At 36.5% G+C, this 245,671-nt stretch overlaps 3 protein-coding genes and 1 long non-coding RNA gene across 7 annotated transcripts; 2 read left to right on the top strand and 2 right to left on the bottom strand.

Moving 5' to 3' along the window:
• Positions 1–30,369: 30,369 nt before the first annotated feature.
• On the bottom strand, positions 30,370–197,718 carry LOC133533560 (potassium voltage-gated channel subfamily H member 8-like). 3 transcript variants are annotated; one of them, XM_061872558.1, is made up of 18 exons: positions 196,818–197,718; positions 195,145–195,325; positions 95,021–95,133; positions 49,384–49,493; positions 47,288–47,408; positions 44,418–44,555; positions 42,484–42,731; positions 42,139–42,373; positions 41,899–42,062; positions 41,491–41,707; positions 38,265–38,444; positions 37,498–37,697; positions 36,982–37,231; positions 36,789–36,904; positions 36,419–36,708; positions 35,518–35,716; positions 34,658–34,813; positions 30,370–32,124 (listed from the first exon to the last, which is right to left on the bottom strand). In XM_061872558.1, exons 3-18 carry the CDS (start codon positions 95,094–95,096, stop codon positions 31,651–31,653), a joined length of 3,174 nt encoding a protein of 1,057 aa, XP_061728542.1. In that variant the 5' UTR covers positions 95,097–95,133; positions 195,145–195,325; positions 196,818–197,718; the 3' UTR covers positions 30,370–31,650. The 3 variants fall into 3 exon arrangements, with proteins under 3 accessions (XP_061728542.1, XP_061728543.1, XP_061728541.1); XM_061872559.1 differs by lacking the exon at positions 196,818–197,718 and having other exon boundaries at positions 42,484–42,668; positions 195,145–195,885; XM_061872557.1 differs by lacking the exon at positions 196,818–197,718 and having other exon boundaries at positions 195,145–195,885.
• An 18,803-nt stretch (positions 197,719–216,521) lies between these two features.
• LOC133533535 (uncharacterized) lies at positions 216,522–217,233 on the top strand. Its single transcript, XR_009801895.1, has 3 exons — positions 216,522–216,776; positions 216,889–217,021; positions 217,118–217,233. It is a non-coding gene; the product is annotated as an uncharacterized LOC133533535 (long non-coding RNA).
• An 8,968-nt stretch (positions 217,234–226,201) lies between these two features.
• Positions 226,202–238,017, top strand: LOC133533567 (O-acyltransferase like protein-like). 2 transcript variants are annotated; one of them, XM_061872570.1, is made up of 10 exons: positions 226,202–226,326; positions 226,404–226,585; positions 229,228–229,391; positions 231,228–231,396; positions 233,980–234,173; positions 235,052–235,199; positions 235,515–235,698; positions 236,296–236,435; positions 236,655–236,764; positions 237,570–238,017. In XM_061872570.1, the coding sequence occupies exons 3-10, from the start codon at positions 229,228–229,230 to the stop codon at positions 237,646–237,648; spliced, it is 1,188 nt and encodes a 395-aa protein (XP_061728554.1). In that variant the 5' UTR covers positions 226,202–226,326; positions 226,404–226,585; the 3' UTR covers positions 237,649–238,017. The 2 variants fall into 2 exon arrangements, with proteins under 2 accessions (XP_061728554.1, XP_061728553.1); XM_061872569.1 differs by lacking the exon at positions 226,404–226,585 and having other exon boundaries at positions 226,270–226,326.
• A 3,530-nt stretch (positions 238,018–241,547) lies between these two features.
• On the bottom strand, positions 241,548–242,421 carry LOC133533568 (MAGE-like protein 2; the record flags this gene model as incomplete). The annotated part of the gene is made up of 1 exon (XM_061872571.1): positions 241,548–242,421. A coding segment is annotated over one exon (537 nt), but the record flags the coding sequence as incomplete, so codon positions are not given.
• Positions 242,422–245,671: the final 3,250 nt, after the last annotated feature.

Raw genomic sequence — 245,671 nt, forward strand, 5'->3', positions numbered from 1 at the left:
GTTATATTACTGTTTTACTGTAAGCACTATTATCTTGCTTTTGGCACTCATACTATTTTAATAATTTATCTAATAGTGTATTCTGTATTATTATTCGCTTTTGTGATTAAGTTTCATTCCATCAATAATTGTAAGTAAAATCATAATACCTATTTCATTACGTATATAAACAGCTTCTTGTTAGATTAGTCGACGACGCCTGACGCTTATAATTATAATTTTCTAAAAAACAGCTTAATAGGTTTTAGTTATATTTTCAACAGGCGGTCATGATTATGTATACAAAACATGGTATTTAATATCCAAGTGTTCATGTATAAAAGTGTTCATGTGTTTTTTAACTAGATGGCAGTACTTAGCCGTGAGGTCCAATAGCACCGAAAAGTTCTAATAGCGAATTTACAACAACTCTAAATAGTTATTGCATTAAACGAGCGATTGGCTCGGATTAAGTCTATAAAATCTGCAAGTTCTTGAAATAAGGATTTACTTACCGCTTGTATCATTTCTCGTCGCTATCTTGGCGAGCGTCACATACTCTTATATATTTTATACAAATAATGTATTATTATATATGTTATAACTTTATCGGAACTCTAAAGAGTAAGGGTTACAATTTCTGTCTACATAATAGAATTAGGCCACACACTGCAAGTATTATTTATACATTATAATTTCATAGAAGTTTAACGTTTAAAATAACACTTGCACAGTCTGGGCTATCAAAATCGTTGCAGACTTATTTTGGTCTAACTCTAGTACACTTTCAACCGTTCCCTTGCTCATCTAATATGTACGCTGAAAACACTATGCAAACACGAAGTCAATAAGACCACTAATGGTTTGTGAACAAGCACCAACACAACGAAGGACATCTAATGTACGAGTTGGCCCTGTTATTGTTTTACAAATACCGACCTTGCTTTGCATGAAACAAGGTTAATTTTACTTGAGACAATATTTTTATTAAGAATCTTTAAAAAAACATTAATTTTTAATCAATATTTCTTGTTGTGCGACCTTTGTCTAAATGTCTTGAAGTCAAAAGCAATCGCATTATTAGCAATAATAAGTTACAATAATTATATTTCAGTATATTTGCTAACATCACGAGACCCGACAACGATATATATTGTAGGCGTAATGTCGACTTAATAATTAACCTATAGAATAGGTAGATACATTTAAAGATTGAATATTTTTTATCTTGGAAATAGTTATAGTAGACTATTTTGGCTCTACTTTGTTATCGTATGTTGTTAAAATTGCATGTTGTAGGTGGTTTCAGTGTAAATAGGTACAATTATAATATACAGAAATAAACAGAGGTACCTATTTTAAAATTCTATACATATACTGTATTATATGCATACAGATTAGATGCAATGCAATAATCACATTATTTTCGCTATATGTATGGTAATAGATCTGTATTCAGATATGTACAAATATAATAAACGAGAATTACCACGATGTTGCATTTTATATTTTACACACCTATATCAAAGACGATTAAGTAATAAAAACTGATAAATAGTGAAATAGTGTCGGTTAAGACTCGAAGTCCTTTGAGTCCTCTGCTTTGAGACTCGACTCAGTTTTTCAGACTCTAGTCATTAAGTCGAAACTGAGTCCTTATCGAGACCCCTTTAAGAGTACCTTTTGTAAAGATTTGATCCCTTTAAAGCGAACTCTGAAATGATGTATAACAGTTTTCTTAAAATCATTGTCGTAATAAATTCATGAGTTATGCAGAAATAACATTTTTGCCAAGGTTTTTATTGGAAGACTCGAGTCGTTCTAAGTTGCACTTAAAAAACTCAATAAAGATCTATCAACTCGAGACTTCAAACTTAAAAGACTCGGAAGTTTTAAAATCGCAAAGTCGCTAAAAAACCACTGGAGTTCACCAAATTTAGACTTAAAAGACTCGAGTTCTTGTTCTTACCAACTCTAAAATGAAAAATCGACCCCATATATACGAGTAGGATCACTGGTGTATCCATTGACATATATCTAAGGACGGGCCCTACAGGCAATAAGAATGGGGCCATTACAGCGGTGTCACGCACACGAATTCGAGCCAAGTACAACGCCACAACGCGATTGGTTGATGAGTTCGCATCACGCGTGTGATTTGTCGCAACTAGTTGACGACACGATTGGCTCGAATTCGTGAGTGACACCACTGAACTAGCACCATTCTTAGTGCCCATGAGGCCGGTCCTTAGATATAAGTATGTCAATGGGTGTCTATCTGGATGTCCGTCCATCTGTCACAATTTGAAATTATTGGACCGATTGAGTTGAAATTTGATACAAATATGTAAGGCTATGACCCAAACACGTATTATCTGCTATTATAATTCAATTAAACTTGACATGCAACATTCTATCGTTTATATTTTGTACTTGTATACAATAACAACGCTGCAATTTCCGGCCCGGAAATTATTAAAGAAATGCGCCGACTTACACGATCCAGTTACGAGGCTTTATTCCCGGATTCGGTGAGTCGGCAGAAACAATTGGCTGAATTCGTTTTTATTTTACCCGGGCAATTGTTCCCGGTTTCATTTAACTTTGACAATAAAACAATACACTGGAATAGCTATCCTTCCCTTCATGATGTTGGCTTGTGAAGTGCTTCATTCAACCTGAAAACAATCATAGGAGGTGTATTCAGATACGCGAATTGTGATCACATTTTGAAGCCAAAACAGAGAGCGTAACGTATTTAAAATTAAAGTTTCCAGCGTCTAAATTAGACCAGCGGTTGAACAAAAATGGGTTTCGATAATATTAAAGTTTTTTCTTTTTTGATATGTCATTGGGAGTATGTTAAATAATACTTTGGGAAAAAGTTAGAAATTTTAAGGTTGAGCTTTCGGTTATATTTATATATTTTAATTTTTGCTAATAACTAAGTAAATATAGAATTAAAGTTACAGAAAACTTTAGCATATCGAATAACACTTCAATTTATGTACAATTTTCAGTTTTTAGAAATCTGGAACAGCTGCTTTCTGGTAAACGTAAAAACACGAGTTATTTTGTAAATATAGAATTAGAGTTGCTGATATTGCAAAATTACGATATTATCGATCAACTTAGTATTCTAGTAAAAAGTTAGACATGTAGACAATGTGCTTGTCTAGATATTAAGCAGTATAGCTAATATTGAATTAAAGTTTGTAGAGTTAATAATAATCGATCATCAACAATGATCTCAGTTACTAAACAAAAATTTAGAAATATAAAATCACGGCGACACTCATTACTGATATGTATGCATTCCTTGCTTATATAAATACGTTACGTTTCAAACGCGCGGCAAGTTTGCGCGCGCCGCGCGCTGTGGCAGGAGGCAGCGAACAACGGTAGTGGGGAGCGGGGTGCCCTTGACTGCGTCTACGGTCCATCAAAAAAAATCCTAAAGCGTGTTTTAAATTAATAGCAATAGAAAATTGTTATTTTGTTGTTACTATAATAGGTATTGCCCGCGGTTTCGTTCACGTAGAATTCGTTATCGCGTTACATGAATATTATTTATTTATTTAAACTTTATTGCACAAACAAAAAAAAACACAAATGGCGGACTTAATGCCAAAAGGCATTCTCTACCAGTCAACCATTGGGTCAAATAGAGACAAAAAAAACACATTCTCATACAGATGACCACCCTTCCTTGTACCATTTTAAAAGCCAGTTGCAGCTTTTCTTTCCCGATTTTTTTCAGATGTTTGGACTTGGTATTTTCCTCGCGATAGTTATTTGTTTTAAGGGGAATGTTGTTGTTAACCGCTAATGCTAATATTGATAACCGATAGTTATATAGAGATACGTTATAAGGTATGTGCACCCTCATGTTATTTATTTCTGATAAGAAATAAATGTAAGACAAAATTCACAGTGATACATTTCAAGTAGGTTGCCTTGTAAGATTGCGTACGGATAGTTTTTTTTGTTTGTTATTTCATCGTATGATATATCAAATGAAAGCTTATTTGAAAGTTGCCGTATTAAAAAAGTTGGTCCAGTTAATGGTCGCCTAGATTAACCGATTTTTATATAAAATGTAGGCAACCATCGACTGGACCAACTTGTTAAAAAGGCAACCTAGTACAGTTAGTAATATAGTACCTGGGCGACCGAGCTTTGCTCGGTTATAACTATTTATTGTAATATGGTGGTGATAATGTACATAAACTTAAAAAGTAAAATGTGAACTGACAATTATTATTATTTACAATCGATTTTAACCTTACAGCACTTGTCACAGAGTAACGCCATCTATTGTCGATTTCTCTTATTACATAGGTCTTTTTTTTTACTAAATTAAACTTGTGTAAAACAATAAAAATTAAAAAATTATATATAAACTTGAACATATAAAAAAAACAAAAGTTAGTCACCGGGCGAGAATCGAACCCGTAACACTCGTTTAGCAGTCCGCGTCTTAACCCGCTGGACCAGACGGACAGTGGCCGGCAACACGAAATTAGTGACCATATTCTGCGTCGAAAGAAAAACGCATGAAAACTCGAAAACACGCGTTTTCCCAAACATAAGACTAATCTAGATAGATTGTATACCCCCCAAAACCCCTATATACCAAATTTCAGCGAAATCGTTAGAGCCGTTTCCGAGATCACAGAAATATAATTATATATATATATATACAAGAATTGCTCGTTTAAAGGTATAAGATAAAATAACTTTTCTTTTGATATATCATGTGACGTTTTCGTTTACACACTAAAAGCACAGTGTAAAAAGTAACAGTGGGCCGACGCCTTTGATGTTTGCGTAAATGCCGATACCGCTCAAGGTCTCCGTACCTACCTAGGGTTATCACAGACTTACACAACTGCCCAAAAGAGGATGGAAATGTTTTTAGTTTTCATGTTGTATGATGTATGTGTACTAATTTTACAAATGACGTCCATTTTGGAAATAAAGATGGCGGACGTCACTTTTTTGAAAAAGTCGTCATGGGTGTTGTTTTCTGGGTTTTTAGGGGTGTGGATTTCAAAAATGGCATCTATTTTGAAAATAAATATGGCGGACGCTACTTTTTGAAATGGGTGTCGATGTGTGTAGCCGTGATATCAACCACCTTTAATTCTAAAATGGTCTCTATTTTTGAAATCTGCACCAACAAGAACCGCCAAAAGTGACGTCATTTTTGTAATTGGAACCCCGAGGAACCTCGGAGATGACACCCATATCGATTTTTAAGAAAAATTAATGTCCGCCATCTTGGATTTCAAAATAGACGTCATTTTCGTAATCGGAATCCTGAGGAACCTCGGATATGACACCCATATCGACTTTTAAGAAAAAATAATTTCCGCCATCTTGGATTTCAAAATGAACGTCATTTTCGTAATCGGATCCCCGAGGAACCTCGGAGATGACACCCATATCAATTTTTAAGAAAAATTAATGTCCGCCATCTTGGATTTCAAAATGAACGTCATTTTCGTAATCGGAACCCCGAGGAACCTCGGAGATGACACCCATATCGATTTTTAAGAAAAATTAATGTCCGCCATCTTGGATTTCAAAATAGACGTCATTTTCGTAATCGGAATCCCGAGGAACCTCGGATATGACACCCATATCGACTTAAGAAAAAATAATTTCCGCCATCTAGGATTTCAAAATGAACGTCATTTTCGTAATCGGATCCCCGAGGAACCTCGGAGATGACACCCATATCGATTTTTAAGAAAAAATAATGTTCGCCATCTTGGATTGCAAAATGGACGTCATTTTCGTAATCGGAACCTCGAAGAACCTCGGAGATGACACCCATACCGATTTTTAAGAAAAATGAATGTCCGCCATCTTGGGTTCCATAATGGATGTCATTTTCGTAATCGGCACCCTGAGGACTTTCAAAAATAATGAAAACATCAAATACTACATGATACATATACAAACAGAAGCAAGAAACAATTTCTTGCTTTTTAAAGTCTTAAACTACTCATAATTTCTTAAAATAAGTTATAAAACATGTCCGCCAAGTTGAATTTGAAAATTGATATCATAATTATGATATATTTTTGTTTACACTGAGACAAATAATTAGCACATGTCGTATGAAATATTTTAATTGTGTGTTTTTTTTTAATTTTTTTTATACTACGTCGGTGGCAAACAAGCATACGGCCTGCCTGATGGTAAGCAGTATCCGTAGCCTATGTACGCCTGCAACTCCAGAGGAGTTACATGCGCGTTGCCGACCCTAACACCCTCCCACCCCTCGTTGAGCTCTGGCAACCTTACTCACCGGCAGGAACACAACACTATGAGTAGGGTCTAGTGTTATTTGGCTGCGATTTTCTGTAAGGTGGAGGTACTTCCCCAGTTGGGTTCTGCTCTAGATCTGGAATGACATCCGCTGTGCTGTGCCCTACCACACAGAGCCAGATGACATTTGCAATGCCCATACCTCTCTTATAATGCCTGTGCTAAAAATGTGATTGCGAACTACCTGCAATAACTATACAGTACCTGGGCGACCGAGCTTTGCTCGGTTATAACTAACTATTTATTGTAATATGGTGGTGTATAGGTGATAATCTTAACTACATTCTTTTACTAAATTAAACTTGTCTAAAACAATAAAAATTAAATATAAAATTGAACATATAAAAAAAAAACAAAAGTTAGTCACCAGGCGAGATTCGAACCCGTAACACTCGTTTAGCAGTCCGCGTCTTAACCCGCTGGACCAGACGGACAGTGGCCGGCAACACGAAATTAGCGACCATATTCTGCGTCGAAAGAAAAACGCATGAAAACTAGAAAACACGCGTTTTCCCAAACATAAGACTAATCTAGATCGATTGTTTACCCCCAAAAACCCCCATATACCAAATTTCAGCAAAATCGTTAGAGCCGTTTCCGAGATCCCGGAAATATATATATATATACAAGAATTGCTCGTTTAAAGGTATAAGATAATTAGGCATTAAAACACTCGTGTGATCTTTTTAAGAAACTCACTTCGTTCGTTTCCTAAGCCCACACTCGTGTATTTTAATGCATTTTATTATGTAGCAGTAACATAAACTACTAATATATGTTGAAAGTAAGTACAGGCGGCTAACACAATGGTAACAAAAGACAAAAGTTTTGAAAATGTAATTTTCATCATCGTCACTTGGCTGTACATTTGAGGGCCTATCGCGAACCACGTTCGACGTGTTACCTCTCTGTCGCACTTGTAAATTCGTACGTAAGTATGACAGGGAGGCAACACGTCGAACGTGGTTCGCGGTAAGCCCTCTGATGCCACCTCCATTAGTCTTTTGTACGCCGGTATAGCCTTCGACTCAATGTATAATCTACACTTTTTATGGAAAAGGAGGAACTACCTCCTTCCCGTAGAAATATTTAACTTTCCCATCACCAAGAAAGATTATTTGCTCGCAGTTATTAACTGCTCAATTCCTCGTTTTTTCTCTGTTACTAAGTCAGTACAGTACAGTACACATATCAAACATTTTTCACTCATTTTGAAGTCATAATAACTTTTATTCTATAATTAAATTCATGTAATGTCCGCATCTAAGTTATGTGCACGATAAACAAACAAATGAATGATTTGAAAGAAAAGACAAACAGCGCTTGCGAAGCTGAGCGGGGAGCGCGGGCGGGGCGAGGTATCTATCGCTCACTAGGTCGGCTACGATAGGCTCCCGCGCGCCGAGCCGACATGTTGACGGACCAGCGCGGCGTGGTTATGAATTTCGCGCCTTTTTAAGTTGATTTTACTATTACAATGCAAGCTACACACAGATATTTCTACCTTTCCATAAAATGGCTGCATATATTATTTTATAGTAATAGACTTATCTCTACGGACTTTAATTCAATATTAGATCTTACAGGACAAAAAACGCATATTCATTGTAAAGCACATATCCTATTCTTCTAATTTTTTGCCTTGCCTATTAACTTAAGAATTTAGATATGATATTGTGGATTTTTCAAACTTTAATTCAATATTGACAAAATAATAAGCTAATTTGAGTTTGACAAAGTAGCACGTTGAATTTTTTTCTAAAAATTTGATAGCATAAAGCCTCATACATATTATAAAAGACGATGCTTAAATTTTGTACTTTAATTCAATATTCAAAATTCATCAATAAAAATACATAAATACCTTATTTATATCTAACGCTCGTTCTAAATTTTCTTCATATATTACAAATATGCTTAAAAATATGTCCCATACCAGATAAACATCACTTTTCACTCTTTAGAATTATCGAAACTTATAGGGCAAAAATCCGGTCCCACTATTGGTCTAAATGCTCACCAAGGAAGTATTTATAAACCTTACCTATATATATATATATTTTTTATATAAATAAATATTGGACATTTTTACACGAATTGACTGAGCCCCACAGTAAGCTCAAGAAGGCTTGTGTTGCGGGTACTCAGACAACGATAAATATAATATTATAAAATATAGAAAACACCCATGACTCAGGAACAAGTATCCGTGCTCATCACACGAATAAATGCCCTTACCGGGATTCGAACCCAGGACCATCGGCTTCACAGGCAGGGTCACCCACTAGGCTAGACCGGTCGTCAATATGACACGAATTTCATTTCTAGATCATATTAGTTTCATATTGTGCATAAGCCTTTTTCGAGTGCGTGCGTAAATGCGAGAGAACTTATTGCCGCTCCTAAACGAAGTCGTACTTTTGCTTTTATTGTGAGTTTATACGACTACTCACGATTATGTCCGAATCCGAAATAAACCATACAACATAATACTAGGGTAAGTACCTACGTGCGAGAGACGAATTCGGTCATAAATGTGATCATGCTGGTCACGCTATTGACAATTTAGATGACGAAGAAAATTACAGATACCAGAATATCGAGGGTTGCCTGGTGAAACCCAATAAGTATGTGAAACCTAGTTTCGAGAAAAACGTTGTTAAAGGTTTATGGTCATCAAACACTAATTTTGGTCAATAAATTCGTAGTTTTGTAAGTTCTTCGTATAAGGAAATTTTATCCACTTTAAGTTAATTAATGTTTTAGTTATGTAACTAATTTAGTTTTCCTGTAAGAAAATGTCTTTTACCGAGGGGTCTCGACTTATTGGGTTTACGCAAAAATAAAAAAGCCGTTCATGTTTCTAAGAGGTTTTATAAGTTTAATAAAAACTAAAAAATAGAAGTTAATCACCAAGTGAGAACATTATTCTTCATCAGAATCATTTGGTGCTTTGCCGGCAAATGTTTTTAGGCTTCTTATTCAGATGGCTTAGCTTGCTTTGCTTACGTCGCTTCAGTGGTTTGACACGACTCCAAACTCTGTCTAAAATTAAGTAAAGTGTCTTCCACTTGTGAACACCCAAACTTTCTGGGATCATACTGTTATTGCAGCAGTCAGTTGGTTTTAATACTTTTAATGTATCGTCCTCTGAATCTGGAACATAAGAAGGAGCTCTTTCTATACATTCACCTTCTCCAGAAATACGAACGTTGTTAAGTATCGGCAAGAAACGTTCCTGCTGTTTGCATGGGCTGGGAGTTTCAGGAATCATAATATAATGGCCGGAATCATTTTCCTGAAGTGTATCTTTCTCTGAATCTGAATCTAGAACATAAGCTCCTGCCGAATGGTCACCTTCTATTGAAATCCAAACTCGATCTAAAACTTAATCAATCAGCACCATAAAAAAGTTTTCCTGTCACTGTCTTAACTGTAGCCCGCTTGAGGGAGTCAAGATTTGTGTGGGGTTTAGCACAGGTTTTCTCCTCAATAACCTGCCATAAGGCATAATCCAGGGGGTTAAGGTCCGGGCTGGAGGACGGCCAGTCTTCGTGGGCAATAAAGTCAATTTTGTTCCTTCGAAACCAGGCTTGAGTTGTTTTTGCCTTATGTGCAGGAGCTGAGTCCTGTTGAAAGACCCATGGCTGGTTTTAAAATAGGGTGTGGCTTAAGGGCTTCACTATTGGTTCAAGAACGGTTTCCTGGTAAACTTTGGCCCCAGTTTTCACACCTTTTTCACAGAAATGAACCTGTGTTAGCCCTGAGTATGACACACCCAGCCAATACATCACATAAGAGGGATGATGGCCTCGTTACACTCTCGGAGCAGCCGCAATCGCCTCTTGACTGTTTTTTTTTATACACTCTGTCATTCTAGCGGTTACAACATTCTTCAATGGTAAATTTTTTTTCATCTGTAAATAGTATTTTTCGGTTGCAATTTTGTGCGTACCGCTTCAATAGCACGCGACTTCTCCCTAGCCTCATAGTCTTTAATTGTCCATTAAGCAAATGACCTTTTTGTCTGCGGTAAGCGTGTAGTCCAAAGTCTTCATTGATAACTTTTTTTAGGGAGCTTCTCTTCACAGACATCTGTATTGCCAACAACTTTTGCTTCCGGACGGGGTTTCTTGCAATTCTCGCCTTCACTGCCTTTATTAGAGCTGGGGTCCGAACGGTGCGTGATCTTCCAGACCTCTTGCGTTCATCGAAGCTCTGAGTACTGTATTTATTAATTGTGCCATAAACAAATTGTTTGTTGATTTTTAGGTTTTCCAGCAACTTCAAGTTAATGCACAATATACTATTACGGATCTTCAAACCATGGAAACTTACCATCTTTATTGTTTTGCAGATAACAGCTTGTTTTTATTTGCCGTTGAAATACTAATAGGTCCAGTCATAGAAAATCTGTTATTAGAAGCACTTGTTCCCACTGGAACGCAAAAAAACAATATTATTTAATAATTTAACCATACAATTTAAACTACATTTTTATTATTTTGTACCGTAAGCATCACTCAAAGTCGCGTAGTTTGATTAATAGTTAGTGCTAAAACCCGACAAGTTCGCTCCAAACGAAACAACGACAATGTTTTTCATACTAACGGTTACAATAGCTTAGATTTATTGTTATTTAAACACAGTACTATAAAAAATATGTAGTTATATCGTTCAGGCGTAATCGCCTGAACAATATAACTACATCGTGACCTAATTAATGGTCATAACCATAACATGATTTGTACGACAATTCTAAAATTATTTCTAGGTTAGAAAATTAGATGTTACCTGTTTCTAGCATGTTACTGCAGGCTAGTTACACTAATTTTCTGCCTCGGTCACCCATCACACAACTTTTAACATATATACAACCTTCATTAATACAATATACAACTTTTTAAAACATATTTTCAATTAAATATGCAACGACGCAGCGGAGCGCTTGCGATGGTGTCACTACCTATCGAGGCGGCGCATGACCTTGCGGTCGTTAAACATACGTATTGGATTCTTCCCCGAACAACTTCTTAAAAGAAATTTGTTAAAGGCCCGTGCGAGAATCCGATAACTAGACTTAACATAATATTTCATAAAGATTTGTTTCAGATAAGTACTATAAGTTTGTTTATTGGGTTTTTCTTGTAAGTAGTTTGTACGTTTAATAAATAATATCGTAAAAGTAGAATCCGACAATTGCTTTTACCGTATTCTAAGTCTTACTAAAATCCTTTTAAGGTTCGAATCGTAATGAGCTAACACCGGGTAAGTAATATTAACTGATTCTACGTTTTGTGTTTAGTTTAATTTAGTGTAAATATCTCTGTACTAAATACCTATAAATGTGTATTATGTGGTTCTTCCACTAATTATTACTAAAAACTGAAGCCTTAAATGTACTTGTAGTTTTTAGTTCTAAATTAAAACTTCAAATCAAGTACTTATTGGATTATCAACTCGGCATATTTCCGTGATACATGTCAAATCCGCTTATCCGATATTACTATTAGATTAAGCGATACCGAATCAGTCTAAGACTGTTTTTACTTTAAAATTTCACTTTTCGTCACTTATTGGGTTTCACCAGGCAACCCTCGATATATACCTTCCCGAATAGTAAAGACTGTTAGGCTCCACACAAAATTCTGTTTTTGACGTTATGGTAGATCGTGTCATCATACCTATTCAAAATTCATCGAAAGCTGCATTGATCTACGTTTATAAACACACTAATTTTGACTTTGGCCCAGAAAAACCTCATGCTGCCCAGGTAGCTTATTTTAAGAGGCGGCTAACTTATGTGTGTGCTAGTCCTTCAGGGCTCCACTCACCTTACATCTAATCGCATGTTTTCGATACATTGAGGCATTTAATCGATCAAATGAATTTGTTACATTGCACCTACTTAGTTGGCTACGTGTCGTATCGGAAATGGCATGCGATTTATAGCTAGCTATGTGCAATGGTGCTCTTAAACCTTCGCTAAGTGAATTCAGCTACAACAAACATCATCAAGAGAAAGATGATTTGCAGAGCTTCATATACATCTCTATACTTACACTCACAATGTTAATTACCTATTATAAAACATTACAATCCACATTATACCGCTTGTTTACACAATGTTATACCGTATTTGTAGGCTTCTTCCTGCTAATTGGAATTCTGTGTCTCTCATCTCGATATCACTTTACATATCCTCTGTCAGAGACAAGTAAATAAAAAGACTTTCAACACACACAAGCATTGGATTTGTAGATGGCGCCGCTTAGCGCGGCGGTAGCGGTTACCTATACACCCACAGCCACAATAAACATAGTAGGTACTTGCTCACGATGCTGCTTTCACGATTCTGACTATCCTGATGTACAATCTGTATCAAAACAAGATCAAATTGTTAAATCGGATCGAATTTTGATTATTTTATGAACCAGTAGATAATCTTCTTTATACATAGAGAGAGATTGGTAGGTAATACCTATGTAAATTATTTTTTCACCACACCAGCTGGTGGTCTCTTGATTGTTCAAAAACTGATGAGAAAGTTGTAGGTACTTTATCCACACGTGGGGAAAAGTAATGCAAATTTTGAGTTGTTGTATGTTAGCTGACAGAATTGACTCTTAAATGATGATTTTGAATGATAAATATTTAATGTTACAGTTAGTATTTTCTTCGGGTTAGTGTGGTGAAAAATTTTGAGTTTCTCTCGGGGACAAAATTTGTTTAACCCGTGCCTTGAATCCCTCGCCACGCTCAAGATTCCACTTTTCGAACCGCTCACTACGCTCTTGGTTCAATTTTGGGATCTTTACTCGGGTATCAATATTAGCACGAGCGGTTAAACAACAACTCATCCCCTTAGTAAAACAAATAATTATTACATGTATTTTAGTTGGCCTCCGGCTCTTGCAGAAGTGCAAGTAGCACCATGACAATCTGGTGCGTGGGGTCTAGGGTGTGGTGGTGGTAGGTACAAGATTTAACACCGTAGCTCTCCGAGATAGTTATAATTATAATAGACTGTTTTACTAGCTTTAGCCTCTTGATAGTTAGGTCAAAGCTACCTATACCATAAATTTTAGGCTAAAAACGGAAGCCTCAGAATTCAATTTGAAGTAGATAAAGGATTTGGGACTTTAACCAACAATACCCAAAGTTGTAAACCCCCTTACTCCGTATGAAGGAGATAAGAGGTTAGCGACCTGTGGCGACAGATATTTTAATTGTTAATGTATTAATAAATAATATTAATGTTATTATATTTAAACGCCATTACGGTTCCGCGCGACGCGAGCGCGGTGAACAAGAACTTGCCTTATCGCTCGGTTCGCTTCGCCGTAGATCGGCGACCCGAGCGTGCATTCGTGCGCGCTCGGAAATCCTAGTTAGTCGGCAGATATCCACTCTCGAGGCTGGACGCATGCGCTCGCGCCGCCCGAGTAACGGTTAATGCTTACGCACCGACTCGCTTACATTTTGGATTAAATTCGGTTTGCGCTGCGCGCCGAATAGCGCTTATAGTTTTAGTTCCTTTTTATGTACGCTATCCTTATGCGCTTTTTCTATCTCCTGTGCTTACTTTAAGTTTCTCTTCAACTATACTGTGCTGTGCTTGTACTCTTATTTCTTTTCTTTGTGCTTGTGACTCTTGTGTGCCGTTATTGACAATATATATATTTAGTGTGGAAACTAGCTGGTTTTACTTCTCTCATTAGGCTAGTTCACCACATAAATTGGTGACCCCGACGTGATTACGGACAGTTGTGTAACGGACATTTTTAAATATTACCGTGTAACCGGTGTAACGGCCATTTTTGAATTTTAATTTATAACAAACGTTTGTATTTTAAACTTTTACATACTTTATTGAGTTTTATATTTAAACAAGCATTACGCTCTCAAGATTTTGAGTACAGTTTCAAGTTTAAAATAGACCTTTTGAATTTTAAGTTCAAAATGCCTAATGGTAATCAGGGCGCACCTGAGGTGACTGTGCAGGTCCCTGGACCGGGGGCCAGTTCGAGTGAGTCATCCGTTAGCCACATAAGTGTTAAGCCACCGCCCTTTTATCCGGATAAGCCGACTATGTGGTTCGCTCAGCTAGATGGCCAGTTTACGTTGACAAAGATTACGAGTGACACTACGAAGTTTTATCATGCCATATCCGTTTTGGAGTATAAATACGCGGTTGAAGTTGAGGATATTATAACCAACCCGCCGGCGAGTGATAAATATGGCACCCTCAAGAGGGAACTCATAGCTCGTTTGTCAAGTTCTAAGCAGGAGCGTTTAAAGCAGTTGATGTCGAAAGAGGAGCTCGGTGACAGGAAGCCGAGCCAGTTTTTGCGGCATATTCGGAGTTTAGCGGGTGCAGATTATCCGGATGATTTTATTCGCCATTTGTGGATGAGTCGATTACCTACAGTGTTGCAAAGCATAATCGCTTACCAGGATAATTTGCCATTGGACACCGTGGCACAGATGGCGGACAAGGTGCATGAAGTTACACCGCCCGGACCTGGTTATCAGGTGGCTGCGGCGTCGTCATCAAGCGTTCCTGGTTCCATGATAGACCAGTTGCACCAGAAAATTGACGCATTAGCGTCAAGGCTTGACGCGATGTCCACCTCCCCGGGCCGTCAGGGTCAGCCCCGGTCGAGGTCCCGCGGCAAGCCACGTAATCGTTCCAGGAGCCGGCCGCGAGCTGGCAAGCCCAGCAGCGACGGCCAGCGCCTGTGCTGGTACCACTACAAGTATGCGGAAAAGGCAGATAAGTGCATTCCCCCTTGTGCGTATTCAAAAAACTAGTAGATCGGTCGCTCGTAGCGGCCAGTGAAAGTGTTCCAGTGTCAAAGCGTTTATTTGTTACTGACGCTAAAACAAAAATTCAGTTTTTGGTGGACACCGGGTCCGATCTATGTGTTTATCCGGTTAGCTTTTTGCGTGCGCAACGACGTCATATTAAGACTGATTATGAACTTTACGCCGCAAATAATACTACCATTAGTACTTATGGCTGGCTTACCTTGTCACTTGATTTTAATTTACGCCGTATGTTTTGTTGGCGCTTTGTAATCGCTGATGTGAGCAAACCTATTATCGGAGTGGATTTTCTCTCATTTTATCATTTACTTGTCGATGTTCGTTATGCTCGTTTAGTCGATGGAATAACTTTGCTCTCATCAGCCGCTGTAGATGCTTCAGCTTGTCCTTACCCCAAAATTAAAGTAATTTCTGGTAATATGCCGTTTCACACCTTACTTGAGGAATACCCGGACATTATTAAGCCTGCCGGTAATCCTCAGGAGCGGAAGTGTAAACACCAGACGCAGCACTTTATTAAGACTACGCCAGGTGCGCCTGTATTTTCAAGGCCACGGCGTTTAGCACCGGATCGCCTCAAAATTGCGAAGCGGGAATTTGAGGATATGGTGCGCTCGGGGATTGCGCGACGATCGGAGAGTCCTTGGTCGTCTCCGCTGCACTTAGTACCTAAAAAGGACAATGGCTGGCGTCCTTGTGGCGATTATCGCGCTCTTAACGCACGGACTGTCCCTGATAGGTACCCAGTGCGGCACATCGCTGATTTCTCGCATAACCTTTTTAAATGCAAGGTATTTAGCAAGTTGGATTTAGTGCGCGCGTATAATCAAATTCCCGTCGCGCCCGAGGACGTTCCGAAAACGGCAATCACGACACCTTTTGGACTTTTCGAATTCCCATTTATGAGTTTTGGTTTGCGCAATGCGGCGCAAACATTCCAACGGTTTATGGACGAAGTCCTTAGGGGTCTTGATTTCTGTTTTCCGTTTATCGATGACGTTTTAGTAGCCTCTGCCAATGACTCAGAACATGAAGCCCATTTACGAGCGGTTTTTGAGCGTTTCAATGACCATGGTATATTGCTTAATGCTAATAAATGTGTATTTGCGGTACCGGAAGTAGAGTTTTTAGGTTACTTGGTCTCGTCGGAGGGTACTAAGCCTATTGGAGCTAGGGTGAAGGCTATTCAAGATTTTCCTAAGCCTAAGATGATTAAGGACCTGAGGCGTTTCCTAGGGGCACTAAATTTTTACAGGCGGTTTATTACTGGTGCTGCTAAATTACAAGCTCCTCTCCATGCACTACTAAGTGGTCCAGGGGTGAAGAGCAACAGCCCGGTTGTCTGGACTCCAGAGTCAGAGGAGGCTTTTAATGTTTGCAAGTCAAGTATTGCAAATGCCGCTCTGCTGGCGCATCCAGACCCTTCCGCTCCCCTAGCGGTGGTTACAGATGCTTCAGATTTCGCCATTGGTTCTCATCCAACAACAGGTCGAGGGACATTGGCAACCATTGGGATTTTTCTCTCGCAAGTTGACACCCGCTCAGACGAGGTATAGCACCTACGATCGCGAACTTTTAGCCATTTATGAGTCAGTGAAGTACTTTAGATACATGATCGAGTTGAAACCGTTTTTTATACTCACTGACCATAAACCTATAGTCTCCGCTCTTAAAAAATCCCTCGATTCGTGTTCTCCGCGGCAATTCCGGTATTTAGATTTTATTTCTCAGTTTACGTCGGATATCCGGTATATATCAGGTGAAGAGAATGTCGTCGCGGACTCGCTATCGAGGATTGAGGCCATCACAGATGGACTTGACTTACAGATTTTAGCTTTGTCACAGGCTACGGATACAGAACTTCGGGATTTAATCAATGGCGGTTCATCTCTGAATTTAGAAAAAAAATCATTTGGATCGGTCAAGTTATTTTGTGATGTATCCCGGCCAGCCCCGCGGCCCTTCATTACATCAGAGTTCCGGAAGCAAGTTTTTGATTCCCTCCATGGACTCAGTCACCCTAGCGCTAGAAACACTATCAGGTTGGTGACTGGGCGTTACGTGTGGCCAGGGATCAAGAAGGATTGTAGGATATGGGCGCGAGCGTGTATCCCGTGCCAGCGCTCTAAAGTATCACGCCACGTGCATGCCCCGGTTCATGATTTCAAGCCACCTACTGGTAGGTTCTCACATGTTCACGTCGATCTAATTGGCCCTATGCCTGTGTCGAACGGTTTTAAATATTGTCTCACGGCTGTAGATAGGTTTACGCGTTGGCCTGAGGCAGTACCGTTGTACGATATCACGGCGGAAAGTGTTGCCAAAGCTTTCATTTCGACGTGGGTGGCACGTTTTGGCTGTCCTCAGAATGTTACTACTGACCGAGGCAGGCAATTCGACTCCAATTTATTCCGGCAGATAGCAACAATGACTGGGTCTCGTCACTTGCAAACTACTGCGTATCACCCGGCTGCGAATGGAATCGTGGAGAGGTTCCATCGCCAGCTCAAGGCTGCCATTATGTGCCACGCAGATGAATGTTGGACTGAAACCCTTCCACTAGTACTTTTAGGTATACGTAGTGCATGGAAGGAAGATCTGTCTGCTTCGACCGCCGAGTTAGTTTACGGCGAGCCGTTAAGACTTCCCAGCGACTTATTGCAACCGACACCTGACCAACTGACGGACTATACCGATTTCTTGTCACGTTTGCGTCAGCATATGAAAAAGTTGCAACCGACAACGGTTACACGTCATGGCTCTGCCAAAATTTTTATTTATAAGGACTTGGCAACTGCAACTCACGTTTTTGTGAGACAAGATTTTGTTCGTAGGTCGCTACAGCCACCGTATGCTGGCCCCTACAGAGTAATCGATAGGTCGGATAAGTATTATAGGGTTGACATCGCCGGTAATGAGGTTTCTATTTCTATTGATAGGTTAAAACCTGCCTACGTTTTGACCGAAACGTCTGGCCCTACCAAAACGTCATCGACCGTCTTGCCTAGCTCAGTTGCCATTCCTTCTGAACCTAAAGTGTCTCGTTCTGGTCGCCATATACGTTTCCCCGATTATTATCGACCGTAAAGGTCTCGGGGGGGCTGATGTGGCGACAGATATTTTAATTGTTAATGTATTAATAAATAATATTAATGTTATTATATTTAAACGCCATTACGGTTCCGCGCGACGCGAGCGCGGTGAACAAGAACTTGCCTTATCGCTCGGTTCGCTTCGCCGTAGATCGGCGACCCGAGCGTGCATTCGTGCGCGCTCGGAAATCCTAGTTAGTCGGCAGATATCCACTCTCGAGGCTGGACGCATGCGCTCGCGCCGCCCGAGTAACGGTTAATGCTTACGCACCGACTCGCTTACATTTTGGATTAAATTCGGTTTGCGCTGCGCGCCGAATAGCGCTTATAGTTTTAGTTCCTTTTTATGTACGCTATCCTTATGCGCTTTTTCTATCTCCTGTGCTTACTTTAAGTTTCTCTTCAACTATACTGTGCTGTGCTTGTACTCTTATTTCTTTTCTTTGTGCTTGTGACTCTTGTGTGCCGTTATTGACAATATATATATTTAGTGTGGAAACTAGCTGGTTTTACTTCTCTCATTAGGCTAGTTCACCACAGACCTTAGCCGACGAAATATGGGTTTGAGACATCATCGCCAAGGGGCCCGTGGTGGCTCCATATAAAATGAAGAGACATGGCAACAAAATATACCTCCCTGTCCCTCTCAGCATACAATGTCCTGTAAAAGAATGGATGTAATAACCCCTATATTCTGTGTTATTTACTTGTCTGCGCAACTGTATTTATAACGCGATACCTGCTGTAGACTTCCCACTTGGGTCGTTATGGGGAGGGATCCCAATCGCAATATACATAATTTTAAATGCGAGAGCAATTAAGCACAACAAGTATCTTTACTTTTAAATTAAGTATTTACATATTTTGACTTTTGAAAGAAAAATATTGTCCAGCTTTTGTCAATTTATATTCGTGTCTTAGTATTTCTATAAAAGCGTGGAGTATAATATACTTCGTGTAGTTTGTCCGTATGCCTTCTAACCAGTTAGAATTATGCAGATTGTTTATTTAGTCACCTCCAATAATTTACGGGGTGCCACTTTTACTAAGGGACCAACCCCGAAATCTCGAGAAAAAATTGGCTGTTTCGTAAATTATTGCAGGGGAGTAAATAAACACCCTGCATGTTGGCAGGCTGGACATGTCTGCCGCATGCATCCTGAACGGTGGGCCAAAATGATTACCGAGTGCAGGCAGTGCAGGCAGACCGAAAAGGAGATGGCGGGACGACTTGGACGCATTTTGTGCAATGTACAAATGACAGACTTGGGGGGGGAGGCCTATGCCCAGCAGTGGGACACTAAATTAGGGTAATGAAATGAATAAAAAAAACGCCATCGAAGAGTTAGCCGAACGCCGACGGTACCTGGATTAGACAGAGAATTAAGAAATTTAATCTACTTCTTTACTTTTTTGTTGATTTTATGATTAGTACCTGGGCGACCGAGCTTTGCTCGGTTATAACTATTTATTGTAATATGGTGGTGTATAGGTGATAATCTTAACTACAGTTTTTACTAAATTAAACTTGTCTAAAACAATAAAAATTAAAAAAAAATATATATAAACTTGAACATATAAAAAAAAAAACAAAAGTTAGTCATCGGGCGAGATTCGAACCCGTAACACTCGTTTAGCAGTCCGCGTCTTAACCCGCTGGACCAGACGGACAGTGGCCGGCAACACGAAATTAGCGACCATATTCTGCGTCGTTAGAAAAACGCATGAAAACTCGAAAACACGCGTTTTCCCAAACATAAGACTAATCTAGATAGATTGTATACCCCCAAAAACCCCCATATACCAAATTTCAGCGAAATCGTTAGAGCCGTTTCCGAGATCACAGAAATATATATACATATATATATATATATACAAGAATTGCTCGTTTAAAGGTATAAGATAAATGTGCTTGATGTTTTTTTTGTAGGTCTAAATGGCCTTATTGATATTATTACCATAATCGTAAACAGTACCTTTATGTTTCGACTTCGTCCGTCCGTCTGTCTGTCATATCACTTGCAATATTTTTTGATTCAATTATATACGCGTAATTCATTGTTATATAATACAATGTACCTACTTAATTCAATTATCAATTAAACTACAAAAGTGGGGGGTGTGTCGCTGTTGGTACTGCCTAATACCTATGTTTCACTCTAAAAATCCATTTTGTTTTCCTGCGTTGACTACATTTGTATTATGTAATCTCTTCCTCGTGCTATACCTATGTTAAAAGTCCGCATATTACTGTAATCCTTTTCACCATAAATCGCCCGAGTGAAGTGACCCCCATTCCGCTCGATCTACTTATCACTCCCGGGCGAAGGTCCCGCGAAAAGTTCTGACCAGCGATAAGGAAAGCTGGAAAAAATCTATCTCTGTGTGTCACGTGAAACTTTAGTGATGTGACTATTAGTGAGTTACCTGTTTCCCTTTCGAGCTTTCCTGAGAAAAGATCAGCCACAATATTTCCGGGAAAGCTTATGATTCTATGCTTACACGGCTGACAGTTAGAAAAAAAAAGATTACTGTGACTCAAAGTAAAAAAAAAAAACCTTTTCAATTGTCATGGTCGTAAAATTGACATTTGAGTCGCATGTAAGCGGCTAACAATGCCGCAACGCAGGCTTCGTCAGGTGAACACAAAATTATAATCAGCTACAGGCGTCGTCACAATACAATACAATGGTAAAATCTACAACAGACTTCGTCAACTTACTCTAAAAGTATTCATTTAAAAAAACCTACAAATAAAAGCACCCTTTAACTCGCCGCCAGCAGGCAGTGTGCCCAGCAGGCTGGCCGCATTTCCCCGACACTTATTACATATATAGAAACTGCCAGCCCTGCCGACGCGCCTCCGATTGGTCCGCCCAAGTACGATTTTCTTTAGTCTTGATAAAATACGGTAAAATAACCTAAAATGTAATATCAATATATTTAATTTAATTTAATATATTGATTGGTTATTCTTGGACATTTTACTCCCAATTGAAGTGAACAGTAGAGTATACAACTCGGGCATACGGGCCTCTCGACCTATATCGGTCCGAGCGTAAGCGAGTAAAGCCTCGGTTAACATGGTTCGGTATATGCCCTTGTTGTATAATCTACCATTTTATTTTCTTAAAAGACTTAACTTTTCTTCCTAGACTAAACAAGAAATAACTTTTCCATTTTCTTAAAAGTGCCTACTTACTAGAGTCGAGTCAAGCTTCCTAGAGTCGGGCCTAGAGATGGGTAGGGGTGAATTATACAAAGCGCCTAATAAATAACTTTATACCCACCAATTCGGGTACAAACGAGTAAATACTGCTAAATTGAGTATTTACTCGTGAGCACAGATATCCTCGTGAGTAATTGCTCACTACCCATCTCTGGTCGGGCCACGTTGAGTTTTCAAGGTAAGTACTTCAAACTTACGATGTGGCCGATGGTTAAAAATATCATATCTCTGTAGCCCAAGAAAATAAAAAAGGTTTAAATTTTTCACAAAATATTTCAAGCCTCCTTGACATTCGATAAAATGGGTACTATATATATCCGGACACGTCTACACTGAGACAGACATAAATAGTTACATAATCAGCACTAATACTAACAATAACGAATATTTAAGGATTTTTTTCAAAATTAAATATCTCCACATCACTACGCTACTGCACATCACTACGTCAAACTCCAGTGACGTGGCAAAAACCAAGAATTTGTTCTACCTTTTTCTAAATTTGTTCTTTGCCAAAACATCGATTAGAGGATGTGTGGTTCAGCTAGAGTGTTTTATAATTGCAAAACGTGCGTTTTATGTATAGAAACCGGACTAATCCCAATAAGGCCTAGGTTTACCCTCTGCGTTGGAAGGTCAGATGGCAGTCGCTTTCATAAAAACTAGTGCCTGTGCCAATTTTGGGGATTAGTTGTCCAGCTGGCCCTAGGCTCCCATGAGCCGTTGCAAAAATGCCGGAACAAACGCTCGCGTCGCATCCTCGGAATAAGAGGTAATTTTAACTTGTCTTCTGTACAATAAAGTTTTTACAATACCTGTCTTCCTCAGTTGAACACAGAAATCTCCTGCAAAGTACTAGACAACCGGTGTTAGTGACCCAGCCTACGAAGCTGATGGTCCCGGGTTCAAATCCTGGTAAGGGCATTTATTCGTGTGATGAGCATGGATATTTGTTCCTGAGTCATGGGTGTTTTCTATGTATTTAAGTATTTATATATTATATATATCGTTGTCTAAGTACCCTCAACACAAGCCTTATTGAGCTTACTGTGGGACTTAGTCAATTTGTGTAATAATGTCCTATAATATTTATTTATTTTTTACTGTCGTAGATTACAGGTGTTCAAACACATTAGCCGGCCGCTCGTCAGAATATGTAATTCTCCATTGTGTTATTTGTGCTGGAAACGCGTGCATTATTAATGTTAGTAATTTTACGTCAGCTACGTCTTACGTTCAGTTACATATTACCTAGTTCATCTGAATCCCTTTGAAGCTCTGAAATGCTGATTGTGTCTTTATCAAAAGTCAAATATAAGTTGTATATCCTCATGCCGCGATATAACGATAGGTATTGGTAAACTACGTCTTCAAAGTGTTTGAATGTGGGAGGAATCTAACTGCTTATTATTCACACATAAGGGGGCACCCATAAATGGCCTGAGGGGTTTTTGACCTAAATAACCAAAAAAATATTAAACTGAAAGAGATGATTTTTTTTAAAAATGATATAGGAGGCAGACGAATCACCTGATGGCAACGTAGTGATTATATGCTCTTTGGATGGCAACACCAGAGAGGTTGTAAGTGCTTTGCTGGCCTGTAAGATGGGAGTAGGTAAATTCTTTTCTTGAAGGTTTGAATAGATTATTCTTAAAGAAAAAGTGACCAAGTGGCCAGTGGCGGAGGCCGGATTTTTCTTTAGTGTATCTATTCTACACATCTATTGTTCTTGTCTATATGACATCTATTGCATCTTTAAACTTATACTTGTATTTATTGACGTGAACGAGACGCACGGGCGAATGATAACGTTGGAATGGAATGCAATGTAAGTTAGAATTGGCCTCCAGAGTCATGCTATATACGCATCAGGCATAATATAATGTTGGTCTTTATTACGGATACGGGCTCCGCTATACCATAGAGAAATAAGTAAGCATAGAGTGCTCACTCTATATATCAGTTTTCTTACCAAAAGGCTTATTATTTTCTTAGTCGACTTAGTGTCAAATAGCGGATTTATCAGTACTGCTACTTCACAATAGATGTCGCCACGAACGAAAAGTTTAATGCTCAACAATGGCTCAGAAATTTTCAGCTAATATTATAACTGGATTAACCGGAACTTCATTCTCAACTCCTTCTGCTTATAATATTAGTTGTAAATTGTTGACTAATACACTTTTCGTCAGTCGCGACTCTTTGGAAATCTAGTGCCAAGTAGCGGTACTGACGCTAGATATCGACTACGTAAATAATAAGCGTTTAGGACTTTTGGTAATAAAACTGCTGTATCGAGTGAGCACTCTATTATTACGTCTTTCTATATGGCTATACCTACATACTCACTAAAAATATTACCAGCACATTAATTCTCCCAAGTTTTAGTTAGCCATACATATAATATTTACTTAACGGTATTTCTGCGGGTTTGTAGCGCGATAATATAATTTATCTTCACACAAGTTTAGTCCGACTTTCATCCCTTATCTAAAATAGATCAGCTCTCATGTTACAAAGTTTTTTTATACACACTTCTACAAAGCCAAACTTCAGCGTAATAAATTCTAAAAGCACTCTGAAGACGAGGAAAATACTTAGATTTTACGTAAATAGAAATTTCATTTTTGAACACGAAACTTTTATTTAATATATTTACATACCTACAAAAGTGCCTATTTTATTTACAAGGTACCCACATTAAGGTTACCTAAAAAGTAAACACTTCTTAAACAATTTAATTAAGATTTACATCATGAATAAATCCAGGATTGAACATTATAAAATAATTAATAAACATAAACAAACTCTTAGTCGAATGCAAAGTTCTTAAACTAAAGCAAAAAGTGACTAGTTTAGTGCCCCAGTTTCAAACTGAAGGTAATAAGAAACGTCGTAATTTTCTTGGCTTGGTAAGAAACGTGAAGTCGCGTTTTCAACCAGACTCCCTAGTAATTTTCCACGATTTATTCTTGCGACTGCAAACCATTATTATTAACGTCTTTTAGAACAGACATGATAAACGTTTGCTATCGCAATTCTGGATAATGAGGGAACATATAAAACTTTGGGTAGATTCCGAGTTAGGTTATAAAAACCAGGTTATACCGGGTGGGCCTCGAACTGGCCAACATTTGTTCGAACGTTGTTTTTTTAAATGTAGCTGCATTTAAAACAACGTTCGTTTTGATTTTTAGTTTACTTTAAAGTTAGACTTTTTGCTAAGACGCAATGTATTGCGAAATTTGTTATGTAAAGCGTGACTAGTAATGTCAATTACAAAGATTAGAAGTACAATGAATACAATATTTATTCTGTATGAAAAATAGAAAGTCAAAAGGATTCATCATTTTAAAAAGTTGTTTAACAAAAGTTTTATTATTTGAGGGGTACAATATATGTTTTAATTATTTGCTGCTCTTATAGGCCACACCCAGTAGTTTGGCCCAGGAATGTCTTATCTCATTTCAAACATATACAGAGAGGATCATACCGTCTTTATCTTACGCTCGTATTAGCACCCAAAAGAAAGGGATGAGTATAACTTTCCTGGTTTTTACTGACTGACAAGTTGTGTTTGCCAGACTATATTTACCTACCTTTTGTCGTTTTCGCGTGAAAGCGTAAATAATCTTTATTCACTCAAACTTTATTTATATTAGTAGAACTAAGAAGGTAACAAGTACATACTAAGTAGGTAGGTAAGTAAGGTAAACGAAGTCTACCTACAGAGAAAATGGAATTCTACGTTACATTTTTTCGTGTAAAATAAAATCTTAATGTTAGCAACACCTTGTCCGGGCGTGTGCACCGTTTGTGAAGCGTGAAGTGCAATTTTACTGCTTACCGGGTATGTACAACATGTAAACTTCAAATCAAATACATCTAAAATGAATCATGTTTCGTAGGAAATAAATTTCATTTTGGAAACTATTGCTGAAGGGAGATAGTAAGTGTTTAGTGAATTTCCCGCATTGCAACGAGAGTCTGCTATTGTTTCAGCCAACCCAGAAGGTCACCGTCATCCACTTTGCCAGGCTTAAGTCATCCACTGGAACGAGGTCTCCTCCAAGGATCTTTACATCGACCGGCCATCATACAACTGCGATCTTAAGATCATCGGTCCACTTTATTGGGGGGCCTTCTGCTGAGTTAGGTACTCGGTTAGAAGTCGCCACTCAAGAATCTTTGTATCTCAGCGGCCATCGGTTCCACATATAATTTTACATCCACTGTCACTTAACTGGGAATTCAAAATTTTCTAAACCTTTTTAAGGGTCCATAGTCAACTAGGAAGCTTTAAGGCCGGCAGAGAGACAATTAAACCGATATGGTGAAACTAGGGCCACTTGAACGATCTCACTAACCCGGGGTCAACCGGTTAAACCATTAACCCGGTGTTAAATTGTGCTGGTAACTCCAGGTTTTCCATTTTTCAATTCCATTCATATTATGTCCATTCATTGCATGCATGCATGCATTTTTTTTTACACAATAACATGACTATAAAGGAATCTCGAAATTTGAAGGTTAGTCACTTTCCAATTACATACAACCGAAAAATGACTAATTATCAAATTGTACCATTTGTTAACGGCACCAATCATGGAACATTTAAGAGAGAATTTGGAGTATTTTTGATATTTCACCGACGCCTGTAAAATTTCTACCGCTTTACGCTTTAAAATTTGAATGTCCAATTCGTCCTTTATATTTTCTATGTATTTAATGAAAGCTACTGCAATTGGTTTCAATATTATTAACCAATTGAAACTGTGGTTTTTTGGTTTTGTTTTGGTTTGGTTTTCATGGAATGTATGGCGCCATTCATTTTCAAAATAACAAATATCAAATAAACATTAAACTTAAGCAGCTCTTTGGCTTTTGTTTATGTAAAATGTTGTCAGCGTTTAAAAACTGATGGTAAATACTTGTTTTACAGGATTTGTCTATACCATCCCATCACTGGTGCCTGTTCCATTATAGGGGTGTTTACTATATTAATAAACGCAGTCGATAGAATTCAATCTAATAGGTACCATAACGATAGTTTTACATATGCAACGCTCATCCTAAAGCTAGTGTGTATGTTCGCCTTTAGTCCTGAAAACAGCTGAAATGGAAAACAGGTTAGCAGAGAAATTTACACGCCGTTGCGTTTCAATAACAGTCTGAACTTTCGAATACATACTTACTTTGTAACCCTTGTCATAGAATAAAGTGTTAGTATATTATGTGTATTGTTGTGTTGTTAGTATTTCAGATATAACGATGGTTTGACTCCTATATTTAGTTGTTGAATACGAATAGTTGCATTGCAGGCAGCTAGGTAGGTCACACGCTTGGTTGCGATTTTGGTAGAATAAAAGAAGACAAGTTAACATCAATTCGTCTTTATTAAACTTTCAATAACTAATACTTTGTACTACAAGATATAGATTCATCGTAACATTAGCTATGTACAAAATGTTTACGCGCGTAGTTCATATGCATAGTAAAATATTATTCAAGGTCTTATTAAAAAAATAATAGTAACAAGTAAGTACACACATAAATGAAATTTAGGCACTGCACTTGTTTCCTCTTCATATCACATTCACAGGCTCTATACAACGAACTCTCGATTATTACTCAATTATTCTAGTAAGCGTTTCCTTTCTTATAACAATAATTAGGTATTAAAGATATATTTGGGTCGGTAAGAGCTCAATCACGTATGAGAATACCCATCTGTGTTCATTTTCGTTAAATTATGTAACTAATTGTAATGTATAAAATTTAATGAATTTTTGAAAACAGACGTTACTCGGTCAAAGTAATTTTCGTTGTTTTGTTTCTGACCACTCTGTCACCCTTTTATTTTGTCTTTTATTAAATAAATAAAAAAGTTGAGTGCTATTGCATGTCTTTCTAGCTTTATATTATAATTCTCTTGAAAAAAATTAAAAACAAAATTTCGTCTAATACAAAATGCTCCACTACGTCACACTTTTTGGGCACAAAAAACAAGACAAAGAAAATAATTTTGACCCTACTAATCCTATTTAACTGCGGCAATATTAATGTGTTTTTTTTGAGAAAATATTTTTTTAAAGTTTTGGGAAATGCTAGTCAGTTTATCCCATATACTGAAGTGGCGTAAAAAAAAACTAAGGCAGCAGTCCTAACCTCGACGACAAGAAAGCGAATAGCGTTGAGCAAGTGTTTTCTTTGCTTTTCACCTCGGGGTCGGACAGCTGCACAACATCACGACGGGTCGACGTGGAGGTCTGACAAGAGCTAATGCCTCCTCTACACGATGGCCCAGCGTAGGCCAGTCCAAGGGACACATTTATGCGTTAGAGGGAGCAAGTGATATTGCTATCTCATTCCACCGCATAGTAAGTAAGTAAATATTCTTTATTGTGCACCATACAGTTAAAAATAGACAGGAAATGAAAAAAACACTTAAAAGTTAGGTAACAACAGGCAGTCTTATCGTTTAGAAGCGATCTCTTCCAGACAACCTTTGGGTAGCGGGAAACTATGAACTTACAACATTGAACGGGTACTGCCGATATACATATAATTCAACAAAATGAAGACGCAAACAATATAATACATACTTACATACTAATAAAATAAATACATATATACATACATACATTATATATTATACAATCATAAATAAAGGCAAGTTAAGGCAGCGAAAGGTAAATGAGTCTTCAAAAGATTTTTGAAAACGGGAAGGGATTTAGCACGTCTAAAGTCTAATGGCAAAGCATTCCACAACCGAACAGCACGAAAAGTAAAAGAGTTGCCATAAAATTTTGATGATGAAGGTGGTGGAGCAAGGAGATGCTTCTCCGTACAGCGGACTGAGGAAAGATAGTTGAAACGCTTTTTAAGATATAGAGGGGTAGAGGGGGGTTGAAAAGAATGTTATAAAGAAGTACAAAAATATGAGAGTTACGGCGATAACGAATAGGGAGCCACTTGAGCTGGGTACGAAATTCAGAGACGTCCCTTAGACTGGCCTACGCTGGGCCATCGTGTAGAGGAACCATAAGACACATCTAAATAATTTGATACAAATAACTTCTCGCAAATCTTGTTATAAAACAAAATGAGTATACCTTTGGATTTTCTCCAATTATAGTGCAAAGCCGTATGTAAATGTAAAATAGTAGTAAGTATGTTGGATTATGTTATTGTAGAATTTTTTTTCATACTTATAATTTACAGAAAAAATAATATGAATACATGGGGTTGTACAATAAACAATTACAACTTATTGCAGGTCCAATATTAGTACGAAGGCATTACCTAGGCTATGATTTAATAGTACCCATGCTTTTATGTCAATGGAGAAAAATATTTATTTTTGCCAAGCGAAAATATACACGGGATACGTAAAAACAGATAGGTACGATGAATCGTTAATGGACACAGTTTAAAAGGGCGAATAATTACATGGAACGATTGGAATTTATTGTAAAGTATACAAGCACTCTAGCGGATTGCTACATATTCAAATCAAATCGGCAAATGCCCGAGGCGGGCGAACAGATAGGTTAATTTTATTACGTTGCACGTGTCCAGGTGCATTAATTTTCGATTCGCGTGTGATTTATTCGGTACGATGTTTTTTTAGCCTTTCAGTTCGGACAGCTCATACTAGCAAATTAAGTTTTATAGGTCATGTAGGCATCACATACTGTTTTATTATAGCGTAGGTATGTATTAAAGGAAAAATAAACTATTTTGAGTTGTACAGAAAACCGTGCGTAAATGTTATGTTACAGCTACCTGGGACGTGGGCGTCAACCCACCTTATATCCTTTGATCTTAAATACAGCAATTTGCATGTTTATAGGTAATTCACATGAGGCAACAGGGCCGAGCACTTAAAAGTTACCGTATAAGTGCTTGCTTAGAAACTAGAATTTTGTCATGGCAATATTTTGCCTGTACAAAGGCTACGTGAACCGTTTTTCAGGGGACGTAAGACATGAGACGTAAAACGCGTAAAACCACAGACTCGAAGTCCACATAACTTCATAACTGGTCTAAAGTTTTAATTAAATACCCTGTGGGCAACGACACGTTTATTGATTTTTAATTTTAACAACCAATTTTGTTACTCCATTGTCCTTTTATTGACCTTAATATTCTATAACTTTGACCCCAATCGCATTAGGTACTATTGAAACAATCAGTGCCGACGCAGACTAAAGACCATTGTCCTCAAAATTTGGTGAATTAATCTGTCCTTTAAAATTTTGAAGTAACTCCTAGAATGATTTTGCGTGAAATTGAACACTTGATATGAAATTTGAAAACATGATTAACTATGCTGAGTTGATATTATACAGTGTCTCTTCTGTTAAGTTTAATACTATTAAGTGCTCGTGGAGGAAAGTGACAATTTAATTGGTCTTTTCGAATGGACTAACTGTACCTACAACTAACAACGTTTTTTGATGAAAAAGTTTGTACCCATAATAGAATTTGTTTTATTCATAAACACACAAACAGTAATAGACAGACATAAAAGAGAACATAGTGAATAGTAAAGTGTCACGATAATGAGTTTTTGTTGCAAAAAACTGTATGTCGAAATGTTCCCAGGACTAATAATTAAGAGGCAACAGGAGTGGTAATTTCTGCATAAAAAACGTACTCGACTGTTTTATCCGTCAATGATCTTTGAACACAGACTTTTATTATTAATATCTCTGTTGGACTGTTTTGCTTTTTTTGATATATTTGTTTCTTAAGGCGTTAGTGCATTTGAAATATTCGTGAAAATGGCCTAATTTACTAGGCCGCAAAAAGAGAAGCATGGTATTCAAAACTGGCATCAATTAGCCTAAAAAGCAAAACCATTCATTACCATTTAAATCTCAAAATTTCGTTACATTTGGTTAAGTTTTGGAGGAGAAAATTTTTCACCTAACCTGGCGTTGTCCTTATCGCACTAGTTTTAGGAGCCGCTTCCGTTAGCGAGACGGATATATTCATCTACAATATTTAAATTTCAGCTCCTGGTATCCTCTTTACAAATGTCGATTGTTAAATTGATAAAGCAAACTTTTGAATCAAATCCACGGGCTCATCTCGTTAGTAGACGGAGGTTTTTATTAGCTTACTACTGTTTACGAAACGTTTTTTGTAATACTTCACTTTTTCATTCAATGATTATAATACCTATAAATGATTCAGTTTTCCTTTAACATTGGCACGTTGTTTAATTGCATATTTTCCTTATTTGGCAAATCTCACATAAATACACTTTAGAAAGTTAAATTTTGACTTTTTCACAAAAATACCAATTTATATATTTACAGGAAGACCACATAGAAATTACTATTTACCTATAGACGTCCAGTTATTGAAATAGTAGTGTTGAAATATAGAGATCAAATTTAAAAACGTGTAATTAAGTTTATAATCTACCTAAAAGTATTTAAAGTCGTACACCTAAATACCTCGACGCGAAGACAGTTGTGGTAATAGGTACGTATCTACAGATTATGTATTGTCTAGATAATATTAAAGGTACACGCGCGAAGCGGTACGGGCTCATACGACTATGTATGTATACAACAATTTAGCTATAGATATGCTTTTTCTTGCTTTGATCAAAAGACATTTCAGTAATACAGGGTCCCTAGTTATAAGATGTATATTTAACTTTAAAATAATTGATTTCATTATAACTTAAAACTAAATAGTAGGGACTCTTAAAATACGAGTAGGCAATGCTGTCATAAACTCAACATACCTCTCTCGTAATCTCTTAAATCTAATAAGTACAAGTGACTAGAGATTTTCCAAATAGAGCTCCGATTCTGTTAATTATAGTAAGTTAAACAATCATGATAATGATATGTACAAAATCGTATTGTAAACATGCACGAGGTTCTAAGTATTTAGACTTTGTTGAACAAAGACATCATTGGGCTTAAAACTAAACTGATATAAGTAAGTAATGTAGTTATCTTCTACATCTAATAGAGTCTCTTCGAGGCCTAGCTACATTAATTGTAAGTATCGAAACATCATCACATTGACCCAAGGTTGATTTAATCGCGACTGATTAAATCTATTTGGTAAATAATTTACATCAAAGTTCTAAAGACTAATGAGCACAATATTAAACACGACATCGCGGAAATGGAATTGTCTTCAGTTAACTTAACTGTTAATATTAAACTTAAGGCTGCGAGTGCTGGGCAGCGAGGACGCGGCCGAGAGCAGCCGCTCCGTCTCGTCACTCAGATCACTGGCAGAATACCTATTCCTTTTCATATTAGTTATTTTTGCGTCTTGCCGTTCCAGTTTTTTCACTTCAGGCTGTATATCAATGTCTTTGACGCTTTCGCTGAGGCTTCTGTTGAGTTCGAACTTTTCGCTTGCTGTACTTGAGGGGGTTTGGCTGCCGTTCTCTGATTCTACGATTTGTTCCAGCGTGCTGGGTCTGCGACTCCGAGGGTCATAGTAGTCGACCGCGGAAGGTGCCGGTGCTAGTGTCGTCACCGGTTCGAGGCCAAGCAAGAGCATCACTGTGGCAGGGTGCTCAAGAATGTATTGTGTAATGGAATGAAGGAAGGGTTCCGTCTGCGTGTGTCGATGTACTTTCAGACGGTCAGGTGTGATCGGCCGTTCTTGCTGTGGAAAGGAAATGTATTATGACTGGTGGTGCTTTATTTTATGCATGGTGTGATTTTTTTTAATACAGCATCCCTATTAGCATATTCCGTGAAACTAGCCAACTTTGCCCGCATTTTTTCGAAAAAAACACGAATTATTAAAAAAAGTCATGTTATGATTTTTTTTTGTTCAGCACATCCACTGTGATCAAACGCATTTTAAAAACCCCTTTTTTAGATTTTCGTAAATAACTCGTAAACGGTGGCTTATAGTAAAAAAAATGTTTTACATAAATATTAAAATAAAATTTTCTAGGTTCTGTACATTTTTTCGCACCGATCAATATTTAATGAGATATTAACCCTTTTCGCCAAATATTAACGCCAATAGAATTTCAACTTTAGTATTCCGATTTAAAGTTCAAATTAGATTGCACTTTCGGAAAATGAGAGTTGCCTTCAAATGAATCATCAAAGCTGGATTAATTAAAATATTTTTTTTTTGGGAAATCCTTGTAGATTAGTGCGGCCTGGAAAAGGCTTAAAGGCGGAATGTTAATTATAATCAATTTCCAGGTCCTTTTTTTAGTTTTTCGTAAATAACTCGTAAACGGTGACCCAAATCAAAAAATGTTTAGAAACATAAATAATCTATATAACATTTTCTACAAAAAAACATTCAAAGCAGTTTTCTCTGTAATCAATATTTAAAAGATATTATAGCGGGAAAGTTAATTACAATGAATTCTCAGGTCCCTTTTTCTATAGAAAATAATAAATAAATAAATAAATATTATAGGACATTATTACAGAAAATACATGCCGAATCTAAGTTTAAAGCTCATACACTTCCAGGAGACATTCTCTTAATAGGAAACTCGGAGGAATATGAATTCCACTTTTAACTATACATTTATACGTGATCTACCCCAATATTAACATTTTATTCGACTGCGAGTTAACCAGAAAGTAGGGTTATGGGTTTAAGTACTGAAGATTCAGTACACCCTGTAACTTAGGATACTGGATCGATTTTTTAAAATGACGTATCGGTAGATTCCTCTTGCTCTTCGCAACCTGTTTACGCTTGTTTTATTACAGAAAAATCAATAAAGCCGCCTTGAGAGGACTCTGAATATTAAAACATTTTTTTTTGTAGCGCCTCAACTTTTAAGCGGATTTTAATAAAATAGACATCAGTAGATCCATAATTGATGGTACACGAGTGCTATATAATACAAAGTTACTAAAATTAACGGAGGAAAACTTTTTAGGGCTATATAATGTGATTGCAAAAACAGATTTTAGATCTTAAATGGGGTTCAAACAATAGTAACCGTAATCAAATTTGACATCTACAATTTCTGAGATCCCTGTTTGCGTGTCTTAAAATTTGAGCTTCGGGGACCACGAGGATCAGACGGCACAGAAAAAAAGTATGCGACTTTTTTGTATTTTCTTTTATCTCTATAGCTATGGATTTATTATGAATATTGTGTAAGGCGAAGTGAAATCTTATTAAAGTCACAATTTTTTTTTTATACCACTATGTCCATAAAACGAAGCTATCTCATAGGAATATGGCTCAGAAGTCAAAAAGTTGTACTACCTACTGACGTTTTATTCAAATAAAATTCGGAATAAATAAATATTTGTACTTTTTAGGGTTCCGTAGCCAAATGGCAAAAAACGGAACCCTTATAGATTCGTCATGTCCGTCTGTCTGTTCGATTATTATTAACTTGTTACTAGACATATGAATGTTAGCAAATTAGAATATTTTCGAATTTAAGGATTCTTCTCTCTATATACGTTAATGCTAGGGTACATATTATTTTTTTCGATATAAATCGTGTTCAAATGTATAGTTAAAAGTGGAATGACGTTTTGTTCATATTCTTCCAAGTTTCATATTAAGAGAATATCCCCTGAAAGGGTCTAAGCGCTAAATCTGGGTTCAGCAAGCATTTTTTATGGCAAGATGTATTTTTCTCGCAAAGATGTCTAGGACTTACACGATAAATAAAATAAAAATAAATAAATATTATAGGACATTATTACACAAATTGACTAAGTCCCACAGTAAGCTCAATAAGGCTTGTGTTGAGGGTACTTAGACAACGATATATATAATGTATAAATATTTATAAATACTTAAATACATAGAAAACACCAATGACTCAGGAACAAATATCCATGTTCATCACACGAATAAATGCCCTTACCAGGATTTGAACCCGGGACCATCGGCTTCATAGGCAGGGTCACAAGTCAAAACAACAAGTCTAATAATAATAATAATAATACACGTTAGCTGAGGTCAAGGTAAATTATCTAAAAGTATTTTTTTTAATTTGTTCTTTACTTCCATTATGCTATATTTCTTTTCCTCTCTTAACCATTCTATATCATTATATATTTTTGGGACCAAAAATGTATCTGTTCTTCTACCATAATAGTTTATGGGCAAAGATAACCTTGGAGGCAAAGTTGGCTTGTTCCACGGGTCCTTAATTTGTTTTGGTTTTGCATAAATTATGAGCTATATTTACTTGATCCCAGCAGAAGACGTCAGGAGGATGGCTACAGCTGCGCGCGAGTTGATTGGGAGGAGTGCTCCACTGAAGGTTGGGATTAGAATGCGCAGAGTGCCAGCCGGCCGGCGGTGCTGCCGTCATCTCCTGCAATGCTTGTATTGCATTCCGTACCTGTTTCATATTACAAGTTAAAATGGGAAATGAGTTGAATAAAACGAAAGTGACTTTGACGGCCACTAATAAATAATATACTAATATATTATTTATTAGTGGCCGTCAAAGTTCACTACCCAAGTTCATAAATACACATGGTTATTTACAAACTTTCATGAAAATGAAGAAAAACCTAAACCTAGTTGGATTTGTTAGTGTTCATGCAATCTGTTTTGTGACATACTATGTATGAATCTGATACTTAGTGTGAAGAGCTACCTAACTATAATCGTTTCAAACCGAAAAGTTGAAATATACAGTCAATAATATAAGATGAAAACGTATAAAATACTTGTACATATTTATTACCTTGACTGTATACCTGCAATAATATGTTGCACAACGAAGCGCGAAAAAATATTTGACACAATGATATTTGTAACGCCATAATAGCGTATCTTGTAATTTTGTGAGCTTCGTTGTAGATTAGAGGATATATGACACTATTGCAGGAAACTGTGCTTATTGAAAGTAATGATAGATTTAAGCCATGGTCCAGTGAACAAACCATTTACATTCACTGATAAAATATGACAAAAATAAAGCGATTTGCTTATGTTATCAAATGATACCCTTATCTAATACCGATTCCTTGTCTCGTCGTTTATGATAAAACGGGTCAACATAAAGTTAATGGCGTGTGACATCATTGTTTGACTTGCCTCCATGCTGAGCGCGGCGACGTCGTGATGCAAGCTCGATACCTGCGTATCAAGTCTATCTACAGAAGACCGCGTGTTGTACACTTCTAAATTTAATCCCTCCAATGAGTCGGCTTTCGTAATTTTAGGCGTCGCAACGGAACGCTGTCTTTCTATTCTCTCACGTAATTCCCTGTGCGTTAATCGTTGTCCGTCTGGTCTGGAATATGTAAAAATAATTAATGCGAAAACGGTCTAAACAAAACACTTATAACGACCAGGTGTTCTAATTAGGGCAAGTATCCTTGCTCCACTGAATGCCTTAGAGACAAGTTAGGGGTAATTAAAACTATGTTTAAGTATGTTATTTTACTTATTTACCTGCAATTGAAATACACTAGGTACAGCACATTATTCCAAAATCGGTGATTACTAATTACTGTTATTTAAGAAGTTAGGGAACATCTTCTAAGATAGCTGTCTTCACCGACTCATTTAAAAATCCATCCTGTGTATATACTGTGGTAATCATGTTCTAATACAATGTACGATAATCGGTTATAATGTTTGGCATGTATCTATCTACTCATACCTTTGTCTGGATTAAGTAAACCAGGGGCACATTAATTAACTAGATTTAACGGTTTGCACAGCTTTGATCATTTTAGATAACGGTTACATTACGATTTCATGCAAAGCTTGTTAGTTGCCTGTCGATAACAAATAATGGGATAGTGAGTTTAATAGAACTTGCATGTACAAAATTACTCTGTGTTAGGTTTACAACTATTTCATTGGGAGTCGCTGAAGCAACACAGTGAGTTTCTCGGGAGTTACTTAGTAAGTAGTTTGATGAAATGAACATCTGAAAATATTGAAGTTCTTCGAGTTTTTAGATGATTTTATTAGTTTCAATGATTACCTGAATTTAAGATGGCGAGGACTATTATTGATGCTAGGAGGCGGTGGTTTGATTTTAGGGGAAAGACCTTCCTCTGCTATATTTTCATCATCTTCTGATATGGAAGGTAGGGTAAGGGAGGGGTGGCCATTTCCGTCTGACTCTTGTTCAGCTTCATAGCCTTCTCGAAGGTTATAAGTGAGATCGTGCTGGATATCCTGAATAAACTCTTGCTGGTATTCCGGATAGAGTCGAAGGACTTCTGCTAACCCATTCATAGCTATACACTTTAAATCACAATATGTGAGAGCCTGAAATAAGACATAGTCCACGTAAGATAATGCTAGAAACCTACATCTAAGATCATAATTGTGAAAGTAAATATTTATACCTTTACGTCGCTGCTCGATTTCACGATGACTGAGTCTTGATTGTTGTTTTGTGACTGTCCCATATTGTATGCATGCAAATGAGCATTCATATCACAGCCCACCAAGTCTCCTTTACCTGTTCAGCAAATAAATAAACGCGTGGAAATTCGGACACAATAAACGAGCAGAGCTGTTCAGTTCATTGATACTTACCTAGAATAGCGACGACCATATCGTTTTGCATTACTTCCATTGAACCGTTGCAAATGTAATAAATGTATGTGAGCGCATCGCCTTTATGGACGAGGTATTCGCCAGGAGCGCAAAAGTTGTTACGAATGTGCAACGATAGTAGCTTTAAGCATCCTTGGGACGCCGACTCGAAAATTGGAAGCGATAGGATTTCTCGGTGCAAATGTAATGAAACATCGCCTCTCAGCTCTTCGGGGAATTCCTTTAGAGTCTGAAAAATAAAATAAATACTATAACGAGCTTTATGCGAATTTTATTCACTTCGTTTACGACTTCAAAGGGACTGGACAGTGGCATTAAATTTACATCCATCTCTCAAACATGCTTAAGATTTACGAGGAAAAAAGAAAATTATGGTGTAGAGAAAAATCTTGTAATCCTTTTAGAAGACGTCTGAGATCCATTTAAAAACATTAAAGTTCGTCCTTTGAGAGAATTACGGTAGATTAAACTGGTTGCTGTGTTGCGTTGACTTACCTCGTGAATATCAATCCCGTGGTTGAGCGACCACATGGTTTGGAAGTAGTCTTGCATGCGTTGCTTGAGTTCCTTGGGGACTTGATTGATGGTGAGGAAATCCTTCAAATCGCGCCACTTGCTCTGATACATGGACCGGCGCGAGTACATTCTTTGAATAATGGCGGTTACGTTACCGAACACAACAGCGTGCATGAGTGCTACAGGGAGGAGAAATAGTAGACTGTACAATGAGAGCATAAAATAATCCACGAGGCAATGTGTCGGTTCGTTAATGGATTAATATTTTCAGTTTGTATTGTAATTAGGTAATTGAATTGTATTATGTATATATGTAAAACAAGCATTCAAATCACGGCTATATTTTATTGTTAAAAGCTTTGCATTACATTTTATCCTTTAAACGTTTGTGACAGAACTAATGGCCTGACTAAGTAATGACTTTAGTGTACTTTAATGAATTTGACCAATCATGTTTCGATGCGGTCAAGATGATAAAACTAAACGATGGAACAAAAGATGTCAACGAGCCTCTTTTTCAGTAGATAATTTTGTTTCATTATTTAGGTTGTATATTAGATAAATTATTGTTTCAGTTGACTCATAGAATCAATCAAGTTTTTCAATATCGTACCTTACTTAGGCCGAAGCACGGTACTCGACTGAAAAGCTCTCTAATATATCAAGATCGTATAAAATACCACAGAAAAAAGTATAATATGGATTGACTTATTAATCTTATTATAGTATTCATAAGTTAAACTTACCTCCAATGAGCATAGTAAGTATGCTAAATACTTTCTCTGGTAAAGTGTTAGCGGAGACGTTTCCAAAGCCAACGCTGGTGAGAGAAGAGCAAGTGAAGTACAGTGCGGTGACGTAGCTCTCACTGTGTGATATCTCAGGCACCGGAACTTTGAGCCGCTCTGCCAAATTGTTTATCCATCCTGTATACGTACCGAGAAATCGATTACACGCATTAAAAATAACCTCCACGTACATTCACGCTTTGGGTTAATCGAAAATTAACCTGTTTAAAATCAACAAGAGTATTTATGGGTTTCGTATTATACTGTTTGGAAAGGAAGAGGAAACATGCACTTAAATAATGTGATGTCTGAGTATCTTTATATTAAGCTGTTTGTTCCATTTCACTCGGAAAAAAGATAAAACAATACCTAAAATACGGAGCATTTGATTTTACTTTAGACACAAAATACCTTATACTTAATACCTTAGTTTTTGACTGTTTTGAAGTGTCCTAAACTGTAAAGCGGGCCTACTGCTGCATATCAACCAACCATAAATAACCTATCTTGGTCTTAACATTAGGTTTATTTGTCTACCTATCTACATAATTTGCAGATTTTTTCCATCACCACAAACAGTCAAAGTTTGTATAATATAAAAATAAACACACACACACACACACACAAAAATGTACCAAAAAAAGGCCAAAAAGGCATAAAAAAATATACAAGCATTATATTCATACGTTTGACCGGCCAAATTCAGTAATCGTTAACCTTGGCCATAGTTCCCTTTGTATGAGAATTACCACCTCCGTGCGCTAAAAATTTTTTTTTTTCAAAGAAAGAATATGAACCCTTTACCCTCTGGGTTGGAAGGTCAGATGGCAGTCGCTTTCGTAAAAACTAGTGCCTACGCCAAATCTTGGGATTAGTTGTCAAGCGGACCCCAGGCTCCTATGAGCCGCGGCAAAATGCCGGGACAACGCGAGGAAGAAGAAGAAAGAAAGAATATGAACGCTTAGTTTCAAGTGATACTTTTCAGAATAAAAATAAAATTTGTAAAAATGTTTATACAGGATGTTTATTTAGTGACCTGCAATGATTTATAAATGCGGGGTAAATATATAGGTCACACTGAGCAACTTTTACTATGGGACCAACCCCGAAATGTGCTAATCGCCACATGTGATTGTAAAGGGCAAAATATTGAAAAGAAAATATATATTTCATATTTTTGTGCACGAATCCATTTTTTTGTATGAAAGTGTACTACTAATGTTGGATAAATGAATTTCGTCCCTGATTTATATGAAAATGATACCAAACTTGACATGACAGCTTCAGGTAGGTAGAAACAAGCCAAAAGTTAATCTTGTGGTTGGGGCATTAGATCAACTAAATACGATATAAGGGACAATCGTGCCAAGTGTTACACAAATTATGTATAGATAGAATCCCTTTTCCCTTCTTATATATTTTTAAATATTGATCCTAGCAAAAAACTGAGTACAATGTTTTTTGTAGAAAATTTAATTAGATTACTTATGAAAAGAATATTTTATGCTGTTGAGCACCTTTTACGAGTTGTTTACGAATAACTATTAAAAGGGACCTTTGAACTCCCTCCTACCCGTTAGCTTCACCCCCACCCATCAGTAGTTTTAGTATGTTCTTTAATACACCATTCCCTACAACTATGCCAAAATTCGCTTATACGCTGGTCAGCGGCGGCTGGCGATTAAAAATTATATTAAAGAAAAACTAAAACTACAAAAACTATTAATCATCGCAAAATACCTATATGTATAGATATCGGTTTTCGTCCACCCGCTCATTGAACTCTCTTATAGATTTTGGGTAAGTACCTATGTGCAATGGAATATAGGTAATGCTTTACAAATATCTTGAATGAATATATGAATGTTTTTTATTTTATGGAAATAAGTGCTAAATTGTTAACACACCAGTTTAGGTCCAAACATTTTCACGAAAGTTGAAGGTCGTCCTTTTGTATCTAACTCGAGTCAATTTTGCAAAGTTTTTTCATATTCTTATATGAATGTCACGTTATATTAAACAATTTATCACAAACAAATTATGTGCACTCACTTTCTGAATTTTTCTCTAATTATTTAGAATGAAACAGTCAAAATTGCATTCCCGCGCGGTCGCTGGTCGTTTGTCGGGAGAGTGAGCCAATCGGCGAACAGCATTGTTAAAGTAGTGTATGCAACCTGCTACTTACTGTATGAGCAAGCTCTGCTGTACAGTCAGCGTCAAATACTTCGTAGCAGTCAAAGTGGCCAAATAGTTCGGTACACCATAGGTACTAAATATATGGTGTACCGAACTATTTGGCTACTTTGGTTGCTACAAAGTATTTGACGCTGACTGTACTATTTACCTAATTAGCTTTAATTTTAGTCTTAGTTTAATTGTATATTTGCGTTGTGTATATATTTGCGTTGTAATTATTATTGTAATGTAATGGGTTGACACCTGAATAAATTTATTTTTTATTTTTATTTATTTATTTATTATTTCTCCTATTTGGTAATTTTGGTCTTCGTTTGGTGCTCGTTATTCACAATTTATTTTAGAATTAAAATTTATCATTTAATTTGGTTCTAAGGATAGGCTAAAATTTACAATTTACCGTTTAATAAACCCACATCATTAAGTAATAAAATCTAATCAAAGTCAAAAGTGTCAAGGGAAAGTAAGTAAATTGATTTACGCGGGTATTTACTAAGGCGTAATTAAACGATATTTGTTACTTAAAAGCGAGGTAATGAAATGATGCTGGAATCGCGCAAGTTCACGCTACATTACACGAAGTTAATTAAGAGTTATGGCTTTAGCATTAAGCACAAATTTCAGAGTCAACTTCTTGTATGCTTGCCCCTATTCATTGGAAATCCAACATATTTTATGTATTAATAATGTGTGGCATGGAAACAACTTTATTTTATATTTGATTTAATATACTCGTTTTGATCAAGATATGTGATATACCAGCTTTGATTGAACATCGACTAACCATCGTTATATTTATTTACAGTAGGTGTGAAACGCTTAGCAAGCGATAAGTTCTCATGATTACAAACATTCTATTCCCTTTCAAAATTATTACCTAATCAGTCCCTGGCAATACCGACCCCGATCACAAATATTTCTATTTAGATTCGCATGTGCCAAGCGCAAACGTATACCTACTGGGGCACGTATTTACATTACATACCTAGATCCCAGCTCTCGTTTCTGTGATTTTCAATTTCCTTTTCGGCGATAATGAACCAGATACAAGCGAGCCAGTGCGCGACGAGCGAGAATGACAACATCAAAAGCGTTAAAATGAGGGCCGAGTACTGCGAGTATCGGTCCATCTTCTGCAGCAGCCTCGCCAAGCGCAACAACCTCGTGAGCTTCACTAAATGCACGTTCCCGTGAGTAGATTCCTGCAACACAGTTAACTTCAGTGTTTGCCCTACTTACACTTACAAACGTTTTAAATCAAGTTAAATTGTCATTCGCAAACGTGACCGACTCGACAAGGCGAGAAACGACCCGGTGGTGTTCTTAGTTTAAGCGATAATTAATTTAAATAACAACGCTTAAATTAATTAGTCGGCTGGGCGACTCAGCTTACCGCGCCGCTGTACACGTCAGATGCGTAAAGTAGGTCAAAGGGAAGCGCGGCCAGCAGATCCACCACGAACCACGACCTTAAATAATTAAAAGCTATTGCCTTAGAATCCGACACCACTTCTCCTTTCTTGCTCACAAAAGTTGTTCGGAAGTTAAGTAGTATATCTGAAATGTGAATAAATCATTTTAAAGGGCTTGTAAAAGTTTTAAGGAAGATTTGGTTGCAAAGAAATTCTCATACCGACAATAAATAAAGCTTCAACCACAACGTCAGATGTGACGCTGATCCTGGGATGACCTTCATCAACGAAGCTGGCGTTGTACGGCACCACGACCGCAACATAGAACGTGGCTATAAGTATCAGCCAGTCCCAAAATGTTTTGAATACTCCATAATGTGATATTATAAATTTTGATTTTTTGATAGCTGACGTTTTGTATTCAGGCAGCGGTGGATCAGATGAGTGAAGCAGGTTCTGAAAGAATAAGTAGACTACCATTGTGTGCTTATGATACAAACCGGAGTACGGTAGTGTAATGTAATAGGTATGTAAGTAGGTAGGTACTTCAAAGTTACCTTACTAACATTGTTAAGTTTAATTTTGCTCTTCGTTTTTTCCGGTTTATAATGTCCTGAAAGCTGATAAAGTACCGCTCTAGATCGCCGTCTGCCCATGTTGGCGGGCGACGGCGCTTCAGGGTCCAAATTGCCATTCGGGTCTGGAAGTAGGCAACTAGATTCAGCGCGGAACCGGGCGCCCAAGAGTGCCGCTGCGGGTACAAATGGGGATAACGCTAGAGTGACCACGCCAGCCGAAGGCCGCACCGCGGCTCCTGTACGCATAAACCACCCTGTTACCATCTTGATATCACTCGAGGACCACAAACGAAATATTTTGACTATTTGACTATTTCTCTTTTTACATTTTACGCTATCCAGGGTTTTCTTTAAATCTACTTCAGTTAAATCCTAGAAAGAGAATTCGCAAAGACTCACTGGCTTACAAGATAATAATATTTTTTTTTGATATTGATACCAGAGTAGTCCCCTGAAGATAAATCAAATGTTTAGCTCGGGCAATAAATAAGATATTGTATCATGCGGTTCTATTGAGTGGAATTTTCTTTCTAGATATTTAATGCAAAAACCCTGTAATGCGAAATGTCGCCAGCGAAGCTGATGAAGGCGATAATTAGAAATAATTCACAAACAATATTAACGCATATGAAACTGACATTGTGAATAACTACTTGCTACAAATATTAAATGATTTGTGTTGTCATAAAATTAGCTCAATAATGTGTGTGTAAATGTGTACGCAACTAGCTAACATGTGATCATGCCGAAAGATTAGATAGTGCCCACGAATTGTCATGCGAAGTTACTACTTATTATAACTACAAGTAGGTACATTATTGCAATTTGCAAAAGACATACTTAGATGTGTCACATGCACTGAGTTCATAAATGATATCATTTTTATTAAGTTACACGTGTGCGATTAACTATATAAAAACGATCATCAATTCAGTTATTTTTACAAAAAAAAATCCTTGGTATATAATGGTTATATGTAGGTATAATCGGCTACAAATTTTGAGTTTTTCAATGTTAAAAAATAATGTCTGTAAAGTTAAGTTGCAACTGTAAACACTCGAATGGGCCGACATTATACTTTAACAAAGGTAGTAGATATTAATAAACGACATAATTTAGTATTAGAGAATAATAAAAACGCTGAACAAAAAGTTAATGAAGCTATTAAAATGTAATTAAAACTGCAAAACATTGAACGCTCTTTTTGCATACTGGCGACATATGTTTGAAGAAGATTATAAAGTAGGTACGTCATAAAATAGAAAGACAGGGTGGTTTTAAACAAAGCACGAAACAACTTACTTATACAATATCTATGTGTAAAGTGTGTCTATACAATCAAAAATTCACTGAGCCAGACCTACTTAGAAGTTATCAGAAAAAGATTTTAAAGTGGACATTAACTTAAATAACCTACGTGGATACTATACATTTACGAATAGATAAACAAGACATTTATTTCAACTTGAGATTGAATTAGTATACTTTTTGTTTATTTCATTTCATATTAAAAGTAGATATGAACTTTAAGATATCAGATATAAGTGAGTTTTATTAAAAAGGCTAGTGTTGTGTCGACGTGTGCTTCACTACTCTATCTACAATACAAACTAGTTCTAGGACTACCAACACTCCAAATCGAACTTTACCGTGCGGTGATGCTCAACTCGCTACGGCCAACAGGAGTCTATGGGGGACCTCAAGCTAACGCTATTAACCGCATTATAACACGTGCCCAGCAGAGGTTATCATCGCAAATGCACAAACGTCATTGTCAAACATTTTACTCAGCAATATATATGATATTCACAAAAACGCCTTACAACAAGGCGACGAGAACAAAAAAAATGGTTTCACTCGTAAATCTTTGTAGCTTGCAGTTTCTTTAAAATGATCTCAAGTAAAATGTCGAGAGTACTTACCGCTGTCGAAGTCCTCATTAGTGGTCATGGCGGCCATCTTGGTGTTAGTGATGTCCTTAAATGAGGCGAGGAATAAAACCACTTCTCGTTTTTCATTCTTAATTGGAACAATGTCGAGCAAACACCAAAAGGGAGAACCTGTGGATATAAATAAATGTTCATTTCGGTACGACTTAATTGAAATGCAAAAGCTAAAAGGCGTGCCTTTGCATTAACTATGCATGCGGGTATCTGACGTAGGTCGCAGTTAGACTTAATAATAGTATAGAGCTAGCTCAATATTTAATATATTGCGGATTGTCAATTATCTATAGTTAGATAGCTACGTAATAACTATGCGAGCTTTCCTATAGTCATTAAAAGTAGCGATGGCAAACAGTTTCCAGTTGTACGCAGCATCGAAGCACCGGCTTGTAAAATTTAATTTTGTCGAATGGAATCGTAAACCCCTTATTGGTTTTTGTTTACGATTGTGGCGTGGACGAAGCTTTGCATAGCTATTACTGCAAGAATCCAGTCTGGTTTAGTTTTTCACAAGCCTGAATTTATTTCTGACACTCATTAAGGGATTTTTTATCGCCCTCGTTAAAAACGTAATCAAACTGACGACGTCAAAGAGAAAGGTTCGTAATTTTATAAATTGCTTTCCCCATTCGAACCCCGATCAAACATCCAGTGCCTTTTGAAGTGGAAATCAAAAGTAGCCCTGACTCGTGATATGTGCGTTTTTAATTGATATCAATCAATATTACGTGGTCTTCGAGCTCGTATATTTATGAGGAATTTTATGTTCAGAATATAAACAAGCAACGGCGAAAGCTGAGATTGAGTGAGCATTACGCGAACATGGCGCGTAGGCAATAAGTGAAGGAGTGTTGAATGAATTCGTGAATATGGAAATTCCTGAAACACGGGCATAAAAAATCTCTTTCATAGCGACACGGAGCACACTTTCCGCGGAGCGAAAACTGTAGAACCAAATTAGTTTTTGCTTTTTCATAAAGCTGAATATTACTAGACTATTGAAATTGCTGGCAAATCGAAGTCTATCGGATAAAAAGATCCATTTTACTTTGATATCGATACCTATAAGCATTTAAAATATATTTATAAAAACTGTATTCTTACGTTGTTAAGTGACCAAAGTCCACCGTTGCCCGTGGCCGGAATCGAACCACCTAGCCTCCAAAGTTAGCGTATACTAGAGAATTTGGGAAGGGTACTGCCGAGGTCGGGTGGTCTAAACGTTAGCCGCGTAAGCTGAAGACGCCTGTTCGATTCTGGCCTCGGGCACCGATGGACTTTGGTCACTTTTTCTTTATTTATATACAGGATGATTCAGTAGACGTGAGCAGGATAAAGCCTGCGTATTCAGTAAGTTATAAGCAACTGTTTCGTACCAGTATTTGTGAGATTAACGTTAATTTAATTTTTACTGTTTAAAAAAAATATATTTTACAGTACATATGGGGCTTTATAGCACTAGTGCGAGAAGTAGCATATTACGTTACTGTGTCGAACATTTAAAGGGCCATATGTACTGTAAAACGTTGTACGATACATGTGCGAATAGGTAATTCGCAACTCGTGTCGATTTAAAACACTCCCTTCGGTCGTGTTTTAATTTATCGCCACTCGTTTCGAATTTCCTATTTTTCGCACTTGTATCGTAATGTACTATTAAGTACGACATTTATGGTCACCCTCTTTGTTTCATCGTATTTTTGAAAAATCGTATCTCACTCAATTGTGACATTTTATTTTTTTCATAATCTAACTGCTGTCATAACGGTTAAAGAGGGTTTATCTTTGTTAATTAAATGTTGTAGGGTGTCCATGATTGTAAATAATCAAATTTGTCCATAAGTTAGATAACCGAAAAAAGCGTGATTGATTTACTTAAATATGACGGTGAACGATTCATTAACATTTAGTAATTGTGTAGGCTTGGTCCTGCTCACGTCTCATGAATCACCCTGTATAGTAGTGTGACTAGTTAAAAACACAAATCAAAAAGTATTTAATAAAATATTTTGATTGGTTCCCCAGTCATTAGATAGATATTGCCTGAATACCTGATACTATAGATACTCGTAGACGACACATATATGTAAAGAAAGGAAGTACAGTCAGCAAATAAAAGTGAGTATCAAATAAAAACAGTAATTTGTTCATGCCTCTTTACGATACTAAGTATATAATAAGTATCGTATATTGTTCTAATATATACATAAAAAACAATTAAAACGAGTACATTTTGTATTAAAAAATCAGTAGAATGTATGCTAATTGTTATTGCTCTTGACGCTTGAAAATGGGGGCTTGGGTTCGAGGTTAGAAGTGTTTCTTTTTAAGAGGTTTCTATACGTCGGCGTCGGAGGAAATCCTGATGCATAGTTTAATTAAATGACATCTACATACACACTACAACATAAATTACAATTGTATTATGAATATAAAAATAAGACTACATTAAAATATAACTTAAACAAAACTACATAAAACTAAAAATATATATTCCTAAAATGAAGGGATAAATAAGTTCGCTTTTGTACTCATTGTGTTTATTTCTTGTTTTTTTGGTTATTTCTCGTACAATAAAGGGTTTTACTACTACTACTACTAAAATGTGGGGAATAAGTAGGTACCTTGAAGTGAAAAGAGAGACGGGGTAATATCACCCCTTTGTCATACTTTCCCACAGAAAACCGCCTAATCGGTTGGTCTGTGTACTTTTCCCGAAGTTTTATTTTTAATAGCCTAAATTTGAAACCAATATCATGGCGTCACGCTAAAAAATGTGCGCACAGATTCAAATGTATGATCATCAATGTCGGGTTTATTGTTTATTGTTACAATATGGGACTGACCATTTTTCTTATAAAAAATAAGTTCGAGTTTGAGTTCATGTTTGGAGTCCAGGGCCGCATCGATCTCCTGCCGATGTTCGTCCCGGGTGTCCGCGCCGTGGAGAAACTTGCAAGCGCAGCCCTTAAAATGCAAATAACATTATCATATAAACCATATCAGATATTTTATGGAAATTAGTTGCATGACAATAATAAGCTTAGCCGTCCATTGAGATATGAAAAATACGTAGACATTAAGGATGACTCACGTTAGACCGCAACGCAACTCATGCTAGTAGGTCAGAAAAGGTACTGGTTTGTTTAGATTTCGCAATTGATATGACGCCCATACGGTATTATTTACATACGTTACTTATGAGAAAGATATAGCTTATATCTTATTTCTAAAGACGTAAACAAAGCGGAACCTACAGTTTCATCAAAAAAATTGTGGCCGATTTCAGCTACATGCTATGGCCAGTTACTTGTAACTTGTAAGTTTTAGCATAGCTTTTAATTTGATTATGTTTATGTAGCCCCATGTGCAGAGCATGGAAGAAGAGGAAACTAGACTGCAAACAGGTAGAAGTATACAGGAGCATATACCTAGGGACTCCGTGCACACTATAATAAAGGAGGCAGTTAGCAATCTAAAAACTTTGCTAGGCTTCGTGGAGGAGCTGCGGCTGTAGCACGGTCGCATTTTTATCTCTTGCCGTTTTATACTATGCCTGTCATTTTCGCACTTTCATACTTGTTAGAACGTGACAGGCATAATGATAAGTGATAAAAATACGATCGTGCTTCATCTGCTGTCTACAACATTGTGTACTACTTGTACAGTCAGCATTCAATAGTGCGTTACGATATATTTGGCCACATTGACACTAACAATCTTTTACAGGCAACTTGATTAACCGGGCAGTCAGTATAAATAATGACCGATGATTACGAATAATGCCTTAGAACGTTGGACAAAGTCCGAAATTTATTACTTTAGCCGGTCCATATTAATAATGCCCAACGATATGTGGTCCATTTAATAAATCAAGGTTTTCTTGAATTTATCACTTGGACGGGGCAGTATGAATACTACCCTACTTCTAGCCGGGCAATGTGATAAAAACCTTTTTTTGTTATTTTTAGGAGGAGAATAATGCAATATACGCAGGTACCACTCGGGTGCGGGGATGAATCCGAGTGGTTATGTGGGACTCCTTGTTATAGGGATTGTTATGGGACCCCAAGTCTACCCACTACACAATCCCCCAGCACCAGTCCGTGTTTGCAGAGCACCGCCTCCGGGTTATATTTACTGTGTCAAGTACGGTCGCCCTCTCTGGGACCACATGTGTGATGAATGGCAGGCGTCCCCGTGCTGTCATTCTGAGGTCAACCTACGTAGGCAGACGGCGGTCGTGTATGACCCGTCTGCGCCAAGCACGCTTGTGGCGTCGTTGGTCAGCCATTGGGTCGATCTCCCTGGCACGTTCCTCCATTTCCTACTGTTGTTGTACGTCTTCACAAAAGGTCTTCATAGCTTGCCATGATCTTTCGCTGTCTACCATGGAATCTGATAAATTCCTGACCATAATAAACTTTGAACTGCAGTTCTAAATATTGTTTCATTACATTGTCCAAGGTAGGTTGGTAATCATTCACACTGATCGGTCAAAGTGATTAATAATGCAGTTGATGTGGGCATTATTCACAGTGACCGGACTTATCAAGCAAAGTGTTACTTGCTTGGATTATATAATTAAAATTGTAACAACTTATCGTAAAAATGTATATCTAAAGGCATCCTGGGGCATGGTGCCAAAGATACTGGCAGCATTTCCTCGCTGAATATTTAGTTTTTAATAAGTTTAAGCTTGTATTCTATTGTACCTATATTTACATTTTAATCTAATAATTTGTTAATCGAAAACGTAATAAAAAGAAATAATACTTATTGTAATCTATATTCCGCAAATAAACAACCCTTCAGTCATTCATTCATCATTCGTTCATTTATTTATTCATTCATATTCATATATTTATTCCATCACTCATGCATATGATAGCCGGAGAACGTTATACATATATTCTAACAAAATTCAAAACGATGACTCCACCTTCTGCATGATGTGTGCCCGCGCCCACCCCGTCAGTTCACAGAATCCGTCCGAGCAGTACACGATCGGGTATGACGGCACCTGCGCGTTGCCCAGCACGAAGTTGCTATCTGTCGACAAACGATTACTTTCATTAATTTAATAACACTAGAGCCTTTACAATGGAGCTAATAATTGTTAACAGAGTTCAAAAGTGGAAGGAAGTGTCAAAAACAGCAAGCTAGCAGTGCTCACTTTGTGGAAAAACGGTTCGAGTTTTTTGGCTCTCCACCACCAATCCATTAGGAGTTATAAAAAGTTAAAGCGACTTCTCTAATTTAGCTTTTGCAGTGTCAATGAAAATTATATTTATATTAGAAAATCCGTCCGTTCTTGCAAACAGAGCCAATTGTACAGTTGGCTCATGAAATAAGTAAATATTAAAAGTGGGAGGTTAATGTACATAGGTTAATGGGCATACCCATATCGTTCGAATAATTAAGATCAGAGCTACATAATCAGGTATGTCAGTGAAGAAAAAAATATTTTGTTTGAATAAATGATTACATTTGTTCAAACAAAATATGAAACGACGTACAAAATATATAGAGATTAGATTAAATAGAAAAAAATATTTCCCCATAAAGCTTTAACGGTTGTAAATACAATTACTAAAGGAGACATTACAGAAATTGCGTCAGAATCAGGTGCACAAGAATAACTCGTTCTTATCAGTTTTTTCCATTTCAATAAGAATTTAATTAATTTTCTTCACGGTGGGGGAGGATTTGCGTTCCTAATAATAATGATCTAGATTTTTCCATTCAAGGGTGAAAAGATGCGAAATTTTCACGCCAAGGTAAATCTGAAATTTTCTTCAGTAGGTAAGTGTCGGATTTCGGTATCGTAATTGACATTTGTTGAAAAGTTGTTAGCTCCTTATAAACTGTAACTTTATAATTTTATTTCGAGTTTGCTTACATATCATTGTTGAAACAAAATTTGATGAAAGCCTTTGAAGAAAGTACACAAAACGAGATTGATTTCGGTCGAGCCTTGGGAAATTGAAGCGCTCTTTTGATTTAAATTACATCGTCCTTTTAGTGCTATTGCTGATATTAAAATCACTTAGACGATTGCAGTGCCTGTAGGCAACATAGATAGGTCGATATTTAAACAGGATGGACATTTGAAAGATTTTCCATTCTTCACGATTTTTTTCTATGTTATTGACACAATGAAAAACTAGGTTTATAGGTTTTCCTTTTTTTCAAAATTTGCAATACACTTTTTTTTTAAAGCGAGACCTATAAACCTAGGATATATTATGCTGAAGTGATCGACATCAAACTGCAGTTAAAGTGATTTATTAAGATTTAGTTAGTGGAAAATGTTTTCTTCCATAATGGAATTTCATAGAACAAGTATCGTTTTTTCGCTAGGATTGCAAAGCTATTCTTCCCTCTTATACATAGAAAACACGCATGACTCAGGAACAAATATCCGTGCCCATCACACAAATAAATGGCCTTGCCGGGATTTGAACCCGGGACCATCGACTTCATAGGCGGGGTCACTACCCACTAGGCCAGACAGGTCGTCGCAGGTATAGAAAACCATATACTTAATTTGTTTTTAAGTTCCGTAAGTATACGAATATACGAAACCTCTGCGTACATTTTGGCCAACGTCGTTGTTATCTATATAGCAGTTAGAACGTGTCGTGACAAACGCAAACATACCTATCTCTCGAATAAAGCAAGGGGCACAAGCACGGCACAAGTATTAAAAGTGGAAGCCGAAGTTTTGATTGCCCTCGGTTGGCTCAGACGCACAACCAATGATCATGTCGCATTCAGTATTAAAAAGGAACTTAGTACAATCGGCGCTTATGTTGTGGATTGTTGTTTTAGCTTTGAAGCATCGTTTATAATGGTATAAGCGCCAACCGCGCTTAAGTCCTTTTTACACGGTACGACACAATGTATACCCACATACACGAGATACGAGTACCTATTCTGCGAAAGCTCGTATGATGTTGAGAGTTGAAGCAGCTTTCCCATCCCGACTGATGTTTAATATGATGATAAAATGAAGATTGTTTATGTTAGAGAAACCAATATTTTATCAAGGCCACAATCACACAAAAGAAAGTTTCAAATATTAAATAATCACTAACAGTGAAAATGAGAGAAATTAGGCATTCAAAGTACCTATTCAGCTCTCGAAAAACCCTTGAGGTGAAAGATGATGGATTCATAAAATGGCAAAAACAATGTAAATCTCAAAAAAGGTAGTAAAACAATAATTTATATCTCGAAAAGAGTAACTAACTTACAGGTACCTACATATTAACATTGACTTATTACTTCGCGACACCGCTGTGCTCGAATCCGAGCCAAGCGTGCAGTCCAACGCAACTAGTTGCGACTTGCGACCAATCGCGCGCGTGATGCGAACTCATCAACCAATCGCGGTGTAGCATTCCAGCGAGGTACACACCAAACGAGAATATTCGGTCGGAATTATATCTTTACTTTTGAAATTTTGGGTATTACCATTTACCAAGCTTACAATTTTATGATATTTTTAATTTCACCGTGCTTATGTTTCAGTGTGCGAGAATATGATAATCGAATTATTTATATGTAATTTTTAAACTTAAAACATAGAATTGAGATCCACATAGCGCAAAACTGTTTAAAAACACATCTATTAAAGGCTTCAGTCAGTTCAGTCAAGACATAAATATAAGTAGTAAGTAATGGTATACGTAGGTACAAAGATGTCATCGACAGCACGGATCAACTAACATTTCGAAAAAATATTTTTGCATTGAAATAGGTATTAGAGTTCCCCGTAGCTTTGACTTTAAGCTATAACTAGTATCTACCTAATAATGAAAGTAAAGCAGGCTCCTATGTAATACGATTACTTAATGAGTAAGCATTATTTTTATTGTAGAGTTTGATATTTTTACCGCCATACACCAAAATCTTTTGCCCGAATGACATTCACGATATCACTTTATTGTCCGTCCGTCGATTTATAACGGCTATTAACGAACGTAAGTCATCATTCCAAAGTTATCGTATTTCTTGTCTCAACATAATGAAAAAGATGATAAATTATGACGTCAAACCCCCTTAAATATGATGTGACGCAGTTTATCGGAACCGCGTAAAAAATAAGTACCTTAACGTATGAGTCTGAATCAGTTTCATGCGGCCGCAAATTTGATAGCGTTAGCAAAAACCCCGAGATTGATGAAGGAACGGTGCGCAGGTTACATACTAGGGTGTCCCTTATTTTACGATTTCAGAAATTAATAACGCAAACCCCCTTAAATCGGTTTCTTTTATCCCGAAACACTAAAAATAAATTTTAGGTCATTCCTGTAACTGTAACCCGTGGCGACTTTCATGCGATTCTCCCATACAAAGTATGAAAATAATCAATTTTTTTTTTTCGTATTAACCATGGATAATTAATATTATTATTATTAATATTATAGGACATTATTACACAAATTGACTAAGTCCCACAGTAAGCTCAATAAGGCTTGTGTTGAGGGTACTTAGACAACGATATATATAATATATAAATATTTATAAATACTTAAATACATAGAAAACACCCATGACTCAGGAACAAATATCCATGCTCATCACACGAATAAATGCCCTTACCAGGATTTGAACCCGGGACCATCGGCTTCATAGGCAGGGTCACTACCCACTAGGCCAGACCGGTCGTCATAATAATGGCATACATTATTTAACAAAAAAAATGTCGATGCGAACACAAAAATAATTGAAAATTATTAAATTACTGTCTGACCAAATTTAAATTTAAGTCTAGTGACCAAATGTACCTATCCATAATAGTAATTTGTATGTGAATTTCATACACAAGTCGACACGGGTTCTTGTCCTACAGAAATGTCCTGATTTTTTTCAGGGCTTCTTGGGGTAGCATAATTATATTTAGGGGGTATGCGTTCTTAATTTTAAAAATCGCAAAAAAGGGACACCCTAATACATACCCACTACCCTCGTGTAGCGCAGATATGGCACTCTCAGTCAGAATTAATAAGTTATTTGGCATTGGTTAGCATTTCCCCCAGAAATATGCACTAACTTTACGTACGTTACACTAGTGTACATTTACGGCTTTAAGGTTGTTTGTTATTCGAGGAAAGGGAAAAAGTTGTGGTTGTGTAAGGGAAAGTGCCTTCTTGTTTGAGCCTTTTTATCTTGCTAGGAACAGTGTGATAAGGGAAAAGTGTGGACTGAACGAAGATGTGGTGACAAAAATTGAGAAAGGTATGTTGAGATGGTTTGGACACGTGGAAAGAATGAGTGAAAGAAGGTTAACAAAGAGAGTGTATAAGGGAGAAGTAGAAGAGGGAGCTGGAATGGGTAGACCTTGGCGGACTTTCTCTGATCAAATCGGGGAAATCCTGAAGAAAGGCCAGGTCAAGAGCACCCTAAACCGACGAGCGTGTATGAGGAAAATCATGAAAGTGAAGGAAGTGAAAGAGGTATGTCAGGATCGTAGCAAGTGGAAATCCGTGGTCTCTGCCTACCCCTTCGGGAAATAGGCGTGATTATTATGTATGTATATATATGTATGTAGGAAAAATGTACGTATTCGATAACATATTTCTAGATTGTCATATATGTGATAGTCACATTTAAATTCAAACCGCGGAAAAGCTAAAAAACAACGATTAACTATATTTATCGCTGTGGAAAGGCGAATAGCGGGCTAGTTCGAGTTTTAGTTCACTTCACTTCACTCTTTTTAGGGTTCCGTAGCCAAATAGCATAAAACGGAACCCTTATAGTTTCGCTATGTCCGTCTGTCTGTCTGTCTGTCTGTCTGTCTGTCTGTCCGAGGCTTTGCTCCGTGGTCGTTAGTGCTATAAAGCTGAAACTTAGCATGGATATATAAATCAATAAACCCGACAAAGTCGTACAATAAAATCTAAAAATTTAATTCTTTTTAGGGTACCTCCCCTACACGTAAAGTGGGGGTGAAATTTTTTTTTCGCTTCAACCCTAGAGTGTGGGGTATCGTTGGAAGGGTCTTTCAAAACTAATAGGGGTTTTCAAGAAACATTTTTTGATAAAGTGAATATAATCGGAGATAATCGCTCCGAAAGAAAAAAAAAATGTGTCCCCCCCCCTCTAACTTTTGAACCATAGGTCCAAAAAATATGAAAAAAATTGTGGAAGTAGAGCTTAAGAAAGACATTAAATGAAAACTATAGCGGACATGATCAGTTTAGCTGTTTTTGAGTTATCGCAAAAAGTTTTCCCTTCATAGTAAAAAGACTTACTTTAATTAGGTACTGATTATGCAAATTTGCCTATTTGTTTGACTCGGGTGAAAGTTACCGTTTCATCCCTTGGTAAACAATTTACTATACTTTAAGCTCCAGTTTAGCTTATTGTGACGGAAGAGTAACTACGGAACCCTACACTGAGCGTGGCCCGACATGCCCTTGGCCGGTTATTTCATGCTTAATTTGTCCTTATACTATTTGCGTCCGACGACTAGTGGGGTAAGTAAGTTGAGTGAGTATACTATACCTACACTTTTGTCTAAGGCGATACCGTTTGGCACGATTATTATATGTAATAAGATTATATAACGGTACTGTATTAAGTCATATTTTTATCGACATTGACTTATAGTACGATTGACTTGTTCTCGAACTTTTTAAACGTAAAACCAAATTGTCCCTGTCAAACCGAGGTATGATCATAAAAATTTATCGTCATCTTTTCATAATTAAAAACTTTGCTTGTGCGGCGAATAACCGGTAATTCTGCGGATTGTATAATCTGTGCCGAGGGTGGCGCCCCCGATCTTTCCATCTCATCTCGCCGCTTTCAGCACATACGGCTACCCCGTGCCGCGCCACCGAGTGAAAGCAAACAGAAACAAAGGTTGCCATAGTGTTACGGAAAAAAGTCTTTTTTAATAAGCTCCACAGAGTGTATAAAAGCGTAAGGCGTTAAATGTAACTACTTTTACAGTACATATGGCGCTACTTTACCACACTAGTGCGAAAATTATAGCATATTACGTTACTATGTCGAACATTTAAAGGGCCATATGTACTGTAAAACGTTGTACGATACATGTGCGAATAGATAATTCGCAACTCGTGTCGATTTAAAACACTCCCTTAGGTCGTGTTTTAATTTATCGCCACTCGCTTCGAATTTCCTATTTTTTGCACTTGTATCGTAATGTACTATTTTAATACAATTGCTCAAAAAGTGCTACTTTACGTAGCTGTTTAGCGTGCGGAAAGTTCGATTTCGCGAACTAGTGCTTTTTACTTTTCCACTTGTTCCAATTCATGACTACTTATTGATGAGTGTTAATGTTAGTTTCCTTTAAAAGTCGTTATCAACTTAAAAACTTACTGTTAATGTAAGAATAATAAATATAAGCATATTTCATATTTTATTACTTACCTCTTCATCATTATAACACGTTTATTTTTAGTATTGAAATTTGAAAAACCTTTCTTAATAAGTTATCTGAGTGGAACGGAATAGCTGCCGAAACGCCTGTCAAAGCAAAGGCGTTTTTTCTTACTGCAAGAATGTTTTAAGTTTCCAAAGGCAACATTCGATATTGTTTTCATACAAATTAAATATACGATACACAGATAATCGTAAATAACGATACTTAGGTTATAATATAATAATATTTTATATTTACAATTGTTTCTGTCTTATAGAACATGCATAAACAAGTACTTGTTGTTTTTCTTATTTTTTCGCAACTGTATTAAAAACGTCGTTCGATACACGTGCGGAAATGTCATTCTTTATTTCATGTACTCGTGAAGTAATGACATAAGTAGGTACTTTAGCATGGAAATGTACTATTACTTCATAAACATAAACATAAACGAAAACCTTTTTTTTTGAGCGGTAGGTAAAAGCGCCGGCAGAATTGTGCTTGACTAATATGTTGATTTAACGATGTAAATCTGTGTTAACCATGATTCTAGCAAATAAATAAATACAAATACAAAAGGGCAAAACTAGCAATAGTGGTCAAAATATTGCTAATTTTGTGCTATCGTCAATATTGTATAACCACTCAGAGGTTCTTAAAAAGAGAAATGGGATAAGTTTATTAAATGTTTGTGACCGCGCTTTTGTATATATTATACTGATAACACAACTTAACTCATTGCAATTTAAATACAGAGGTGCTTCAATATTAAAGCGTGCCGGGCTTGTAGGCACTTATTCGCCAGTTAATTGAAGTGAGCTACCAATACGTTTTCCAAGAAAGATTGGGCATTTTTGCTGATTTTCCATTGAATAAAAGTTTCATATGCCGCCAATTATTTTTCATAAAAGCCTAAAAGGCTATCGTTCTCGGCTCTTGCCTCTATTAGTATTAGGTACTGGCAGCGTCAATTTTATGTGTTCTACATTTTCAATGCTTGAAAATGACATTTTCGTCAATATATAAACTAAAACATGCTAAACTATTCCAATTTTCTGACAAATACGGAAAATGTCTGGCGCGTTATTTTTTTTACGCACGATTCTAATGCGCGCGCAAGGCAAAGGTGTGAACGAAATCGACAAACAGCCAATTTAAACAGAATAAAAAAGCTAATATTTTCGTATGTCTATTCGACGGATGGAGATCATATCGATAAAATGTTATGTTTATTCATTTTCATCACACTTTCTCGAAAAAGATTTTATTTAATGCAAGTGTACTGAAGGACAAAGGCCTATATTGTTCCCGCGGGAGTTATGGATTGTGAAAAAAAAGCTAAAACTCCCTAGGGAGTTTAATTCTGTCACTAATTCATACGAACCATGTGTAGCCGTTTAAAATATTGTTACATAATTTCCAATCGTGGCTGAATGGCGAATAGGTCTGTGTCTTCGATACCTAACCTGACAAGAAAATACAAAATGGCGGAGGAATGTTTGATATGTCACCGTATTTAAGAATTATTTCGCTTAAAATTTAGTTTTTTCTTGACAAGTGTGATGAAAAACATTGTGTGTAACTCCGGGGGTAAGAATATTGCAAACTTGGGTCTTTAATTCCCGACAGCTGCAGGCTCTAGACCACCCTCGTATCCAAAATTCCACTTACCCCCCTCGTTGCACAATGTACTATAATGTATATTACAAGATAATTTAATCTATAAATTATGTTTGGTGTGATAAAACCTCTTTGATGTAACATTTGAAACCTAATAGTCAAAAAAATGTATTACCCGACCAAACTAAGAAGGCTCCATTTCCATGCATATTATTTCTTAACTCAGTCTGATAATATAATGAAAAAGCACGCGTGTTTAATATCTAGGATTATGAGCCTAAAATCGGTGCAATAAAAACGTCGTTTTGAGCAAGTGTGTTGAAAAATAACGTTATACTACTCTGGCAAACCCGCCGTGTCGATGTCGTGCCGAAATAAAAATTAGGCGCGAATACAAACTGAATTCCGCGCTTTTTTTTACTACGTAAGCTGGCTTGAAAGGGTATAAAGTAAATTGATTTCCTTTTTATTAACCATTTGTTTAATGGTTATTAACTATTTTATGTTACTAGTAGTTTTTTGGAATCCAAGCACGAAAAATTCCCAATGCCCCAAATAAATACATATACTTTTCTTTCACATTGCACGTAAATAGTAATAACTCGTGAGTAGGTATCCTAATTTGGACCAAAAGTGGCACTGTGGCACTCAAAAGTAAATAAATTGGAAAAATAAATTTAACGTCTCTATTAAAAGCTATGAAACTTGTAAGGGTCATTAACATACACACGCAGAAAAAAAATTCTTTCATTTCCGAAAATCAAGGACAATGGAGCCGAATTTCTGAGATTGACTTGTATCGCTTAAATCCGGAGCCGATGTGAATTTCGGCTATGCCAAATGTAGAAAAATACAAATTGATTTAGATTAAGCTTTTCTTGTAGGAGTTTTGGCTTTTCTGTTGCAAAAGGACTGCTGTTGTTTAGTTTAGACATCTATTAAGACAATACAAGAGCCAATCAAGTCTATTTTTAGATACAAGGGACAAGTATACACTAAATACAAGTTCCAAGCGAGTTAAATGGCTTTTAATACGTAGCTTTCCCCATTCTCAAATACTATTTTTACCGCTTGAAAAGCACACGGGAGTCATACACTCCTCAACACCAGTATAAGTTGGCATTTCTGTTAAGAATACTTACTATGGATTTTAAGCGTATAGTTTCACTGGTTAATCCAAGTATTTGACTCGGGAAATGAAGATAATACGTTGCCTCGTCTCAACTGGTCGTCAAGTACCTAGTGTTTTCGTTCCTTCGGGCACTTTGAGAGGTTGGAGCGCAGTCTTCAACACGCGATTCTTTTCATTTCATGCAGACTTCTAAAAATAGAACCTTTTACATCATTTCAATAGCATTATAGTTAGGAACTTTAATTTAAAGCTATAAAGGGAATCATATGTTTTACACATTCCTCTTATATAAGGATGACGAGTAATTCATAGGTACGAGTATGGAAGTTATTGTACGTAAGATTAAAATACTCGTAGTGTTTGTACCCACAGGTTTGGTATTTCTTACGTTTTCCTGACAATTTAAATTTTTGAAGGGATGTAATCCCCACAGCCTTTCCTGTCCATCTTTCTAACCATGTATTTATCCTTCAGTCAGAGGACCCAAAAACAAAACAAGATAAATAAACAGAGATAAAAATTGAAATAAAAGCAATATGAGCCAAATATTATTTTTATTTGATGTACTTCTACCTATATTACTAATAACTAGAGAAAATAAACTTGGTGTGTATATAAATAAATAAAAATATGTAGATATGTCAGCGGCAGATCGTAAAATTCCTAGGCAAATCTTGAAACTCTGTTTCGTTCCCTGAGTTCTTCTATTTCTGGACACTTTACCCTTCGAGCATCTGAAGCAACATAACGAATCTATCCTACCTATCTATTGGTTTAACTTGTCTACTGCTTGAACTTATGATCGGCCGCCGACATGTATAAGTTATACATGTCGGCGGCCGATCGTATAACAGTATACAGTATAACATAAAATCTAATAACAAATATTAGAAACTGGAAAAATTTGATTATTTGGAATGACGGCCGAATTATTGACATAATATTTCGCTAAATCTTTCAACGACATTGAAATATTACAATGCCTAAGGAGGTATTTTTAAATGGTTCGATCAAAATCGTTCTCATTACAAGCTTTTATTTACTTTCACCTGACCGTTGTCTGTTTGTAATCAAATCTTGCAAGTTAAATTTGATCCACTTCCCGGTTTCCGATTGAGCTGAAAATTTGCATACATACGTAAGTCGGGTGACAATGCAATATTATGGTACCATCGAGCTGATCTGATGATGGAGACAAGAGGTGGACATAGGAACTCTGTGATAAAACAACGCAACCTAATTGTGTTTGGGGTTTTTAGAATTGGGTCGATGAGTATTAGTTGCCTGTGGAAAGAAAAGTACAGTCAGCGATAAAAGCTTGAACCAAAACATGATTTCTTTTTCCAAAAACTTTTTTTTATATGAGTAGTAGCTCTGCGGCATAACATATTTTATATAATTTGTATAGACGCCAATTGGACCGCAAAATATAATACGGAAGTCTTAATGAATTTTCCAGGAACTCAAATTCTATATTTAGTTACAACCCGAAACAAAAACGAATTTTCCATATTGGTATGTATGCTTATGTTTAATAATATGAACAGCCTTTTTCGCCCGCATGTCATTTTATCGTTCGCGATTCGTTCAAATCCGACTTATCCCTGCTAAGGACCGATTTGTAAGCTAAAAGAAACACTGATGGTTGTTTACAAATAGGGACGAGTTAGAAAAATTGCAATTTTTCAAAAGAGGACGACGTGACGGAAGCGAAAAAATAATAATCGCGACGTAGTTCAGTATGACAAACTGTGTTTATCGTATATATAATCATAACATATGTGTAAAAAAAATGGCTGAGAAAAAACTGTCGTCATTCAAACTAATTTATAACTAACTATTTTGATGTTCATATTCACATTAATTTATGCATACAATTATATAAAAAATATGTCAAGAAGATAATAGTATAGATAGAGATATTTCAGACATTGTCTAACACAAATATAATACATCAATTTCCAAATCTAAGTCAACATTTAGAGCAGAGGGGTTTTTATCCGGGTACCTAAAGGAGAAACGTTACGTAAATCGAAATAAGGGCTCGAAACTGTTATAGGCGTTATAGGTTTTCTCGGCTCTTTCTTCGAACTTAGCCATATGTGTAGGTCGTGTGATATTAACCATTCCAAAACAGCACACTTCCGAAAGTTTGCTTCGTGTCGTCGTTATATTTCACAAGCCACCGTATGGCCGGGAGATTATTAAACCGAGTAAAATTTTCCTCGTCATAAGCTCGTGTTGAAATGAATCGAAGTTAATTTCGGTGAACATTATGTGCCATAAAATTTCGGCTACCGATTGAACATAAAGCCGAACGGAAGAGGAATTTAATAACGATATAAATATCGACAACGTCGCGGGCACACGCTAGTTCGAAATAACTTTAGTGCGGGCATGACTGCAACACACACACATAATACCTCTGCGTAGATCAATCAAACGCAACAAAATAGGTATACTTACAGAAGATATTTTATCTAAAGGTGATGTTCGGATGGCAACAGCATTACCGTCAATATCGTTGATAAAATTAGTGCCTTTTGCAGCCGCATTAGGTACTACCGCGATAAGAACGTTCATTCCCAGACATATATCTAAGGACGGGTCTTACGGGCAATAAGAATGGAGCCAGCACAGTGGTGTCACGCACACGAATTCGAACCAATGCAATCGTGCAGTTTAACGAGATTGGTTGATGAGTTCGCATCACGCGCGCGATTGGTCGCAACTAGCTGGTTATATTGGCAGTGACAGAGGAAGGCCCCTTCATCGAGGCCGCAGCAGTACTGCCGCAACAGTAATGTAGCTGCAGTTGCCATCCGAATGTCACCTTCAAAGTTGAAGCAAATTACATCTGGTAAAAGGTAGGTAGGTACGAGTATAATACGTATTCAGTCGGTGTGGAATTCGGTATTTCTCGGGTTTTATCGGAAATGAAAATAATAGAATCGTTATTTGTTTTACAAGGGGGAACGTAGTTGTTTAATCCCTCGTGCGAGGGAAATAATCCAAAACTGAATCACGAGCGTAGTGAGTAGCGAGTGGTTCTAAAAGTGGAATCATGAGCATCACGAGGGTTTCAAAGACGAGGTTAAGAACTTTGCTACCGAGTAAACACAAACATTTTCACAACATCAAAGCGACAACATTCCAAATAAACGCAATTAAATATTTATAATACATATAAAAGTCATCTCTTAAAAGTGAATTCCACCAGCTACATATATGAACAACTCAAAATTGGCATTAAATGACCAATGATGATTAAGTTAATCGATGTTATTATATTGTTGTTTATTATTTTGTCATGATTAAGTTCACCTACTACTATTACTACTACTTTTGCGTACTAATGATGAGTGTTTTTAGGGTTCCGTAGCCAAATGGCAAAAAACGGAACCCTTATAACACCGGAACAGAACGGAAACGCCTTATGCTCGTCGCTTCCCTCAATTCCTCCACCCATATGTGTACAATCACATAGCTAAACTATTCAACGTGCAAAACATGACACTCAAGGAATTTCAAATTGTTGTCCGAAGGTGGTTAGCCTCTCTCTCTTACAGGGAAACTGAAGAGGTATTGAAACCTTTGCAGTAAAATACACTCAGGCACACACACACACACACACACACACACACGCACACGCACAAACAGTAGTATTACTCATCATTATTAATATTAAGTAATGTTCTGCATCCACTCATTCTCCTTTTTATAGTCTTTATCTGCATGTAACTTATTTTAATTATTTTAGTTGATCATAGTTTGTAATCTTTTAATTTCTCATGTATTATATAGCACCAACTAGTTGTTAATTCGTTTTGCTGTTACTGTCTCACCAAAGTCCTCACGACACAGGCTTGACCAAGTGTGAGGGCTACTGTTAATCTAACCGCAATGTATATAAAAATTATAATTACCTACTTTTGTCAACCCTACCTCTAATCAACTCTACCTTGTTAATAAAGAAATTTTGTATTTTGTATTTGTATTATAGATTCGTCATGTCCGTCTGTCTGTCCGATTATGTCACCGCCACTTTTTTCCGAAACTATAAGAGCTATACTGTTCAAACTTGGTAAGTAGATGTATTCTATGAACCGCATTAGGATGTTTACACAAAAATAGAAAAAAAAAACAATAAATTTTGGGGGTTCCCCATACTTAGAACTGAAACTCAAAAAATCTTTTTTCATCAAACCCATACGTGTGGGGTATCTATGGATAGGTCTTTAAAAATGATATTGAGGTATCTAATATCATTTTTTTCTAAGATGAATAGTTTGCGCGAGAGACACTTCCAAAGTGGTAAAATGTGTGTCCCCCCCCCCCCGTAACTTCTTAAATAACAGAATGAAAAATCTAAAAAAAATATATGATATACATTGCCATGCAAACTTCCACCGAAAATTGGTTTGAACGAGATCTAGTAAGTAGTTTTTTTTAATACGTCATAAATGGTACGGAACCCTTCATGGGCGAGTCCGACTCGCACTTGGCCGCTTTTTTTTCTTGTTTTATTTTCATTTTTGTACAATAACAAGTGTTTTACTACTACTAAATGACTTTGTCACTCTTCTGGATAAAATGTATATTATTTTATAATTTAGGGAGCTCTTGCGGATAGGTTGGTACACTTCGACGACCTATAGGGATCTTTTGTGCAATTACCCCCTTAAGAATAATCCATCAACTACTCAAGAGTTTTTACGAGTATGACCATCTGTATGTTCCGGATGATGGAGCTCATAGGTTGCGTATTGAATTCCTTTGCTTCTAGGCAGCCTGCTCCAAAGTCCTTCACTCTTTGTCTGACGAGGGTGTGATATTCACACATTAGGTGTCTTAAAGTAAGGGCCAAGACTTCTTTGACCTCTTAATGGCCAGTAAGCATCCATATAATAATTTGGAGTTGTCTTTTGCTAAGTTTCCATAGGTTTTTGCTACAACCGGAGTCTACTACTCGTATTTGCATAAAGCGCTTGAGTACTTTAGACCCGTCAGACTATCCTATTCTCTTTGATTTTGGATAAAATGTAACTTTCTCATCAGTTTTTGATGAATAAAGAGTAGGTACCTTTACGAGCTGGTGGAAAATATTTTTTTCGTTAGGCCGAACTCGATAATCCTATTTTTGTGTTTATGTACATACTAGTAGGATATGATAAATATTGTAATAGTTTAGTATTAATATAAGTAAGGATGTCTGTTTTAAGTACCGATTACAACGCTGTCGTAAAATTATTGTCGGAACTCCTAGTGGGAATTGTGTTAGGATGTAGGCTAAATTTATTATTTTAGAATCTTATCCGTATATATTACTGGCCTGTATCTGTTTTTTCCCCAATAAAGAAAATAAAATAAAACACTTGCTAAAGAATGGATTTATGTGATGTCTATGACAGATAATCTAAAGTACTTTTTCTATGTCTATTCATGTATTTCCCTCGTACCGAATTTTAATTGATATCTAAGTAATAGTTAATACCATTACATGTTTTTTTTCACCACCGAATCGCTTAGGTAGACACGTTCGGTGTTCATACAAATTCTGTTGTCTGTCTGTTTAGATATATGTCCGTGCTGCAATATTGTGCACATTGGCGAATCTGTGGCTAATTTTGCTGACGTAATCGGTCATTGCGCCGACCGACCCTGGCACAGTGGCATTCCAATTGCCAACCCAACTCGATAGCTCAAACGCACCCTTATATGTGAGCCCCATGAGTATCTATAGTTTTCACAGGTTTCAAGGTCACTTTACACTGGTTTTACCTAAATCTGATCTTGTATGCGCTCGCGCAAGCAATGAGAAAACGCGGCCAGAAATAACGAGCGAGTTAATGACGCCGGCGCCAATTCGCTGAATATAATGTGCAATCAAACTTCAATAAGATCATGCGCGTCATTAGAACCTTATCTCAATGATGCAAGATATAAAGTTTAATTAAGAAGAATAAATTCATCTCAGACATTGCAAGCTTTCAACAAATCTCGGTGGCAATTTAGTGTGAAGCAAAATACAATGAAAAACTAGGTTTATACTTACCGTATTCCATTTTTTTGCAATTTGCTATAAAAATAAAATTTTTTTTGGACGGAACTTATAAACCTAGAATATACTATGCAGTAAGTGATCGACATCAAAATCAAAGTGACGTTTTAAGATTTAGTTAGTGGAAAACGTTTTCTCACGAAATGGAATTTCATAGAAAAAGTACCGTTATTTCGTTAGGATCGCAAAGCTATTCTTCCCTCTTAAGTCCGATATGAGATTGTACTCGTAACAACAACATTCAAATAAAGTTTGTACTAACAAGAAACTGTTTAATTATGTATTCGAGTACTTGAAATTAACTTTCAGACTAGGTTGTCTAAAGAAACAAAATAAACCTGAATAACAATATAAACTTTTAGTGTTTGTATTTCACATACCGATGTGTTATGTAAACTACCTATTATGTCTATAAAACACATAAGGAGAGGTCTACCATATCCGACCGGCGCATAATTCTCGATAGATATATATAGTTAACTTGTTTGAATAGATAGGATAGGGGCAGTGTGTGGGAATTGTGGGATCTACGTGCATATTGAAACTATACAAATATATTATTATAACCACACATTTGAAATTTAGATGAATTGTAAATTTTATTGTCTAAGAGCAAGGTTCAAAATTGAGTAAGTTATTTCAATTGTAGGTATGCTGCGTTATGCATAGGTACCTATTACTTTCAATATTCGATATACTCGTAGTTATTACGAAAATCGCTGCAGTAAGTAATAATAAAAATAAATTTAAATAAATAAATGTTATAGGGACATTCTTACACGAATTGACTAAGCAAATAAATACATATTATATAGGACATTCTTACACAGATTGACTAAGTCCCACCTTAAGCTTAAGAAAGCTTGTGTTGTGGGTACTCAGACAACGATATATATAATATACAAATACTTAAATACATAGAAAACACCTATGACTCAGCAACAAATATCTGTGCTCATCAAACAAATATATGCCCTTACCGGGATTCGAACCCAGGACGCCCGGCATCATAGCGGGTCACCACCCACTAGGCTAGACCGGTCGTCAAACCACTTGTATTTTCCTTAATTATTATGATTCAGTCAAATAAAGTGTATGACTACATACCTAAGTGATTTGTATTAAAAGTAGACGAATGAAAATGGATGTTATAAGTTATAACTTTTGTGACGTCTCACAAAATTGGGAAATTTAGCTACAGAACCCCTAGTGTAAATTGATTCGATAGCGTGACGTGACGCGTTTGCGTGAAGTCTCATTTTATATGGGATTTAAAAACAACGCGTCAAGCGGGACGTTTTGGAAACTCAAAATCCCATACAAAATGAGACTTAACGCAAACGCGTACGTCACGTTTCGCTACAGATTAAATTTACACTAGGGGTACAGATGAATGTTTAAATTTGTATAGTAGACTGAGGTGATTCACCCTGTGATTCGATTCTAGATCCGATTCCGATGTAGGTACTACAGAAAAACCAAGAGAATAATACTTAACACAGCCCATTGTCATATGTGACAATGCCAATTTATGAAAAATCCGTAGGGAACGTGCAACAACGGAGCTAATTTAGCCGTGGAGTTATCTGAAATTGCGGGATGACTACTCTTCTTTATTAAAAGTTGTATTCAAAAGCACTAGTTCTATAGTAACTGCGTTTTTGTTCACTAACGAGCCACGTATTCCACGTAACAGCTAGTTAATTTTCAGTAAAGCGACCATACATTCATATAAGTACATGGACCTACAAATTTGTATGGACTCATCAGTATTCTGTAATTTATTGGCATTGCCTTCATAGGTACATAATAAGGTGATACACAAGAATTCTGATCAGCTATGAACCCTGTAAGGGTACTGCAACTTAAACACACAATGATACATTCACAAAGTAGCCATGCAACATGGCATAATAATTAAATCAATTTGGCCAGATTTTCGTGCTTGAACTCTACATCGTTCATAAGAATTAATATAGAAAGCGGAACTATTTAGGTAAGTATGGTATTTTTTATTATTAGTCTAATGGCGCATATTTTATTTGCTGTACCTGCCTAATACCTATGCATTTGATCAAATATTTTGTATTACGTGTTTCTGATTCGAACTTTAAGATACGTCAAACATTTGCTAAAGATACGATATAGATTAGATATCAAAAGTGACGTTTCTTCAAACAAAAACGTCACTTTTGACACTGACATATCCAATCGGTAATCCGTATCTTTATTGACCGGATATCCGGAAATTATTGACGTATCTTAATTTACCGTATTTAAGAATTATTTCGCTTAAAATTTAGTTTTCTCCTCACAAGTGTGATGAAATATATTGCATGTGCCACGGGCGGTACAAGAATTACGAAATGGTGTTAAGACGAAAATGGAGGCGCAAAATCGCCTTTTTACACAAACGTAGTCCTCATTTTCCTCTCTGGATATTAACATTATTGAAAATATTATGACACAATTTGTTCTATATCAACCACACCTATGCCCCTACGTTTGATTTTTTGGAATTTTTAATTATTATAAGAGTTAAGAGCAATTAAAATTTGTATGAAATATGTTTTACCTCCTAATTTTTACAATAATCAAAAAATCTAACAAAGTCAAACGCTAGCGGTTATAGCTATGGTTAATAAACATCAAATTATGTAAAAATGTTTTGCATAATATCAATATCCAGGGAGGAAAATGGAGACAACGTTTGTATGGAGAATCGGCTGTCCTCTTTTCTCTTAATTAAAATTAACACTTGTTCGTAAATTCTTGATACCCGCCCTTAATACACAATGTACTATAGTTGCTAAAGTTCGCTTGATATAAAAAGAATGGAAATGATCTTACATTTATATTCTGTCTTGTTAAATTTGCTTGCAATTTGAATGCTTGCACAGATTTTCAGAGTATTAATGGACATCAACTCCGCGCGCTTCAGCTATGGACGCTTGCATCCATTTATCAAAGTCACCTACTGTTATCCGATAACTGAAGTTACGGCAGAAAGCAAACGTTAGAATCGACATTTGCCAAATATGTAGGTAACTATGTTACGTACGTTTATGCACGTACCTACACGGCAACACGGCATATTCGCTCTAAAACATAAAAAGTGTAAGTCACGTACGTATGTATGTATGTGTTACTGTAAAAGCCCGAAGTACGGTAAAACCTAGGATATACCGGTAAGACCTAGGTTTTACCGATGCCGATCGGTAAAAGCCCGAAATGTGAGATAATTATTGTTCACTTCGGGCTTTTACCGACATGGATTTGGTAAATCCTAGGTCTTACCACGGCGACCGGTAAAGGTTGAATCATGCACTGGTTCTTGACATTATTAGATGAAAATCTTGTATCAGTGTAAGGGGCGTTACATGTAGTGCCATTTAGAGTGATGCTTCGTATTGTTTCGGCTATTTTACTAGTCATATAGATCTAGGTCTTTCGGTTTTGCTGAAGGTGAGAGTGAACTCTACTCACTGCAAATTCGAACGCCGTGAGCAGGTATGTAGAAGTCCTGAGAGCAGAGTAATGTACAGTGTGTCACATACCCTCTGTAAGCAATATGCCCAGTTGGTGGGAATTTTCGGGCTGTAGCTAGCCGCTGTAATGGGTAACAGAAACACGTTCCGTATGTGCTTCGCTTTCCAGATGACTAGGGTGCTTTGCATAATGCAGAGATTATCGTATCGCGAAATGAGAAATTTGCTCTATTAAGTTTAAAATATTGTTTCGAGACCAGGTTGCTTTACTAATATCAATAAAACACACATACGGATTTAATTTGAGCAAAAAAAGGAACATTATTAAACATACTTATTTATTAGGATAAATAAGTATGTTTCCTTCAATAAACGGACAAAGAAAATGCCGAGAAAGTGCTCGAGAATGTTCTCGCGAGAACATTCCCAAGAATATGCTCGGAAATTACCCAAGAGTGAAGAGAAAGTTGCCTTTAGAGTAATTTGTTGCTTTCCAAATTGTTTTAAACATGTATAGTTTATAATATTAGAGTAGTCAGAAGCTCGTAGCGCAACGACGACGGGTCGTACGCCTAAGCGAGTGCGTCGCAAAAAGCAAAGGCGAGGGACCGCGCTGGAGCTCAGGCAGTACTGAGCGAGGCCATCGCCTCTTGGAACTCCAGCACGAGTAATAATTAATGCCCTTTGCATTTTGCTGGATTTTTCGGGGGTCGGTGTGGGTGGTGCAACACCTCCTGACCAGATGGACGCATGATTCTACGGGGCATACTTGGATCGCCATTTAGAGGCGACGGGGTCACGTGAGGGTCACGCGGGGTAGTTATTCTGGAAAGCAACAGCATTAATGATAAGCGTGTTCTCCCTGTCCTCTTTTTTTTGACGCAGGGGTAAATGCATTTACGCATCTCACCCCGGGCTGGGGAAGCCCATTGGGGGGTGGTATGTGGGACTCACTCCTCCCGTTACGCCCTCTGTAAGCCAGAGGAAGGGGAGGGGAATACCCACTAACATCCCCTGCGGTTTCATCCTCTTTGCCGTTAGGGGAGCGTCATGGGATCGCTTGCGGCATTCTATCTGCGACGCCCCTCGGCAGCCCGACCGACTTGTGTTGGACACCCGCGCCAATGAGGAAGAGTACCAGGACGCTTGGCTCTCCTCCCACACGTGCAGAGCCGTTCCGTGTGGGCCCCCAATCCACTGGCTTTACGAGGGGGAGGAACTAGCTGTTGGCTAGGGCATATTGCCTACCTAGGGAGGAGACCCTCCCTCTTCGCCTACGCCGGAGCGGTAGCGCATCTGCACGATCTTCGCGCAACCGCTCCGCTGCTTCCTTTTGGGAAATCACAGATTCGCAAAAGGCCTCAACTTCCTTCCATGCCCTCTTGCTGCGCAACATGGCTGACACGACGTCGTGCAGCGAGAGGTCCCCACTCGTAATTTCCCCTGCCACCACCATGTTTTGGCGTACCACAACCCATCGCCTGCACGATTCAAGTGTGTGCTGGGCCGTGTCATGGCAGATTGTCGTTGGTTCTCTCTTAATTTCATGCAGGTAATGACCGAAGCAACCGTATCCGGTTGTTACCTGCGTCAATCTGTAGCTGGGCACCCGTGTTCTCTATCGAGCCACTGGTTGAATGACGGGAGGAGAGCCCCTATACTGCGGACTTCATAGAAGTAATCCTCCAGGTCACTCTTCCAGCGGTCCCTCAGTCTCTTGACAGCCTGTCGTTGCTCTCTCTTCGCCTCCTCTGGGTCGAGGCGTTCTCCACGCGCTCTGGGCTCTGCTCTCATACGGTAATTTCCAGCTATCATTTTAGCTTCCAGCTCCCGGGGTGGAGTGCCTGTCAGGGCTCACGCCACCGCGAAATACACCGTATGGTATGCCTTTATTATGCGCAAGGCCACCACCCTCAGCGGACTCCTTAGGAAAGGCTTGGCTTTAGCCAAGAGCCTGTCTGCACAAAATTCTTGCCCCGTACAAGGCCATGCTCCGAACAACACCCACGTACAGGCGCCGACAAGGGGTTTTCGGCCCACCCACGTTTGGTAATAGCCGGCTAAGGGCTGAGGCAGCACCCACGATTCGGGGCGCTAACCTGTTCTAAATTCCACCTCCGGTCAAGAACAAGACCCAGGTACTTCATGTGTGAGTTGACCGGAACCCTCTCACCTGCAACAGCTATATTTAAGTCCTCAGGTAGCGCCCTTCCAGGTCCCCCGAAGACAATTGCTTCAGTCTTCGGGAGGGGCACATTCAATCCTAGGCGTTCGATGCGACCCACTGACATCTCTGTCGCTTTAGAGTCCGGTCCTGTGCGGTCGCGTTCATGAGTTTCGCGCCGTGACATCACACGCGACGCGTCGGACAGGTCAAGTGTCTCCTTTTCTTACAGAATAAAATGTTAGGTATAAAAGTAAATAGTTTAGCACAACCTATGTAATATGTAGAAAAGGACGTATTTAAGTTTCGTCTCGTCCCCTGGGTATGAATAATTAAAAAAAAAAAAATCGTTTATTTCAGATCACTGATCTATAACGATTATTAGTATAAACTTAAAACTATGCTAATTAGGTACTAAGAGTAAAATAAAAAAAAGAACTTATAACTAAACACTAAGATGTGTGGAGAGTAGGGGCGCAGGTTACCATACTCTATTTCGCTCTCCCAATTGCCACCTCCACCCAAAACTTTATAACATGGCAGTCGAGGTGCTCGGCCAACACCTTGAGTAGACTGTTGCTGCTGCCGCGCACCCGTGTCAGCATGGAGGCGATTATTTTCCGCCTGATGGCAAAAAAGTCATCTACTCGCACCTCAGCGAACATGCCGGACGCGCTGCAGTGCTTCGGCAGCCGCAACAGCATCCTCAAGATGTTATTATATTGAACGCGCAATGCGTTATAGGCTCGTTGTGTAAACTTCACCCACAGGCTGCACATGTGAAAAGTCTGACAGTAAGCTCTAAAGAGCGTCAATTTAACTGATGTATTACACCGTGCGAACCTGGGGGCAAGCATATTGCCTCTCACTGCCGTTGCTCTTTTCTCCCTTTCCAGATCCAGATCGTCATTCAATTCAGTTGTAAGCATATGCCCCAGATACTTAAAGCGATCTACAACTTTTAGGGGTACGCCACACAACATGATCCTCGGCTCCGTAGACGGGTTATACTTACGAGCTTTGAATATAACAAGCTGACTTTGGGCCGTGTTTTATTTTAGATCATCCTACCGCGTCAGCCGAAGGCCCCAGCAACGCCATGTCGTCAGCGTAACTTATATTGTTAAAACACACATCACATGTATGGCAACCGACATGTGCCCTGCCGAGTGCCTCGATCAACTCGTTTACGTAAACGTTGAAAAGGAGAAGGGATGTTAGCCCTCCCTGTCTCGCTCCACATTGTAGTTTGTACTCGTCAGACTCCTCTCCCGCCCATCTCACTCGGTTGACCTGGCTGTTGTACCAATGTTTAAGCAACGCGACATATTCAATGGAATCTCCCGTTTTTATAAGCTTCTACACAACCAGGTCAAACGCCTTTGACAAGTCCAAAAAGCAGGCATAGATCGGCGTGTTCCTGTCCTTGTAGTACCTGACAGCTTGCTTAAGACACAAAATCGCACTTTCGGTCGACAGCAGAGTCTTACATAATAGAGCTGTAAGATTCCGGTTCAAATAACCTTTTAGCGGCGCGGTTCCTTTGTTCCGACCGGCCGTACCAATAGTTCCTAGGAACGCAGAGGCCTCCATTCGCATCCACATCAGCTATCCACGGCGCTTAAAGACGTTCCTGGCTAACCAACGGCCCTCGGTACGACCAACTAGCATGACAGGGCCAACATACCACGGAACCAGACAGGCTTATTTCTCTCCCTTACGAACCACTACCATGACCCACGCTTCGCAAAAGGTTTTTTAATTAAAATAAAATGATTTAATTGAAAGCATCTGGGTGTCATTTGATCACCCAGCCATAGTCGCTTCAACAGGCGAGAACTATTCATAGATACCTAATTTGTTTTTACTGTAAACTATACCTAAACCTTGGTACCTAGTCAAGATGCCAACCGTTCGCGATATGATAATCTCTGCATTATGCAGTGCACCCTAGTCATCTGGAAAACAAAGCACATACGGAACGCGTTTCTGTTACCCATTACAGCGGCTAGCTACAGCCCGAAAATTCCCACCAACTGGGCATATTGCTTACAAAGGGTATGTGACACACATTACTCTGCTCTCAGGACTTCTACATCCCTACTCACGGTTCTCGAATTTGCAGTGAGTAGAGTTCACTCTCACCTTCAGCAAAACCGAAAGACCTAGATCTATATGACTAGTAAAATAGCCGAAACCATACGAAGCATCACTCTAAATGGCGCTACATGTAACGCCCCTTACACTGATACAAGATTTTCATGTAATAATGTCAAGAACCAGTGGATGATTCAACCTTTACCGGTCGACGTGGTAAGACCTAGGATTTACCAAATTCATGTCGGTAAAAGCCCGAAGTGAACAATAATTATCTCACATTTCGGGCTTTTACCGATCGGCATCGGTAAAACCTAGGTCTTACCGGTATATCCTAGGTTTTACCGTACTTCGGGCTTTTACAGTAACATATGTACAAAATATATCGTCGACTGTAAGTTCAATTAAGATAAGCGACAAAATGGCTAAAAGGAGTTGAGTACTTATACAGTTTTGTTCAGAATTTGCTGCTCTTACGAATGGATAACCGAAAAATCCTTAAAAAACGCTTCATTTTCACTCCGGCCCCAATGCCAAGTGAGTTTGGCAACAAGTTGCTAAAAAGTATAGAATAATCTCGTTACGTATTCTCGTTCTCTAAGGGGAGAGTCCATTCTTGTTATACAACTATTATCCTTTCAGTATATTCCTTTTTTAAATTAACCTGTGCTGTTTCGCAACTAGTTGCCGAAGGACAAAGTTACTGGTTACTAAACCAAAATCGCTAAAGGAATAAAACGTATTTTAAATGTTTGTTATTTTTCTGATGTATGAGTTGATATGTATCAATTTATTTGTCCTTTTGCTGGCGGTGATCGATTAATTGAAATTAATAATTAACTTGTTCTAGAAAATCACTTGGTGGTCACTTTGGTGGGCCTACAATGAACCTTTCTACAGTCGAAGTTGATAGCGCGACTGGTATCCGAACAGAATATATGGCCAAAGGGAAGTATGAATGGCACATAATAATATAGGTACTTAGTTTCTAGTATAAATAGAGTTTTTAGTTAGTTTAGATTACTAATGTAAGCATGTAGGCATGAATTGTTGTAACAGTATGGTTTTACATGTTACAATTTATGATTCAATAAATACCGGATGCTAGAAACCGTTCCAGATGCGCGATCATATTTTTTGTAAAAGTTTGTCTAAATATTAGTCATTTTTATTATTGTAGTAGATACATTACTTTAACGTGCACCTTTGTAGTTTTATTGTAAAATCCTAATATTCGAAATTTCCTTACATTACTTTTATTTCATAGCCAATTGCTGTTTAGTATATTAAACTGAACTAAATTCTTCAAGAGATAGAAAACATTCCACTAACAAGCTACCTTGTACAAATAACTCCAAATTGATGTCCAATACTGTAACGAAATCGACATAAGTAGTCTTCCACTAGTAGGAGTAGTAGGTAAGTAGGTAGGTATATCGATTGTACTTATTTGAGTAAGCTATTTTTTGCTCCCTAATGAACGTGGCAGTTAATGCTGGATTTATTTGAGTTTCAGAGGCGCAGATTGCGTAGAAGATTTCAAAAAAGTTCGAAAAGTTCTTGACATTTTTATGGAAATGTTTACAAGAAATAAGGAAATAAAATAAGAGAATTTGCCGATATTCTTCATAGTTGAAAAGAATTTGCAATAGTTGTATGGGTATTACCATACCAATTGTATATATGTTTTGGTCATAAATTCTAACTGACTAGGTACATATTTCATCAATCCAATCGCAATACAAAGTTTGAAAGTGTTATCATATCAAGCACCATTGTTGCATAGACACCATTATGATTGATTTCACTCAAAAAGTGGCTTATTTTCGGCTAGGTGTAACTAAATGCTTAAGAGGAAAGAGGACAATCGATTCGCCATACAAACGTAGTCCTCATTTTCCTCCCTGGATATTGACATTATGGAAAATATTTTTACAGAATTTTATGTATTTTAGTCATAGCTATGCCCGGCCGTTTGATTTTTAAAATTTATTATAAAAGTTAGGAGCGAAAAACAGGTTTCATACAATAAAAATTTGCTCCTAACTCTAATAATATTGAAAAGATCGGAAAAAAACAAACGGTTGGGCATAGCTATGATTAAAACACATCAAATTGTGTAAAAATATTTTCAATAATGTTAATATCCAGAGAGGAAAATGGGGACTACGTTTGTATGGAAAGGCGGTTTCGCGGCGGTCGTCCTCTTTCGTCTTAACAGTAACTCTACTAACTCTAGGTATCAAAAGTTGAATATTGACAATTCAGTTAGAGGTACCACATAACATACTAGATTCTCATTTTTATTGCTTTATTTACACCTCCTCTACAATCAAAATCGTTTAGTATAAGTAAATGAAAAAATATAATGACATTGTCTTTAAGCACTCCAAATTGAATTAAATAAAACAAGATTAAGGTGCCTTATTATACTAATTAGCGACATTAAAATGATCTCGGTTGTATTTTTGTCAGCGTCACAATTGGTTTAAGTTTCCTTTGTCCCTGTCAACGGCAAATAAACCCCGTCGTCTTGGGTACGAGCAAAGATAATAAATATATAACTCCGTATAAGATAAATAAAGGCTATGAAAAAATCAAGAAAAAAGTATGCTCGAAATGCTCGAATAGATGGCGATATAGCTCCGGCCTATACTTGAGTAGATGGCGACTCCGTTTGATATTTAACACGTATGAAAATCCAAATGTGACCGAACATGGGTCAAATAGTCATAGGTCATTCTGAGAGTTTTAGCCCTGTGTCGAAAGATGGCAGTAAATTTAGATGACTTCAAAATTTACTTTGAAAATATACCTCTAAACTCAATTCTCTCTGGTAAGAGTAAGCAGAAAAACAAACGAATCGACGTGACGTGATAAAAAAATAATTAAAGCAGCAGTAGGTCACAACCGCGTTGACTTGCGGAGCCACGAACTCGAGTGAACTTTATTGCGAGCGAAACCCAACATTATTAAAATTACAATTTATGAAATAAGGCGTTTTATTCGATAACAATGCGTACGTTGAATGCTTTGCCACTTGTCGTTAGTTGAAGAATTTATCTACAGATTTTTGCAAAAGCAAATACAAAAGTATTTATAGCAAGCAAATACAATATTTAAATGGAAGTTTTCTGATAAAATATACATTGCAAATAGGTTAAGGGAAGTAAATTATGACTTATGATTAATAACCTGCACTAGACATATTGAGAATAATACTGTATATATTTTACATAAATGCAATTGCATTAGCTTATTTTTACGGAGCGATTTAGTAAAAAAACTTACATTTTATTTAAAGCAATTAAACAAATAACAAAACAAAACAAAAAACAAAAAACAAATAAACTTGAGAGAAATGTAGCACATTTGTTTGAATGCGTAGCATCGCATTACCTATTATCACCTTCCGGTTGCTTTTAACCGTTTTAACTATGTAAAGGTTCCATTCGGATCATTCAGGGGGCGATAGTATATATATTCATATAATCTTTAAAATATAAGATTAGTTCTAAGTTAGCTAAATATGTACTTAACTAGCTGTTGCCCGCGACTTCGTACGCGTGGATTTTTATGTTGGTGGTTATATACTAGAGCATAGAACATTATGCAGCAAAAGGTAGCAGTAGGGAAGGTTAATTACTTGTTAATAATTATACAACGCATGAGATTTGTCTGGCACAACCTTAAAAATGAAAAAATTGTCCTCGATATAATCCCTTAAGAAGATTTTCAAGTCCACTATTCCAATCTAATGCAAACTTTAACTTTTTTCACCAATTTGGGGGATTAATACTTTCAATGAACGCCATTTCAAAAGCCTAGCTTAAAAGAAAACCCGTACCACATATAAACTTCTATCCTCTTTTTAACCCCCTTAGGGGTTGAATTTCCAAGAACGTAAAAATAACATTTTTAAATCTTACATTATGTTTTTCTATGAAGTTTTTAAGCATTTATAATAGATTCAAACTTTCAACCCCTATTTAACAATTTTAGGAGAAGAATATTTAAAAACGCTGAAATCATTTTTATTTTATTCTAATAATATGCCCATATACAAAGTTTAAAGTCCCGCACTCAAAAAAATGTTTGACCTCAATATAAACATTCAACCCCTTTTTCACTACCTTGGGGAATAATTTTTTAAAAACGCTTAAAATTGTTTTCTTCTCTTTCAATGAAGTACCAGTTTACGCAGTTTCAAGTTCCTAGCTTAAGTTAAATTTTAAATCCCTTACAAATCATTCAACCCCTGTTTAACCCATTTCGGGGATGCATTTTTAAAGACACTGAAACAACTTTTCTTGTATTCTAAAAATATGCCGTGATACAATGATTCAAGTCCCGCACAAAAATGTTTGATCTCCATACAAACTTTCGACCCCTTTTTCACCATCTTGAAAAAAGAATTTGCAAAAACGCTGAAATTAGTTTTCTTATTTTTTAATCAAATATCTGTTAACGAAGTTTCAAGTTCCTAGGTTAAACAAAATTTTTAACCCCACACAAACTGTCAACATCTATTTAACCCTTTTAGGGGATGAATTTTTAAAAACTTTGAAATAACTTCTCTTGAATTATAACAATATGCCTTTATATAAAGTTTCAAGTTCCGCAAGCAAAATTTTTTTTTATCTCCATACACTAACTTAACTTTCAAACCCTTTTTCACCACCTTGAGGGATGAGCTTTCAAAAACGCTGAAATTAGTTTTCTTCTATTTTAATGAAATATCTTTTACAAAGTTTCAAGTTCCGAGCTCAAAATAAAACTTGAACCCCATACAAAATTATTCCCCTTTTTAACCCCCCTTAGGGGTTGAATTTTTAAAAAACGTTGAAATAACTTTTACTTGCAATCGGCTATTATGCCTTTATAAGTTTCAAAGCATTGGTAATGGATTCAAACGTTCAACCCCTTTTTAACCCCTTTAGGGAATGAATTTTTAAAAACGCTGAAATCAATTTTCTTGTATTTTAATAATATGCCTACGTACAAACTTTCAAATCCCGGACTCAAAAAAATATTTGATCTCCATACAATCTTTCAACCCCTTTTCACCAGCTTAAAGAATGAAATTTCAAAAACGCTGAAATCAGTTTTCTTATTTTTAAATAAAATACCTTTTTACAAAGTATCAAGTTTTTAGCTTAAAATAAAACCTGAACCCCATACAAACTTTCATCCCCTTTTTAACCCCCTTAGGGGTCGAATTTGTCAAAATCGCTTCTTAACTCTTATACACTTTATAAATGCAACCTAGTGTGTAAATTTCAACTTTATAGCGTTTGTAGTTTCGGCTTTTGAATTAGCCTTATAATATTATTAGAAGATATTGGTAATCTTATAATCTATTCATACATTTTTAATTTTGTAGCCCAAAAATAATAATTTAAGGGATTGCATTCTCAAAAGTCTGGATCACGTGTGGCTGTAAATCAGCGTGTATGTTACAACCGTTCAATTTCGAAATCTATGCTATCTTCGTAATTAGAATAGAATAGAAATAGAAATCTTTATTGCGATTGATATTAGCATTCCCCACCAAGGGCCATGGTTCACGTCGGCTACGTTACATTTTAATTTTGATCCCATTTTTATAATTAGCGTCCCCAAAACCATGGAAACGATACCCATATTGATATTTTGAGATTTCAACCCCATTGCACTCCCACTAGGGGGATGATTGTTCACTTCGGCTACGTTATATTTTAATTTTGATTCCATTTTTGTAATTAGCGTCTCAAAAAACCATGAAAACAATAACCATATTGATATTTCGAGATATCAACCTTATTGGGGACTTTTCCCCCTCTTAGAGGTTGAATTTTCAAAAAACCTGAAACACGTCTTTACTCATTTATGGAATAAAATAGTCGAACTAATCTTGTTTCCCCATACAAACTTTGGACCCCCATTTCACCTCTTTAGGGGATGAATTTTAAAAATCCTTTCTTAGTGGACGCCTAAACCTTATAAGGAACCTACTTGCCAAATTTGGACTTTCTAGTCCCAGCGGTTTGGGCTGTGCGTTGATTTAAGGATGACTCACGCTACACAGTGCCAGGGCCGGGCCGGGGCGGACCGGAGCGAGCCGTCACACGGACTTTCAGGAGCGCCACCGTCGCCGGACCGTTCCGGGGCCGGGGCGACCGGGCCATCATCTCTATATTATAGTATCTCTATGCGTTGACACTATCGTTGAGTCTCCGAGCGCGAGACAGGCCGGGCCGGGCTGTCCGAGCTCACCGAGCCGTCCAAGCAACGGACTGTTCATGACAAATGTCACAAATGTCAATCATATTGAAAAAATTTGTTCGATGGGAAGCAAGTCGATATAGAAATAAATAATAAAATCAAAATATTGGCCCTGGCTGCCATAATAGCTGATGAAGAGAATACTGCATACTCTGGGCAATTGTGCATTTGGACATTTCGCGGACACTTTCGGAAAAAGGAGAATTACACAACATTATGTAAAGAGCTTTATTTCCACATGACCCGAGACTCTTTCGAAGCCACCGTGTTCTCTGCTTAAGGTAATGGAAATACAATGCGTGTATTATATTGTCTCAAATAATCATGTGCCGAAGCATATTAAACTATTAAAAGGAAAAGGGATGACCGGTTCTCCATACAAACATAGTCCCCATTTTCCTCTCTGGATATTGATATTCCCTTCGTTCTACATCCAATTTTGTAATAGTACATTACGATACAAGTGCGAAAAATAGGAAATTCGAAACAAGTGGCGATAAATTAAAACACGACCGAAGGGAGTGTTTTAAATCGACACGAGTTGCGAATTACTTATTCGCACATGTATCGTACAACGTTTTACAGTACATGGCTCTTTAAATGTTCGACACAGTAACGTAATATGCTAATTTTCGCACTAGTGCGGTAAAGTAGCAACATATGTACTGTAAAAATATTATCCGTAATGGGGACTACGTTTGTATGGAAAAGCGGTCTCGTTTTGAGGTAGGTAACTAGGCAGATTACTTAGAGATTGACTCATCACAAGCTGCCCTAAGTGCTTCTTAGCGAGTAGACAGGCCTATTGTTTTTCAGTATTATTTTCTTCTATTGAGGAGTGCATTTGTGTTGTATTGCAAAAATATATCCGTTGGGGTTCAGTGATACCCGATAGATATTAACCCTGAATCACAAATGATCATTTTGCTTAATGCCGCGTTTTTGCATTATTTTCTCCCATCAATCCTATCATAGACTTGTTCCGTTTCAGGAATGCATGAAAAACTTAAGTTTAAAAGAAAAGATATTTAAAATGGCTGTAGGAATACCACAACATTTTAAAGTATCGATATAAGATAATCATCTACAAACATTCAGCTACAGAGAAATACGCGTACACCACTAAGAATGTCGGTGGTGCGCTCTCAAAGTAAAAAAAAATAACTGTTGAGTTCGGTACACTAAGATAGAATTGTCTAACAAGTACAAAAAATAAACTACTTACTGGCTTACTTACTTCTTGCGAAAAAGGAATTTTTGATCTATAATACGAGTGGGTTAGGTAGTTGAAATTTACAGTGTGCATTTTATGGTTCCGTAGCCAAAATGGCAAAAACCCTTACAGTTTCGCCATGTCCATCTGTCTGTCTATCTGTCTGTCCGTATGTCATAGCTATTTTACTCAAAAACTATAAGATAACCAAAAGAGAAAAGTGGAAAGTAGGTATTTTTTATACTACGTTGGTGGCCCGCCTGATGGTAAGCTACTACTTAGTTTAGAAGATCAAATGTATAAAAATATAATTTTTAGGCACGCCATACATGTAACTAAAAGTGAAAAGGTTATTCAAGTAAAAGAGTATTAAATTTAAGATTTTTTTTTAAGTAAGTGAGATGGCAAAGGAGTCTTGCGTAGCCCGTCATGCTAGCCCGAAATGATATGAACGCTCTGACGTCGGGCTACAGCGGCGGCCTCATATTGAGAAAGTCGGGCGTAGCCCTTGTGCTATGCTTGCTCTAAGGCCGAGGGTCCCCTCATAACAAATGAATCGGGGGTAGCCTTACGTACCTAAGTAGCTTCCTCATACTAAAAAGTCGTGCAGAAGAAGATAACAATATAATTTTTTCAATATGTCTATTCCAGATTTCCTGTTTCTTAAATGTATAGTAACATGGCAGCAGTTTTCATCTTTAGGGTTCCGTACCCAAACGGGACCCTATTACTAAGACTCCGCTGTCCGTCCGTCCGTCCGTCCGTCCGTCCGTCCGTCTGTCACCAGGCTGTATCTCATGAACCGTGATAGACAGTTGAAAATTTCAAAGATGACGTATTTCTGTTGTCACTATAACAACATAGTATTGTGTTCCTGCCGGTGCGTAAGGTTGCCAGAGCTCAACGAGGGGAAGGAGGGTTGTTAGGCTCGGCAACGCGCATATAATTCCTCTGGAGTTGCAGGCGTACATAGGCTATGGAGACTGCTTACCATCAGGTGGGCCGTATGCTTGTTTGCCACCAATGTAGTATATAAAAAAACAAATACTAAAAAGTACGGAATCACGTTGGGCGAGTCCGACTCGCCCTTGTCCGGTTTTTGTATTTATTTGTAAGCTTGCATTAATTGCTATGGCACTTTAGGCTTAGCTTGTAAGTATAGTCGAGGAAATTGATTCTTTAGCAGTTAACGTGTCACGTTACAATGGACAGCTCTTACCATAAGTATGTACAGCCAAATTTACTTGAACCGCAAGTTGCTAAAGAATCAATTTCCGCGACCGTACTAATAGGATATTCTTTTCTAATAGGTCTAATAAATAATATGTTGCGGACTCTTTTCTTAAACCTTTTTACTTGTATACTTTTTACGACATTTGACGCTGTCATGTTATTCAAATAGTAAAATAAATCTGACAAGAGAGAAAATAGTGATCTTATTTACAGAAAGATACTTAATGTATGAAAAAATAAGCAACAATAAGAATGAATGTTTTGTGAGTGTGAAACAATTTTATTTTCTTTGACAAATAGAGCACTGCATTGCATTAACGATTATTATTATTTTAATTTGTATGTCTTTCCCATCACGGAACAATGGTATTCCGGACCTTTGAGAAGCGTGCGCCGAGCCCTAACCTAAGGTAGAGGCCCTTTTGACACGTTCATGAAATGTAAGATGTACACCGAGCTGATGCTGCCCTTGCCCATGTCATAGGACGCACGCAGAGGCAGGCCCGACAGGGTGTAAGGACTATTGAGAGTTGTTGGAATCTAAAATAAACTAGGTTATTGTGTGAAAGCGATGGGCTACATACTGAGCTATGGGATAAAAAACCAGACGCCTGCCTAATAAAACGGTACACAATTTTATTTCCGGCAGACGACACAAAAAGCGACATCTGGGATGGCTCAAGAGTAACACTGGTGTGAGCGGCTCAGGGGTATCGAGAGGCGTGCACCGCTTTCAACTCAGTGGCTGTAACAGCCACTGTGCCAACTCGCGTCTTGCACTTCCACCCTTGGAACTTATAGCTCTAACGACTCCACTCTGGCCGGCCGGCTAAGGCAACCCAGAAGCAGATAATCCTGTCCCACCCACCCTCCTTCGAATGACAGAACTCCCTAGGAACACTCGGGTACGTGAGATCGTTACTCCACAACTGCATGCCACAAGCTGCCCGAAGTTGACTGATTGCACTGGTAAAATCAGCGGGCCATAGATTATTAGTTTGCAGTTCCTAAAAGCCATTGCTGAAAGGATGTGTAGCTGTCATATACAAAAACAATGGGTAGACAGTCTCAAAGGGTATGTCTTATTATAAATAGTTTCATGCCGCAGTAAAATTATGTGATTTGTAGTATTTAGTTTTAAAATATATTATTATAATATGTATGCTAATCTTAAGGTATTTATCTATGGGCCGCTAGTTGCCTGAAATAAATTATGATAGATAGACGGATAGATGGGGTGTTCTAAGAGAAAGTCGCTTTGAAAATGCTTTTGTCTTGTATGGCAGCTTCCTCAATCAACTGCGTAAAGCTCGAGAAAATACTGCCAAAAGGCTAGGTTAGATAATAAGTTTTTATAAAAGAAACATGTCTTTATGGGACCCATAACATTGAAGCAATACAAAAGTTAGAAATGAGAGTCAAATCTGACAATCGTTATCTACGCACGAAACGCCCCTTATTAAATGATACTTGATCGTGACGTCATGATTAAGTTTAATGCGTTTTGTTTGCATTGCATTTAAAAAAAGAGGAGCTTTCGAGTTTCGAGGATTATGTTTTTAAAATACGTGTATATTACGTAGGTTTGTTTGTATTGATTTTTTGATTCTAGAAATAATAGTTGTATAACCTTAATATGTATGAAGGTAAGTACTAAGTACATAAAAGCTACCGAAATAGGTCAGAAGAGCAGTCAATTCAATATTACTATACAGTATATCCAAAAAGAGCGCTATGATAAGTAAAAGTTCCTTTTTAGGGTTCAGTACCCAAAGGGTAAAACGGGAGCCTATTACTAAGACTCCGCTGTCAGTACGTCTATCCGTCTGTCACCAGGCTGTATCTCGTAAACCGTGATAGTTAGTTGATATTTTCACAGATGATGTATTACTGTTGCCGCAATAACAACAAATACTAAAAACTACGGTACCCTAGATGGGCGAGTCCGGCTCGCATTTGTCCGGTATTATTTAAATATAGGAGGCAAATGAGGAAAGCCCATGAACAGAGGTCGTACCTATCATAGGATAAGTAGATATATATGTACAAAGAAACAGCGGTATGTTAAGTAGATTTTTTTTATATAGTAGGCAAACGAGCAGAGCCCATGAACAGAGGTCATATTCTTATCATAGAATTGGTAGATATGTACAAAGAAACAGCGCTATGTTAAGTAGAATCGATTTTTTTTTAAGTAGGAGCTAAACGAGCAGAACTCATGAACAGAGTTCGTATCATAAGATTTGTAGATATGTACATAGAAATGGCGCTATGTTAAGTAGAAGTATTTTTTTTAATATAGGAGGCAAATGAGCAGAGCCCATGAACAGATGTTGTATCATAGGATAAGTAGATATGTACAAAGAAATGGCACTATGTTAAGTAGATTTTTTTTTTAATATATGAGGCAAACGAGCAGTGCCCACGAACAGAGGTCGTATCATAAGATTTGTAGATATGTACATAGAAATGGCGCTATGTTAAGTAGAAGTATTTTTTTAAATACAGGAGGCAAACGAGCAGAGCCCATGAACAGAGGTCGTATCATAAGATTTGTAGATATGTACATAGAAATGGCGCTATGTTAAGTAGAAGTATTTCTTTAAATATAGGAGGCAAATGAGCAGAGCCCATGAACAGAGGTTGTATCATAGGATAAGTAGATATGTACAAAGAAATGGCACTATGTTAAGTAGAATTTTTTTTTAATATAGGAGGAAAACGAGCAGAGCCCACGAACGGAGCTCGTATCAGAAGATTTATAGAGATGTACAAAGGAATGGCGTTATGTTAAGTAGAAGTATTTTTTTTAATATAGGAGGCAAACGAGCAGAACCCATGAACAGAGCTCATATTATAAGATTTGTAGAGATGTACAAAGGAATGGCGTTATGTTAAGTAGAAGTATTTTTTTAAATACAGGAGGCAAACGAGCAGAGCCCATGAACAGAGGTCGTATCATAAGATTTGTAGATATGTACATAGAAATGGCGCTATGTTAAGTAGAAGTATTTTTTTAAATATAGGAGGCAAATGAGCAGAGCCCATGAACAGAGGTTGTATCATAAGATTTGTAGATATGTACATAGAAATGGCGCTATGTTAAGTAGAAGTATTTTTTTAAATACAGGAGGCAAACGAGCAGAGCCCATGAACAGAGGTCGTATCATAAGATTTGTAGATATGTACATAGAAATGGCGCTATGTTAAGTAGAAGTATTTTTTTAAATATAGGAGGCAAATGAGCAGAGCCCATGAACAGAGGTTGTATCATAGGATAAGTAGATATGTACAAAGAAATGGCACTATGTTAAGTAGAATTTTTTTTTTAATATAGGAGGCAAACGAGCAGAGCCCACGAACAGAGCTCGTATCAGAAGATTTATAGAGATGTACAAAGGAATGGCGTTATGTTAAGTAGAAGTATTTTTTTTAATATAGGAGGTAAACGAGCAGAACCCATGAACAGAGCTCATATCATAAGATTTGTAGAGATGTACAAAGGAATGGCGTTATGTTAAGTAGAAGTATTTTTTTAAATACAGGAGGCAAACGAGCAGAGCCCATGAACAGAGGTCGTATCTTAAGATTTGTAGATATGTACATAGAAATGGCGCTATGTTAAGTAGAAGTATTTTTTAAAATATAGGAGGCATAAGATCAGAGCCCATGAACAGAGCTCGTATCAGAAGATTTATAGAGATGTACAAAGGAATGGCGTTATGTTAAGTAGAAGTATTTTTTTTAAATATAGGAGGCAAACGAGCAGAACCCATGAACAGAGCTCATATCATAAGATTTGTAGAGATGTACAAAGGAATGTATGACCTATTATTCACCTCGTAAATTATTTGCAGATGACTAAATAAACACCCTGTATATATTTGTTGTTGTATCAACAAATCAAGCATTTACATTAAAAAAGTGAGTGACATTTAATTAAGTGGAACTGCTGATGAAGACCAGACGGAACACCTCAACTACGCGTATTTCACGTTTGGCGATATCTTCTTCGTTACGATTGTTCTGCAAGTTATTTTTTAAGCTTCATTTTAGTCAAGATCTATTTCTGATAATGGATCCCAGGAATAATGGATGAAACTCTTCAAATATTTTACATATAGTAGCTTTTTATATTTGCATTTAAACAGTGCTATTTGGTGAAACGTGTTCATGAAGATTAGAATATAACTTCTCCTTGACAAGTATTTTACGAGTTAGGGCTTAGGTATATTATATGGGCTTACCTATGGGCTATTTTGTTTCATTCAATAGTTTACATATGTGTAAGAGAAAGTATAACAATATGCTTGTTAGACTAAAATAGCTTTAGTTTTGTTAATTTCAAAAACTTAGTAGGTGATAATTATAACATAGGTATAGAATCTTCAAAAATAAAACAGTAGATACAAAGCAGGTGTTATTGGCCCGTCTTTATATATAGAAAATCGATGGCATGATTCCTAGGAACAGATCTTCGTATGTGTTATAGTTTCAAACTTTTCCATACTGAACGATCTAAATAGGCCACCATGTATACCCTACGGAACATTTTATTTCGTTGGATGAATTTAGGGTGTAGGGTAATGGGAGGCATGTTTGAACTTACCAATGAATGTACCCAAATATCTCCAAAACGTATCGAACGAATTAGTTGCAGTTTTCAATAGTGTAAAATAATTGGTGTATTTATCGTAGCTCCTGTTATAAATGTTTTAATTTTTTTAAAGGTTCAAGCTATAGGTATATACCCTAACAGTAAGCTACACAGATAACTGACCAGGAGGGCCTGCAAACAAGTTTCTTTGCAGGGGGATACAAGTGGAGAAACTACCCAATTATGAGCTACTTACTGAAAACTATAATTAATAGACAATTGTAAGGATATTTAACATTGCCAAAATAAGGTTAAAGGTGCCCTAGTAGTACTTAGTCGATATTGTGATACAATGAATGGTATTATAAACATTTTTCTTTTTTCATATACTATGGACATTCCTCGATGGCACCAAGCTGCAACTGGAAAGCGATGATCACACGGCAAATAAAATCGTGAAGACTGTAGCAGCCACGTCTAAGGAGGATGAATGTATCCACATTCAATATTTTTTATTTATTTTTTGTTTGATATGTAAAAATGCACGTCAATAAGGTGGCAAACTATTATTAACAGAGACCGGAATTATTGTGGCATTCTTGAACTGTCATAGAGAGTTCTCATTTATCGACTTCGGGTACACATATATCGATACAACGTAGAACACAAAATATTTAAAAGTTATAAAGTTAATGGATATTTGACTGTAAAAGAAGTAACTGCTTTTTAGGGTTCCGTAGCCAAATGGCATAAAACGGAACCCTTATAGTTTCGCCATGTCCGTCTGTCTGTCTGTCTGTCTGTCTGTCTGTCCGAGGCTTTGCTCCGTGGTCGTTAGTGCTAGAAAGCTGAAATTTGGCATGGATATATAAATCAATAAAGCCGACAAAGTCGTACAATAAAATCTAAAAATTTAATTTTTTTTAGGGTACCTCCCCTACACGTAAAGTGGGGGTGAATTTTTTTTCGCTTCAACCCTACAGTGTGGGGTATCGTTGGAAAGGTCTTTCAAAACTAATAGGGGTTTTCAAGAAACATTTTTTGATAAAGTGAATATATTCGGAGATAATCGCTCCGAAAGAAAAAAAAATGTGTCCCCCCCCCTCTAACTTTTGAACCATAGGTCCAAAAAATATGAAAAAAATCGTGGAAGTAGAGCTTAAGAAAGACATTGAATGAAAACTACTTATAGCGGACATGATCAGTTTAGCTGTTTTTGAGTTATCGCAAAAAGTTTTCCCTTCATAGTAAAAAGACTTACTTTAATTAGGTACTGATTATGCAAATTTGGCTATTTGTTTAACTCGGGTGAAAGGTACCGTTTCATCCCTTGGTTAACAATTTACTATACTTTAAGCTCCAGTTTAGCTTATTGTGACGGAAGAGTAACTACGGAACCCTACACTGAGCGTGGCCCGACATGCTCTTGGCCGGTTATATTTGCATTTCTTTTTACTTATTAAAAAATAGCTCTATAGTTAGGGAGTACAAGTCCAGTAAGGGTTGCTAGATAGCATCTCTCCAGCAACTCTTACTGAGTTTCAACATAATTACTTATATTTTCAAGAAATGAGAGGTAAAAAATTATAACTAACCATATTATTCTCAAAATGTTGGATTGTTTTAAGCATGACATCAGTGGAATACATTTTGAGCGCTGGGATTCGGTGGTTAACAGTCATAGTCGGTCTTTCGCATGTATTGCCGTTATTCTTTAAAAACGGATGGGAAAGTTACTTACATTTTATTCACAAGAAATGCAAAGTAATTTAATCATTCAAATTTTGAAATATTTTATCACCTAGGAATGTAAAATTAACGACGACGACGACTTGTGATGATTTTGAAGTTTAAATATTTTTTGGCGTTGGTGTGGTAATTATACATTAATTCATAACGAGTTCAATTATTCACAACCAGTGTCAGTAAATTAAAACACGATCGAAAGGAGTGTTTTAAATCGAAACGAGTTGCCAATTATCTATTCGCACATATACAACGTTTTACAGTACATATGGCACTTTAAATTTTCGACATAGGCGCGTAAAGTGCTAATTAACGCCCTAGTGCGGTAAAGTAGTACCATATGTACTATAAAAATGTTGTGTTTCAGTCGTTAGAAAATATTGTTTAACCCTCGTGTCTTCAAATCCCCGAAACGCTCAAGATTTCCACTTCTCTAAAATACATAACTGTTTTAGCCAAAAATATTAACTGTTGAACTATATTGAAGGTCCGGTTCACATTGAGTGGCTGCACCACTGTGCACATACAAAGTTTATTCTAACTGAAACTTTTTTGACCACATTATTTTCAATATTTCTCGATTTTTAGCGAGGTAAAATTTTTTTGATGTCATGTACCAAATAATACAAAAAAGGTACTAAAACTGGGAGTAAGCGTCAGGATGTCAGGACCATGATAGCTATTTATATCGTTATAAATAGCTATCATGATCCTGACATCCTGACACTTACGATACTACAATACAGTAAGGGCCAAAGAGCATATAATCACTACGTTTTAGTAAGGGCTATAACCGCGAACCACTTCATTAGTTCATCTATTCGCGTCTCTATCACTGCGCGATCTTTCTTTGTGCGAAAGAGAGGCACATAGGCTTCCCCTTCCCCCTGACGAAATTATGCGTTCCACGTCTTAATCATTAATTTAAGAACAATAAAACATACGAAGAGTATTATTGTATTATTTCAGTAGTTACAGTAATAATAGGCATAAAATAGGGAATATTACGCAAAACTCTGCGTAGAGGGCGTTACTAACGCACACGGGGCCTACCGCGAAATGGAAAATCTAAATTGTGGTTTCTGCCTCCATCATTCTTGCATATTCGATAGACAGAGAGGCAGATAGGTAACGAAATTTCGTTTCGCGTTAGACCATCTGTAACCAAAACGCCTTGATACATCAATGCCATAGTGAAAACTTGTCAAAAAAAACTGTTTAAGGCATAGTATGCATAAGTTACTCTCAGGTTTATAATACATGCTAGTGCTGCTCTCTACAGCCTGAAAAAATGTATGGCCTATCTATTTCAGGAGAATGCATCGTACGCGAGCAGTTAGCAATAATATCGCCAACGACAGATTGCAAATGAAATATAGGCACCTTTATGAGTAATTCAATAACTGCACTGAAATATGATGTTCGTACTCTCTGCAGGCAGATTTACTGAAGATCAGTTGGACTCTAAATTAAGTCAAAGAAATAGTTTCCCGTAATCTACAAATTTATTAACGAGATATTTCATTATATATAAGATATAACTTCGTACAAAATGAAAAGTAATACGTGGGAATATGAGAAAAAATTAGTATATTTATATTAATTTATAACCTACATGCTCATTAATGAATAATTTTTACAAGCAGTAACATTACTAGATATCTCATTTAATATAATCCGACTAAATTACATTTCCGCAACACCTCCGTATTTCACAAAATAAATCAAGACATTATGCAACTTATATAATTTTGACGTATATATCCGAGTCGCCCGTGTTGCGACCGTTGCGACTTTCATGTAGTAACACCTAACATGGAAAAGTAAATAATAAAGACTGAATCTTCACGGATACCGCGTTGTTCGGGAAATATATATAGGTCAAATAAATATTTAACTTGTAATAAACCTTGCGTAGATAGATAGATAGATAGATAGATGTATAAATAGAATACTCTTTATTGGAACACCTCAGTAAAAAGATACAAAAGAAAATAAAAAACAAACAATTGATTAAATGTAGAGGCAGACAACAGGCGGCTACGTAGCGACTTATATATACTTATAGTACGTTATTCTTTTGTTATATAATTTATTTCATTGTCAATAATATGATAATCCGACAATATGTACGAAACGGCAGTATTTATTCTTAAAGCTCTGCTTCTTCTGAACATTTTTTTATTCCACTTCATTTACTATTAAAATTGGTAACAAATTCTTAGGCAACTTGTCTGGCGCTATCAACTATCTCAAGTAAAATGTGGAGCCAGCGTGACTAAAATAAAAATAAGTACTATTTTTTTATTGCTTTCCACAAAACCGGCAATATGTAGAATTGTGTAGCTTTATTTACAGAAATTTGGTTTCATATAGAGATTGGCAGTCATTGTTAATTAACTTCTCTCTGCGCCGAGTAAAATATAACCCGACCAAGTAATGTATTGGCTATACCATCCATATTTAACAAACAAATTTATGACGTTTTGTAACCTTCTTATTTTGGCAAATATATACCGACACATCCGAGCATGCACATTGCGAAGGGTGGTATTCTGGTTTTTCATCTTTCCAATATCTTGGTGCAATGTGTATTTGCGTCTGACATTTTGCTTAATGAGAGAGTGAGATGCAATGCACATTGGACAAAGATCTTAGACTAGTGGAATATCACCCGAGAGGAAGAATTGAGTCACCGGGTGGCCCGGAGGCTCCGGGAAGTCCGATTTTTGCTCATAGCATGACCGGCTAGTCTCCGGTCCGAGCCCGCACCGGGCCACTACAGAGCTCCGGTGATGACGTAATGCTTTCCATAGAAAACGAAGCGCCGGAAGCTCCGGCCCGGCCCTGCCCCTGTGTAGCGTGAGTCAACCTTTAAGTCAGTCAGTCAGGTCTTTCACATTTATATATATAGATTTTCTAATACCAATTAACGGTTTAATTCGTTCTTAGCAGCTTTGATTGCATTAGTTGTGTTAGTTGTGTTGTTGTCTCTAATTTGATCAAGGAAATTGATAATGACATCGTTCACGTCAACGCTGCAGCAACACTACAACGACACTACTAAATTAACGCTGCTGCAGTCATAACCCGAATGTAACCTTTATACCTAACTAGGTACTACTAACTTACTAACTAGTAAACCAGTATACAATAGTTAGTTCTAGTTTAATCACTCAGTTAAAAAGGCAAGAATATCACTTTACCACAAAGTTACAAACCAACATTTTTAGGAGTCCCCTAGGAATATCTAGTTGGTACCTGTTGTAAACAAGATTACAGTCCCGGCAAGCCAAACTGTTTTATTCCATGAGACGTGGCAAACGTGCCGGTTTGTCTCCAACATTTCCCAAATGTGCAACGCCTACGGGCATTGTACAGTCAGCAAAATGGGAATTCTGACCTATCATGGAACTATGACAAACCAAATACCACGCAATCTTTTACGAGATTACGATTTGCTAATCTAACTTGATTCAATATCTACGGTATCTTTTTAGGGTTCCGTAGTCAACTAGGAACCCTTATAGTTTCGCCATGTCCGTCTGTCTGTCTGTCTGTCTGTCTGTCCGAGGCTTTGCTCCGTGGTCGTTAGTGCTAGAAAGCTGAAATTTGGCATGGATATATAAATCAATAAAGCCGATAAAGTCGTATAATAAAATCTAAAAATTTAATTTTTTTTAGGGTACCTCCCCTACACGTAAAGTGGGGGTGAAATTTTTTTTTCGCTTCAACCCTAGAGTGTGAGGTATCGTTGGAAAGGTCTTTCAAAACTAATCGGGGTTTTTAAGAAACATTTTTTGATAAAGTTAATATATTTGGAGATAATCGCTCCGAAAGAAAGATAAAATGTGTCCCCCCCCCTCTAACTTTTGAACCATAGGTCCAAAAAATATGAAAAAAAATCGTGGAAGTAGAGACACTTTGCGACAACTACGCGTTTTCACTGAGGCGATGCGGAAAACTAGTTTTAATTTAACTAGGAAAAACGGGTTTATACTGTAACATTTATAAGTATTAGTAGTTGCCCTTATGAGCGCATGTGTCCTGACCTGACTAACCTTGTCACTCATAAAGTTAAAATAAAATATCTAAGTTGTTTCTATTTGTTTTTATTATTAAATCAATATATTCAAAACATTTTCTTAAAATCGGTAAATTATTAGAACTGGTACTTATTTTGTAAATTCAACGTTGGCGGCGAAACATTTTGGTGTACCTTCCCTTCTTAACGGTAGGGTTTACTTAGACACTATGTTTTTCTTTAAAATTCTAAAAAATATTATTAATTGTCCTAATCTACTTTTAGTTGTCCGCATCACCCTTTATGCCCTCGATCACTGTTTCATATTAGTTTCTCGGTCAAAAACTATTCCAGGCATACCTTTTTCAGACGAGTTCCTAGTTACGAGTACTACGAGTATAATAAACATCTATTCGAAGTAGATTGCTTTCAAAATTCGTTGGCGAGCTAGTCTAAAAATATAGTTAAACGTTAGTTGTTTTAGTACATAAGTCCAGATATCAGTAGTTTTTCTATCTGATATAAATATGCACTAGATATATATTTATTTCAGTTAACATAATTTATAATTATGAACCTCCAGGTCTTTTTGTTGTATTTTCCTTTTGTTGTGGTACACCTTTTGTATTGCATTTTTGATATGCCTGTTTGGTTTCTAAATAAATAAATAAATAAATATATATATATATACATATATAGCAGACAGAAATCCTGCAAAAACCGTTTTTGTTATATTCGTATGAGAATCTCCGCTAGCGCTTTCCCTTCGTTTTTATTTACGTTTACGGAACGGAGATTGAAAGGAGTACATGTGCATTGAATTGGATACTTCGCGGCGATATACTCCCATCAGTTACGTTATTCGCAAACAGCAGCTCGTTCAGAATTATAACATTATCTCCTTTTCCATGTCTTCAACATTTATTTTCCTTTTTTTAGAATGTTCTAAATGAAAACTATGTTTAAAATATGTAATTCAAAAGTTTATTTGTACCGAAAGATGAAGACAATAGTTATTTTCACGTCAGCAGCTCGAACAAGGGTAATTTGCTGCTTAAAAACAGTGAGCAAAATCGCAGTTTGCTCACCGAGTGAGACAAAATAACATTCATGTGACCTTTAGATTCGAATGTCATTTCAACGTGCGGGGCCTAATACGAGTTCGAAATATTTGGATTCTATTGTCTTTATCCCTTTAACGTCATTAGCAAAAAGAAAGAGAAAAAAAGTGCATACGTAATTCAACGGTATATTGACGGTTTATAATAGACCCCCGAAATAAGTCAGACCGCATCGTTCCAAAACACCCTACGAGTCTTCATTCGTAATAATTAATTAATGAAATAAAAGTTTAAAATTTAATAAACACACCATTTTTTCAGGTTATATTTTTTGATGGCTGACTGACGTGAAAATTTTTGTGTACTACACGAGATCAAAGTTATTTACATCTCGTGCGCTTTTGAGTCCCTTACTACGCTTAAGATTCTAAATTAGAATCTTTCGCTTGCACGGGACTCAAAAGAAGCACTCGAAGAAATATCAAACTTTGCTCTCTTGTTGTACAAATAACTATTGTACAACTAGAGAGCAAAGTTTGATATTTCTTCGAGTGCTTATTTTGAGGCTATACAATAAGTGGCGAAAGATTCTATAATAGATTCACAAGCGTAGCGAGTGAATCTTATTTAGAATCTTGAGCGCAGTAAGGGACTCAAAAGCGCACGAGATGTAAATAACTTTGATCTCGTGTAGTAGGTACACAAAAATTTCCACGACAGCAGTGTGAACGTATTTGAAAGGTAAAAATACAACCTGAAAAAATTTAATCCGTCTTCATCACTATTTCATTCATGTTTTCTTAAGGTATTCTAACAATTAAGTTTAATTACCTCAATAAAACAAAACGAAATAAATTTCAATAAAATAATACGGAACTACTTTATGTAACGGATATCAATTGACAGTTCAATTGACAACTTTTTTTTGTAAAAAAAAAACTTTGTAAGATACGGTCCTAATTATGAATACAACTATTTGTCAACTATAGTAGAGATCGTTAAAAGTAGAATTATTTACTTTGCGTTTTGATTGTATAATAAAATACGTAAAATATGGTGTTTTTATTAAATTTTAAACTTTTATTTCATTAATAAATTTTTACGATTGAGGACTCGTAGGGTGTTTTGGAACGATGCGGTCTGACTTATTTCAGGGGTCTTATATAAACCGTCAATATACCGTTGAATTACGTATGCACATATTTTTGTCTGTTTCTTTTTGCTAATGACGTGAAAGGGACAATGACAATAGAATCCAAATATTTCTAACTTGTATTAGGCCCCGCACGTTGAAATGACATTCGAAATTAAAGGTTACTTGAATGTTATTTTGTTTCACTCAGTGAGCAAAATGCGATTTTGCTCAGTGTTCTTAAACAGAAAATTACCCTTGTTCCAGCTGCTGACGTGAAAAAAAATTACATACCTATCCGACGATGTGATGACTAATGATAGATCAAGGAGCTGAATACCTTATGTGTGAAGCCTTCTACCGATACATTTGCTGATGAGTCTGATGACCACTAATAAATCTATACCCTAATTCACAATCGTACTAATTAGGGAGAAAAAAGTGTTGTAATTAGTACCATAGTGCGCAAACAAAGTTATTATTACAACCAAATTTTCCGCGTAATTAGTACGACTGTGAACTAGGCTATCAAAATGTAGTCATATCATATTAGAGGAACGAGTAATCGAATAATTTGAGATAAGAAAATCTTCTGTAAGTTTATTTATAAATTGCTTGTCAGATGGTGCTAACCTGTCTATGTGCGAAATATTCAGTACTTACATGATAATTGAGTTAAAATCGCTAAAAGTTTACTACAGAGGGTTCGGTAAGAGGAATGTGTATGGGTTATCTTAACGACGGTCAGCCAGTATATAACTTGAGCATTTTTATTCGAACCCTAGCTTTTTAACCATTTAACTTCTGTCATCTAATTTGTCAGTGGAATATTGTCGCTAAGGCCTCATCTCAGTACACTACAGTATCTCTGAACACAAAGAAGTGTTATCAGAGAGTCGATTTATACTGGTCTTCCTATTTTGACGTCGACTGTTAGCCTTGTAAATAAGCCTAGCAGTTCGCAGCTATTGCTCGCCGGGGCATTACGAGATTGTGCCGGCAACCGCTATCCGTGGCTAAACTCGGGGCTTAGAAAATAGAAAATTGTAGTGCACGTATTTTCTATTTTGCATACACGGCAGTCTGCCGTACCTATGAAGTCAACTATGTTCGTGAATATTTACTGGGATTTATAACTGACGAACGAAAAGGTGGTTCTCAAGATGATGTGTATTAGTAGATTAATCTGATTAGTTGTTAACCAAGGGATGAAATGCCTTTCACCCATGTTAAATTATAATTAAATTAAAATATAGTCAATATTTTAATCTAATACTGCATATTTTGTAAGTTCCAATTCCATTTATACAATAGGCTCGGCCCGAGGAAAGGTAACTTACGTGTGCCATCGAAGCGCGTGGCGATGGTGTCGAGGAAGGTGTTTTGGGGCGCCAGCAGCCCCTTGCGCACCGGCATCCCCCCTCGCCGTGCGCTTGCGCACTCGGTCAACCACCTGCAACAATCAATCGTATTGTGAACATGCTTTTCTTACAGGCTAGGAGAAATGCAGTGGGAGTCTATTTAGTAATAGTTATTATTTATTAAATCCTATTTTTAGGAGTCTACAAGCCTTGAAGATTTAGTCGCCTTCTTACTAGGATGAATCCCGACTAGTTAGTGTTAAGGTACTGGAATTGGAATGTCTTGAAAACTACCAATTCTATCACTTTTACCGCAGCTACCAATCACTAGGTCAGTGATTGGTAGCGAATGAAAGTTTAAAATCATTTATTTGAGGGAGGCCCATTTTACGGCAACATTAGGAAATTCATTTCATATATACTATAGTATAGTTCGTGTCAACCACGATGACGCGCAGATTTGTCAAATCTAATCTTTAATAACATGCTCTAAGAGTCAAGGCACGCGTCTTCGTGAATGACACGATCTATAGCAATAATCGGAGAGTAAAGGTAAAATACGAGTAAGCAGTTCTGAATATTGAGACTACAAAATAAAAAAAATAATTTCAGATAGTTTGGAATAAGCCACAGTACAGCTCAATGTCCTTCGCTGCCTATCAGGAATAAACCACGGTGCAAGAAAGGGGCATTTATGCAAAAGATCTCTGCGAGTATTATACAATATGGGCCTCTATTAGACATTAGGTAAGTACCTACCAACTGCAAGCCCCATTAATTCCTTTTAAAAGAGAAGCGAAACAGGTCCTTTGAAGAGATAAGATATCTTGTGTATGTGATATACCCTTATTAAAAATGCATGTAGTGTTTCATAAACATAAGAAAATGAAAAGCAAATCGATTCAAGTACCTACTAATCTGTGTTTATAAGTATTTGTGTATTACATAATATCGTTGTCCGAGTATCCACAACACAACCCTTCTTAATTTTTGTAAGAATGTCCAATATTTATTTAGTTATTAAAAAAATATACAAGGAAATATTTAGCCGTAATAGGGAACATGCGCACATGATAGTACTTATACATAAGTAACTAAAAGGCTAAAAAGTACTAAAGAGAGACCATTGTTACGTATAACGAAACGATTTTTGTAACACCAATCAGAGCTTCTGATAACGATATGACAACTATATTTGTCATACCGGTATCAGAAGCAGATGAGAGGTTATTTTTAAGTTATAATATACTGATGGACTAATTGAGGTGGGATTATTTAAGATGTAAGTAAATATAAAAATACTGCAGGTTCCCTATTTTTTTTTCTTTTTATGGAGGATAGGCAGGCGTTTGACCACGATCACACCTGATGGTAAGGGATGATGCGGTCTACGGTGGAGCACGCTTACCTATGAGATACCTATTTACTCTAGCCTTGAAGAGATTCAGATTGTACTCAACCGGAAACACAGACTCGGGCAGGGCATTCCACTCCTTGGCAGTTCGCATAAGGAATGTTGAACTGAAACGCTTCGTGCGTAAAGTAGGAGTCAGATGGAATGGACTCCGTTTAGCGGAGATAAGACACGCCTGGGTCTTACTAACATTGAACGAGACCAAATTGGCTGCACCCCAATCTGCCTGCAGTGACACGTTCATGCGTTCGACCATAGCCCCTCTGAGTGACTGTATTTGGGCTCCACTAGCTCGTGAATTGGGTATGTAGCTTTCAACAACCGTAGTGTAAACAGCATATCCGAACGTACCTGGTTTCAGCAGGTCGTTTATGTGAAGCAGGAAAAGGGTCGCTGAAAGCACGGACCCTTGAGGGACTCCGGCATTGATTGCCAATTGATCGGACGAGCAGCCATTAATGACAACCCGAATGGACCGATCCCTCAAAAAGTATGATACCCAGTCACAAAGACTTGGGGGTAGACCGAAGGACGGTAGCTTGCCTGCTTGTTACTTGCGGTATATTAAGGCCCTCGTGCCAGACCCTGTCGAAAGCCTTCGATATATCTAGAGAGACAGCTGAAGCCTCTCCATTCTTCTCGATGGCCTCACTCCAGATGTGCGTGGCATACGCTAAAAGATCTCCGGTGGACCGGCCTCGGCTGAAACCATACTACCTATTCTTAGGTTTAAGACATACAATGACGTACCTACATCTAAAATTATAATACCTACATATAATTATGGGTAAGGTAGTAAAACGGTAGAAAATATATAATTTACGTGGCTAATATGTAACAAATTACTTTTTTTTTCCTTGTTTTCCTTTTTTATTTTGCCATGAATAAACGCTCACTACACTACTCTACGCTTATGTAAAACTAACATAAGTTGTACCTATATAGCATAGTTCATAATTGCTTTGAGTACCTACTCACGGAACCATAAAGTTGCACTTGACCATTTTTACAAGCTTTTAAGTTTCCTTGTTAGTATGTATGTATGTTGGTTTGTTGGTTAAAAAAGAGACGCTTTCCACATAGATATTCGTACTTTGACCCGCCTATGGCTATCTTTATTGCACGCGCATAAGGTTAACAAGAAGAGATCCCTCTTAGGGATAAGTTCGCCTTTGTACTACACAATTATGATATTTCTATCTGATGTAATCAATATTTCACTTTTCTCGTACAATTAAGTGTTTATTTATTTACTTATCGTCCCGCCCATGATGCAGGTTGTCAATATCAGTGGCCGAGCTTGGCAGCAATATAATTATACGCGTGCAATAGAGATAGCAACAGGCGTGTCAATGTCGAAAAATCTACATGGAAAGCGTCTTTTCTTTAGTTAGGGTGGGTCGAATCTTGGAAGCTAAATTTGACCCACTTTACGATTTCCAATTGAGCGGATAATTTGCATAAACATATAAGTCGGATGATGATGGAGACAAGAGGTGGCTATAGGAACTCTGTGATGAAACAACGCAACCTAATTCTCCGCTTTCCAAAGAAAATGTTGGGCACGTGAATTAAGTGCGGGTGGGAAATTTCCTACGCGTAGATTATTTTTTATTTAATACGTTTTATTCAATTTCATTCTAGTCACGTTAAAGTATTATTCTCAATAACATGGACTTCTGTTATTCCGATTGTTATGAAGATTGGATTGGATATAAAATTATTATATCAGTCATGAAGCTCCCCAGAGTAAGCTTTAGATAAAATATTTACATTATTACACATATAGGTAGTACCTTATCAATTTCAATCAATTTGTGATGTTGGATAGTTTTACAAAAGTTGCGTGTCCTCAGGGTCGTCAAATACAAGCTCGTTTGTTCCTTTGAACACGGTAAGTTAAGTAGGAGGAATAATTTAAAGTGATAATACCTTCTGGCGTCACCGTCATAGCTCTTAGCAGCAGTTGAACCAATCTCCATGAGCAGTGAGGTCGAGAACTAGTGGAACTTAATAAAACTCTGAATATTAAGTCTTCCAGCATATTTTCCTTTATTTGAAGAAGTCACAAGAAATATTGAAATATGGAATTAAACGTTTACCTAATTAGGATAATCTTATCACAAACTGTGTTCTTAACTTCGCTTAAGATTCGGGTCATCCGAATAATGTGGGGAGGATATCCGCGAAATTAAGCTGAATACGAGGGGTCGTCATCACTTGCAGAGGTCGCCATTACTTCGTAATCCCTTAGGACTTTGCGTTTATTTCCTTATACCGAACATAATTCATTTACTTACATATATACTTGCGTACCAGTTGATAAATTAAAACTACCCAAACTTACTTCGTAGCCAGTGTTGCCATGTGGGCGGAAAATAATTATCGTATTTGATTGTCGAAATTATCGTACCGATGAAAAAATTATCGTACGCCTATCAACAACACTACTCCCAAAATTTCTTGCAAAATAAGCCTGCATATACATATCCAATGTATAATTAAAGTAAAAGTAAAATTAAAGAAAACGCAATTTCCGTCTAAATTGCGCAAAACCCAGTTTTATTTTTGTGATAGATTCGAACGATTTACAGGAAATTTCGACATTTTTGAGGTATATCAAGACCCCGAACACCCAAAAGGATGCTAATTGTAGCCTATTTCTGAAGGAAAGTGTTATATTCTGCTTCAAAAACTAGAATACGTACGATAATGCTCTTTGGAATGTATATCGTGCCGGAGCCCAAATTATCGTACGTGTACGATAATTATCGTACGCCTGGCAACACTTTTCGTAGCACTGAATTCCATTAAAAGTTCATATAATCCTTTTTCAATTTAAGGGATTTACACGGATTCATTTCTAATAGAATCTCGCTAGCAGTATTACAACATGTGTAATAGGTAGTTATCCAGACAAATCCTACGCTTCATAGGAATATTGTGTGCATCTATCTACTATATTAACTGAGTTAATATCGCAGCTCGTATAAAATATCAATGTGCTATACTGGAAGTCGTAATACGGTTATGATGCGCCTGTCAATGCCGTATTAGGACGATAAAGGATCCAGAATAAATCTCGAGGGTGCTTAGGGGCCATCAATAAATTTTACCACAGCCAACGTCCGTAATATACGATACTGAAACAGCTACTGAATGCAATAAAGTAGACCTCGTATGGTAGTTAAGATTATCCCCGGCGGCATTATATCCTTATATTTGCATGTATTACTGGTAAAGTTTCGGGATCAATGGACAAAACAATAAATTAATGATTATATCAAATTTTATTGTATGTGAAATTGATATTTTATTGTTCAATGCAAAAGATATAATTGTTGCATAAATTTATATTCTACTTCCGTTTGTTTTTCACATAAGTATTACAGAATATTTTCTTTGCACTTCCACACAACCTATTATGAATGTTGCTAAAGTGAGTGCAGCACCGTGCATTTAGGTAGTTTAATCGTTACTGTCAACATTGTGCCTGTTAGCCGTTAAAGTGCAAGCTTTTATTAAGTTACGCCGTGTACGTACATATCGGGCTGCAGACAGCGCGGGCTAACGAGCTAATTAGTTTGTTTTGCGCCGCTGCAACGAGCGCCTAATCACAGCGTTTCTAACATCGAAGCTTCGTTGCGTAGCGTTTTGCCTACCTATTATTATGATTCTGTCGCTAAATTAACCATATTGATATTCAAAATTAGGAATTAGGTATTGCGTAACTCGGTATTAAAACAGTCGAGGTCAAGGATATCGTTTCAATTGAAAGTTGCAAAACTATCTTAACATACCATTAATAAGTTTACTTAGGTACACATAGCATGACATGATGCTTACAACGCACATGACAGTTTCATACGCTAATGTTATGTATGTAATATTTCTTCCATGGAAACATTATCGTCAATTAATATCATCAATTCTAAAGATATGATAAAAATATTTTAATTTCGGTTTAATTATCTTCAAATCAGGTATAATCAATAATTATGATTATGAAGCATAAGATAATGAATACAGAAGGTCAGCTTCTGCCGAATTATACCCTCAGGTATTTAATCGCTTCACGGTCTTCTGGAAGCTGGCTAAATGCTACGTATAATGTTATTAAAGCCCATTGTTCTCTTTTTTGAGTTCCGTAAGTGAGCCTACTGGAACCCTATTAATAAAACTCCCCTGACGGATTATCTCAAAGGTTGACTGGAAGAGATCCCTTATAGGGATAAGTTCGCCTTTGTACGTTGCCAACATTATTATTTTTATTGTATCTTTACCTGACTCTTATGTACAATAAAGTGTTTACATACATACATACATCTCTATATTAATGGGTTGTATTTCAATAACAGTAATAGGTAGATGTAGAAGATTTCACTGAGTAGGTAGGTATGTTTTTCTATTACAGTTATAACATAAAATAATATCGAATTAAAGATCTCCTACAAAGAAAAATAGGGGGTGTTTTTTTTGCTCATCGATAGATAGATTACTCTTTATTAGCACGCCTCAGTGAGAAATACAACTTAAAGAAAAACAATTAATTAATGATAGAGACAGACAATAGGCGGTCTTATCACAAAAAAACGATCTCTTTCAGATAACCTGATGGATAAAAATAATATAAAAATAATAATTAAAGAGCCTTCAGGTGAGAAGGTCACTTTCTTGGGAGGTCACTTTCGAGTCAGAACAGAATGCTGTGCACGTTCGTTTCTTAGGGCATCGCCTTTTGAGGACGACACTTTTTGAGAACGTCACTTTTTGAGAACGTCACTTTCTGAAGACGTCACTTTCTGAGCATTTTTTTTAAGCATAGTACGAATACTTAACCGTATATATTTGCACAACATATTATCTAGTTGGTGGTAGTGGTTGCTGGTATCTGTATCTGCGGTAGGTATAGGTATGCTTAAATTATACTACTTACTACGAGTATGCTAAAAACAGTACAGGGAAAGTGAATTTTGCAGAAAATGACGTTCTCAGAAAGTGATGTCCATGCCCTACATCAAAAGTGACGGTCTTAGAAAGTAACTTACCTCAAAAGTGACATCCTCAGAATGTGTCCTTACTCGAAAGTCTCCTAAGAAAGTGCCTATTAACTATTATGAAATAAATTTTATATGAAAATATAAATTATCGACATAGTTTGAATATATTAAAGCATTGTCCTCGGTAAGTCATGAGAATATCAGCGGTAAATTGTTGCCGAGATCACCAACTTATTTATTTCAGCATGGTTTATTTTTTCCGCAACTTAATAGATAGCTCCGGGCCAGTTCGCATTTAATTGATTTACTTTATAACAATACTGACAAAAACAATTAACAATTGTAACGTGTTTACTTATGTATTAAATACATACACTTCTAGTTTTGTCCGGTCCGGATACTTAACACTCACCAGTTGCTGCTGTAGTGTAGTTAGTTAACTAATTGATAAAAGTTGTATAAACTCTTAGTTATGTATTTTAATCCAACTTAAAATACCGTGGGTAATGCCCCCGCCATGACGAGCAAAGCGACGCGCAAGGGCACTACCTACCTTTTCTCTCAGCGCTTCGTCGGTTTATGAACCCTCATAACTGGGGTTTGGATTATACTTGTCAGAAGTGGACTTATTAAGCATAAAAAAATTCAATTGCATAGCTCTTATACTTTAGATTTTATTCATATCGAAAAAAGCCCGATTTCGTCACTGACTCACTCACTCACTCAGTGATGATCATCAAAGCTGAGAGAGCTAGGAAGTTGAAGTTTGGTACTTAGGCTAATATTAGTACACAAACAACAAAAAAATTCAAAAACTTGAAATTTTATAGCACCCAAGAGGATGAAAAGGGGGGTGGAATTTTGTATGGGGAATCAATAACCACTGAACCGATTTAGGTGGTATATAGATAGTTTTTGTTATGGGGAAGGATACAGAATAGTTTTCAAACCGAAAAACAAACCCGTATGGGTGAAAAGGGGGAAGAAAAAGCGTTAGGGGGGAAAGGGGATTGAAGTTTGTGTCCCCACACAATCAGTAAAAAGCAGATTGTATAAGAGGTGCTCCAGATACGTATTTCAGGATTTTAAATAGTAAATCACCCCCAACCCTTTAAATTAGGGGATGGGAGATTGTCATAAGCAACTAACAAAAAGAAGTGAAATCTCATTAAAAATATTTTCATGTAAAATGTTGCCAAGACGAAACCATAAGGCTTCGCACACTCTCATAAAGTTATCAAATCTCTTGTAGAGCCAAGTTTCTAACTCTACGAGCCCTAACTTCACAAACTCTACACTTTAGTCAAAATATGTGGCTTGGCCGTTTCGTTACTACAAGAATTAATGTATATTAAAAATAATGAATAGTGAATAAATTTTTAACCTTACGCCCGTGTGACTGTAGCGAAACGGCTAAGCCATACATTTTGACGTAGACACGTGATTTTTTTTTGATGGGATTTAACTTTCAGCAAGTGTGTTTAGTGTTGTTTATAGGTATAACAGGTACAATTTATTCGGATATCACACACACTGAGGATACAAATGTTCATACAAAAAGTAACGAGGATAAAAAGCCGTGTGTTTTCAGGTTAATTTTAACGTAAAGATTTTTTTTACGCATTGTCAATAAGAGTTTAGAAAAGCGATAATAAAGGAAATATCGTACTTACTACATTTTTGAAGATTATACGAATATTTAGTACCTGGGGATGGGGGCCGATTTTTGAATTTCGAGCGCTGAAATTGAATAACATAGACAGTTTTCGTCTATATGGCAGACTCTCAAACTTTGAATGTTGGTGGTAGTTACCTATCATTTGCGCTGGACAAATTTTGAACAATAAAGAACAATTTTGTCCAGAAAATGAACAAGAATAATAATACACTCAAATTCCCCTCAAAAAGAAAATCCGTTCTTTGTAGCCAGCTCACACTTGACCTGGCTTTAATTAAACGCTGCTGTAAATCTTTCTGCAGGTAAACCAATAATTAAACCCCTATTTAAGGTGACCCATAAACTGAACGATGCTGGAATACTGCAGCCTTTCCACCTTCTCGTAAACCCGCATTTATGTTTCATAAATGCGAGGGTAGTAAATATGAATTAATGCTTTCCCGAGGTTAGTCCCTATAGTAAACAAAACAATATTCTTTCACCATGAAAATGAACAAGACAGTCGCGTTTAGCTCGCTAGACCCGTAAAGTTTGCACATAAATCTGGAAAATATTGCTGCTATAATTACGGACGGACGTTCAGATGTATTGATAACCGTATTTATCGTTATCTTGGAACGGTTTTATTCGTTTGATATAATCATGTTGCTGTTGTGTCACTGCCACCGTGTTTATGTACGTACATGTCGCGGATATATTATGTCGTGTCCGGTGTCCGCCCGGTCGTGTGGCCGCCAGCGATAAATCAGTCTCGCGTAACACTGACATTTTCCACATCAAACAGTACAATCGTGTAATGCAAACGTCATATGTTTTCTAGATAGTCTTATCTTAAAATTTAATCTAGGCTCATGCCATTATCATTTGTGAGAAACTGTAATCTGGGTATTCATTACGAAAACCGATGCACACGTAGCTTACTGTGTCAGCTTTCCAAATATAACATCTAAAAGATATGCCATTTTTATAATTATTAGCCACAATAATAAATAATTGATTAGATGCTAAGCGGCTGGGACAACGCGAGGCAGATAATGAGCCACGATAATGGGTTGGCCCCATAAAAAAAGTTGTTCAATTTACTGCGAGTTGTTTACCTCTACTTGATTTGCTATAATCTCTGTATCATTTTCTTGTATTGAGTATTTGTATTATCTGTTACCGTGAATAAGCGTTTTCCCTAGTTAAAACTAGTTATAACTGAAATAAATTTTGAATAATTAGTGCAAACTAGTTTTGACTAGTGAAAACGCGTTTTCGCCGAAACGATACGGAAAACTGGTTAACTAAAGAAAACGCGTTTTCACTTAAAAACGGGTTTTTACGGTAACCATTCTACATATTCAGCTGTCAGAGGATGGTAATAACAAAATCAACTAGTTCTTTATATGTACGAGTATATGCACTAATACAGTAGGTACATACTTACCGTCGATCAAAAAAGGGAGTACACAGTCATCATGCCTGATGAAAGTATTTTAAAGAAATATTACGGTGACCGATTTAACTTTATACGATACGATAAAAATGCTTAAACGCTTATTAAGGCTTTGTAGTACAATGAATTCGACAATTTACAAATGTTTCTCTTTGAAGATGCTATTAGCGGTTATTACTTAGCTTTCCTTATTAGGGAAAATATATTATTAATGGTTTTCTGACCCACGGATCCACATGTATAAATTTATATTAAGTGGTCCTACGGTACGGTACATTATTTATAAGTGCCTAATGTTCCATTACTTATCTTTATTTCACTTGTGTTTTTGTTTAAAAAATATGATGTGATATTTTTTACTTTTGAAATACCTAATAGCTTTTGTTTTGTTTTCAGAACCTTATCTTATTTAATAAAAAAAACCACAGTCTAAAATATTGTTACAAAGGGAACTGTCTTAACTGCGTTTGGGTGAATATGTATAGCGCAAGCTTCATAGGAAGTTGAGTTCGTGTTTAACTATAGAGACTTGATCCTACATAGAGGAGACTTGTCACCGAAATTATAAAACCATAATTAAATGCTAATCAATTTAAATAACGGTCCTAAAAGAAACTCTTCGCTACAATTTTCTGATTTTGACAACGTAGTATAATTAGAATTGCTATTTTAGATCTATTTTACATTTAATAATTTAGTTTAACTTCATAATTTAGGGGACCAAGTTTAAAGAGTTAAAGCACTCATAACGCAGTGGAAGTACTGGAAGTTGATAAGTATGTAGACTTATCATCGGCATTAAATATTTAGTGCGATGTCTCAGTCATATCTCTTGTTGACAGAGAATGTATCTGATTATAACTATATTTAATACGTATTTACTTGTGTCAATAACGCTGTCATCAAGCAAATATAGTTCAAGCCTTCATAATGACTATTAGCACATTATTGCGTTACGAGTCGAATATCGCTTTGAGAAACTTGTCGAAGCTGAAACTAATATGACAATAATAAATACACATCAAGTTACTTCGTCAACTAAGTAATATTCACGATATTAGCCAGCTCCTAACGCGTCATGCACACCAAATATTCGAACATCGGAGGGTCCTTTTACAAGTTTTTTTTGCTTATTTTAGAAATTAGGTAATTCAGTTTTTAATGTTCTATGATTTTTTTTTATACTACGTCGGTGGCAAACAAGCATACGGCCTGCCTGATGGTAAGCAGTCTCCGTAGCCTATGTACACCTGCAACTCCAGAGGAGTTACATGCGCGTTGCCGACCCTAACCCCACCCCCCTCGTTGAGCTCTGGCAACCTTACAGAAAACCGCAGCCAAATAACACTGGTCAAGTGTTGTGTTCCTGCCGGTGAAGGAACACAACACTATGAGTAGGGTCAAGTGTTATTTGGCTGCGGTTTTCTGTAAGGTGGAGGTACTTCCCCAGTTGGGCTCTGCTCTAGATCTGGAATGACATCTGCTGTGCTGTGCCCTACCACACAAGGCGAGATGACATTCACATTGCCCATACCTCTCTTTTGGACGTAGTTTAAGGACATACCCGGGTCCATTTAACAAACGTTTGGAATTTGGTGAGAATATAATTATCTCAGAGTTCCTTTTGCACAGTTATAATTTATGTTAACAAATTCATCGCATAATGTATAATGATTTGGAAACTCAAACTAGTAATCTCAAAGGGGAGCGACTGTATTCGGCATAGAGAAATAAGTAAGCACTGAGTACACACTCCTTACATCAGTTTTCTTACCAAAACGCTTATTATTTTCGTAGCCCACATCTAGCGTCAAGTAGCGGATTTATCAATATTGCTACTTGGCAATAGATGTCGCGACTAACGAAAAATCTAATGCTCATCAATTTTAAGCTAATATTATAACCAGATTAACCGAAACTCTATTTGCAACTCCTTCTGCTTGTACATAATATTAATTGTAAATTGCTGAGCAATAAATACACTTTTCGTCAGCCGCGAAACGTGTGATATCTTGTATCAAGTAGCGGTACTAATGAATCCGGTACTTGACGCTAGATGTCGACTACGAAAATAATAAGTATTTTGGTAAGAAAACTGATGTATCGAGTGAGCACTCTATGTTTACTTATTTCTCGACATTAGCTTAATACTTGTACACAAAGGAAACAAATATCATTGAGATGGCTTTCTATGGCCTCTTGAGGCTAGCGCGAGCGCGGCGAGGATTTTTATCTGTAGCGTACTTATGGCGTCCGCGTCCCTACTTTTAGGTCAGCTAAGAGAAAGAAACAGATTTATGATGGATGTTTTCGGGAAAGGAATTCGGAAAGGTTTTTCCGGTTTCTCTTCTGGGTTAGAAAGCCAGATGGCAAAACTTACGGAACACTTTGTGCATCATGCAACCGGACATGTATCAATAGGGGTTCGAAGAGTAAGGACTGAAACAGTTAATATCTTTAAGGTTTATTCTACTGGCTGACAGATATTGACTACTGTGGCTTAATAACCCACAACTCCGCCTGTGATTTGTGTTATTTTCTCTCCCATTCATACTTACAAAAATATTCCTATGAGATGTCAATTTATCATCGACTTTAACTAGTGATACAGACTTCAGACAGAAAGAGCAACATTATTAGTACGGCTAGTTTGTATATGCCTCAGTGTGAAAATATTTCTTCCCACTTAAGAAGTATCGGCTCTATCTTTATATGGCAAAATATAATATTATCTATATATTCGCTCCTATTATATCTTATTAGGAAGAAAATAATCCATATTTAACAGAGTAGTTGATTTATTAAATTAATGATATCAATCGATCAGGATTGTTTTGAGGACCAAATGTCTCTATGGGACCCATTGTCTTTAAGCAATACAAAAGTCACAAATAATGGTCAAAATCTGACAAACGCATTTTTCTGACAAAACGCTCCTAACAAAATGGCAATACATCGTGACGTCACGATAGGGCAGCGCACAGAGGATGTCATTCCAGATCTAGAGCAGAGCCTAACTGGGGAAGTAGGTACCTCCACCTTACAGAAAACCGCAGCCAAATAACACTAGACCATTACTCATAGCAGGAATCGGAACCGGTTTTTTGCAAAAACATCGAAATAACCATATATTTCGGTTTATTTTATACTCTAAATTTCATACTTAATTTTATACTTAAAATTCAGATAACGACTTCGTGTTATTAGATTGCCTAATTAGAAATGAAGTAATTAACAAAGAACGAAAAAATACCGTTTTCGTTCCCATACAAAAAATACCGGTTTCCGATCCCTGACTCATAGTGTTGTGTTCCTGTCGGTGAGTAAGGTTGCCAGAGCTCAACGAGGGTGCGGTGTTAGGGTCGGAAACGTGCATGTAACTCTGGAGACTGCTTATCATCAGGCGGGTCGTATACTTTTTTGCCACTGCCGTAGTATAAAATCCCGCTGTGTAAGAAGCGTTAGTTAGCTAATTGTCGTAGATCGATTTAATATTGTCGACACATTTTCTATTAAGTTTAACGATTCAAACTTTAGGATTTTACGAGTACGAGAGATTTTCCCATCATCTGATAGTCCGATAGTTCCATTACCAATAAAATGGGTTTTGATGGCGTATAAAATAAGCTTTCAATTACTTTTGACGTTTTTCGAATCGAAATCCTACCGCAGTTCCTATGAATGTTAGGTACCTCTACCTAGTACATACGTACTTATATATATTTATGTTAATCTCATATGCATTACTTAGGTAGAAACTTCCTGCTCATTGGGTTAGGTTCGTTTGGTTGGTACCTAATAGCTGTTACAGTCAAGTGTAAAAATATAGGTCCACGCAACTTACTCAAAAATATTTCACATAGCTCTTAATTCCCCGACATAAGGGCTATGGCAGTGGGGCGACACTCCTCCTTTCGGTCATTTTCAGCTCCATTGGGCTCAGCGGGCCTACCGCGAACCACGTTCGACGTGTTGCCTCCCTGTCACACTTACGTATAAATTTACAAGTGCGACAGAGAAGCAAGACGTTGAACGTGGTTCGCGGTAGGCCCTCAGCATTGCTTCGAGTAATTATTAGAGTTGGCACAACGTGACGTCCCTTTGCGTGCACGACCACAGATAAGATAATGACTTGAATTTTGATAACCCTAAATAGCCGAAAGGGATAGAATATATAGAAAGGGACAGTACGATTCGAATCGCTGTCAAACTTCGTTTTTGTAAGAAGTGTCATGTCTATCCGGTAGTACCTACTATTATTTATTCTGTGGCTATGGGACATATTTCTAAGCAACTTGTGTGTATGAATATTTTTACACACTGTTCTTAAAGATGGAATCCAGAGTCCTGTAACACTGACTCCGTAGCCGAGCATAATTATTTCGTATCCGCATTTTCGTCCGCCCGTCGATTTCTGACGTCGGTACCATTTGTTTGCCTCGTCGGTCTCAAATCAAAGATCATATCTTCGTCTGTCAATGCCTTGGCAAGCCAAATGTTCGCTAAACATGAAACGTGGGCAGTATGGCACCCTTTATACATGATATATTATATTAATAAAGATACATACTTGCAAGTTTTTTCCTGGTTTCTCAAATTGTGTTGGAATTGTTAAAACAAATTAGTGCATGTAAATATTACACTTCATTTGCATTAATATTTTGACTATAATATATAGTGTCAATAAATTACGGACTTAAAATATACTTATTTTTGTTCAAGCGGCCGTTAAGGTACTCGAATATATATTTTTTCACTGCCTAATAAAGCCCGGGAAATTATCTCCTGTTATAAAACTGAATCAAAAAGATGACACGCCAAACTAAGACGTACAGACCAATCTCGAGTATCTTACAATGTGCTTTCCAATATAATACTTAATCTGACCTCTCCTTATTAGACGCACATTTGTCTGTAACATGGCTCCTGTCTACAGTCGTTTTTTATCCACGTGATAAAACAATTGCCACTTTTTAAAACAAGGCGATTGAATGAGACGGACACTGTCTTTATCACGCTATATCCGTACTTGTTGATAAATCCCATTTCGTGGTTAACCGGATATCAGGAAACAGCGGAATACTAAACTCAACGCGAAACGGTGTAACGTTAACGTTGCACCTGTATCTTCCTCGCATTTATCCCGGCTTTTTACCTCATGGAAGCCTGGAATCCGCTTGGCAACTAATTCGAAATTGGTTGATGACTACCATCTGACCTTGATTTAGGATTAGTCTGGTTTCCTCACGATGTTTTCCTTCACGGAAAAGTGACTCGTAAATATCAAATGATATATCGTTCGTAAGTTCCGAAAAATATACGAGCCGGGGTTTGAACTAGCCTCCTGATTGAAAGTCGCTTACTGCTAGACTACCGGCTCACACCGCTGCACTTAACCCCTTGTCTGTGTATGATAAGATTGATAAGGATCCGTGCTTTTTCAATATTAAATTTAACAGACCGCATATGAGGGGTTAAGAGGGAAGAATAGCTTTTAGAAACGAATAAACAACGAATCTAACGAATTAACGGTAATTTTTCTATAATTTTCCATTTTGAGAGAAAACGTTTTCCACTTACCAAATCTTAACAAATCACTTTGATTTTGATGTCGATCGCTACAGCATAATATATTCTAGGTTTATAGGTTTCGTTTAAAAAAAAGTATTTTTTTTTTGTTTTGTAAATTTTGAAAAAAAGGTAAAGCCTAATAATAACTAGGTTTATGCCTAGTTTTTCATTGTGTCAATAACATACTTAAAATCATTGAGAATGGAAAAAGTTTAGAAGTGGAAAAAGTTTTCCCCTTTTGTATGGATGATGATGGACGTGATATACTTCCCTCTTAAGTTAACGTTAATCGTAAACGTTGCACGTAAGTCAGGTTTTAGATACGGGGCCAAATTAAAGATATACCATACAAGGAGATTTTGTTATGTCTGAGAGGTAAAAAATGCAAAAAAATGTCTATTTCATAAATACAAGTCGAGGGAAAAGCACAAGTCGATTTTTTATGGAACATCAGATTTAGTATGCGAGATTTTGGGTTAGGTTCCATAGAAAAAGGTGTTCAGTATGTCCTACATACTCATCTTTTAAAGTATGGTCAGTCAAAACAATATCTGTATAAAGTATGAATTTTATGAAATGATTTTTTCGGCTCGGACTCTTAATCTGTTAAACAAAAGGTATTGTTTCCTTTATGCAGTGAGTACTTATGCTACTGCTAAAAACGCCGTCATAAGTAAACGGGAACCAGCCATTTAAAAATCAATTTCTATCGTCCAATTTATACGGTTCAAATTCATGAAACAGCCCATTCGGAGACATCAAGTTTTGTTATCTTCAAAAATAATGCTCTGTTGTTTTTGCCACCTAGGTGGCCGATTGGGTTTCGAATAAACTGTTAAATAAATTTGAACCTTAATACTATCATGATAGATGCTTTTTAAAGTCATTGTTGCTTTAACGCGTGCCATTAAGATGGGAGCTGATTGCTCTGCATAAAAGAAACAAAGGCAAACAAATTAACTGTTCAACAAATTAGGACTCGAGCCAAAAAATCATTTCATAAAATTCATACTATAATTGAAGAGTCATTTAAATACCACTGCTAAGAAGCTACTTACTTCTTCATCAACTGAACTCAAACACACGACTCAATTTAAACAAAATTTAAGTTGCAGTACTTAGATGATAAGAAAAGTCGGTGAAAGTGACTTGTAAGTTCGACTCAGATCAAAGGGGTTAAGTTAAATAGTTTGTACAGACTAATCAAGCACGCGCCTGCTTCTCGGATAACAATGTAATAACGGGCAACGAGTGAAATTAAAAGAAATAAAAAATAGATGAATAGGTAAGACAATAATTTATAATAAAAAACATAATTTTGGTTTATATGAAATTGGTCAAAAAAAATAAATTACATCTAATAGAGTCAGACCAAGGTAAGTTGATAGCGATTTAGATAGCCCAGCCTGTGCAAGTGTTAAGTAAACGTCATAATTTCATAGATGTTTGATGTTTTAAATGACAGTTGCACAGTCTGGGGTATCAAAATCGCTGCCAACTTATCTTGGTCTGACTCTTATAATCGTCTAATGAGAATAAAATAACACTGTGCAGAAAATACACACACACACACACATACACACACATTTTTTTGCCGAATTTGACCAAAAGTCATATACAGTCTGTTCGGAAAGAGAAGAGTTGTGGAATGTATTGGGCCCCATACATTCCACAACTCTTCTCTTTCCGCACAGACTATAACAAGGTTTGCTCCTTATGACCTGAGGAATGCGCGGTTAAAATCTGTCAGGTTACCTGAGCCCACGGTGTATATACTTAGGTACTTGTTAAGGTTTAAAACGATGCGGCTATTAGAAGTAGGTTAACATCGGCTTGCAAGATTACATTGGTAAAAGTTTATAGGATAGTGGGCGCTTGCCTCTCCATACAAAACAAACGTAGTCTTCATCATATAATATACCCGTTCGTTTGATCTGTTGTCGATTTTTTTAGTTCTTATAAGAGTTAGGAGCTTTTAAATATTTATATGGAATCTGTTTTTTGCTTCTAACTCCTAAAATAATAAAATAAAACGAAAAAGCCAAACGAAGGGGCATATACAATAAGTTACGCGTAAATATTATCCATAAATTCAATGATGTCAATATCCAAAGACAAGAAAATTGGGAACTACATTTGTATCGAGAAGCAGTCACGTGTTATCGTCCCCTTTCCTCTGACTATGTAAGTATGTTATAAACGTTACAAGCATTTAAAATAACCTTTCTCAATAAAGACATATTATTACTTCTGTCCGTTGTGTATTATACAGGATATAACAAAAATAGTGGGGATCCATTTAAGGATATATTCGGTATCGTGTTTGATTAGAAAAAGTAGAAAAAAAATTCTTAGACCCTTTTTTTTTCTGTGAGGCTGGTCGTCCAGGTCGGCCTTCCATGGGCAAAGGCCAAAAAAATGTCGCGACAAAAAATGTTATCTTCCACTTTTTCATAATCAGAATGTGATATCGAATATGCCCTTAAACGTATCCCAACTATTTTTGTTATATCCTTTATGTGTTATTTTTACTTTATTATGTGGTACACGAAAACGAATACATGTTTTATTCCTTAAGCTGGTAATTTATTATTAAACCTACAATTACCCTTCGCATTTCCTTCAGTCTAAGAGTCTCTAATAGTTACGATATTCAACAACAATCCAAAATGTAGAGAAATTACATAAGTACACTTACAGTTTTAACCCTTAAAGTCATAACAGATGTTCATAATTAGAGGTCAAGAGGGTAGTTTGTCGAAGTTTGGAACTTATATAACGGACCAGGGGTCGAAAATAATCCCTTCCTAGCTTATGGCCACGCAAACATTTACAAGAGTAGTTACCTAATTTAATTATATCAAGAAGTTTGTATATTCTTGGGACATTTTGTTGAGCCATGACAAAAAAATCCTGGAGGCTACCGCAGAATAGTAGTTTTTATATTGTTCTGTTACACAGTTTTACAGCGGCGATTGCTATGAAATAAATCGCAAGGAAAAATGCGCGAATTTCAAATTTTCTATGGGACGATAAACGATAATCCTTCGCGTCTACATTGTTTTTTAAATTTGCCGCTTTTTTCTACTAACGACAATGGCTTGACATGACAGAGAGTTGATTCAATGGAAAAAAAAATCTGTCTATTTTTTTTTTTAATTTCATAGGTATGTCTAGCTAGTAGTAGTAGTGATATAGCCGAGAGAACTGACGAGCGAAATTTTAGCCAGAAGTACCTATATTTTTCAATAGTTACTGAGATAAAACGATAAAACCCGTGCGATAGTCATAAATATCTTCCGTCGCGAGTTTATCCTTAGTATATAGGTAAATATCCCATTTTCCTTGGTGTGATTAGGTTTCAAACCAATTACAAATTTTAAAAGCAAACAGTCAAAATTTTGTTTATTTAGGTACGAGTACACTTTTCTATTGCCGAGAACATGCAAGAGACGATGATTATCATTTAGGTAAAGTTCCATGTTTTATGACATGGACTTAAACGCGCACACACTGATAAATGTGTTTAAATATCAAGAGCAATCAAGAGCAGTAGTTTGTCTTGGCGATACATACTGTCAGTATCTACCCTAGAGAACATTTCCGTCCCAAAATTGGCAAATAGCTATATTATACGTATGTAGACATGAGAGAATGAATAGGAACCTGTAAAGGCTTTGTGTGAACCGTAATCCGGCCACCGGGATACAAATTCGTAAGTGTGAACTTTAATATCAATATAATCTTAGTGTGTCCCATTCGCACTCATAAAGTACTGTCCCATGATGAACAGTCAGCGTCAAATACTTTGTAGCAACCAAAGTAGACAAATAGTTCGGTACACCATATATTTAGTATGGTGTACCGAACTATTTGGCCACTTTGGTTTAAAAGCAGCAACGAGACATAGTTAAACAAATTATAAACATGGTTACAATATTGGCCGCTTATAAGAAGTATCGGTTATTTGCTTGATTATAGTTGCGTCCAGGTTTAATGATTGTACTGCGAGTGAGTACACATCTTTGTTTAAGATTGCATACTTTACGCAAAGCTTGCATAAGTTGCGTTAATTAGACGTGCAATCTGAAGCAAACATACGTGCACAACCGTGGCGTATTTGCTAAATCTGGATGCAAAATCAATAACTTACCTGAAAAATCAATCTAAAAGATTCCTCAAGTTTCATTTATCGTGACAGATTTTAATTATATTGATATTTATAATTATATGGTTGGAGATTATATTTAAATTAGTATTAAGTGTCAGGTTCCTGAATGGGACGCTTAGGTCAGATTCCGCCATTGTGCGGAGCGGCGGCGCCAATCATCGAGGTTCAAATGAATGTGGTTCCTGCTGATACTGATAATGCTGAGTGGATTGGATCTGTTTGTAATGAAAATGTACTCATAGGTGTTTCATGATGATCCAAGGCCATATTCTGTTTGAGTATAGATTGGTACCTTTTTGTACGACGAGTAGACAAGAGTAGGTAGTAGAGTAGATATTTTGTATTTAAGGTTGTATCTTTAAATATATATTTTTTTCTAGAAATATGTACAAGTCAAGCTTTGAACAAGATAAGGAATTAATAATAATTCAACAGTATTAATGCGTTTCACAATAAATTTATATCAGAGCGCTGTAGTAAAATTTTTTTGCTGGTTAAAGTTATTTGAAAACTCATAATATTAAGTTTACCTTGCTGATTTTGTGTAATTATATAAAGTAGATCGAAATATTTTTTTTATATTCTAAAGAATACTTGTATTTTATCGTTTACAATAATTTAGAAGCCTGTTTCAATTTTTCAAAATATGTATTCCAGGATTTCCTTTGCGCCCGGGGTACGATATTCTTTGACACCATTCAGTAACCATAAACCAGAATATTTCTCTGCAAATTGTAAACCACGACCACAATTGTAGCAGATGCATGAACTTGCACTTAACACTGATCAATGTGTAAATCGGGTCATATGTATTCATTTAAATACTCCAGTCATTTTACGGACCGGGAAATAGAAATAATTTATGTTTGTATATAGCCAGTGTTTATATAGTTTAACTGATATACATTAAATAAGTACTAAACTTGAATTCAACAAAATCGTTATATGCTTTCCTGTATAATTATGTATGCACTTATAACAAATGTTTTTTCTTTAGAATTTGTATGAAAATATTTTCTAGGTTGTTTAATAAGCAATGAAATACTACTTAGGTATAACTATTTATTTGTAGCAAAAATTAAGCCCATATCACACGCGCCGTACATTTATAGATTGTATAAGCCATACATTTATATTTGATTTAGATTTTTACTGATTCTAGGCAAAAGTGTCGTTATGATTGTAGATTAAAATATTTGTTCGAAATGAAAAACGGGGTTATTTTTTTTCCTATTAACCTACTTACTGGTAGAATATATGTAGGATTCCTGCCCGCGTAGCCAACGTGCTTATCGTTCACGTCCCGTAGCGTATCGTAGCTATCTCTCTCTATCACTCTTCCAAATAAGTGCGACTGTGGCAGTTGCGTTTCGTTCGCCACGGAGCGTGAACGATATGCACGTTGGCTATACGGCCTGCATATATTATATGTAAATATTTTACAATAATAATTTTCAAAAATCTCGCTATTTTAATATAATGTTTTGCGCAACCTTATCTTTACTGCACTAAAGTAAGCATCATATTATAATAGAACTAAACTAACAAAAATCTGTCCACATAAAGTTTAAAACAAAACGAAGAATTCGTACCAGAAGTAGCTAAGCAGGAGAACGGTTAGATCTATAAAGTTGTGCTCAGATCCGCTGCTGATAGTGCTGACTATACATACATATATACAACAGCAACATTAATAATAAGGTAAGTAATACCTATTAGCAATTTGCGCAAATCAAAGACCGTGAATCGTAATCATTGGCTTAAGCAGCTTAGGGCCTCCCCTGTCGACTCACAATCGGATAGAGAACCATTAGCATCGTTATCTTCCAATGACTATAATGTCTGAAGGTTACACAAATAATGCTAAAATTTTGACACTATTGTTTGTACATATTAAATATTATTTAGGGTTAAGATTATTTAAGTGTTACACTAAGAATCTTTTCATTATAATCGAATGCCAAAGCTTAAGATTCGTAAGTTACGGAACTAGATATTATTAATATTATAGAACGGAGTATTAAAAGTAAGCAACCTATGTACCATCTCGTGTATAAGGATAATGTCGAGATGCCTCTCAAAATCCATTCAGCCTCCGAATACACCTGTATTTTTTAATCATTTGAACGAAAACCCAAAAGGTTTCTCGAGTAGAATTTAGGACTAAGTATGTTGATATTTTTCCGTACCCATTTTCTACATCAGCAAAACAAGTTAAGTTTTAAGTCCACAAATATCTCTTTTACTAGTAGTATTTTATACTTATGCAATGCCTACGTCTCTCTAGTAAATCTTATAATGTAAATGTATTTACTTAAATAATTTTAATTTTCGTAGGCTACTTTTGTCCGTTTATCCCTCCTCTATTGCTACTATTACTATTGTTGTTGTTTTGGCGTACCTAGTTGAATCTACGGCGAGCTTCAATTATTTAGAAGCCAACTGTTGTATTCCATACCGGGCAACTACAATACCTATTATCATATTGAAGATGTTGTAACGTTCAAATTAAAATTTCTTATTTTTCGGTAAATAGAGGAGTCCAGGAGTACCGGCCGACGCGTTATACCTTAATGAATCAAAGTGCAACAAAAATAGACGCATACCTATACTTCCCTACACATTGACCGCTTTAAATCCGAGTCACTATTTGTAGCCACAAAGCAGTTAATGTCATTGTAAGCAGACTCAACCGCACCCGCTAGCTGCAAATATTTTGATTCCATTTCCAAAATGTTTTTGAAATAGGCTTTGTTTGTTCGTTATTCTGAATTTCAACAACAAGCTTTTCAGAGCTGAACGTTGTTTTAAATTCTGTTTTTGTTCTAAATTGTCTTTTCTTTATATTTATTTTTATTAATTTTGTGTTTTTATAAAATACTCACCTATCTAAAGCACTCGATTTACTATCCAGTATAATTAAAATACAAAACGTTATAATTGAAATGATAAAAACAATAAGATAATTAAGCTTCTAAAAACTCCGAATAATTTACTCTTTACCGTTCTGCTACAAACTAAATCCGACGGTTGTAATTAGCACAACGTAAGTGAAGTTGTACAAGTTACCTGTGTGACCGCTCTATTCCAAAAGGTCCTACATCATGAAGCTGTATTTTGCTTGTACGCCTTTATGGATGAGGATGGCAGTGTAGCTTTGCGAGCAATACGCCGAGATCCCCAGGCGCAGATCAAAGGCCCGTGAACAGAACGGCCGACAAAGCCTGCGGAATGCGGACAGGAAGCGATAGACTAGCTATACCATACATAGTCAAGTCTGGTACTCTCGCTAGACTCGCTATAGCCAGTAAATAATTGCGAGCAAGATGCCCCTCCTGTCATTTTATCCTGAAGTTGTTCGGTACAATCACGGACTTACTTAGGTTAACTTTATATTGGAGATATCATAGCTTAAATATTGACAACCAAATTAGCTTGAACCGTAAATGGGTCAACAATTAAAGTCTGTGACCGTACTACTTACAATACAAGTTATTTGATGCATCTAGGTTTAAGAGCTCTGCTCTTGTCAGTGTAGTTGGTGATCGCCAATCCTTTCTTTCATGGGCCAGTCTTTTGATTTCCTCATACGACGCATTTTTTCACTTGGCTGAAATATGTAATTCTAGGCTACTCTGCTTCTCGTCTTTTCACTCCTGCCTTCTAAATTTTTTTAAGAAAAACCTTTTGTGCTGTATCAAGTATCTTGCCTCTCCTGTTTCCTATCGTATGTAATAAGGATCGCTTGTCTCCTACCATACTCGAAGCCTCCTCATTCGTCTTCCAGTCCAGCGAATCCTTTTCAGCCTTCGCCAATATCACATTTCAAAAGCTTCCACCCTTTCTTTTTATTTGTCTCAGTGTCTACGTCTCACTCGCATATATTGCAATGTTCGATATAAACACATATTAATCGATTTTAGGCTTTTCAGGGATCCGTACCTCAAAACGAAAAAACAAAACCCTGATAGGATCACTTTGTTGTCCGTCTGTCTGTACATCTGTTTGTTAAGACCATTTATAACCGCGTGGAAGTATCGAGTTGAAATTAAAACCATATATACTCAGGTCTCTTGAAGCTGTGAAAAAATTAAACATCTAAGTTAACGTAAAAAAAAGATGCGCCCGTTTGTGCCACAAAAACATATTGTTTGGCTAGTAATATCGTCTTATACTACAAGTACAGTGAAGAATCTGTAAATAATAATTTTGTAAAAAAAAGTTAACGTACTTGTGTTGTAATTGCGTGCCTTAAGTAGATCTTTTTTGTAATTGAAGGCTCTTGAAGCCATAGCGATTACAATACATTCGTCTTCGTAGAGATTCCAACGGAATCTTGTAATGAAAAACAGGTACATACAAATATGAGGTACACATAATTTATGCATTCATGAATATATTCAAAACATTTACTCGCGTTCCAGCGGTCGAGATGATTTAGAGATTGGTCTGCTTAGGTTTCAAGGAATCAAATGAATTAATTAATATTATGGAACAAGCTTACGCAGACCAGAAAGGTCTCATGTAGTATCCACATAATATATACATATACATAAACAAATACTTAAATATAAATGAAATATCCGTAACAAACATCCGTGCTGTTCATAAATAAATGAGGAGTGTCTCGGTCGCATTTATTGGTGCACGTGATGCACTGCGAGTCGGGTTAAGGTCGTATCAAAATTTTAATAAATTGTAAAATGAGAATTGGCTTCCTGGTTTTGTCCGAAAGAATTCTTTTAAAATTTTCTTCGTTTTAGTTTTACGTCAACTATTCGTAAATGTTTAGTCTTAAACCTTATTCTCAAAACTAAGTTTATATTGTTCAGCCAAGTAATTAAATTTTAACCGTTTATTTACATTATTGTCAAAATGAAAGAGAATTTGTGTCGCTGTTCGTATGCTATTATTATCATATAATTCACAAAAAAACCCTGTCTCTATTCCGCTATAGAAAAACCTTCTCGCTTCGTATTGCGAAGTGTTAGATGAAATGAAACTCGCGTACTTACGCTCGAAATGAATTGATGTCGCCGAAAGAGGCTTTTTAATTTCAGGAAGTAGGACACTTCTCACTAGGATAATTGCTATAATTACAATGAGGCTTATGACTATAAGCTGGGCTTTTAGAAATCCCTACCTTGGGAATCTTGGAATAGATTTAAACGAGAATAACCCTTAACGCTGAATACAAATGCATTATTCAGCATAAGCTTATATAGTAATTATGAGTATAGGCGCAAAGAAACTTGACACAATATAAAGTTCTATGATCATAAATAGAAGAAAAACGACCTAAAATATAGAGACTATTATCACGCAGCGGGGCGAAGCGTTGACAAAATACATGATTGGCAATTTTTAGACAAATGATCACCTTAATCCATTGCATTGAGGTGGAAAAAATGTATTGTACTTATTTATGAACTTGAACTTAATTTTGTCGCGCCCTCCAGGTCAGCTCAATATTTTGCTTTCTTTGGTTCCTCACAAGTTCACCACGCCCTCTCATTTGCCACGTAAGACTCTCCTGAGCGAAATAAACGACCGGTTGTGCGACCAATGCTCCTTTTTAAGCATAGGTAATGCAAAGCGAGACATGTTGTCCTTCCGGATCAATCCCACTGGAGGAATACCCTGGGTCAGGGAGTAGTTGTACACGATGAAGCACGTTTTAATTTAACCTTCTTCACACTATTAGGCGTGAATTGAGACAGTATCAGCGTGCTAATTTACCACCGTCATCAACGAGTATGACATTCTACTGCCTCTCTCAGTTATGCGGTCCAGGCTGCCGCTCTTGCATTGGACTTACTAGTCATTTGCTTAAGTGCCGCAATCTTATGGACGCAGCTTAATCCATCATAATATTGATGTTAAAGGCCAATGATGATGACGAGTTAAAATTTTATGGATTTTATTCACGTTTTGCATTGTGTATTTATACCAAATTAAATACTTTTTTTATATTAGCTCTTTATTTATATTGCCGACTTCTGAAAGGAGTAGGTTTTATGTTCGGGTTTATGTAAAAAAAAAAAATACTACGTCGGTGGCAAACAAGCATACGGCCCGCCTGATGGCAAGCAGTCTCCGTAGCCTATGTACGCCTGCAACTCCAGAGGAGTTACATGCACGTTGCCACTCCGCACCCTCGTTGAGCTCTGGCAACCTTACTCACCGGCAGGAACACAACACTATGAGTAGGGTCTAGTGTTATTTGCCTGCGGTTTTCTGTTAGGTGGAGGTACTTCCCCACTTGGGCTCTACTCTAGATCTGGAATGACATCCGCATTATGGATTTTTTTGCGTGTGCTCATCGGCAATTCTAAGAAACGTTCTTTTTTGAAGACCATCAAGGTCATGTAAGATTTAGGTTCAGATCTGATGAAGCACTGGTGGCCTAGCGGTAAGAGTATGCGACTTGCAATCCGGAGGTTGCCGGTTCAAACACCGGCTCGTACCAATGAGTTTTTCGGAACTTATGTGCGAAATATCATTGATATTTACCAGTCGCTTTTCGGTGAAGGAAAACATCGTGAGGAAATCGGACTTATCCTAATAAGGCCTAGTTTACCCTCTGGGTTGGAAGGTCGGATGGCAGTGGCTTTCATAAAAACTAGTACCTACGCCAATTCTCGGGATTAGTTGCCAAGCGGTTCCCAGGCTCCCATGAGCCGCGATAAAATGCCGGGACAACGCGAGGAAGATCTGATGATTGTGATTTGGGAGTATTTCATGGCAAACTTAATAAAGTGGGCTTAATGATGAAGATGCGCCGTTTTTGGCGAAAAACTGTTACCTTCTAAAACCTATTCCTTCTAAACGGGTTAACAAAAAATATGGAAAAAAAATATATGTATTTTCATTTTATGTACAAAATTTTACTTATTTCCTGTGCTTTTTTATAGATTCTCTATAAAAGAAATATTACAACAGGCCGTATTTTGGCTAACTTTGCCTATTACTACTAAACGGCTTGTTCTAGGCTTATATTATGTTTAAAAAAAAAATTTTTGGTAGCGGAACTTCTCTTACACAAGAAGAATCTCTTGCGATGATTTTCCCCTAAATTCGTTGGAAGAAATTACTCTTAGCGTTAATATTAAGTAAAAATATATTGTATATTTTGTTTATTTTTGATAAGAGAAATAAATAGGCGTAATATAATGAAACGATTCATTCTTAGACAATAACGGGATATTTAAAACAAGGACCAAAGTAAACATGAAGAGGGTACGTAGGTAGGCAAGATGCAGTTCTTAATAAGGCGTTCTGAAAAAAAAAAAGTTTTTTTGCTCCTTTAAATGTGATTATTTAATTCAATTCTCAAACTTATGCGATTGCTGCCCATTTCAATTACGGGGAGTATAGGATCACTACTACTAGAACGGGCCTGAGGGCCTACCGCGAAAACCGAAATTCGCAAATTGCGGGGATCTTTCTCAATTCAATTCAATTCAATTCAATACTTTATTTCCAAGAATATGGTACATACACTGTTGGTTAGTAGAATGTATTAGATCAGCATATTCTGCCGGCATGCATCGGCGTAGAAATATTTACATGAGGAGTTAAATTAAACATTAAAATTCAAAGTCAGTATAAGATTAGTAAAATTAATTAACAATTCATAATAAATATCCATTTAAAAATTCATCAACAGAGTAATAACATTTACCAAGCAACCACTGAAACATTTTTTTTTCAAATTGACATGCCGGTAGAGTTTTGAGGTCATCTGGGACTCTATTAAATATTTTAACAGCCATATTGCAAGCATTTGACTTGGAGACTTTTAGCTTTTGCGCAGGTTGATAAAGCTGAAGTGGCTTCCTGCTGGGCCTTTGCTTGTTTATAACTTCATCATGAAGTGGGAAAAGCTGAGGGTGTTTTTTAACAAATTTGGTGATTTCTAAAATGTATTGACAAGGCAATGGTAAAATTTTGAGTTCTTGAAATATTGGTTTACAGTGGGCGAGATATTCACTTCCGCTTACCGCCCTGATACAAGCTTTTTGGGTCACAAATGCTCTTTGGATATCAGTGCTATTACCCCAAATGATAAGTCCGTAACGCAAAATTGAGGCGACATAACCATGATAGGCTGACATTGCAGCTTCTCTTGATGCTATAGATCTAAGCCGTCGCAAGGCAAAAACAAATCTATCCAATCTGGAACATACATTTTCAACGTGTGCTCTCCAATTTAAATGTTCATCTAGAGTAATACCAAGAAACGTGGTTGAATCTACAAGTTCTACATTAAAATTGTTACAATTAACATTAAGGTTAATATGCGTAGAGTTACGAGTTCTAAATTTTATAATTTTAGTCTTAGCCAAATTTAATTTAAGACAGTTATTTTCCAACCATCTAGCCGTGGTATGCAGTTCATTAATGGCTTCCGTTTCTAGGTCACTATTATTGGTAGACTTTATAATTAGGGTTGCGTCATCTGCAAACAATACGCATGTATGTTTTAGTATGTTTGGCAGGTCATTGATATATGCTAAAAATAACAGTGGACCGAGTATGCTTCCTTGAGGGACGCCACAATTATTTGTTTTTGATAGTGACTTGTAGGTAATTTTCTTTTTCTGAACTATTTTAGTAATTTCTGTGTATTGTTTTCGTTCAGACAGATAACTTTTAAGCCAGTCATTAGCCTTTCCCCTAATGCCATATTTTTCTAGTTTTGTTAATAGAATTTTGTGGCAGACGCTATCAAAGGCTTTGCTCATATCTAGGAACACTGCTAAGATAGGCTGGTTGTCATTAAGTGATTGGGTAATATGTCTGACTAAAGCAAAGCAAGCATGAGTTGTAGAAGTACCCTTTCTAAAGCCAAACTGATTTGGATGTATAACATTAGCTCTGTCGAAAAAAACATTAATTTTATTGTACAAAGCTTTTTCAAAGACCTTAGATAATACCGGTATTAGTGCAATTGGGCGATAATTATTTATTAAACTCGGGTCACCCTTTTTGAAAAGGGGTTTTATAATGCTTAATTTTAAGCGGTCAGGGAAGCAACCTTGCTCAAAAGATAAGTTAATCAAGTAAATGAGAGGTGATGCTATTTGGACTGCACATTGTTTTAATAACTTTGTTGGAATTTCATCATAACCGGTTGAATTAGTGTCATTTAGAGATTTAATAATTTTTATTACGTCATACTGATCTAAGGGAGAAAGAAAAATGCTATTATTAACAGTTTTTATATCTGGAATTTTATTATCAGTATTTGTATTTATATTGGAATTATTGATGTAAAAGTCGTTAAATATCTCACACATTTTTGAAGGGTCATCGAATACTTTGTCATTAATTTTAATATTTTTAATTTCAGGTGTATTTATATTTAAGTTAAGATTATCTTTTATTACTATCCATGCTGCTTTACCCTTATTTTTAGAATTGTTTATATAAGAAATATTATTAAGTTGCTGGGCCTTGTGAATACACTTTTTTAGTAATTTCGAATATGCTAAATATTTTTGTTTGTTATACTTTTTGTTTGTGTGCTCTTTATGGTATTTAAAGTATAAATTTCTTTTTTTAGTACACGATTGCTTTAGCCCTTTCGTAATCCATTTATTTTTTATAGGTTTATTTTTTACTATTTTATTTATAATTGGAAAGCATAAGTTGAAAAACAAGATGATTAAGTCATGAAACTCGACAAATGCAGTATTGAGATCTGATGTCTCAAAAACTTGGTTAAAAGAAAGGCATGAAATGTATTTACAAAATTTGTCTACATTTTCTTGACTATAGTCTCTCCTTTGTTCAGTATATTCTACAGACTGTCTGGGTTTCGAGTGTTCAGAAATCTGAAAGGATATAGATTGTCCAGTATCGTGGTCAGACAGGCCTAAGTTATGTATTTTACATGATACATTCGACATATCCAAGTTCGAGGCTATTAAATCAATACAAGCCTTTTTTCGGGTTGGCGACTTTACATGAATGCTTAGCCCAAATTTCGTTAAGAGAGAAATTAGTTCCTTTGTTTGGTTACTATTTTTTAAAACATCGATATTCCAATCTCCGCAAAATATCATTTTTGTATTCTTTTTTCGTATAAGACTTTGTAACAATTGTTTAAACTTATGGATAAATAGCCCTATGTTATGTCCAGGTATTCTATATATGCATAGTATTATTAGATTAAAACTCGTTAATTCAACACCACAACATTCAAAGTAGTATGGGGTACATAATTTATTGGCGATTTTTAGTGGAACATATTCTAAACCGTGCTTTAGTAATATACACGAACCACCTCGCCGTTGGTGTTTTCTTGAAAAATATGATGCTAAGTTATAGTTGGACATTTTCAAGTTACATTCAGATCCATGTTTCATAAAAGTTTCAGTAATACAAATGCAGTCTATTTCACCAATCTGTTTAGAGAGTTCTGACATAGTTATTTCGAATAATTCGTTTTTATTGAGTATTCCTGCCACATTTTGATGAAACAGTCGCAGATTTTGGAAATGTGCTACATCACTCTCTTTTACTCTCACTAAGACGTAATTAGAGTGACAGAGAAAAATGCCCGCAATTGACGAATTTCGATTTTGGCGGTAGGCCCTCTAGTCCGTGTCGTGATCGGTGATCAGGTGATTCTTTCTACAGAAAACGGAAATGTCGGACGCCTCGGCCTGAGACCGGACCGTTCTAGCGCGAGTCATATCCCAGTTTTTTTTTATGATAGAGGAGGCAAACGAGCAGACTGATCACCTGATGTTAAGCGATTATCGCCGCCCATGGACACCTGCAACACCAGAGGGGTTGTAAGTGCGTTGCCGGCATTTAAGATACGCTTTTTTCTTGAAGGTTTGAAGGTCATATCGGTCCGGAAATACCGCAGTTAAAACTAGTTTTCTCCAAGGCCTTACTGGAAACTAGTTTTAACTAGTAAAAACTCTTTTTCAACGAGGCGATACGTAAAACAAATTTTAACTAGGGAGGACGCGTACTAAAAACGAGTTTTACAGTAAAATATATATTATTGTATACAAGTACCACAGGTAAATGTTTTGTTAGGTAATGTTAAATTCTAAATAGTTGACTATTTTCCTTTCTGTACCCCTAGTGTAAATTTAATCGACATCATAACGTGACGAACGCGTTTGCGTTAAGTCTCATTTTGTATAGGATTTTGAGTTTCCAAAACGTCCCGCTTGGCGCGCTCTTTCTAAATCACATACAAAATGAGACTAAACGCAAACGCGTACGTCACGTTTCGAAATCGAATTTATTTACACTAGGGGTACTTATCCCTCTAAAAAGGAATTATGATTGAAAACATAACTTAAACTTATCCGTAAAGTTTTGGGCTTTCTGACTCTACTTGATTATGCCCAACTAATTGTAGCTTTATAAAGGGATTTATGCCAAAACTATACAAAGGAAAGATCACTAACCTACTAGATGAGTCATGTTAAGATGACTCGTCATCACGCCTCGATAGCGCTCTCACATAATTTATCGTAAGAGCGTAACTGCTCATTATAGTCGTGACCCAATTGTTTACCGTTCTCGCGGCATATAATTCAAGCTGGTTTTCTAGTATCATCGCAAGTTCAAGTGTTCCCCGCTGCTGCAACGGTACTCCAACACCGTTTCAGTAGAAACCTTTGCTGCAGTCACAATCCGTATATTACCACCTTTAGTCTTATGTATTGCGGAGTATTTTAGAAGTAGTCTATGATATGCCATTTGTAGGTTAGATTATAACAGGTAGGAAGTTACAATTAGTAGCTCGGCCAAGTTTGAATGGGGTTGAACTAACCCGCATTACCTCCAACTTCTCAGAGCGAGTTATATCAGCATACATTTATTCAACAACAAGGGTTTAAGATAAAACTATATTTTACGTTCTCTGTATGGAGATATTATTATTTTAATAATACTTATATATTGACGACCAGTTTGGGCTAGTGGGTAGTGACCCCGCCTACGAAGCTGATGGTCCCGGGTTCAAATCCTGGTAAGGGCATTATTTCGTGTGATGAGCATGGATATTTATTCCTGAGTCATGGGTGTTTTCTATGTATTTAAGTATTTATAAATATTTATATATTACATATATCGTTGTCTAAGTACTTACCCTCAACACAAGCCTTATTGAGCTTACTGTGGGTCTTAGTCAATGTGTGTAATAATGTCCTATAATATTTATTTATTTATTTATAATTTGATTTATTATTTGTTTTTGTACTGTGCCACTAACATAGTTATTAAGATACTCTGTAACTAACCCTATATGGATCAACCTGGTCTGAAATAAATGTTTTTTATTTTATTATTATTATATATATCGTTGTCTAAGTACCCACAACACAAGCCTTCATGAGCTTACTGTGGGACTTACAAGGAAGGGTACCCAACTGTCCGACTCTGATTTGATTCATTTTGATATATGTTATAGAGTAGTCTAAAATAACGGACACGTATTTTTTTTAGCTGCCCAAACTCAACCTGTTAGGAGAAAATGGCCTTCAAAGTACTAAAAAGTTACTAAATCTTCTAACTCCTATGGAAAGTGATGCTCAAGCAACTTGCTAGTTAATGGCTGGTTTGAGTATATGTTTGAAAGCAGCAAAAAATAATGAGCACGTGTTTTGTTATATCTGCTTAAACTCAAGTTTTCCTAAAAAAAATACCTGTCTTTATGTGTAACTTTAGCGATAAGATATTATAAAACTTCGAATGTCGATTTTTTTAGGAAAAAATGAGTTTTAGCCGATATAACAAAACAGGTGCTCATTATTTTTTGCTGCTTTCAAACATATACTCAAACCAGCCAATAACTAGCAAGTTGCTTGAGCATCACTTTCTATAGGAGTTAGAAGATTTAGTAACTTTTTAGTACTTTGAAGGCCATTTTCTCCTAACAGGTTGAGTTTGGGCAGCTAAAAAAAATACGTGTCCGTTATTTTAGACTACTCTATAACATATATCAAAATGAATCAAATCGGAGTCGGACAGTTGGGTACCCTTCCTTGTTAGTCAATTTGTGTAATAATGTCATATAATATTTATTTATTTATTTATTATTTATTAATTAAAACGTAAACTGTTAGAAAACCATGATGTTAGGACCTACCAAAAGTTGTTTAAAACCTGCTCGCTAGGAATCTTTTATTGCCTCATAATATACATCCAATAACGTAGAACTTCAGTTAGTAATATGGTGGCTACAGTGTATGTATTCACTAATATATTTATAGCAGTTTTACTAGCATGTTTTACACGTGAGTATAGTCTGTCCATTTTTTTCAGACAAAGTACGTCACAGTAAATGTATGGCGAACTTGATCTTATAAATCGGACAGGCTAGACTATGGCACCATAAGCGCAATGAATTTTTATTCAAAATCGACCCCGGTATAATATAGAACCATTAATGCTATACCCACTCCATGGTGTAGGTAGGCGTGAAACAGAGACAACGACGCCTGGGGTGAAGTGTTCTTATAGCTATTGGACCGTAAACCGTTTTATTGAAGTGGTTAAGAGATTTCGTTACGAATGTGGATTTCACGTCCCTAATAAGAATAAATTCAAAAGGACTAGGTACGCGAGAAACCAGTTAAGTTTATTCCAGTAAACTTGATGTGATTTTATTGGAGTAAGCAATATAAAGCTTTGCTTAAAGCTCGTTCAAGCGCACAAATAAAGCTACGCCAAGATATTCTTTATTAAATTTTTGTGCATAATGAATGCATTGCAAAGTTATATGATGCGTGCAATATTATCGCGTGGATGTGCATAGAATTTTAACGGGTTGTTGAAACACCGCATGGGGTGGAGCGAGCGTCAATCAATATTCACGTACTCGATTATCTACTCCGCCACGAGCGAGATTGTGCACAATTCACGCTTAGATCCAAAACCGCACAAGCAACAGGTAGTACTATAAACCTTCCAAACTTCGCACCCTAAATCAAACCAAAGGAGGAAAACGAAATATCAATTTATTATTGCAATGGAATGAAACATCAATAGTCAATTTCCCCGAAGCCTGTTTGTTTTCAAAGCTTGAACTCAACTGTGCTCTACGTCGTACTATTTATTTTCTTTGAAAGTATCAACAACAGGCCGTAGTAGACTTATTACTTACTTCTATTATCTATTCCTATACTTGATACCTACTTAGAGCAGATAAGCCTCTTTTCGGATTAGCTTAATGACATCCTCCGAACGTTGATTCGCTCTTTGGTAGTGAGAACATCACATAATCACTAAGGTACCTATCTATTTGCATTGTTTATTCCATAACATAACTAATTCGTTTACTTCTAACGATACTTAAGGTTCTAAACATTTTAGTTACCTACTTTTGTAATAACTATCTCTATCATAAATGGCGAATAAATCGAAGGCGAATTTAATAAAGATGCATAAAATTTCAACTTTATTTATATATTTACCTATGGAAAAAAATATGATGATGGAACACTGATTAAGAAAAGTGGATAAAGGTTTTTGAGGTTCTCTCCAGATTTCTTGCTCACCCCGACACGAAATCCAATTAGTCGTTTTCTATTTATTGAACTTCTGAAAATTTAATTGCTTTACTATCCAGCTTCAGTGTCAACTATAGGCATGTGAGTAGGTATACGATCGTTCTGTGAAGGATCCATAATGCCGTCGTGTTGATCGCAATGCTTATGTAGTGCAATAAGGTAATGCACCCGGAGTGTTAATAACTAATAGCCCGAGTTACGTCATGGCTTTAAGAGCGGTGATGTCGTCACTGTTATGCGAAACAATTACGATTTTTTAATGAAAATGTACGCGGAAAAAAAAAGTATGGTTAACCTTTAAAGATTTTTATATTATTATAAGTATTAAGAGGCGGATTTCTTCATTATGTTAATAAAGCATAGGTACAAAGTCTTTATAACATTTCATAAACCATTTTTGACGATCTTAAAGAAACTTGTGGTACAGTTCTGTAATAGCTTAGCAAAAATTGATCGTTCTATTTGTAAAACAATGAAGACTGTAAAAGACATCATTTTGAACTTGAATTTTAGAGATTTATGTTAATTCGGAAAAGTTATCCAGAATATCAGATACTTTTGGCGCGTTGTTTCATCAGCTACTATTGATGCTGACTGTACCTTTTAACGTATCGTTGAAGGAAAGGTAACACGGTAGGCGACGACATCTTACCTCTTGCACATTCAGTTTAATTTTTTTTTTTACATTTAAGGCCTGGATGCGAGTCCTTTAAGCCAAGTCTTTGTTTTGTAATGTTCAAAACACATTATTTAAAGAGTTGTATGGCAGAGAATGCACTTTTGTTAAAACTTAAAACACTTCACTTTAAATCTTCAACACTGTGTTTTTAATTTAATATACTTGTATAACGGAACGTAACTGTCAACGTTTTTAAGAATGTTGGTGAGGCGGCGGGGGACATTATTATTAAACACTTGACTTAATTCACTTGCAAGGATTAGTCTTTTAAATGAAAACACTTGGCATTTAAATATAAGGTGTTCAACATCTGCAACGCTAACATTCTGGCAGTGAGGATATGTTACCATCGGCTATAAATGAAAATCTGGCTAAGTGCGCTGGTGCACAGTTGTGACCAAACCGCAATCTATTGATGGTGGTAATAAAGCTACGACTTCCCGTCTTAATCTTCTCATACCAAGGCCATTCAGTTTAACTTACACGCATTCTACAATATTTTTTTTAGACGTGAATTAAACAACGTCTAGAGGCGTGGCGTATGTAGAAATACCGGATTTGATTTGGTCAGACCCACATTTGATTTTTTATATGTTTTCTTGTAAGCTACGAGGAAAAGAATAAAAAAATATATATTCAAATGCAGGGAAATATACATTGATATGATATGATATGATATGATATTTATTGGTAAATATTTACATTTACAAGTCCTTTTATATACAATTATCTTGTGATAGATTTTACATTGTTTTACTTACTATACTCATGTATTAATAACTTTCGACTCGTATAGCATTAAAAAATATTACAATACAATACAACGAGATATTATTATATTCCTATATAGTTTAGTAGGTACACGATTGAGCCAATGACCTGATGAATGAGCCATTAACCCCCTTATTCATAAACGTGTACTAAAGTTATGATGCCGCTAATAATCGTTTGTCCCTTTCCGACGTATTGGTATGATGGAAATTTAGGAATAAGGAGGTATGGACTTAAGCGCTAATAACTATGGCACTTACGACTATTGTGAGTTCATTGTGATAATGACTCGAAAAGTAATTAAATTATAATTGATCATAGCGTTAGCGAAGGTCTTTAAACTCAGGCATATGCTTTCGTTGTCCGGTGGTTCTCCTCTACAGGCTGCAATTTTTAACCGATCCTCGTGACATTTTGTGACCAGATTCTATCTATGATAAAGAAAGCGGCCAAGTGCGAGTCGGACTTGCCCATGAAGGGTTCCGTACCATTTATGAACTATTAAAAAAACTACTTACTAGATCTCGTTCAAACAATTTTCGGTGGAAGTTTGCATGGCAATGTATATCATATATTTTTTAGATTTTTCATTCTGCTATTTTAGAAGTTACGGGGGGGGGGGGACCCACATTTTACCACTTTGGAAGTGTCTCTCGCGCAAACTATTCAGTTTAGAAAAAATTGATATTAGAAACCTCAATATCATTTTTAAAGACCTATCCATAGATACCCCAAACGTATGGGTTATTTTGAGTTTCAGTTCTAAGTATGGGGAACCCCCAAAATTTATTGTTTTTTTTTCTATTTTTGTGTAAAAATCTTAATGCGGTTCATAGAATACATCTACTTACCAAGTTTGAACAGTATAGCTCTTATAGTTTCGGAAAAAAGTGGCTGTGACATAATCGGACAGACAGACGGACATGACGAATCTATAAGGGTTCCGTTTTTTGCCATTTGGCTACGGAACCCTAAAAAATATATATATTTTGATCCAGTTTTTTGTAAATTTAAAAAAATGCGGAATTCGGCATTAAGGACTTAAGCGTTAGTAGTTTATGTGACTGCTACATAATAAAAGGCATTAAAATACACGAGTGTGGGTTTAAGAAACGAACGAAGTGAGTTTCTTAAAAGGATCACACGAGTATTTTTATGCCTAATTATGTACAGTTATATACACTATTTTATCTACACACATATTATAAACTTTCTATGATTATTCACTAACCCACATTACAGCCAACGTTGGGGCATCTTTGCTCTCTTGGCGGAACTCACGGATATGTGGTGGCGTCATCGAATTTTTTTTATCGCTCATTTTACACGCACCTTTTGCTATTGTTACTTTAAAAACAACAAAACATATTCATTTTATACTTAAAACTAATTAAAAGATAAACTGTAAGTCAAATGGCGGTAAATGAAAACTTTTTTCACGCATGTCACGCATTCGTAGTTTTTTTATTTTATTCAGAAACAAACTAGAGTCGGGGGCCTATTTCCATATCACACCTGATACAAATTAACATGCGAGATATGTCAACATTGTAGGAATTGACAGTTCATTTCGATATTAGAATAGAGGTCAAATCGAATTGCTTTTTTTTCACAGATATTCCTGAATGTATAACCAAATCGATTTTGATGTAGTTATGAAGCAATTACAACATCATCACAGATAAGAAATTTGTTGTAACAAAACAGTTTATCGTAATGTTGGCCATTATTTACGGATTTTGGAGGCATCATAGAGGGTTTATGATATGTGTGTAGATAAAATAATTATAAACATACGAAAAAAATGTTAACGTCAGTATTTTGAAAGTAAAATCATTTATACCTAAGTATTCGTATGAATTAGTGACATAGTTTAAAAAAGCTATAATTCATTCGTGAGTTATAGCATTTTTCACAACCCATAACTCCCGCGGGATAAATATGGATAGGCCTTTATGTCCTTCTAGACTGATCTTTTTCGAGCAAGTGTAATGAAAAACACCTACATGAGATGGGTATCTTAAATTGTTTTTAATCCAACGTCTGGTCTGATATCAGCCATCTTTTCAGCCGAGACCATAAATTGGAGGAGTAAATTGTGTTTGGTCTGAGTTTAGAGTAGTTTCGCAGGACTTTAGGTTCACGCTTTTAACTTCTCGGCACTCAAGATAACGCCATAAAATCTCTATCACAATGAAACTCCTTAAAATACATTTATTTTGATAGCGGATGATAGTTACAACTTATTTTCTCATTAATCAGTCTGGGAATTTAATAATTTAAGTTTTTGCTTATATTGTACTTACTTTTTCGTCTTTATGGTATAACTTCATGTTATTTCGCGGGGAATTATGAAATTTTGTTATAATACGAGCTTACTAAAGTACGAAAATAGTATGAAGTTTTAGCAAATATATCATATATGACGGTATATATATTATCTACAATATACGTGCTTATCTTCACTATGTTTACTGTCAATTCTACTTTCAGAATTTTGATATATTTTTTGCAGTAGATTTAATAGGTATCTAAATTTTTATGTTCATGTTGATCATCCTTAATTATTTTTTATGCATTACCTTTACCTAGTAACGTAAACCTATTAGTATTTGTTCCGACATGATTAGCTTAATAAAAAATAATTTCGAGATAATCTTTGAAATACATATATATCTACCCACTACACTATTCAGCTTCTTCGATATCAAAATTAATTGGCATTAACTTAGGTTAATTGAAATTTAAAACCAACTACAACCGCTTATGATTAAACATAATTGGTAATCAAATTCAAATTGGTTCATAATTATTTAAATGTTTTCATACTCATGTTTCACATGGAACGATTTCAGGTGCAAAAGCTTGTTAGCTAAACAAAGGAGACAATTAGGGCCGCCAACAGCAGGCACAATGATTCCTGGTGATGGAACAAATGTAATTTATGATTTAGAAATGTTCTACTATTGTGTCCCTCGTATAACAAATGATTTTCAGGGTTATAAGTAGCTGAATTTAATATTTTTTTGAAAATTAAATTAATTCGAACTAACCCTTGGTAGTTTTTTTTAAAGTGTTTCTGTTACCAAATTTCTATGATTACGGAGGAGGATAAAGTATATTTAGATTAACCTTTTAAACCGACTTCAAGATTTCAAAGGAGGAGGTTATCAATTCGGTTGTATGTTTTTTTTAAATGTTTGTTACTCCATAACTCCGTCATTTCTGAACCGATTTTGAAAATTTTTTTTTTTTTTTTTTATTTATTTTTCAAAGGCACATATACATAATCAATTTTAAAGTTACTCGCCAAACTGCTTATGCGGTTTGTTGGCGAGCCAGCGCTCATTACATTTTTATGCACCTAAAAAGGTACCGTTAAGTACCCTTACCGCATATGCAACCTATATACTCATATATGGCTGATATAATCTTCTACTCTATCTTGAATTTATATATATACAGATTGGTCCCGTTTTTGTCAAAACTCAGTTCTGATGATGGGATCCATGAAGAATCGAGGGAACTCTTCAAATGTGAAAGGCATACATATAGTGATTTTTGTATTTTCTTTGACAAATCCAGTAATTACATTTAAAAAGTGACATTTGATGAAGGGGAACTGCTGATGATGATCAGAATGGAACTCTTCAACGACGCATAGTAAACGTTTGGCGATCTGTCCTCTTCGCTGTGTTTGTTAAGCAAATTAGATTTTCAAGACAAATTTTTGTCAAGTTCGTGTTCTGGTGATGGGGTCCCTGAGGAATCGAGGGAACTCCTCAAATGTTAAAGGCATATATATGTATATATATATATATATATATATATATATATATATATAGTGATCTTAGTATTTTCATTAACAAATCAAGTATTTACATTTGTAGAAGTGACATTTGATGAAGTGGAACTGCTGATGATGAACAAAACGGAACTCTTCAATGATGCATAGTTCACGTTTGGCAATTTGTTCTCTTTGCCAAGCAGTTAGGTTTTCAAGGCACATTTTTATATTTCTATCCTATTTCGTTTTTTTTAATAATTATCTGGTGCTTTATTTCATGCGTGGTGTGAAATAATTTATCTTAAATACAGTCGAATACCCTATTGCGGGTATCTTACCAGTCAACCATAGGGCAAATCTGAAATGTGTCAAAATGGGTGCAGTGGCATAAAAAAACATGTTACCTCCTTTTCTACATAATTAGGCGTAGGACGCTGCCTTTTTAATTTCATTGTATGAAATAAAAAATCAACAATAATCGTTCTTTCACCGGTCTCCCTCATTGAAGTCGGTTTTTTTTCTTAAAAATTATGTACGTGTGTGGTGGTCAAAAATTGTGGGTTTCCTTTGTCGTGCCGTATAGAATAGAAATCGTTCTCGAGTAAAACACAAACATTTGACGAATAATTCATGCATCACCCTTACGAAAAACGAAACTTATTTTCTGATAAACAGTATTTGCTTATAAAATCTTGATCTCGATAAAAATATAAATGCATTGGGATTGGATAAATTCAGATTAACTGTTTTATTACAAGGTGTCTCTCATGATGGGGCTTAAATACTGGGCTAGATTATACTCTGAGCTACTTTTATTATGGGACCAACTCCGAAAACACGTTTTTTTTGGCTTTTATACACTTTGGCTGATCACATGTCGATGTTTTCTATGGAAAAGCCAAAAAAAAAAACACGATTTCGGTGTTGGTCCCATAGTAAAAGTAGTTTGATTTAGCGAGTAGAATCGAGCCCTTCATTGAAAGCCCCATCCATGGTGGTAGACATACTGTATAATTTTGGTGATTGATGGTAGCATTCATTTATTAATTATATTGAATTGAGTTCAGTTCAGAGTTGAAGTTAATAAAGAGTAACTTTTTAGATTGCTTAAATATTACGGTTGATTGATTTAGGGTTCTGCTATTTTGCATAAAAGGGAAATGTATTGCTGAAGAATTTCAATTGCTAAACTTTTTCGATATAAGTAAGACTTAAATTTCAGAGTTTTCAAGTGATCTTGACAAACAATATTTATTTATTTATTTATTATTATTATATTCTGGTATTATTGATATTTATTGCGGACTTGGTTTATGCAGTATATTTTTCAATATAATCACACCAGTTATTGACTATATGTTTAACTGTTAAATAAATACAACTATCCAACGCACTCAATAGGTACTGTAAATTTAACAATGATAACTTTTGAAATTTAAATACATACAGATACACCACAGAATACGTGAAAATTAATAAAAGCTCGTAAATTTCTGACTTAAAATATTTTATTATCTCTCTTTTATATCTTGATTTAATTAATTTCACGAGTCAGTTGAGCAAAATTGTTAATTTATCGATATATGTTGTAGCCATATTGTATGATTTTCCACTTCATAATCTATCCAATCATGCCATAAATATTGGAGGTTGTATATGTGTATGCTGGCACAATAGTAAACTTATTACGACACATATATGACACCCGTTTGAATTTGTTATGTTTTTGTACAGCTGTCTGATGTCAATCACTTGTAATATAATATTCACCACGAGAACTAGTTTTAAATATCAGCTCCACTATTCTGCTTAAGAGCCTAAACTCGGGTTCTTCCAATAATAAAACCGTAGCGGAACATGAAATGGCTGACCACATTATGATCTAGTTTGGTCTGACAATTAATTATCTACGTTCTACGATAAAAACGGCTAAAAGCACGGTTATTTCATAAAACAGCTAAGTTTTAATAGCCTATTATAAAATAGACACATTAAGATATTATAAGACGCTAATGGTTCTACGATATTGTAATTTATATGCTATTGTTTTTTACGTTATGACGTCAGCGGTAGATGATTATTTTAGATATTGTGGAGTAACCACGCGATGTAATCAATGGACACTATGGATATGGACAACTCATTGGATTGGTATTAATTAACAAAAGTCAAGTGTAGGTAGTCTTATGAGATATTTTTGCTGATGATACGAATATTCTCAGCTTGTGGGAGTAGTAGTTCTAAACGAAACTATCTAGCATTAGTTTTTGTTCGTATAACACGATATGGCCAAACGTCAATGGTCTTTTTTCTTTTATATTTATTTTAACTTTAAACTACTTAAAAAAGAGTAAAAATGGCGGACTTATCATTAAATATTGACGTTAGAATGACATGGCCTATTTTCACCGACTATGAAATGTCCGGGCATATCATGAAATGACTTATTTCAGGACCTGGCTTCGACAGTTACATTAATTCAGCGACCGCACCATCTCGTTTACTGCGACATGCCTGAGGGCGCCGGATTCCTATTAATTAGATGCCTATTCTGGTAATACCTATAATAATATTACGTTATCGCTAACCATAGCGAACTACTTAATACAGTGTGATGTGTAATGATCCAAGCTGAGGTGGGGTGGCCACGTCATGCGCATTGGTATTAACAGATTACCCAAAGCTGTATTCTACTCGGAACTCTAGTTTCAGCTCCCCATAAATCTGATCAGACAATTTCCCATAAAAAATGCAGTCGGGTTGCAGTCCATATACGTATATCAGCCCTTAGTGTGGGTCAAATCTTGGAAGCAAAATTTGATCCATTTCCCGATGTCCAATTGAGCTGAAATTTTGCATACGGAGACAGGCGGTGGCCATGGGAACTGTATGATAAAACATCGCAAACTAATTGTGTTTGGGGTTGCTAGAATTGTCTCGATGACATTAGTTATCTGTGCAAAGAAAAGTACAGTCAGCAATAAAAGCTTATGCTTACCATGTTGAAATTTTTGCCAAAAACTTATCAGAACATTTTTTGGATTTAATATATTATATAACCAAAGTTATCAATACAACGCAATTAAACACAAATAAATCGGTCAAGACGTCAAGAGCATGTCGGGCCATGCTCCCGAAACCCTAAAAAGGTTCAGAACAAGTAGCAGTACGGAACAACCATGAACCATTTAGGTGCCATGAGCCGCAATAGTAAATTCTATGATATTGCTACAATCGTAAGTGAATAAACGGGCTAATAACAGTAATAACTATAAATACATTTGCATTAGTGAGGATAAAATAAAAACACACACACACACACACACACACACACACACACACACACACAGACACACACAGACACACAGACACACACAGACACACAGACACACACAGACACACAGACACACAGTCACACACAGACACACAGACACACACAGACACACAGACACACACAGAGATACACAGACACACACACAGACACACACACACACACGCACACACGCACGCACGCACGCAATAAATAATTTTTGTTTTTTTTTGAATTTGAATTATCTTGATTTGAATATTTAGGATAAATTAATATTGTGGAAAAATCTTACTGTGGAAACACTTTACATAGTGACTCTCTTCCACGACGCTGTAAATTAGTAAGGTAATATCTAAAATATTTACTTTAAAATGCAACTAAACGCTTTTCGGCGTTTTTCATGCTTACTCAGTCTTCTCGGTAAGGTTAATAAGAGACAGCTTCATCTGGTGTGGAGGTATGGACGTTACTCCATGATGTACCGAAAACTACACGAGCAATCGAGTTAAACATGTCGAAATGTACATATGCATTAGGGTATTTAGAACCTGTATACAAAATATCATAACAACGGTGGAGCGTATACGAAGAAATTAACAATTTACGGCTTTGGAGCAGCCTGTATGTTAGCTCCTGAGGTCCTCATAGAATAGTATGAAACCTTGTTCGACCTTTTTTGATCATCTTTTTTATTTATGACACCAATAAGATTCTGACTTGACAAATGTCATCATTGCCGAACATTTTCGAACAAATTGTCAAAAACACTGACAATGATAAATACAGCATGTTTCTTTTTGTTGTCGATTATTGGAAATAACTTTTGTTTGATTTTTTTTGTCTTTTGTTCTAATTAAAATATATTAACGTTAGAGCATTCCTGAGAAGTAACCCTACGTGAGATTTCGGCTATGGCTAAGGACACACTGTATACGTATATTGTATAGTAAAAACGTATGTACCTTATGGTACGAGCAAAAATTTAATTTTTTTAGGTGACCACGTTTTTGACAGTTCTTTTGCCAGCTAACGCCATTGCTATCGCGGTTCTATTGCTTTGAAAAAGATTACATGTAAAAATAATTGAGAAGCTAACAATCTATATTTCGTCTATAGAAATATTCACCACAAATAGTGGTAGTAATTTTTAGTTTCAATTCTCGATTGTATTTAGGGCAATATTAGCTTAAAGATTTCAAAGAAAAGTTTAATAAAAGGCTTCACATTCACACACCGCCGTGTGAAAGCTTCACGCTGCATAGAATTAAAAAAAAAACTTTAAACCTGTTTTGTTTTTCAAATAAATGTGGTATCTCTTTTAATTTAATAATATAAAAGAAAATACAGAATAGTTAAGGGAATCAGTGTAGTCCCGACACGGACTGCAGCTTATCCACAGTTAAAATATTATGCTGAATATTAGTTCATGCATATGTTATAGATAAAAGTGAAAGTACTTAATATAAGAACTACGTTTAAAAAACAATAATTCTTATTTGGCATTTTTTTTCTTAACGAATATCCTCATTTTTTTTGGCAACCTATATATAGGTACAATTTACATATATGGTATTCATTTCATTTTATTTATTCAGACACAATCTACTTTGTTAAATATTCATAACTCATAACAACAATTAGGTGCATTAGTAAAACATAAAAAATAATTTAAGTCGGTACTTAATATCGTGCAAGTATAACAACTACTTACAAGACTCAAATTAATATCTACAGATATATGTCAGATGCAGAATTAACAATGACAAATGGCATTCCTTCCTATTCCTTCGCTAGATGCGCGCGGCGCCCCATATCCTTTGCCTCCTTCTAATTTCCTAGCTTTACGCAGCCTCTTAAGACGAGTGAAGGACCCGCCGTGCGAAATCGCCTTTTCATACAAACGTAGTCCTCATTTTCCACTCTGGATATTAACATTATTGAAAATATTTTGACATAATTTGTTGTATATCGACCATAGCTATGCCCCTACGTTAGATTTTGTCAAATTTTTCATTATTATAACAGTTAAGACAAAACTTGTTTTTTGCTCCTAATTTTTACAATAATCAAAAAATCGCAAAAAGTCAAACGTAGGGGTATAGCTATTGTTAATATACATCTAATTATGTAAATATATTTTCCGTAATGTCAATATCCAGAGAGGAAAATGGGGACCGCGTTTGTATGGAGAAGCGGTCGTCCTCTTTCCTCTTAAGATACGGAGGTCGTCCGTATGAAGTTTAGATACTGACGGTAATTTGAACCGTGGCCGAGCCCGAGTCGAGCGAGTGTATAAATATTTGCATGGCAAAAGCAAAGCTCCGCGTTGCGCCTGAGCCTCGTTGTTACGGATTCTAGTTTTTGTTTGCGCCTGGCTTACGAGTTTAACTTGTAAATGTCCGAATTTCGTGAAGGCTTTGTTTAGTCCAAAGTGTGCACTTAAAGTCCTCTTGTGTACTTAAAATACTTTTGATCTATGTTAGGCGATATAAAGGACGTTGCAAACGGAAATAATAAAACGCCTCCCGCGTTTAGAAAACGGTTCGACTAAGGTGAGGAGGGCGTCTACGTTTAATATATCGAAAACTGCTTATAGAATACTAGTAATATTACTTCTAGCTTGCAGTTTTATAAGTAGTAGTGTTACTAGTAGTTTTACTATTATCCTATAAGCAACTTATACGGCAACGCGCACTTCGCTGCCCTCACATTATACGGTCATTTTTTTTTTGCATGACACAATAAATTTGCACTCCGCTCACACTTATTACAAAAGTAAATTTAGAATACTCTTTTAATAGGTGAAACACTTTTCTAAAATTAAAACGATTCGTCTCTAAGAAGTTTATCTGAACTACCTGCATGTGACATAATACGAGTAAGACGATAATAATTCTTTAGTAGAAAACCTCAAAAACTCGTAAGAGATTTTCTGAATACAATTTCGGACAATGCGTATTTTTTTTATTACTAAAATCAATAAACGTACGGTTGTAATTCTTGGTGGCACTAAATGTCTACACAGGGAAAACTAATGCTACGATTCTCCGGCGTAGCGTTCGTAGGTATTCGTAGGTCTCTTGGAGGCCAATTCAAACCTTCAAATTAAAGCTAATTTGATCTTATTTAGCTATATTTATGCTCGAATAACCCGCAAAATTTTAAAGATATATTCTTGACCGCTGTTCTTCAATCAATCATCATTTATTCACAAGAACATATGGTACATGGGATGTTACAATAAAGATATAGAACCTTAATACGTTCCGCCGTTAGGCATGTGAAAATTAGTTTCTTGTAAAAATAATATAATTTTTTTTGCCCCTTATGACTCCAGGAATGCGTGGTTAAAATCTGTCGGGTTACTCGAACCCACGGTGTATAATTATTGCAGAGTGTTGACTAAAATGCCCTGATTAAGTAAAGTAACATATACATTTCGTATTTTTAAAGTACCTACGAATGACGCTTTTGCGCAATTAATTAATTAATTTAAGAGTTGTATTAAATTCAAGCCATATCAAAAAAACCGGTCAAGTGCGAGTTCGTTTAACTTGCGCACCGAGGGTTCCGTACATATTTTCAATTTTCTCATGGAACTATAATCAAGAAAGACTTTTGACCAGAAGTATACTAAGAATAATTGTGTACAGCACCATTGGGAAAATTGGCTAACTAATTTGCACAACCTGTATACATACAGTTGTTGGTTTTTCAGGGATAATTCTTTATCATGTGAACCGATTTCAACAATTATTGTTTTATTTGAAAGAAGGTGTCTTTAGTGTAATCTCATAGGAATTTCAAATATAATAAACAACGGGATTAAATTTCAAAGTAAATTATATATTATAAAAAAAGTTATCAAGATATAGGTCTGATTTTATTTTTCCTGTAATTTTTATGATAATGTTAATATTACGTAAAAATTTCATAATATTTCTTTGGTAAACTTCGAAGATAAAAAGGGGGGGATGGTTTTTTTTTTCACATTTTCCTTCATAACTCAATTTTTTTCACTAAGAAAAAAAAATTGCTTTGTAATGTCCAATTTGAGCTATTTCAAATGATACCCAACTTGACCTAGTAACTAGACTTTGAAATTTTGCCCCCTCTTCATATTGGGCACTTTCCATAATTAATAAAAAAATTAAAAAAATTACACTTTCAATGTGCCTCGGTTAGCGTTGTTCATTCCACTATTCCAAATTTCGAATCGATTAAGTAGTTCTCGGGATATTTAGCAATGTGAAAGACGGACGGAGGGATAGAGTCGCACCATAAGGGTTCCTTTTGTACCTTTTTGGTATGGAACCCTAATAAAGGATCAAACGAAAACGTGGACATAACACTATGTTAATACTTAATTCCTGCAATATTTAAAACGTTTCATTTCATTTTTTTTCTTAATCTTATAAACTATGGCGACCCTTGTTTTATAAACATAGTCGTCATAGTTAATGAGATTTAAAAAAAGTTCTAATAAGTAAAACGTTATAAAAATTCTCCTGAGTCCTGCTTAAAACCGGAAGGATATTTATTCAGTGACCGAGTATCGGCAGCAGTCTAATAACGAAATTACAGAGGCTTGGAGATTAGTTACCGGCATTAGCTATTGATCTCCTGTCATTTGTTTTTAAAAGTTAATGGCTGTCGACGCCAATACAATTTTCCTTTGATCCTACAGGATTAACGAAGAGGCAAAATTAATCATAAATATTTTACCAATACAACTGTTGTTGATCTTGATAACTGCTTTGAATTTTAACTGAATTTCCTTTTGTCCGTATCGTTTGAGTATATAATCAATCTTCTTTATGTGTATAAAAAGGGATATTATGAATATTTATTGTTTATTATTATTATTATTATCATAAATTGATCGGCGATTTTTCCTAGTCACACCTGATTGAAAGTCAAGACAGCGGAGCTCACCGGGTCATAATATGATAGATATTATTTATCAGGGAATACATACACATTTCGGGAGCGTATTCCATTATTTAGCCGTTTGTATCGAAAAAGAGGAGGCAAATCGTTTCGTGCGAACAAATGGAACGTTTACCACGAACGGGTGCATTCGCTCCCCGCGCCTGGAAAGGGGAAGTTGGAATCACGTCGTGCAGTTCCTGTGCGTACTCCCCGGAATGTATCCGATGAAGCACGGATAGGCAAGCGACTCGACGGCGATGCTCAAGGCTCTGTAACTTTGACTTGATAGATGGGTCATCGTCAAAGAGTATGAGCTCGGCGCTCTATCGAGTCCAGGGCTGCCAGCTGATATTTGGCAGAACCGTCCCATATGTGGCAGCAGAATTCCATGCACAAGCGGACCTGTGCTTAGTATAGGGAGAGAAGCTGATTCGATGTGAAATACCGCTTAGTTTTATTACATATTACAAAGATCGTGTTTTGTGCTTTTACAGGAATCCCAGACGTTGCTATCAAATAGGCCTAGGTAAAATAAATGTGATTGGAAGTAGCCCTCGTAGATCTCAGAGGGTACATTATAATGTGACATCAATCATCCGTAAATATTAATGTTATTCCTATTTAAAAATACTTATAAAGTACAGAAAATGTTACATTGCCAGCAAGACAAAAAAAAACTAAGTCAAGACGTTGCACACTCCATATTATTATTATTATTATTATTTAAACTTTATTGCACAAGTACAAGTATGACGTACAATAGGCGGACTTAATGCCTTAAGGCATTCTCTACCAGTCAACCACTGGGCCAAACAGAAATTTGCTAAGGTGGATGCAGTGTGAAAAAAATATTCCAAAATTAAATACTAAGTCTAATACTACTAAGCCAGTATACAAACTAATAGGTAATATATATAATACTTTTATAAACTACACAAATTATCATTATAAATACATATATAAATTAATTACATAATATACTATACAATATACATAAATATACTTCTGCATGTGTGCGGGGCAGGGGGGGGGGGGGGGAAGAGGGGGGGGGGGGTCCCACTAGACAGTATCTAGCAGGTGCTTGTAGAGAATTCGTTTGAAATTCAGCTTGTTTGGGGCTTGTCTAATCGTTAGAGGAAGCGCATTCCAAAGACGGATAGCTTGAACAGCAAAAGAAGACTTTAGGAAACCAGTATGGTGAGGGAGAACAGAGAGTTTAAGAGAACGGGCAGAGCGCAGCTCGCAGCCTGGGCGGGGGGTCATAAAGTTGAAGTTACATTTGAGATATTCTGGAGTAGAGGGCTCGAATAGGATAGAGAAAAGTGAGGAGAGTATTCGAAAGGAACGGCGCTGACGTATGGGAAGCCACTTGAGCTGGCGACGGTAGCTGGATACATGATCAAACTTTCGAATTCCAAAAATGAAGCGTATTCCATTGTTTACGAGTCGATCGAGTTTATTGAGAGAATTTTGACACAAGTTCGTTGTACAAACATCAGCATAATCAATGAGCGGGAGGATAAGTGCTTGAACGAGCAATTTCTTTGTGCATACCGGAAGAAAATTTTTGAAACGGTAGAGTGTGCGTAAGGTACAAGTGACCTTCCGGCTCACTTCCGAAAGTTGCCCGTCCCATGAGAGATGCCTGTCAATGACTAAACCGAGGTCCTTCACTTGACTCGAAATAGGTATGACCGAGCCGTCAAAAATGATCGGTGCAACAGAAAGTGCATCCAACTTTAAGAGTTGCCATCGACTACCCAGAATGATGGCCTGGCACTTAGAAGGGTTGACAGAGATGCCAAAAGAACTAGACCAATCACTTATGTGATCCAGATCATCATTGATAGCCTCAATTGCGGAATTGACATCCGCTACCTCGGCTTGGGCGTATAATTGCAGATCGTCGGCATACAGGTGATGGTCGCATTTGAGTCCGTGTGTGATGAAATTAATAAACACCGAAAATAACAATGGAGAGAGAATACCACCTTGCGGTACTCCAGTGTTCAGATCACACCAATCAGACTGACACCTATCTCTACGAACAGCTTGGGAGCGACCGGACAGGTACGATTCAAACCACGCCATTGACTCTGATGAGAACCTGAGATGGGAAAGAGCAGCCAATAGAAGGTCATGGTCAACAACGTTAAAGGCATTCGAGAAGTCAATGAGAACAAGCGCTGTAACTTTCGAGGATTCCATGCCCTGTCTAATGTCCTCAGTGACTTTCAAAAGCGCGGTGGTCGTACTATGCCCCGCCCGAAACCCAGATTGACATGGAGACAACAGACGGTTGGAAAAGATAAATTTTGAAATTTGGTTATGTGCTGCAGCCTCTAGTATCTTGGACATGAATGGAAGAATAGATATAGGCCTGAAGTGACTTAGAGAGCTGGGGTTAGAAATTTTGGGTAGCGGGATAACATAGGCTTTACGCCAAGAAGATGGAAATTGTCCAGTATGAAATGAGAAATTGATAATATGGGTTATTACAGGAAGAATACTTTCCAGAACGAAGAGAATCATAACGCGACCTATATCATCATGGCCTACCGCTTTGGACTTAATAGAGCTAATGATTTTACGTATATCCTCGGGTGTGATAGGGGCAAAATGAAATGGTGTAATGTTAGAAGATGGACGGGAAGCAATAAACGAAATAGTTTTAAATTTGATAACAGAGTTTAATGTTGTGGTATTCGAGAAATGGGCATTAAGACTATCTATGGAGAAAGTGGATGGATCGAAACTGTTCGTGGACTTTCCAACACCCAAAGACTTTAAAAACTTCCAAGTGTTCGTAAGAGATGCTGTCAAGATGTTGTCATGAATATATCGGCGTTTTGCAACCCTCACCATCTGGTTACATCGGTTTCGTGCAACCCTGAAGAGACGCCAGTTTTCGTCGCACCGATCACGCTTATATTTACGGAAGGCTCGATCCCTTCTCGTCATCGCCATTCGTACTCCGCTGGTAATCCATGGAGCTGGGGGCCGCCTCAAACGGACGTCGCGCGCCGGCGCATGAGCATCGAACAACTCTAGAAGGACTTTATTGCATGAGAGTACTTTATCTTCTACAGTTTGTGCATCAAAAGTCGGCGCCCAGTTAGCAGAAGCGGCATCCAGCTTTAACTTCTCGATATCCAGACGAGCATAGTTTCGAAGACGTACCACTGTAGGCTTCGGTTTGGGCACTTTGATTTTATAACTGGTGTAAATAAAATCATGGCGCGAAAACCCAGGAGCCAACATCTGCCCCGAATTTATGACATGCTCCGTAGAGGACGTAAGTATCAGATCCAACCAAGTATCAGGCGAGTCCGCGTTGCGGTGAGTAGCGTTGAGAGGTAATATGGAGAAGCCGCTCGCCTGTACAATGGATTTAAGGTTCAGTGACCTGGAGTGGTCCTTGAGAAGGTCGGTATTGAAATCACCCATGATTATGTGGTGTGTGTTCTCCGAGCCTATACTACAAAGAAGACTGTCTAAGGTGGAAAAGTAGTCAATCATAGGGGGGGCAGTAAATAAATATTAGTTAATCTCAGGTAATCTGATTATTATAACAGATACTGAGATATGCTATTTAATAGTACTAGCGCTCGATGAGTCGAGGCGGCCTTACGATGCAGCCTAATCAGGCGTTCAGTTTGCGGCTGAAATAACATAATAATTCTTCAGCGCTGCATAGGTACAGCGGCGATAGGTACCTTATACATATATTTTAAGTCTTTATTTTTTGTCTCGGAATATTCAAGTGCATTCTGTTATTATATCAGTTCGCAAAATGAAATCTTATTTATATTAATACTGCTGTTAAAAACTATAATAAAACTATTAGAAATTTTAGGCACCCGATACAATACAATACAAATATTCTTTATTGCTCCCCCAACAACAAATTGAAACATTACATACATATTTAAGCATATTCATATTCATATTCCTTTATTGATAAAATTACAAATGTTACATATAATTAGGTCGGCCGGTGCCAATTGAAGTAGAATAAACAATAACTAACTATGAAATATGAATATAACTTAAAGTATGGTAGACAGAAGGTCTTGTCGCTAAACAGCGATCTCTTCTAGACCACCTTTGGGTAGTGGAGACAAGGTAAAAAACAAGTACCTAATGTGAGTAGGCGATGCAAGTAGAGGAAAAAAAAGAAAAAGCAAATAAACTTAACAAATAGATGTGAAGTGATTTCACATGCCTTAAGTCGGAAGGTAGGTAATGAATTCCACAACCGAACTGCCTGGAAAGTAAAGGAATCATTGAAGAATCTAGGAGAAGATGACGGGACTTTAAGAAGAAAATTTGCAGTACAATATAGATGGTACTTTTTTCATTAAAATTTGTCCAAGAGAACGACGAGACATGTCTCAATTTACCTTTAAAAATACCTTTAATGTCGCAAAATTTTTTTTTACATACAGCAACGGATAAGCAAACAACCAAAATAGGGACAATAGGGTGTAACTCTAATAGGGTTGTTGACTGTGTTACATTACACAATATATATATGTCATGGACCAAGTGATTAATGTGGGCATTATATATAATGCCCGGGCATTATGAATAATGGCAAGCTATATCGGGCCAAGTGATAAATTATTATCTGAACTTCATTATTTATCACATTGTCTGGTCATTATGAATATTGCTACGTGGTCGTTGGGCAATTTGATAATAAAGATACGTTGGATGAGGTGCGAGGAGGAAAATAAACGCGTGACACGCGTTGACCAACCAGAGTCCGTTATAGCAACGTGCCGACGTCAAATGATTCACTGTTTACTGTAAAACGCTCACTGTTTTTATTTAGTTTTGGACTGAACTAAAACCGAATACGAATGGACGCGGACGGATCTTATTTTTGTAATTCAGTTTCGAATTATAGTAAAAACGAACTTCATTTTTTTACTTCCCTTTCTGGGGGGTTTAAGGTGGCCATTTCTGGCCCTTTTTGGCTCCTAGCAGGAGAGTCCTGGCAAGTAAGTCTTATAGATCCCCAGCTTTGTGCGTATGGGGGATGGCTGCTGCGGAGCAGTAGACGAAGCAGGGTAGGCGCAGTTATAGCCCGTCTCCCTAACTACTCCGTGTGTTGCTCCGTTGTGATGCCCCTGTGTGACCCCTAGGTATTTTTTCATGTGCTGCCCCTATATCTCTATCTCTACGGTATACGAAGCATAACAAGATGGCGATAGATAGCTTTCTTGTGAGACTCCCGCGAGGTCACTGCCACTTGAAAGCGTCGGTTGGTGAGGAAGGAGTTGGCAACGTGTATGACTCGACGTGGGGCCGATGACGTTGACAGCTTTGGCTTGCAGGCCCTCATGCCAGACCTTGTCGAACGCCTTCTCTGTGTCGAGGAATACTGCGACGACATGCTTCTTCAGGTACATCCTCTCAACCATGTAAGAGGAGAGGACTCTGGTTAGCTACATAAAAAAAAAAAAAAAACAAAAAAAAAACACTGGGTAGCTTTCCTAACGTACGGCTCAAATCTCTTCGACGTTAACCTGGAATGGATGGAAAACTGGAACTCGTACTGCACACAAACTCAGTTTTCAACAGTTTTTTTATACCACGACGGTGGCAAACAAGCATACGGCCCGCCTGATGGTAAGCAGTCACCGTAGCCTATGGACGCCGGTAACACCAGAGGTATTACATGCGCGTATTAGTATCGAGATCAAACAACAAAATAACCACCCGGTCTAGACGAGCCACGAAAGATCTGAGTTACAGTGTACAGAATAAGGTCCGACGACAGCTGCTGTAATCACAACCTCCACAAATGGGGTTACAAACCCTCACCAAACTGTAATGTAGCGCGCCAGACCAAACAACTACGCACATTGTAGAAGAATGCCCCAAGAGACGTTATTCGGGAGGCATGAAAATCTGCACGCAATCACGACACCACTGAGATGCGCATGTTACGCTGGTCAGCGGGCGTCACCAGGCTCGACAAAATCAGGAACGAATATATCAGAGGTAGCTTCAAAATCGCCCCCATTGTTGAAAAAGTCCAAGAAAACGTTTGCGCTGGTATGGACACATCCTCAGGCGTCCTGAAGACCACATGGTGCGAGTAGCCCTAGACATACCATCGACGAAGCATGGGCGCGGAAAGCCCTCCGCCACTTGGCTAACGACGGTCCAAAAAGACCTGAAACAAGCAAATATGAACCCAGATATCGCCCAGAATGGAGAAAACACACAAGGAGAGCCGACCCCAGATGATGGGAAATGACGCAGGCAGATGATGTATAATCATAAATATATGCATCTTAGGAAACGAAGGAATTTTACATTCACTTTAATGTTAAAATTAAAAATAATAGTATTGAAAAATGTTTTTTTATTACTTTGCCCAATAGGTGAGAGGCAGTATGTATAATGCCCGGGCAATTTAATTATTTGCATATTTATTATCACATTGCCATTTCAAATTGGGCATTTTTCATTATGAAAAATGCCCAATTTATCACTTGGTCCATAACATATATATTACATCGTGCATGGTTAGCACAAAACTGATTGATAAAAAAAAGGATGAACCTGCCTTTTACTGCTATTAAAGGTAGTAAGATCACTGTTTTCATACGTATAAAGCTGAAATGAAACCAATAAATAAATAAATAAAGCGGCATCTACAAAAAATCGGCCAAGAGCATGTCTGGCCATACTCAGTGTAGGATTCCGTAGGGGGCTATTAGTAAGTACCAGGCGAGGGGATACTTTTTTCTTTTGGAGCTATTATTTCTGAACTTATTCATTTTATCAAAAAATGTTTATTAAACACCCTTATTCATTTTGAAAGACTGATCCAACGACACCCCACACGGTTAAAGCGAAAAAAATAAAAAAATAAATAAAAAAAAACCTTTTTATGGGAGGTAGACTGTTTTTTTTTCTTGCAGTATTTATTCTACCGTTCTGTTGCCATGCTTGATTTATGTATTCATGCCAAATTGCAGCTTTCTAACACTAACTATCACGGAGCAAAGCCGCGGACGGACAGACGGACGGAAATGACGAGACTATAAGGGTTCCTAGTGGACTACGAATCCTAAAAAGGAGCATCGCGTGTTATATGGGAATTATCATTCTTCTTCATTTATTTACCTCTAAATGCATAATATGATAATAATTTTACCATTTTGACTTAATTTCCCATTGGGCTCCAAACCTCAACTGTCTATTCGATTTACTCGCTAAATATTAATATCTAATTTAAAGCCATTACTGACAGTAAACACTTTCCCGTTGATAATTTACAAAATGATAAATTTTGTTGGATTTTACCCTCGGAGTGGAGAGATGTAGGTCAACGCTTAAATATTTGCTAAAACCGACGGGAGGTGTTGTACCTATATAGAAATTATTTCCAAAGTGGTTTCCTGGTGACATTAAGTAACCTGCTAACATCACATATCTTTCCGCGGGTAAAGGTACCTTAAGGCGGTCGGAGCTTACGCTATTATTAACGACTCTCCAATACTAATACTAATAAAGTTACTTTACACGTGGAACGTCACATATAATTTAAAAGACGAGGGTTTATAACGTCACCTACCGACGTGGAATGCGCTCGAGGCACCCAACTAAGAAACCTTTACAATGTTAGTTAATAGGCAGTTAGAATATACTCCAGTTAATTCATAATTCGGATATTTTGAGGAAGGCCGACCGAGTTATACGCTACATAACTATTAAAAGTTTTAGTAGCCAGCCATTTAAATAATTATGCGGCTTACTTTGGCGAGAATGTAGGCAGCTTAATCTAATAATTGTTTGCTAACTTTTGGTGCTTCCTACTAAAAGGAGAGAATTTGAATTTATTAGCATTCTAGGAATTTAACTAATGAACCTAATTCAGTTCGGTAGTAAAGAAGTATTTGGGTCTAAATTATTTTCGTTGTTATGTTTTTTTTGACCCCAAAAAATTGAGACGGAGTGTGGCTTTATGTATGAGACGCTTTTTTTTAATTTTTCTCATGTAAATTATAATCTACAGCTAGAAAGACATCCAATACCACTCGTATTTAAAGGTAAGAAAACATTAAAATTGACTATAAACTAAACAGGAATAAAAGTAAACAAAAAGAAACACACAAATACAAAAATTAATCAAACAACCCGTCCCGAGCCCTCCCAGACGCAAAGGTGCCCATCACGCTCGCCGCGTTGCCACGCTGAATCGCGATAGACAGCCTCTGCATCAGGAATGACCCGGAACGAGGGTCATGACCCCTCTCCCTCAACCGCCGCCCCAATTCGCCCAAGAAAATTTTGGCCTCGGCACACCAACACCCGGACGTCTCTACCGCTAACGGGACAAACATATATCTCGACAGCAGCGCCGAGTACTTATCGCGCTTTTGGAGTGCCGCAAATTCAGCCGCCGCTCCTGCCGTCCGGACAGTCCGGCCAATGTGCGAGGCGGCAAAAGTGCTGACACAAGTGGCATCCCAGAGAAGACACTTTCCCCTTTCCCATGGTACAAGAGTCAGCCCGTCAGGTCTTTTGCCATCGGACCGGCTCAGTCCTGGAGGCTCCATCAAGCACGGTACATTTGCTGACAAAAGTGCTCTCCTTACAATATCATTTAGGGCATGGTGCCGTGGAAACCTCCCCACGCCCCGACAACAACTCAGCGCATGGTGACCATTACTCTCAACCATAGTGCCGCAGATGCATATGTGAGGTTCGCAAACATCGCAGCCCAGGCGAAGAGCGCCACCCGCATTGAGTTATTGTCGAGAAGGGTACCCACATGTGGAGAGGGAAGTGCATGTAACCATGCCCCCGCCTCAGGCCTAGAAACAGCCATAAGCCTAGCCTTGTCTGTACCCACAGCGTTTTCCAGCAGGCCATCGAAAATTCGCCTCACGCCTATGTCATCCCACATGCGCTGATGGTCCGGTTTATCTGGCATCTCTGCATTCGGATTGAGAGCCCTCCAAGCCTCCAGAGCATCAGACGCAAAAGGGATTGTGGCCCTGTCACCATCCAAAGATAAAATTTTAGTGACAAGGTCCACAACTCCCCCCGACGACGCCAAAAAGGCCGGCAGACTGATATCACGAGCACGCCGTATGCCCAAACCTCCGTTCCGTATGGGCAAAGATGCCAGAGACCACTGATCCGGATTGAGGGAGACATTTAGTAAACGCTCAACCGACTCCTTCAACACACAGTCGAAGGAGTCGATATGAGCGGGGAGCAACCAGACTGGTACGGTGCGCAAAAAGTAAATTATTTTAGGCACGGCAAAACAGACCCGCAAAAGAACCAAAGCTACGTGCGCCGGGAGATCCCTCAATTTCTCTACAGCCAACAGGAGAAGCTGCCTTCTCTCTTCGAAAGCTTCCGGAATCGCTTCTGAACAAATTGGAGAGCCCAATAGTGCGAACGACTGAGCAGACACCTCCTTGAGACCGGGGAGCAAACTACTGAAAATAGAGAAAGAAGCACGGGTCTCAGCACTGCAGGGGAAAAACTCGCATTTTTCAGGATTGACCTCTAGACCTAGAACCTGAAAACGTGGCAGGAGAGTAAGCAGATCCTGTTGCACATCCTCTGGCCTACCCCCGAGGGTACCATCATCCAGGTACCAGATGTTTAACGGGGACTTAAGCTCAGAAATTGCTTTCTGTATAGCAAGGCTGAAAACCAGAGGACCCAGAGGATCCCCCTGCTGCGCGCCTACCTGGGAAAGGAGCCGGAGCCGTTGTAAAAAAGATTAGAAGGGGAGGAATAAACTTGAAAAAGGAAGGGATAGAGCGAAGGCATCTTCTCCCTGACCTCCGAGAGCAAAACATCGCGCTCGACCGAGTTAAATGCGTTCTTGATATCGACCTTAACTATAACACATTCCTTATTCCTAGAATCCTGCGTAAAAGCTCGAGTCGCGTGTATAGCAGCCTCACAACCCAATCTAATACCAAACCCTAATTGGAAAGGTCGCAGATAGGCCGCCATCTCTTCACGCACCGCTCGACACCCAAGCTTAGCCACCAATCGGCGAAATGTGCTACCAATTGCGATTGGTCTTAACCCGCCACCCTTCTTCGAAAGCGCGCACAATGACGCTCCATAAATATAGGGGCAAACCTCTGGGTTTAACTGTCCACTTAGCAAAAAGTTACATAACTTCGCCAGGCAATCCAGCAACCGACAACCGCAATCACCCGCAGAGGCCGACACAAGCTCCTTTAAATGTTCCGTCCACGCCAGCGGCCGAACTGTTGTTAAAAGTTGCCAGTGCCTGCGCTACGTCCTCTGAAGTAACCGTCAAGGCAGTGAACGACCTGTCTGGCTCCTGAGGGAAGACCAAAGGCCGAGACGGGGCCGGATGCTTCGATTGTAAGATGGAAAGAGTCTCCGCGCTCGACGGGGCCACCCCATCGTCTGACATAAGCACCCGCACTGCACCTGTCAGGTCACCCTCGAACACCTTACACTCGACCGTCTTAAGCACTGAGGGTGAATTTTATTTTAATTTATTTATAGAAGACATAAATACAAGCGTGACAGAGTGGTTAGAAACAAGACAACGAAAATAATTTTGACCCATTTACGTATATTGTCACGTGATATATTCTTAACAAGGATTAAGCTTTCACTATAATAATGAGACAACATTATTTTACTGCTGAGTATAGGCCTCTCTTCTAGCATGCCACCTATCCCGGTCCTGAGCCAATCTTATCCAGAAGTGACTCGCAATATTCCGAATGTCGTCCACCCAACGAGCCAACGGACGCCAGGCACTCCTTTCCCCTGAAAGCGACCACCATTCCCTTAACATTTTGGCCCACCTGTAGGTATTTTTAGGGTTCCGTAGCCAAATGGCAAAAAACGGAACCCTTATAGATTCGTCATGTCAGTCTGTCTGTCCGTTTATGTCACAGTCACTTTTTTCCGAAACTATTTAACTATACTGTTCAAACTTGGTATGTAGATGTATTCTATGAACCGCATTAAGATTTTCACACAAAAATAGAAAAAAAATAACAATACATTTTGGGGGCTCCCCATACTTAGAACTGAAAAGACAAGCTCAGACCAAACTTACATTCAAAAGCAAGTTGCTTAAGCACTTATTTGAAAACATTCGCGAATACCTTAAGGCAATAAGTCCGCCATTTGTACTCTATTTTGTAAATTTGTGAAGTAAAGTTTAAATAGGTAAATAAAGGGTGGTATTTCACACAGATTTAGTGAGAGTAAAAAAATCCCTAGGTAGGTAATGATTTCTTCATATAAACCATATAAACCAAGAATCATATAAACCAAGAACGTTATAAAGTCAAGTCATTTTAAAAATGATGACGTGCAGAGGGCCGATAGCGAACCAAGTTCGACGTGTTGCCTCCCTGTCACACTTACGTACGAATTATAAAAGTGCGATAAAGAAGCAATACGTCGAAAGTGGTTCGCGGTAGGCGGTAGGCTCTCAGATAGACAAGAGTTACATTCGCATTTATAATATTAAATAGTCGGCATTGTATTATTAGTATTCTAGGAAATTCTGGCATAGTTAGAAGTAGCTAGGGGAATTACACCGGATCTGATTGTAAATAAATATTTAGGCCATTCCGTCACTCGGTGCATGATTTCAAACGAATTTGACTGATGCACTTTGTCTGGATGTAAACATATGCGTTTTGTAGAGCGCATTTAGGTTACACTGCGCTATCAAAGTAACTAGTTAGAGGCACAATGTGAGTTCAGCGCATCTTATAATTTTTTTAAGCAATTTTATTTTGTCAAGTCAACTTTGTCAGTAGAAATGGTACGAAATTCAAAATGAAGTAAGTTCTTAAGTAGGTAAGTAAGTAAGTATTTTATTGTACAAGGAAAAAGAAATATTGATTACATGAAAATGAGTATGGGACGTTTTTTATATTTGCGCCTTTTGCTACTGACAAATCTGGTTTGCCAGAGTATATATTGCCGTAAAATTTCCTTAGTTAAGTATGTAACGTACATGCGTAAATGAATGTTCTATGAACATCCTCGATTTAAGTCTTACTAAAAATAGCGGACAATTTTCACTATTCTATTCATTTAGAAATATAACGTGCCCAAAAATATCTGAATATTTAGGAATTATGGTCATTCACGTGTAACAATTTTGCGTAGATTCGTGTGGTTAGATACATAAACTGTGAAGAGAACCTACATAAATAACTATCGGCGACCTCTGTTACCGGACATGATATTCCCCAGGGTCTAGCCAGAGAGCCATTTGTTTTATAGCTGACATGGACTCGTGACAGTCGATGTAATCAATTATACTGGGTGAATCAAAAATACTTGGATATAATTTGGTGTTTTTATTTTTATTAAATAATTTTATAGATTTTTTTCTTGCTTAAAAGTGTTCAAAATAATGTCAATAAAATTAAAATTACTTACATAATTACTTAACTAAAAAAATATCTCCAAAATATCGTCCTTTAGTTTCAAACATCAATCATTTATTCTGCAAATAGGCCATAGGGGCTTTTTCACATGTACATTTTTAACAAGCCATAAAAATAACCAAAAATTACAAATATGGAATCAATTAAATATTAGATACTTTATTGGAGATATATACAGTCTCATATTGTCGAATTACACAAAAAAGTATTATGAAAAATAAAATAAAAAAAAAACAACAAATACTAAAATTCATTAAAGATGTAAAAGTCTCTAAGTGTCAGAGATAAAATGTAATTAATAAAACTATCATTCAAATATCTCTAGATATGTAAAGGGTCTCCAAGACTGGAATTCTTATATAAATAATTAAAAGACAAGAACGTAAATCAGAGAAACAGACAAGAGCCTAGCAAAGTGTCTCACGTTAATACCAGTCAAAAGTAAAGTTTCTTTCATACTTATAAGTTATAACATAACATGTAGCCCGTATGAGTATGGGTATAAGCTTAAACAGACACCTCCAAACAGCACCCTTTTGAGACACAAAAAGACATGTTTGTGAATTTTATCAACAATATGCAGCAACAGTAAAAATCTTTTGTCAACGTATTTTTGGACCATCTTATACCGGGTGTGGCCTGTAACAGGAGCAAAAAATTAAACTGTAGGCTGTAAGTACTCCTCAAACTGACCAACAGTTGTTCAGCAACTTTTAAAAATAACTTTTATTTTGATTTTTAGAACACGGTTTATTCTAAGACGCAATGTATTGCGAATTTTGTTATGTTTAAAGCGTGACAATCAACGTCAATTGCACTGATGACAGCGTACATTGAAGGTAGTAAGGAAGATAGGAAATCTAAAGAATTCATAATTTTCAAAAATCGCTGAACAATTGTTGGTAAGTTTGAGGAGTACAGCCTACAGTTAAATTTATTGCTCCTGGTACAGGAAACACCCGGTATAACGGGAGTTCCTGGCTAATTTACTGTGTTTTGTAGCGGTATACGGGTGTTTGGCTAATGACCAGTCAATTTTTTTTGGGATATAAGTAGTATCATTTCCTTCCTTTCCGCCCTTGGAACCTTGGTCCTAGGAGCCAAGGTTCTAGAGATACGATTTCTTAAATGTTTTTCCTAAAATACCCATAATCTGATATTCGAAGCCCCATCTTCTATTTGTGTACGGTTTTCAATGCATAATTTGTTTCATTGTTTTACGTTATGTCTATCTTCTTCCAAATACTACTCAAACCATACACAAAAATAAGTTATGGGGGCTTCAAACATCAGATTTTAGGTACCTAATTTAGAAAAAAATAATTTAAAAAATCGTATCTCCAGAACCGTGGCTCCTAGGACCAAGGTTTCAAGGACGGAAAGAAAGGAAAAGACGGGTCATGTGCCAAATACTCTGTATTAGATTATAAGTATATATTTTATTTAATTTTAAATTTCAACTACCTGACTTAAATGTACTTAGGTAACTCCGAGCTGTAATATTTTTACCAAAATCCACAAAAGAGAGGTTTTGCTTGTTTATCGTGTAAAGATTTATAGGTCAAGACGACTTAAAAAACTTTTTTGTAAACTCACATTTTTAAGAAGACTTACAAATTCTTGTCTCACTTTCTTTCAAATAAATGAGCTAAGTGTTTTACTTTTAAAAGAAAACTCGGTAGATGTAACTCCAACCCAAAACAAGACGTCCTTGCTTATAGTAACTTGTTACGAGTTGCAAGCTTTGCTGTGAAAATGAAGCTATTATTGTTTATTCACTAAACTCGATATGTTTTGTGAGATAACATATATATACGAGACTATTTGGTATTGAAATACGCGTGTTGATGTCAAACTGATGTTTTTGATAGCATTGGCTCGTGCATCTATTTAATATTAAACCTCGTGTCAAAATAGCTTAAAATATGCAACACGTATCGCTACGGCTGACGAAAGACCTCACACTGGGGGCTGAGATTGAGTCGATTCATCAGAACCCGAAAGAATTTCTTATATTACAGCTCCCCACGATTCCAACATGTAGGTAGCTAAGGATAGCAAAGCCTTGATTGTTATACGTGATAGATTTAATAGGTAGGTACAGGAAATATAATTGATTGTAAAAAGTAATTAATAGTAGATTGTTAACCAAGGGATGAAAGGCACTCATTTCTGTCGAGGTGGTTGCCAATAGTCCGAGACAAAAATAATACCTTTCACCCGAGTTAAACATTCAACTTTTCATTTAAATAAGAGGAAAGTAATAGTACACATGCATTTAAAAAACCAGGCTAAGTATAAACTTCAGTAGTATTTCTTAAGGGTACTTTTAATTAACAATTTAGGTAAAAATATCGTTATTTATGGAATGGGGAGTAAATTATTAAAATGAAAATTGTACATTTGTTGTATTCCATTTAAAACCAAAACTTAATTGGTTATCTAAAAAAAAAGAGAAAAAAAACGTACTTATAAAGTACAGTGCTCTAGAGCAGAAACGAGCATTTTCTGCATAACGACCCACTTTCAGAGCGTGTGAAATGAAAAATGTTTAAATAAACTGTGTTATTTAGCTCTGCTGTATGGTCTACGATTGATTTGTTATTCAGCACAATAAAACGTTAATAATTTGTAAAATGGAATACAAAGCGAAGCGAATAGGAATTTAACATGGCATTCCGCAAGCATCCGTTCACAGGAACTTTTAGCAAATTGCTCAAGCGAATGAAAATATGTCAATTAAAACTAGGTACATATATTATTCATAACAATTAAAAATAATTTAAATACCTATAAGTAATCAATACAGTTCACGCATATAAAGGGCATGATACAATTCGTCTGGGTTAGTTTTTAAGAGATTATTAGGTAAATGTCATTCCCGGTTTTGTATCCCTACTCAAAATCCCCGCCATCCCTATTCACCCCGTTAAACGGTATAGTTAATCTGTCTAATAGTATCTTTACTATACACAAACTATGAAAAAAAAACAATAGTGACATTAATCATACAATATATTTATTGTTAATATATTAGTAAAACCAATCGGAACTCTGACCCCCGGGAGTAAGTAAATACCTCGAGCAAAAATGCCCAATTTCTTGGCGATTTACACGCGTTTATTAGCTGGACCCCTGGTGTCATCATCGTCCAGACCGACTCTCTCAACTCTCAATCCATTGCTATCCATACATTTTCACTAAGTTTTGGCACTGAGCGGCCGGTCAGGTTCACCAGTTTCCATTTCAACCAGAATGGGTTTTGCTGCGTTTTCAAATGTAACCCCGGCTTAGAACAACGTGAGGCCAATATATGAGGGAGTGAACATGCTTACGCATTTCGCATCGTAAATGAGACTACGGACCCTCGCCTGGAACTAGTGTCAGCCCATCCGGTACCTTGCCGTTCATTCTACTCAAACGCACTGGACACAATTTCTCGGCATATACCGTTAATGGACTAATATTTACGTGGAAATTCTACCAGCATATCGCACGAAAGCGAAATTCACTTTATTTCACCTTCACCATTTAACTTGGCATTAGCTGGAATGACGAGGAAAAACATAAAAAGTTTAAATTTTGAACACGTAGTCACTTAGCTTAGCTGTTTTGCAGCTATTGATTGTATCGTGGTTTAATGGTTAAGCCGTGGTTGTGTTCAGAGCAACAAAATAGGTTAAAATAAAACAAGTAAAAGTTGATTGACGTACAAAACTTTTCCTTAAGTTAATATTTACTATTTCATAACATGATAAATTCATAACCAACGATAAACTGCCACAATTCTCGTGATGTTAAACATTTATGTAGATATTGATAAACTAAGAGCCAAGAATATCGTAAATATATATTACGAGCTTCATAATATCGTTCAACGTAATCTATTATTCCATTTCTAAGTGAATTGGAAGGTAACCCTTTCCGTCTAAAGATACGAGTACCTAAGTCTTGTATTAAAATAATAAATAATTTTGGGTCGTTATTATATTGTATAAATAGAAACACTAATTATGAAAATATTATATTACATAGAATTCATTTGTGTTAAAAATAAAAGGTGTTATTTATCCAGATCCTTTCTATTTATTATTTAGGTATTTCGTCTAGAAACAAATTTGACTATAGCGGTCTCTATAGTGGGTCTATTTTCAAACGATTGTCACACTGATTATCCAAATAAAGTTTTGACATTTTAAATGTTACTTTCGCGTATTTTAAGTACCTTGCAATTTACCTATTCGTTTTTATGCTACTACTCTGTCCGCGTGATTGATTTATAGCACAATCAGAATAGAACAATAAATAATAATTAAGCCTATATACGTCCCACTGCTGGTCACAGGCCTCCTCGCATGCGCGAGAGGGCTCGGGCTATAGTCCCCACGCTAGCCCAATGCGGATTGGGGACTTCACATACACCTTTGAATTTCTTCGCAGATGTATGCAGGTTTCCTCACGATGTTTTCCTCACCGAAAAGCTGGTGGTAAATATCAAATGACATTTCGTACATCAGTTCCGAAAATCTCATTGGTACGAGCCAGGATTCGAACCCGCGACCTCCGGATTGAAAGTCGAACGTCATATCCACTCAGCCACCACCGCTTCCCAAAAGAATAGAACAAACCTCGAAATTTTTTGGACAGTTCAGAAATTTGGTATGTATATAAATAAAAGGCCCCTTATTCATGTCCATACCTAAGAAACTGGAAAACATTGGTATACGTGGTCTGCCTCTGCAACTATTACAGGATTATCTTACAAACAGAAAACAGGTAGTGAGAATTGGTGAATACTATAGCGATGAGGAAAGCATTAATTACGGCGTGCCTCAAGGTAGTGTCCTTGGGCCTACGTTGTTCCTTGTTTATATCGACGAACTTTGCAGGCTGACACTCACTAACTCCCAAATAATTACATTCGCTGATGATACTGTGGTACTGTTCTATGGAAACTCGTGGGATGAGGTTGGTAATATTGCTCAAGCCGGATTTAATTTAATCACCGAATGGTTAGGAAAAAATCTACTGTCACTTAACTTAACAAAAACTAAGATAGTTAATTTTAGCATAAGTAATAAGAATCGTCCTGCAGAAGGAACTATTGTAATCAAGGCGCATACTTGTCAAAGTGGCATGGTGTGCGCTTGTTTACCTATAGCTGAAACTTCATCAATCAGGTATTTGGGACTACAAGTCGATAAGAACCTTAACTGGCACGAGCATATTGATATACTTACGGGTAGAGTGCGTAAATTGATGTTCATATTTAAAACATTGCGCCATGTATGTGACAAAAACCTCTTAATTGCAATTTATAATGCCCTTTGCCAGTCAATTATATGTTACTGTATTGTAATTTGGGGAAACGCATCTAAAACGGCTATGCTGAAACTTGAGAGAGCACAACGGATGGTACTTAAGGTCATGACATTTAAGGGTTTTCGGCATGCTACTACAACTTTATATAGAGATCTTTCTGTGTTAACGGTAAGACAATTATTTGTACAGCAATTGGTCATTCTACAACACAAAAAGCTACCAGACTTTCCAATAACACGAAGAAGAACCGACATTGTATATTTTATTCCAAAGTATAACACAAAATTTGCAAAAAGATTTGGAAGAACTTTAGGACCAATGATATATAATAAACTTAGCAAAAACATAAATCTACGTACACTAAACTCGTATTCATGCAAATCAACAACAAGTAAATATCTAAAGCTGCAAAATTATGAAAATACAGAACTGCTTCTAAAATAAATGGCTACTATAGACACACACATACACGCATGCACGCTCACACACTCACACACACACACACACACACACACATACACACACACACACACACACACACAAACTCGCGGGCACGCTACATGGATATGATTGTAACTTCAAACATTAGTGCTAATAATTCATAACAATCACTGTTCATTTAGAGCTACCTTAAATATTAGATACCTACTCTAGACTGTAGCTACTTAATCATATAATATGTACATAATACAAAATTAAATATTACTTAAGCGTAATCGTTGATTATAGTATTGTATAAAAGTAAAGATTGATGTGTCGTTTTTGCATATACTACGTGTTTACAACTAACTCTGCATTGCAAGCGCACATGGTTGTTAAGTAACCCTCTTTTTTGTTATGAACTCATTAAGTTAGGATCACCCGTGTTTGGGTAATCGTTATAAGAAATGAATTATGTTTGTTTGATATAAATTACTTTTTGTCAAACGCTTACAGATAAAATCCAGAGAAAACTAATAGAACGGCGAATGCTGTTCCACCGTGATACAGTTATATAACTAGTACGGGGAACAGAAGACGCTTACCTACTCCTATGTTTAAACAAATTAAATGATGTGTACCTTTAGCCTTTAGTGCATATATAATATATGTATACCTAAATTAGCGTTGTCCAAATGTAAGCAGTTGTTACTTTTATGGTACTAAATAAAGATTATACCATTTGACATTTGGGGACCTTAAGGAATCGCAGCCATCTTGGAAAATGTGTACCATCCTGGAGAAATTCGCGTTTTACTCAAAATCTGCGTTATCTAGGAAAATATGGTGTAATAGTGAGACAACATTAAAGCTTATTAAATTCTACACAAAAAAGTCCTGGATACCTTCCTTGCTGAATCTAGGTTTAGCGCTTATACACTTCCAGAACACATTCTCTTTAAAGGAAACTGTGGAGAATATGAATACCACTTTTGTCTATATATTTGTACATGATCTACCCCAATATCAACATTTTACTTGACTGTGACTTAATAACCACAAAGTAGGGGCAGCGGACGGACAGACAGACAGACGGACATGGTGAAACTATAAGGTTTCCTAGTTGACTACGGAATCCTAAAAACGCACCTACTTGGAAAGTAAAACGCCCTAGAGCAGAACCGTATCACTTTCTGCCCACTTCATAGATAAACAATCATATCACGAGATGTTTACTTACACCCGAGTTAAAAACTTTACTTTTCATTTCGCCTATGAGGAAAGTCAAACACAAGAAATGTAGTTTATGACAGATATTGGCGTCATTTACATTTTGATCGGAAAAAAAATCTAAAATCATACACAATCCGATCTTAAATGGGGATGTCTATGAAACGGCCTTAACGTATACGTGCCTTAAAAAAGTGACACTGAATTAATGAACTTAATGATAATATTTTAAACATTCATTCTTACATAAATTGACTATGTCATATGGCGAACGGTCTGGCCTAGTGGGTATAGGGACCCTGCCTATGAAGCTGATGGTTCTGGGCTCGAATCCCGGTAAGGGCATGTATTTGTGAGATAAGCACAGATATTTGTTCCTGAGTCATGGATGTTTTCTATGTATTTAAGTATTTGTATATTATATGTATATATCGTTGTCTGAATACCCACAGCACAAGCCTACTTGGCTTGCCGTGAGACATAAGTAGTCAGTTTGTGTAAGAATGTTCCTATAATATTTATTGATTTTAAACATTCATCGTCATTTATGTCATTGCAATGCAATTGACATTTAATTTCGATAAATTCTTGACCTGAAAATGCGGAAGCTAATTTGAGAGTTTTGATCTGAATAATATGGCATATATGGCTATTAGCAGTTGCTCGAAGTACAAATTAAAAAAAATCCTTTCCACCCGGCTATCAGCCTATGAAAGGTGAACTTCCCGAATAGGAGAAATGAAATAAATATTTATAATAGACATTAATAATTATTCATTGTCGATGAAACCCAAAGTCATAGGTATTTCCCAAGACACGGGCCTCGGCATCGGCCGCGTTTCCCCTCTGGATAGCTAAACTAAACTTTTGAGCAAAATATGTCCCTGCTCGGAGGTCTCCAGGTACACTGACAAGTTTTCGGGAAATTCCTTTACAAGGGTTTTGCTATCTGACGACGACGGTCCAAACGTCTCAACTCAACCGTAACCACCATAAAAAAAATCAAAAACGCATATTTACGGCACTTCACGGCGTAATGAACGTTAAACAATTCGATTTAGTTAAATTATAAAATAACCCGGAAATCGGAAAATTCATAAATAAACTGTCAATTAAGCTTCACTTTCACTATTGAAATCAAAATAACTTCTTAAAAATTTATTCCTTTTCTGCTTAGGGCTTAAAATGCAATCTACCAATTTATTTGGGCACGGTGAGTAAGGTCAAAGAAGCATGAAATTAGCTATTCGGTACCTATTTATTAGAAGGGTCACGTATATAATTTGGGTAAGCCTAGATAGATAAAAATGAGTTATACTATTTCTTCATCGCAGGTGATTCGAGTTTAAGGTAGTCAAGGATTCAATGAAAACCAAGCTTTATAAACTTTACATGGTGTAGTTACTTATAAAGCAGGAAGAAAGTAATACATATATGTATATTAAGGGTCTCGTGGGAGAAAGTCTTGCTCACTCGTAGTTTGAGTTCTTGAAAGTGTTGATTGATTGGCAACGAAATGAAGATCTCACGTATGGCATTGTATTCATTATTCTAAAAATAAATTTGCAGTCAATATTCAACTGATGGTTTAAATATTTTGATAATATCCTGCGTCTATCAGTACGCTACCTTCTTTATGTTACTTCTTTATGTTTAGTTTCCTTTCTGAAATCTAGTTATTTAAGCGATGTAATTACATACGTTACAAAGTTAATAAAACGAGCATGTTTGTTCCTGCCCATCTGCGCCAGTAAAGAGCAATTATGCGAGTAGTATGGGGTTACTTTTCATCACTCTGGCAGACTTTGGGCAGACTGTTTTCATTTTTGCGTATCGCAGTACGTTTCGATCGCAGAAACAAGTGAAGTGGAGTAGACTCCTAACGTTAAAGGTCTTCTTCGGTTCATATTTAGGAGGTAAATGTACAGTCTCGAACTCAACAGTTGAACATGATTAACGTATGTAACTACTACCACGTCTTAAATTGTATCGTCTATTTGGACATTTTAAGAACATCGTTCCCGATCGACCACCCCAGTTACGGCGGTTACCCACAAAATGCAATTAGCAAGCTAACTACATAAGCTGAGGAACGACAGAACATTTGCATCTCTAAAGAGAACCTAGTTATGGAGTTCGGTGAGACGATTATAAAGACTTTAAGACTTGGTACAAACGCTATTAAAAATTCACTCCTATAAAGGATAAGATAATATATACAGGGTGTATATTTAGTAACCTTCAATAATTTACGGGCTGGATATACATATAGATCATACTGAATAACTTTTACTATGGGACCAACCCCGACCCGAGAAAATAAAATTTTCTCTCCCATAGAAAATTACAAGGTCAGACAGCCAAAATGTATGAAACAGCAATTTTATTTTTCCCGATCTCGGGGTTGATCCCATAGAAAAGTTGCTTAGTATGACCTATATATTCAGCCCGTAAATTATTGCAGATGACTAAATAAACATCCTGTATAATAATTTGTCTAATAATGTCCTATAATCATATTTATTTATTTTATAGGGCATACTGAACAAATTTTTTTGAAAATGTTGGCTGTTCCATTGAAATCAGCGGCATCACATCAGTCGGAATGCATGAAACGGGCAAATATTTTTCGCGATGTTGGCATTGGTCCCATTGTAAAAGTTATCCAGTATGACCTATAAAGTCATTACGTAGAGTATGAACGGTGGTTAAATTTCACCCTATATAATATAATATCAAATGCTAAAAAAAGCGGTCAGGTAGGTAATTGAAACAAAGAATGAACTGATATAGGGAATGCACATAAAAACATCATAAACTCCTTCATGTTGGTACATTATAAAAAGGAAGGAAAGAGAGATAGCGCCCGATTTTATGTCTATTTAAGTAGTTACACTTTTTTAAGTCACCCTAATCTACGGTTCTAGTAAACATCCTCGCAGCGAGGCGTTTTAATCATAAGCAAGATCACTTACGCGAGAAATGGGAAAATTGAATTAATTACAGGGTACGTCGCTAATTTCAATCTCGACGGTAAATTATTCCTTCGACTTCTGACGCTTTTGATTTGCCGAGTTCTCGATGTGTACGGTAAACAACGCGTAAGAAATTTCTCATTAACAGAATATTTTATTGTATTTTGTTTTAAAACACTTTTCTTTTAAACTTTACTCGTAAACAGTTTAGTCTGGAGAGTTTTTTATATGATTTGTCACATGTTTAATTTGTAATTCGTGACGAATATTTAATTTAGTTTAAATTGTTTAAAAAAAACTGACGAAGCCTGCGTTGCAGATTTCTTACATATAAACTAAGTTATTATTATTATATATTAATTCGTAATTTATATAAAAATATATTTATATGTGATGCTTAGTCTCACAAGTCTAGAATGAAATCAAAAATCTAACCAGTGTCCAAAACAAAACATTGGTAGGTAAAAACCATCTCAATTTCTGTGTTAATAACTTTGATTACCTCATTGAAATGACGATTATTGTGAGTATTATGCAAAACTTCCGTGGGACACATTGAATAGGTACAAATGGGTCACTCACGTTTTTAAGCCTATAATTGCTCAACATGTTTGCCTGCTTTATTGAAGCTCTATCCAAATATAAAAAATGTTCAATAAAGATATGTAATATAGACAATAAATATAGACTAAAAGTTTGTGATTACGACGATGTAGTCTCCGCCTTATTATAGCTAGTTAAGGGCCATCAAGCAAAATAGGTTCCTTGGAATTAATAACGACCTTCTTACATAAAACAATCCTTTCAAACAACGAAAGCTCATTTACTTAAAAGCTGAGTTGCTTCGGAACGGAATACAGGATTTTAGATCCGTACGTTTGACTTTGAAGATAATGTAATGAGATATTGTCTCAGTCATTTAGAATTATATAGACTGTAAGATTTATTTGTTCCAAAAAGAAAGTTGGCTAACAATATTAGAACAATTATATTAAATTCATTAAAGGCAGCTGTAAGCTTCCCCATACTATGTTTTCAGTTTAAGGTAGAAGATAATTTGAGAGGTTTAACTTTAACATTTGTTTGCCAGAATCTAGTAGGTAAAAAAGCATTTTTATAAGAAGTTAGTCATAAGAATCGTACTTATTCACATAACACCAGTGCCATTTTAATTTATGTAACCTTATAGAAAGCTTGCTTACATTATTTGAAGCTGAACTACAATAAAAAAGTAACTGCACTGCTAATAAGCCAATAGGTTTATTCAATATACTCAGCTGTCTGTCTAATGGAACTTGATTCTCAGCGCCTTGCACATAAATTCGGAGTTATATCTACGAACTCAATCATTTTTTTATCAATTAGTCTTAAGGGTAAGACATGTGACAATGCTCACTCCCATCAAACCTCTCGTTATAATTGGAACCATTTAAATAATAAACGGGTTTAGCTAATGACCGCAGGATCTGATCGATAGGGTCCAAGTCGTGTGATCCCACCGACTGAAGTTTCAATGAGGGTCTATATCAGTGTCTAATATTGATATATCTCGATTGATTAACGACAAGTCAAATTTCTTGTCTACTCGTGCTATGAAGGTCTATGAACCAGAAGGGTTGTGTCATTGACATTTGAACACCTTGGTTTCGACATGTTCTCAAGAGAGGAATAACCTTTACAATATCTATTAGCCACGGTTATACTTAGCACTTCAGCAGTCCGCATTAAATTCTCTATTGAAAATTGAGACCATTATATTGCAACAGACCATCCATCTTTTCTCTCGTGACTAAGCAAACTTTACCATTCACGTCTTGAAATATAGAAGCAGCTAGATAAGCATTTCATTGAGCCGAGTTTTGCGCTCTTCGCTTTTTCAAAGGGCACGAGCTTCCCAGGGAGTAATTTAAAATAAGACTCAGCAATTAGGAATAGCAGTAAAGCTCATCCAACAATATATTACAAGCAACATCTTGTATGTACTTTATGTACAGTCATAAATGTTATACATTTGTCAAGTAAACATGAGATAAGCTGTATTTTACGGTCCTCTTGAGACATAAATAAACAATTTGTGTTCCGTTAGTACTCAGCGGGACGTTAAATTGGGAAGTTCATTTATTTCCACGTCTCCGTTTAATAATTTAGTTTAGTAGTAGGTATGTTTTGGACTCGCCATCACCTTTATCTTCATTCGTTTATTTGGAAAATATTCGTTACCTATTTACGGAATTATTGAAGAGAGGATTTTTTGTGTTTACCTTCACAATATTATATTTCTAATCTCCTTAAGAATATATAGACATAATGGTGAACTTAATTCTTAAAGAGATTTCTCTTTTTTAACCAACTTCAAAAAAGGAGGAAGTTATCAATATTACTGTTTTCTGTTTTATATGTATTATGTTACCTCAGAACTCCATAACTTCTGAATCTATTTGGATTGTTTTTAAAGAATATATTCGTAGTTTCAAGTTGGTACCATTTTTGTTAAAATTCAGTTCTGATGATGGGATTCATTAGGAATTGAGAAAAATCCTCATATGCTATTAGCATACATCGGCGGTCCCAATTAGGTAAAAAAGTCGGATCTGCGGCTGCTTTTCAGGAGAAGCTATCAAAGTTTTCCAAATTGGCATGTTTATTATAACGTTGTTTTGTTGTTAGCGGTTTTATTTATATGTACTTTTCACCGGAATATTTGAAGTCGGTGTCAAGTGATATAGTTACAATACCGGTCAATAATACCCCCAAATAACCAATGGACAGGTTTTCTTTCTTTCTTGTCGAATCGCACCAGAGTCGGCATAATGTGTTTACATTAATAAGATTTGGTTTGGCACCGACTTCAACGTTTCAGTTTGCCAGCGCATATAAAAGGGCAAGTATTTTATTTTATCCTTAAAAAAGTACTTTATTACTAATGGAATTTCGTGGTCTTTTAAGAACCACATAGATAGGAGCCTCGATTTTAAACTAGGTAACCTAAAAGAACCTAGCCCTATCTTAAGAATTCTTAAGAATAGGTAGGTTTGTAATTTTATCATCGATCGTATAAAAAATTGTCATGGGTATAATTAAGTTGATAAATAGATTATTGTTATATGTAGGTAATAATATTCTGTTATTAATATACGTATGAATATTAATTTATAAACAAGGACTTTATATGTATAGATTTTCTTTAATTACTTTTTCTCAAACATGCAATGAAATATTGATGTCATGTTCCTTATAAGAGTTATAAGGCTGCGAAGTATGACAGACAAGAGGTCGATAATGGAATTTCATACAAATCTCGCAGGCCTATGCCGGCAAAGTCCTCTTTTTTAATTTCCATTCCACGTAAATTTGTGGGACGGGTATCATAACATTCTGCCACTATGCGTGCCATTAGAATTATTATCAATTTTTTTCTTAACTATACATATACACATTGAAATATTAATATTTCATCTAAATATTAGGTAGCGGTAAAAAATGTCTACTCAAACGTGTCTCTAACCGTATAGAAAATAAAGGTTTGGCGGGAAAGTTGATAATTTTTCGCTGTAATTCTGTTTTATCGGAGTTAATTTTGTTGTTTGTAATCTTGTTTTGTTATAAATAATTCAATATGAGTTCGGACGAAACTACCGACGAAGAAATGATTATTGATTGCACCCCACCAATTAAGAGCCGTAGCAAAATTGGCTATACAGAACTTGCTGCCGGCAAAATCAAAGGCGAAATATATGGTTACTTATGTCAATTTTATAAATTGGAAAACCAAAAAAAAATGCTTATAGTTTCTCAGATTACGTGTTTTTGGCATATTTTAAAGAACTGCCAGAGACTAATAAGTCTTCAATATTGTGGGCATTGTACTCCATGCTTAATGTTTTGTTTACCAAGCATCTTTTAACCCGAAATGCATTGTGTTTTAGTATTTTAAACGGTAACTCAACAGTTTAGACTACTACGTTTAATATATAAGTATAGTTTATCTACATAATATATCTAGCGACAAGCACCTATTGCTATTGAGTTCTGATTGAGTACCTATTGAGATTGAGAAGAGGCTATAATTTAATTTTGGTCGCAACAAATTGACAACAATGCAAAATAAATATAAATGTATGAAGTATCTGTTTTCTATTAAAACCGAGTTAAAATATAGGGAAATAGTAATATACACACGTTAGTTTTAGTTTTTGTCTTATTTACTTAAAATTTCTTTAAAAATAAAACTTTGATTTTTTTGTTGTTTATTTCATTGCATGTTCGGGAAAAGCACTATACATACCTCGGCGGGAAATATGGGGTTGCCCACCTCAGACTTATCCGGCCTCGCTCGCTCGGCCGTCTATGTCTTCGACCGGCAACCCCTTTCGTCCCGGCCTCTGTAGTAATGTACTATTAATGCAGTAGGCATACAAGTTTCGACGAGAAATTCGTCCGCATTTATTTAATACATGTCAATTGTGCATTATTTTTGTTTCAAAATTTATTTTTTTTGAGTTGGTGTACAATAATAGAGGTATAACTCTGACAATACACAAAGCACTAACATTATGTGCACGTGCATGTGTTTAAAGATCTGACTTTAATTACGCCAACTCAAACGTCCTACTTTCACCACTTGCGTTTGCTTGTAGAATCGTTTGCATCTACGTTAAAGCTGCGTTTGTCGCGAGCGCTTTATGTGAACGAACATTAGGTAAAGCTGGGAGGCCTGGGAGCCGTGACGCGACGCTTCCGAGAATCTCGGCATTACCGCCTTCTGACTGAGCATGAGATTCTACCTGGGATCTCCATTTGCACGAAGGCGTTATGACGGAAAAGCTAATATTATGCTCCTCTTATTCCGAAGATTGATTGTCGTCGAGTGGCTGAATAATTTGCTCTTGTGCATATTACGATAAACGATAAGGAGGCGTTTTAATATTAAATTATTAGTAGTCAGATGTACATAGATGAGGTAGACCGAGGCGATTAGGATCAGACTAAAAATCTGTTGATATATAAAATATTTCTTATAACTGGGCATCGCAAGCTTAGAGGAAAGACGTACGGTGTCATTTTAATAATAATGAATTGCAAATATCATCGGATTTTTCATGTTTATTGAATTCGTCTTGTGATCCGATTCACCTCGGTCTACCCTAGCTGCCCTTGACCCTTTAGTAGTGTTAAATTGTATATAGTGCCCGAGTATCATCGTAAATGAAGGATCGTCCCTAATTAATTAGATTACTTATGAAATAGATAATAACTTATTGAAGTATAATCAGATTATATATTAAGAATATTTAATTAATCCATTGGAAATTAAAGAAAATAGCATTTAAGTACGTTTAAATTCAAAGAATTAAGTTAGAATGAATCAATACAAATTTCCCGATAAAAATCGTGGGATATCTATGATAAATACCACTGAACAGAGATGATAAATACCACTGAACAGAGAATATCACCGTTATTTTCCCATTTGTTTAAGTTTAGAAAGAGACAAAACGATAGAAACGAACGTTTCGATGACGGTCGTAAAGTAGGAATCAATGGAACGGTTGGGACTTGGGACGAGTGGCCTACAGAGATAACAATGAGGCCCGCCACACCTTTTCGCCGGCTATTCTAATTGTTCAATATTAAATCGGAATCAAGGCCCACTTCACCCACCGAGAGAGATATTTTAATTAGAGTCCTCACTGTTTATTGAGGCATCTGTTATCTAAATTGCTAATGTTTATTTAAGACGAAAATAAGTAAAACAAAAGAACGCGAGGAAAATTATCGTCGTTTACGAATTTAATAATTTGGAATTAAATTTATCATTCGACTCAAGATACAACGGGGCGGCCTGTTATTTTTGGCAAATAGACGACATTTTAGCGGTAGGTAAGCAATTTGGCTTCGGAATATTTGCCATGCTTCCGTACCTACAAGTATAAATAAATCATTCGAACGCGCGGAAATATAGCTATAATTTGAGGATAACTTTATTAAAGAAAATTAACTATTTAAGTGGGCAAAAACTGACCACTTTCACCATCTTTCATATTTAACAGATTTAAGAGACACTTTATTAAATGGGCGCTATTTTATGTCATACTAATTGGACACAAGAAACTCGCCAAAAGAGGCGCAAGCGGAGACTTATTTAAGTAAATTACCCTCTTTTCTTTGGCTGCTGAAGCTGTTGAAAGGACATAAAGATTGTGCCGTTTTTCCACTTTTGAAGAAAAATTTGTGGACTTTTACTGTTTCAAGCCAAGCAATGTTTGGCAAAGTATATAGGTACAATGTTCTGCTCTATGTTTATAAACGAGATACTAACAATTTTGACAATAAACAAAATACCAGTTGGTAACAAATAAGTAAAAATTACTCTTACAGAATCAATTTAGGTTTCTCGTAAACGATTTGCTAGGTTGCTGGTAAAAGGTAATTTACCATTTTATTGGGTACGCATTTTGTTTTCAGCTTAAATCACAAAAAGTAAATAAGTCTCCATAGCAATTTAATCCAAAAAAATATGGCGTTGTAGGAGATTAACTTGAAATCAAATTAAAATGAACAACAGACCCATCCACACCGTGGTTCGCAAAGCGCATTTCATACAAATATGTTATGCTGCCTCCATTAACTCTTAACATAATTTTAATATCCACCTACACATGTGTGAGTAGGTAGGTAATGAATGAATGGTAGGTAAATCGTGAGTTACACTCCTACTCATTCTTTGTAGATATGATTTAGTTTGATTGCTCTACCTTATATAGTTCAGGAGAAAATGGACTTTAAAAATGTGTCCATAAAATGACGTTTTTGACATTATCTCGGTGACGGTTCAAGCTAGGGGGCTGAAAGGTAAGGTGTTTCTAAATCATAAGATAGACAACAAATCACATTATAAAAATCCGATATTCGTCACACCACTTCCACTTCCACTTCTCCTTCCTTAACCTGCTAGACCCTTTTCTCTTAAATGTGTCATGAGTGGCTCCGTTTTTGATCACGGCTGGCTTTCTGGAGTTTTATCGGAACTCATAAACGTACGATTATCAGCTTAATACATTACTACAACATCATTATATTTACTCGTGTCTGAAATAATCCGAAAAATATATTTCCAACGGATAAGGAAAAATCTTAAATAACATTTTCACCTTCTCTTGGTACAACAACCCACATTTTGAAGAACAATAACTCTTTTATTAGCATACATAAAATGTTGTAACAAAAAGTGAAGTAAAACGTCGTAACGTGACCCGGGCCTATAAATTTAGTGTTGATATCCTTTCTCTAAGCTGTTTTGCAAAAAGTGTACTGTATGCATGGGCGAAAAATACGTAGGGTAAACTACCCAATGTTTAGCCCTTTAAAATACAGACATTGGTTTCTATTTATGTAGAAAAGTTACCTTAAAATAAGGTTGAAAGCCTTTATTAGTGATCTAAACTGATCCTGGTATAATAGTTAGGTAGTAATAAAAATATCGAATTGATGATATTCATTATTAGCAAGGAATTTGTCCCTTGTCCCTGAATCATAAATACCTATCTAAATATCTATGTAGGTACACACATATTGAAGTATGAGTTTTCTATTTTTTTATTATTATTGCCATCATCTAGTCCTCGTATATTAAGCTTATTAATTATTTCAACGTTGTTGGATGTTAAATTATAATTAGATTTCCGTCAAATTGTTCTGTGCACTGGAAATGAACTTACTGATTTTTTTTTTGCAAAAATACTTAAGATTACAAGTCACAAAGCCAATGTCAAACTCAAAGAGCGGCCCGCCGCGAATTCTCAACATTAATGCGATCACCCAAATTGCTGTTAGGCTGGTAATGACCCGAAACAAAATTAGGCCCAACGCAACCCTTTATGATCACAACGTTGTTGGGTTAAACACAAGAGACTAGGCATTAAAAAAGTAGAACAAGTAACATCTGTTAAAACGTAATCGACATGGTTTACCTACAGCACAATTTACAGCGATCGGAAATCATTACGTTTCGTTTTTAAATAAACGAGAACGATGCATGCGAACGACGTTTTGTAGCTCATAGAGCTTTAGATATGCCAGCTGTCATGTCAACCAATGTTTTAACATTACATTATATTTAAGCTTCCATCTCATGTCATTTTTGTTTTTTGCTCATTATTATTGTTTAAAGTGTAATCATCATTCGCTTGCCCTTATCCCATTCATTTGGGGTCGGCGCAGCATGTCTTTTCCTTCCATATCTTTCTGTCACCCGTCATCTCATCGTTCACTCGCGTTCGTTTCATGTCATCTCTCACACAATCCATCCACCGTTTCCTAGGTTTTCCTCTGCCGTTCCATCCCTCCACATTCATTCCTAATACCTTTCTCGTCACATGACTTTCATCCCTCCGCATCACATGCCCATACCACGCTAGGCGATTCGCTCTTACTTTATTATAGAGTTAACTAATGTGGTAGTGTGCAGGGAATGAAGAATTAATCTTGAAACGCGTTTAAACACCATTTTGGAGTCAACGGCCGGCAGTCCACGTGCTACTTGTAAAGTCCAGCTATCGCTTTACAAGAGCTAATAAAATCACCGTACACTGTCTTGTAGTAACCGTATAATTTTAGTTGTATTTAAAGCTCCTAATACCTTGATACTGGCGAAATAATCCCACTGGATTGAAGCCATAATTTTAAAAGAATGAATGAATGAATGTGATATTTAAAATATTTGATAACAATTTATATACGCAAGGTATTTAAAGTTGCATATACTTAATAGGCGGGCGCCGCCTTGGCCGAGGCATGTCTACACTGGCCGTTTTGTGCGGGAGGTGCGTATGCTTGCTCTGCGTGGACCCGCCTAATAGGATAGATATGATAGCGATGTAATACAGCCATTTTAATAAGAAAATTCCGGCGCAGACATTAAATTGCCTATGTTTCTATTGTATACTTGCTTTATAAATTTCTATTTCTTTATATATTTATATCCTTTGTCTTTCTAGTACCTTGTTGTACATGCTGCTGCATTTGTCAGTCTCTTTTCACTTTCTCCTCACATCTACTCAAAGGTTAACTGGAAGAGATCCTTTAAGTCCGAATTCGTACATCGCTCTCCCTAATTGTGTGTTACTTTTAATATTTGTCTTTGTACAATAAAGAGTTTACTACAGACTACACGCGCTCCCGTTGAAGCTCCTCGCTTTGGAGCGAAACATGTCGAGCAATTTTTAATGTAACATATAGTTTAGACGGATTGGAGTCGCGCTTATATCGTCTGCGGTGTCATGCGTCATTTTTGAGCTTACATATATACTCGTTAGAAAGTGACTTCCACAATTACAGCAGATACCACTATTGCCTTCCTTGGACCTGCTATAAAGACTTCACAATAAATGTGAACGTATTTTTCTTATATTTCATATATTTTTATGAATCCACACCTACATGTTACCCGCCTACGATTGTTCGATCTGACATTTGGCACGGCAGTTGTAACTAGACTAATAGGAATATATATTATTAAATAGGTATAGATACCTACCTATGGTCAATATCGGTATACTGACTTTTTTTCTTTAAATGTCAAGTACAATTTCGACTGTAGGGACCTATTTCATTTATTAAACCATAATGATGGTAATTACCTCCTTCTGTCCTCTAAAGTTTATCTGTTATTTGGAGTTTAGTTTATAATTCGTTTGGCCCGTTTGCATGCACCACTATTATTGCATGACGCAGCGTCAAAGGGCAATTTATTATTCATATCACATTTGGGATTACATTCTTGACGTTGAAAATTGTGGACTGACGATTACGTGCTAAACTGAAGTTACCGTGAACATAGAAATTATTTATTATAGTTTACATATTCATACACAGGTAATTGATTACAACGACGTAGTATGTATTGATTTGTGATGCGTTATGACGTCATCGGTAACATAAACCGAGGCTGGAAACGTGCGTATACGCCGGCGGTCCCCGGAAATGCCCTAACCTTGATAATTAGGTCAAACTTCCACATTTCATTAGTTAAATAATAAATGACACTTTTATGTCTTACAATTTATTAAAACGTTCAAAGTCAGAGTAGCCAGATTTCGTTCGTCTTACCTACAAAGTTAACCGTAAATACTTAAGGAAAAGCTCAAAACTAAATAGAAGCATTAATTGGGTTTTTTTTTCATAAGGCACGTCATGTGCTAAAGTTTATAATCAAATAATAAATGGTAAAAAGAGCAAATGGAGATTTCTTTTGGTATTTACCGCATAATATGCCCGATAAAAAAATATTATGCTTACTTCTGTAATTCTTTCAGGAGTTCTTTATTATGCCACGTTATGCTAATAAAAATGGAGTATAATAAGAAAATATAGGTACTTGAAAGTTTAGTATTAGACTTTGTAAAGTGTGTGGGCAATTTGATTGTTCGAAGTTTACAGGCCACCGAAAGTTAGAGAGTTGTGCGAGCGAGTGAGAAAGTGACTAGCTATTGACTATTTTCTCGCACAATAAACGAGCGAGGAGATATCGTGTGAATGAAAAATATATTCATTGCTTGTATTGCCTGATCCCTGAGATCTCTGTCGTTTAAAACTTTAAGAGCAGACAATGTGAAGAAAGAAACTCACTAATTACTACTAAGTAAGTAGTTAACTCCTTTAAAATTGGCCGTCAGATATGTTTTTATCTAAATGTCGAGTTTTTGAGTCAATACACGCTTAAATGTAAACAGGTATAGTATTTATAATATACAATGTGATTCGATTCCATTGCTCCAGGTATAGGACTAGGGAATGCTCCCGGTAGTGAATGTATGGCGAGAACCGAGAATTCCCGGTTCCGGTGTATATGTATAGAAAACCAGTACGGAAAAACGGCCACGAAAAAACACCCAACATATAAAGTCGGGCAAAGCTATTGACGCTAGCAATTTTCCACTAAGATGTCATCGTGCTCCAAGTGTTCTTCCGAACATTATATGGAACTTTTCCAATACAGCAAAAACTGCAACTTCGACCTGCTTGCCCCATTTCAGAAAGTTTTCAAAATGCAATATAGAGTTCGTACATGCTCAAAGTTTCATTACCTAGTGATGAAATGAAGTTTCTATTAATGATGCCTAGATTTTTTTTTCCTTTTATAATGGTATTTTTGTAACGTGTGTAAATACTTATATCGTCTCAGATAAATTTACAGCAATTTTAAAGATACTGATTTAAACTTTCACGATTTTTACACATTATTCACTAACACAAACGGGACTTAATCGCGTATTTAGTTTTAAATTTACCTCCGACGTTTCGAAGTTGGCGTTCTCCCCGTGGTCTCGGAGAAGACCACGAGGCCACCACCACCACCACGACACCACGACCACGAGACGACACCGAGACCACGGGGACAACGCCGTCCTCGAAACGTCGGAGGTAAATTTAAAACTTAATACGCGATTATGTCCCGTTTGTGTTAGTTAATAATTTTAAAGATAGTCGTTACATTTTCTCAGTTAACTCATTCACTGTTTTAATAATTTCAAAATCTATACTAACTTATCTTTCACTCCTAGAAGTTTATTTCTTCGGTTAATATTGTGGTCGCGGATAACCCAGCAAATATCAAATACTTACCTAAGTGAGTATCCGACGAAAGTCTCTAAAATATTAAAGGTTAGGTGAATATAAATATTGGAAATCGACCGGATTTATATAGTCGAAGTGACGTAAAAAAAATATTTTGACAGGTTTGAATTGACTCTTAAACTTACATGTGTATAGGTATAAAACGCGAAAGCTTTCGTATTTTCAATATTGTTTAAAAATTATGAATGCCTGTATAATAGAAACGTACCTACCTATAAACTGCTATTTTTGCATTTTAGGGGCAGCTCCATACGCAATCAACTCGTATTTAGACGTTGGAAAACTTGGAAAACACTTTGTATTGCTAAACATACTTTTAAAAAACGGTCATACCAACAAATGGGACCGAGGTTGCGTTTAATTTATGTGGAGATTAATCAGGCGTTACGTCAGAGCAGATCCGTGCCGCTGAATATTGCGTACAATTGTTCATCTCATGACTTGTTGTTAACTCTGGAGGCGAGGCGGAGGGAGCTATAACTTGCATGCAAAAGTGTACAGGGTAGCATTATAGACATGAACTGAAATCTGGACTTTATCTCTAGAATGTGAACTTAAGCCCGACGATTCCGTTTGCTACTAGTATTCCGTATCAAGCCAACGGCGGCATTGTCAGAAACGTTACAAAAAGAATTTGACGGCCTAGTAATTGTATCAATTTTACTTATTTTATGTACAAAGACGTTAAAGCAGATACAAAACGCCTTAAAAAGTAAAAATAAAAACAGTGAAGCAGTTAAAACGGTCACAGTACCTTTAGAAATATAAAGTTACAATTAACCAGACGGTTCTTTTAGAGTTACATATATTAATTAGACGTTATCGATATCGACGGTTACGCAGCGGGCAAGTTGCCAGGAACCGGAAAACAATGGCGCGCTGCTGCTACTGACTCACTTCTCGGTAATTGCGAGCACTTTTTGGCCGCAATAAAAAGTGGTTAAAACTGAGCATCAATGTTTACTAATTTAAAAAGTAGTACGGGCTTCCTAATCATAGTAATTTCAAGCGGCTAGCCTAACCTAACTAACCTTACCTTACCTGTAATTTTGAGCTAATAGTATAAGGCGCACTTTTAACATTTTATCTACTTACTTCCATATCATAATTTCCCTAAAATAGGTTCAGAATCAATAAGCTAATGTCCTATATAAACAAACCTTCGTCTGTGATTAAATCGTAATTTTTACTTTACGTTATTGTTAACCGGTATTTTAATTACATTAAAAGTGTCTAGCAGGCTAAGGAAGGAGAAGTGGCCCCTGTGACGAATATCAGATTTTTATAATGTCATTTGTTGGCTATCTTATAATATACGAGTAGAAACACCTTAACTTTCAGCCCCTATCTTGAACCGAGATAATATCAAAAACGTCATTTTATGGACATTTTTCAAAGTCGTTTTTCTCCTGAACTATATAAGGTAGAGCAATCAAACCAAATCATAGCTACAAAGAATAAGTATTAGTATAACTCAGATTTTTGAAATATTTAATTTCCTGAAAAAATAATGATTGAAATGTCAGAGATTTTTTTGACAGCTCTTATCAACAAGTATTTGTAAAGATACACCTATGGAAAAAATCACATAAACTAATAATAGTATTAGCGATAAATCAATTCAATATAATTGGTGCAACATGCTCAAAAAAGAGTTTGTATGTTTCTGTAAATTAACATCGAAACAATTTTCGATCTAGCAATAGGATCTACTAGGAGGCCATTTTAAACTCAAACTTACATTGTGGCATCAAAACGATATATAAATGATGTCAATCGCACGTGCATGTCACTCGTATTTGTCTGTACAGGTATTGGCCCAAATGAGACGCACGGGCGACTGATGTTATTAAGATACAGGTTGGTTTTGATATCACAATTAGGGTTTGCACGACGGATCTGAAATGAATGGGAAGATCCGCGGGTGCCAATACAGATCCAGATAATTTCATACATTTCGGATCCGGATTGCAAACCCTAGTCACAATATAACTTATGTTTGAATTGGCCTCCAGCCAAAAAAAAAATAGAACCCTCAATTGTCTCCAGGTACTTACACATTACTGGATTAGCATATGTGACTGGTACACGTACTCTTAACTAGCATACCGAGAGCATATGATTGAGTTTATAAGTTTTATGGAAAATACAACTTATCGGTTGTCAAAATCAACCCTGACGAGGTGTGTTATGTAAATTTCCGGATCCCATTTCGAATCTTTTTTATTATTGTAAAGGTCGCTGGCGGTGTCATTCCACATTCTTTTGATAACAAGCTGACGATTTGTTCCGGAAATGAACAATATAGGCTAACAATTTCGAGTGACCTTATAGATCTTTGAGATGCTCTTTGGGTTGGATAGCGGAAATAGATAATTCAATGGGCCGACCTCTTAAGATTGTTGCTGAAAGAGTTTCAGGTCCGTTTATTTAATGAGCGACTGTATATTTTTCAGTTCTTAAAAGTTAATTAGGTACTGAAAAGTTAAGTAAATAAGTGAAGCGCATTTTTATTACAATTGCTCATAAAGAGGTACTTTACGCAATTACCTAGTTGTTTAGCGTACGCAAAGTTAGTTTTTACGAACTAGCGCTTTAGTTTTTTTATTTTCTTAAATTTATTTCTAACCGTTATACATAAGTTCGCACTAAAGACATTTTATGTTCAAAAATGTATATAATTGACATTATTACGTACAGAAAACAAATTTTATATGATATAAATTATATAATATTTGTTATTATATAAATAAGAAGTTATGTAACACTACATTTCACTAAAGAAATTTTTGATAATTAACCTGAACACAATGACATCAAAATAATCCATCATAAATTGCAGTCTTGTGAGTATTTTTTTAATGAAAATAAGGATTATATAAAATAAAATCGTGAGTATTTTTTTGTATAATGTGAGTTTTATATTTAAAGAAAAATTAGTTTTATATAAAATTAGTTTTATGTAAAAAAATAATGAAATGTATTAATCAAATGATCATCGCTGAACGTAGTATAGATTGCCTATATGCAGAATTAATAATATCATTTTAATTGACATAGGTTTCCTATAAGACATCTCAGCACTCAAATGTCAGTCTTTGCGCACTTGCAATTAAATCTATTTTTTAATACAGTTGCTTTAAAAGTGCTACTTTACGTAGCTGTTTAGCGTACGGAAAGTTGGATTTCGCGAACTAGTGCTTTTTACTTTTCCACTGGACCAATTCATGACTAATTAATAATTATTGATGAGTGTTAATGTTAGTTTCCTTTAAAAGTCGTAATCCACATAAAAACCTACTGTTAATGTAAAAATAATAAATATAAGCATATTTCATATTTTATTACTTACCTCTTCATCATTATACCACGTTTATTTTTTAATATTGAATATTGAAAAACCGTTCTTAATAAGTTGTCTGAATGGAACGGAATAGCTGCCGAAACGCCTGTCAAAGCAGAGACGTTTTTTCTTACTGCAAGAATGTTTGAAGTTTCCGACGGCAACATTCGATATTGTTTTTATTCAATTTAAATATACGATACACAAATAATCCGATACGTAGGTAATAATAGTATATTTACAATTGTTTCTGTCTTATAGAACATGCATAAAAAAGTACTTTAAAAAACGTTGTTCGATACACGTGCGGGAACGCCATTCTTCCGCACAAGTAATGACATACTTTCCGCACTAGCATCGAAAGTCTTCGTTACCACTGATCTAATGAGGGGTCCGCTTCGAAATATTGATAATAAACGACACGACGACCCCGTGAATTCCAGGATAGCGTTATATTATCAAAATTATCATAGGACAAGGAAAATTAGTTATTTTATGTGTTTTCGACTCGGAAATAATAACAGTGTGAAAAGGAAGTGCTGAAACAAAAACACATTCGTCCTTTGTTTTTCCTAAATGTGAGACAGTGTTTTCATGAGTGATGGACTGATGGATGTTGTCAACTTCAGCAAACATACTGTTCTCACTTGGAAATAAGAGTCTTGGAAGTAAGAGTTTTAACCGACTTCGATTTCGTAGAAGGAGGAGGTTCTGTATTCGGTTGTGGCAATTATTGTTTTTAGGGTTCCGTAGCCAAATGGCAAAAAACGGAACCCTTATAGATTCGTCATGTCCGTCTGTCTGTCCGATTATGTCACCGCCACTTTTTTTCCGAAACTATAAGAGCTATACTGTTCAAACTTGGTAAGTAGATGTATTCTATAAACCGCATTAGGAATTTTACACAAAAATAGAAAAAAAACAATAAATTTTGGCGGTTCCCCATACTTAGAACTGAAACTCAAAAAATCTTTTTTCGTCAAACCCATACGTGTGGGGTATCTATGGATAGGTCTTTAAAAATGATATTGAGGTTTCTAATATAATTTTTTTCTAAACTGAATAGTTTGCGCGAGAGACACTTCCAAAGTGGTAAAATGTGTGTCCCCCCCCCGTAACTTCTAAAATAACAGAATTAAAAATCTAAAAAAAATATATGATATACATTGCCATGCAAACTTCCACCGAAAATTAGTTTGAACGAGATCAAGTAAGTAGTTTTTTTTAATACGTCATAAAATGAAAAAAAAAAACATTTTTTTTCATCAAAGCCATACATACGTGTGCGGTATCTATGGATAGGTCTTCAAAAATGATATTTAGGTTTCTAATATCATTTTTTCCTAAACTGAATAGTTTGCGCGAGAGACGCTTCCAAAGTGAAAAAAATTGTGTCCCCCCCCTGTAACTTCTAAAATAACAGAATGAAAAATCAAAAAAAAAAATGATATACATTATCAGATCAATGAACTCAGTAACACTTCTATAGGTTGCTCCGTGGGCGGAAAAGTTATAAACAACATCAGCTATGCCGATGATATGGTGTTACTGAGTCCATGCATCAGTGCATTGAGAAAGTTGCTATGCATATGCGAGCGTTACGCTGCTGCCCATGGCCTTAAGTACAATGCGACGAAGAGTGAGTTGTTGCTGTTTAAGGCTGGCAATAAAACATACAACATTGTCCCGCCTGTTGTACTTGATGGCACACCACTAAACAGAGTCTCTAAATTTAAGTACTTGGGGCACTGGGTATCGGACACGCTATGTGATGATCAGGACATAGACAGGGAACGTCGAGCTTTGGCGGTCCGTTGTAATATGCTGAGTCGTAGGTTCGCACGATGTAGTGACAGTGTAAAGGTTACCTTGTTTAAGGCATTCTGCCAATCCTTCTACTCGTGTGCACTGTGGATTAGCTATTCTCAGAGGGCCGTCAATGTATTGAAAGTTCAATACAACAATGCGTTCAGGATGCTGATGGGGCACCCTCGCTATTGCAGTGCGTCCGGCATGTTCGCGGCGGCGGGCGTGCCGGGGTTCCACGCAATTTTACGCACCAGAATATCATCTTTGATGCGAAGAGTTTTGGGTAGCACCAACAGCATTTTGAGCTCACTTGCTGAACGGGTAGATTGCCCGATAATGCGTTATTGGGATAAGATGCATGCCCCAGTGCGCGCCTCTCCCCGGAGATATTAGGTTTAGGTTTAAGTAATGTATGTCACTAACACTAGTTGTAAGTAAATTGTACAGTGCTGTAGTCGTAAGTGTATTGTGTGTATTATACTAACAAATTATGGAACCAGAGTCCGAAATAAATATTTTTAATTTTTAATTTTTTTTAATTACCATGCAAACTTCCACCGAAAATTGGTTTGAACGAGATCTAGTAAGTAGTTTTTTTATACGTCATAAATGTACGGAACCCTTCATGGGCGAGTCCGACTCTCACTTGGCCGCTTTTTTTTAGTTACGTTCACCGTATAGTCGCATCCGCTTCGAATCGCACCAAAATCATGGTAAGTTATCAAATGTTATCATGCCAAATAAAAGCATCTTAGTGTCAAAAAATAGCTGTACGTGACAGTTGCCCCCTAAAATATGTAGTTACGAATTTGCATTTGTAAGGTGCCTTCGCTATGAATTGAATTGTCTGAATATTGAGGTATTTTTTATACTAACAATATCTTTGAAATTTTATTTCAATTCAGGTACCTGCATATCAATTAAAACAGCGAGCGAAGTATGGTCGGCCTAAAATATTGGATTACCTAACCTAGTTTCATCAAAAAATAAACGTTGAAATGAAGAGCTTTATCACGGTTATGTTTTTAACTTTTTACGTAGGAGGCTTTTTTACTTTTTATCATTAAAATATGGATAACCCGAAATACCTAATCTTTCGTCCGGTCATTGTTCTTTCAACGCATAACAGACGAAATATTTTTCTTATTCATTGTCTATTAAGCCAGATAAAAAAGTACCGATACATACTACTCTTAAATGCGTATTGTCTTCAGTTTTTCCTTAAATTTTCATAATAAAATACCTGCGCCCGGTTCTTAAGCGTGCCTACTTCTATAAGTGTGTATTGGGTTCAAATTTTGTGTCCTTGTTCTACTACTGCCATAGACAAAACTGCACATTAAAAATACGAAAAATAAAAAATAAAATAAAACGATTGGCCTTCATAGGTGCAGGTAGGTACAAAGGTAAAATCAGCAAAAAACGAAAAGCAGAGAAAATATTCCAAGGCACCACACCACACTTGTAACACCTGTTGACAGCGTATATGTACCAAATGTGCTCCGTTAACAAACATCTGGCTGAAGTCATATCTCAACAATGGAGCCGCTCACTAAGCACCATACTGGGCAGCTTGAGATGTAGGATCAGTGTCGCCGTTTTACGCGCCACCAGCATATGCATCCGAGGCACACGTCACCGCTTTAAGTCCACTCCGCTGCCAGGAGGCTTGTGTTCGGCGACGGTGCCGCCCTTCCACATATGGATTGAAACCCCTTTTCTACCTTACAATTTTCAATTTTTCTTGTAACTATGTATATTTGAAATATTTTGTTACCGAGTGACTAAAATTTAGTCACTTAATAATTTTCCCCTATTATTCTATATTACGTAGGTAAATGGGGTAGTAAACCTTTTTTGGAAAATTACTCTCGCTCCCTCGTTACTCTTAGTATTATTATATTGTGAGGTAAAAGAAGGTTAACGCAGGTAACTACTGAATATCGTCGACTTAGCCGTAATTATTATGCAGAATATTTAACGATAATTTAATTTCAGTGGATGTCGTATTGTCTGAAAATACTGTTACGACATGTAACGCGGCTGTGTTTCCTACGTAGTTTATATTAATAAAATATTTACAGAAAAAAAATATTATTCGCACACACACACGCACAAACGAGACTATGGTAAAAAAACGTAGAAAGAATAATGTGCCACGAAATGCCATTTTACACACGCAATTTTTTAACTTTCCAGTACCCCCCAGTGTAAATTTATTCGATGGCGTAACGTGACGTACTCGTTGGCGTTTAGTCTCATTTTGTATGAGATTTTGAGTTTCCAAAACGTTCCACTTGGCGCGCTGTGCCTAAATCCCATACTAAATGAGACTTAACGCAAACGCGTACGTCACGTTTCGAAATCGAATAAATTTACACTAGGGGCTCAGATGCTCCCTGATATTCACATCATAATGATAAAAAAAAAAGCTGTTATTCCCAATTAAACACTCGAACTACTGTGGTACACCTTCGAGTGCAAAGAAGACGCTAAAAAGAAAAGGGTCACTTTACTCACTTTCGATAGAAATATTTATACAAAGTAACCCTTTTAGGGTTCCGTATCTCAAAAACAAAATAAAACGTAACCCTTAGAGCATTTGCACATTTTCCGACCTGATATCGAATGTAGGACCGATATCCGACATCGGATAAAATGCTTCCCATAGAATCGGATCCTGCATCCAATAAAATTTGTTAACACACCTTTGCGACCACAACCATTGACCCCTGCGCGTATCGAAACGTCGTAAATAAAGGTAACAAAATGAATTCACAATAAACGTTTTGATAAATTATATTGAAATCCTAACAAACATCCATTCTCAACGGCATACAGCCAAGATTTTATAATTAAAATAAATTTATAAATAAGTGTAGTGTACTTTTTTTTTTCAATAGCTAGTACTAGTATCGCTTATTTTGGTTTAATTTTGATAAAAATCAAAATCACTGTACTTAGTTTTTTTAGCATTAGAAAGAAGGTAAGCGATCATGACGTGTATTTTTATTGCAAAACACTTTTAAAAAATAAGTCACGGCAAATATGTAACAAATTATAAATCATATACGATAATTTTATTCTTTTTGTTCTCATAAGTAATAGTTACTAATGAAAAAAGCGGATTTTCAATAAGGAGTCACGTAAAGATTACCTTTATGATACTATACTTGGTAAACTCCAACTAGTTAGTAGAAAAAGGCGCGATTTTCAAATATTCTATGAGAGACCAACCCTTAGCACCTACATTTTTCAAATATGCCGCTATTTTCTACTGATAAGTTGGGGTTGACGAAGAATACAAAAAAAAATACAGATACAAGTTTACACGAACAATTTCCAGCCTTTTTCGTACATTATCTAATTAGTTAATTACACATTATATTAATATTCTGGCTCATAAAAAAACTTAAAATGTTATTACACAGATTAAATATCTTTTTCACGTCAGCAGCTCGAACAAGGGTACTTTGGTGCTTAAAAACAGTGAGCAAAATCGCATTTTGCTCACCGAGTGAGACAAAATAACATTCAAGTGACCTTTAGATTCGAATGTCATTACAACGTGCGGGGCCTAATACAAGTTCGAAATATTTGGATTCTATTGTCTTTATCCCTTTCACGTTATTAGCAAAAAGAAAGAGACAAAAAAGTGCATACGTAATTCAACGGTATATTGACGGTTTATAATAGACCCCCGAAATAAGTCAGACCGCATCGTTCCAAAACACCCTACGAGTCTTCATTCGTAATAATTAATTAATGAAATAAAAGTTTAAAATTTAATAAAAACACCATATTTTACGTATTTTATTAATACAATCAAAACAATGAACTTATACAAATTTACGCAATTGTTACGCAGTAAATAATTCTACTTAACTACTTTTAACGATCTCTACTATAGTTGACAAATAGTAGTATCCGCAATTCGGACCGGATCTTACAAAGTTTTTTTTTACAAAAAAAAAGTTGTCGATTGAACTGTCAATTGATGTTCGTTAATTCATTATTTTATTGAAATTTCTTTCGTTTTGTTTTATGGCGGTAATTAAAGTTAATTGACAGAATACCTTCAGAAAACATGAGTGAAATAGTGATCCGTCTGTCTGGATTACATTTTTTCAGGTTGTATTTTTTGATGGCTGACTGACGTGAAAAATTTTGTGTACTACGCGAGATCAAAGTTATTTACATCTCGTGCGCTTTTGAGTCCCTTACTACGCTCAAGATTCTAAATTAGATTCACTCGCTACGCTCGTGAATCTATTATAGAATCTTTCGCTTGCACGGGACTCAAAACAAGCACTCGAAGAAATATCAAACTTTGCTCTCTTGTTGTACAAATAACTATTTTATGCAAAACATATCAATGTTTTCAATAGATATTCTTAATTCTTTTCTCGATTTATTTCTTCTATTAAGGAGCCTATAAAGTGTCCCACTGCTGGGCAGTTTATCGTCCGACAGTCGGCGGGGGATCAGACACGGTTCAAATTATCGGAAGCGCTCTTCCGATATCAGATGTCGGAAGGCGCCTATGAGAAAAACAGCTGCTCGAGAGTGCAATTGGCATTAAGTCCGCCTTTTTGCGTTATTTATCGTTTTTCAGTAATAATGATTTATTAAATGTTCGCTCGCTTGCTGAGAGGTCCTTGATAATCCCTGTACGTTTAATTTGCATGTACTATTTTTATATAACCTATTAGGCTATAATAATAATAAATAGTAATAATGATTTATTAAATGCATAAATAAATACACAGAAACACGTATATCTTACATTTTAGTTCCTTCCGACATCCGATATGTGAAAACGCTTGTGATCGGACAATGTGAAAACGCTCTTACAGGATCACTCGTGCGATATCAAATGAAAAGGCAATTTGAAGAATCGCAAATATACCTTTTGTATAATCATTAAATTAATAGTTAATTCATGGTTGTGCATCAACCCGGGAGCGACTGTGCTAGAGAACCCCAAAATTCAGCGTGCATGGGATGACACTATCTCTAAAGCTACGTAAATAGACAACCTCATTATGAGCGCCGCGGGAGTGGACCGGGCTTCTGGCAGTGTCGCAACCAGAATCGGGAGCATGGTTGCACGCGTTGCCTGCGCCCCAATTGGGCACCTTACTCGACAGTGACCCACTGCGCGTGGCCGTTGCTCGCCGCCTGGGCTGCGATGTATGCCAACCACACTTATGCATCTGCGGTTCCATGGTGGGTGCTGACGGCCACCACGCACTGAGTTCTCGTCGTTGCGCAGGTAGGCACCCGCGTCACCGTACCCTCAACGATACTGTCTAGAGGGCCGGGGGGCTCAAGCACCGATAGCAAACGACCCGATGGCCTGAACCCAGTACCATGGGAACGGGGGCGGTGTTTGGTGTGGGACGCTACGTGCGTCAGTACCTTCGCCGCATCCCACATCAGCCGTACCTCGCGCACGGCCAGAGCGGCAGCCGAAACGCAAGCGGCTTTAAAGTGGCAAAAATATGCCCCTATTTGTCCAGGGTTGCTGGGGAGCGGACGCAAAACGTTTTACACGCGAACTAGGCCGTCGTCTCAGGCAAAAGTGGGAGGGTCCCCGCTCCGAGTCGTTCCTAGTGCAAAGGCTGTCCATGGTAATTCAGCGTGGAAATGCTGCAAGCACCATGGGCGCCTTCGTTCGCACCGGGGTCGGCGGGGAGCGGTTTGTTACTGTAAATTTTTAGTTTTAATCTTTAGTTTTACTTTCTTAATATATGTAATAATTTTATAAATAAATATTATTCAGAGTTAGAGTTAGTTATGTTAGTTTTAAGGTAAAATAAATATAAATAAAGAAAAAAAAGAATATAGACAAAAAATGACCGTTCCATCTAACTGTGAATTGTGATAAAATTAACATCTCACTTTGAGAATTCGAATCTGCCTCCAAAAGCCTGTCGATATTAATATTATGTGCCTATGTAATTATATTTATAAGACAAAATTTTGTTAGAAGATGCGAAATTTCAGAATTGAATAAGAATTTATATTAGCGATAGAATAGAATTGACATTGATGGGTAATTCGACCAACATTGCTTATAAATTCGGCGGAATAAAGCGAACAAAGCCAGAGCGAAGGCCATAATCTTCATAAATCAACCTGCGTGATGTGTGCAAATCTTAGTTGTGCCATAAAATAATACTTATATATAGTGTAACCACAACAATGCAGCAGCTACGCGTTGTGACTTGAGCTCGATTCTGATTGTATTATATTGTTCTGAAACTGTTAGGGATTGATCAATCAGCTGTCAATATAGTGACATTTTTGGTTCAGAAATGGTAAAAAAATATCCCTGTCGCGTGGACTGATTCACCATAGCCAATAAGATATTCGGATAAGCCATAAGGCTTAGCCGCGTTTTCATACTTTCATATGTAGATTACGTATAAGTATGTAGATAGGATGGGGTTATAATGCGTTACAATGACATTGCTATATAGATTTGAATATTTTAGGCATTTTCCTTGTGTTGTACCCATATCAAAAGATTCATTTTTTTACGATTTGTGTTTTGTATATTTTAATAATAACTTACATAAAATATTTGCATACTTAATAACGTTGACTCATACATATTACGTGAGTAATAAAATACAGTCATTGTCATACAGTGCTAGCAGGTCCCGAAACAGAATGACAGAACACTGCTTAATCCTACAAATTGAAGCTGCTGTGTTTGGACTGCAGGTGAACGTATCCAAGACAGAATATCTTGCAACGGCAAGACTGCCTGCGAAACCTGAGACCATCTGTGTAAGGAACCAGATTATTAACGGCGTGGGCAGCTTCAAGTATTTAGGATCCACAATCACCTCCCGAACGGACGAGGAAAAAGTGGCTGTGACAGAATCGGACAGACAGACGGACATGACGAATCTATAAGGGTTCCGTTTTTTGCCATTTGGCTACGGAACCCTAATAAGTCTTTTTACTATGAAGGGAAAACTTTTTGCGATAACTCAAAAACAGCTTAACTGATCATGTCCGCTATAGTTTTCATTTAATGTCTTTCTTAAGCTCTACTTTCACGATTTTTTTCATATTTTTTGGACCTATGGTTCAAAAGTTAGAGGGGGGGGGACACATTTTTTATTTCTTTCGGAGCGATTATCTCCGAATATATTCACTTTATCAAAAAATGTTTCTTGAAAACCCCTATTAGTTTTGAAAGACCTTTCCAACGATAACCCACACTCTAGGGATGAAGCGAAAAAAAAAATTTCACCCCCACTTAAGTGTAGGGGAGGTACCCTAAAAAAAATTAAATTTTTAGATTTTATTGTACGACTTTGTCGGCTTTATTGATTTATATATCCATGCCAAATTTCAGCTTTCTAGCACTAACGACCACGGAGCAAAGCCTCGGACAGACAGACAGACAGACAGACAGACGGACATGGCGAAACTATAAGGGTTCCGTTTTATGCCATTTGGCTACGGAACCCTAAAAAGGATATAGATAGGTGCTAGACACAAATGCTTCTACTACTGTGGCAAATTACTAAGTTCAAAGCTGCTCAGTATAAGCTTTAAGATCGCCATCTATCGAACCATCATCAGGCCCGTTGTCACCTACACCTGTGAAATCTAGGCCACAACCCAGGTAAAGCTTGCGGTATTCGAGAGGAAAGTGCTACGAACAATTTATGGTCCGTTAAAGGAGCCTGACGGTAGCTACCGGAAGCGGTTACTAAGGATCGCAACAACTGGAGGAAGATAGTGAAGGAGGCCAAGACCCACAAAAGGTTGTAGCGCCATCGGAAGTAAGAAGTAAGTAAGTAAGTAATAAAATAAAGTCAAATAGGTAATTTATTTTCCACATTAATAGAAAATAGAATAAAGTGAAACAGACACGAATACCGAGTGGACGGAAAAACTGGACGATTTGAAGAGACCTTTGCCCAGCAGGGGGATAACAAGTAGGCAAACAAAAAAGTTGTCAACCATGTTACTTCTCCAAAAGTAACATATTAATTAAGTTACTCGGGACACATATTTATTTTTATGGTAATAAACGTATGTTAGAGTTAGACCAAGCTAAGTCGGCAGCGATTTTGATAGCCCAGACCGTGAAAATGTTATTTAAACATCATAATTGATTGGGTTGACTGGTAGAGAATGCCTTTTGGCATTAAGTCCGCCTTTTGTGCGATAATTTTTCTTTTGTGCAATAAAGTTTAAATAAATAAATAATAAATAATTTCATAGAAGGCTATTCTGGGCTATCAAAATCGCTGCTAACTTAGCTTGGTCTAACTCTACGATATATTTGGCCACTAGGGTCCTCACGGTTTATTTGATGGTGACTGACGAAATGTTTAGTGTGCACAACAAAATGTCATCGTCAGCTTAGCATACACCCCTAAGTCTTACTACTGGATACAGAGCACTTGTCGTAAACAAGAGGACACGAAGCTACAGCCAGGCCCTTTCCTGTGCGGGTTGAAGATTTAACATGCATTTCCGAGTTGACGCATATATATTAATAGCATGTAATGCAGTTAGATATAGGAAAAAAGCCAAATGTCTTTTTTTTTTATTTTTTTTTTTTATACTATGTCGGTAGCAAACAAGCATACGGCCCGCCTGATGGTAAGCAGTATCCGTAGCCTATGTACGCCTGCAACTCCAGATGATTATTGTCTGATTAACAATATCCAATTTATTTTTATTTCTGACAAGCCGTTTCGCGCTCGCGGGCCTACTAATTATCTCAACATCCTTCGTCTTCGTTCCAGAAAACTTATAAAACTTATGATACACACCTTTTTGTTGATATCTAAGTAGGTATAATGACGACGTAGTTTTGTAGGTCTTGTCTGAAACATTTATTTCATCAACGTTATTGCCTAAAAACTTGCCTAAAAAGTTCATGTCATAAATTCCGAGGCCTTGGTAGCAGGTAAAACAAGCCTCAAACCGGGGGACAAAATGTAATCGAAAGTAATCCGTAAGTATATAACATATATTTCTGACCCGCTGGAAAATATTACTGAGCGCCATCTGCCTGTCTAGAATTCTCTTACGCTGAGTAAAACGTTATGAAAACTCCTCGAGTTCAAATAAGTTTCACTGAATTGCATTTATACGTCTAATAATTTATAACCTGAGTGTTTTAATCTAAGTATTTTCTAGTTGACGTATTACACTGTCAATATTCGAATAAATGTCAAAGTTGTACGTATACACTATACCTATAACTACATGTAAACGTATGTAAGTATTTTTTTTATGTAATAGGCAGCAAACGAGCAGACGAGCCGCCTGATGGGAAGCAGTCATCGCCGCCCATGGACATAAGCAACATCGGAGGAGCCACTTATGCGTTGCCAACCTTTGAGAACCCTAAAAACCTGCTTCTTGAAGAACCCCATGTCATAGCGCAAGGGAAACACCTCAGAAGATGTTTCCCTTGCGCTATGAAAAGGTGCACGTTCTGGGAAAAAACGAGCGAGATGCCCGCTTGTTCTTGGTTTGCCACGTGTCGAGAAAGTGAGGATGAACTTTGTTTCTTTGGCGGGAGGTGCGGTGATAAAAACGTGACGATGGCACCAATTCAAAAAAATCTTCAGAACATTCCCCATTGTACAGACGGTAGAACAGGCATAGAGAGCCAACGTCTCTCCGAAGACTGAGAGGTTCCAAACCGACTGTGAGATCGGGGTCACCAACAATACGAACTGCCCGACGTTGGATGGAGTCAAGTGGAAGAAGTTGGTATTTCGGTGCTCCAGACCAGAGGTAAGAACAGTACTCCATATGTGGTCGAACCTGCGCTTTGTATAACGAAAGCCGGTGACCTGGTGTGAAGTACTGTTTCGCTCTATTGAGCACCCCGAGCTTCTTAGAGGCCAGTTTGGCTTTGAGTTCCAAATGGCCCCGAAACTGGACTTCGTTCGTAATGTCGACACCGAGTATCCCGATACTCTCAGAAATGGTAAGGGGAATGTTCTGGAACTTAGGCGCTAAGACAAATGGGATTTTCTTAGCGGAAAACGCGCAAACTTGTGTCTTACTGGGGTTAAACTGGACGAGATTACGTTTACCCCACTCGGATACCTGCTCAAGAGAGGCCTCGATTTCGGACACAAGTTGCATTCTGCATTCCAACACCTGCTCACGAGAGGCATTTGCACAACCTGTATAGAAGCTATCACCCGTGCTGTCATCCGCATAGCAATGGATATGAAGGATGAACAGTGTAGGTGACAGTACAGATCCTTGGGGTACGCCGGCGTTAATGGGCCGATCTGAGCATTGTCCGTCGATGACAACTGCAATGCTACGCCCAGATATAAAGCTCGCGACCCATGAGCTGGTGGTCCTCAAGGTACGCTAGGAGCAGGTTGTTAACCACGCGCTCCATCACCTTGGAGAGAAGGGAGGTAATCGCAATCGGCCGGTAGTTGGAAGGGTTTGTGCGGTCACCCTTTTTAGGAATTGGATGGACCCAAGCAGTCTTCCAGGATGACGGGCATTTACCTGAGCAGTATGAAAGCGAAAAAAGGCGCGTTAAAACCGGAGCTAGCTTTGGAGCGCACGTTTTTAGCACAATAGCGGGTATACCGTCGGGCCCACTGGACTTATTGACATCGAGACCAAAAAGTGCACGCCTTACTACGCTTTGAGTGAAGCGGACCTTAGGCATGGAGTGCTCACAACGTGGGATGGTGGGTGGTGTGCTGCCCACGTCGTCTAGTGTCGAATTTGACGCAAAAAGAGAACATAAAAGACAGTCGTAAGTACAGCCGACGTCAAATATATGTTTTATTATATTATATATTTTTCGCATTTTTACAACGGAGTAAAGTGCAAAAGTGTAGGTACTTAAAGATATCTTTGTAGTCAAGTGCACCAGATGGATATCAAAAAGATTAATATACTAAGAAGATATCCCTTACTAATTATTATCAATAATAGTAAGTTAAATTCAGAGTCACAAGTACATATGTATAACCTATACGGCTACCATCAGTGAACACTGACATATTACTACGTATGTAATCGCATGTTCATGTAAGTTACGCTGACGTTAGCGAATATGTGTATGTGGATAACTATCACTATACACATACACTACACGATAGGTACACATACATACACTACACATAACATGCGTGTGGTAAACGCAGTCTAAATTAATTTTAATTTACAAGTATGACGTATAATGTTTCAGACGAATTAAATTAAAAGTAATAAATTTACTATGCAATGACATGTTTATTTAAGACGATAAGTAATTAAAATCCGGCGGTCTAATTTAGTAGGTGTATTTTATTACAATTACATATTACCATCGCTACCTACCTTTAATTACGTATCCAAGTACCTACGTTTAATTACGATTTAACAATCTACTACGAGCAGTCGATCTGAGACTTAACATTAATAGTTCATGAAAGAATTAAATACGAAAAAAAATATTTACCTATCCTTGATTGGTAATTGGTCAAATCTACACTAAATTAATGTTTACACTAAACTTATTCCGGAAGCTTTATACTTATACTTATTATTCATTTGTAGTTTTACATGTATGTAAAATGTATAATTGTTGATGCAAAAAAAAAAAAATTACTTACTTATGCAATAATACGCTTAATATATTATAATATATTAGGGAGCTGGAAGGGGTAGACCTCGGCGGACTTTCTCGGATCAAATCGGGGAAATCCTGAAGAAAGGCCGGGTCAAGAGCACCCTAAATCGACGAGCGTGTATGAGGAATGTCATGAAAGTAAAGGAAACGAAAGAGGTATGTCAGGATCGTAGCAAGTGGAAATCCGTGGTCTCTGCCTTCCCCTCCGGGAAATAGGCGTGATTATATGTATGTATGTATGTATATTATAATACGTATGTGTAACAGATATAGTTCGTGTCATCCACGATGACGCGCAGATTTGTCAGATCTAACCTTTAATAACATGACACTATGAGTCAAGGCACGCGTCTTCGTGTATGACACGTTATATTCCCTCGTAAATAAGAGTTGGGAAGCAATCGATTCAATAAATAATTTTGGAGAGGAATCCTTTGCGTAAACATAATATCTTTCTATTGACCCTGCAACCTTTAATATTGATATATACTGTCCCATTCAGGTAGAAATGATTCTTAGTTTCACCGTCCTATCATTCTACGTAGGGTTTCCTATTTCTTAGACTTCTTTTTAGGGAGCGAGCATTTCTAAAAATATTTCATCAATCAATGTTATGTTACAAACGATGTGAAAAATTATGTGCGAGGCGTTGTTTTTTTTTTTGACATTTAGTTACATTTACAGGGAGCACTCCCTTTCACATATAAAAAAGCATTGATTAGCTAACTCAGGTTACAAATGAATTTCCGACATAGTGTAATTGGTACTTTTAATGCAGATTTAGGATGGTTAATCCGAAGAATTTTTCATTTACTCCATAACGGACTATAGGTATGCTTAAAAGCTTCTTAAATAATCCGCAGAATAATGTAGGTTTTGTATCAAATATCAATATAAGTAATCGTAGGCTACACGTATACGAGTACCTTGATACGTACTAGGTAGTTATACTCAAAACAAAAAATCACCATGTTGCTCCAACCCAATTCATTTGAGACCAACATATATTAGTGCAGAATGAAATGTCACATTAGTGTACAAAAAATGGTAGGTGTCGCTGACTCACAAAAGTCAAAAAAAAGTTTGAAATATTTGACATCAAAAAACACCAAGTTAATGTTGACCTAGAGACGTCTGGTTTTTTGCAAAATTATTCCTCTTCAAGTCATTAAAACATAACTTAATTTCAAAAGAAATAAATCGGTTGTTTTTTAAATATTTAGAACAGTAAAGAAAACTTTGAAGTCACATTTCATGAAAACTGTCAATAATTATGACATAAAACTTGGCAGATTAATAACTATCATTACGAGCGATACATAGGATTTATTCATGGGCTTAAAGTCCAGGGGCATTTTTGTTCCCTTACACGGCTATAGCCTTTGTAATATGTATTTAATTTCTCAGGGATTTCATTATTTTTCCTGGCAGTTATGGGCCCAATTCCACGGGAATTTCTGTCAAACTCAGTGCAGAAATTCCCGTAAAATTGGGAAGAACTCGAATTCCACGAGTAGTAGCTATAGCGTATAATGTAAATAAATACTAGCCGCTGGCCATGCCGGTTTATGATTGCGGTATTTTCGTGAAAGAATTTTCGTGGCGGTTACAGCTATTCATGCTCCCAAAAACACGGGCGTCATTAATTTATAGAATACGTTATCCTTTGTGTAAAGAGAGACAAAAACAATACCTTTGGCAGATCTCCATGAAACATACAACAGGTATAATTAAAAAATCTGAATTCGGGACTGTTTTATACAAAATTCCCGTGGTTAATTTTTTTTTGTCATTATAACGACGCACAATAGCCTAGAATGCAACGTTTTCAGCTTGAATGCAAGCGGCAATTTACGGTGAATATTATCACCTAACCGGACCCATCGGGAATGTTTCCGCTGCAGAATTGTGCGGAGATTTTATCTCATTTGCTATCGTCGGTTGAATATGCATTTATGGGAGGTGTACACTTACGGAGAAGCCCGCCGGGCTGTGGCGGGATCGATCTAGCGCAGCCGGGCTGCACCGGCCATCTGGACCCGCGTGTTGCTAGCCTCCAGGCACTGCAGGCTCCGATCACTGATGATGTTCAGCTACGTTATCACTTTCAATTCAATACACTAAATTCAACTGGAGAATATAACCGTCACTTCAACTTTTAAAATAACTAAACACAACACATCCAATTTGAATGACAATAGAACTAAAATAATTTTCTTAAAGCTGTCGGAAATTAGAATAAGTACATATCTTTTTCAAAAAGCCCAATTCGCCCTATTTTACCATTCACGGTTTTGGTACTCGTAACAGTCGTAACTACCAACTAATGTTGCCTATCCGGATAACTCAGATTATCAAATTATCATAGTTCATTATCTATAGATCGATCGCTCAAGGCCCCGCCGCCCGATTGCGCACACCTTGGATCAATTATATTTCAGCATTGAACTTATATGAGATTTTAACCACGCTAACATACTTTTGTTAGCAATGATGTAATCGTTAACGACCAAATGAATTAGCAATATTTCCTAATGTTTCGTTTACTTCACGAAGACTGGCTGAAAAATAATCAGTGTTTTTTTTATGAATCACCAGATAGCGCAACGTGACTACTATGACAATATTAACCATCTGTGTTCTTGGACACCATAATTCTTTTGAGATTATTATCTACCTAGCTCAAGATTAGCACCGCAAACAACTCAACTGTTCGTCCGCTTCATGTCATCATCTCTTATAAGTAGGTATAAGTAAGTTTAACGATTAATGTAGGCTAGCTATAATTTTAATCTAATTGCCAATCTTAGAAATATGTAGATATTTAGTTTTCATCAGAAACTAGTAAATATTCAAGACCGACACACCATCATACAACACCGCGTTGGTTACGTGCCTTTATAAATATTCTTCCATTTTAGCTTTATACGCTACTGCAATTTTAAATGGAAAAGTACAATTAAAGCACCATAAAACCATTTTCAAAATTTTTCGTCATAATTATCGAACTTATAAAATAATGTAGCTAACTATGTGCATTGGTCACATTACACACATCAGATTCCTTATTGCCAACGTAGAACACTTGTATCATTATGTACTATTTCCGAACTGTGTAATAATACTAAAAAAAAAAACAATGTATCTACCTATAGATATTTTTATTTCATTGCGCTTCAGAATTTTAACACATATCTTTTCTCAGGACTTAAAATGTTTTATTTATGCCGTGAATCTACTTTTCTAACTATAACTGCGGTCATACAAGTCTAATTTTATGTTCTCAGATTATCACATTCACATTCATTATCTATAGATCGATTGATTATAAATAGCGATACGGTTGCAGTTTCATATAAAAATAATTAAAATTTAAAAATACAACTTAGACGTTTCTTACTGCGGTGTATGCGGGTTGTCAGTCTTCTTTATTTACTAGACTCTGGATGTAGTTGGTATATCATTCTTCCATGACTTCAAATTTTATGTATTTTAAAGTAGTTATAATGGTTTTCATAGGTACCTATGTACGTATCTAAAATAATAAATTAATCGAATGTTTACTTTAAAACGCCCTATTATTTGTTTACGCAGTTCTCCACTCCTACATATACACACAGTAAAATATAAGTAATAAAATTGATAACCTTTTCAACAAAACTTCAATGACTTGGAATGTAGCCGAGAGAGACCCCGGGACCTCTCCAACAGTATAATACATCCTTCTAGGACCGGGCGGAAGGTCCTCGTATTGAACAAATATTTATACCTAAATGATAGCTGACAAGTGGGTTCCTCCCTAAAATCTTATACGAAAGGTATAGATCTACATACGAGTATACACATCTAAAGTTTACAGCATAATCAAATAATTTGTATATTATACAAATGCATTATTCTAAGCTACCGAAATTTGGCTATAATATTGTTATTTTACTTAAGCTTCGAGTTTTAAAAAGAAAGCAAACATCTTTATTTAGGCGTAGGTAAGTAATTTAGGTAGGTACTAAGTTTAAATTTAAGGAAGATTCAGTTTTACTCATTAATCTGCCGAATTCGATTAGCAAATAAACAACCTAATGCCGTTTGTTACTAATTCCTATCAAGGGAGTTTGTTAATGAAGAAAGTTATGCCCTATTAATTTAACTTCATTGTTTCAGAAATCAATTAATTCACCAACATGGGCAGTTATTTATTAATGTTTATGCGAGAAAGTTTGCGCGTATCAGAATAGAATCGTACCGACGGCGGGTTAGAGGAAGTGGTCTTATACTGTACACGTGTAGTTCACGCGGGAGCGATACCGCGAGCGACTGGGTCGCTGGCGACGGGCGAGACGCGGCGACACGAACTGCGGGCAGCCGGCGGGCGGCGGCAGCGCCGAGGAAGCCGCCGGGCGCACGGGCGCTCGGGCGGGCGGCGCAACAGATACGTACGCCACAGGTTGTCCGGGGCAGTGCGGCGCGCCCCACACCCCACTTCGCGACGATTTACATCCTCATTATCGTCTCCAGACCCCGCATTTACTATTCACCACCATCTTTGGACTCTATTTTCCCCCAACATGAAAGATCAAAGAAACTATACAATATTAGTCAACTGAAAATATGGGGTTTTCCTCCTCGTTCCAGATTTAATATCCACTAAAATTATTTTACCCAAGTAACATTATAATAACACTTATCAATTATATATTTATTACTTACATCACAGCTTTTGTTAATGAAAGAAATATGTACGTCAGACCTAAAGCGTTTTTCCCATAATTTACTCGTAATATATAACCAGGGGTCGGACAAAAAGTGCGGATGACGTCAAACCACTTATAGGTGATTTCAAATAGTATTTTTGATTTTCATAAACAATTATCACTTATCATTTATCAACCTCTTTATTAAACGATATCGCCACTTGAAATGAGTAAGTACGTTTTTGACTGACACATTGTCAATCAGATGAACAATAAATTGACTTCGTTATTGTTTAGCTATTGTGTCTTCACGATTATATTTAGCTAAAATTTATATTTACTAATGTATAAGAAAACGCTCTAAAATGTCATCTTTACTCGAATATTGTGGCAATTTTCCGTTTTTGGAGGTACGTGACAAACACGTATACTGCTTTTGCTGTAATCAAAATATACCAACGATGGTAAGCAATATTAAAAGACATTTGGAGACAACCAAACATGTCGGAAACGTAGAAAAAAAGGGCAAAGTGAATTTAATATGAACCTTACAAATTTTATGATAGCAGCAAACATACCCTGGGTGCAACTACAGAATGAAAACTTCCGTAATTTCATAAAAAAATACATAAATGTATTATTAATTCCATGGATTTATTTACGATTATTTTGTTACTTCATTAATACTACTTTGTTACTACATGTCACACGGAAGTTTAAATACAAACTCAAACATCATCCTGTGTGCAAGATTACGTCATTTTTACGTCATCCGCACTTTTTGTCCGACCCCTGTATATAACTATAAGAGAAAATCGAGGGAATATTTTATGACATATAATTCAGCCCTTTTGTTCTTATTTTCCCTTTGAAAGTTTTGCCTCAGAGCTTTACATCTTTACTTCATAAGCTTACAAACGTGATTTTATTACAATATTAGGCTTATACTTTTCAAATAACAAATAATCCGGTTTGCCTGACGGACGTCATCATATCAATACTATGACAGCCATACTCGTATGACATAGATATACAATTGAATATTGGGATAAACAATGTTTAAATTTTAACATAAGACTAAGTTTTTTTAATATCCTAGATAATAAAATGACAGTTTCATTTTTTTTATTCTACGTCGGTGGCAAACAAGCCTACGGCCCGCCTGATGGTAAGCTTTCTCCATAGCCTATGTACGCCTGCAACTCCATAGGAGTTACATGCGCGTTGCCGACCCTAACACCCCTCCCCCCCTCGTTGAGCTCTTGCAACTTGCGGAAGAGTTAATAAATGAGTGTATATTGTTATTGAGATGTAACTTAAATTAAATTTGGGTGTACGATGACACTGGGTATTTTGATACTTAATATATTTTTATTTACGGGAAAACGTAAGGTAGTAGGTATGTACAAAACAATACCTGTGGCGGATTACTGTTGTGGAATATTGGACATAACTATAATTTTGATTATTGTTAATAAAAAGATATTCAAAATAATTTTCCTGAAAAAGTATATATTACAGCTTAATTATTTACCTTACTAAGATGCGACTTACATTACATAATACACCCACCAAACGGTTTTTTTTCTTCTATTTTATAAATTCTCGGTCTCGGTCTCGGTCTCGGCCGAGAATCCCATTGAATCTCGGTCTTGGTCTCGTTCTCGGCCGAGACAGAAAAAGCATTCTGGGTCGGACCTTAAAAAATATACGCATTTTAACAACCCCAATACAAAGAAGGTGTTCAAAGTTGATTTGATATATTTTATACAATTCCTGAGAATCCTGAGTCAATTAACAAGGCAAGCATCCTGAGTCAATTAACAAGCATGTACTATTATATTGTCATAACTTGAGTACTTCTCAATTATTTACTTTTAAGAAAATCGAATTTAGCGAGAAAATAACATTCCTAATAGTAAAAGTGACAGTAAAGCTTAGCTTAAAGCCCATCTTTGTGCCTTTAAGTTTCAGAAGGAAGATTTCCTATTTTCTTTTCTTTTTAAGAATTCTTCCCCCCTTGTTTTAAAGTGACGAAATTCTGAGAAAATACGAGGCTTTTATAGACTTTTCTTCATTTCGAAGAATATTTCAATAACATTGCGAAGTCGCACTTTTACCAATCCCCTTGTGACGGAGTTCTGAAGCGATAGGTATTCGACTTTTAGATGATAACTTGTGGCATGGCGAGATGGCGTTTCTATGAAAAGGGGTGACGTCACCCTTTAATCATCTGATTTTACTACTCGGTGGATTTGCTCAAATTCAAAAATAATATTAATAATTTAGACCGCCTGTTGTCTGCCTCTAAATTTAATCAATGGTTTATTTTTCTTGTATATTTTTACTGAGGTGTGCCAATAAAGAGTATTCTATCTATCTATTATCTTTCGCATTTGTCTCCTTCCCGTGTTTACAAAACTTGAAACATTTTTTTAAATACCTACATAATTTTAGTAAAGGCACGTTGGGGTAGATAAAAAGTCCACCGTAATCCTGAATCGCGTGTAATATTTTTAGTGCTGATGTTGTTTGTTGCCATTTTGTTGTTTCGTCATATCCATCCGTCCGTATGTCACAGCAATTTTACCCAATAACTATAAAAGTTAAAAAAACGCGGTACATTATTCGATAGGTCTTTAAAAAAATTCAACTCTTGGTTACTGGGTAAAATAGCTGTGACATATGGACGAACGGATATATTAGTCTTAACATGATTCATAAATAATAAATCCCGTATTAACTGCAAAGTTTCATCGTTTTCAGCTGTCGCACAAACATGTTCTCGTAAAATTTCTGCTTAATGTGACAACACTGGCTCGACAGCTTGATACACGTATCATGTTCAGCATGTTTTAAGTACCTACCTACCGAGCATGATGGATCAACATCAAAAATATGTACACATTTTCCACCGTATTACAATGGTATAAGATAAAAAAGTGTAATGGTATATTTGACTTTGAAAATACTTGAAAATATCTGGAAAACTGATGCAGCGATGTTTTAATAAAAATACCTGTACAACCAACGGCGGCGGCGTACAATTTTAATAGAAACACGTTTCAGTGTTTTTTTTCCTAATTAAGAGTATCCGTGACGCTTCATTTTCATTAATTAAGTAAATTGGAGTTTACTCTTCTTTGTAAAAGATACTTAGAAGCGTAAAAAATAGATTTTCAACTAAAATTGTATTAGGTCCTATGCCTGTTGCATTGTCACCAATGCAGACCAAAGAAAAATATTTGCTGAACTTTTGTGGGTATCTAATTTGTATTATTACAAGCTTTTATTTAACTTGTGTAACTTCCGTTACTTGTGAGTTGAGCTTGTTTGTATGTATGTAGGTATGTCAGCTGGGTCAATTCCTGGAAGCTAATTTCCGATTGAGATGAAATTTTGCATACATATGTAAATCGGATGACAATGCAATATTATGATGACATCGTGCATAGAGCTGATCTGCGGTGGCAGCATGGTTACATTTTTAACACTTGTCACTATACCCGTTACTTTCGCGCTTACATACTTGTTAGAACGTGATAGGTATAGTGACAAATGATAAAGAGCCGACCATCTTAGCCCTACTGATGATGGAGGCAGATAGTGGCTATGCGAACTCTGTGATAAAACAACGCAAACTAATTGTGTTTGGGGTTGTTAGAATTGTCTCGATGAGCATTAGTTGCCTGTGGATAGAATAGTACAGGCAGCGATGAAAGCTTGGCCATTCAGTTATCGTCCGCCTTGCTCACGCCAATATATGTACGTACAAGCACGAGCGAAATGGAATTACATTATTTAGATGTGATTTTGATGTCAGAGCGTTCACGTTCGAGTGGCCTGGTAAATAGTTAGTCACTGGTAGTCATGAAATTACTAAAACTCGAACAAGATCAAATAGCTCCAAAGTCCGTAAGTAGCTATTTTATCATAGGAACTAAATATTTTGAAAACAAAACAAATCTTGCTCAATTTGTTGTTTGTTTCTTAATGTGTATTTGCGCAGTAACACTTTAGAAAAGCTTTATCCTAGTACAGGTCTCTCCGTCACGAGTGTTTGCATTGCGCCCTTGTCGATAAACGCTCTCCACAAGATTGTGAGCGTATCGATTTCCATTAGGATAACACAGAAATTGAAGCAATGTCGGATTGATAAGCGTTAAGGTACGTAATCTGACAAAAACAAACTGGAATCAGGATAACCGATATTCAGGGCAATTCAAGTTTTATTTATTAAACCTTTAGTCAGTTTAAGAAGTGACGTTTTTGGTTGAAGGTCGATATAATGGCCAATTCAGCAGGACCAAAGGAGATTGGATCCATTTCATATTGGAATGGTGTCAGATCCATGTAAGATCAGTATCATATTATATTGTTGGAATTGGCCTGATTAATTGTAAAAATACAAACATTAGTTATTGTTTAACTCTTCGTGCTAATATTGATACCAGAGTAAGCGAAATTCCAAAATTGAACCACGAGCGTAGAGAGTACTTCAAAATGGGGAATCTTAAGCGTTGCGAGGGTTAAACAAAATTGCCTACCGAGTTAACACAACATTTTTACCATAACAGCGCGAGGAAAATACGAGTACTTATATATACTAACTGCGAAACATTATAACTCTAAATTAACGCTATTAAATATTAATCATTTACAATTATCACTTAAAAGTCAATCGACTTGAGGAAATAACTCAAAATCTGCATCAAATTAATTTGGCGCTCTTGAGGATAAAATGCAAATTTTATTTAGTTCTTTTTTAAGATTAAAGAGAGAATTTATATACGAGCTGTGAAAAGTAGCGTCACGATTGTTGTTAATTTAAAAGTGTACATATTTTCACATATTTACGCAAAGAAATGTTTTCTAAAGTTATTAATAAAACTATTGATTTAATAAAAATTTAATAGTCAGCTATATTTACTGTTTCGACACAGGACTAAAACTCTTAGAATGACATATGGTTTGATATGGCTATGGTTTGATGATCCATGTTCTTTAACTAATATGTGTTAAAATATCAAACGGTGTCGCCATCTACTCGAGTATAGGCCAAACGTATATCGCCATCTATTCGAGCATACTTTTTTCTTGATTTTTAGAGACACGTTTGTTTCTAAGACTAAAGTCGTACGTCGTATGCGTAGATATATCTTTGATACAAACACACCGTTTGAGTTGTAATCCATTGGGAATAAAATAAAGAGCAACGAAGCAGAACAGATAAAGTGAATTGGTCTGATTAGGTGCTCGCGTTACACAGGGAGGCGAACCACAAACGCTGAGGACAAATAGTTTCCGATAACTCTCCTGGCAATGGACATATTTTGTGGGTTTCGCAGAAACTGCGAGTAAACTCGGTTAGTCAACGTGGAACCTGACAAGTGGTTAGCTGATAAATTGATTTAACTAGGTAAAGTAAATACTTGAGTCTGCTTTGAACTTTTACAATTTAAATAGGTACTTCCTATTAAAATTGTCTATTTTAACTATGGAATTAGTTAGTGCTTCTGGGCATTTTCCGTAAATTGACAACCATTGTGCCTATTTTGCGTGAAATCGAGGTAGCGCTACTCTAACCACCCCAGCTCCTCCACGAAGCCTAGCAATTGTTTCAAGTTGCTAACTGCCTCCTTTAGTGTGTGTGTGTGTGTGTGTGTAACTATGGAATGAATAAGGAACTCAAGTAAATATGTTTTGGATGCACTTACACACTACAATTAGAATTTTTTATGACATCATCAGTCAATTCGTTTTGGCTGTTTTGTTACATACACCGTGTTTTTTATAGCTCCGTTAACTTTAGGGTATGGCCAAGTCTTTATGGCATAGATAATTTGCAAAAAAATGTTTTATTCATAATACCTAAATAATTAAATGCTGTATATAGTGTTGTTATATCACGGGAATTATATTTAACTCAGCCACGTAATTGAAAACTATGACAAATCAATATGGTGTCGAACTGTCGAACATCGATCATCCGAGTACAGGTACTACTTGCATTTAGTAGCAAATGTACAAACTCATACTAAACACTAATCAATATGTAAACAGGCTCTAAGACAAGTGTACGCTCGTAAGGGTCGTCTTATCAGAAAAAAAATTGTTTATCTCCAAAATGGAGTTAATTTAAATACCGGTGTCTTTGAGAAAGTAACTTAATTTAAATCCAGAAATGCACCTTGAAATTAACGGAGTTTTTAAAAACACACTATATACACAAGAATGGTCTAACGTGGTTGGATCCCTCAAAAAACAAGCAAAAGCGCATTATAAAGTGTATCCTTCTCACGAAGTATAGCAGACACTAAAATTAAAAGTTCAGAGCTACGTCAGAACAGACCCTTAAAGATGTCATGATTTTCAACTATGATCAAGAAAAAGATTGAGCCTCTTTGGCATTCAATTAGCCACACATAGTGAATCGAGTATATATAGTAGGTATATGTTCACCGCAACACCCAATTAAAAAATGAAGACAAGTATGGTTATACTAACTACGGTTATCATCAAAGTGTAGCTGAAGACAAATTTAATACCGTGCACTGTACCGTATTCAGAAACTAAAATTTAATAATTATGCCATATGAGGTCGATTCTAATTTAACAATTTGTAACGGCTTTGAACTGGTTTTGTCATGACCTTGATGATCGTTTTGGTGATTGGCGCGCATCTCATGCGCGACTTTCACTTCGTTTCGCATGCACCAAACAGCGTGAGGGATCTTCAAAGTCGTATCAAATGAAGATCAAAACTGTAACAATCCTTAAATCTGAATCGTGTATCTGCTCAGAAAAATACTATATTGCAAAGGGCTTGTGCACAAATCACGCGTGGTTGCATAGATCATGTTGGGGTATAAAGAGACCTCACGTGTATTTTTCTACAGTGAAAGAAAGTAATAAAAAAATATCTACCAGATGAGTAGATACTTTTTCTCGGTTTCGTTAAACATAAAACTTCGCTTCGCACTTTAAAATAGCGACTATAGTGAGTCTAATTTACGAAATTTTGGAGCGCGTATAATAAATATACATCATGTTCATAACGCTTATAGAAAAATAAACAAGATTTACTATAGACAATACTGTTTATCTTAAAATTAGGTCGTATGAAAATAATTTAAAAAAATACACGTGATGTTATGTGGCGGACGGGGTGGGGGGTAGCAAAGAACCTCACCAAATATCACCTAGGGGGAGGGGGGTCAAAAAGTAGTCGAAAAACCTCGCGTGATCTCTAAAGCTACAAGACTACATGAATAATAACACAACGTGGGATTACTTGTGATTCAAAATGATTAATTATTTCCTATACTTGAATAATTATGATATTCCAATGTATGTACTTCCTTTGTTGTTTTGTTTAATTTATTCTAGAAACATTCTAGACTAGTATTTTGTATACAATTGTTTTTTTTTTGTTTGACGATATTTTGTGAAAGTCTTAGTATTAAATTTGATCTATGAATTATATTCATTAGTATTATATATGGAATAATATTTAAATCAATAAATTGCTCTGATACGTGTAATTAGCTTAAGACAATAATATGTAATACTGTCTTACTATTCATAAGTGCTTGTTGCTAGGCCTGCATGAATAAAGTATATTTGAACTGAACTGAACTGTGCACAAGCCCTTAAAGCAAACGAACGCACACGGGTCGAATATCATTTTGGTCCCTCTATTGGACATTCGAGACAAAGCCCCTTAACGGCATTTCGAATTCAGTGTCGCAGGCCCTTTTGCGATGTGTTGTTTGTTGTACCTACACATTAGCTGGAGGACATTGTTGAAAGGGACCATCTTTTTGTTTAAGGAAATAGCTATTATAGCTACTTATAGGGTCATGTTTTCCGGAAAGGGTTTACAAATGGAATCTACAGATTAAGCGCCTGAGGACACCTGTGGCTCCCAGTCTGCGGAGTAATATAAACTTGATAAGCTTATAACGAAACAAATTAATTTAAGGTCGTCTGTGATTGTCATTTTTGAATAATTAGGACATACTTGACTAAAAGGTAAAATTAAATGAAAATGAGCGGATAATGTAGGTTGAATTTACTTTGAGAATTTATATGAATTAGGCGTTATTTACAAACTTCGCTCTCAAAATTAGTCTTGGTTTGTCACACAGCCTCCACCAAGCAAACAAAGCGAGTAAGTAGTTGGAAAAAACAACAAAGTCCGAACGATAAACAATTTGGGCACTGAGCGGGAAAGAGCATCTTATAGAAAAGTTTTAGGAATAGTTTCTGGAAGTGTTGGCTGAAGCTTATGGAAATAATGGACAAATTGATGGATCAACCTTAGATTAAACTTTATTTCAATAACATATAAATTATCTTTTAAAATACGGTGTTCTAGAAAGTTCGTTCAAGTTTTTACTACAACTTATCAGCCGTAGACAAATTGTCACTAAGCTTGACGTACACGGTGCCCGCGAGGCTTTGCAATTTGCAATGTGTCTGTTTTAAAAAGTGTAGTTTTCGTTGGAACGGAAGTCCAACCATTGCAGGAAGAAGTTGACAAAACTAGAATTATAAGACCATCTTATAAATCCAGTTTTGTCAATTGTCAGCGCAGCGCACAGTCTTTTAAAACACCCCAAAAAGTGAACCGGTCTTTTTATTCCACATTATGATAGATTATGGTGTAGATTATAGAAAAAGGCTATAGTTTGGTGTAAGAGTTGGATACGCTGTTATGGTTGATAAAAAAAATAAAAATATGGTTGATAAAAAAAATATTTCTTTAATTTGCTCTATCTAAATTACTGTTAGGCTTACAGAGCTGAAACTCAGCAGAATTGTGTATTGTATAAGGGTCTAATTATAATTTCAACCCAAAAAAAATATTGTAGTTTTATAACGAATTATTCGTGTTTTTTTATTTTCCGGTATCGGAATTTCGCTAACTTTGAAAATTATTATTTCATAATCTATGTGCAATAGAAACGCGGGAATTTCAGTCTAGTGTTTAAATCCACATAATCTATCATAATGTGGAATAAAAAGAACGGTTCACTTTATGGGGTGTTTTAAAAGACTGTGCAGCGGCAACAACGTCTTAGGGCCAACACACATACCCACGATACGATGCAGTATCTTATTAAGATGTAATCTAATCGGAGTAAAACTAATTCTAAAATTGAATGACCAACCTCAGAATCAATTTGATTTTGTGTTGGGCTAATTGATATTTTAACACTTGTATTATTTTCTTTAAAAAACGATTTTATAGAAAGTTAGCTCATATTATTACCTACTAGAATTTCACCAGCCAGGGACAAATTGCCGAAAATCAAGATAAGACACTGAAACTGTCAAATAACACCGCAAAGCTAAATCTGAAGCAGCAAACGTAGCGAAGAAAATAATACCGGGGCTGGCCGCCATTGTGGCCGTCGCCTCAAGGAACTTTACGTCCAAAAGATGCATACATTCATTATCTTTTAAAACGCGATAATCTAGAAATTTGGCGTAGGATTTTACAAGAATTTTACCGGCCATGGACAAATTGTCCTAAATTAAGATAAGACATGAGACTGACAAATAACAATACAAAGCTATCTTATGATACATGTCAAGTTAGTGTTAATGTGAAGCAGCGAGCGTAGCGAAGGAAATAATCCCGGGGCTGACCGCCATTGTGGCTGTCGCCTCAACAATGAGGTGATTAATGGCACGTGGCGCGTATCCGCCCGCCCCTGGCAAGTGCGACGTGAATGTGATTCTCCAGAGAGATGTTAACATTCGAACTCGCACAAAGATACGATATATATTGTTTGCTTTAAAAAGTGTAGTTTTCGTCGAGACAGAAGTTTTAAAGTCCGATTGGACATAATTAAAATTACAGGAGGTAATCTAAGACTAGCTTCAAACTTGATGAAACAATCTTATAATAAACTTTAGATTTAGCTGAGGTGATTGACATTAAACGCTTTTATTGAGAATTCCATAGTAAACTAATTTTTGTTATCTTTTAAAACACTGTTGTCTAGAGTAGCACAAGTAATTACAAAAAAAATACCAGGCAGGAACAAATTGTCCCAAATCAAAACAAGGTACTGAAAATGACAAATAACAACACAAAGCTAACATAAGATACGGGTCATGTTAGTGTTAATGTGAGGCAGCGAACGTAGCGAAGGAAATAATCCCGGAGCCAGCCGCCATTGTGGCCGTCGCCTCAACAATGAGGTGATTAATGGCACGCGGAGCGTATCCGCCCGCCCGTGGCAAGTGCGATGTGAACGAGATTCTCCAAAGTTCGTTACATGAGAACTTGCATAGATGTAGTATTTAATTTGATTTTCATAACCTGCGTCCAAGCTTTACAGTGCATGTTTTTCGTTGGAACGGAAGTATGCAGGAGCCATATGAACTAATTTGTTTGTAAACAGTTTACTGCAGACAAGACAGGTTAAAATCCCAACAAAAACAAAATATATACAATTTAAAATAAATAAAAAGATAGACAAATGTACAGAATATAAATAAGATACTTGTATGATGAGTTAATCTTTATGTAGTTAGTTAATAAATAATATGTTACCAACATTATTGATCCTTAGTTTGTCTTAAATGAATGCAATTTAATTTAATTTTAATTTAAACTCCAATATGTACCGAAAAATTCGTAATTATGAAAATGGTTGACATAACTTCAAAAGTTTACTCAGGTTGAAAACGAAATATTAAAATGGAAAAGGGAATGCAACCGCGTCCAGCCTAATAACAGGAAGGAAACCATTTCGAAGCCACATGTGTGGGTATAATATGTCAAGACCTCCTGGGATCCGTAAATCGCAGTATTTCTGACAAAAAAGGAAAAAACAACGCTTCTCTGAGACATATGGTAAGGAAACTCGGAAATAATATCTTTATGATATAATAAAGTTGCGACACACTTTCAAACCAAGGGAAAAAGTGTTCCAAGATTCTATTGAACCAGCGGTAGAGGACACGAGGAAATATACTCGTAGTAAGTGTTTAACTCGTGCCGGAATAGACTTTTTAACGGTAATGAGGTAGTTAATGACAAGACGGCTCACGTACCCGCCCGCCCATGATAAATAGGTACGACCAAATGCGTTTCCACGCCGGTGCAAATAGCACCGTGACGTACCTTACGAGGCCGGAGCTCCATTACGGCACAATGTATTGTACACATTTGTAAGGGCCCTACATACCGAAGTCCAGCGCCTTTATTATACGGGCATTTTAACAATAAGGATTTCTGAAGAGTTATCCTACTTGCTTTTTACTCGGAAGGTGAAGAAAGGAGAGTCATTTTTTTGCATGTATATTTTTTTATTGTATATTTATAATTCTTTTTTTTTTTATTTGAGGTAAGTTACATTTTTTGGCATCTTGGTACGTCGTTTCTGTTTGTGAAATCCTACCTAGACTCAAACCAAGATAAGTTGGCAGCGATTTTGATAGCCCAGACGATGCACGGGCTATTTTAAACGTCAAACTTCTATGACATTATAATGTTTTCCTACTCCTCTACTGTTATCTGTCATTTATACATTCATTAACACGAATATAAGAACATACATAAAAGATTTCAAGAAAAGTCTATATTGTCTATTCCTCATAAAAGCTCTTGTGCTTTTATAAGCTATAATGTTACTGCGATTAATGGCTACCAACCTAACAAAACCAAAACGAATACAGTTTTAAACTAAGTGCATTGCTGCCAACGTACAAAATATTCATTTGGTTGCATAGTATAAATAATTACTTCATAAGTCAGAAACACGCATGTGACACCCGTAATATAGCAACACCCATAGACTACGAAGACCGCTTAGCGTTGCTTGTTAGTCTCCGTAGGCTACGGTGGCCAAAATTGAGAAAAAACTGTCCAAAAAATTAATTTAGCAAGTAGCAAGTACCAGGGCCTCATGAGTTACGAGGAGGTGTCGCCGACCGGCCGGCCGCGGCGGGCCGGGCGCGTAACAAGGTATGCTCGCGCGTCTTGGCTATATACTTTTTCTGTAATTTGTTTACCTAAATTAAGATTTATTTTTGTTGACTCGTAGGAAAAATATTGTATGCAACGTTGTATAAGTAGGTCAAAAAATTCTCGTGGCGTATTCCTTTACAATGTTCGCCTACGCCTTCGGCTCCGGCTCACATTGTAACTCACGCCACTCGCCTTTTTTGACCCTTCTTATACAATTACTGTTGATAAAATACTATTACTTGACACTTGCACCGTCTGGACTATCAAAATTGCTGCCAACTTATCTTGGTCTGACTACCTATTTTTTAAGTGAGAATTCTTCGGGAAGCAGGCCACGTAGTGTGACCCTTAGGTATGTAATTATTCAAATACGCTGTATTTTTTACGTTTAATGTACTTCATTCTAACTAAATAATATATAAATAGTGTGGTAATGAATATTAAGGTTGTCTCTTCATTTTACCAGCCATCTCGTTGCTCGCGCACGTAGACCCGTTAGCGTAACATGGTCTACATAGATACGTTTTATAGTCACAGGTCGTCTAGTTCGTGGGATATAACTATAACAAGAAAACTGCTCTGCCGTGCCATATGTGTATTTGAAAGCACATTGTCAAAAAATTAAACACATATTGAACTAGACATTAATTGCACATTTGGATATAGCAAGCGGGGCAGTGTTTACAAAATGTGACGTAAGCGTGACAAATAAAACAACATGCTTATCTATACAGCTATGTTCTTATCCTAATTTTTTTAGCCGACCTTCAGTGATCTAAAAAGTTTATTTACGTACGAAAATGTATAACAAATCGTTAATCAACTAAACTATTTTCCTTTTGACGAGTGCGTAAAAACATATAAACAATTTAGGTACCAGATGTAAATCATTTTGATATATTTGTTAGTGTATATGGGTTTTTGGCTTTATAAATAGGATTGTGAACGTGTTGTCACCCTTCGTCACGGGTAGGGGTAAATGGGCAACCCGGTCCCGGAGAGCCTTCTTTTAAATGGCAAGCGACCTAAAAGCCTCTGCCCGCAGATTTAAACGTAGATATGTTTTAGGGTTCGGTATTTTTAAATTGGAGACATCATTAACACTCCTAAGATATGCACAGGAGTTTGTTGCTAGGCACAGTATATATACGAGTATGAATAGGTACATGTATGTATTATTTAACATAATAATGTTTCGGATTTTATTGACCAAGACCGCGACTTTGGCACTGTGGGTAACACTAGTCGTTAAATAAAATATACCTTGTTCTCCTACCCTGTAGTTCACTAATAAAGTCAACTCCTAATAAGTACATATTTATATTTATTAGTTAGATATATAGGTTCATGTTAAACTTCATATATATCCCTAAACCATGCGGTCTTAGGCCTTGTTATGACGATGTACCTAGGTATTTTAGAACCAAAACGATCATGAAAATCGTAGTTCGTTTTAAATTACAAAGAGCCAACACCTGCACTATGACAAGAGAGACTCATTCATCAAGAAGATACGGCGAGCGAAATGCTAAACTAAACGCCGGTGTGCAATCTGCAAATGACTAGCGAATTTTGTCAAAGTCCAACCTTCCTGTTGAAAAGGCTGTGACATTGACCAGCATATTATGGCCCCTGCATTTTACTGTTTACTAAAATGGAAATCTTAAGTAAATGCGTATAAATATACTTGAAAAAAATCTTTGACTCTACTTGTGATCCTGGAAAAACTATTAATGAGTCGAGTTAGGTAGGCACCATCAGCCGTAAAAGTGCATGGCAACTTTATCAATGAATTCATTCATAATTTCGCCATGAAATTTCGCAGCTCACTGTACCTACATTGAATTGAACCTCCTACAGTACAACCCGTGAATTTTAGTGAATTGCCTCCCTACGGATACATATCTAGTGAATACCTAGGTACCTAGGTCGGCAGAGTTGAGACTAAGATTGCCAGACGTCAGAATTTGTCCTAACATATCATAAATTAGTACCTAAATACATATACTATACATGTTATAGATAAAAATATTGAATATATTTACTATTTATATTTAATATTCAATTTCTCGTACATTGTAAATATTTATTGCACCTACCTACTGCTTGATCTCTGTTTGGCCCAAGGATTAACTGGTAGAGAATTTATTCTGGCATTATGTCCGTTTTTTGTACTACAAAGTTAAAGTTTAAATTAATAAATAATGATTAATGATTCATTGCTTGGTATCCCATATTTGTTTTTGTAAACGTACCTATACGAGTACCGTTTTAGATACCTAAATGAACATAATAAGTAGGTATTTCAATCTTAATCTACTTGCATGCATAAAGTAGTAGGGTTTTTTTTTGTTTTAAGTAGGTAGGGTAGGTAATTTCAAGATGGAAGATTAGTTAGATTGGTAGAGTTAGAACAAGTTAAGTTGGCAGCGATTTTGATGCACGTGTTATTTAAAAACTTACAATCTCATAGAAGTTTCACGTTTCAAATAACACTTGCACTTTTATGATAAAGGTATAATATTTTCGGAACCTCTCCCCCGTCTAACTATTGAGCCATGGGTCCAAAAAATATGAAAAAATCGTTAAAGTAAAGCTTCGTAAAAACTTTCATGGAAAACTATAGGTAGCGAACCTGATCGGTTAAGAGTCAAGACGTTTTTGTAAAAAGATTATTTTGACGGACAGGTAACTACGGAACCCTAGTTACTGAGCATGGCCCCAGAGTAACTAGGGTTCCGCATATCATGTGCATCCGCATAGCATGTGGATGCACTTGGCCGGTTTTTTTTTGTAATACCTACCTATGTAAAAAGCACAGCAAGCATGCGCCGGTAGGGCGCGTGCGGGCGTTTCATTTACGTTGTATTTTATTACAAGTAAAATGGATCTACGTAGGACTCACCGCCAAGCATTCACTTTACACTGCGCCGGGCGGGGGCCAGTCGCGAGCCCACCGCCAACCTGGCCGCATAGACATCGCGCAAATCGCTTACGCTCCGTAGCAATCGAAAAACGCAACTGACACTGTCGCACTAATATGGAAGAGTGATAGAGAGACACAAAGCGTTTCGTTGTCGAAGCGATAGCTATTGTCACCTTGGTTAGGCCGGCTCACTCGCGAGCTGTGTGAAGGGCATAGACGCGGACGCGCCCGCTTGGTCACTCACCCGCCCGCATCTGCCCTGTATGTGCGTCAAGCTTTATTGTTACAAATGTTTTACTTTTGTATCTTGAAATAATCTGTTTACTTACGTTTAACCCCATCTTTTAGACGGTGGTTTCACAGATCATGGCCACGGGCAGCAGAACTCCCTGCAAAATGTCAATACACATAGGTATTTATGAGATATATTCGTTAATTTTTAAACTGATCTCGTCCGAAGTACCTATTTGTTTTAAAAACCGCAACGGGAGGCACCGTAAAAACTAAAGACTGTCCTATATATTAGACTACCCTTTGCTGAAGATTTGCATTACAAATTTAAACCACCCGCCACACTTCATATTAATTATTCAAACACTTTACAACCGACTTGACATCAGCGCGATTGACAGGACTCCAAATTGGACTCCAAGTTATACTTACTTATTATTTTGTAAGGCGCATTTAGCATCATATTGCTTCTAAGACTTATGAAATTTGTATTTGGTAACCCCACCTGAAACTCGACGCTAAGTCTCGGTTGTCGGGGAGACGAGTATCGTCTACATTTTTAGTTCATTGGCCGCGATAGAAACTAGTTTACCGGTCTGGAAATACGGGAGGATCAAAGTTAAAACATTTACGATAACCAAGAAGGAGAATGGCTAGGTATTCGCCTGATTCGGTGATATTGATGATAACATGATGTGATAAATACACAAACTGCTGACAAACTGCCAGTCATAGCCATAGATCAAAAGCTGGTATTTAATTTCTAAGATATTAAGTACACATGTAAGGTAATCAATAACGAGTTTAATAAATCAACGGTAGGTATGGAGTAATATAATATATTTTAAAAGGTTTACTTGTTAATTATTACGCCTTTTGATTAAAAATTATAATTATTAAAAAGTTACAAATATGTTTTTACGTACCTAAACTTTGCTTCAAAAAAATCCTTGTTCATACCAAAAAAACTTGTTACCATCAAAGAATCTACTTTTGGGAAATTTTAACTATAAGGTTCCATCGTAATATTCATATTAATTCAAACTCTCACTTTAAGCAGGTAACGATTGTCAATGAATATGACAGAACATGACTTGTCAAAACAACTTTTTTGTGACTTTTGGTTGTGTGCATTTAGCCAGGTTTGACAATTTATCTATTGCTGGCGGCACTTCACTTGGCTTTAGTATAATTTAGAAAATATTCGTGTCGCATCTCTTTTGATTTGTATGTCAAAGGGAAGAGATGCAACACGAATATCTGTCAAATATAGCCATGTGAAGTGATAGCATGTGGGTGAGGTAACACGCTCCGATTAGCGTTTGCAGTCACGTGATACTCGGCATTATTTTAAATACTTTGATGATTTTTAATTCATTTATTATGCATATTTACTTACTTACTTACTTCACTGGCACAGTGACCCTAACAAGCTCTTGGCCTCTGACACAAGAGAGCGCCACTCTGTCATAAGCAACTTAAAAAAAGAAGTGAAATCCCTCAAAAACATTTTCATGTAAAATGTTGCCAAGACGAAACCATAAGGCTCGCACTGTCAAAAAGTTATCAGATCTCTTGTAGAGCCAAGCTTTCAATTCTACAAGGATGTTTAATAGTAAATCACCTTACTATAAAAAATCCTAAAATACGTATGTATCTGGGGGCATATTTAAAACAATCCAATATAATTGGCGAGATCAAAGCCACACGACTCCGCTAGCTCGGTCACCTAGTGAGGATATGGGACAGGAATGACAGGATCATGCTGTAGCATTTTTTGATCTACTTATACAACGTTGCATACAATACTTTTTAATACAGTTGCTCAAAAAGTGCTACTTTACGTAGCTGTTCAGCGTGCGGAAAGTTTAGTTTTCGCGAACTAGTGCTTTTCACTTTTCCAAATATTTTTTAAATTTATACTTGTTCCAATTCATGGCTCCTTATTGATGAGTGTTAATCTTAGTTCCTTTAAAAGTCGTAATGAACATAAAAACCTACTGTTAATGTAAGAATAATAAAAATATACATATTTCATATCTTATAGGGAGCGTGCATGAACTGTAGGAGGCAGCACAGGAGCCATCAGATTTTTGGCGCGAGGCGTAAATGTGATGTTTTTTGTTCCGATGTAGCCCACAAGATGGCAGAACCTACTATGCACAAGAAAACACGTGACGTGTAAATGTGAATGTTTATGGTTCCGATTCAGGCCACAAGATGGCAGACCCTCCAACGCGCACGGTCCCTATTACTAACCTCTTCATCATTATAACACGTTTACATTTTAATATTGAATATTGAAAAACCGTTCTTAATAAGTTGTCTAAATGGAACGGAATCGCTACAGAAACGCTTGTCAAAGAAGAGGCGTTTTTTTCATACTGCAAGCATGTTTTAAGTTTCCAAAGGCAACATTCGATATTTTTTTACAATTTAAATACAGGGTGATTTTTGGGTCGTGATCCAGAACCACTTTTTCTGACTCTGTAAATAATCCACATTATCACATAGTAGTATTTGGTTAAAAGAAAAGTAGATATTATATTTTGACGTAATCTCTCCATTTTCTATACCTTTAATAAAACGCTGCTAACTACATAAATGAAGGGGTTTTGTTTTGTTAAATGTGTCGCCTATAGGGACCGTGCGCGTGGGAGGGTCTGCCATCTTGTGGCCTGAATCGGAACTAGCACATGTACACGTCACGTGTTTTGTTGTGCATAGTAGGTTCTGCCATCTTGTGGGCTACATCGGAACAAAAAACATCACATTTACGCCTCGCGCCAAAAATCTGACGGCTCATGTGCTGCCTCCTACAGTTCATGCACGCTCCCTATACTTCGACTCTTAGATAACTCATAACTCATAACATCTTTATTGCTCATATATTACATTGAATACAGACCCTGTAAGGGCACAGCAATTTATTCTTATACTATAAGTACTTATACTTAAAACTAATCTTATTAATTACATTGCACAGCTATGTAGGTAAAAATAAACCTAAAAAAAAAAAAAAAAAAAACTAGCATTCTATTTTGTCGGAAAGGTATCTTCAAAAAACTCTTTTTTGATGTTTGTTATTAGTTATATATAATATATAATAATAAGTAAATATTTATTCACTATACGTACAAAATTACGCACTTAATCTTTAAGCACTTATAATTTATACAGTACAAGCCTTACTCAGTTGGGGACTAGAGTATTTTTGAAACATGCTGGGTACGCTGGGTGAGGTGGCATCTCCATACAATTTATAATCTTAAAATGCCAAATTTCGCAAAATTGTATTTAGATGACATCTGTTCTTTTCTGATTACCCTTTCTGTTTGAAAAATACTATAAGTAACAGACGTCAGAAGGTCTAGTGTAACATGAAAGCAAAATATTCGTTAACTATTCGATGACGTTAGGTGAGAAAACTACTCGGAAACTAAAAACCTATACTTTTTAGTTAACATGCGAGTGTGACATGCAACCTCAAACTCGTCCTTTACGAAAGATATAGTTGGTCAAGCAAATCTTGTCAGTAGAAAAACGCGGCAAATTTGAAAAATCGCGGGCTAGCAACACTGTGTTCGAATAATTCCAAAATCGCGTGTAATCTGTGTTTTATCTGTAGAATGTGGATCGTCCATCTTGTTTGTTTACATTCCGAATCGGTGCTAATTCAAGAGAAATTTCTGCTCCCAGCATTAAAATAAATATCAATATATTCAATAATATTGTGCATGACCATAAGCAAAGTCAAGATGCCTACAATGTAAGTGAAATCATGCTCGTTGATCTTAACCATTAGAAAATTTTGAGGTTATGATAATTACTGGAAGATCCCGGAGAATTTTTAAGATAATGTGCAGTTTTTTCTGTTTCAGGGTTAAAAGGCTTAAATAAAGATAAAACGTATGCCTAACTATATCCAATAAGACCACGAATTGTGCCCTCGAAACCGCAACTGATTCGATTGTTCCCAATATCAACAGACGAAGTCCTCAAATATTTTCAAAGGTAACTTTTTTAAACAATCTTAAGACGTTTAAGAACCTTTATTATACCTACTTTCTTTCGCAACATCTACCTAATACTTCCATATGTTTGTTGCAGGATTAAAACTCGCCCAATATAAGGCGTTCGTAAAAGTTTCTCTTCATACAAAACTTACCTACGGCGGTTTACGTACATACGTGTACAACGCAAACAAGACGAAAAATAAACTTGTTAACTAAAAAAACTAAAAAAATTGGGACAATAGTTTAGATTATTATTGTAAAAATTGTCCGTTTGTTAATCATCACGAAAATATATTATTTAGGATGATTTGTTTCATGCACTCAGCTATTGCACATGTATACCTATGGAAAATCCTAGTTTATACTTTCTCAAGTCGGTATGTACCTATTTAAGAGAAGTTTTAAGTCGCTTTACCTGTTTGTTCAATAAATTAAAATAATTTATTCAGTGTGCATAATTTTAGAAAATTATTTTAACATTTAAATCATACCTTTTATCCAGAAACAATATAACTCCATATTACTCACATGAGTGGAAGTTGTTAAGTTTCCATTGTCAAGGTATCTTTTATTAATATTTTGAGTACCTGAAATTGTGTCAGTTCCTGACAAGTCTTGAATAGACTAATGTGAAAGTTAATAAAATTTCTTAACAGCATTCTCCTGATATCTAAATGACTTTATTAAATATCTACATATAAAATATGATCTAGCCGATACATGTAAATATCTAACATTTTTAGCCTGTATAAACAGTAGTGTGAGCAAAACCTTACCAAGCTAGCATGTAAGAGTGGTCTCAGAGATATTGGAATATCTCTGTACTATAAATTAGGTAAATTGCTTTAGACTAAGTTTTATGTGTAACTACTACTATAAGAATAAATTTTGAAACTTGGAATGGAAACTTTAAACTTGAAATTACAAATTTTCAAACAGATCTGTTTTATGCTTAAGATGCAATAAGTGACTAGGTACAAAGTATTCTGATGCTTGGTTGGAGTGGACCAGTAACATTGGTAACTTAATGATATTTTTTCAATGAATGGCCTGAATTAAGTGTTAAGTAAGCTAAAGTGACCCGTATCTTAATTGCCTTGAAATTAAATGAACACCAAAATATCTGCAGTTGTGTTTTTATTTATTTTTAATCTGATATCTATATAAGTATATTGTAAAACCATTTCAAAATTACACTGGTATGTGAATGTGACATTGTTCAAGAGAAATACACTAATTTACAATTAACAAGTGGCATAATTATTTTCTTTGGGCTCCTTCAGTTTCTGAACTGATGTTAAAAACAGCTTTCTACCATGGTGCTCATGTTCTCTTTGCTCCCTATTTGTCTTCTAAGTTTGCTAAAACAGAATAAAACCATTTCAAAATGATGTAAATAGTCCAGATATTTGATATTTAATAAGCCCTGCAATTGTGACAAGAATAGTTACAGTAATACCCTACCAGGGCTACCGCTGCCAGTGATGGCTCAGGGGTTACTTACCTAGGTTTTAATATTTACCTAAATAAAACAATGGATTGTTTTATTCTAGTTAAATTCAGTAGTATAGGTACCTACTAACACTAACAGCTCGTTTGGTGTAAAAAGTACTCAAGTGCAAATGCCTGGCTTAACCTTTACATTTATTTAGCTATGACATCTTCATGTTTAAGTTGAATATATACTTATGTAGCAGATCTGCTCCTAAGCATACCAAAGGTTAAGAATGCGAGGGCTCGCCTTTTGCGTCCACCTTTTACTAAGCATACAAACCTTTATTTTAATTCAATCTATTGATATATTTTTCGATTGTACCTACCTAAATATTTCTAATTAGCTTTTGAAGGTTGCATAAAGGAGCATTTGTATTGCATTTTATCGTGATATATCTTTAATATTGAATTCCAACCGAGAAATCTGATAATATATTAAAATCCAGCTACCTGCGGAAGCAATGATTTGATTCAAACATTATTTTCTCCAGCACAGTCCGTTTGCAAATAGGTATTTTTTGATCTTATCGTATTGATTGACATCGTTTTTACTCCAGTTTAAATTGTCCCTCTCATAATAATAACAATTTCCAAATGCTTCAACAAACCGCGAGCGGCAATTTTAGTTGACGTACGAAGAGCGCGCTCAGCGGAAAAAAATATGTTTCGGTTCGATGTAGATTGCTGCTTTTCTTAGCGCAATACTGCTCTGTGAGTGTTGCCATACTTCAGTTTGCTTTACATTGCTACTGACAGACTTTGCTTGACAGACTATAGCTCATTTTGACAGTAATTTACCTTTTTCGTATGTTGGTAGAACTGGGTGGTATAGGTGGCCAAATTATGAAGTACAGCCCATGTGGGATCTTCGAGCGTATTAAGATCACCACTTAATTGGTTCGCGTTATATTTCCGTTGAATAAATGCAGTGGTCGGCAACCTTTAAGCAGCCAATGCACTTTGTTTATAATTTGCAACTTTATCACTATATCTGATAATTTATTATTATGCAAAGAGCACTCGACAATGTCAACGACGACTGACAACGACAACAATTGTCAACAAATACCTATTTTAAAGGATACAAAAAAAGTTCCCGACAGCGGCAGTACTCTCAAGTTCAAATGCCGCACGGGCTTGCGCTTGCCTTTTACTTGATAGTAATACTTTTCGATAATGAAAATCTACAATCAAGCTGTTTAAAAATATGCACCCTTTCTTCGTGGTTCGCGATACTTATATAGTAAATCTGAATAGACCATAGATTAAGTACAGATACAATTATAATATGTTAACGGCACCAATCATGGAACATTTAAGAGAAAATTTGGAGTGTTTTTGTAATTTCACCGACACCTGTAAAATTTCTACCGCTTTACGCTTTAAAAGTTGAATGTCCAATTCGTCCTTTATGTTTTCTATGTATTTAATGAAAGCTACTGCAATTGGTTTCAATATTATTAACCAATAAAAACTGTGGTTAATGTGGCGCCATTAATTTTCAAAATAACAAATATCAATGAAAAATTAAACTTAAGCAGCTCTTTGGCTCTTGTTTATGGTAAAATGTTGCCAGCGATTAAAAACTGATGGTAAATACTTGTTTTACAGGATTTGTCTATACCATTCCATTACTAGTGCCTGTTCCATTATAGGGGTGTTTACTATATGTAGTACTACGAACAAAATCGATGTTTGTAAGCGCGAGGCCACGAATCATGTTGTCCCTGTCATGTCATGTTATGTCATGATCATTTGCGTTCCGAACGCGCCGACTTGAGAGACGTAGACCTGATATAAATTTTATATACAAAATAACCAGGAAGGTTCGCTGGCCGCCTGTTGCCGACCCCTGAACAAGAATATTATGTATCCGTTTTCAAACGCGCTAACTGCGGGCGAGTGTAAATTCAAATATGACATTCGTAAACGTTTCGAAACCTAAACTCAATAGTTAAATTAGTCACTCGAGAGTTGTCGAGTGAAATGTTGCGTTTGGAGTTTCGCCCTCAGGTGGCAATTCCATTTTTTACATTTTCTAACATTTATGAAATATTTACTATTAAATTGTCTCTAGTTTTGTTCTGAAATTTGGCTTAAAGTGTTTTAAAGTACAATAAAATCAAGAATCTGACACTATTCGTTAGGACTGACAAAACCTATGCTGGCGCCATCTGTAAAATACTTCGACCGGTCAACCCCATTTAACGTACAGTAAGAAAAAGTTCAGACGTACGAGGCCACGGCATGTCGCATTTGCTGCTGTCAGAGAGGAGTGATGTTGTATCTCGATTTTAACCAATTTTTGAGGAAAGCAAGAAAACGTAATTTGTAGGTATTTCGTCTAAAATATATCATCTGTTTATGCCATTGTACTAAGGGCGATAATATTCAGTTTAAGCAGAGCTTACTTTTTGATATTTTTAGATGTTAAACTTTGTACAGGCAAAAATAGTTTTCTGTGTAGATTACTGCATTCTACACAAATTCAAGTATCTCTTGTTTAGCTTTGAAATAGCAAGCACTTTATCTTCTTAAATACTTCACATATTTGGTTCTTCACTCAATAACTTTTCCAATTTTCATGCCACTCTGAAGAAAATGGTATCAAATGAAAGCTAACCGTAAAACATATTTTTATTTTTCTTATTACACTGTTTGACAAAAATCATTTGAAAAAAATTCCTTGTCTTTTAAAAAACTGCCATCCTCTGACCTTCTGACACATGTGAATTGGTACCTATTTCATTGAATTTATTACATTCTAGAAATTATTATGTGACATGATGACACATTCCTTCAGCAAACCCGTTTTAAGTCCTCGTGGATGGGTGGTGCAGGATCATGCTTACGAACTTTACTGTTCTTATAGTCCCATTTGACAGACGTGTTCGATAGGAATGAGGCTGGTACGTGGTGAGAGCTCGAGAGTCCATAAAAATCTCACACAGGTCGACCTAGTCCCAAATTCAGAAAAAACTTGTGCTTGGGGTATTAGGCGACGATACACAGACTTGTATAGATAAATTCATACTTAGGTGCATAGATAACATCCATAACTCGGGAACAAATATTCGTGATGAACACACAAATAATTGCCCATACCGGGACTTCAACCTGGGACCTCTTGCTTTGTAAGCAGGGTCACTACCGTCTAGGCTAGGAGACAGTTGAATTAGACTTTAATTGACCGGTTTTATATTATTTTTATGGAGCTCCCGATATTATTAAAACAATATAAAAGGTAATCATGGTTTATATCCCGGTCAATTTAAGTCTAGTGAAACTAACCGTGACCGTTAAATTACTTATATCGGAAGTTTCGTAGTAACAATATAATTAGATCTCTACATTCCGTATTACCTATTTTTTATATAGCCGTATCGATCTAAAACTTTGCTTTGGTATATATTGTTTACCTTTACCATCGATGAAAATACAATAGAAATAGAGGTATACCTAATAAAGGTAATCGGTGGATCTATTCGGTTGCTATTTTTTTTTTTCACAATCCATAACTCCCGCGGGAACAATATAGGCCTTTCTCCTTCAGTACGCCAGCATGAAATAAGATCTTTTTCGAGCAAGTGTGATGAAAATGAAAATTATACATAATGTATGTGATGTGTACCTATGTGAAACACCATGGATTACCGTGTTGCAAATTGCCTCCAGCATGGAACTTTTCATCAAAGTAATTGTTTACCTACCTGTCTTGATCTACCCAAAACGCTTAAGTACAAGTGGATCAGGAGGACGAAGATTTACTTCCCAGCATTCAGCGGAGAGAAGTAGGCTACGGACCGAAGAACGGTGGATAGGCTTGACTTATTCGGTCAATTTTTATCCCTAGGTACCTAATAAGACATTGTTTGTAGATTTACATAATTATTATTATGTTAATTATTAAAAAGTTGAAATAAAATATACGCCTTTTTTAATTGATCGTTCGCTACATTACAATATTTTTTCAGGTCTTGGAAGTAGGTATCCAATATAAACAATACAGTTGGTATTTTGTTTTGTAATATAAGTATAGTTTATCTATGTGTACAAAAATTATGTGCACTCAAAAACAACTCGGCAAGATGTATCCTGTAGAATACTTTACTTGCCTCTGTGCTGCCGCTTCTCGAAGCTCATTATGATATGTTACGCTCTTCATGCTTGCTTTGCACTGGAAGTAGATATGCAACGAGCGATCTAAGATGATGGGATTACATCTTAGCCGAGAGACGAAACGCTTTCCGTTCTCTTTCTCTTCCATATTAGTGAGATAGAGATACATAGCTACGTCAGCACAAACGATTGTCATCTTGGGTAGGCCCCCAGTTCAGTTTTTGATGCGTGCTGAAACTGTTGAAAAAATATCGGACTTCAGGTAGGCATCGGGTAATATTAGTAGGTACTGAGCTATATGACCATTATTAAGGGTTTTGCTGTACATACTGGCATGGCATCCACGCTAATGTAAAGTTTATTGCTTGTTCGACACTCTAAAGCTTCTCTTTTACTCATTGGCCTCGTACCTATAGCTTGAACAAATAAAGTAGCGGTCTTTATACACCGGAAGATCCCACATGCACTGTACTTCGTAATTTGATGATTACCACCCAGGTCTGCCAACATGCGAAAAGAATTTAACTATGAAAGTAGTGAGCTAACTTTCAGAATTGTCAAGTGTCACGTTTCGCAATACACTCGCATATTAACGTAAAACGTATCGTCAGTAGTTTGCTCGATTAACTTTTTACATGACAAGTGTCAAACTAAATGTCATCCGAGTCTGGTTACTTTGGAATAATCGTATCTCACCCAATTGTGACATTTTTTTCTTCATAATCAACGTTCTTAAAGAGGTTTTATCTTCATCGTCTTTGGTGATGTTTTGATTCGATGTTCATTTGAATATCACCCTTAATACTTTATCAGTTAGGTCAATATTAATTTGTGTTGTATTTCTACCATTTTTAATGCGAGGGCTTGTAAACATTTTAACATGTTTATGAATTTTATGATACTACTGCTTACTGCTGATGATGGCTCCACAACGAGTAGTAGATAGGAAAAATCAATGATATCATTATAAAATAGAAAATGAAACAGTAATTCTATTATGCAGATTGATTAGTTAAATACTTGAACGGCACTTATAAAATTAGAATAAATAAATGTCACTTATAAATTTAATTTAATGAATTTCTTGAATGTATAAGTTTACTTCTGCTCGATATTGTCTGGACCGTATAAGTCATATATCTAGCACAGATGAAATCAACAATCAGCTACTAAAAGTTTGAGCTCACTCAATACCATATTTAACAAATTTACATGCCTACATTTTTTTCATCATTTCGCTTCGGTATAATGTGCAAAACACGTTTATTAGTTTTTTAAATAGACCATAATAAAATTAACGTTAAATAAAAATATTTTATTATTTATGTCCAATCTTTTCAGAAATTTATAAGTAGGTATATTTAAACATGACATATCTAAGTTTTATCATTTGTGACCGGTTTATTGATTCAACATGAACTAAAAAACTTAGTTCTCTCTCCTTATCGTTAAGAAGGTGGCAGAAAAAATCATAGACCTCTACGAAGATGGGAAGACGACTTCAAAGCTCTTGCTGGTGCCACTTGGCGGAGGAAGGCCCATGATCGGGAACTTTGGAGAAACTTGGGGGAGGCCTATGCTGGAAAGCAAGACAATCTCGACTCCGATGTCTGAAACTGAGCATTGATATATAATAATAGTTTTTAAACTAATGATAAGTGAAACTAGGAAATAAGATGTTTATTATATTTTGTAAACTAGTTAATAAGATTGTTAAATAAAGGCTTATTGAATTGAATTGAATTGAATCGTTAAGAAGAGATTATCGTCAGTGTACTCGTACTAATATTAGTTTAGTACCTATTTTACCTCAATCCGAGGACAATGCCACTTAAATATGTTCATAAATCTTAGTGGGAATTGTCTCAGGATGTAGGTTGCACTTATAATTTAAAAACCAATAAGTATCCTCTTTTTTGTAACATCTGCCTATGTCTGCTTTTTTTCCAAAAATAAGAGGAAACGAGCTTTTATGGTTCGCCGGAACGATATACCTAATATTTGTTACTCTCGACTTTCGGAGACTCTCGGTTAAACTCGTTTGCATGTATGTTAAAAAGATAGCAATATTTGCCGTTGTATCTTGTAGATATATTCAATTTAACCGGTTAATTTCTTTCCACAAACACAAAATAAAACTAATTTGCCATAAACTGGTACCTCATTAGAATAGTTCTTTAACCGGTAACCGCAAGCGGAAACGAAAACCTTTTCGTTCCCGAGTAATTGTACAAAAACGGTTTAAAAAATAAAACGGTTTGCGATCCCTTATAAATACGATACGAAACGTAAACGTGAGCGACAATTTGAGTAAACGTACTTATAATTTACACTCGCTCTTTGAGTTTCCAAAACGTCCCGCTTGGCGCGCTGTTCAAAATCCTATACAAAATTAGACTTAACCTAAACGCGAAAGTTACGTTACGCTATCGAATGGAAGTTACACTAGAGGTACTGAATGTGATTGCTGTCAAGTTTGATTGCCCGATTCTTGTTTACTGGATAGGGCCAGTAAAGAGTGTAGCTGTAAATCTTATTGATTAGCTAAATGTATATATATATATATATATATATATATATATATATATATATATATATATATATATATATATATATATAAGTAAGTAAGTAAATATTCTTTATTGTGCACCATACATTTAAAAATAGACAGGAAATGAAAAAACACGTAAAAGTTAGGTAACAACAGGCGGTCTTATCGCTAAGAAGCGATCTGTTCCAGACAACCTTTGGGTAGCAGGAAACTATGAACTTACAACATTGAACGGGTAGTGCTGATATACATATAATTCAACAAAATGACGACGCAAACAATATAATACATACCTACATACTAATAAAATAATATATATATATATATATATTATCTTCGTAGTTTTAGTTATAGTTTTAATTTTAATCTATCTCAGTCTAAGTACTAAGATAGTTTTAATTATTCTAATTTCGAATTTGTACACTAACACCTATGGAGTTACTTGCTTTGAAATAAAGAATTTATTATTATTATTTATATACTGTATATTTTTGATTACAATTTAAACTAGATAAACTAGACGTAGGTTTTAGTGTTATATTCTGAAAGATTTATTTAAATTTAGTCTTAACTACCAGAGCATAACTAATTTTTGGTTTTTTCGAGCAGCAATGTAATCCGTATATCATAGTCACTTGTGAGTCTTGTGACGTGACGTCGCGTCATTAAATGTATCTTTTGAGTTAAAACAAAGTAGTGATAATAGTATCACTACTAATAGCGGACTTACATTGCTTGCTGAATTATTTTACATGGAAAAATAAAAGTTGTCTATTTTTTATAAAACCTAACGTGTAACGTGTTCATTAAAGACTAAACTAAGTACCCGTAGGTTATGCGGTCGTATCAAAAATACACGCTGTATACACATTTTATTAATTTTATTAGTAAAAAAAGCAATTCGTCTAAGTGATCAAGTATCATGTATAAGTACTAATTTTCCCCATTTATAACGACGGTACGATCGTATGACAACTTATTAAACTAGTTGTATTTGCTTTAAATAATTATCTTTATTATCGTTGTATGTTTATAACCCAATATTTCCAGGTACGCATTCGTAGTGCTGCTGTTCATAGCTGTAGCTTCAACATACTATGTTAGCGAGTATCCAGTCACCGCTAGTTCTAACTCATTTGGTATGTACGTGGTGACTAAATTAATGAATTATTTTAGTATGCCCAGCTGTATTATATTAATTTACACGTTTTTTTAGTTAATCACGTTGCAAAATCGTTCTGCCTTCGCCGCAACTGGAATACAGTGTTAAAATCAGACAAGGATGAACTACCATGCTTGCACGGCATCCGCTTCCTGACGGCCATCATAGTCGCCTTCGTCCACTGTTTAGCAATTGCACACGGGACTTCGGTTAGCAATGGCATAGATTTTGACAGGGTAATAATACATATTCACTTACCGAAGACTTAACGTTGTGAGTTTCATCAAAGGCTGACTGATTAGAAAAGCTCTTATCGGTACGCCTTCCATCTTAATTGTAGGTGGTGCTATTTACCGTTTTTCTATTTTAGGTTTGTGCGTATGAAATCTGTGACTTTACTACTATTTAAGACCTTTGAATATACATTGGACTTGTCTATAAGTACATACAATGAAAGCATAATAAAAGCATTTTAGGCATATTCAATTATTTAGGGCCGTCATTTAGTGAGTATTCTGAGGTTTCAAAAAAATCATTTAATGCTTTTATTGTGTTAGGGATAGGAAAGTGATCAAAAAGGCCTATTTTACGTTTTATAGTTATAAATAGCGGTAAAGAAGTTGTTTTATTAAATCTCTATATAATACATTTTCTACCCATGGTCGATTACCGAATGAAAGGGTGGATTGCTGAGCTTGCGGGTAACTCGAAATATCAGAACATAGTTAACAACACTTGAAATTAAACAAAAACTTGTAGCGATACAAATAACATTAGTACTTGTGAGGCTCGCGGATTCGAATCCTTTTTGCTCGCGCATTTACCTACTACCTGTCTCGCTCAGTGTACCGACTGACCCGAGCGGCGCCCGGCCCCACGTTGGGCGCCAGTATGTGGGAAAGGGAATGAGACGCCAACTGGTTACCAGTGGTTGATTGGTTTTATCATACAATAGAATAGTATCAATTCATAGAAGAGAAGTACTTAGCTACAAAACATATAACGTACGTAGACGATCGGTCCGGCCTGTTCGGTAGTGGTTGGTATTGGCCTATGAAGCCAATAATCTAGCAGTGGCAGCATGGTTCCATTTTTATCGCTTGTCACTGTGCCCGTCATTTTCGCACTTACATACTTGCTAGAACGTGACACTGACAGATGATAAACAACTGACCATCTTAGTCCTGCTGTAACTGAAAATGGTTACAGCAGGCAAATGGCAACAGTATCCTGAACGCGTCGTTGTACTTACTGTATACGCATGGCATTCATAGTACGCTGCACTGACCTATTACACCGCACTGCCCTGCGCTTGCGTTTAATGTCCGCGTCGTCAAGTAAATTGTAGGTGGCCAAGTGCCTAGATATTTGAAGGAATAAACCCTCCTAAAGCCGGGCAAGACTTGAGGTCGGGTTAGCAATGAACATGTCAAAGACTAAGCTCATGACCAATAGTGCACCAATAGGAGTAGAAGTGGACGGGGGAGAAATATGTCCATGAGTATATATACCTGGGCCAAATAGTATCCTTCCAGGCGCGGCAAGATAAAGAAGTTGCAAGACGGACCGAGAATGCCTGGAGGAGCTTTTGGTCCATAAAAGAGCACATGAAGGGAAACCTCCCTATATCACTAAAAAGAAAACTCATGGACATGTGCATTCTCCCCATCCTCACCTACGGAGCACAGACTTGGTCTTTGACAAAAGTTCAAAAAACCAAACTCAAGGTTTGTCAGCGAGCTATGGAGCGTAGTATTCTGAGCGTGAAGTTAACCGATCGCATTAAAAATACAATACTACGCTCCAAAACTGGAATAACTGATGTAGCTGAAAGTGCCGCTAAGCTCAAATGGGACTGGGCAGGGCACGTCTGCCGTATGCCGGATGACCTGTGGGCCAAAACAGCCACCTGTTGGGTCCCACAGGTTGTAAGGCGTCACGGTAGACCTCGTTGGAGATGGCGGGACGAACTTGATGCCTTCGACAGAGACTGGTGGGAGACTTCCGAGGATAGGGACACGGGGAAGAATAAGAGGGAGGCCTTTGCCCAGCAGTGGGACAATATGGGCTCATAATCATAATAAACTCTCCTCAGCTTTACGCTACTCAGACGGATCCAAACGAACGAATGATTATCGATGTGTGGGTTTCATTCGACACCCTTCCTTTCGTCGCCGCCGTCGTTTTGGGGAAGACTGTGCGTTCTGGATACCGATTTTTAAATTTCGAGCGCTCGATTTCGTCACTCGAATATCTGTGGAAAACGGCGAAATGCTATTTTTTAAATACGAGCGATAGACATTAGAAATATTGTAAATAATAACACGGATATTTGTTTCTGAGTCATGGGTGTTTTCTATGTATTTATAATTATATATTATATACATATATCGTTGTCTAGGTACCTACAACACAAGCCTTATTGAACTTACTGTGGGACTTAGTCAATTTGTGTAATAAATTTGTGTAGTTTTGTACGAAAATGGCAGTTGGATTGGGCAGATTCTTAACTAGTTTCAGTATATTTGTCAATCGAATTGTCGCTTTAGTACCTGGAACGTAAAAACAAAAGTTGGGTTTAAGCTCTAGAGGTGAAATGGCAGTCACTTCCGTGAAAACTAGTGCCTGTTCTAGTTCATGGGATTCGGTTACCGAGCCGACACCAGTTCATTTAGTGAGCCATGGCAAAAAGCCGGGATAACGGGATTCAAGTATCATGTTTTAGTTTCGTACTATAATTACGTGACAGTATTGTCAGCATAACAAAAACCATAAAATAGCACTGGCACGCCCTCAAATCCTACGACTCTTCTCTTTCCGCACATACTCTATAATCCACATACTGATAATATAAAAAGATCATATCGTATATTTTCAGATGGCAACGGATAAACCAGCAATGGCGCTTGTGACGACTCATTTTGATTTATTAGTGGACACATTCTTCTCATTTTCTGGACTTCTAATGGGAAAAAGTCTCGCCACGTTGGATATAACCAAACCATACAGTTTATTGAAGAATATTATAAAACGATATATAAGGTAACACACACATATATATATATATATATATATATATATATATATACATTATTGCAAAGGTCGGGGAAGAAGGGCTTGCCGGCCGAATGGATATAGAACTACCGCAACTGCAATCTATTTCATAAATGCCAGGTGACTGGAACCGAATAACGTCTTTTGGTGACTTTAGGCTCTCTGCGACTTTGGATAAAGGTGTGTATAGTGTATACCTACCGTCTTTATAGAGTACTTCCCAAATATTGTGTTAATTTCATCCGTAATCCCTTTTACATACGGCAGAAATGCCGGTTGTCTGCTGGAGACATCAGGACGTTTCCCTTTTGCTTTCCGTCTTGGTTGCCACTTAGGGTGCCGTACGCAAAGGGTCAAACGGGACCCTATTGGTATTGGTATTCGCGGGCTTGGTTTCCACAACTCGACGTCGTAATTCGCGCCTATTTTGCGTGATGGTGGGTTGACGGCACTACTCTTGCCAACCCAACTCTACCAGGAAGCCTAGCAGACCCTTGATGTTGCCGACGACTTCTGGGAGAGACCCCGGAGAACCGAGGTATTGTGCCCGGTATTCTGCCACCCCTGGGCATTCAAGAATGACGTGGGCGGCTGTCTCCTCCTCCTCCATGCACGCTCTGCAGAGGGGGCTATCTGTAACACGTAGGGTTAGTAGGTGTTTGTTTAGTGGGGCGTGGCCGGTTATGGCCCCAGTCAAAAGTCGGAGCTGTGGCCTCTTCAGCTGTCTCAGCCTTCTCGACAAACCGGGGTCGATTGTCGGGAGGGCCTCCTTCGCCTGCCTGCACGTGCCTAGGTTAGACCAGTACTGTTGGTGTTTTACCTTGGTGTTGCGTCTCAGCATGTTCCGGAGCCAGGCATAAGGCAGAGGTATGATTGGCTCCGGTCCTGCCACCCTCAGTTCCGAGCCACCTCTCGCCAACATGTCGGCTGCATCGTTCCCTCGCTGTGTCCCTTGATCCAATGCAGAGTTACGCTGGTGGTGGTGCTTACCTCTGACAGAGCCTTGTAGCATTCGTAGATTAGCCCTGAGGTCAAAGTATAACTTTGCAGAGCTTGTAGTACTGACCAACTATAAGAGAGTATGCGGATGGGGTAGTCCACTACTTTCCTTGAGACGATTGCGTGTGCTGCCATTATGATGCCCATACATTCTGCCTGGAAGACTGTATTGTGGGCACCTAGTGGTGTTGAGATATGTACATATGTTTAGGTCCTCTGAGAATACTCCCGCGCCAACAAATGGGACCCTATTACTGAGACTTCACTGTCCGTCCGTCCGTCTGTCACCAGGCTGTATCTCATGAACCGTGATAGCTAGACAGTTGAAATTTTGACAGATGATGTATTTCTGTTGCCGCTATAACAACAAATACTAAAAACAGAATAAAATAAATATAGGGAGGCTCCCATATAACAAACAGTTTTTTGCCGTTTTATGGTACGGAACCCTTCGTGCGCGAGTCCGACTCGCACTTGGCCGGTTTTTATTTAGCTATACCCATTCCTCCTTAGTACCTTCTGAAACGTCGAAACGTCGAATGTAAATTTTAAAACTTAATTATACGCGATTTAATCCCCTGTTATTATTAATAGTCCTCTTCACAATATCCCAAATATTGTGAAGAGACAATATCCCATATCGGCAAATATGGATACTAGTGATTGTGTACTACTTAGAAAGATTCTCGACCGGTCTAGACAGCAACCCAATGATCGAAGATGGTCTTGTTTCAATCGCTATCATAAACTAGTGTGAAGTGGAGCCACTAGACATTGTATACAACAACCCTCAGACCAGACTTCCAGAATGCATTTCTTTTACAGACTGGTCGTGCTTTTAGCCGTGACCATGTTCTACCTGGCCCATATCTCAAAACATATTGATGACGGCCCTGTCTACCCCAAGATAGCTTTCTACGAGCAACAGATGTGCGAGAAGAACTGGTTGCCGGCATTACTAATGGTTGGGAATTATTACAACACATTAGAAATGGTACGTACAAACAGCAACACTCTTAACTGTCCATTGGTGGACTTACGCCTTTTGTAATAAGGTCCACTGATGGACAGTTAATGGTGTGGACGATGGTACTAACATTTTTTTTACCCTAGGCTAGGTATGAAGTAGATTTAGATCGGGATAATATCACACCATAAAATGGGCCTACTTTGCTCCCCACTGGGTAATTATAATGCTCCAACAGTTTTGATATATGAAAACATTCAAAACTAGCTATATGACAACCTCATTTCAGTGTTACAACTTTAAAGGACGACTCACGCTAGAACAGGCTGAGGTAACCGACACTTCATTTTCTATGACAGGTGACCGGTGATCACGTCATGCTTTCTATCAGTAGCAGCGCGTGAAAATTCTGGCTAGGGAACTCGGAACAAAAAAAAACACCTTAACATGATGTACTTTTTTTCGTGATAAAAGTGAGGCGTGCGCTAGGTGTGTCCTTGGGCGCGACCTTTTGCAGTTAGTGTATAAACCACCTTTGCCATACCACGTCAAGCTTAGCTTCACTTCTCGCGCCTGCTATGATTAGTGCTTTAGTAAATCGTGTTATCAATTCCAAGGTAATGTAATACGTAGTGTTATCATAATGGATATATTTTTAATTTCAAAGATGATATATAAGTTTGGTAAACCAAACTGTAGCAATAATTTTTAGGCAAGCCGGTGGGAATCGAGTTGTATGGACCCGCCGCCCCTGCTTTGTATAGAAAACGTAGTGTTGGATACCTCGGCTTGGACCCGGGCCGTTTTAAAGTGAGATCCTTAAATCGACATATAGGTAGGTATAACACTTACCACAGTGTATTAATTTTAAAATTTAAATTAAATTTCGAATTTTGTAGCAAAGTACAACATGAAGACCGGTGAAAATATTTCCTCTAGGGAGCGAAATTTTGGTGCAGCTGTCAGACGTAGGTATGATTATTACGTCAAGTTAAATATAGAGTGTTTTTTTCTAGATTTTTAATTTAGATAATGACTAGTATTTGGCGTCTTTACTTTACCAATATTATGTGGCAACCAATACCAGTACTGTGCAAAGTCTCAATATACAGATAATCATGGTAAATACCATTTCATTCATCCATCCATTCCATTCTAAATTTTACCATCTCTACCAATAAATCGGAAACCAAAATTATGTAAGTCTAATGGCAATAATCCACAAATTCTGAGTTTATGCGTCAGCAATGCAACTATGATCAGAACTCTGTAGCAAACTAGTTTAAATGTAGCAAAAAATAAGCAGGAGTTACTAAAAACCCTTAACTATAATCTTATGGCCATAGGGTTTTAGGCTTAACTATGTTAAAAATTAAGGATATCCTTTTAATAAGCTTACCATTCAAATATTGTAACCCTACAACAGGGTTACTTTATTATAAGGTAACCAAATCAATTGGGTTGAGTTTGTAAATAAGAAACATTTTTAATAACAAACAATAAAATCTACATTATCATTAATGCATTGGAATGAACGCAATGCAATGAATCATGGGGGTGTCACACTGTCGCAATGTTGTTTAATATTACATTCATTATTGCAGAGGCACCTACCGGAAAGGGCAATTCGTGGATGAGTTTCGATTTTGACGACGCGAAGTGGAGTCCGACAAAGAAGACGAATCCGCGAATTGCTGTTCCTGTCGAAGCATATATAAGGCTTTTCTCCAAACACGCGAGGAAATAAGAAAAAATAATATTAATTTAAGCGTCAACCAGCGTTCAAATTTCAAATCGAACCTTCACATAAAAAACGCCAAAAACAATTTTCCGCTTTAATTATTTTTTAAAAAGTCAAAGGCACAACTATTCTTTCATTCAGTATCATTCAATATTCGCTCATTCAATATAATTGTGCAACATAAACTGTATTTGCACGCATGAGATCCTTAAAAAAAATATAAAAGTTTTAGAGTCTTTGATTTTATTAACAATAAGCTGTATTCGCACGATCTTACACGAACACGACTCTATCCTATAAAATTTGAAATGATGCTGACCGGGTCGTGCAGACGCAGCCCGCGGCTATATATTGTTTACGTTTTTCTTAGTGGATACATGTTTTTAAAACGTAAAAAACAATATAGTAATAACTCTCTTACCGCACAACAATGGTCTGAATTTTTTTTATTCTAGTTTCACCGTAATGCAGAACTTCCCGTACTATTTTTGCTACAATAAGGTGAACATTTCCGAGCATATTGGAGAAAGAAAACATTATATATGTGCATTTGCGTAATTTTGACGTCGACGGTTTTATAGTTTCGAATTTTCTATTCAGACCCAATTTTCCTGCTCAGCTTGTATTTGTTTACAGCAGACAATAAACTTAAGACATGTTTTTATGTTATCCAAGAAATACTTTATAAGAATATAAGTCACCAAGTACAACAAGTAGCAATTTGCCAATTTAAACTACCTATGACCTCTAAATAGTACTGGTACTAATAGACCGTCACGTCTTATTTGCTCAAGAAGCACATAAAGTGCCATAGATAAACAAATTAATTCAATAATTAATAATGAAAACCTGGGTATACCTACTTCCAGTGCCACCCAGCCACTTGGTACATCCCCTGCGACTTCCATATGCACGTAATAACGCTGGTCCTTCTGTACGTGTACCGCAAAAACTCACGTATCGGCACAGCAGCTGCCACCATAGTGTTGGTGATCAGTTTCATAATGCCCATGATCATCATATACGTCTATGATTTACCAGCAATTCTAGCCTACGATCTTGGGTGAGTTTTTTATTAATTTTAATTTTGAATTTTATTGCTGCGTGCGAGCACCTCTACGGCCAAGGAATTTGATTTCTGTATCGTTTTGGTACCTTATCATAGTGACAATACCTATATTATGAGATCCCCAACGCAATTAATATTGATTGTCACCGTGACAAGATACTAAATGCTATATAAATTAAATTCCGTGACTGTATCTCTGTTAAATATATTACAGCGCACACTACGCACAGAAAGAAATATCTACATGTGTTCTTAATCACTACAGTTAATAAGAGATTGAATAATGAATGCCTATTAGAAATGGTGGACATGACTCTCCTTAGGTTTATCTCTCGCTCTCTCTTTCTTCTCAGATATCTCTGCACTGTAAGTACGTCTTTTTACTAAGGGAAGACTTAACCGATCATGTTTTATAGTTTTGATTGAAAGTGTTTATATATTTTAAATGTGTACTTGCACGATGTTTTCATATTTGTACAGTATAAATGGTGCTACTTTACCACACTAGTGCGATAATTAGCACATTACGTAACTAAGTCGAAAACTTAAAGGGCATATGTACCTACTGTAAAGCGTTTTACGATACATGTGCGAATGCGAACTCGCAACTCTTGTCGATGTATCCTAGTTCAGGTATTTGTAAACCACTTTTCTCTCATAACAATTCTTAGTCTTTAAGAGCAACCACTGTACAACACTTTTTTCAGTAAAGTATTTGTATGTAATAAGTAAACTGAATAATGTCCCTTATTTGCTTGCTATCAGTTCTGGAAGAGGATTATTCTATTCTACGAGTCCCTACTCGTAGTTTGTTCACTCGCGTTTCATCTCCAAAATATAAAGTTAATATTAAAATTATAATCATATTTCAGGGTGGAAATAAACATTAGACCTAACTCCACCTTTAGGAAATTCTACATAAAAACACACAACAGGATGGGCCCTTACGCGATTGGTTTGGCTGCCGGCTACCTCATGTCTATCTACAAGCCCAAGGATTACAGAAAATTCTTGTCTAAAGTAAGTAACCATATTTCAATGCCTGCTTCTAATAAACAAGCTTACAAATTCCAAATTCTTAATTCCCACCTAGACCAACTAAACAAAAAAAAAACACAGTTCGAACTTCGCTCGTGCCTAACTAATATAATGTAACAAATAATGGAAAGGTTACAATATGCATACAAAATATCTGTTTTATAACATATTTTGCCAAGATAAGAATTAGTACGAATTAAGGGGTTAAGCGTTCGAAAGCAGTTGAAGGGCTTTTGATTTGTTTGTCAAGTATATAGGTCCATTTACCAAACTGTTATTTCTTTTTAACCATTTCAGACGGTGTCATTCCTAGGTACTTATGTCTCCTTGAATCTAATACTCGTCCTACTGGCGTTGGGTCATCTATGCTTAGTGTACAGAATCCACGGATGGCTGGCATGCATCTTCGCGGCTTTCGACAGAAATCTCTTTGCCGTAGCTGTTTTAGGTGTCGTTATCTTTTGCACTTACGGCCAAGTTCGTAAGTGATCCACTATATCTAATTAAATTATATATAATTTTAATGTTAAAGGATATTGTGTTACGTAGAACAGATTCTTACTACAATTTACAATTTTAACATATCAAAAACCCTACTTTATCGATAAACGCTTATCTTTATCTTTTTCCTATTTATCCATTTGTTCACTCTATATTAATTTATGTCTTTCGTTTTCTTGTCTGTTACCTTTCGTAATTTTTCTCACTTGATGGTATACACATATTCACACACGCTGAGATAAGGCCATTTCGTAGCACTTTATACTTCCTCTGTTTTTGTTATATAATGTAATTTGTTTTGTTTGTGTTTACGAATAAAAATAGTTCTTTTCTATTATATTCTTATTATAACATTTAGTGTGATGTTTGGCCTTTGCGTAACAATTTTACGTAGCACTTACGTTTGATTAAGATACTTACGTAAATTTGGTGTCGCATGAGGAAAAAATAGTGGCCTGTTGCAAATAAATATAAAAGCGTGATTTTCTGGACTATGATACCAAGTAGAGATACAAGATACGATACATACTTATAATTATAAGATAATAATTGTACATGTTACCATTCTTGCCCACAGCCCTCATCAACCCGTTCCTCAGCTGGTCTGTGTTCGCGCCACTCAGTAAGCTATCGTACGGAATATATGTCATACACATAACGCTCCTATATCAAACCTCTTCCATGAGAGATAATATGAAACATCATCTGTTTGAAACTGTAAGTAGTTATTTTAATGTCTATTGATAAATATATTTCCACATTTTGTAATATAAGATAAGCTTCTCTTACATATTCGATACTTATTACTTTCTATCGAATACCTTGTAGATCGAGTCAACTTTGACAAAAGTTAATGTTCTTATAAGTATGTAAACGTCCTAGTGCTCTATATGCTAATTTCATTATATAATATCTTAGGTATGTTTTTAATTTTAGCTAATAAATACTCTTGGGGTGGTGGTAGTGTCGCTGCTGCTGAGTCTGATGGTTTGGCTACTCGCTGAGGCACCTCTCGTCAACATCACGAGCCCATACCTCAACACCAAGTAAGTTTTATCGTAATACCTAAAAGGGCTAAGAATAAGCCTAGGGTTCGTCTAAGCTAACTCTGCGCCAAATGTGACAGAATAACGTGGAATGTCATTTTGTCCCTATTAAAGAAAATAAATACACGTCATATTCATTTGATACTTATTATATTTCCACACTTTGGTATTACAAATGTCTTGCAGAGTTAATTTGGTATTACTCTCAAATAATTACCAAACTTGTATTGGGTCTATTTCTTTCACTTAAAAAAAATGATGGCCCCTTTTAAAAGTTTACCTATTCACGTACATTTTGTATGTATATTTCAGTTTCACACATTGTTACTACTTGTTACCTTAACTACGTAAATACTTATATGGTATTTGCAGTTTGCTAACATATGAACACATTAGGTATAGCCGGTATGTAGAGCCGATCTTATGATGCAGTCAAAAGAATGAATGAAATGTTTTATTCCAGAAATAATTTCATAGGTACAATAAAATTCAGTTCAAATTTTAATTTATTTAAACTAAAGTCTACATAAAAAGCGGTAGCCAATTCAATTCCTAGATGAGAAAATGCCACCATAACGAGTTAATGTTTTCAATAAAAGTATCGAGGAGGAATTGATAGACGTGCAACAGGTTAGGTGAAGTCAGAAATAAAAACAAGAAGAGAACAAGAACTTGTTGTGAATTTGAAGAAAAAAGTGGTTTAATTTAAATATAAGATTGAAGGAATAAAATCAAACAAATATAGGTATCTTTGTTTTATTGCGTTGTTTACACATACAAAATTAAAGTCTTCTTTTGTTTACAGAGGCCCTGCCAAGGAGAAAGTTGAAATATCGAGGAACAGTTTTCATCAAAATGACACAAGTAAATCAAAAAGCATGTGATTGGTTCTGCTTCCTTGCTCTGTTCTCTTGTATTAGAGGCATTTCCTGCATTTCCACCATACGATTGCCGTCATACATTAGCGAATAAATTTTTACCTTTGTTAATTTAAGCACCTTTCAATTTGTGAAAAAGTTGTGATTTCCTCGACGGCGAATGCGATGGAGAATTGTAAGGGAAAAATTCAAGGAGCTGGTGGCTTAGCAACATCAAGTTTCTTGGAGCGTTGGAGCCACGAGGCTCAGAAGTCAAACTGCGGTCCGATAATTACTTATGCATACGACGCTGGTCTAGAGACCCAGAACTGTAACATTACGTCTTCATTACATAGACATTAATTTTATTTTATTTATTAAACACTTTCATTTCGGCCAAGTCATTTACTCGTATATAGTATATACACAATAATTATATTTGACAAATTCATAAATTGCCCCCAGCGATACCTACACAGGCTACATAAATTACGTAGTTTAGTTTTACTATGTAATCAGACAATGTTGAAGAAATTATAAGTAAAATACGTTTAAGAAGCCAAAATAATGTCAATCATTTTGTGGCTAAAATAATTATGTAAGTATCCCAAAATGTTGAAACATATTAAGAGTTTTATGTTTTTTTTTTCATTTCGATTAAAAATAGGAGTTTTCAGGTGACAGTATTTTCAATTAATTTTTTTCTGAGTCCTTCTCGGGGTATCGACCCGGGTTTATTGGCATACATTTTATACAACTGATCGACATGATGTATACCATAAATCATATATATTGTATTATAGGTTTTCCATATTAGTAGCTAAGTAGGTTACTTTTAATTTAGGTTAATTTAGACAATTATTTGCTTTCGGAAAACATAATTTGGTAAAGTGGCTTCAACGAGGAAATTAATTTAGTACAAATAATGAAATTTATAACGGATGTCAATAAGATTTTCATCTGATTATTCAAACAAGCCAACTACTTGTTATGAATTCAAATAATACGCATGATGTTCTATAGTACAAAGCGGCTGGCTAGGACTGGTGACAGAAACGAGAAATAATTTTATCAAGTTTTGTTCTGAAACTTATAATAAAAGTTAGGATAGATAGGGCAGGTACAAACCCAAGGACTATAATAGTTTACAGTGAATTGAGTAGATAATACTACAATTTTAGTTACTTTAAGGTAACATGTGTACCTACATATAAATTATAAATATACTAATCTATTTACAAAAAAAAATGCAAATTAAATTACAAAATATTTTTTGTTAATTAAAAAAAAAGTTATCAAGATAATTATAAATAAAAGAAAACATATACGCTTTCGGCAAGCGCCGAACTTGTGACTTTTGGAACACCGGTCCGACCCCTCTTAACCAACTGAGCTATGAATGCTTATCAGAAGCGTGCGAATCTTTCTAGTCCTTCATTTTTAGGGTTCCGTAGCCAAAATGGCAATAACAATGTGCTAACCCATAATAAAGTGAAGTCCAATAGAAATTTCAAAGATGTAAACAACGATGACAGAATTTGTTAGCATCTGACAACCTAAAAGTTTTAAGATGGTTGTTTTCATTGAAATATTTATAAATAAAATGTATTTTAACTAGTTATTGATATAAGTAAATAAAAGGTTGAAATACATATATAAACTGTTGATAAAATCGTGATTGTCCACAAATAGTACGAGATTACGAAGAAATGAAGGTAAATTGGTTTGTTTACATAATTTGCAATTTTTATTGGACATGAAACTCATTTTTATCAAGCAGATACATTCTACGAATTATAACTAGTACAATTTTTTATACTATCAAAGAAAAAATGGAAAAATGCACCGCATCCGGCAAGACTCGAACTTGCGAATTTTCGAAACACCGGTCCGTTCGCCCTTAACCAACACAACTTAATAGAGTTAGGCTAAGCTAAGTTCGCAGCGATTTGGTAGCCAAGACTGTGCAAGGGTTATTTTAAACGTCAAAATTCTATCACATTATTGTTTGCTCTAACTCTATAAAAGTTTAGCTAGGTCTAACTCTTAAAAATTTTTCGTGCTTAGCCGCGCTCGTACTTTAAAAAGTTGTGTACACACAACATGCCTTAATCAAGTTCTTTGTCAGTTGAGACTAAATATATTCATAATTTTAGTTAAATAAGTTGATATTAAGTAAAAAGTAAAATAATGCGCGAAATTCAATCGCCGATTCGGGTCACAACGTACGCGCCACGGGAGACGTGCCCGGGAAACAAACGACTTCAATATCAACAAAAGTGCTATCCTCATAGACAAACTCTTTCGAATCGAGCCGGGTACTATGTCGACAATCACTAATATTAGGTACAAAACTAGACCTGCGTGCGACCTCATCCGCGTACAAGTCGTTTATTACTATTAAGCCAATTTTAATCCCCTTACGGTCAATAAGAAAACAATACTGAGTGCGGCTCCACAATTTTTTAATTAGGGTCGGCAACGCGCATGTAACTCCTCTGGAGTTGCAGGCGTACATAGGCTACGGAGACTGCTTACCATCATGCGGCCCGTTTGGCACCGATGTAGTATAAAAAAATAAAAGACTAGTTTTTGATATTACCTTCTCAGGGCGTTTTTAAAGTAGACTAAATTTACTTCAGTACGAGACTAGAATTGTCTCTGTAGACCTTATAGTTTCTGAGATAAAGGTACTATGCTAAGAAGGTAGTATCAAAACTAGTCTTTAGGGTTATAAGCGCCCAAATCTAAAAAAAAGTTTTCTCGATTCTTGACAAAGCAGTGTTCGGCGGTCGAGATCACAAACTTGGATTATTTATTGGGCCAACATCATAAGCAAGCCTGCAAAAATTAGAACTACCAGATTTGACGCAAACGCTTGTGTTTGAAGTTATCTATGAAGTATAAATAAAAATACTAATTTACATTTGTATCTTTTACGAGAAGAACCAAGTGATGATAATGCTACTGCTACACGAAAATGGAGACCTGTAGGGCTAAGATGGTTGGCTCTTTATCATTTATCACCTTGCCTGTCACGTTCTAATCAGTATGTAAGTACGAAAGTAACTGGCATAGTGACAAGCGATAAAAATGGGACCATGCTGCCACTGCTGGGTGCGTCGATAAGATACGAATCATTCAAGCACGTACAGTCAGCGTCAAATACTTTGTAGCAGTCAAAGTGGCCAAATAGTTCGGTACACCATACTAAATATATGGTGTACCGAACTATTTGGCTACTTTGGTTGCTACAAAGTATTTGATGCTGAGTGTACCAATGAGTTTTTCGAAACTGATGTACGAAATATCATTTGATATTTACCAGTCGCTGTGCGAAATAAAACTTATTTAAGGCCTAATAATTAACGAAATACAACCAAAATACGATAATTAACGAAATATGACAAAGATATTTGTACCTAACAGTATTTAAGAAAATTTCAAAATGTGGACTTACCTTCAGTTCACATTTGAAATTTTCTACCCCACTATATGCGTGACCGCACACAGTTACCCGATGCTAGCGGGACTCATTGAGGACCAGGTGGCATGTCATACGTAAACGTATATTTCCCTAACATAAAAAAGGTAAGTTTTGTTTAAGCTTTTGTAATTTTTATGCGACTAATGAAAATCAGCGTCGTTAGCATCAATATTAGAAATAAATTGTAATTTTCAGAACCTCGAAAGGCAAGTTTCGGAATGGGAGTTCAAAGAGATGACAGAAATTAATCAAAACTCAAGTGGGACCTGACTGCCGTAAATTAATTTTCAGTAATTATATTACACTTTAAAATACCTTACATTTACATATTTTTGCAATTTTAGTGTTCTTCGGGTTTGGTTTGATTTATATTATACTTTGGTTTCTTGCTCTCTATGATGAAGAGTTTGGGCTTAGAGGTGAAAATAAAAGTATTAAAAACAGTAACAATGTTTTTATTCTATCTTAGTGCTAAATATATACACAACCATGACACAATCACACTCACAATATATTATTGTACACAAAAAGAAAGTCACGCACTTGGTTTAATACAAAGTAATGAAATAAATAAGTTTGGTACACACTCATCCACAAAGTTATATCGGTTTATATTAATAGGTAAAATGCATTAAACAACAAATTGTTAACTGCATTTTACCTATTGATATTATTAGTTCAAGAAAGGTTAATACATCATTTTTTTAAGCAGAAAGTATTTAGAAGGATGTAATTTTAGCGAAGAGGTGGGAAGAAAACTAAAATTACCGTAGAGTTTAAATTTTATGGGAACCTTTTTTAGTATGTATGATGGTTTCGTAAACAGGTACTTTAAAAGGCACAGGCTTCTCTACTGGCACAATAATATGCTTCACTACCTCGAACGGCACTTCCTTAATTTTCGGTACATGTACCTGTTTCTCTACGGGATATGGTACCGACTTCTCAACGGGAATAGAAACTTCTTTAATAATAGGAATTACGACCGCCTTTGGCACTGGCACTTGAATAGGAACGGGGTGCGGCACCGGGATGAGGATAGGCTGGTTGATTTTGAATTCTACGTTTTTAGGGATTGGTACAACGACTTCCTTGTAATGCTTTATCTGTTCTGGGTTTTCTTCTTCCACGTGTTGGTGAACTGGATATGAGTGGGCCTTCAGGTCGTGCCCACTGAATCCATGACCACCGAAATCTTGACCGCCGCCGTAGTCACCCTGGCCTCCGAAGTCGTGGCCATCCGAGCCGGAGCTTTGTTCATAGCCGCCAGTGTACTCTGATGCCTGCAGCTGTTCAAAAATAATTAGAGTTAGTCAGATGCGTGCAGCTGTTCAAATATAATAAGAAAATAATAGAGAGGTATTTGTAAAATACCTAATTGAAATAAGGAACTATTTTTCCTGTGGTCAAATAATATTTGACAATAACATACACATGTAATATTACCCTACATATAATATTATAATTATTAGGTACCAACAAATCTTAATGTCATCATAATAAAACTAGTGCCTACGCCAATTCGTGGGATTACTTGCCAAGCGTACCCCAGGCTCCCATGAGCCGTGGCGAAATGTCGGGACAACGCAAGGAAGATGATGATGATGTCCTAAATTTAATGTAAATGTTATGTACAAAAACAAATAAATGTCTGTCCTACTAGGTTTTAATTGAGATCTTAGTTTTTATTCAGTGTTCTAATTCGTTTTCCAAAGAAAATAATGAACCAACATGACAGAATATTAGAAACGGAGAAAAGGACACACAGGCCAATTCGAATGTATATTGACATCAGAATGATATTAAATGTGTCATTTAGTAAGCGTGCGTCTCACTCACGCCAATACATGTACGGCCAGTTCCAAGCGAAATAGACGACAGCTAAATTATATATTTTAGAAATCACTCTGATGTCTGTGTACGTTCTAACTGGCCTGTCTTTCTCGCTCACGGCAACATCCGTTAAATTAAAACCATTTCACTCGGCTGAGTGCAACACGAAACACCGGGTAATGTTTCTATGCCACTGAATTCATCCTAAATATTAGAACAATAATAAATACAGCCAATACTATACTATTCGAGGTTGTTCTGGGGTGGCCTGTTATCACTTGCGCGTTCCAAGGTAGCCAACTAAATCTGAGTTAACCGATTAAACCCGGAGTTAACAGATTTAACTCTGTTTAAGCGGTTAACTTCGAGTTAGTTGGCTAGTCCTGGAACGCGGAAGTGGTCCTTAGTGAATTTAATTAATTTTGTATTAAACGTAAATAAAACTATAATACCAAAAAGTTACATAAGTAAATAACAAAAGATAAAGTAGCAAAAACTAGCAAAAAGTTTGTTATCTTTTCTCGTAACTATCAGAACGGCGACATTCACTTTTACTTGTTTTTTAACTTTCCACCTTCGTTCCACTTCCTCCGTCGTACAACCGAAGTTACGTCAGTGAATCGAATTCACGGAAATTGGCCAACTTCTAAAAACCGAAAGTAGATCACTTAATCTTTGCGAATTAATGTTTCCTTGCAAAGTTCCGTTATCCGCCAAATTTAGCTTTTGTTATACCTACAGGTTGAGTAGGTACCTGCTATTACTAATTAGTGTTCAGTCTAGCTTTATACCCCTAACGTCTCTTCTATAAAGGTAAAGTTTAGGTTTATTTCATAATGCCGTGAAATATATCATTCATGTTGTAATTACGTGTCAGAAACACACATTATTAACGTGGGTGAATAATAATCTAAAATTGATAAAACTATAGCTAAATATTTATACCAATTTTACCTACATACCTACACATTTATTGCAATTGTTCATTAAAAATTGCAAGCCTAATTTACTCGTACTCGTAATTCATATTATTAATTAACTATGACAAGTAATTGAGCGTGGAAATGCTGCCAGCATCATGGGCACCTTCGCACTTTCGCACCGGAAATGAGAAGAAGCGGTTTGTTTCTATAATTTTAAGTTATAAATTTTAGTTGTAGGTAATTTATTAATAATTTCTATGCCATTTATCCTTTAAATGTAAGTAGTATACATAGTCACGTGTTATGTTATAAAAAAATGTTTAAATGTTATATTTGTACTAACCCTAGGTTTATGTATAAGTTACTAACACATTATGGAGTGTTTTCCTATACCTATATCTAAGAAAATAATTCATTTCAATAGCTGACTTACTGACACGCGAAACTCAGAGGCCGGCCAACAAGAACTGGCTAACCCAATGAGCGGTCTAGTCTAGACCTGTCTAATTGCCTATCTGTAATCTCACTAGAGAACTTGCCTAGTCGATTGTCGGTAGATTGACCCAATTGCTAACTTGGTGATAAAGCAGTGTCCCACTTACAAAACTAAATACAGAAACTCGTCGTTGCACGTTCCGATCTTAACATTTTGTTATTATTATAACTTCCCTTATCTAAACAGTCCGTTGAATTTACTTCTCACTTAGTTTCTTGAAAATATAATACGTACTTAGTACTTTAAGTACTTAGATTAGGATGTCGGCTTTTCAGGATTAAAAGTACCGAATCCATGGCGCGGAATTTTAAGTAAGTAAGTAAGTAAATATTCTTTATTGCACCAACAATTATACATTTTAAATACATGTAAAACTACAAATGAATTTTAAAGGAAAATAGAACCAGGTAACAACAGGCGGTCTTATCGCTAAAAAGCGATCTCTTCCAGACAACCTTTAGGTAGCAGGAAATTTAGAACTCATACAAAAGTCAACAGGTAGTGCAAGGAGCTAAATATGGAGACTATTAAACACAAACACACATACTACTTATATAAGTATTAAAACAATACCTAATATACTAATAAATATACAATATAATGTAATATATATATATACTTACACATATACAATATATAAAATGGCAACTTAAGAGATAAAAAGTATAGTTTCAGCTGATTTTTTAAAAATATTTTAAGGTATCTTTACTACGTTTAAAAAAATAAGTTAAATATCCTTGAATATTTGTAATAGTGTATATATATTACGTTGCTTTCTAAAATACAAACGAAATTTATAATTTTCCATATGTAACTGTTCCTCTTAAATCATACCTAAGTTTTTACTACATCGATACATGTAACTAACTTTTTTTTATATTTTATTTTATTTCATTTATTTTTAATGAAAAATGACTACTGGAAACTTCTTTGTGTATAACAGAATAGTTACACTACTGATACGAGCATGAGCATATGCTCTTGGCCGGTTTTCTGTTATACATTACGCCAAAACATCTAACCTCTTCTGCATAAACAATTGTTTCTACGTAACTGCCTGTAGCTTCCGGTCAAATCAAACCATACATTATTTTTCCTTCTATAATACAAAATCTTTTTACGGTAAAATGTCCATTATGTGATCGGCTTTAAAGGACCAACATAAATATAAAATTACCTGCTTGAACGACACTTAAGAATTCATAAAGAGTCCCTTTAAAACCCGAAGAAAAATGGCCAAGATTGTAGCGTTTGATAGCCGAGATGAGGTAATAAATCATGTAAAATGTAAAGGCCACAACACCGTCTGAA

This window comes from Cydia pomonella, unplaced genomic scaffold (genome assembly GCF_033807575.1).
Source record: "Cydia pomonella isolate Wapato2018A unplaced genomic scaffold, ilCydPomo1 PGA_scaffold_178, whole genome shotgun sequence".
Lineage (NCBI taxonomy): Eukaryota > Metazoa > Arthropoda > Insecta > Lepidoptera > Tortricidae > Cydia > Cydia pomonella.

Bases quoted from the DNA above. Each gene is read 5' to 3' on its own strand.
- LOC133533567 (XM_061872569.1), top strand. From the start codon at position 226,285: ATGTTAGCGAGTATCCAGTCACCGCTAGTTCTAACTCATTTG. The intron at 234,174-235,051 runs GTGAGTTTTTTA...ATCATATTTCAG, and splicing joins ATTCTAGCCTACGATCTTGG to GGTGGAAATAAACATTAGAC. The intron at 235,699-236,295 runs GTAAGTGATCCA...TCTTGCCCACAG, and splicing joins TTGCACTTACGGCCAAGTTC to CCCTCATCAACCCGTTCCTC.
- LOC133533560 (XM_061872558.1), bottom strand. From the start codon at position 95,096: ATGCCGGTGCGCAAGGGGCTGCTGGCGCCCCAAAACACCTTCCTCGAC. The intron at 49,494-95,020 runs GTAAGTTACCTT...GTTTGTCGACAG, and splicing joins CACGCGCTTCGATGGCACAC to ATAGCAACTTCGTGCTGGGC. The intron at 41,708-41,898 runs GTAAGCTGAGTC...ACTGTGTTGCAG, and splicing joins CTGACGTGTACAGCGGCGCG to GAATCTACTCACGGGAACGT.